Here is a 288,358-nt window from a genome sequence, read left to right as displayed (position 1 = left end):
GTCGGAAATGGTGAGTTTTTAGCGTCATCTGCCGTAAATGCTCACCTGAGAGAGTCATCTGTCGAAAACTAATAAGTATATCGGTCTGGAAGCTTAAATCTGATTGCGATACCTGTCCAAAGCTGATCTTATTTGTCAAAAATTATTTACCGCCAGGGGCATTTGTTTAAAATGGCAGAAAGAAAATTAAAATGCTAGTGAAGTATAATTTCCACTAGGACAAATTCTGATCCTTTCTGCGGTCGATATTAAATGTCGATGTCCGGGAAGTTTAAGGTATGGTGGCGTTTGCTGAAAATATGGTCAGCTGGCAGTCACATTTGTCGAGAATGTTCAGCTGGCAGTAATATTTGTAGAAATATGATCACACACAGCTGATAATGACATCAGTCGGAAATGATCAGCTTAGAGGATTACCGTAATCTATCGTAAATGTTCAAATGATAGCAGCGTCTGTCGAAAACTGGTTGTGGCACCTGTCGGAAATAATCTGCTGATAGCGATAGCAGGCTAAAAATTAAGCATGTTTGTGACATACGTCAAAAGTGGATATTAATGTTTGTTAAGTGTTTTGCTAAGAGTGATATCTGTCGAAAATGCTCAGCTAATAGCAACGTCTGAAGAAATGCTCAGCTGATAGCAACATCTGTCGAAATGTTCAGCTGATCGCAATCAATGTCTTCAGAAAATTCTCAGCTGATAGCAATGTCTTTCGAAAATGCTCAGTTGATAGCAACATCTGTCGAAATGTTCAGCTGATAGCAAGAAATGTTTTTATAAAATGCTCAGCTGACAACAATGTCTTTCGAAAATGCTCAGCTAATAGCAACGTCTAAAAAAATGCTCAGCTAATAGCAACGTCTAAAAAAATGCTCACCTGATAGCAACATCTGTCTAAATGTTCAGCTGATCGCAAGCAATGTCTTTAGAAAATACTCAGCTTATAGCAAGCAATGTCTTTAGAAAATTCTCAGCTGATAGCAATGTCTTTCGAAAATGCTCAGCTAATAGCAACATCTGTCGAAATGTTCAGCTGATAGCAACATCTGTCGAAATGTTCAGCTGATAGCAAGAAATGTCTTTACAAAATGCTCAGCTGATAGCAATGTCTTTCGAAAATGCTCAGCTAATAGCAACGTCTAACAAAATGCTCAGCTGATAGCAACATCTGTCTAAATGTTCAGCTGATCACAAGCAATGTCTTTCGAAAATGCTCAGCTAATAGCAACGTCTAACAAAATGCTCAGCTTATAGCAAGCAATGTCTTTAGAAAATACTCAGCTTATAGCAAGCAATGTCTTTAGAAAATACTCAGCTTATAGCAAGCAATGTCTTTAGAAAATTCTCAGCTGATAGCAATGTCTTTCGAAAATGCTCAGCTGATAGCAACATCTGTCGAAATGTTCAGCTGATAGCAAGCAATGTCTTTAGAAATGTTCAGCTGATAGCAAGCAATGTCTTTAGAAATGCTCAGCTGATAGCAAGCAATGTCTTTAGAAATGCTCAGCTTAAAGCAAGCAATGTCTTTCAAAAATGCTCAGCTGATAGCAACATCTGGCGAAATGTTCAGCTGATAGCAACATCTGTCGAAATGTTCCGCTGATAGCAAGCAATGCCTTTAGAAAATGCTCAGCTGATAGCAATGTCTTTCGAAAATGCTCAGCAAATTGCAACATCTATCGAAATGTCCAGTTAATAGCAATGTCCTACGAAATGCTTAGCTCATAGCAAGAATGAAAATTGCTGAGAATTGATAGTGTCGCCTGTCGAAAAAAAAAACGGACAGTGGAAATTCTTAACTGATCGTAGCACCTCTCAAAATACCCAGATACTTATACTGATGCCTGTCGAAATGCTTAGCTGATAGAGACACCTGTCGAAAATACGCAGCTGACAGCGACATCTATCTAAAGCTGAAAGTCGATTGTGTAACTGGTAGAAAAGTGATTGTAACGTTAATTAAAAGAATTGAAATGTTCAACTAGTGACGTCTATCGAAAACACTGAGCTGATGACAAGACATGGTTTGAAAACTTTTGGTCAACATTAGCGGTTGTTGAAACGTAAAGCCGTCACTGAAATCTTTTAAATACCATCAGAATTTCAGAAATAATTCCACACACACACGATCTGAATCACAACACAATATATAAATACCACCCAGCAACAGCATCCTCCAGTCACCATCCCCATAAATTGATGCCATAATGAAATACGGACTCGTCTCGGACCCACGACGGACCCAATCATCCAAAAAGACAACCCATCTACACGACAATGGAATATCTCTGATACATTTCATACAGTTACATAATTTTCCGCGCCATCTTCCAGCTTCCAACAGAATAAGCATCACAACATAGAGAAGTATCCTCTCAATACATCAACAAAAATATCTAGCTTCCCTCAAAAAAAGGAACCATAAACAAGGATCGTCAATGTGATTTGTATCGAATTTCTGGCAGGAAATAGCCAAATATCCATAATTGAAATTTTCCCCTCCATGACTTAAACAGATATACATATCCATGGTCATACACATTTATTTTTTTTCTTATATTGCCTGAACCCTCTCTCTATAATTGAATTAGCTTTTCAGCAAACTTTTCTCCATTTCCAAGACACACACAGACATTAGTTGGTTGGAGAGAGAGAGAGAGTTTCTACACCGCCCATTCCGGATGGCATCAGGACAGGGGAAAACGGGAAAAGTAAGGCGGAAAAAATTCCTCCCTTTCTATTAATGATGACTATGTCTTCGACAAACGATTTGCAGATTTTACCCGGGGCTTTTGCCACCAATTGTATGTGTGTGCATGTATATGCACGTACGTACGATTCCAGCAATTTCTGTTCCTTACTCCCTTCAAAGGGCAATTCAACTCTTATTTCCGGGACTTCCGGGACCGAAAAATGAATTCTAGAGGAAAACGGACGTTGTTGTAGTAATAGATGGAGAAGGTGTGGGAGAATTTGGGAGATGCGCGCGGGAGGGAGAGAGAACCTTTTCCCAAAGCAACGAAAATTGAATTATTTCACTAATTGAACTTCCTTCCCCTTTTTACTCCATTACAGAAAATTGCTCCCACACGATGTTTTGGTGAGTGAAGAATTGAAAATCGAAATCTCTTCCCACTCTTTTGTCGATGTTTTCTTCCAGTTCGGGAATCGTAAACTAAATATATGTATCTACGAAAGAGAAATAGAGACTTCTACTGGGTTTTTGTTGTCGCTCCTCGGAAAGTAAACAGAAAACTTCTCCCCAAGTCTTAGAAAAGTAGAAAAGCGTATTTTTGGTGATTTCGATTAAATTGCTCGGATCGTATTCTTGCTCTTGATACTTATTCGATTATTTACGGACGGGTATTGAGACGATTTTCTTACGCATTTAAGATTATTTTTCTTTATCCCAATGTGATGGTACCAAGTAACATGATGTATAAACATGTCTTACGTAAGAAATACATGAAAAAAATAAAATGGTATCCAGTTTTCCTGGATTATGGGATGGATTCTTAAAAAATCTATGCGATTTTCCTAAAATTTAACGACTTGTTACGAACGGTTACCAAAATGTTTGGTTCGCAATTTGAATCGTAGATCAACCTTGGCGATGTTTGGTTGAAATATTTCAACAAGACATGCCCATCCCAAGTTTTCAGGAAAGGCTTTGATTGCGGAATTATGGATAAGAATAGGCTGACCATGTTTCATCGAGAAAAAATACGGGAAATCAGTATCTTAACTCTTAAATGCATAGCTTTGCGTATGTGCAAAGGGTCCTTTAAACGTTCAGTACTGCACTCAGTGTAACCACTTTACGATCAAGGACGTAATATTGCGTTTAAGTGGAATGAATGCCAGTGGAATGAATTCAAACAAGTTCTTTCTGTTTTCTTTCCTCTCTTCTCATCATCGAGAAGCTTTGTTGCAAACCTATATTTTTTCCCTCTGTTTTTTTCAAAAAAATCACTATCAGGTATAACCTAATAGCGATTTTTTTTGTGAGGGTGAAAAGAGAATCCATACTGGTGGACACGCCAATTTCATAAGAGTACAGTCATTTTCAATAGTTGCATCAAGTATGTAATTTATGTGTATAATACATCCATACATATATTTGTTTTTTTTCTCCCTTTTCTCTTCTGCTTTTTTCTCCTTTTCCTAACCTACAGCTGGTAAGGACAAGGTTACCATATTTATCGCTGATTCGTTAAATATAGAGCAACCAAATTTCTTGCCAATCACGTGCGGGTCACAATTGTCATGATGGTGCGTGGTGGAGGAGTTTCTAGAATAACGATCATGCGAGCTTCACCAATATAAAATATTTATTACAATAAAATTTATTAAAATAACATAATTTGAAGACGTTTGTTGCGCGTGTTCTTTCCGCGGTGTCAGCAAGTGAAAGTACGTAGGCGTGAGAGGTTTCTTGCCAAGCCAGCTTAAATTTCGTCAAACATCGGTGACTTGGCGGCATATGATACAGCTTGCAAGTGAAGGGGTTAAAAGTAAGAATTCAGAATTGCCTTTGAACATAAGGTGAGGTCATATTCTTTACATTTTCTATGTTGAATTTTGCTGGTAGATGTCCCAATCAATTAACAACAACAATTTTTTGCTGCAGAGCATGCGACTGTGATTTCGCCAATTTATTAAAATGTTTTGTTTGTATTTCTTGTTTTTCTTTTTTGTACCTTGAAGTTTGCAACCCGAATTTTTTTTTCTTACAATAGTTTGAGTCACAAAGAAAATAATTATATGTTTGAAATGTATTATTATTGAAACGCATTATAATTTAAATCGATCAGGATTACCGATGACGAGAAACAGAAACTTATGTCAATTGAAATTTGATATCAACTTTGTTAACTCAACGATAAATTAATAAACAGAACATTGATATTTACAAAAACATAGATATAACAACACTCACGTTTCCAGGTTTGGAACCGAAATACAGTTAATTATGTATTTGGCTTTCGCTTTACTCCCCTCCCCCCCCCCCCTGCTTATTTTGTTGTATTAGGCTTTCTCGTTGAGTCCTATGCTGATTTTGGCGATATTTGGCAGAGGTGTTTGAACTATGTATCCGTGATCGCATCTGAAGGTGAGCGTTGAGCAGGAGTTCAAAATACATTATTTGAATAGGCTTTTCCCGGGATATTTTTATTCCGCCGTGACCGCATCTGAGGGGGAGGGTGATCATTAAGAGGGGTTTTACTGTACTTCTTTTAGGAACCCGGAAAGAAAACCCTACCTCTATATTTGGGATGACCAAAATGCATATATATCCCTTAAAATACTGATCATACGGCAGCACTAGGCATGTATCAAGAAATATATGTATAATTCATTTATGTAACCATTTAATCAATTACGTCCAACGATCACAATTATGAACCCTTGAGTCCTAGGATCTTTGTTCGAGCCTTTCTAAGGCTAGACAGAAGACGCGCCGACTAAAAACAATTATTTTTTTTAGTCGGCGATTAGTGTTTAGACCCCAAAGAGGTCAGAGACCCAAAAATCTCATCAACATGGAAGCACTTACATGATTAAAAACACTCAAGATACAACCCTTTATCTCATCCAAGAAATCGAATTAATCAATGGAAAAGATATCACTTAATTCATTTTCTAAGAATTTCATCCCGACCATTACTGGTCTTTTATTCCAATGGAAAAGAATGGAAAGTTCAAAGACAGACTAAAGAGACACAGAAAATACAAAACAAAAGTCAGTCAGTCAGTCAGTTGATGCTCTTATACCCTATGGACTTTTGCAGGAATAAGGAAAAGGTATAAGAAGCCTGATTTGGAACAAAAGACTTTAAACGACATTAGGGAATTCCCATCTTTTTACCCCCAAAAAATCCCTATTATTTTTTTCTCCTCTCAGCCGTTTTCTTTCCGGGCCGCTCATTTGATTTGGCTTTTCCATTTCTGCTTTGATTTGCCAACCTGCGATGCGAAGAGACAAATCAAATCCTCGTGTCCACTTCCCTCAAAAGGCAGCGGATCGCACATATACGTATTTATGCGTATATCATTGGCCGGCTTTCGAAGATTAAGCCTGAACTTTTCGGAACCCAATCCGAACGTATCATTCTTCTTTTCCCCCCATGCCATTCTGTTTTTGTATATAAAGCTTGTGAGGATTTATAAATGCACGTGAATCATCGTGTGGCCATAGTTTCGGGACAGAGAGCCGGAGAATAGAGCCCTGGATTGAAGTGTTTTAAGGGGGAAATGGACCCTATTTTTTTCTTGACGTATATCCGTATTTATGGTACATGAATATCCACGGGACCATGAAATTTACTGCAACTCAATGTCATTTTTCTACAGGCATTTCCAATGAGTGAAATACAGTCGAGTATAGTGTCTAGATATTTTCTCGAATGTGGAATAACTGGAAGTAAATTTCATAAATTATCATCATCTATGACAATTTTTTCCCACCCATTTTGAACTCGCGGATCCCCTTCAGCAAGTCACAGACTAGCCATAAAATCCAAAATGTACCGGTGGTGATTATAATTAAAGTTCCCGTTCTCTGAGTAATTTTTCTGAAAAACTGCGTATCCGAATAGAGGAATTTTTTAAAATATCTTAAAATGAGACAAATAATGTGAAAAGAAAAATAGTTCAATTTTCGACCACTAGGTGGTCCATATAGCGTATATACGCTATATATGGTACATGGTGTTTCCCAGGGTTCGAGAATCTTGGACCATTGCTTTTCTTAATAATCGTGAGTGACCTTCAGTTCATCAAAGTGTCTGATGTGGTTGGCATGCCTATCGCCATAGTGGTAAGTTAAGAAAAATTTATCAAACTTTCTTTATCGGTGCAAACAGTCGGCGATTATGAATAGCCGGTTTATTATGCATAATAAACCGCATTTGCCGCACAACATATACATGTCTAACTGTTTTATCAAGCGCTCAAGGTGTTGATGTAATGTTGAACAATACATTCACAGCTAATGTTTGAAAATCTGCAAAAAGCCACAATTAAAGGCATGTTATAAATTGCTATTATATAGCATAGCATAACAATTGAAAATATGTGTGCCAAATTTGAAATAAATCAGTGATTAAATAGTATTTTTGAGGGTATTTTTACTCTATCTTTTTCTTTTAGAACAGGCTTTTAATCATGTTAAAAGGCATGAGGCCTCTTGACCTTTTGAACGGCAATTAGAAATCACTAATTAACTCTCAAAACACCATGTATATATATATACATATACATATATATACATATATATATATATATATATATATATATATATATATATATATATATATATATATATATATATATATATATATATATATATATATTTTTTTTTTTTTTTTTTTTTTTTTTTTTTTCAATGGAGTAGGCTTTCTGCCGATTTTCAGCAGGTGAAACTAAGCTTTAAACTGAGGGGCATAGGAAGAAGTTTCCCATTGAGAAATAAACTTTACAAATATCTAGCTTTGCCAGTGCTAAAATAAGAGAGACTCTTATGAAGACGAAATATCTCGTCATAGCCACTCAAAGGGTTGAAGTGTGATTGAAAAATTCTACTTTATGTCAATACTTCGGAAATTCAGCCATCTCGGTCAAATAACGAAATCCAAATACGTATAAAACCATCAAAAATAAAAGTCAGTATCTGAATTTTCATTAAATATAAAAATCGTATTAATTTCCGTATTTGTTTTTCCCGATATGAAATCTAAATAAATAAACAAAATGTATTCAAATACATTAAATTTTTTTTTGTTTCCTTCTCTCTTCATATAAAAATATATCAATTTAATTTAATTCATTTGATCAAACCAAATGAAATTCAACTTCTTCATAACCGTGGAAAAATGAAAACTTTTATCGAAATTATTAAAGAAGACGCCGACAAGAAATTCAATTCAATGAAACAGAAGAACAAAGTGAAATTAATCCTAAAAACATATAATAATGATAATAATTTGAGAATTTTTCAAAGATTAAAAGAAATTAATATTTATTCAAATCATTATTATTATGTTTTTTTTAATTTCGTTCAAAATGCAAATGAAAGCTGAAAAATTCTTCCTAAATTAAAAGCAAACATTTGAATACACAAATGAAGCGGGGAAAAAAACGAAATATGGATGTATATCAACATCATTATAAGATAAATTAGAAAAAACTGAGGATTATGTAGAATTGAAATTAATACTTTTGATGAAATGGGAATTCTCTTCAGAGAGAGAGAGAGAGAGAGAGAGAATATATCAAAAATTATCCGTAGAATATTTGAGAATTTAATTAATTTCGTGTAAGTTTGAATTGATTAAAATAAATATTAAAACATTGAAACTGTAACGTTTTTTCCTGTTGAATTATCGGCCAATTAGTTCAACATGTATTGTTTCGAAAATCATGGAAATTATGCATGAGTTGGAAATGAGAGGGTGATCATGTAATTCCGAATGATTTGCGTGGTTATGGGATCGTGTGTTCAGAAATAAAAGCGTTGACGTTGCCTAAAAAGTCAGAGATCACGATTGGCACTGGAGTTGCTAACACCCTACTGTTTGCACCAAGCGTCCGTGAAACGCAAAACTTTAAGAACCCCTGGCTTAAAGGGTGTTAGAAAGTCTAGTGAGGATCTCAAGTTAGTTGTTAACTCGAGTTAGCAACTCTATACATGATCACCTGAGGATGATTACGTAATTCATTCGGAATTACATGATCATCCTCTCTCATTTGCAACTGCCTATTAATGCATAATTTCCATGATTTTCGAAACGATGCATGTTAGACTCATTGGCCGATAGTTCAAGAGGAAAAAACGTCTACGGACCTCCTGTGCAAGTAAAATGGACCTCTTTGGGGTCATTCAAGTATTACGTCATCATCAATGGAGAGGGGGGGGAGGGGGTTTCCGATTTGCTGACTTTTGATGACAGGGGGGGGGTTTGGATAATGCTTACGTCATAAACCACCCTTTATGAAAATATGAGTTGGATTCAGAGGGGCAGAGCTGATGACGAAATTTTGCTGACAGGGGAGGGGGGGGAGGGAGTTAGCGTTTTTCTGACTTTTGCTGACAAGGGGGGGAGGGGGTCAAAAATGGCTGAAAATTTGCTTACGTCATACTTGAACGGCCCCTTTACAAAAAATTTATATTCTGTACATATCAATTAAAAGCAACGAGTTAATCATTTTCTGATTATTCAGCCTCCACGGACACCCTAAAATATCTCCAAGGACCTCTGGTTAAGAACCGCTGCTGTAGTCTCAGCGTCAAAAAAAATTCACCATATGGTGTGTTTGGCAAATGTCTGTGATCAGAAACTATAATTTGAATTTTTAAATAGGGTGGTTTCAATGCGCTATTGATTAAGACTTCGCAATCACTAACCGGCGAAGAAGGATGGAACATTTTTCGATGTAGTGTTTTTTTTTGGGGTGCAGGGATTCTTCGAGACATTTGAAGGAATCCCTTGGCAAATAGTAAAGGATGGCAATGCAAAAAAACTATAATATTCCCCAAGTTTCCCCCTATATACTGAGACATTTCTGCAAAGTTTTCGCCAGACCACATGGGTATTTCGTCAAGATTTCTTCTAGACCAGTGCTTGCCAACCTGTGGTCTGCGGACCCCTGGAGTCCGTGAGTACTTTATAAAAGGTCTGAAGTATCATTTTCATGCACTACCGTTGCATGGGTGACACATTTATTGCTATGACATTATAATTTATTGCAACAATTTTTTTATGGTATGCAAATTCATACAAAACAATACATTTTGGATTTTATGGTGGGGGAGGGTGCTCCAAATTGTTCTTCGCTGCAGGGAATTCGTGGAAAATTGTCATTTACTAAAGGCGTTCCGCGGTGCACTGATTTCACTAAAGAGGGTCCACGTCCTCAAAAAGTTTGGGGAAACGGTATTCTCGAGACTATGAGACTAGTTCTTCAAGTATTTTTCTAGACTATGGACATTTTTTCCAAAGTTTTTCTCCAAAAATGTGAATATTTTTCGTTTTCTCAGAACCATAGATGTTTTCCTGGCAATGTTCCAAAAGATCTATAAAATTTAAGGATCCTCAAAACGTGGATCAAAATTTTCACAGATCAAGGAGATTGTTTCAAGGATTTCTAAAATATGATTACTGTATATTTCCATAAATTTTGAAATAGGTATGGAAATTATTTCAAGGATTAGCTGGGGAAAAATATTGAGGAAACACTTTTTTTTTTTGCCTGAGAGAATGTCAGGATGAAGATAATTAGTTTTAGTATGCTTTTTCAAAAATTCATTCGATAGTTATAATGTTAAACTTTTTAAAATTACAGTAATTGCATGAAATATTTGGATTGATCTGATAAATTTTATGGCTTTTTCAGTAAATTCTTAGACGAAACCCCGAGCAACTTTTCACTTAAACTATATAATATTCCATAACATTACATAAAATAACAATCAAAGTAGATATTTTCAACACAATAGTTCCTGAGAAATTACGATACAAAATAAATTTATAAATTTTTCGCTCACACAATTACGATAAATTTTCTATCAAGCAATTTTACACACTCTCAATATAAAGGATTTCTTGAATTATATAATTCCAACAAAGTAACATTTCAATTACCGACAATCTCGACATAAATTTAAACATCAACGTATGTATGTATAAAACTCTAATTAAAACTCCCCGCTTCGTGAATAAAATGTTCATATCGTAACAAGAGCCATCGAAAGCTTCTAGTGCCAATCTAGATACATATTTACCATAAATATTCGTCCCGTATTTCCTCTATCAAACGTTGTCGTTATTTCAATTTGTTACGCGAAAACCTGCGTAAATTTTTGTATAAGAGAGAGGGAGACGAATTCTTCTAGTTTGTGCGAGATATAATTAATGAGGAAAGACTCGGTATAGGATATCTCTCATATAATATGGAAATCCAAATATAGATTTTTTGATGGAGATGGAAGAGAGAAACACGAGAATAATAGGAAAGCGTTCATTAAAATCCATATTTCCGATACCTTCTATCTATCTCCTCATCAAAATTTTCCGCTGGGTGCAATATCATATCCCCTGAAGGTAAAAATTCTGAGGCACTTATTTAACAGAAATGATACACACACAGAGTCTCGATTCTAATTAGAGTTTGTTTTTATTAGATTTCTTTTTGTTTAATACTCGTGTATGGACGAAGGATCGAGTCTGCAATCTCTTCAATATTTTCACGCTCAAAGGGATCGCGAATCTCACGGAATCCACGATTAATATCTGATGAATGTTGAATTCCCCCAATTGAAGTGGATTCGGAGTCAAGAAAAAAATTTAATCATTTGCTATTGTTCACGGACCTCAAACCATTATATATTTTTTTTCTCTTATAATTATATCATTTCTTTGGGAATAAACTACCACTACCTCGATCTCTCTCTTTTGCTCAAGTATACAGACAGCGCACGGTCTTAGATTTTAATAAAGACCCCTTTTGTCCTCCGCTTACGCCATCTGTGTCTTCATTATTATGCACAAAAGAGGCGCATCCCTAGAAACGGTGAATCCGAATAAGTGCCCTAAGAAAGCCTCAGTGATTCTTAGCCCCATCGCCGACGTCCGTTCTTGAGGAATAGGCCCCGAAGCTCTTTCTGTCGCTCTCTTTCTCCCTTTCCACCTTTCCCAGTACAGATTTGTTGGAATTAGTCTGAAACCTGGTTTTGGAGTTTGTGCTATGCAAAACAAGAGGTGCGATGAAGAGTTGTGTGGGGGATAGTACGCAAGGATTCCCTACTTTTCACCCCCAAGTTCGGTTCAAAACTCTCTCCTTTCTCTCTTAACTGCATAACACATCCGTGCCGAAGTTCCTATAATACCATTGCGCTTTCTAACAGCCCGCCACCGTCTAACCCTTCTTATCTTCCTTTCAAAACACCTACCTTAACATATACAAGCGAAAATGCATGCACACCCTTTCCTACCATTCTCACCATCTTACTCATTTACTTTTAATGCAATTAACTTGAGAGCGGTCGCCAAGCGATTTTAATCAAAATCGCTCAGCGTCGCCGGTTGAGGTCGGTATGCGACGGGGGTGTTGTCGTTGGAGGGTTTCTAAGCCTCAGCAAAGAGAGAGAGAGAGAGAGAGACCTTTTGTCTCACTAGAACTTGAATGTAAATGACTTTAAATTGAATAAAATTCTTTGGTAAGGCCATAGAGATGTACTCTGGAATTCAATGTCTATCTCTGCCTTTGTCTTCTCTCTCTCGTCGGATCCGTTCTTGTTCTTAACGTCAACGCCATCGTCAACCTCTCCCCTGTCCTTATTCTATATCTTTAGTGATTGAAAATACTTGAACACAAACCGTAATGGGAATTGACATTTACTGTTGTTTGAATTTGAGGAAGAGGAGGTTGGACCCCGAGAGAAGATGTACGTACCGCATCTAGTCTTTTAAATACTATCGAGTTTTACGCTGTCACACCATCAGCCGGAGAGTTTTCCCATCTGAATGTTAACTCTCGAACTCTGCAACAAGGAAAGTACTGTGCCAATGTGTTTTGCATAATTCTAGTGAAGATCAGATGAGGAGGAAATGCCGGAGAGTAATTACAGGCTAAGAGCTGCATAATTGGATATGACTCAATTGGATGCTAAAGACTTCGTTGGTCATTAGTCGATACGGGGACGGGGGTGAAAAAGCTTTTCAATGGTGTAAGCCAATTCGATTTAATTAATAACTCTGTCTCACAATCTTTTTCATTTCGCTTCTGCATTTACTTATCACGTATTTTGTTTAAGTATTACTTCTCATTATGTTATAGGAATTATGCATATTTTAAAAAATGAATATGGCACATTTATTATATCCATGGAAGAGACGCGTGAAAGGCTTCATATATTTTTTATGTCAATCATTTGGATGACTATCAATCATAATGGGTCGATTAATTAATGCAACAGCTAGTGATGTAAAGTATTCAAGATGGTCGAGTGCGCAACTGCTCCATGTGTTTTCGAACGGATCGGTTGATAGCCAGTTATTTTTTCATTCATATTATAATTTTTCCCTCTCTACATTATTATCTTCAGGCATAGCGATCTCTCACTTATACATTTCTTTCATTTATGAGACGGTTTTCTGCACTCCCGGTCAAAGATATAGAATAATAATGCTATTCACTTATACGCCTCTCTCCCGTCTACGTCCTTTTTTTCTTGTTCCTTTGCACCGACGCATAATATAGAGATCGCTGTATTTACTACCAGTCATTTCTAGCGGAGCTAATATAACAGAACCAGCCTTTCCCCCTCCCCGAGCCAAGTGTTGTTCTGGGGCTCTGCCTAAAACTACCACAATTCACATACTTAATTTCCAATATCATCGTATTTGTTTTTTGCTTTGTTCAGCTGTTTGAATTCGAGGAGGAGGTTGGTACGCATCTAGTGTTTTAAACATTACTGAGTTATACGTTGTCACGCCATCAGCCGAAGAGTTTTCCCATCTGAATGTTACTCTCGAACTATTTAACAGGTAAAGTACTGTGCCAATGCATTTTTCATAATTCTATTGAAGATCAGAAAGGAGGAAATGTCTGAGAGTAATTACAGGCTTAGAGCTGAACAATTGGACATGACAATTCGATGCTAAAGACTTCGTTGGTCATAAGTCGATACGGGGTTGGTAGTGGGAATGACTTTCAATGGCGTGAGCCAATTCGATTTAATTAATAACTGTGTCACAATCTTTTACATTCCACTTTTGCATTTAATTATTACTTCTTTTGTTGTCCCATTATGTAGCAAGAATTACAGATAATTTAAAATGAATATGGCAAATTTATTATACCCATGAAAGACGACTGGAAATCTTCATATATTTTTAATGTCAGTTATTTAATGTGTAGAGTAATTAATTAAATTGCTGATATTGGTCTTTGGGATAGAGTAAAGAGTGATCTACTGCATTTTTGAATGAATCTATTGATATATTCGTTCAAAAAAGCAGTAGATAGCAGCAATAGCCGGTCATATTTTTCATTGATAATATGTATTTTCTCTCTCTCCAAATTATTATCTTCAGGTACTACCAGCAGAGCCGACATAACAGCGCCAGGGCCAAGTGTTGTTCTGGGATCTCTACCCAAGAAAGTGCCTCTACTAATTTATATACTTACATTTCAAATATCTAATATCAAATCTCATTCAGAGTCACTCATGGGGCGAGATATTTCAACGATGAGGTTATATAGAACGTAATTTTTTGGGATGTGATGCCTACTCAGCGTATCTTTATAATTTATGGTACCACCGAATGGTCTCAATTGGGTGAGGAATGTCAAAAAAATTTAATACTTTAATTCAATAACTGACGTAAAGTGTAAAAATAGTAACCACTCTTTTTATGAAATGAAAGTTAAAATGAATTTTAGCTTTCCGGATTGAGCCGATATATATATATCAGCTCCATATAAAAATCAACATTTCTTCTGTTTAATAACATTCTGCATCATCCAATGGAACAAAATCTCCCTCTCAATGGATTTATCATTATCATAAAGAACTATGTTTGCACATTTCCATAAGTGTGATCTAATAACACGAAAACGAAAACTTGTCTTTGATGGATACCTACGATTCCATTGAAATCTATTCAAGTTAGAGTGGTGTGCAAGACATAAAGGTGCAGCACTGCTCTCACTCTGACCGGTTACATCCAAACCAACCAATTCAGAGGTGTCCTAGTTGGTATAGTTGACTGAATTGGTGATTCTTATGGCTCACAATGTTGTCGAAACACCAAAGAGATTTACGTCAAGACGACTGACTCAACAGCATGACTCAGAACCTTGATTTAGTTGACTGCTTGTCGATATTTAACTTTCCGGATAATCTCTAGTCAGATCCAGAGGGACTACCAATATACGGGCGCAGACTAAACTACCACAACTGAAAGTCACGAGGGGACTTTCACGGACCCACCGGTTGTAGACCGGTTTTTATGGAAAAGCTCACTGATTACATCGAGTTCGTATGAGTATAAAAACACGAGTTAACTCCTGACCGGTGAACAACAACCTGCATCAACACCAAGTATCTATCGGGAATAACCAGAACAAAGAAATAGCAGGCTAAAGATTTCATATGTACACAGATGGCTCGAAAACTAGCTCAGGAACAGCATCAGCATATGTAGTAGCGAAAGATCATAAGATCATCGAGTGCTGGAGTAGTAAGCTAGAAATCGACAATAATATCTTTCAAGCTGAATTACTAGCGTTATACGTGGCAACCATAAAAGCTCAAGAATTCCAACAAGCATCTATAATCTATAGCGATAGCCTTTCAAGCATATATGCAATACAGAACCCGATGACCATCCATACTATGGCTAGGGAAATTCGGCAGGTCCTCCACAAGAACCCACAAATTCGCATATCTTGGATCAAAGCGCACGTGGGTGAGTGGGGGAACGAAGAAGCAGACGCAATAGCCAAAGCAGCGACAATCAATGGCGCACATTTAATTAAAATATTATTACCATCATCAACAGCGAAACAAAAGGCAAGAAAAGAAATACTCAATCTATGGCAAACCCGATGGAATGATGCCAAAACTGGAAGAAGTGTCCACAAAATAGTACCAAAAGTTTCATACCATGCAAAAAATTGGAGCAGAGAACTTGTATTTTTTACAACCAATCACGGACCTTTTCCAAATTACCTTCACCGCTTCAAAAAACGAGGAACAGATCATTGCCTTTGTGGTGAAATCGGCACTCCCATCCATTACTTGACAACATGTACATTAACTGCACATCTAAAGCACATGGCTGTGCCTGCTGCTGAAAATGCCACACTCTGGATCAGAGAGATTTTTAAAAACAAAAATAGAATAAATAAAGTCAAGAAAATAATTAGATGGATAGAAGATAATGAAGACAAAGTGATCCCACGGATGCCTTATCAGCCTGTAGCACAAGTACAAACTGCACCACCTCGCCGTTCACAAAGAAAAAAGAAACTGATCAACTACAAAGAAGACTGACTGATAGCACAAGACCAGTGTAATGTCATGGAAATCGACCGATTTAAATTGAGGATGAAATCGATTATGAATTTTATCTGATTTTTATTATTGATTTCAATATGTGATTTAGGACTTTATATTCGAATTAAGATTTAATATGGAATATATAGGATTATATGCTTGATTTCCGATTGTATACGTAGATTTGTGATCTCGCAATTGATTTTACACTTAGATTATGATTTTATAGTTGTTATGATTGTAATGTATATTTTGTAATGCATGCTTTTTATGAATAAATTGCCAGAGGTATCCAGTCCGTGTGGACAATGAGCCGATATTGCCATATGGCGATGTGGCCTGGGTATCTTTCGGTTTGACGGTGAACAACAACAAACACATAATTAAAATTGACAAGTTCGAACACAGACTCATCCACCGAAGTCCTAAAGCTTCTGTACGCTTTCCATTCACAAATTTAACAAAATCTCTATCGCTTTCATGAAATATCCATCTTTGCTGATGCTAAATATAGTATTGACTCTGATGAGGCGGAAATAAAAAACTCCAATATATTTTTCTTCTGACTAATACGATTCTGAATAAGAAGAAATCACCCTCTCAATTGATTTGTCATTATCAGAAAAATTAATTAGTTTTTTAAACAATGCTTCACGAGCGTGGTCTTAGAGTACCGAAAATAGATTTCACCATTCACCATTTTTAGTTAGAATTTCGTGATATTACTGAAATAATTATCTAATACAGTGTTTAAGTAGGTCGATACCACTTGTGCTTTGGCTTTTTACTCGACTCTGGGTTTTCTCAATCAGTGAGTGGTGTGAATGGAATGACAAGCCTCGAGAAAAAAGACCCGCGAAAGACGTTCCGAATATTGTCGAAATCCCAGCAGATTCTCGTCAAGATTTCTGAGTCATTTGAACTGTAAGGAACTTCTATTTATTGATTGCTAGCAGGGCTAAACTTTCAGTAGGCTATACTGGCTAGCCGAAGCCTATAACTCTTACGTGAACGTAGACAGAACTAGCGCAAGAAAAAGTCATCAGACTAGTTTCGAAACCTGACGTTAAGATTGGCTCTCGAGAAAGTTCGAGAGCCTTTCATTATAAAGCTACAAATTTTACGCCCAGCACAGACACATCCACCGAGATCATTACAAAAAATTCACGCTTTCATTCACAAATCTAACACAGCATGACCGTGGCTATTCAAAATTCACAAATCCCCCATGCTGCTTCCATTAAAAAAAACAAAATCTATCTTCGCTGATACTTTACATGTGGACTCTGGTATGGAGATGGACTCGATTTATCAAGACATCGACCATGAAAAAACCCACCCACGACAACACCACTAAAAAAAACCGCAAATGACACCCGCCCGAGTGCGCAAATGAATTTTAACGCGAAAATAATTATTATAATTAAGATACAAACTCCTCTCACATATGTGACACGGAACGCCAGCAACGTGTGATTTTCAAACACTTAATGCTTTACACATCCGGGTGTGTATATATATATACATATGTAATAATAACACAACAAACGTGGAATGGTACATCACAGCTACCATCAACACTAGCACATTAAGATACACTCGACTGAATATCACATATAGATTTAAATTACACTACACTTTTTTTTTTTTTACATTTCCCAACGTCTCTAAGCCGAGACAACGCATGCGTACAAACCAAAATTACATACGATCCAATGAATTTTTTTGTTTTTTTTATGCCTTTTTCAATGATGTCTACGCTCTGCGCCATAAGGAGAAAAAAAAAAAGTGGCGTTACCAACAAAACGTAGATGGACTTCTGGTAGGTAATAGCATTTTTTTTTTTGGAGAAAAAAGCTTGAAGCGAAAATAATTTTTGCTAGTGGTAATAGATTGCGGGAGAAAGATCATCGTTGGGGTAGGTATATAAAGAGAGAGGCTGAACACACAGCCAAAAAAATAAAATAAAATAAAATAATAAAAACGGCAACCAGGCTAGCTGATGATGGCATAATGCTAGGGTTCAAGAGCATTACACGTAATACAGAACAACGCGAAGTTGGTAACACTTAAGTACGAATTCTACTTTCTTTTTTTTTTGCCGCCACCACCCATTCGGCTTGGTTCAGTTCAGTTCTGTTCAACCAAGAGTAACTTCCTATTTTTTTTTTTCTAATATATTTTCTAGAAAAGTTCTAAACTACTAGGTTTGCCAACCTAATCACAGTGGCGGCACCGCTACACAGTAACGATCCTATCCGAACGCAAAAAGTGGCAATTTCTTTTTTTCGGCTTTTCATTTCAATTTGGAAATGTGCCAAAATATATATTTTTTTAAAAATATATATATACGTCAATGAATCTATCTCATTCTTTCATTAATGACTTCTTTTTCCCCGTGTATCTTTTTAAAAAAAAAAATTTTTTTTTGCTGTCTCCGAATGTTATCAATAATCAGAATTTTTCATTATTATTAGAGAACGTGGGGTTTTTCTTGATGTCATTATATATATGGTGTATTTTAATGATGAACTTGGAGTATTTTATTAATTTTTTTCCCCCTCTCTCTGTCGATGTATTTGTATCTGTGGAAAATAATGAATGTATCTGGCGTATTTTGTAAGAAAAAAGTAGGATAGTAATTATGTGCTGTCAAGTACAGAGCTCTCAAATACTTTCTTATCACTAGATGTCTTCGTTTCTGTCCCCCGTTATGGAGATATATAAGAAACAAAATTAATTTATTTTTGCTTCGTTGTCTATTATCAATGGATTGATGGAATTTTCCCATCATCTGTTCTGATTAATATGTGAAGACCTGTGTTTACGGGCATTAATTAAAAGATTCGGTTTTTCTTTAATTAATTTCCCTATGTTACTGAGAAAACAGTCTAGTTAATTATACTATTACGGGAATTCATTTTATTGTATCGTGCAACAAAAATTTATGCTAAACTGAGGTTCCATTATGATTTATTTTGACATTATATATATATATATATATCCTGCTGTTACATATATATATATATATATATATATATATATATATATATATATATATATATATATATATATATATATATATATATATATATATATATATATGTAACATTGATTCTCTGTTTGTGTCTGTATGTTATCTATATAAATGTACAATTCTATACCGATTTTCGTCAAGTTTTGCATATATATATAATATCAATTAGGACCCGACTTGAACGATAGATCACTTTAAAAGTTCGCCAGAGTTGGGAAAACGCACGCAATGAGCAAAAATTGTCGGATAATAATTGCTTCTTAGCATCAGCAGTGACTTTTGGAATGCAGGATTGGATGATTACAATATAGTCTGTGCAGCACAGTTCAATGCCAGAAAGAAGACGAGGATAAATTATTACGGGAGATTTTGTACACCACAGGCTGAATGTAATCATGCTGCCAGATAAATGGTTTTCTCTACTTATTAATTGGTCATTTTGTCCCACTCGACGCCACCCCACTTCATAAGTACTTCTGTGATTTTTTACAATGTTCTATGGCAATTTTTGATGCCTAATATCAACACTCTCTGAGTCTGTCACCACTTCAAGGAGACACCCTGTATATATGGTTCATTTCTGTATTTGTATCTGTTTACAATAATGAACGTATCTGGCGTATTTTGTTAAAAAAAAAAAAAAAAAAAAAAAAAACGTAGGATATAGTAATTATGTACTGTCAAGTACATAACTCTCTCAATTACTTTCTTATAATTAGATGTCTTCCTTTTCTATTTCTTTATGGAGATATATGAGAAAACGAAATTAATTTATTTTTGCTTCGTTCTCTATTATCAATAGATTGATGAAATTATCCATCATCTATTCTGATTAATACGTAAAAATCTGTGTTTACGGATATTAATTAAAGGATTCTGTTGTTGTTGTTGTTTTTAAAATTAATTTCGGTGTTTTACCGAGAAAACAAAGGATCTGCATAACAATGATTAAGCATACAATTACGGGAATGTATTTTATTGTAGGCCTATCCTGTAGAAATAATTCCCTAAAAGAAAATTGATGTCAAATTCTGATTTTATTATTAAGTATTTTGATTTCATACAATTAATTTAAATTAAATTTTCCTGTTAACTTTTCATAATTGAACATTTTTTTCCGTATTTTTCATGGGAAGTTAGTAAGTATAAGTAGTTATTGACCATAATAAACATTAAATATCAATCTATTTTAAGTTTATCATACTTAAATCTCGTTCGCTCAATTTAATTTGTAAATTAACATTTGCAAAATTTAAAATATTTGTTTGTTTTTTTTCATCAAATTCACCAACTCTCACTATTGTCATTAACGTTGCATATCTGAGATCGTAAGAAAAGATTCTATTATGAAGTATTTCGAGTTCATGAAATTGAATCAACATGAATTTTTAGTTTGATTTTCTTCATATGTCTTTTTTCCGGTATTTTTTACTGGAATTCTCATCAGTTCATTGGTTGGTTTAATTTCGTGGTTATTGTCCATAATAACTATCAAATATTAATAAAATAATTATTTTAATTCAAGTAATTATTTTTCTTTTTAAATGTTCTTTTCCGTACTTCTAGTCGGTTAATCTCGGGGATTATTGGTTATAATAACAATTAAATATTAATCAAACCTGTTTTATCTTTAATATTTTTTTGATTAATGATGGATAAATATTACTCATTTCATCTAATTTGCGTTTGACTCAAAATGTTTTTCAGAAAAAAATCACCAGGTGACGTTATTGTCATTAGCATTGAATTTTAAGATCACAGTAAAATTTTATTAATTAACTATTTATTTGGTGATTAATGAGCGAATATAAATATTAATCATTCCAACAACATAACTAATTTAAATTACTTAATTAATATTTCTTTTTGGATTATTTAAAGTAATATTTTTGTTCCCAAAAGAACCAAACATAAAGGTTCTTGAGATATCCGATTAGTGTGTAATTAATTTCGTATTATTTTTGTAGGAAAATATTCCATCAAAAGGTGGGAAAAATAACCATAGGAAATTAATTATAAGCATTTGGAAATATTACTACTAATGTATTTCAAGTATTAAAAGCTATGGATGATTGAACCAAAGAAAAAATGCATTTTTAATTATAAAGCGTTCAAGTTTGGAATATAAAAAAAGGTAAAAATATAATATACTCTGAAATTATCCTCCACGCCGTTTAGACTGTGATTAATAAACAATACAGTACAATACAGTAGGGTCTCTCGATAACGGACACCCATTGGGACCAAATTTTTTGTCCGCTCACGGGGAGTGTCCGCTATTGGGGAGAAACGATATACAGTAGACGGTGGTACTGAACGGTGGTTATGCATAATCATCAATCGTCTCGATGTAAAAAAAAGTTTGATTAAATTTCACTACATTGATCACTTTTACCGGTGTTTATGCATAAATCCCAACTAAAGTTGGAAAATCTGAAAAATATGGAAAAATTTTATAACCTTTCTTCTTTTCATTTAAACCAAGTAGTTTTACCTGATACGTGCACTACACATATTTTGCAATAAAAATCAAATTACATTATAAGTGTGAAAAAGATTAAAACATTCATAACAATTTTATGAGTCTTGTGATGTTGGCTTTTTTCATACATACCAACATGTGCAAACGAAACCAACATTACCATTCGGAATCTGCATCCTGGACCATATTTATGTTCAGTTAATCAAGTAATTTATTGACGGATTATCATATTTACCAGTACGAGCTTGGGATTATACATATAATCACCGTTGGATATGATAAATTCTCGATTTATGAACGAATATTTCACAAATTAGAGTTTGGAAAAAAAATTATAGTTTGCCGGATTTTACCGTCCGCTATCGAGTGTCCGCTAACGGAGATTGAAATACATTAAAGCCCTATTTCACGGGACCGGGAATCAGAAAAGTGTCCGTTAACGGGGAGTGTCCGTTAAATGAGGTTCCACTGTATAATAATAATAATTACTATTGAAGATTTTTTTCCGTAATATTTTGGATAATTTGAATTTTGATTCAGATACAGCATTTGCAAAATGTCTCTTTCCTCAGAATTTCTGACTTACACTTTTGGCTATTCTTTTCTTTATTCTGTGGAGAGATTACTGGTTATTTTCCAGAATATAAAGAATGCAGCCAACATTAAAAAATTTATGATCATTAAAATACATTTTTTTTTTGTTATTGTTGGTCCACGTGAGACACAGTGATTTCGATGGCAGTTTCACATACTGGCCATTAACTTAGCTCAGTGACAGGTGTTTTACCGGACCTTGGATGACTTCATTACAACGTACTATTAATGCAAGCCCAGATTCAGTGGGGGTGGGGATAAAGGGGGCGATCGCCCATCCCAAGAGTCGAATAGCAATTTAAAAATTTGTCTGTCCCGTAATATACGGGATTATTCATTGCACTCACACAATACGTCGCTTCTCCGACACATCACCCTCAAACAAAACTTGCCTTTAAAATTTTGAAAAATATATTTCAATAGGCGTAATATTAAAAATGCCTTATAATTTCTTTTCTATGTAAATTTCGAAAAAAAAAACATTTCCCCAATACGCAAATCACAAATTTCACCATGTCCACACTCATATAGAAAGTCGCGAAACAAATCATAGATCTGTCGGGTGACAATTCGCAGATCATCTGTTGCGTGATTTTGTATATATGTGTGTGGACGTGTTCTGTGACATACACTTGTGACTTTTATCTAGGAAAAGTCGCAGAACACCCGATTTGTTGTTGCGATTGTCGCGGAAAACACGTGTTCTGCGACGTTGTATATGAGTGTGGACATGACCTTATACAGTCCACGCCACTTACAGATCACACCGGTTTCTGATAATAATAACATAATGATAACTATATACGAAAAAGTCCGATTTGCCAGTACGGTGACTTTACGTCCCATTTGGTTGAACGGATTGTATGACAAACGGGTGTTGGTAAAACGGGACAACTGTTTTTCTTTCCATGTATTTAATTGGTTGCAGAATGTTCAATCGTTCGTTTTTTTTTAAATTCTAGAACAAGGCTTCTTTCTCTGGCTTAAAGCTAAAATGCATTTTTTTTTTAATTCAGAAAAATTGTGAGGCATTAGTATGAAACTGTCTAATGTGTGTATTAAGGATCATGATGCTTTTTATTATGCACGGTACCTTCCATACATTCCTCCTTGAGAAAGTCTCTTGGAAAAAGAAATTTGTGAATCTGGTCAACTGAATGAAACTGATCAAGAACTAAACGATTTTTTCCCCTTCTTTTTTGTCATGTATTTGCCTTCAATACAGGAAGCCACACGTACATGGATCGAAGCGAATACTAAGGTCCGATTACGATATTAAGTATGGAAATGTTTGCTAACAGGGGAACGGGTGTGAAGAAGAACATCTTCTAGCCCCCTACATAGTCTTGCAGCGTGATAACGATAACTTACATGGGAAAAATAAGTTTGGTTAGACTTCGGCATATTAGAATGCGCGAAGTCTTTCGACGGGAAAAAAATGACAACCCCATCATCCAAAGATTATCCCGGATACCACTAAATATTGCCAAAAAATTAAATTTATTGCATTAAATGCAATTTAGTAATTTCATCACTAAAGTTGCTGAAGGGTTTGGAAATAAAGAACAGCAACATATCACAATAAAAAAAAACTTATTTCACTAAAAATATATTCAAATGATCACGTGACCATATTTCATTGAGAAAAGTACGGTTTAAATAGGGTAAAATACGAGAGATCGCAAATTGTGATCAAATACGTTACCAAAATTAGGAACAATCATCGATTGTTATTAAAATTGCTGAAAAATTGCGGAAAAAACGTCGAACCTGACAAATATCTGAAATTAATTTTATATTTTTTGCCATAATTATCATAATATAATTTATATATTATGAAAACACTCTGTATTCACGATTTAAGTAAATATTAAAAATCCAAATAAACTTGAAAAAAGGGACCAATATAAAAAAAAATCGAAATGATAAAATAACAGGAATGTAACGTAATACGGGACACAAGGGGTTCGTTCATCAATTTGTTTCAGACATTTTACAGTTCCTCGGACCTGGGAGAAACACTGGTCTAGGCCAAGTGTGGCCTCGACAAGATTGAAAAAATATTATATTTTTTATATTAATTTCAGTTGACGAAATTGTGGTTAATATAGGAAAAAATATTATTTCTAATTTGACAAAAACGATCATTGCGTTACCCAACCTCTTCAAACGCACAGGTCACATGATTGATTTCAAAAACCTGCTGTGAAAGTTATGGAAATAACAGTAGTAAACTTTTTTGCGCAATCATCGGAGCTTATTGAGGGTAATCTATACGAGCAAATTCTCTTTCCCTCAAAAAAATTTCATGAAGTTTTTCCATAAAAATTTCAAAACACATTGTGCTGCCGTCTATTAGTAAAAATATTCAGTCAAGTATTCAGTAGGGGAGAAAAATCAAACTAGAAAATAATTGCATGAAATCAATTATCAGACTTAAAAATATGAAATTATTTTTTTTTTGTTTGATAAACTTTAAACGTTTTATGAAGTATTACTCTTTTCCAAAAAATGAAGAGTTCTGTCAATAATTCATTAATAATTATTTATAATTAGTATATAATTAGTCCATATTCTGACGATATTTTAAAGTACCAGGTTAGATAATTTGTTTTGAACTCATTGTTGCAAAAACATTGTTTTTTGTCTTTAATTAGAACTGAAATGACGTACCAAATAATTTACATGATTAATATTTATCATTACATTAATACTTTTATTTTAATTAATTATAATTTTCTTCTTATTCTACTTTCCATAATGTCAGATATAAAGGGTTAAATGAACAGTTGAGTTAATTAGTAATAAATCTCCCGTCAAAACGTTTTTGGCTATGCCATGGCAGGCAATTATATTAGATGGTGTGGCTTATATACTGGAGTTTTGTGTCCATTTTGTGTCCTCGAACAAAGAGAGGTCAACACATCAATGACCTCTCAGAATCCCTCAACTCCACCACTAGATTATTCGCTGATGACTGTGTAATTTAACGTAACATTCACCATGATTCTGATCAAGAACTTCTCCAACATAACCCGGCTTCCGTCGCGCACTGGCGTTCTTTATGGCAAATGCCAATCAATATCTCAAAAACGGTTCACACGAAAGTTAATCGTGAATTACTTCCTCTTGAATACACGTACTCCATCAATAATTTAACGTTATCCCAAGTTCCTCAAATCAAATACCTCGGTGTCATAATCTCAGCCGACCTGCGTTGGAACAAATGTTGTTGACTACGTTTACCAGAAGTGTCTTAACAAACTTTTCTTCCTTCGCCGCAACTTTAAACACTGCAATTGGGATATCAGATTGCTCTGTTGCCAAACTTATATCCCCCGTTCTTTCTTACGCCGCTGAAATCTGGGACCCCTACACCTCCAGTAATATAGACAAACTCGAATAAATCCAAAATAAATCCACCCGGTTCGCTCACCACTGCTGGTTTCCGTGTCCAAACTGAAAAACCAACTTCATCTCCTCCCTCTCTCTACTCTTCGTGTCATTTCTTGATTAACATTGTTATATAAAATTTTCCATGGCCAATTCAACATAGATACCTCTGGTATCTTAGCCAAACCATCCTACATCTCTCAAAGACTCGACCATTCCCTTAAATTAAAACCTATTTTTGCTTCCACTGACTGCTTTAAATACACAGCTTCTTTCCTCATACCATTGATGAATGGAACAAACTCCCAAGCCCCTATTGTCGAATCTCCCACTATCACTGTTTGTCCAATATCAAACAATATCTTTGTCATTTTTAATCGCATCCTCTTGTATAGGCCGCAGGGCTAACAATATTGTATAAATAAATAAACGAAGTCGGTTTTCCCTGGTATAGGCTATTCAGTGTTCATTCCACGTATAATATAATCGCGACTTTTAGGTAAACAACAAAAAATAAGCTTTTTCACGGGTAATGGTGCGAGGGGCCACGGGAACTTATGCAGGTGCTGCTTGCTCGCTCCAAATGGATTGTTTTTTGTGGTTCTTCCTCATCTTTTTTTTTAATACATACGTGTGTGTTTTTTCGGCCGCGGTAAAAGTCAAAACTTCCCCAAATAGCATCGCTCATAATAACAGCTGCGGCAGCGGAAATAATAGCCACTAGGCTAAGAAAAGAAAAATCGCCCAGAAAATAAAGAAACAAACACATAATATACACATGTAAGGAAAAAAAGATGGCGGCCATGAGATAAAATAAGAAGAAGAAAAAAGAAGGATTCTCGTGTCTAATTAACCATACGGGAATCGTCGTCCTGTAAAAATCGTAATAATAATAAAGAAATAGAAAGTAACATAAGAGATAACATGGGATAAGCTAGGAAAAAAAATTCTTATCTTCGATATAAAAAATATTGAACGCAATCAAAATTAATTATTATCGGACAAACGAATGGGCGTACGATGGAAATAAATACACAATTGATTAATTTATTTTTTGAGGACTTATTTGGATTAGTTATTATTAGTCAAATTAATTCTGTCTGCTCATGGATATTAATTAGTGATTAAAATATTTAGTTATAGGCAATAATGGACGAAGGGTTAGCGAATAATGGAATGGTGTCTCCGGGTCGTGGTCTTTTTGGAATATTTTTTTTATTATAATATACATTCAAGGGTCACTTTTCTAGTTTATCTATAGCGTAACTTTAAGTTCGTAACTTTTTTATTCCATAGACCCTTTGTTAGTGCAAAACGAATGCCAGGGACTTCTTTTGTAATTTGGATTAATGCCACGGCAGGGTCGGGTCGTAACTAGGGGAACCATGCAGGTATTACGTCAGCAAATTTTTCGCCAATTTTCCTCCCCCCCCCCACCCTTGTCAGCAAAACTCTGACCTCCCTCCTCCCCCGTAAGCGGAATTTCTTCAGTTCTGTCCCCTACCTCCTAACGCATATTAGGACCAGAGACGTGCACGGGGGGGGGGGGGCACAGAGGCTCCTGCCTCCCCCCGGTGATCAGTAATCTATTCGGGATGCAAATTTTTTTTTTTCCCAATTGAAATTTCGGAAGAAAAAACCTTTATATGTTATTACCATAAATTTATTTTAATCTAAATGCTATTTGAAGAGAACTCAAAATTTGTCTTTAAAAAATTCATCGCGACCCATCCGCTGGCTAAATGTGGCCCTTTGGGGGTTATGTGATGTGTGGCCCACCACCTTAAAAGTAATTTTGTTAAAATGAACTGAACGGCGCATTTACAGATCGGTCAAGTGACCCGTTGGCCCATTTTAAGATCACTTAAGTTTGCCGTGGAAGATTCAAAGATCACTCGAGTGACCGTTACAATGATAGATTACTCGAGTTACCCGCGTCACATTGGCTGCACAGTTCCAGAACAATTAAGTGGTCCGTCGGACATTTAGAGATCCGTTAAGTGACATGTGGCACGACTTTAGAGCTCTTGAGTGGCTACTAGCACATTTCTAAAATATTTGAGCGGCCCGGACACATTTTCAAATCACTTGAAGGATCCTCGGAACATTTAGAAATCACTAAAGTGGCTCTATAGAGGACTTATCATCAGTAGGAGGAATGTTAGTTCAGGAGCCCACAAATAAAGAAAAGGTTTTCCTTGTTTTTGGAACACCCAGTAAAAGTGTCATTAAGAATATTTCATATTTTTGTAAAGGGTGGTTGATGACGTAAGCATCATTCAATTCCCCCCCCCCTCCGGTCATCAAAAGTCAGAAAACCCGAAACTCCCTCCCTCCCTGCCTCCCTCCATATCGATGTTGACGTGATACTTGAATGACCCCTAGGCTCGAGTAACCGGGACACTACCCTGGTCCCCAAGCTGAATGGGGGACCCACAAAAGTCTTCATTTGTTTTGCATAATAATAATTCTCTCAAAAGGGGCCTCGAGAAGTCACACTACTGCCCTGGTCCATGGATCCCTTTACAGAATAATATTCATCACAAAATAATGTAAAAATAATAAGTTATTTTTTTTTCTCATCTAAGCTCACGGACCCTCACCACCCATGAAACTGTCCAAGAATCTGTAAATAGACCCATTGGAGTTTTGTCAGAGCTGGGCAAATAGCCCAAAATGGGTGAAAAACTGTTATACAACAATGGTTTCTGGGCCTCAACAATCACTTTCGGAATGTTTACTTTGGTTACCGTGGTTCTCAAACAATGCGTTTCAGACACATAAATGATTTTACAATGGTTTGACACTTCTTTAATGCTGCCAGTATTATGTATAATAGTTTATTACTTTATAATAGTTTGTGACTTTCTCAATCCTCCTAGTAATTGAAGAAAACCCGGGGAGCACCGGGTATTATAACTAGTTATAAATAAAATAGTAACGAGAAACATCCGTCAGTCTCCCTCACGTGAAGACCTCGAATAACCACCCCCGCCCCCACCTTTCCTTCCTTCATAAAGGGATATCCATCAAAAATAATGAATTCGTGAACTCTTTATTGCGTAATAAATCATAAAGTTATGAAACTTTCTCGAAATTGATTGACATGTTTACTTGGTTATATCGACGATAACGATTTCCCTAAATTTTACCACATCTGTGCCATATACGATAGATGGCTTTATGACGTGCCAGCACGTGACCATCGAAAAACCGCGAAATTCCCCCTCACGCATCCTGTCATATAATTGGACATTCGCTCGATGACCGGATGAGATTCGCCTCAGGGCGGGCACCTCGCGCTGAACATGATTTACACTCATATATACACGTTCGAAGAAGTCCTCAATATGATAATTATAGTGCGTAATGATATTCTAATTGGAACTTTACTTAATTTTACTGGAAATATCCCTGCTTATGGCAATATATCTCGCGTCCATAACTGGTGAATTTTACATTTCTGTGTGCCATGGGACAGACGTTCCGTTTATAGAGAATATACGATTACGGGCGTATAATAATTCAAAGTCTGTTTTTGTAAAAACCTCATCTACCCAAGACTTATTCCCCTCTACACCGTTGTCCATTCCATTCCCAGACATAATAATCTGTAAACCTGCACGTAATACAATCGATTCCCGTTTTAATGAATACCGTTACAGCGAAAAAAATCTCGTTTTGACGAACACTTTTCTAATCCCCCAGGTAAGCTTGCACAGGAACAATGCAAAAACCTGGAATTCCTTTACAACGAAATGATTTCACCGGTCTGTTGGAGTTCGTTATAACGATATTCGATTGCACCATAAAAACAGTTTTTGCTCAGCTAAACGGCTGACTTTAAAATACTTTCCAACTAATTTCCGATGAATCCTATAGGTAAGGGATACACAATCTTTTTCAACCCGTGGGCCAGATACGTGATAATGCTACCGCTCGTGGGCAAATAACTGACCTATTTTACGCGGCATTTCTGTAATTTTTGGCTTCCCGTCTCTCTCATATAAATATCCCGTTTTTCGAGCATCTCCATTTTAACACTTGATTGAATTTCTATTATTTACTGAAATCAGGATTACGATTTCTATAACTTGTAAATTACAATGTAATTATACCGTGAATATTCCATGTGACACCTGTGGCACACCGAAAGATCACTTGAGTGGTATGCAGCACATTTCCAGAATCCTTAAGTGTCCCGTGGCACATTTTAAAATAACCCGATTGGCCCATAAAAGATTACCAAATCACTTGAGTTGCCCGCGACACATTCTTCTATTACTCAATTATCTCGTGTGATAAGTGTTTAAACCAATGAAGTAACTCGCAACCAACTAGCAAACCATTCAAGTCACCCACGAGAATTTATCAGACCACCGAAGTCTAAATTTTTAGATCGCTTGGTTGGATCATGGCACACTTTCAGATCTCTCAAGTGGCCCGTGGCACACGTCATTAAACCAAACGTGCCCCGACGTTAATATTCCCGAGGAATTCCCAACGCATAGTTTCCCAACTTTTTGTTCCATCCCCCCTTTCAGAATTTTTTTTTTTTCCTCATCGCCCCCAACTCAAGCGTACCCATACGATCCTGTGTTATATTCATCGCTTCCATCGCCCCTCTGGACCATTGCATCGTCCACTGCGGGGGGGATATTGGCCATTTTGAGAAACACTGTTCTACCGCAGTGGTTCTCAACCGGGGGCCATATGGTCTCGAAGGGGGGCCATGGACGAAAACATAGTAAAAGGGGAGCCATGGCTGCTGATAATGGGGCCACGAAGAAATTTATTAAAAGAGTGACTAAAAATTTAATTTCAAATAAAATGCATCGAATATTTTCACAATTTTTTTCCCTATTTAAGTAGCATTAACATAAAGATTTCATTGATTTTTCAACACCGCCGGATATTTCAAAAACAAGCATAAGGATCTGAGTAGTTGAAAGATGAAATTTAGTAGTTGGAGTATCAAATATTTTAAGAGTTTCACGAAAACAAGCACAATGACATTCTTTGTGTGTGTTCATCCAATTTTTCATAAGTAGGGCTCTGATTTTTATGACCTAAAGATAAAACGTCGTTGCTGATAAGTTATTAGCTACTACGTTTTTTCTTGTGGTTGTGTTATCAATAAAATATCAATAAGGTGTCGAGATGAATGTATTTATATATAATGTCACTTTAATGACAGTGATTGACAGTAACATTTATTTGATGACAGCCAACCAAAAAACTGCGTTAAATGCGGATAAAACGGTTTTGTTGGCATCAGGAGAGACCGGGCTACACTTTTGAGCACACGGTGTCCGTATAAAAAGTTAACATTTTTATTTTAATAACTAAACACCCCTTTGCAACATGAATGACATATCTGAGTACTACACGTTATTTGGATAATTTTTCTAATTGAAAGTATTCCTGTAAGGTGAACGGTTTGCCAGTAAAATACCATACGTCTTGTTACCCCTATGCGCCATGTACATTACATATAATGTCTGTTATGTGAAATGTTGTGTTGTGTTTAAGCCAATTCACATGTTGCTCCGTTCGCCTGCGAGAGAGAGAGAGGCCACATTATATGAACCAAAAAAGTCACTTGGAGATAGCTTGTCATCCAACGAGACATCAGATTTTCACGATGAATGTAAATCACACCGTATCGAAATTATAATCAATAAACCAATATTTTTTTATTTGAAATGTGATTATTTATCATTTCTGAATAGTTTGAAATTCCGATTTACCCAAGAAAAACTAATTTGTAAATCATTCAAACTTCATCCTGTATAGTAACTTGATGACACTATGATGTCTTCAAGCGCAAAGGGGTCGTTCAAGTATTATATCAGCAAATTTTTAACCATTTTTGGCCCCCTTGTCAGCAAAAGTCAACATAACACTGACCCCCTTGTCAGCAAAATTTCGTCAGCATCTTAGAATATTTCATATCTTCAAAAAAGGTGGTTGATGACGTAAGCAACCTTCAAAGCCCCTAACCCCGTCATCAAAAGTCAGCAAATCAGAAACCCCTTTCCTCCCCGATGCTGACGTAATACTTACTTGAATGACCCCACAGTTTACACATTGATTGAAAATAATTTATTATATTTTTTACTGTGATGTATTAGGGTTTTGCTTTTTCGTTATTTGCATAAATTAAAAATTAATCAAATTCAAACACATATTTATACTTCAAACAATATTTGAATCAGTCTTTTAACGGGAAAACGGGGGGGGGGGTAGGAAACTAATCATGGTTGCAAGGGGGGCCACAGGAATGAGAAATGGTTGAAAGGGGGCCATGGGCAAAAAAGGTTGAGAACCACTGTTCTAACGTGTAGGGGACGCGCAAGACAGCAAAAGAGAGAGAAAAATTATACGAAGACAATATCAGTGGTGACATCACAGGTACTCAAAATCAGAAATTTTATTAATTTAAACAAGCAACATGGTCCATATGCAAACATGGTTCGAAATACTGTATTGTGTGTACAGGTAAGAAGATCAGAAAACAAAATATCTATAAAAAAATGGTACACAAACATTGTACGAACTATTAAATTTGCGAATTGTACATAACATATATGCTGGAGAATTATTTGTGATTAGCTGGTGCAAAACAACACTGTACAGAACAAAAATAAAAGAATATACATCATTAAAAAGCTGACTTATACACATTGGTAAGAAAATTAATAAGTGGCCCTGGTACATTACTAAATCATTTGAGCTGCCCGCGGTACACTGTTAGATAACTCGAGTGACTCCCATCACTTTACCATACTGATGGAGTGACCCCCCCCCCCCCTCCAATTGGTACAGTAACCTTGATTTATACAAAAACACGTCCTCTTTCCTCTAGTAGAAAGTCCTCTTCCTCTCGTCCTCGTCCTCTTTCCTCTTAAAGAAGTACTCTTTCTTCCAATATAATAATTGGAGTTACTCGAGCCCTGATGATATTCTAATTAAAACTTCACTTTATTCTTCTGACAATATCCCTGCTTATAACTTATGTCTCTGATGGCTGAATTTCCCATTGAATCCATGAGACACACTTTTTACAGAATACATGCGATTGTGGGCGTATGATTCAAAGGATCTTATTTAAAAGGAAATACTTATCTTCCTCTCTATATATAAGAATTTCCAGACTAATAATTCTGTAAACCTACATTAACCTATTACCATAAAAGCCACACAGCCGCAGTCCCTGTAAAGACCCCAACTAATTGCAATGGATCCTATAGGTTCTCTCTAATCATATTTCCTCTTATTATTATTAATATACGGTATATTTATATTATAATAAGACTTTGTATTATTTCCTGTTATATATCATTATATAGCTTATATAACCTCTTATATTTCCTTAGTTAAAATGCGAGACTTTTTTCTCTCGACTATAATATCGGAAATAAAGCTAGGCGTCAACAAAAGTTTTACCAAAGCGCAACTGGCAATTATGAGTGAAATCACTGCAAAACTGCCGAATGGAGGGAAATGAAGCATTGCTGTGGATCGAGAGGCTTAAAATGTAATTCATGGAATAAAAGGACGTTAAACATGGCAAATATGTGAGATGGATATTCATATTTTATGATACAAATTAAATAATATTCATAATTGTCATAATACAATTAAAATGTTTGGAAAATAACTTTTATCCTTGATTTCAGTCAAGAATTAAAATTTCCGTAGGTTTCACGTAGGTGGGAGTACCACAAAAAACGGGACATTTTTATGAAAAGAAGTCGCGATGACCAAAATCATAGATAAATGCCGGTGACGCAACACGTGACCCATCGAAAATCTTTTAAAAATCCCTTTATGTATCCCGTGTATACATGTGATTGAACATCCACTAGGTCAGTGTTTCTCAAAGTGTACGTGGTGACCCCTAGAGGGTGTCGCCAACTTTTGTCAGGGATGTCGCAGAGAGCTGGAGATGATATTTTGTGTACAGAATTATGCTTTGCGGAGGTTCTTTTATAATTGATAATATCTACTAAATTATTCTGGGGAGCCACCATGAATTGGGCAAAGGACTGCACTAGGTGAATTGATGAGATTCGCCTCAGAGTATATCATCAGTATACCGTACCGCCACAGTATATACCTCACGCAATACATGATTTACACTCACACACACACACACGTTGAAGTCCTCAATATGGTAATTCTACTACCTAATGATATTCTAATTGAAACTTCACTTAATTTTTCTGGACATATCCCTGCTTATAACTCATGTCCATAATGGCTGAATTTCCTATGAGTCCATGAGACTCTTCCTTTACAACCTCCTCCCCGATTGTGGGCGTATAATTCAAAGGATCTTATTTAAAAGAAAAGAGACTTATCCCCTCCTCTATATATATGTACGTCCATTCCATCTCCCAGACTAATAATAATCTGTAAACCTGCACGAACCTAATACCATAAAAGCCGTTTTCGCACAACAGCAGCAACAACAACCCCTGTAAAGACTCTCCAACTAATTCCGATGGATCCTCTTCTATCGTGAGACAAGGATTGCCTTTTTTTTTACCCTGACTGCTTGCCCATCAAGTCTGGTTTTGAGGCCTTGACCTCTCTCTCTCTCTCTCTTTCTATCTTTCTCTCACTATATCTACGTATATTTCCAACCGCCAAACAATTCAATACCTCGACGATCCTGTTCCGTGAGGAAGCTTCTTTTTTACTTATTTTTACCTATTCTTCTCTATAGCAGCAGCAGCAGCAAAACCGATTTCAATGGAGATTCCTAGGTCTACCATCCTACTACTACTCCTCTCCATCTGCCTGATAATGATCCATTTTGTAGTAGGAATGGGCATAGTGGAGTGGACTCGAGGATCAACGCGGGTGGGGACCACTATACACTGCAGTGATTGGAGTGATCGTATTTTTTTTTTTTTTATATTATTTTTTTCTTGGCCTTTATTATGACTATAGGCAGGCTGGGACCCATTCTATATTTTCCGCTATGGGTAAGAGAGAGAGAGAGAGAGAAATAAAATAGAAGAATTAGACCCAAGTGGCTAGGCTTACTTGCAAAGCCATGATGGGTTTCTATCTATTCAATGGAAATAACTCCATAGAAAAGAAATATGATTTTTCTGGAGGGGTCGGTCGGTCGGTGAGAATTGTAAGCCTACAAGAGCCGCCATTCGTCTATATATGCACTTTTCTTTTTTTTTCTTATTCCCCCTTTGGGTAATCTTATAGGGAAATCTCGAATGGGAAGCAAATAAAGCAAGAAAAGCTAGGCAACGGCTAAGAATGGGAGCGTTCTGATCTTTACAACAAACGTGTACCACAAATGATCGAGGTCGCTATTCGGGGAGATTGTTATACGGGTGTTGGTAGGTCGTATATATCTGGGTATTTTAGGGCTGTTGCACGCGCCCCTCAAGGAAAATGTATTGATCATGTTCACAAATTGGGTCTTTAGTAGTTTATATTTGACGTGGAATGTTTCCTGAAGTTTAAAAAAAGTTCTGGTAGTGACGGATATTTCCGGTGTGATTCATTTGATGGAAATTTGACAAGCTTCTACCGGGAGATTGACTTCATTAATTTTTTTCCCGTTCTACCATATTCCCCCGCATTAGCCGGCATTCCATAAAGATCACGGGACACCAGTTTTTTGAATGTTGAAGTCAATTCCCGGCATGCCAGAAAAAATAAGGATCACACATTGAGAAGACTCTAATTTAAATACTGAATAAATACGCGAATCGGAATGAAATGATAGTTTTCATTGTAGCAAACGTTCTGCGTCCAAGAATTTAATAATTATAATGGAAATTAAGCATGCACTCATCGTCCTAACCTAATCACCGTCAGTCTAATGCAAAATACAGATACCTGTACGTAATATACACGCGTATTTCACATTTTTTATTCCCGCATGTTCAGAGGTTGAAGCTCTATGTTTCGCCGTGAAATTCTTCAATGTTTAGGCTCGTTTTCGGATCTTGAATGCTGCTGCATGATCAAAGAATACAAAAAACACTGCGCAATCTACTAATTTTTCATTCAGCTCTAATCTAATCTATGAGAACGAAGATGCTCAGTATCCGAAATTTTCAGTAAACCATAATTTATAGTAGCAAAAGCAAACGTGAGATTCGAAATACACGAATCTCCCTTAACTTCGGATGAACGGATACCACGTTTGAACGGATAAAATCCTCCGGCATCAAAATTTCTCCCATAGAGACAATGTTAAAGTTAACCGCTTAATATGATAATTTCAACTTTTCCCCGCTTAATCGAATAGTACGCTTTACGCGCCAACTGTTAATGCACATCCAACCACTGCACACATAATGTTTTTATTCAATGAAACATTTGGAATTGACGGAAATATGCTACTAAGTTAAGATTTATAAAAAACATTTGATATAGGTGGGCTACTGGCCCCCAAGAGTATCCAAGTTGTCTTTAACACATAAATTTAATTATTTATTTTTGTTCTCTGTTGAGCCAATAGAGGGCGATAACGTTCCTAATGAAAAGTCAAAATCTGAGGTATTACGTCTCATCACGATAACTGAAATTAAATATGATTTTCATTTCATTTTTTATATCTGATTTATTCGAGAAACTTTATTAATACTAATCCTTCATCAGTTTCACAATATACAAACTACACTAAAGGTATCCACGCAGGTGTGCGTATCAACGATTCCAGGTGTGCTGGAATCGTTGATATCCGGCTAAACAGGACTGGCTGTATTTAAACATTTTTAAGTAAACTGTGACTCGAATTTTCCGGCATGCTGGTCCCGATTGATTTATCCCGGGATGCCGGCTAATGCGGAGCAATACGGTATTTATATTTCCCAGAACACTAATTACCGTGACTATAAACAGAAACATTACAGAATTTCTAGTCTCATGGATGAAAATCAAGTATCATGGATGCCAAGGATCTGCAGTCACGCCTCGGTATAACGTGACTCCTGGGGACCGAATAAAAGTGACTTCATATGTGGGGTCACTTAATAATGAGTAATGTCAATTCACTAATTACGCTAGTAGGGACCAATTAAAAATTGGCGTTAGAGGCCGGATGACGTTAAAAGGGATGACGTTATACCGCGGTCTTACTGTATTACAAAATATTACACGACATTCGCAAAGGCGGAATTAGAGGGAATGCAAAGGAGGGCAACTCCTTTGCACTCCCAATGTATTGTTGGAAAAAGTGCGACTTCCTTCAGGATACAGCAAAACTGTCTATAGAACCGGGATCAGCTTACACATAGACATATCTATACCGGGGGAAGGGGAATGCTATACAGAATGTTTTGTAAGGGCTAATGCGGCCGTTTTCTCATCAACGGTCCACCGTAGAGGTATAGTTTCAATTTAAGAAATGCTCAAAAGGCGTTTAAAAATTACTAATTTTTAAAGTGAAAATACAGTGTGTAACAAAAAATAATTTTTATACGGTCCTCCTGTCCTCTAACTTCTAATTAGAAAGTTGTTGCCATGTCTCCAAAAAAATTTCTCAGTGCAACATTCGCTGAGATATTCGAATTCAAAAATCTAAAAAAGCAGTTGGATAACCGCAAGTAGGGGCAAAAAGGGGCTTCTGCCTCACCGCAGCCGCCGCATCCGCAGCCATTCCCCCATTCCGCAGCCACCGCATCCTTCCATTCCGCAGCCATCCCCCACTTTTCCGCAGCCAGCACCTGAGTCATTTTCTTCTGTGATAAGGGTTATAAAGTGTGATAAAGTTTCTTAAATAAAACTTTAGTGTCTGATCACTCCCATGACGTCAAAGATTTTTCAACGCTGCCCCCATTCCGCAGCCACCGCAACCTTCTATTCCGCAGCCATACCCCACTTTTCCGCAGCCAGCACCTGAGTCATTTTGTTTAGTGTGATAAGAGAATCACTTCTTTCTTGATTCAGAGGGATCTTTCCTAAATTAAACTTTAGTGTCTGATGTCAGGGGTTGCGTTAGCAAGCTAGATATTTAAATTTCTACCAGGGATCTTTCTTAAATTATCGTTTTTTAACTTAATTTTTTTTCTGTCGTTATTCTAAGAGGGCTCAATTATTTTGAAATAAAAATTTCCCAAAATTATCGTTTTTATTTTTAGCCACTGCAAGTCGTGTGGGGTCGTTCTTGAATTAAACTTTTTCAGATCACCCTAAAAAGTTTTCCCCAAGTCTCAACGATGGTGTCACAACACTCCGTGATAGGATTTAGAAGGATCTTTCTTAAATTAACGTTTTTTAACTAACTTTTTTTCAAAGAGGTTTGATGAGGGCTTAAATTATTTTAAAATAAAAAATTATCGGGTTTTTTTTAGCCACTACGATGCAAGTCGTTCCTAAATTAAATTTTTTATGTCACATTTTCTAAGGTTCCAAGTTGTTATTCTAAAAGGGCTCGTCATATATTAAATTATCTTTTGGAATTTCTTTTTTCTATCTCAAGTGATGAGATTTTTTTTTTCAAAGAGGGTGTCATTCCTAAATTATCGTTTGGAAATTTTTTTTCATCCCCATGTTCAAATCTGACTTTCAACCAAATAATGCGATTTTTCACAAGAGGGGACTCGTTCATAAATCAGCTAGTAAAAATGCATGCAAAAAGACTTTAAATCTTACGCAACAAAATATTTGAATAGTAATATATATATATATATATATATAATCACCACTTTATATTTTTGTGTACGTGCTTCCAAATTAACGTTTTCACTAATACCATGATGTCACAACACTCCGTGATGGGGTATTTTTCAAAAAGGGGTTGTATCGTTTGGAATTTTTTTTTTTTTTGTGAAATTCGTCACAACTCTGACCTCACATCCGTCCCTAATGTTCTATACCTTTTTTCTTTTTTTTTTAATTTCATGCCCATGACGTCGTCAGGTCATTATTCTGAAATATTTTTTTTTCACAGGGATCGTTCTTGAATTATCGTTTACGCGTCGTTAAATTATCGTTTGGAAAACTTTTCATTCTGACATGTTTTTTACCATCGTGTAACTTCTCTTGAAATACGAGTTCGTTTACTTATCTGAGAAAATTTTCCGAGCTGTAAAATAAAAGAGTTACTACAAATGAATTGTAAAGTCTTTTTTACAAATCAAGTTTTCAATTATTCAATATTTTAAATAATTTTCTTCAATCATACATTTCAAATTTTCATAATTAATCAAATAATTCTCCGTGGCGTTATGATTTTCCACTAGAATTTCAGCGATGTCATGAAAGTCAAGGCATGATCGTAATATTTGTAATAATGTTAAGTTATCAAGCAACTGCGTGCCCAGCTGATAGCCCATGGCGCATCCACGACAACTAGATATTTTTTCCCCTATGAAATCATAACTTCTTTTAAACTTCCGACTATAGCAACGGTAATGTAGAACTTGTGTTCATCACTTTAGCTTGATTTTTTCTTTTACGCTAACTCTTCTATTATTTTTTCCAATGACATCCTCTCTAATGTTCTGGGTACAGTAACATAAAGTTAATTTTTGTTGGAAAAACTATAAATTGCGAAAGAAGGAGGGAAAGCTCCAATACAATTCTTCCATCTACCGAGATATCACACTTAGTACGAGAAGAGGTCAAAGAGAAATCGAACTAGCGCAAAAACACTCTTGATCGCTATAGTTCATTCTTTCTTAACAGTCAACCAACAGGTAGACACTTTTTGCTTTCATAAAAAATAATATATATTTTTCACATGCATTTGTTCATCTTGAAGAAACCCCCAAGACGTTTTAGTGATCTCACAGTCAAATAGTGTGATAAGACAAAATATTTTATCCGAATGTATATGATTTCCTGAAGTAACAAAAAAAATTAAAGGTCATCTTTCAACGAAGAGTCAAGAATCACTTACCATGGTGGATACTCATTCATCGTTTATTGAGAGCATGCAAAAGAGTTAGCTTACAGTGTTTAGTACTAGCTTCAATCTTTTACCTGCAAACTTACGCATTTGTCAACATCGGGAAAAAAATAACAGCGAAGAAGAAGATGCTATAGAAACAATAAAATCAAAAATATAGTAATACCAAGAGGCTTTGAAATACTTTTAACATATATTTATTTTTATTGATTATTCTAGATAATTTCTTTGAATCGTATCATCTTCCACCCAACTCAGCATTATCATCACCGCGATTCATTACTGGATCTCCATTTGGATTTACCCACATGTTTCCTCATTCGTAAAACGTTCTGGGTGCAGCTGTGAATCTGATAATATCGGGGTGGTCGCCTTTGATGGCGAGCTTGAGATGTCGATTAAAAGAAAGTCATTGGCTGATTCACGATTATTCGCCCAATCTCGAACCCGTTGTTGAGTCTAAAAATGAAACATTTGGGGAAAAAAACCCTTTTATTTTAAAAATAGATAAATTTAAAGAATAATTTTGCTATTTTTTGAGTTTTCCTACAAAAAAAAAAATTTCAATTTTAGTGATGAGGATTATATAGACAACCGAAGAAAAAACTTTTATTTTGTTTTATTTTTTTTATGTCCTCCTAGTATCACAAAACAGTTTGTGAAACTATGACGTTGAAATTGGATAAATCGTGTCGATCAAAAGACGTCTCGCACTTCGATAGTATGTTTAAAATGTTGATACTAATAGGAAAACAATATTTTGTAGCATCGATTTTATTTTTCTATTGAGCATAAAAAATAGTTTAAACCAAATAATTGAAGAATTGTGTCAGGAATATTATGTTTATTACAACTGACTACATTCGAGACACTTTTAAAAATAGAGCAGTCTGTACAAAACGTATGTTTTTAACTATAATTCAGAGATATTTTTTAGCTGTTACACATTATTTAATCGAAATTAGCTTATTTTTATACTTACGCTGAACATTTTACACTGAAAAACTAATGTATATAGTCATTTTTATACACTACGGGGCTATAGCAGTTGTCAATTCAATGAACTAGAAGTTCTAAGATATGCTAAATATTTTCGGAAATATGTTAATTTTTATGAAACAATACATGAAGTTTGAAAGAAAAGAAATTCAATATTTTATATTTAAACACTTGTAAAATACAACTGAGTATATAACCAGTTCATTGCAGTTAGTATCACCTGAAAACCACGACTAAAAAATTTCATTAAAATATCGAACATACTTTTGAGAAGATGAGTTTTGCACGCAGTGAAGTAACGAAAAACATGAATCTTCACGAACACGTTTAAAAATTAATTGAGACCTATACTCTGGTTGAATTGACACAGCTGGAATTTTTTTCATCACTTCATATGTATAAGAATAAAATAGTTGTGTATTTCTATGAAAAAAAAAAAAAAAGAATCACTAATTTCCATGAAATTCGTCATTTGAAGATAGTCCACAACCTTAAGTTCACATCGAGAAACGTTCATAACGTTATATAGATCGCTAATAAATGATAGATGCACATCACACACTCCTTATTTTTACCTTCAAAATCGAAAACGATCTTAACTCTGTTGGATAATTTTAACCGCTTGATGGGCGTACATCATTCTTCACGCCTATTTAAAATGCAGGTTAAACACAACCCGATAAAACCGACACCACCGATAATTCTTTTTATACTCTTTTAAATTTTCAAGACAAGAGAGGACGGAACTTTTTATAATTAAAGACTAATACAATGTTGTTAGAAAGAAAGTCAAAATTAACAGGAGAACCATATAAAACAACTGTTTGATTTCACAGTAAGAATCGATAAAACGGAATAAATTGAAAACTATATCAATTTTCCTTTTTTTTCTTCGTTGATGAATTTCCTTCCTCAGGAGACCTTTTCATAGATGACTGGGCATTCCCTTCCAAGGTATCACATATCTCATGTTATGCTCTCATTCTATGCTCATTTCAAACTGAGCGAAGTCATTAAGTAAATCACACTCATGCTGCATATTGTAGAAAAGCCTAGAAAAATTCAGCTGAAATGTGAAGAAGAAAATCGCTGTCAAATTGAGGTGAGTATCCCGACACGCTCTCGCTGTTTAAACTCCCAATGACAAGTAACGCGGATAAAAAATGAATACGTACGGAAAATCGTGACGTGGAATACAACAATTTCAATTAGAGTGAAATTGATTCGAAGTATATTTTTGATAAGAAAGTTGCTGTCTTTTGAAAATGGCACTATCTTCATAAATCCGTAATTGTAATAGTTCAACCTCTCATAAGAAAGTCGCAAGCAGACGTGAAAAAAATTCTTCACCTCCATTCTTCAATTGGCATATATGAAGTAGTTGCATATCACACGACACCTGCGAGAACACTATGTATCGATCACATATTCAGAGACCCTCGCGAAGAATGGTAATGAAAATTTTCACAACGTTGAACCTCAGCGTGAAGAAAATTCCTCATCCGTGCGTTATTCAGATCACTTTATACACTTTTTCCCCTTCACATCTCTGCTTCTGCACTCCACAAACCAATATAGCGCACATTTTTTTTAATTAATTTTTTTTCTGTTTTAAACATTTTTGTTTTTTCAATTTTTTAATATTTTAAACTCTTCCCCAGATCTAGTTCTTACATTTTAACCACTCCCGGAACGCTAAAACTTTAGCTAAAGCACAATGGCCCTGCTGCTTTGGGTGATATGAACATGAAACCAGACTTTTCGAAACATTCATCGGGGAATCCAATAGTATATAGGATGGAAGACCGAATTGTCGTTGCAAACTTTTCGCTTTTTCTTCGAATTTCACGAAAACCGTATGATAATTTTCATTTATTCGGACCAAGTCTGCTACAACCATCTCGTACGGGTTAAAACCCAAGTACCACCCAAGGTTGCGTATGTTTCCATACACTCATGAAACCTGGGAGAATTCTCCATCACTTAAATCGTGAACACTAAATGATGCCTTATAAATGCTATGATATGTCTCATCTGTTTCCAAGTTAGAAAAACTTTATTCCTTAACAATAAATTCTCGCGATCTTAACCTATAACACTCAACATCTGACACGCATGCCACAGCAAACAGGAAGAAATTTACTTACTCATAGAGTGTAGAAACAGAGATGGAAAATCTAAATACACTAGCTGGAATCGAACGAAAGAAACAAGGTGATTACAGTTTATTAGACACTCGATCAAATATACTTAGATTAGGCCAAGCTGACGAGTTCCGCTTGTATAGAATTATGCTAAAATATCAAACTTCAACTAATTTGGGGGGGGGGGTGTTACGCCGCCAATGTAGACGTAGTTAACATTTCAACCCTAAGTGGCTAAGAATAGAGGCATTAGTTAGTCAGTCACACGAGTGTTTGTCCATCCTTACGTCTCTTTTTTGATTCATATACCAATGTGTGTGATAATCAAGTGAAACCAACAGATCCGTAATATGCAACCCCTGATACGAGTTCATGAAGTGAGGGGTGCTAAACTGAGATAGTTGTAAATAGTCAAAAAAGTGGGTGATAAGAGGATCGAATGATAAGAGTGAGTTGTTATCTCGAACGTACTCATGCAACCTTCTCCTCAGATTCCATCACACATGATGTGTAGTATGTGTAGAGACAGATACATAAGCTCATTGCGAACAACCGAGAGTGCGTGATGAATTAAGTTACAAGTGTTTTTACAGAGGGGAAGGCTGGTGCGTCAATACCAAATCATTACCCCATGATGACGATAATCAGAAGAAAAAAAAAATAGTAAGAATTGTAATCGAAATCACATCAGACACTAATCAACAGTGGACACTTTTAATCGCAATATGATAGAGCACAACTTTTTTTTATTGCAATAAAAAAAGTTAAGTAAATGAAACCAAGGAAGCAAAAAAAAAAATAAATAAATCTCTCTTCACACCAATTCCTTATACACTGTATTGCCTTCGCCTTATATACACACAAGCTAGCAAAAAAAAAAACCAATTCATTAAAATTCATACAATGCATTACGTCTAACTACACCAACTAACAATCAAAGAACCGGTTCTTTGATTGTTAGTTGGTGTAGTTAGACGTAATGCATTGTATGAATTTTAATGAATTGGTTTTTTTTTTTGCTAGCTTGTGTGTATATAAGGCGAAGGCAATACAGTGTATAAGGAATTGGTGTGAAGAGAGATTTATTTATTTTTTTTTTTGCTTCCTTGGTTTCATTTACTTAACTTTTTTTATTGCAATAAAAAAAAGTTGTGCTCTATCATATTGCGATTAAAAGTGTCCACTGTTGATTAGTGTCTGATGTGATTTCGATTACAATTCTTACTATTTTTTTTTTCTTCTGATTATCGTCATCATGGGGTAATGATTTGGTATTGACGCACCAGCCTTCCCCTCTGTAAAAACACTTGTAACTTAATTCATCACGCACTCTCGGTTGTTCGCAATGAGCTTATGTATCTGTCTCTACACATACTACACATCATGTGTGATGGAATCTGAGGAGAAGGTTGCATGAGTACGTTCGAGATAACAACTCACTCTTATCATTCGATCCTCTTATCACCCACTTTTTTGACTATTTACAACTATCTCAGTTTAGCACCCCTCACTTCATGAACTCGTATCAGGGGTTGCATATTACGGATCTGTTGGTTTCACTTGATTATCACACACATTGGTATATGAATCAAAAAAGAGACGTAAGGATGGACAAACACTCGTGTGACTGACTAACTAATGCCTCTATTCTTAGCCACTTAGGGTTGAAATGTTAACTACGTCTACATTGGCGGCGTAACACCCCCCCCCCCCAAATTAGTTGAAGTTTGATATTTTAGCATAATTCTATACAAGCGGAACTCGTCAGCTTGGCCTAATCTAAGTATATTTGATCGAGTGTCTAATAAACTGTAATCACCTTGTTTCTTTCGTTCGATTCCAGCTAGTGTATTTAGATTTTCCATCTCTGTTTCTACACTCTATGAGTAAGTAAATTTCTTCCTGTTTGCTGTGGCATGCGTGTCAGATGTTGAGTGTTATAGGTTAAGATCGCGAGAATTTATTGTTAAGGAATAAAGTTTTTCTAACTTGGAAACAGATGAGACATATCATAGCATTTATAAGGCATCATTTAGTGTTCACGATTTAAGTGATGGAGAATTCTCCCAGGTTTCATGAGTGTATGGAAACATACGCAACCTTGGGTGGTACTTGGGTTTTAACCCGTACGAGATGGTTGTAGCAGACTTGGTCCGAATAAATGAAAATTATCATACGGTTTTCGTGAAATTCGAAGAAAAAGCGAAAAGTTTGCAACGACAATTCGGTCTTCCATCCTATATACTATTGGATTCCCCGATGAATGTTTCGAAAAGTCTGGTTTCATGTTCATATCACCCAAAGCAGCAGGGCCATTGTGCTTTAGCTAAAGTTTTAGCGTTCCGGGAGTGGTTAAAATGTAAGAACTAGATCTGGGGAAGAGTTTAAAATATTAAAAAATTGAAAAAACAAAAATGTTTAAAACAGAAAAAAAATTAATTAAAAAAAATGTGCGCTATATTGGTTTGTGGAGTGCAGAAGCAGAGATGTGAAGGGGAAAAAGTGTATAAAGTGATCTGAATAACGCACGGATGAGGAATTTTCTTCACGCTGAGGTTCAACGTTGTGAAAATTTTCATTACCATTCTTCGCGAGGGTCTCTGAATATGTGATCGATACATAGTGTTCTCGCAGGTGTCGTGTGATATGCAACTACTTCATATATGCCAATTGAAGAATGGAGGTGAAGAATTTTTTTCACGTCTGCTTGCGACTTTCTTATGAGAGGTTGAACTATTACAATTACGGATTTATGAAGATAGTGCCATTTTCAAAAGACAGCAACTTTCTTATCAAAAATATACTTCGAATCAATTTCACTCTAATTGAAATTGTTGTATTCCACGTCACGATTTTCCGTACGTATTCATTTTTTATCCGCGTTACTTGTCATTGGGAGTTTAAACAGCGAGAGCGTGTCGGGATACTCACCTCAATTTGACAGCGATTTTCTTCTTCACATTTCAGCTGAATTTTTCTAGGCTTTTCTACAATATGCAGCATGAGTGTGATTTACTTAATGACTTCGCTCAGTTTGAAATGAGCATAGAATGAGAGCATAACATGAGATATGTGATACCTTGGAAGGGAATGCCCAGTCATCTATGAAAAGGTCTCCTGAGGAAGGAAATTCATCAACGAAGAAAAAAAAGGAAAATTGATATAGTTTTCAATTTATTCCGTTTTATCGATTCTTACTGTGAAATCAAACAGTTGTTTTATATGGTTCTCCTGTTAATTTTGACTTTCTTTCTAACAACATTGTATTAGTCTTTAATTATAAAAAGTTCCGTCCTCTCTTGTCTTGAAAATTTAAAAGAGTATAAAAAGAATTATCGGTGGTGTCGGTTTTATCGGGTTGTGTTTAACCTGCATTTTAAATAGGCGTGAAGAATGATGTACGCCCATCAAGCGGTTAAAATTATCCAACAGAGTTAAGATCGTTTTCGATTTTGAAGGTAAAAATAAGGAGTGTGTGATGTGCATCTATCATTTATTAGCGATCTATATAACGTTATGAACGTTTCTCGATGTGAACTTAAGGTTGTGGACTATCTTCAAATGACGAATTTCATGGAAATTAGTGATTCTTTTTTTTTTTTTTTCATAGAAATACACAACTATTTTATTCTTATACATATGAAGTGATGAAAAAAATTCCAGCTGTGTCAATTCAACCAGAGTATAGGTCTCAATTAATTTTTAAACGTGTTCGTGAAGATTCATGTTTTTCGTTACTTCACTGCGTGCAAAACTCATCTTCTCAAAAGTATGTTCGATATTTTAATGAAATTTTTTAGTCGTGGTTTTCAGGTGATACTAACTGCAATGAACTGGCTATATACTCAGTTGTATTTTACAAGTGTTTAAATATAAAATATTGAATTTCTTTTCTTTCAAACTTCATGTATTGTTTCATAAAAATTAACATATTTCCGAAAATATTTAGCATATCTTAGAACTTCTAGTTCATTGAATTGACAACTGCTATAGCCCCGTAGTGTATAAAAATGACTATATACATTAGTTTTTCAGTGTAAAATGTTCAGCGTAAGTATAAAAATAAGCTAATTTCGATTAAATAATGTGTAACAGCTAAAAAATATCTCTGAATTATAGTTAAAAACATACGTTTTGTACAGACTGCTCTATTTTTAAAAGTGTCTCGAATGTAGTCAGTTGTAATAAACATAATATTCCTGACACAATTCTTCAATTATTTGGTTTAAACTATTTTTTATGCTCAATAGAAAAATAAAATCGATGCTACAAAATATTGTTTTCCTATTAGTATCAACATTTTAAACATACTATCGAAGTGCGAGACGTCTTTTGATCGACACGATTTATCCAATTTCAACGTCATAGTTTCACAAACTGTTTTGTGATACTAGGAGGACATAAAAAAAATAAAACAAAATAAAAGTTTTTTCTTCGGTTGTCTATATAATCCTCATCACTAAAATTGAAATTTTTTTTTTTGTAGGAAAACTCAAAAAATAGCAAAATTATTCTTTAAATTTATCTATTTTTAAAATAAAAGGGTTTTTTTCCCCAAATGTTTCATTTTTAGACTCAACAACGGGTTCGAGATTGGGCGAATAATCGTGAATCAGCCAATGACTTTCTTTTAATCGACATCTCAAGCTCGCCATCAAAGGCGACCACCCCGATATTATCAGATTCACAGCTGCACCCAGAACGTTTTACGAATGAGGAAACATGTGGGTAAATCCAAATGGAGATCCAGTAATGAATCGCGGTGATGATAATGCTGAGTTGGGTGGAAGATGATACGATTCAAAGAAATTATCTAGAATAATCAATAAAAATAAATATATGTTAAAAGTATTTCAAAGCCTCTTGGTATTACTATATTTTTGATTTTATTGTTTCTATAGCATCTTCTTCTTCGCTGTTATTTTTTTCCCGATGTTGACAAATGCGTAAGTTTGCAGGTAAAAGATTGAAGCTAGTACTAAACACTGTAAGCTAACTCTTTTGCATGCTCTCAATAAACGATGAATGAGTATCCACCATGGTAAGTGATTCTTGACTCTTCGTTGAAAGATGACCTTTAATTTTTTTTGTTACTTCAGGAAATCATATACATTCGGATAAAATATTTTGTCTTATCACACTATTTGACTGTGAGATCACTAAAACGTCTTGGGGGTTTCTTCAAGATGAACAAATGCATGTGAAAAATATATATTATTTTTTATGAAAGCAAAAAGTGTCTACCTGTTGGTTGACTGTTAAGAAAGAATGAACTGTAGCGATCAAGAGTGTTTTTGCGCTAGTTCGATTTCTCTTTGACCTCTTCTCGTACTAAGTGTGATATCTCGGTAGATGGAAGAATTGTATTGGAGCTTTCCCTCCTTCTTTCGCAATTTATAGTTTTTCCAACAAAAATTAACTTTATGTTACTGTACCCAGAACATTAGAGAGGATGTCATTGGAAAAAATAATAGAAGAGTTAGCGTAAAAGAAAAAATCAAGCTAAAGTGATGAACACAAGTTCTACATTACCGTTGCTATAGTCGGAAGTTTAAAAGAAGTTATGATTTCATAGGGGAAAAAATATCTAGTTGTCGTGGATGCGCCATGGGCTATCAGCTGGGCACGCAGTTGCTTGATAACTTAACATTATTACAAATATTACGATCATGCCTTGACTTTCATGACATCGCTGAAATTCTAGTGGAAAATCATAACGCCACGGAGAATTATTTGATTAATTATGAAAATTTGAAATGTATGATTGAAGAAAATTATTTAAAATATTGAATAATTGAAAACTTGATTTGTAAAAAAGACTTTACAATTCATTTGTAGTAACTCTTTTATTTTACAGCTCGGAAAATTTTCTCAGATAAGTAAACGAACTCGTATTTCAAGAGAAGTTACACGATGGTAAAAAACATGTCAGAATGAAAAGTTTTCCAAACGATAATTTAACGACGCGTAAACGATAATTCAAGAACGATCCCTGTGAAAAAAAAATATTTCAGAATAATGACCTGACGACGTCATGGGCATGAAATTAAAAAGAAAAGAAAAAAGGTATAGAACATTAGGGACGGATGTGAGGTCAGAGTTGTGACGAATTTCACAAAAAAAAAAAAAATTCCAAACGATACAACCCCTTTTTGAAAAATACCCCATCACGGAGTGTTGTGACATCATGGTATTAGTGAAAACGTTAATTTGGAAGCACGTACACAAAAATATAAAGTGGTGATTATATATATATATATATATATATTACTATTCAAATATTTTGTTGCGTAAGATTTAAAGTCTTTTTGCATGCATTTTTACTAGCTGATTTATGAACGAGTCCCCTCTTGTGAAAAATCGCATTATTTGGTTGAAAGTCAGATTTGAACATGGGGATGAAAAAAAATTTCCAAACGATAATTTAGGAATGACACCCTCTTTGAAAAAAAAAATCTCATCACTTGAGATAGAAAAAAGAAATTCCAAAAGATAATTTAATATATGACGAGCCCTTTTAGAATAACAACTTGGAACCTTAGAAAATGTGACATAAAAAATTTAATTTAGGAACGACTTGCATCGTAGTGGCTAAAAAAAACCCGATAATTTTTTATTTTAAAATAATTTAAGCCCTCATCAAACCTCTTTGAAAAAAAGTTAGTTAAAAAACGTTAATTTAAGAAAGATCCTTCTAAATCCTATCACGGAGTGTTGTGACACCATCGTTGAGACTTGGGGAAAACTTTTTAGGGTGATCTGAAAAAGTTTAATTCAAGAACGACCCCACACGACTTGCAGTGGCTAAAAATAAAAACGATAATTTTGGGAAATTTTTATTTCAAAATAATTGAGCCCTCTTAGAATAACGACAGAAAAAAAATTAAGTTAAAAAACGATAATTTAAGAAAGATCCCTGGTAGAAATTTAAATATCTAGCTTGCTAACGCAACCCCTGACATCAGACACTAAAGTTTAATTTAGGAAAGATCCCTCTGAATCAAGAAAGAAGTGATTCTCTTATCACACTAAACAAAATGACTCAGGTGCTGGCTGCGGAAAAGTGGGGTATGGCTGCGGAATAGAAGGTTGCGGTGGCTGCGGAATGGGGGCAGCGTTGAAAAATCTTTGACGTCATGGGAGTGATCAGACACTAAAGTTTTATTTAAGAAACTTTATCACACTTTATAACCCTTATCACAGAAGAAAATGACTCAGGTGCTGGCTGCGGAAAAGTGGGGGATGGCTGCGGAATGGAAGGATGCGGTGGCTGCGGAATGGGGGAATGGCTGCGGATGCGGCGGCTGCGGTGAGGCAGAAGCCCCTTTTTGCCCCTACTACCGCAGCATAAATAAGGGAAGGGAGCGTTGCCCGTTAGTTATTGCTGTTCTTTCATAACTTTTTTTTGGCGATTTTTGAACTCAAATACCTTAGCGAATATTGCACTTAGAAACATACGTAGAATGTTTTCTGTTGTCTCCAGGAGATACAGGGCAACAACTTTCTAACTGGAATTTAACCGTTTAAATATTTAGAGTTTTAATTTTGTTACACACTGCATTTTCACTTTCAAAACTGGTACAGAGTAATTTTTGAATACCTTTTGAGCATTTTTTAAACTGGAATCATGCCTCCACGACGGACGGTTGATGAGATAAAGTGAGCATTACCACTTAAGGACACCCTGTATAATCAGAACCGGCACTTTGACTTTCGAGTGTATTTGTTGATATGTAAACTGTTTCTTACAGCTAAGTCAGGGCCACGAGAACATCAGTTTGCCTGAGGTCCATGAGAAAAGTGGCCTTGCATAAGAAGGAATTGCCAGAAGAGGGAAGCTCAGTGTCTAGGGTCCACAGATCGACATTATTTATATTAAAAAAGTTCACTATGAATTTATTCAAAATACCAATTGAATTCATGAAAAGGGTCTCACTCCAAGATGATGGCGGGGTGGGCCCTATAGCGGGTGTATTATAGACTCGTGGGTGCACTGGAGTACGCAGGGGGGGGGGGTTCTCCCTCCCTCCCTACCAAGATTACTGTGTTATTTTGCAGGAGAAAAAACGTAACCCCCCCCCCCCCCCTCAGAAGGAAAAAATGAAACCCCCACCTCGAGAAAATTCTGCGTACGTACGCGCTTTTTAAATTAGTAGATTACCTGCTCAGTGCATGGCGCAGGGGTCCATGATACTCAAAATTTGCGCGCTAACGGTGTGTATTTCTTTTCTCCCATTATTTTTCTGCACAAATAATCTAATCTAAGTATATTGAGTATATTTAATTCTGGAATGTAATATTTCATAAAATTCAAACAATTTCCTCCATTGATGACCATCATGGCAGTATGATGGCTGTAAATGTTGTTATCCTTTCTAGCCGAATATTATCCTGAAAAAGGGACACGAAAAGAAATAATACGCATTTACTCGTATCAAATGACAACACTATTCATAGTAAAACGACCGAGGGAAAAGAATAACACAGTGCAGCAGCACCATGAGAGTTTTACATCCTCCCGAAGAATAGCAGAACACTGTTCGAATTTCACTCAAAATATTTCCATTCAAAGGAAAAAAGACAGTGAGATAGGCTATTTAAGCTTCACATGTACATGAATCGACCTACCTCTCCTTTAACTAAAAAAAGTACAATAGGCATTATATGCTATTACTTTGAGGTTTTCGAGGGTCGAGGGGCTTTTTTTTTTTTACTGAAAAGAGTTTCCTGCTTCACAAAGCTGAATGTTAAGTCCTCCATGCAATATGATGGAACTTGAGAACTCTCTCTTCTCTCTCTCTACCACCAGGTTCCTGTCAGCACATATTCAGAAATGTCACAATGGATATTTTCTTTTCCCTTCTTTAAAATACGGGACAGAAAAAGGAAAAATCACTGAATATGCATATGGGTACATACACACAAAAAATAAAAAAATATATGGAGAAATCGTTTTGGAAAGATGAAGGGAAAAATATATACATAAAGAGTTCTTATGCAGGAAATTCGAACCAGAACCAGAATGGATATTGTGTGTGTGCGAGATTCTTTTTCCGTTCCTACATAGGAAAGTAATCCCCTACGATTCCACACTTGCAATGGGATATTGATTGTACCACCGTATGTTGTTTGCTCTAAAACCACAATAAAGTACTTTCGATTCCCTTACTTTCCTCCTGGCGGGTACTGATAATATCTAAAAAATATTGAATGTATGATGACAACGGGCCCGTCATTGCGTATTTTACTTTGTGTGTGTGCTCAATAATATTGTGTAATATCCAATTATGTAAATTTAGATCACTAGGGATAGAGAGAGAGAGAGAGAGAGAAGATCTATGGAGTTTTGGACAGAAGCATCGTCAGGTGGCCATGGTTGTGTCAGGGTTTGAGTTTCCCCCGCACGGGACTCTGATGGTGGTATTATAATGAGTGTGGAGTGTTCTTATATTTGAGGGTGGCGATGACTGTCATTAATATCCGATTTTTTAAAGTGCTATACAAACAATTAAGACCTTTGGTGTCGATGTACTTTCCATCTGTCCAGGACAGGCATGTTCGAGGGATATTGGTGGTGAAATAATTCGATATTTTGTAGCTATGGGCACGTGAGCACCACTGCTATGATTGAAGACACGAGAAATGCTTGATGTTTGAGCCCTGGATATGTCTAGGTACGAATGAAATCAAAATATAGTTCTCCAAGCACGAGCTGAGACTAGGTTACGTCACATCAATCGATTCTATCCTATTCTAGAAGAAGTCAAACGTGAGAGCTCAGAGGCTGAGGAACGATTCTAAAAGTAGAGCTCCTCGACAAACTAATCTAAGCTGGGGGCCCATCCGCCTTCTTTGAGCAAAACTTGAGCAAAGGTGGATGACGAGTCTGCTCTTCTTTCTAAACCCCTTACTTAAAAGCAGGGCTCCTTAAAACCCCTAGGCTTACTCATCCACCATTGAGAGCAATCGTGACGTCAGTACCAAGGGCGTAGCGAGGGGGGAGGGACTTGGGGGTCTGGTCCCCCCCCCCCCCCGAAATGTGAGAAAATGACCGAAAAAAGGGAAAAAGATGGCCAAATCCATTGTTCTGTCACTTTGCCCCCCCCCCGAACGAAATTTCTGGCTACGCCCCTGGTCAGTACTATCACTAGAGCCAATGTAGTTTAATATCCTGCTTTTTTTTTTTTAAGATCAGGTGTCACTTGAAGCGTCAAAACCAGTTTTATGCTCAAAGCTGGCGAAAGATGAGTTCGTCCTCTTTTACAGGTGCCGTATTCAATAATTGCATCCCCCATCTACAGTACGACCGAATTGCATTAAGGTCTCTCATGGCAACACAAAAGTACGCTTGCACACCAGGACAGGTCCTTCAAACCGGGAAGTCACGCAAGCAACATAAATTTCCTTGCTATTTATTTTTAAAAAAATCATGTATTTTCTGTCTGATTCATCTATCAGAAATCAGGGCTATATAGTAAGGTTTGTTTCATCCCTTTCATGTTGCGCTTTTATTGCAAAAACGAACACAAAATACGTGTAAAAGACAGAACAAAATAAAACCACATAAGACAAGACGTGAACACAATGATCATATTGGGCCCCAAGGGTTATAACGTCCTTCCAGGCGGTCCTATGAATGGATGCTATCTCTGATTCAGTGGGCGTGGTCTCGGAGCGTCTGTGTGATGTCACGGCCCTGCTACTTTTTTTCTCGCAGACGACATCAGCTTACAAACGATACTCACTATATTAGAGATTATTTTAAATTTTAGTTGCTTATTTTACTGCTTTAAGTGAGCGATCTCTCGTTCACGGTATTGTTGTAGTATCACTGGTACGTGTGCGGGTGGTATTTTTATATTACTTTTTTGTGATTCTTGTGTAAATCAGTGTGATTTATATGAGTTTTTTTTACAATTGCAACGTGAAAGAACAATTCTCAGAAGACAGAGAAACTTGAGATTGAAGTCACTTATCACAATTTTCCTAAAGGCCCAGAGACTTGCAAAACATGGATCTCCAAATGTAAGAGGCTCGATCGAGTAAACTATAAGTATGCTTATATTAGTTTCTTATGCTTTTATGTTGCAGTTGTATTGGTAATAAAGAAATCTCTCCAAGGCGTTTAAAAGGGACACCTAATTCAAATGAAAACGAAAAGACAATTAAAAATTATTAAAAAGTTCAGAAAATAATTGCCTATCTTGAGTTAGCTTTCAATCAACCGAACAAAAGTTGACTTATGTGATTCAACTGAAATGGATCCGAGAAAGAGATATTCTTAGAGGAAATTACCTCATAAGCAAGTGCAAAACCTCTTATTTTGAATGTTTAAATGGCTGAACGAAGTAAGCCAATAAATGAACAGATACTAATGAAAATAATTAAAATGATAAATTTGGAAATATTTTAATAAAATGGGCAGTGCAGCGATTGTGGAAACTACCGTGGTTAACAAGGCAGCAAAGCGGATGAACGCGGTTCCGCATGGGAATGACATCACTCCTGTCGTCAGCTGGTACCAACTCCAGCGCCTCATGTTATAGATAGCGCCTCAGACAGCCCTTCTTATATGGCCCTAATCAGAAATGACCATTCTTCAATATAACAGAAGGATCCGATCTCATCTCTAATAAGGCATTATTATAAAAATTTCGAATATTAAATGTCAATGAATAGTTACCAACAACCCACGACAACGTCGGCTGCACAACGTTAATTTATTTTTTAGTCTTTCTGTCTTATAGTTATAAGATAAAAGTAATAACGATATAATTGGATACGTCGTGGTCTAATCAGAATTAATTAACGAGTTCCATTCAATCAAATTAACAAGGCGGCCATTTCCCTCTTACACACACAACCATCCAACAAGAACTGAACAGGAACTGACACAGAATGAGAGAGAGAGAGAGGTGTGGTGAGACTGTGTATCCCAGTCTAACGACTTATCCCTTATCTAGTGCGTCTGCAATTCCCAGTTGGTCCTTATCTGTAATTCCTTGATCTCGTTGGAAAAATTAATTGCGTTTTATCATTTTCCGGTTAATTACTCCTAGTCAGGCTTTGAAACTATTTTTACGTTGGGAGGGTTTTTCACTTCCCCCCCCCCCTCCACACTTTTGCCTATTATATGTGAGTGTGTATCAGTGACGTTATACAGAGTGAATGTTTCTTTTCATGTTCGCGTGAATGCTGTCAAAACAGTTTTTCGGTGTGTGTTTCCTTCGGGATTTTGGGAGTGGCTCTTGTGAAACAAATAACACTGAAATGACCATGAAAAATGGTATATTACCTAGATAGAGAGAGAGGGTAGTTACAGATATTAATCCGATTTTTTTAAATGGTTTCGTAAATCCACCTGGACCTAAATACCATCATTTCTTGATCTTGATACAAAAATTTGCTTAGTGAATTCCTGTTGTAACGTAATTAACATTGGAATAATTACCATAATGGATGTTGAAAAGTTTTAAAATCGTGAGATACGCTAATAATATTAACCGCGCATGCGTCTCGTAAAAATTCTTCTAGGGAATCTCTACGTGAGATGTACCGATTAGACGATTAGATGATCCATTATGCATCCCCTCATTAATTTTTAACCGTGTTTCTTTTTTTTTTCTTTTTTTGCGCTGATGCATAACAAAGTCACACAGAAGAGTGCGACTACCTCCAATTTTTGACATGAATTTGTACCCTAATGAAGCAAGGGTGAAAAAAAAAAGCAATGAAACATGGCGATAGCAACAACGCGATTTTTAAGTAATTTCAGAATAAAAAAAATTGACAAACAGCATGGACTATCAAAGCCTCCCGCATTGAAAACTTCAGCACCTAGTAAAATTTTATGACCGTTCTAGTACGACAGCTTGTTACACATTTCTAGTACGGTAGCCTTCTACGCATTTCTAGAATGCGTGTTCTGCATACTTTTTTAGTTCTATGAAAACGTCTTGCGATTTTTTGGTACACCTTCTCTGCACTAATTTTATTACTAGGAAAGCCTCGTACTCAATTCTAGTACTAATACTTTGCAGACACTGTTCGATATACGAAAACCTCAGGCGCATTTCTGAAACACATGCATTGTACGCATTTTCAGTGCTACGAAAGCCTTTTACGCACCCCTAGAGAATGCGTGTTTTGCACGCATTTCGATTCCTACGAAAGCCTCACATTCTTTGCACTGATTTTATTTCTGCCTCGTACACACTTGTAGTACGCATGTTTTGTACTCACTTTAGAGTTACAGAGGCCTCCTACGCATCTCTAATACACATGTTTTGTATTCATTTTAGAGTTACGGAGGCCTCCTACGCATCTCTAATACGCATGCTTTCAGACATTTTTAGATCTACGACTGCCTCTGACGCATTTCTAGAAGGCAAGCTTTGCATGCTTGCATGCATTTCAGTCTTACAAATGCCTCTGACGCATTTCTAACAGCACTATTCGCACTGATTTTGTTTTTACGAAAGCGCCCTGGGAATTTCTACTACGCATTCTTTGCACGCATTTTCAGTGCTGCGAAAGCCTACCAAAGTACAAACTTCCTGGATTTCTTTCCCCATGAATAAAATTCAATTATAAAAAATATCAAACTTGAAATACAAAGAGTAGTTATTCCTAAAAGCTGTGTTGCAGCATTATAGGGTGCCGTGAAACTGATTATGAGTACCGTGAGATATTATATCATCGAACGAACATAGTAACAGCTTTTTCAATAAGTGTGTCACGCATTTTACGTTGAACCATCTCAATATTATCAAGGATGCCACGAGATATTTGTTGGTCAAATCTCATTCCCAAGAGTGCTGCAAGCTTAGAATGCTTCGGAATCGATGTCACACAGTCACTACATCTTCACATTCAGCTATGAATAATTTTATTTATTCAGTGTCTGCTGGGACAGACATAGTCGAGAAAATGCATTTTACGACATTTCCATATATTTTAAGGGGAAACCTTTCCTAAAATGTGAGCTATGAAAATATAAAGATGTTCGTGCAAGTCTTTGATACATGCATGTGCATCTATAAAAAACTAGTATAGAAATCTCTGAATATCATGGCATAAAGAAACCTTTCATGTTTACACTTTTCTTCAAAACTTTTAGCGTCGAAATGGACCGAAATTCCGGATACATATTTATTTTTGTGCTGGATAAAATATACGTGCATTTTAGCTCTATAGGTGTTTACATGTACTGTACTGTACATATTTGATACATTTTTGCGTGTTGTATGAAAAATACATGCGATGTTGTCCTTAAATGATGCATGCTATGGGATACAGTTCATAGTGTATGTTGTCTACGGAAATATCGAAAATAATTTTTTTTGAAGAGTAAATTAAAATTAAAAGTATATAAAATTGATACCAAAAATAGTGAGACTTCTACCCCCCCCCCCCTGCAGGTATAAGAGAAAAGTAATCAAAAATAGTGAAAAGTTTGATTATGAAAACCCCATTTTATTATGACATAATATACGAGAGGGACACAAAATCTGCGGCACATTTCATGGGGTTACGTTCACCTTCTATGCATCTCTAAAGGTATTTTTGCCATCTATTCACTGATTTTGCTGTTACGAGTCTGTTGTTAGGGGGTACGCAATTATCTTACTAATTTGTAGAGACAAGTGTGTCTTTTACGCACGTCTAGTATCGTCGAGTTTTCCACGCATTTTTGTTGTTACACTTGCTAATCATATTTTTACGACAGCTTCCTAAGCATTTCTAACACGCGTTCTTTGCCCGCATTTCTAGTGGTCAGGAAGTTTCCGACGCATTTCTAGTTCGAATTGTTTGGACATTTTTTTATAGGTATTTTACACCTCCTTTGTACTCATTTCTGTTGCGCATGCTTCGCGTGTATTTCCAGTGATCAGCAAGTTTCCTATGCTTTTTATAGTGCGTACTGTTTGCACTTATTTATAGTGGTAGGAATGCCTCCAACACATGGCTGGTGCGTACTGGTGGCGCTTATTTAAAGTGATGCGAATACACCTCCTATGCATTTCTAGGGCTCACTGTTTGCACTTATTTATAGTGGTACGAATGCCTCTTACGCATTTCTAGTAGTCAGCACGCCTCTTACGAATTTCTACTGGTCAGCACGCCTCTTACGCATTTCTACTGGTCAGCACGCCTCTTACGCATTTCTACTGGTCAGCACGCCTCTTACGCATTTATAAGTTTCGTACGCAGTGCTTGCACATATTTCTAGTACATACACTTTGTACACATTTAGTTGTGCGTTAACGCTTTCTTTGCATTTTTAGTGCTAAGAAGCCTTCCACGCGTTTCTAGTAACACGCAAGCCTCCCACTCATTTCAAGGCGTACGTATTTCTAGTGCAAAGCAAGCTCTCTATGCAATTCGAAAGGTGCATACTCCTTGAACTTTTCGGGGTACACAAGGTTCTTTCGCATTTCCGAGAGGGTTCTTGTAGTATGAAAGGTTGGGAACCACTGACTTACAGAGTATATGTGATATGTGATACCTTCTATTACGTACCGCATACATGCTCAACCCAATGGATGTGGGTCAAATGTGGCCTTCGAAGTCATCCGATATTGCCCGTGACCTTAAACATAACTTTGCAGAAATGAACTAAGCATAGCTTAACTAACACGTTTTCAAGTCGATGAAGTGGCTCCCCGATCTGCTAGAATTTAAACACCTTAACATGTATGTATAATAGTGTATACAAATGTATAGTGAAACTTCTCTTGCTTGATGTAATGATGAACCCCTCTGCAACAATATTTTTCCAAGTCTTGTTTGGAAATACCCATACTCTAATGTATTCTGCCTCTCGATATAACGATATAATTCCTTCACAACAATATTTCTTCTTTGTCCGTAGAGTATCTTTGACCGGTGTGTGTGTGTGTGTGTGTCCCGGTTTCACTGTATAAATCTCTAGAGCAGTGTTTCATTAACTTCTTTTAATCCATGGCCCCCTTTCGTCAGATTTTCTTTTCTTGTCTCTTGTCCCCCCACCCCCGTCTTATCTGCATCCCGTCCACCCTCATCCAAGAACGAGACCCTTTCCTACGTATAGATTTGTATTTTATCAAATGGTGTTTTATCAAATTTGTAATGAGCAAAAACTTCATTAATGAAATCGATCTTTGGAACCCTGGGCCAAGCACGGGTCCAGAAGGTCGGTGGTCATCTCTCCCAAGACTCGAACTATATGGGGGGAAAACAGGTCTCCTTTTTTTAATACGTATTCAATGAACCTACACAATGAATAAATAGACCGTCCCGGCACGTCACCCTGGATCTGCGAATCTGCGCGTTCAGTAAGTTTTTTTCTTGTGGAGGAGTGGAGGGCTTTATGCATGGCTGTCTCAACATCATGGGTCCCCGGATAAAATGATGTTCATGGCCCCCATACTCAGCGGAAAGTAACATAGCTCACATATTTACATACTTACATTTGAAAATCATAGCCCCAGATGTCATCGTGTAGCCCCCCCCCCCCCATGAGAGAACCCCCAGAGTCATAACCCCATGGGTTGAGATTGCCTTGGTTCTATGGTCAGCTCTGGTGTAGAGTCTGAAAGTAGGAACTTTTTTTCCCAGAACATTTCACTGAGCACTACATTTCCTCAAAGCACTCTGTGGCTCTCCTTTCGACTGATTCTTTTACCTGTGGCTCCCCCTCTTTGAATGTCCCAGGACCGCAAGGTGACCATATGGCCCCAGATTGAGAACCACTGCTCTAGAGTACTTACTCATTCATGTATTAAAAGATTGTCCATACTCCAAATTCCAACTCACATCGTTTTCCCCAGTTTGGTTATTTAACGGCAATTTAACGGTTGGCAATTTAACGAGTTCGTTTTTGAGGTTCCTAGAACTTCATTTGAGGATCATTTTAAAGTCTTCGAGTGACATGGATGCAAATCAATCTCATCATAGCGTGGTTAGAGGCTGATAAGCGTGAGCGTGTTGATTTTTTCCCGCAAGATCGTATTTGAATTAAGCTTGTCACTCGAGAATTTGTGATGTGACGGAGCAATTTTCTTCGTAGTCAGCCCTTCATTAGTAATTCATTATAAGATAAGATACGATTTTTTTTCACTTATTTTTTTATTATAACCTCGGTAGGTGGTGTTGTATTTCTCAGTGTTTATAGGATATGCAAATATATTCTGCGTTGAAAAAAAATTACCTTGGAAATTGAATTAATAGACTTGACAATTTTCGTTTGCTTTCCCAAATAGGATAATTATTATCATTGCATTCTTCACTGTAAATAACCTCTGTGACATCATAATCCGTCTTCGTCTAAATCATAGTTTCCCAACCATTTTTTGTCTCCCATCGCCCCTTCTTCAAAAATTTTTTTCTCCCATCGCCCCCAACACAATCTAACCTATAGAATCCTATGTTATACCCGTAGCTTCTACTGCCTCCCTGGAACATTCCATCGCCCCCCCCCAGGGGGTCGTTAACGTCCACGTTGGGAATGACTGGTCTAAATATCAGAATGACTATCAGTCTTTGTAATCAAGGAAACATTTTATTTTCTGGGTATTATGCTCAGGTGAACTCGGAAAGAAAAGTGATCCCGTCTCCGCCGAGACTCGAACCCATGCCCTCTTGCATACCGGGTAAGCATGCTACTCTCTACACCACTGGAGACACGACCCTGCCTTCCTTATTTCACGCACTGGCGAAGCACTGAAGAAGAGACATTAGCCTCTCTAAACTTCAGGAATTGGCTCCCGGGTGGGATGGTTTAGAGAGATAGATGGCTTTTTCTCAACCCAAGATATCAAGGAAGCATTTTATTTTCTGGATATTATGTTGAGGTGAACTCGGAAAGAAAAGTCATCCCGTCTCCGCCGGGACTCGAACCCATGCCTCACGCTGCAGTGCGTGAAATTAGAAAGGCAGGGTCGTGTTTCCAGTGGTGTAGATGGTAGCATGCTTGAATCGGTTAAATAACGATGAATTATTATTTCTCTTCTATGTGTTCTTGAAAAAGAAATATCTACGACACAAATCGGGGAATTTTTAGCTGGAGATTTCAAAGTTTTCAATTCCGAAGTTCTTGCTGAATATTCCCAAATAATACAGCAAGCATCAGGAGATTACGTGAACAATGTATATTCCATATAATTAAAATGATAATAAATTGTATTTGTTTTAGTTAAACATTTTTTTAAATCATGCAAAAGTTTCACCTTTATATTTCACTTGATATGCAAATATGCATGCGTTTTTGCCCCAGAACGCGTATGAAAAATATAATAACGTGTAATTTTTGTTTTTGATTTACTCTGGTTCGAATGCAGAATACAGTCCCACTAAATTATTCACCAATTAAGACTTCATCCTAATTTTCTGGTAACCCTCTGACGTGACATGCAACCCAACAGTAAAAAGGGTCAATTATGCAAGAGCTAATTATTCACCAATCATGATATCTATTGGTTTCTGGTAACCCTATGACCTGATTTTCAATCCAACAGAGAAATAGATCGAATGAGCCAATTATTCGCCAATCACTGCATAATCCTAATTTTCTGGCAAACCTATGACCTGCGTTGCGAAAAGGGTCACAAGAGCCATCTTAGAGGGTAAACTTGGCGATAAAAAATAAACAATTTCGCAAAAAGAGGACCGTGTTCTACATTTTAACCAACAGAACACATGAATAAATACAGCTGAACCAATGAGTTTTCACATGAAGAAAATATATTGTTGAATAATTCCAACAATATGGCTATATATTGTTGGAATTCTTCAACAATATATTTTCTTTATTTTCGAAAACAGAGTTCTATAATTTTTTAAGATAAAAAATATTTATAGTTTATACAGCATGTTAATGATTTACGTTCATAAAATTTATTCATTTTCCTGAATTTCCATTCAGAAATTAAACTGAATTCAAAAGCTCTCCAGCATTTTGAAATGATTAACATAGTATTACCGTAGACACAAATTATTTTCTTCAAGAACTCTTCCAAAATGAATGAACTCAAAAGCACTTAAAATCGCATAATACAATACTTAAACATTCATTAAAAGATTCATAATTTATTCCACAAAAATGCAGTTCTCAAGAATAGCAACATTAGCTTGAAATACGAAAGAAATTCCTTCTTACACGCAGTATATATATAGAGTACTAGTACCCCCCCCCCCCCATTTATGTTCCCTTAAATAACTATGGGGGTACTTCTTTGTGTTTATCTTATACTCCTTTTTTACCCAACAGTGTGAACAGTATATCTTAATATTGAGAAACATTCCTTAAAGACGGAATCCCGAGAACGTCTGAAAAGTTTGTTTCAAACATTTTCTTCCTCCACACCCCAGTAGAAGTACTGTGTTCTTTTTCCTAACCGAAATAACACCAGGATTTCTCCAATTCGTTTCTCATTGTTCAAGGGCTTATCCAGGATATCACGGGAGTAAGAAGGATAAGAATTTAGTTTTATATATATAAAAAAATGTAGGGTGTGATAACGATGAAAAAAAGGAAAAAGGTGCACGTTTCTACACGTATATCATGCGGTAAATGTAATAAATTGGTTATTATGGGTGATAACGGGTTATTATGCATAATCACAAAACGTATCGGTAAGATTGGTGAATTTATCACTTTTACTAACGATCATGCACAATACGCAATAGTCGTTGGCAAACTTAATAAATGCTAAAAAAAAATCACATTTGAAACAATTTGATGAAATGATACGTAATATCGGGGGGGGGGGGGAATCATGAAATATGTTAAACGTGAGTTCATTGTATCGGAGGTGCAATAGTGAAATTTATTAAATGAGATCTCATTATATCGGGGGTAAAATCGTAAAATTTCTTTACCAGGAACTCGTTATATCAAGGTCCGATTGCAGAATTCGCCAAGCGGGGTTAATTATAACGGGGTCCAATTGTAGAACTCATTAAATAGGAGTTTGTTATATTGGACTCTGCTTGTATATGGACAAAAACGTATAAAACCATCATTAAATCAAATAATTTATTAAATTAATTCGTTATATCACAGCACGATCGTAAAATTTGTTAAATAGGAGTTCATTACATCGAAATCCAATTTCAGAATTTCAATTGCTCTATTGTCAAATGGGGAGTATTTAGGATTTTATTTAAGAATCAAAATGGGATTTTCGGTAAAATCCGTTAAATCAGAGTTCATTATAGCCGGTTCAGACTCTAGCTCACTAGTCCGGTCTGAATAATAAATCTTTAATAAATATTTTAATTAATGTATAATAAATCGATCATCTGAATAATAGATCTTATCACGGCAATGGGACTGATTTATCATATTTACCAATAGAAAATTTAGCTTATGCATAATAACTAGCAAATGAGATGAATTTAGTACGATTTATTATGTTTATCAACGATGCTTGGGTATTATGCATAATCGCCGGTAAAAGTGATATAAGGAAATTTCTCAAACATACCAAAATTGTCGGCGATTATGCATAATTAAGCGGTTGTTATGCGTAAGAATCGGATTTATCACATTTACTGCGTAACATATATAATATATATACCCGTTTATGTTCCCTTAAATAACTTTAAAATTTCTTTATTTTCATCTTATTCTCCTTTTTTTTTGCCCAAGAGTACAAACAGTATATCTTAATATTGAGAAACATTCATTCCAGACGGAATCCCAACAACGGCTGAAAAGTTTGTTTCGAGCATTTTCCTCCTACACACTCCAGGAAAAGTACGGTGCTGTATTTTTTGTTTCTTTTTCCCCCTAACCAGAATAAAACCAGGATTCCTCCAATTCGTTTCTCATTGTTCAAGGGCTCATCCAGGATATCACGGGAGTAAGAAGGATGAGAATTTAGTTTTATATATAGGAAATGTAGGTGCGCAGTGATGAAGAAAAGGAGAAAAAGTACACTTTTCTACACGTATACACAGGGTAAAAAGAGATCTACCGGGTGTATGTACGGTTTTTTTTCCCCCCATTTCGGTGAAGAACAGCTTCGTTAGCGGCGGTTACTGGAGAAAGAAAAAAGAAAGTTGAAGAAATTCAAAAGAATTTCATGGTGGAGAAGAAACTCGAGAAATAGTTTCGAATGTACGTACTTCAAGACAAAATTTTCTTTGAAGAGAAAAAAAAAGGCTTCCTGCAATTAAACTTGAAAAAAAATGTCCTCTTTTTTTCTATCCTTATTTAGGGATTGTTAAATTATTTTAAATTGGTGCAGAAAGAGAGAGCTTCATACGAAAATTCATATACCAATAATTAAATTTACATGAGACTGCCTAAATTCTTTTCTTTTTTTCAGTTTTCCATTCTATCTTGATTATGTCTGAATAAAGTAGGCTTTATGACGGGGATTATTTTGTAAAGGATCTATCAGAATGCTTATTGTATATTGGATTTAAGAATTCGAGAGAAGATTATTATTTATTCTCAAATAGGTTGATTATTGAAATTGAATTGAATACTTTACCTACAAATTACGAGGAATAAATAAAATATTTCAAAACCAGAATTGAAGATTCAAGGGAAAATATTCATTTTTGTTTGTTATAAGAGAAATTTTGATAATCTTCCTTCTATGCATAAGATTAATTCTTATAAATAATAATTTTGATAAGAATAGTGATTTTCGTGAACTAAATAGAATCGAATGTTCAAATTGAATTATAATATTATTAAACAATTTTTTATTTAATATTTTTGAACAAATTATGAATGATTCACTGTGATTTCATATTCCATTCCACACACATTAGCGTTTATAATAATAATAAGTTTAAGAAACATATATAATTGTTTTTATTAACACTACTGTATGATACAATAACCTTAAAAATTAAAATTATCACTGTTAAAATTATCACGAATTTTGTAATGTAACACATTTTTGATTTTTCTTATTATTCAGAGTTATTAGATAGTTTTAAACATCAATAAATTATTATATATTAACACAACTTTCAAAGTAATAAATAGAAAGTAATATTGAAATTTAATATTGGAAATATTTTATAGATAATTTCTGATAAATAATTTTTTTCCTTAATAACTATATAAAATATCATAATACATATCGATGAAAAGAATAATTCAACAGTGATGAGATGATGATAATCACATTATGCTGCAATTGCGATAACGTGAAATATCTCTATACAGAAATATACAATGCATTATATAATATTCTATCATTATTTTTGATGATAATAAATAAAAAATTGTAGAGAGTAATGTGTAAAATAATTTTTCTGATGCATATTTCATTTACAGTTAAATAAGCAGACGAAATGTATTACTGATAATTACATGAACTAGGATTTTTGGTGACCTTGAAACCGACAGAAAATCCTTCATTAAAAAAATGTATTTATGCCTTAAAAAAAGGTAAAAATACACCATAAAAATATGCCTTTATTAATAGGCTCATCATATTTCCTCGAGAAAAACACGGGAATTTACAGGAACTCGCCAACTGATGTCAAAAATCATGCCTAAGTGTACAAATAAAATTTACATCAATTGTTCATATCGCCGAAAAATTCCCAATCGTTATCAAAAACGATGTCCAAGGGAAGTAAAATTGCAATTATTGCTAAAAAAGGTAATTGTGTGGCAAATGAAGCTAGGAAGAGGGAGCTTGTGGAAAAAATCCCTCTTCATCGTTGTGCTGAAATATGAACAATAATGCTGTAAAACATTATGCTGAAATGTGACTTAAATTCTGAAAATAAAGAAAAAATGGTTTAAAATGACCAAAAGAATCACATGAAAAATTGCACTAAAAATGACTGAAAATCATGAAAAATGCTCTATCGCGTAAAAATAGCAAAGTATGTAAAATGATAAAAAAATATGCAGTCACATAAAAATAATAGCCTTAATAATCACTGTACATATTTTCATTGTCATTTGATTTTTAAATAATTATAAGTTCGTAGATAATATTTGTAAAATTGACTTGAAAGAAATAGTATAATTATATAAGTTTAACAATATATATATAATAATATTAATATAGGAGGATAGAACAATAAATTCGGATAGATTTTTTTTTTTTTAAATTCTCACGAAACAAGAAAATAACAATCCTTAAAAATAAAAAATAAAAACTATTAATTAGACAAAGATCATGAATTGAAAGAAGAGTATAAATAAAATGAAGTATATATATAGGAGAACTAAAATAGGATAACTGATAATTTTTTGCATTTCTTTTATTTATTTACATATAACAATTGTATTTCGTTTGATATTCATATATATTTTTTATTTTATTTTAGTGCAGCATTGACAAAACAAAATCTATTGATGGTAAGAGAAAAAATACTTATAAAAACGTTATTTGAATATAGGATTTTTATAATACGTATTTTTATATTTTCATTATACTTGAATTAATTTCCAATTCCTTAGTTCAAAAATAAAACTCAAATCGTGCTCAGAATCTGGAAATTAAGAAATATTATTAACAGATTTAGAAAAAATTAAAAATATTATAAGAGAAAATATCATTTTTTTCAGTAGTTTTTATATTATATCGGATGAATGAGTGGTTTTTAATTTGAATGGAAAATAAATGCCGGTATTGTATTCGGAACCCATGATATTTTTCATTTAATGATTCAAAATTTTCCGTAATTATCAATGTGAAACCTGCTACTCAACGTAATTCTAAGCTGACTTTTTTTTTTAATGTATTGTAATATTATATATTAATAATAACTTATTATTTTGTTATGTCATGATATTGTGTAATTGATTTTCTTTCATGGAAATAATAATTACGATAAATTTTACAAAAGGTTGGGGGTTTTATTTGACCAGCATTTGAAAAGACTTATATTATAAAATTTTATAAGGGGTCATTCAAGTATTACGTCAGCATCGGAGAAGGGGGGGGAAAGGGGGTTTCGGATTTGCTGACTTTTGATGACAAGGGGGGGGAGGGGGTTTGAAGGTTGCTTACGTCATCAACCACCCTTTTTGAAGATATGAAATATTCTAAGCTGCTGACGAAATTTTGCTGACACGGGGAGGGAGGGGGATCAAAAATGGCTAAAAATCTGCTTACGTAATACTTGAATGGCCCCCAAGATTGAGGACAAAAATGTATTTACATAATATGCGTGTGAATTTAAGATAGAATTTTCTGAAAGTGAACCATTGCATGTATGTAAATACAGGGTATTTCAATCAAATGTTACTATATTAAACAGCTGTTAACCCTTATAGTGGGTATATCCCAAGATAACTTAAACCCTCTCATTTCGACAATTCCGAGCCTAGCTAGCTCTGTACAGAGAGCTTTGCCCGATAACATGTTTCCCCCGTCAATCAACTACAAGTGGGTAGAGGCAGGGAAGATAGAGTAAGTTTTCCCTTAGTAGGTAGCATACGATTATACGTACAGTATATCGATTATACGTACAGTATATCGATTATACGTACAGTATAATCGTATGCGTACAGCATAAATAATCGAAAACTATAGTATTTTTTTTCTCTTCCTTGTTTTTTTATTATTATTGGGAAAAGCAACTATCAGTTCACGCAATCGGAAAAAAATACATTCTTCCGAAAAGTAGATAACAATTTCTAGGAGGTTTATTGATTTCTACTGTTGCAGTTGTAATGCCAATCAGGAAAATTTTAAAAACCACTCAAAGGGTTAAAAATTGGTGATGTTATGTAGGTTTGTGATATTTGAAAAATTTGGCTGTCCTCCTCCTCTGAGCCTTTGATGCCAAATTTTCTGAAAGTGTCATAACGTACGCTGTCATTGTTAACAGCAAACGATGAAAATGTTGTCACCGTAGGAAAAGGCGCAAATTGTTCCGTGCAAATGTCAGCTCTCACCGACGGTAAACATGATTTTCATTCCAGGGCCACTTTTTAGGTGAGGGTACATTTCATGCGCTCAATATTGGCACAACATAGGCACAATTGGCGAATTGGGGACTCGGAAAACCCCATGGAATTTTTGAAGTGGAAGAAAACAGTTCTATAACCAATGTGTGATCATTGTCTAATTTTTTCATTTATTTATTATCATTATTTTCTTGTGAGTCATATGTGATAGCAAGCATTAAGTCAGATATGCTGAAACTGTATGCAGAGTTCCCAAAATGCAACATTTACAACACAATGTTATATTACAAGATGATTCCCTTCCGCACTATGGCACGAATGTGTCATCTTTTTTTGGATACAATTTTCTCGATCCGATGGATCGGACGCAGCTGACCAATGGCCGGGCCACCACAAGTCACCAGATGATCACTCCACTACGATTCATCTTCTGGGGAAATGTTAAAGATTCAGTTTACAACAGGGAGGATTATGGTCAGCAAGATCCTCATACCGAAATAACGGATGGTATTGCCGCTGCCACGCCGCAAATGCTGCAGAGGACAAGGCTGGAACCCGACTATAGATTGAATATCATCCGGCCAACAAAAGAAGCACGTGCGGATGTAAAAAATGCGATTTCTTATTTACAAAACTTCACGAGTGTTGTTTTCTATTTGAATACTTTACTCATCCTTCCCAACTTCTTGTAAAGGGTAGGAACCGCTCAAGTATAGAGAAATTTGAACCGGACATCCGGTATCATATAATCATAAAAGAAAGCATAGAGTGAAAAAAGAAAAAAAAAAGAAGTAAAACTCAATGATAACAGTGTAAAAAGAGGTAAGGTAAAAAATATTATAAAATACTGAATATATAAAATGAAAGAAGCATAAAGAAGCAAACATTTGAATCCATGGAAACATTTCCTTGCATACGAAACCATAACATTAAATAATCAAAATACAACACGGAACCTCCCTACAACGGTATGTTTTCGAATTTTGTTTGAAATCATCTGTAGTCTAAATGTCGAATTCCTCTCCATACAACGATATATATTCTGTATTACGATAAACCCCTAAACCCCTTTATAAGGATTTTTTTCTGGACATTTTGAAACTGGTACAACGATATATTTCATATTTCATTCAAAATCAACTTCAATATACAGGGTGTGCTGTAAGTGCTAGCACGGCCTTTATCGCATCAACCGTCCGTCGTAGAGGTATGATTCCAATTTATAACATGCTCAACAGGCATTCAAAAATAACCCAGTACCAGTTTTGATAGAGAAGATACAGTGTGTCCCAAAATAAGAAATCTAAATTTTCGTACCGTCCCTCTGTTCTCTTACACCCAGTTCCAAAGTTGTTGTCCTACGAGAACGAAAAAAAATTCCATGTTTTTTTTAAGTGTAATATTCGCTGAGATATTCAAATTCGAAAATCTGAGAAAAGTTGGGAAAGTACAGCATAAAAGAGGGAAAGGTCCATTAGTTTTTTCTGTTCTTTCATAACTTCTCTCCGATTTTTGAATTCAAATATATGAGCGAAGCACTTAGAAACATGTAATTTCTTCGGTTATCCTCAAGAGATACAGGACAATGACTTTCTAATTGGAAGTTAGAGCACAGAGGGACCGTTTAAAAATTTATACATTTTTTTAATTTTGTCACACATTGTAATCTCATTCTCAAAACTGGTGCAAGGTAATTTTTAAACGCCTTTTGAGCATTTTTTTAAACTGGAGTCATACCTCTACGACGGACGGTTCATGAGATAAAGGCCGCATTAGCTTTTACAGGATGCCCTGTATTTTTAAATTCCCCATCACTATTTGCCCTTTCGAGGGGGGTTTAATAACATCGGTATTTGGCATTATCTACCCTCTTTGCGCTATTTACTTATTGAGCCGTAAAGTTACTTTCACTGTGGTACAGTATTGTAGTGTTGAAAAAACTCTTTATGGCGGTAAACAAAATACCGTATATACTCGTGTATAAGCCGAGTTTTTTTCTGGAAAAATTCGTTCCCCAAGTGGGGGGGTCGACTTATACTCGGGTCAGTTTTTGATGAGAAAATATCGACCCCCGCAATCAGTAGTCATTTTTTTATAGTAGTGATTTGTGTTCAAGAAACCGGCATTATTGGTGTGGGATATGTTCATACCCCATAGAACCGATGTCAAAGCCGAGGCAAAGAAATCGAAAACATCATTGGTTTTGATACCAGGTGGGTTAACGTCGAATGTACAACCTTTAGATATGAGCATCAACAAGCCTCTCAAAGACTATTTGAGGCATTTGTGGATCGAATGGATGAGTTCCGATGATAAATAAACTACAAAAAAAGTGGGGCCTTGAAGAAACCTGTACATGAGGCGTGGAATTCTGATTCCGCCGATCCTTCAAAAAGTGTTCCATCAGCAATGCGATGGACGGAACTGAAGATATCCTGTGAAAGTGGCAATGGCGATGCCGCACCCCCTATGATGATCCAATGGATTACCATGAGCTTGGAGACATAGAAGAAACGGATTAAAAAGTTTGAATAATTTCTATTGTAAATTTCCGTAAGCTAATCATTTTGCATGAAAATATAAGAATTTTTTTTTTCTCTGAAATTCACGGATTTTTTTGGGGTCGGCTTATACACGGGTTTTCAATTTATTGCGGTTTTGGTGGTCCTGAAGTGGGGAGGTCGGCTTATATACGAGTCGGCTTATACACGAGTATATACGGTAACTGAATTTTATTCACCAACTAAACATTTAGAATATTTTGACTCAAATAAATCCTTTTTTGCATTTTATGGAGTCACTGACAATGACAATCCAGAAGCGATGCCAATAATAGAGTAAATATGGTGGCATTTGATGAGAAATGCAACCTCTTGATATAACGATAATCTCCCTCTAATTTGTTTTTTTGGTCCGCAGAGTATCGTTATGTCGAAGTTCCACTGCATTGCAAAACGAAACAATATAGTTTTGTTGGTAACCATGATAAATTTGTGATTATTTATAATCGATGGTTATTATGCCGAATAACCAATCACCTCGGTAAGTTTGGTAGATTTTCCTACATTTATCCTTTTTACCGGTGATTATGCATAATTCCCGAACACAACATCTTGAAATTTTCTTCTCCAATCATTCTATTTCAAATAATATCGAAAATTTCATGTAATATCGAAAACATTTTCATTTAGAGCTTGAAAATTTTTCAGTTCGAAAACAATACATGGATATCTTAATCCATGTATGATATACGTGTGATGATATACGTGAAATCCTGTTTGAAGGCTAGAGAGTGTAACGTGCAGAGAAGTGATATTGAAACCATATGGGTTGAACTTGAGAGCAAAAGACGTAATAAGCTTATTGTTGGGGTTTGTTACATTCCACCGAATAGGGATCAAAACTACATTGCCAAAATGCATGATGAAATTTCCTACATGTGTAAGCGAAAGAGGGTTCTCATACTAGGGGATTTCAATTACCCGGATATTGATTGGGAGAACCTTTCATCTGGAAATCAGTATGAAAGAGACTTTCTTAAGTTGGTGCTCGATAATTTTTTGTATCAGCATGTATCAGAAGCCACAAGGGGTACTGCTATTTTGGATTTAGTTCTTACTAGTTCTGAGGATCTAGTTGAACATGTTTCGGTGGGGGAAGAGTTTTTTTCCAGTGATCATCGTATCGTCAGATTTCACTGTAACTTTTCCTCGGGTAAGGTTGATAACAAAAGACTGGTTCCTTGTTTTCGGAGAACTAACTTTGATGTTTTGCGAAGAAGGTTAGCGGAAGTTTTCAAAGACCGGTTGGAATCAGTAGGGGTGGTAAGTCAATGGGAAGAATTTAGTACGAAGCTGTCCTCTGTTTTGCACGACGTCATACCCTTTGTTCGAAAAAAGCGTGTTTGTACATCACACCCTCTATGGTTCACGGATAGCGTGCGGAACCTTTATCTTGAAAAGAAAAGAGCATTCAGAGAGTATAAAAGTGGACGTGGTGACCTATCATTGTTTACTGATAAAAGAAGACTGTTGAAGAAGGCGATAAGGGATAGTAAAAAGGAAGTTGAATCTAGGTTGGCAGATAACATTGGCTCTGACCCAAAATCATTTTTTCGATACGTCAATAATGGATGTAAGGGGACAGTTGGCCCCCTCTCGATAGGAGGCTCTAAGGTAGAGAGCAATGTAGGCATGTGTAGTGCTTTCAATGACTTTTTCGCGTCTGTTTTTAATGGAGATAATGATATTCGATATACGGGTGTTGCATGGGGTAATAAAACCCTCAACGATATTCAAGTAGAAGACGTGGAGGTCCTAAATCTTCTAAGAAATGTATGTGCAAGCAAAGCACCAGGACCAGATGATATCTATCCCAGGGTTCTCAGGGAAGGTGCTAATGAATTGTTGGGGCCAGTCGCACAGATATTCAGGAGTAGTGTTGCTTAGGGTATCGTCCCGAGAGATTGGAAACTGGCTAACGTTGTTCCGATATTTAAGAAGGGTAGTAGAGAAGCGGTGTCAAATTATCGTCCAATGAGTTTGCCGAGATCCCTCTCGAAAATTTTGGAAATTATCATCAAAAGGCAGTTTGTGAAGTGGATAGACGAGAATAATGTATTGTCGGATAATCAGCATGGGTTCAGGAAGGGGAAGTCATGTGTAACTAACCTCCTTTGCTTCTATGATTACGTGACTAAGGCTTTGGGTAAGAGCAAAAATGTCGACGTTGTTTACCTTGATTTCCAGAAGGCATTCGATCGGGTCCAACATGGCAAACTCTTGAAGCGTTTACACGAGATTGGAATAGGGGGCAACTTGCTGAATTGGATAGAATCGTGGTTAAGAGATAGGTCGCAACGAGTTATGGTGAACGGGGAATTCTCTGGTTGGACAGACGTCACAAGTGGAGTTCCTCAGGGAAGTGTCCTTGGCCCCATACTTTTTTCACTTTTTATCGACAAACTCGATCAGGGTATCGATGGAATTACTAGCAAATTCGCAGATGATGTGAAGCTAATGGGGGTAATCGGGAATGAAAGCGATAGGGAGTTGCTCCAGACCAACTTAAACAAGATTGCAGCATGGGCAAATGAATGGGGCATGACGTTTAGCGTAGATAAGTGCATGGTCGCTCATTTTGGTTCGAACAACCCATGGTTATCTTACGAGTTGAATGGTGTCACTATCCCGGATGCAACTAGAGTCACCGATTTGGGAATTCTCATTGACGAGCGACTTAAGTTTTCTGAACATTGTTCAGCGGTTGTCAAAAAAGCGAATAGAATGCTTGGTCTCATTTTCGAAAAAGTCTCTTCGCGTTCTCCTAAAGTCATTCTTCCGCTTTTTCGAGGCTTAGTTCGTCCTGGACTGGAGTATGCTGTAAGGTTTTGGAGACCATACCTACAGAGGGACATAGACTTGATTGAAGGGGTGCAGAGAAGAGCTACGCGTGTCCTTATTGGCACACAGGGCTTGAGTTATGAAGAGAGACTTCATTTTTTGAATATGTTTACATTGGATGAACGCAGGTGTCGAGGAGATATGATCGAAGTGTTCAAAATTTTCAATGGGATGGATAGGATGGACCATGAACTTTTAGTACACCGCCAATCAACTGCTTTTACAAGGGGACACCAGTATCGATTGGTGAGGGACAATGCAAGGTTATGGTGTCGCAGGGAATCTAATAGGGTTGTTAATAAATGGAATAGCTTACCCCCGGAGGTAGTAAATTGTAACACTATTGACACGTTTAAAAAGAAATACGATAACCATGTTGGGGTAAATCGAGAAGCTATCCATTCTTAGAATAAGACAACCATAAGTATTCTTTATGGGCATTGTATAATATTTTATCATGTGTATATATTGTTTATAATTTGTGTTAATTGCATTTTTAATGGGGTTGCTGTATTTTTGAAACATATGACATCCATATTTTTATGGGCATCTTTTTATCAGCCACCTCGTTGGGCATTTTGCCTGTTGTGGCGTTGTATTTGTATTTGTATTTAAGATTTTTATAAAGCAAATACCAGTGAGGTCTTCGAGACATTCCTCTTTCCTCCGTATCCTAAAATGACCTCCATCCGAATATCATCATACGAAAATGCGAAAGGTTTCGATATTTTCTTTCAATTCCAAAATACAGTAAAATAACACAGATAAGATTCGTAATAACCACAGATCACAATCACGAGGAAAATTGTCGTTATAATGCACTTTTCGTTATAAACGAACTTACAATTCTTTGCTCCGAATCCTGAAGTAAGTAAAGGAAAAACTGGTATTTCAGAAAAAAAAAGGATGACGTTATAGTGAATGCTTCCTAAATTTTCAACAATATAACCGAATATTTTTTGTGTCTTTAACATTAGCTATTTGAGGAGGAGGGTAACCGCTTACAAATGAGTCGTTATAGGTAACACTCGTTGTATCGAACATTTATTGTATATACAAATCGAATCGGAATTGGATTAAGTCCCTTTAATTTTGCCAAAAAATGGCAAAGTTAAATGAGGTAATAGTGTAAAAAGAGTGAACTAAAAATATTTTTAAATGTCGGTGAAATAAATAGAACATACTGTAGTTGAGCCATAAATAATCAAATGTGACAAAACGAAACAATATTGTTTGATATACATATCACGAAAGGAATGAAATCAAGAAAGAAAAATTAGAGAATTTTCATGACATCCTCTTCGCTCCACCTTCGCTCTTTTGTGTACCTTCATTTTTAACGGTTTTAAATGGTTTTAATGATTCTTTTTCCAAGTTAAGACTTGAGGTAATGAGGGCACCTAACTCAAATGGTCCTCGTAAGATATCGACCAAAATTAATTAATTAATCCGTTAACGAATTTTTTTTTCTTCGTAAAGAGCATTTTGACATCCAATAAACACAAAACAAAAAATATATATTTCTAGTGGTTAGTTTTGGTTCAAGTTCAAAAGTTAAGAGGTAGAAAAATTAAGCAAATCACTCACTATTTCCACTTGAAATTTTCGAATCAAGAAAGAAATATGGAAAACATTTTATTTAGATCTTGAAAATTTTTTAACTTATATACAAATACAAGGCCACAACAGGCAAAATTCTTAACGAGGTGGCTGAGAAAAAGATGTGCATAACAAATATGGATGTCATATATTTCTAAAATACAGTGACTCAATTAAAATTACAATTATAAAAAGTATATGTATGGTAAAATATTATACGATGTCCATAAAAATATATTTATGGTCGTCTGATTCCAAGTATGGATAACCTCTCGATTTACCCCCAACATGCTTATCGTATTTCTAAATGAGTAGTTAGATAACAATACATCTATATCTTAAGATTTTTGTAAAGAAATAACTCGTGAGATCGTTGAGACATCCCTTTTTTATCTTCTGTACTATATAAAACGACCTCTTTATCGGAATATCATCACACAAAAATGAGTAGTTTCGATATTTTTAATTCGAAAATAACAATAACAGTAAATAAAGGGATATCAAAACGATATCAAGATGAGATATATCATTCGTATCCATTGTCCATCACCCTTAACCTCCCCCCCCCCCTCCCCCACCGCCTCACAATTTTTGCTCTTTTCCATTCTTTCCTGTGGTTTTAACCTCTTTTTTTTCATTTTCCAGGAACTCCTAACCCAAGCCATCCATCCATCCACCCCTCCCCACCTTCTGAACAAATCAAAGGTAAGACACTAGGTGGCGCTCGGAAACGAGTCTATAAAGTTGTTTTTCCCGCCCTCAACCTTAGCAGACGAGGGACTTGCAGAGTGGAACGGCGCGGCGACAACGTCAGACGAGAAGAGGTAGTTCGCGCCGTGAGGACCTCTCTCTCTCTCTTCTGTATATTTTCTTTCAAATAGGAAGAGTGGTATTTTGTGTTAGTTTTTACTTGAGAATTCGGACGAGGGACATCTCTCATTAATTCTTATTATCGTAGGAATGTGATGGACGTTTCCAAGAATTGTTTCTTGATTAATATTCGAACGCATCAATGAGGTTTTTATTTTTTTTTTAGTGCTCGAGGGGAAAAATAAATGTTGTATACGTTCAAGAAATATTTTTGTGCGAGAACTAGTGAACCTTGAGCTTTTTTGGAAGGTCAGGGGCTCGTTTCTCGGTGTGAATATTGTTTACACTTTCCGAAAGATTCTTTGATTTTTTTGGATTATTTTGAATAACTGGAACTTGTGTTTTATCCTGGAACGCGCTGTTATGTTTCAAGGAGAAGATTGAAGAAAGATTTTGTGTTTTTTCTTATACCGAGGTAAGAAGATTCTATCAGTTTTGTTTTCGGTTTTAGTGTTTGGTCAGGGCCGTACGTAGTTATTTTGCGGCCCCTCTACTAGCATATGTATGTGTTACGGGGTGAATGATGAATCCGGTTATCATGCATGACCACCGAAAATTTTGATAAGTTTGATAAATTTCCCTAAATTTATCGCTTCTACTGGCGATTATACATAACACGCAAGCGTCGTTGCTAAATTTAGTAAATACTAAAAATATATATAGAATTTTTTTCACCGATGAATATGCATAATATCCAATCGTCGTTCGGTAAATCTGACTATATTTAGCATATATATACGCTCCAAGGAGGGGCTATTCTATTTGTTTTCATAGCTTAGGGATAGAGCACTTGTCCGGGATACGAAAGACCGGGATTCGAGTCCCTGTGAGGGCAAAGATGAATGTTCCTTTTCTAAACAACATCATCATCAGTACCCCTCTTGACACGGCCAGTTTTCCGTATATATTGCATGCATTATATCTGCCGGTTATTATGGATAATCACTATATCGCATTAGTAAATTGATGTCATTTGCTGTGATAAGATTTATTATTAAGATGATCGTACTTGTCAGCGAGAGTCTGAACCGAATGTAATGAACTCTGATTTAACGGATCTTTCCGAACACTCCCGAAACAACTCCTATAATAATTATCTCCTGTTTTACCAATTCTAAAACCAGACATCGATATAACCAACTATCATTTAAGGAATTCTTTGATTTAACGAATTTTTACAACTTATGAATTAAGCTTCGTTGAGAAACGGGACATTATTTATAGGCCAAAATTACTGGAAAATACGGGTCATAAAGTTTGTGTGTCCAACAAGTTTATCATTTTGTACTAATAGAAAAACGGACCAGCATTCCCTCATTGTGATGCGCTCATATAGATAGACATATGTATATTTTTTTTTGGGGTGGGGGGAAGAGATGCTGTAAAAACTGAAGTAAAAACGTGGAGTGTCGTTGTATCCGAGGTCGTTGCGATTTATTGGCTTTGTAAGCAAGGTTCATTAGTATTATCCTCTATGGGAATCGGCCAGGACTGTTATTTACGTTATAGCCGAGTTGTCGTTGCAACAGAGGTCGTCAGACAAGAACAGATAGTTCATGCCGTAGGGTCTTCACTCTCTCGCTGTACATTTCCTTTCAATTAAGAAGAGTAGTATTTATGTTAGTTTTTGCTTGCGATTCGGACAAGGGGGGACATCTCTTATTAATTCTTATTAGTGAGAAATGTGATGGACGTTTTCAAGAATTGTTTCTTGATTAATTTCTTTTAGTGCTCGAGGGGAAAAATAAATGTTGTATACGTTCGAGAAATATTTTTGTGCGAGAACTAGTGAACCTTGCGCTTTTTGGAAGGTCAGGGGCTCGTTTCTCGGTGTGAATATTGTTTACACTTTCGAATGATTTTTTTGAATAACTGGGAACTTTTGTTTTATCTTGAAACGGAAAGCGCTCTTATGTTTCGAGGAGAAGATTGAAGAAAGATTTTGTGTTTTTTCTTATACCGAGGTAAAAAGATTCTATCAGTTTTGTTTTCGGTTATAGTGTTGGGTCAGGGACGTACGTAGTTATTTTGCGCCCCTCAACTATTATATTGTATGCATTACGGTGAATGTGATAAATCCGGTTATTATGCTTAATAACGGACCAAAACAACCTCTTAAAATCCGGTTAGTTATGCATAATAACTGATTTATCACATTTACCGTAACATATGCACGAGGCTGTAGCAAGGTATATCTCGTGCAATGTATATTTTCTATTATTTCGTAAAAACTTGAATGACTAATGTAAGGGTCTCTCTCTCTGAAAGTCAGGGCATCATGGTTCTTCCCAAGTTCGTGCCTTGGACAAACATGAATTTTTGGGCACTCCCTTTCTATATATAGCGTTTTTTGGGGCAGAGTTGCTGGTTATCATTATTTGTAGCAATTATATATGTAATGTGCTATAGAATTAGGGGGTATCCAATTTTATACCCAAAACATCTAAAAAATACGAAACATATGCAGAAAAACTCTTAAATTTTTTGGCTCCCTTAAAATTTGTGGGGCCCTGAGCACATGCCGCATTTGTTCATGCGAGAAACAGGCACCTATGAAAGTTTTTGTTGGTGAAGACGTGAAAAACTTGTGAGAATGTGATATGTCTATGAATTGATATGATTTTGTGCTAGGCTTTGTATTGAGCCAGGATCACTTGTGCAGGAACTTTTGTGTTTCAAACATCATTTCCGCGAATGAGATGAAGTTGTGGACCCCCTGTGCAATAAATTGAAGATTACGTATCCCATCACAAAATAATATTTGGCATATAGCAAAGTATAAAATATATATATATATATTTCTGATCTAAGCTAACGGACCACCCTGAAATCTCTCCAAGGACCCCTGGTTCAGAATGTTCTTATGTAATCAGCTGAAGTGAAAACCCAGTACACGTCTAATGTTATTTGAATTCCGTTTCCCAGCCCCAAATATTTCTGCGGCACGTTGTGACCGCACGCTCTACACCTCCGTGAAAGTTCGCCCCTGTATAGGATGTGATTAATACCCTTTGGTTGTTTTTGTATTCATTCTGAGCCAATAATTATAGTCAATATTTACTTATGTCTTTAGGGGGGCCTCACGTGATTGGATATTCTTGTGGAATATTTTTTTTCAGATATCAGAGCGTATGGGGCCATCTCTTTATCTCATAGACATCCTGCAGGACGAGAGAGAAAAATGTTCATATTATTTGGGTTTTCACGTATATTTTAACATGATGACCAAATTGAATTTATCTGCAAAGATAGTGTATAAAATTATAAATTTTGTGTCTACACACGTGAATGCGGGGTCTTGTGCAGCATCACTTATCGCGCAGCCCTGATGTCGACACGGGTTAGATAGTGGTTAGTGGCGATTGCGGGTTTCGATAAATATTAACGTTTATTAAGGGGCTGCTAAATCTTGTATATAAGAATGAGCTCATTTGGAACTTGTAAATACCGTGATAGGATTTGTAACTTGTGAATATTGTGATGGGACTTCGCGATAAAACCTGTAAATATACCGTGTTTAGTAGTGCATAGGACGAGGTTTTTTATTCAATTTTCAATGCTTTGAAAACCCAAGTCGTCCTATCTGCGGGAGTGAGAGAAAATATATAAACAAAAATTGTCACTGAAAGACAAAAAAATTCAATGAAAAATAGGAATCAATTTAAGAAAAAACTGATGATAACAATTTTGACTGATTGATTGAAAATGATAGTTCGAGATTTATTGAAAATTCAATGTTGATGAAAAAAAATCAAGCCAGAATCGAAGGGAGTAAAATAATTGAAAATTTATTAATAAAATTATCAAAAATTGATAACTACAGCGATCAAAAACTAATGAGAGAAATAGCATCAGAATTAATGAAAATTCTGAATTTGCGAAAGTTTTCATTATTTCGGAGACACCTCCCCCCGCCCCTATGTTTGTTCAGAACCCTGGGCCAGATACAGGGATCCCAACAGGGCCGGGGACATTATGGATACCGTTCTGAGTGCCCCAGAATTTATTCAGATTTATACACTCCTTATGCAATAAATAATACCCCTGACTTAGATCACACTGCGTTTACGTGTCGCCTCGGATCTAAAAATCTTATGATAATATTATCTGTGAATAACTAAATAAAGGAGTTGAATTATAAATCTAGTTTTTTTTAATTTCGATCTCAAAAATCATACCTCATCCTATATGCGAGATAGTCGTTCTATATTCGAGTCAATACGGTAATTTTCCAGCCACCTCGTTGGCATTTTGCCTGTTGTGGCATTTGTATCTATACTATATTTCATAAAACTTTTAAATATCTTGTTGAAACTTGCACACACACACACAAATATAGTGATAAAACCTCAGTGAGTGAGAGAGAGAATATTGTGATGAAACTTTCAAGTGCTTTTTTTTTTTGTTAAAAGCTTTAAATGTCTTGTTAAAAGCTTTAAATATCGTGATAAACTAGATAAATTTCAGAGCCCGTTTTCATTTATTTTCTTGAAATAACAAATGAAAGGGAAAAATGCTGATTTCATATGAAGTTTCAAGAAGCACAAGAATGAATTGATAAGTAGCCTTATACATATAGAGGGTGTTCTGTTAATGTACCGACAAACTCAGAGGGTTGTTAGTAGAGATCAAGAGGAACAAAAATTGCAATGGAAGATGGTGTCGCAAACTACGTTGAGAGGGTGAAAATCGCGAAAAACGCATGCAGGTTTCGACCTCACGCTGGAACGACAAAAAAGTACAATAATAACTACATATTAATTAAATTATTACAAGCGTTGTTGGAAGTGGCGGCCGCTGACGTCATTGCACAGTCTACAACGACGTAAAAACGATTCCCGGATGCGCTTGAAGATACCAGGTATGCTTTAGATGTCTGCCGCAGGGACGACAATTTGCGCCATGAGATCCTCCACAGATTGTTCACAGACGTCGCATAAACGACATTGTCATCTGCTCGACCGTAAGTCAGATGCGTATTCCCCCGTTCGTGTAGTCAGCCATCACGATGCTCGTTGAAACAGACAACACTAAGTGCTACACGTGCTTACACCGCAACAGCGCTAATTTACGTCGTCCGTAGCGCGTGATCCTACCCCAGCGCACGATTTTCGCGTCTCGGATACGGTGAGCGAACCCACGAACGCATTCAGGGATCAACTGACATCCACCTTTCGTATCCTCTGGACTCAGAGCTTGCGTGCGTTTTTCGCGATATTCACCCTCTCAAAGTGGTTTGCGACTCCATGTTCCATTGCAATTTTTGTTCCTCTTGATGCCTACTAACAACCCTCTGAATTTGTCGGTCCATTAACAGAATACCCTGTATATTTTGTTTTCTGATTGTGAATCTTTCGATCCATGTTAGAATTTTTCGTTGCTTTACTAGTCTCATATTATTTTGAAAAAGTTGTAATTGATGGACTCAATGGAAAGAAGCGTTTCATAATTTCTGTGAAAATGCTATTAATTCTCAGCGCCTCCACATCCTTGAATATTTGGCTCCAAACCGGACGTTTGAAATTCTCTTATTGATATAGGAGTGTTTCTATCGTGTGCAAATGAAAGAGAATACCTATAATACTCATAGCCGACGAGTTATGATAGATGAGTGTTCATAAAGTTTCATTCTATCGAAGATTATTCAAGGGTTCTCAAAGTATCGAATGCAAAAAATTTGTTTTTCTCTTGGATTTAAATATCGTGTGTGAGATGCATTCTTATATAGTTCATGTTGGCATGTTTCTCTCGTGCGATATGAGAGTATTCTTTCTTATTGTGTCTTCACTTTCTGTGTGTGGACATCAGCAACAGCTCAAAATCCGTTGCACACTCAATTGTGGCTGTGTTGTTTTGAATAGATAGTAATGTAAGAAAATAACGCATTCAATAATGGAGATTTTAAATTACACACGATGTGAAACTGATTGACATTGTAATAATTCTGGTAGAAACAAATTGTTATCGTGATTCCGTTGACAAAACCAATTGTTATTATCATTCTTTTCCGAAATTGATTGAACTTACAATTCTAAAGATTGATTGGCATCATAAGGAAATAATAAAAGTGAAATTCTACGATTTCAAATTATAGAAAATGTCTGATGATTTCTGTGATTAACATAGAAATCATGTTGTCATAGGAATCATCCATTCTAATTCTGATGATTTTTATAATTTATAAATTTCTGATGATGTTAGCTACATCACATTGTTGACCACGAAATCAATCGAAATCATAGTTCGCAAGACAAGATTTATTGGCATTAAGGATAACAAAAAATCGATTTCCATTATACTTCGTATTCCGAAATTCCACTATATTGAAGGTGAAGAGAGGAAGTTGTTTTGCACAACAGAGCTCTGGTCGTGAGCGGTCATCAATCAATCAATCCACTATATTGCAGTTCTGATGGGAGGACGCATTATTAATTCTAGAGAGAATGAAAATGATTCATCAAATCCTTTTCGTAAATATATCATAGATATTTTGTTTCCGATATATTCAAACTCAATTTGCAATTATTTCCTAAAAATACATACATCAAGATGTCATAGACGACAATTTATGAATTATGTTTCAATAATTGATCGCATGTGACCGGATGCATATTCATATCAAATCAGAACCTCAACATTTTCGTTCAGTGAGGTAAATAGCATTTGTTCCACGTCGTTGGATGTTCAGAAACCCCCTTCAGAGAGGAGCGTCGCTCAATTCCCATTGAGCCTCGGACTATAACTCAGCGTTATACATTTATAAGTTATGAAGATAAAATTGACACCGAAATGATTTGTTCATGTTTTTTGTTCAAGTTTTACACGGATCAGATGACAATCACAATTTCTCACCGAATTACCCATTTGAGCGTAGATGGGAAATGTTTGGGGGCAATCTATACTGTGGAGTAGAAAAATACAAAAAAAAAAAATATATATATATATATATCCATAGAAAGCGCTCTCGCAGAGCATCGTCAATATTACCCTTGGGTATTCCTTTCCCGGAGTTAATGGCTGGCGATGATAAACAGGCGTAAAATATTCGCAATATACAGTTTAATGTTCAAAGTCAAAGAAAAATCAATCAATAATTTCCGTTCCCTTGCTCTCCCTCTTTCGGAAACTCTCTTATCAATACCCATTCCCGGGCTTTCTGAGGCTCATTTTGGGAAGAAGGGCCTGCGAAGGCTTGATAGGGTATTCCCATGTCGATGTTGGTGTGGCTATGTCACACCGGGAGATTGATGAATCATTTTCTCTCTTCCCTCCTCTCTTGTACCATCTCTTGATACTACGGTTGACATTATCGAACCTGTATACTTCGTACATGGAAAAACGTACTGGTTCTTTTTTTCTGAAGAAACGTAGTGAATGAAAGGTTTTTTTCCCATGTTAATTGCTAACAGCACTTGCTGTTTGGGTTGATGTTCAGAATCTGAAAGTTCCTGATATATTAGTGTGACTTTGGATATGCAGTTGGCCGTGCTGAATGGGGTATCAACAATTTCATCTCACAATATCCGATTAGATGGAGTATTCGATTATGCGGGGTATCCGATTATTCGGGAAGCAATTCAATTGCCATTTTACACCGTTACTATAGTTTGTATATTGAAAACTGATGAAGGATCAGTATTAATAAAGCTTTTCGAATAAGTCAGATATAATAGATTAAATAAAAATTATATTTAATTAGAATGATCATGATCACAATACCTAACGTTTTTACTTTTCAAACGGAAAGTAAATGCTCCCTATTAGTTCAACGAAGAACAAAAACAAAATGATTGCACGTATCGAAGACAACTTGAATACTTGGAGGACAGTACTTAGTCTCAAATGCATTCTGTTTTTAAATCTTAACTAGGTAACATATTTGAAATCAATTCTAAATGTTCATTCAATAAAAACATTATGTGTGTGTAGCGATTGATGTGTATTAACAATTGACGTGTGAAGTGTAATATTCGATCAAGCGGGAAAAGTGGTTGTTGAAATTACCATATTAAGTGGGGAACTTTAAGATTGTCTGTACGGTAGAAATTTTGGTACCGTCCGTTTAAGCGGAGTATCCGGTGCGTTCGTCCGTTATCTGTGCAGGCAATTGAGTCTCGTTTGATGAGTCAGGAGTGCCGTCTGTATTAATGAAACTGTTTTAGTAGGCCTACTATGAATTCGGTTTTTTTTCGAGGTAACTCGAGGTGTCTTGTTATCTTTCATTATTTTCAAACCATGTTCGATTGAGTTGTACCGTAAGTGTGAGTATGTGTCCCTAATAGTCTGGATGCGTTTATAGTGTTGTGTGTGCATTTTTAGGGCTGCCATATCTATATTTCAAACTGTTAGTTAAGTGTAGTGGTTGAATATTTGTCCCGTTGTAGCCTCGAAGTTGCGAACCACCAATGTGTCTCATTATCAGGACGTGACGGGGCTGTAGACCAGGAAGCAGGGGTACGAATTCACCCGGTGATCATTTAAAATTACGGAGAGAGTACCCAAATGAACGCTTGCTTTGCTGGACAAATAAATTTTTGTCGGAACGTGCTGTCCTACTCATTGTATGCTAAATAGTTTCGAAAACCTTTTAGCGGTAAACCTTTAATCCTTAGTGCGTGTTTATTACTAACCTTTTTCTGATGTGCTGTACCGAAGTAGCAATGATATCTATTCCGTTGAGAACTGGTGGTTTCAGCGTGTTTATGGTCAGGCAAGTGCAACTGCTGCCATCAATTGAAGGTCTGGTTATTGAACCCTGAAGGCTATTGTGTGAGCAGAGTCTATTCACAGAGATGCTTTCCGCAATGACTTCTGATGCCATTGCGGTGTTGTTAGAGACCACCTTCCAGTTCAGCGTTGTTTTTAGTGCCGGATGGTATGCAGGTGCAGAATAAAGTGTAATGTGTCGCAAGGAGCAACTCATTATATAGGTTTACGGGGCAAACCGATTTTCCCCATATTATTCAGCTCTTGGGAGTGGCGATCGTACGGCGCCCTGAAGTATGTATGTATAAAGAGATGTTTCCGTTGATATCTCTTTCTAAATCAGATATAACAAGCAGCAATGGCTCAGTGGTTCGCAATTCACCCTATATTTTGAGAGTTCTGTCTCGGTAGCCCTGTGATTATGTTAAGATGCACATCCGTCTGAAATCTTTATATTATAGGTTCTGCACTGATTGGTCTTCATGAACTTAAAATGACCAATGTACTACAAAAATGGGTAAATATCTTCAGGTCACGCACGAAAATGCAGAAAATCAAGTTAACCGGCACAGCTGTCCAGAAGAGCCAGCTTTTATTCAAGGATACGAGTAAACTATAGTAAATTTTGGTCACTAGGATCGGTTCCTTGTCGTTCGGCTAACGACGTCATCCCAATATTCATTCGGCGTCTAAGATGTGACACACAATCGATATCTCTGTCTGCATATAGAGTGAAGAATAGATTGTAACACACTTGCCGCCTTATTACCTACAATAGCATCACCCTGAGAGAGTCGTGTCTTCAGCCACTAATTTCCATTTCTACACGTCTGGTTTCCAAATGGTAATTGAATCGTGTGATCTTATCTAATAATTTAATTTGACTGTGTCTAGGATGGATGAGTAATTTTCTCAGGAACCGGGTGGCATTTCATTGTTAAGAACGACTACTTCAATAACTGTAAGATAGCAGTTTCCCACAGTCGTTCCCGGATACCATAGAGTTGAATTCCACCATCGAATGCGCAATGTAATTATTCTGTACAAGGATGACCATGATATGAAAAACCAATCAAATGAAAATCACCGAGTAGCGTCTTGACTATCCTCAGCCTAATGCACAACGACAACGACTCCTGAGAAATATCTGTAGATTTTTCAGGTCAGCAAATAACATCCCAACTGTCAGTATCCGTTTTAACGTTGTAGGAATAAAGTACTATATCAAAGATGACTTCTTTTTTTTTTACTTAAGAGATTGTTTCTTTTTTTCCCGTTGAAGAAAAGAAACAAATGGGCACCACCGATACTTGCAACGATGCGAGAAACCATATTGATGCGTATCCGAAGAACTGTCGTCGGAGAGTTTCTACTGCTCGGTCGGTAGAAAAAAAAATAGAAGATGGGATGGAAATCAATGAATCCACTGTCAGTCCTCCAGGATAGGTGGTAGGGCGGTTGATACTTTTCGTAGACAAAAGCTGGAGCAAAAAAAAGTCATATATATATATATAGAGAGAAAGAGAGCACAGAGCCATTCTTCCCATCTTCTCTCTTATATTCCGTTCCGAACTTCCCACCCAGCGAAAAACTTCCCAATACCCATAGAAGGCTGTTAGGGAGATATTTCCCTGCCTTCTTGCATGATCGATGTACATTGTCATATCCATCGAACCAGCCGTGAATCTGGCGTTGATATCGGTGATCGATATGACTGTAGGCGTTATCGATAAATTTCCACTCTAAGGGGGAGCGAAGGGATAAAAGAAGAAGAATAGGAAGAGTAAAATATAAAGAAGAAATATATAAAAGATAAAAAAAAGAAGTATCAGTGACATCAACCGGAAATTTCTTTTATCAAATAAATTTTTTTTTCTCCCATATGTGGCGTTTAAGATAAGAAAAATTCATTTTGAAGAAAGATGAAAAAAAAAATTGTCCCGCAGCAATTTCCTGAGATTTTCCACAACAGAATTGAAAATTTTTTCGGGTCACGTGACCATGAAAAAGTAAAATTATTCCTTCAAAACTGATAACAAATTTTTCATATTGGATTCGAGTGGGATCCTGAAATTTCGCCTGTTCTGAATGGCCAAGTGAGGAGGTGAGAGCCCACATGAGAAAGTGAGTGTGAGTGACTGTATGGGTGAGTGAATGAGTTACCAAGTGAGCGTATGATTGTCCGTATTAGTGACTGTGTGACCGGATGACTGATCGAGGTCACTCATCCATTCACTTGTTCGCTCATACGGCCACTCACGCACTCACTCGGTCGATCATACAGTCAATTACTTGGTCACTCACCCACTCACTAAGTCACTTATATCCACTTACTTGATCACTCATATGCACTTACTTGATCGCTCATATCCACTTACTTGGTCACTCACACGGTCAGAGCAGGCGAAACGTGCCGGAGCGAAATGTCGGAGGCAAGATTTCCTTAAACCAATATTCAAGTCGAGCTCCCCAAAGTCGTCGCTATATGTTGGAAAATGCGTATGGATTCCACTATTCGCGAAACTACAGAAACTAGAATGTTTCGAATGTTCCGTATTACCCAATTTCGGCATTGGCCTTTAGAAATGCCTTGACCAACGTGAGAGGAAAAATAATTGCCGGTCATACGAACTAGAAAGGTTTCACGAATAGCCGCAGGCGATTGAACTGTAGCCTCATTCATGAATGGAAATATGGATAGGATATTTCTCACATGACCACCGTGGTAGCTGGATAAAGCGATTGCGTAACTGATAATTAATGTTTTATCGTGTGTGGGTCTGCGATGCAATTTCATTTTTCATTTCTATGAATATAGAATTTATGTTAATTGATATTCCTCAAAATAAAAGAATTAAACTGCTGTTTGGGGGGATAAAAAGAAAAGAAACATTACTACTACTTTTCAACATACATCAACCTCGTAAATATTCTCTCTTGGGAATTTCAACGAATTGGTACATGCCGGACTGTGTGTTTTGTTATGTGTAGCCCTAACGTATTTATATTGTCAGAATTGTGTTTGTTTCGTGTTCTTGTTGATGTAGACATCTGTCTTTCACATTTTGAGTTCAAAACAAACTGCAAGGAATTTTTATTCATTATATTCATTAAAATTGTTATCACAGTTTGTCTTTACCAATGGGAATTTTTCATTATTAAAAAGAGCACCGTTTCGATTGGCATTCTTAAATACGTACCTCTGATGTTATATTCATCGCCAAGAATCACTTGGGATTTGGATTTTGCCCATGGAAACTTTTTTACTGATTCCGGAATACAGACATTCCATTTCTAAGCATAGTGAGACGAAAAATACCCTCTAACTTGTGACAAAATGACCCGCATTCCCGTAATTTTGGCCCTACCGACTTTTCTCTAAAAATGTGCTTTTTTCCCCCGTTCTTACAGTGATTTTTCCATCTTCTAAATTATATGTTAATTATGATTATAAATATGGATATTCATCTCAAATGTTTGCAACGCTTTTTTTATTTTTTTTCGTGGAATTCATTATTTTAATTCATTTGCAGAAAATATTTATTTCCCGCCAGAGTTGCGATTTTTCGGGAATTTTAGCGATAATTGACAACTTTACTCAACTTTAGCAATATTTTTTGCAACATCCCGTATTTGGGATCCCAATCTCCCGTATTTATCCCGTAGAAATATGATAAGCCTAGTGTACGCTGCAAAATTTATTGTAAATATAGGAATGTTACGGAATATGCTGTTTATGAGAAATCTCTGCTTGTTCTTGTGTTATGTTACCTAATGTTTCACTAATTCGACAGCGCTCGTATGATGATACGCTAAAGACGCTAAAGAAAGCGTTATTGGTGCCCATTTCTACACACATCTGTAAAAAATGTTGTTTACTGTGCACCATCAACCTTTAAACATTATATTATCCATTCAGCATTGCATTCTGCAATGCTAATAACCCAATTAATACACGGGGTTTCAAATGATAAATACTTAACAATCGATTTACTTTAAAAAAGGAATACGTTCCCTATCATTCCTAAAACTTGAGTGCCAAAATCGTTGAGATATTTTTATTATTTCGTGTGGGATTTTAATCAACTATTTAAATATTTAATAGATGTATAGAAAAAATAAATATTTTTTCTTAAAGACTTAACAAAAAATCACTTTTGCCAATTAATTTTTAAAACAAATAAATATTTTCAATTTATAGATATAACACAAATAAATTAAAACAAATAAATATTTTAAAACAAATATAAATATTTAAAACAAATATAAATATTTTAAAACAAATATAAATATTTTAAAACAAATATAAATATTTTAAAACAAATATAAATATTTTAAAACAAATATAAATATTTTCAATTATAGACGTGAGCAAAGAAGTCGTCAATTTTCTTCCACAAAAGAAACCTCTTTGACATTTCAGATTTCACCATCGATGAATGAAATTTCTATATGCAGATTTTGCTCCGTGCAGACTATACGATAGTTTTTCTGGAAATTCGCATCTTCGGAACATACGTAGGAAATCACGGTAAACCAAAAAAATACAGTTGTCAAATTTTTGTCTCTCTCTCTCTCTCTCTTACCCTGAGATCACTATCTACGGTGCCTTATTTAAATAATAATTAGGTCAATCGATTAAACTCTCTGAACATATCAATATTCTCTGCTTGACACGACGCCACTGGAATTTGCGACACACACACACACACACACACCTCAAGAACGACTAGAATACACCACGAAATTTGCTAATCAAAAACCGCAGAATAATACTAGTTCAATAATTTTAAAGCTGAAAATGCGACGTTTCGAAATAGTTTGAAGACGCGAAATTTCCCTGAAAATAGGATTATGAAAGGGATTTTTTTTTTAATAAATTATATTTTTTTTCCCTGCTGAAAAATTATAAAGAAAAACAAAGGAAAAAAAATCCCTTTTAATCTAAATCTCTACTTTTTAAGTAAATGTTAGAGAATATGTGTACGTATATAACATCATTTATAACATCTTAAAATTCAGGGCTGCTGCTGCTGCTCTAAAAAAGCGAGACACAATATGAGATTTTTACACGTAATTTTTTTGCTTTTACGTTACTTTTCGCTTAAATTTTTCAGTCATTTATCTTTTTTTTTTCTCTTCACTAAAACACGTTAAGAACTTGTCTGGAAGATTGTTTGTAAGAATTAAAATTGTTTTTTTTTCCCCTTTCCCATTTCGAGGATAAAAAGAAAAACTTGACGCAATATTGAATTGCGTGCGAAGTTTCATCCAAAAAAGAAGTAATAAGAGAGGGAAAAAACTATATCAGATGAATATTTCGTTAATTATACGAAAAAACGAGCGAAAATATTCATTTTTATGTGTTACGTTAAGTGAATTTGAATTAAATGTTCTAGTTTTTTTTGTTTTTTTTTTTTGTTTCTACAAATAAAAAGGGATTTAAATTCTTTCTTAATGTGGAATTAAAAGACTATTTGGAGAGATAGCATCCTTTTTTTGTTCATTCTTCTGATGGGTTTTTGTCATGGCAGGAATCGATTCTGTGACCTGTTGATTAGAAAGTTAATGTCGTTGACATTTCATTTGAAGGAAAATAACTATGTTTGTGTTAAATATTTAAGTGTTTATGTTCATTTAATTGAAGTATTTTAGAATTAAAGATGGTATCGCATTATTTTGGGGGAAACGGTAATATGGAATTCAGTCAAAAACCCCAGGTATGAACGTATACTGTCAGAGATATCAAACAACACTCTACGGCATGAATGCTCTACTATTTCTCGGTTAAGTTTCAGTGGCTTTTCCCAACTTCAACGTGCGAATGCGAGCCAGTCTTTAATTTTTAAAGCCAGTTGCAGAAAGCAGGCAGACTTTCAACATGATAGTAATATAAACACAAAAATTCAGGCATCCACAGCTTTCACTTCTGATATGGAAAACAGATGGCAGCACTCTTCTCGAAAAATAAACATTCATATAATTCGGATATCATGAAAACGTCGAGGCCACGCATGTATACAGACAACACGTTCCTCCATGTAATTAATTCCTTAGAAATGCCTCAGAGAAATATTTACGATCCTAAATTTAGCCAAATTTGACTACGGTCCTGTCTTTAAAGAGCTCTATTTCCGACTATGGTACCGATGCAGCTGTTTAAAACTACAGATGTTCGTTCGGACGAGCATTTAGGCTGTGAAGATTTGATCTGGTTCCTAAACCGTTTGATACAAATTTGAGTTGCCTTCGAGTGATAATAACTTCAAAAAAATTACTAGAGACTGCGTCGATGATGCAATCGAAAATTTGAGCGTGGATACGTCTTTTAAACTTGGAAACAGTGCGATGCGACCTATTAGGTTTAGTAGCTCTATCTGAAAAAGGAGTCCGCATTGTGTGATTTGTGTCAACGAGAGATTTATGTTCATCTCGCACATCTCAAAATATAGCGTAACGCAATTTCACCAATGTAACACAAGTGAGATTGATTAGATAGATTTGTCTCAGCGATATCTATTAGACTTAGAGCTTTGGGCTTCTATTTGCGCTAAGCATTCCCTGAGATATAGCGTGAAACTAATGCGTTACGAAAAATGGCAGCAAGCCTGGTGCCAAAATTGGAAGAGGTGTTAACACCATTGGATTTATATCAGTGATATCTGTAAGACAATAATACCATTGGCTTCTAATTACGTTGCGTAGTTGTTCAGATATTAGCTCAACTACTTCTTTTTTTATATATGTATGCTTTTTTTTTGCCGCTGTGCGGTCGTGTAGTCATATAGTCATAATGACAGCCTCGCATCTCAAGGACCCCAGACTCCAGCCCCACCAGTGGCACAGTCGTTGGTTTTCTGAGGTTCCCAACTTCATGGCACGAATGCGAGCTGATCGTCCCGCTAAAAAGTCTCGCTACAGAGACTACACACAATCACACCTACAACATTTAAAAATTCACACGATACGCCAAGCAAAACTAAACCAGCCAGGTTGTCTATTTTTGAATTCGGAAGAGAGGTGATATCCTTATTTGAACACATAACAAGGATACCTAAGAAACGAACTTCACGTTTGGTACGAAACGCGCACTTTCCAACATGTATTCATTCGTTAGGAAATTCCATAGAGGAATATATGGACGAGGTGCATGAGCAGTTTAGTAGTTGTAGTAGTTTCTCAGATAAATGGGGTTTAAAGCATTTCTTTATGGAACTTCTTTGGGGGATGGATCCGGTATCATCAGAAGGTTTGTTTGGAAGGCGTTCTCGTCTATTCCAGCATCAAACTAACTCTTTGAAGAATTGCCAGCGCACACTGTATGTACATACCCTTGTTCAGATTCCGACTAAGTGATTATTGATTACTACGTGGAGAGAAGGGATCAGAATTAAACAAAATACTTTCTTTTTTCGATCAAAGACATAGATAGGTAGGACTGTGAAATGTGTCAAGTTCGTCAAGCCAGTACGTCAACAGAGGCGAGCAGCTTCACTTGGCTAGAGACAACTTATAGATTGCTTTATCGCACGGAGTTTTTATCAGAGTTGAAATTTTTAATTTTATCCACCGATTAACATTGGGAAATTCGTCCGTTATGAACCTTGCGTTCGTTTCTTGAACCTGTAGGTACATAATTTTAGGAATTTTTAAAGAAGTAGCCCGTTATAGTTTCTCAGCACTTGTGCTTTCAGTATGATACCAACCTGTGCCCATTAACAACATTTCCACATCAACGTCATGAGTTAGAACTTGAAGTTCCAGGTTTCTTGAATGATTTGTATATAAGTTTTATGAGATCGGTCCACCCACCTTTTACCCTCATTTTCGGGCATAAGATAAAGTAGAATTTTGCCATTTTCTCCAGTTCGGATCGATACCGAACGTCCTCTCTCTCTCTCTCTGACTCTTCAATATGCATTCGTCACACGTATTCTTTAATGTTTATTCCTTCGGATGTTTACTACTGCCACTATAATGTCTTGTTATAAGATTCCAGTCACGTTCTAGATATCGTTTATTGAAGAATAGTTTGAGTCGTTCGGTTTTATATATATACACACACATGTGTATGCCATTCTGGTGAACGGATAGGAGGGCACATATTTTCCATTAAACTTCTTCAGTTGGTAAGAAAACAGAATGTGTGTGTGTGTGTGTATGTGTGAGAGAGAAAGATAGAATTATATCGCGTAAGCCTTTGGGAACCTTGCGCCACTTTTCTGTCCTGTATCCATAGCTGGTCGTTAAATATTCTCTCGGGCGAAAAATTTATCATTAATCTCTCACATCTACAGCTTAAAATGTCGCCTATTAATTATCTCTTTAGGGAATTGGCAATGGTTTGTCCCATTCTTCCCTAATAGTCCACGTTTCACAAAAACGACTTGGTGATTTTGAAGTCCTTTCGTTTCTTAACTTAAAAGGGGTTCTTGTATCTAAGAGGGATAACTTCTCAGCCGCGACCTAAAATCGGCAAATAAGTTAGATCAGCTTCGTGACCGATAGGACTATTTGTTTGTCGAAATTAGTAACGCCAGTGATGCAATAAATTCATTTATAACTATACTGTGAGAGGATATGTACGACTCATCTAGATAGCCTCTGCAAATCAAGTCTGGGTCGTGACCCATAGCTCAATAGCCCCTGGCTGCGATGCATTTGAACGACTCATCTCATAAGCCTTGAGACCCGTACTTTACGAATCCCTGATTTATGAGACATTGGAATATCTCCCACCCCCCCGTCACTTTTAAGTCAGAAAAATCTAAAGATTCGACTCGAAAACTCTGATCCCGCAATAGCCGGTAGCCCTTGGTAACGAGGGATACAGGTATGTGCTACAAAACTCTGATACACTTTCCAATGTCCACCACTGCAACTACCTAGCAGCTAACGAGCTGAGCTTTCTCTTCCCCCCCTCCCCCCATCCGGTTTACACATACATCTCATGTATAAGCCCTCCTTTCCAATTTATCTCTCCAGGGGATACCTCTCTCTGCACAGCCCCCCGTAATTTCTTTCTGGGGCGTCCGCTTTCTCTTAATTGTGAGGCCAGGAAGATTAAAAAAACGGAAAAACTCCAGCGTAGTAATTGCTAGGTCCGCTATGTATGTGTATGTGGTTTATGGTAAAAATGGTTCCTAGCTTCTTGGATTGATGTGGGCATACTGTGCCGGCAAATTAACAACAATTTGTGGTGTGCACAGCGGGAGCTGTATTTGTTCGGAGAAAGGGGAGGCAGTCACTCCGAAACGATTGATGAGTGACTCGAATACAGTACGTAAGCCTATTTCTAGACCCAATGATGAGAGTATTTTTTTGCTTTCTAATTCCTCAATCATCTTTTTTCTTCGAGTGTTTTTTTTCTACCATCTCCTTATATACCATACCACTTATAATATTTCCGTTTCTTTCTCCCACAAGCTTTCACGTACGTGGTCATTGTCTCTATGTAATTGGGAGGTATAGCTCTGTGTGTGTGTGCCTATTTTAGGTATTGGAAATGGGTGGGGTTGCGTTTTTCCCGAGGAAAGAACGGTGATGATTCGGAATGTTGATAATTAAGATGTATGAGCGGCATTAGCGCATTTTGTTATAGCACTAGGCACTATCTGCTCAGAATATAATAAGAAGGTATAGCTGTGTGTGTGTTAATTCTTAATAAGCATTTGGGGTTTGTTTTGCGGTCTTGAGACACGGAAGATGAATCCTGATGAGAAAATTTTCTGTTTATCTGAAATTTTTTACTTTTTTTCCTTATGGTAAGTTTCACTTTACTGTATAATTTATGAACTAAAGCATCGTAATGTGTTGATTACTTTGAGTTTGAACCATTCTTGTGAGATTATGAGATTATGAGATGATGCATGCCTTGTCATCAATATCCCCCAAAAGCTATTATTCATTGTGGAATTTCAGTGGAATCTGTGTGCCACTATACGGTCGCGTTGTCATTGCGAGGGCCCAGACTTCGAAAGATCTTTCCAACTTCGAAAGAGACAAATGCGAGTCGGTCTCTTATTCAAAGAGTCTTTATAAAGCAGGTATCTTCAACCCGTTGCTCACGAGCACCATGGTGCTCCCTGAAGTACCCAGAGTGCTCTATGCTTATGTCCGATTTCGTGCTCGAGAGCACTTAATTAACCTTCCAGTTAAACATCTTGGAGGAATTGTATTCAAGGATTAAAATCATCGTCATTTCTCTTGCATTCGTAAGTTAAATACAGTAAATGGTACTTTAAAATACCAGGTTAGATAATTTGTTTTGAACTAACTAGTTGTTTCAAAAACTGTTTTTTTGTCTTTAATTAGAACTAAAATGACCAACCAAATAATTTGCATGATAACTACTTATTATTATCATTATATTTACGCGTTTATTTTAATTTATTATATAATTTTCTTCTTATTCTATTTTTCACAATGTCGGATATAAAGGGTTAAAACGATCATACAAGTGTGTGTGCGTGCGTGCGTGCGCCACCCATGCTGAAAGGAATTTGGTCTATCTGATGTACATTGACGTCATTGTATGACAGTGACTAGCTACAACCTGTCCGGTTATTGTCAGTGTTGCGGCAATGGTGCAATTAGATATTGCGATTTCAAGAATTTTTTAAGAGAATTTTATTTATCTATTTCATGTTATCTGAAGCGGGGTGTGTCCAGTCCTTCAATGTTCAATATCGCCAGTTCTGTAACTGTTGATAGTTCCAACATGAATAATGCTATACGGAATCTACAGAAATTTAACTTTTGATAATGTTACTACCAATGTGTGTTTGAATCTCGGGCTTTCACCGGGCATTGACTGAGCTTCGGCCTGCCTCTATATATCGATCCCTAAGACATCGATATTCCAATTCCTTTGATCGTTAGGATTTCCATAGCTAACGATAATTATAATTTCTCTTAATTATCACAAAAAATACGCTAACGTGTTGTTGACCCCGAATCATAGGGATCGAATCGATATATAGGGACCGGCGAAATCACAAAATTCTGATATTGGCGGGTCAACTTGGCCGGCCAGTTCATGAACTGGCCAATTTCGGGCTTTGACTGTAATATACACATTCAAAAGCAGAGATTCTAACCAATGCAACCATAGGAGAAAGTAAGTTGCAAGCTGGACGTATTTCATGATACATTGATTATCCATAATTTATTGGAAGAATGTGAATTTTGAGACTCACTGGTGTGCGACTAAGTAAATATCGCAAGAACTACTGATCTAAAGTATGCTAATGAATGTCTTAGTAATCATCATTCAATAGTGTGGAATTTTCTTTTCACAATATTCATGAAAGCATCTATTATTGTCTGCGGTGCAGAAAAGGCCTTTCCTTTTCCACTTAATTAAGTCAAAACAAAAACAGGAAGTGCCAGAGCACTTGACGTGCGCAAATGCACTCGTTCCTTCAAGGTTCTGCCGTCAAAAATAAAAACGTCGAATACGAGTGCACTTAACGCGTTTGCATACAAACTACTATAAATCAGGAGAGTGTTATGAGCGTGGACACACCAAAGAAAAACAAAATGCCTCATACATTACTGCATTAACCGCGTGCACTACGGATAATGGTGCATACTCACCATAACTCGCTTTAAGTGGTCAAGAGAGAGAGAGAGAGAGAGAAAATACAAATAGCTCCTTCTAATCGGAATCCCCCGTTAGAACAAACAGCACCGAAAAACTAAAACAAAAGAACTTGGTTTCAAGAGAATAACCTACCCAATTCTTTCTTTATTTCTACCTTTCTTTCTGGCATAGTGCAAGTAAATGGATATAATCCGAGAACCCAAATCCATTTAGACATCGGACATAGTAATAGGTCCATGTGGGAATCGTTAAATTTTGGATGAAGACAATCATTTGTAACCAGGAAACTTGAGAGACATGAAATGGAACCCGTTTCCACCCCTTCTCTGCAAAAATTTCTTGTTTCCATTTTTTTTTAACGATACATATATGTATATGGTTTCATTCATTATCTTCATTTCTAGCTCATGAGGAAACCGAGACTTGTACTAGAAGCACGCTATACATTCATAGCGGTTCATATATATATATATATATATATATATGGTTTTTTTTCTAACCATATGGATAACTAGAGTGTCCATTTGGTTAGAGGAGGGCCCGGCCATGGGAAGGGGGGCTCACGGATGTCTGAGGGGGAAACGGGTGGTAGAAAGGTTGAAATCAAGGAGTTTGGAGGCCCGAAAACGATTCTCCAGTGAGATTCGTGACGCTTGTTGCATTAGTGCTTGTTGTGCACCCTCTCACCATTCCCTACCGATAGCCTTTTTCTTCGTATATCCACTCCCTTTCTCTCTCAATACCTGCCGCCATCTTGGCATATCACGCAAGGAGTCACGGCATATCGCGTGTGTGACGAGCGTGGAGAAGTGTATGTGTGTGTGCACTTATTGCCAGTTTTGAATTCGAGCCAGCCAGCAGCGGGAGGAATCGGAAGATGACTGTCCAGTTCTGGAAATGGGAGGGTAGGTTCCCTTCAATGGAGCCAGAAGATGATTCAAGAGCTGATACCATCAGTGATCAGCAAACCGTTGGACAAGGTAGGAGTGGTCTGACTCTTCCTGGGAGGTTGGGTTCAAACATCACTCCTGACCTATCAGGTACTCACTCCACACAACTTGTCCTTGATGCAGATGAGCTCCAGGCGGCTCATTTTGTGGTAGCCGATGCATCACGGTTATGGCATTGGTTTATTGCGTATAGAGAGGGGGGGGGAAAGAAAAATGGCGGTGAATATAGTTAAAGAGTAGAAAATACTTGGATTATGTTAAAAAGCTTCGGTCTACTGAACTGAAAATAAAGTTTCCTGTCGATGTCGGAGAGATACCATCTTGATGTCTCTATTCGGGCCGATATTATTATAACATACAAGCAATTGAAACATCATGTACATACATATTAGATCCTGTCTGCTACTCATAGTAATAAGCGTAATGCGATTTGGATATATATATATATATATATATTCTATCAGAAAAAACCAAATCGAAAACGATGTCATCGTAATGATGTCGTCGCGCGTAGAATATAATAACTCTATTTAGGGTCCCATCGCCAGAGGTATGGAGGCTCTCATTGGGTTATAGGGGGAAGAGAGAGAGAAAAAAAAAATCAGTCGTGAAAGTCGATGGAGACATTTACGACGATCGATATCTTCATCGTAAATTTTGATTGTGTCATTAAAAAGACGAAAATTTAAGGATAGTCATTGAATCGATAATAAATCGATATTTTTTTTTTACTTTGAACTTTTCCGCATCTCCCAATAAAAGAGAAAGTTCGAAGTTGAGTAACGATATACATCATGTTAGAAAGTTATGAACAAAAAGTTTTCCCACACATTATCGATAACAAACATTTGTTCTTCAACTACTGATCCGTGAACTGGTGCCGGTTCAGGAAGAGTTCATATTATCTCTACATAATTTTTATATTTAATAAATATTATATCGTCCCTATATTGGTTTTCATTTCTGTCATCTTGGCCGTCATCAGATCTGTGAATTATTTGTCCCATTTATGTTTTCCCGGTCCGTGAATTATTTCTCCTATGTATTTTTGGGGGTCTCCAAATTATATCTCCCATTATTTATATTGTTGCCGGTCTTTCTTACTTTTTTTTTTCCTTTATTAATATCACAAAGCGCAATTGTATACATAGATACCAACACATAAACGTGAAAAAAAAATTCACTTTTGTGACCTGTAAGGACTTGAAGGTCCTTCCAACAGGTTCAGAAGATTATAATTTTGAATATGTTTCGAGCAATAACTTATATAAAGACTATAGACACGCCAAATTGCATATTTGTTCATGTATTTAGGATATCAGTGAGTTAAATTACTCGCTGTGGAGATGATGTAGTTATATGTAATTAAATTACCTAATTGTGACTATCAGTACAATGCAATATAAACATTACCTATATATTTACGAACAATAACATTACCTATATATTTACGAACAATAACATTACCTATATATTTACGAACAATAACATTACCTATATATTTACGAACAATAACATTACCTATATATTTACAAACAATAACATTACCTATATATTTACAAACAATAACATTACCTATACATTTACGAACAATAACATTACCTATATATTTACAAACAATAACATTACCTATATATTTACGAACAATAACATTACCTATATATTTACGAACAATAACATTACGGATATATATTTACGGTCCTTGACTTATTTCTCCTACTAATTTACTTTTAGGCGGTCCGCAATTATTTCACCTATTTACGGTATTTATTTTTTACAGGTCCTCAAATTATTTGGTCATTTATTTATTTTCTGCCAGTGTCTTCAAATTATTTCTTCGACTTATTCATTTTTTGCCTGTATGAAAATCATTTCTCTCATTTATATATTTTTTAAAAGGCCCGTAGATTGTGTTTGCCCATTTACTTACTTTTTGCTGGTTCACAAATTATTTCTCGTACTTATATATTTCGCTATTCCTTATTTCTTCATTTTATTCCCCCCCCCCTTCAAATTATTTGTGCCATTTTTTATCCGGTTTAAAAACTATTTCCCCGATTTATTTGGTGCTCAGCAAATTATTTCTCCCATCTATTTTCTACCGTTCCTCAAATTTTCTCCTATTTATTTATTTTCACCAGGTTGCAAATTGTTTTTTTTTAATCATTTTTTGCCAGTTTCCAATTATATCTCCGATTTAGTTATTTATTTATTTCTGCAGGTTCTCAAGTTATTTCTCCTACTCATTTTTTTTTATATATATCCGATCATGTCCGCAAATTTCTTCTCCTATTTACGGTATTTCATTTTTTAGATCTCTCCACACAAATTATATCTTCCATCTCTATATTTTTTACCAGTCAGTAAATTATTTGCCCATTGATCTATTTTCTGCTGGTCCTCAAATTATTTGTCCATTTATTATTTTCTGCTATGGTCCTCAAATTATTTCTCCTACTTGTTCATTTTTTTGCCAGTCTGCAAATTATTTCTATATTTTTGTAGCAGTCCATAGATTATTTGCCAATTTGCTAATTTTTTCCCGGTTCGCAAATTATTTCTCCTATTCATTTATTAGTATTCCTATTTCTTCCCCCCCCCCCTTTCTCAAATGATTTGTTTTTTATTTTATTCACTTTTTGCCGATACACAAATTATTTCCTCAATTTATTTGGCAGTCAGAAAATTATTTCCACCGTCTATTTTCTATCTTCCTCAAATTATTTCTCCTGTATTTATTCATTTCTACCGGTCCGTGAAATTTATCAACTTCTTTCACCGGTCCTCAGTTGTAAAAAGGTTGAGAAGAATCCTGAACAAGCAACGTCATCTCTGCATCTGCAGATCTAGGATGGCTGAGTAGTTACAAGCAATAGTGAATTCTGTAAAAGGTTAGCAAAACAGAGAGACTTAATAGTTCTAATACAATTGTTCTCGTATTTGACATATTGTCGTTAGGTCCCACACCAGGGCTCCCCTGAATTTATTGTACGATCTCGCACTTTTGTCATATTACGTATACCTATTTGTCTGTCCTCGCACAGGGGTTTTTTTTTAATTGCACCTGAATGTACATAACTCAGGGCTTACGCCTTACAGTCCCGTATTATACTAGTACGTGCTACTTTGAATCTTGTATTTGAATTCATATTATCAAACTGTCCTCTAGAAACTCTAAAATAGGTGCATACGAACTCATTCCGTAATCTGATTCTCTTCGTTATGTGTCTGATCTCGCACATGCTTCTTCTAATTGTATGTGGGTGCACATCATGACTAGGAGTCCTTTAGATCCCATGATAGGGACCCTAATTATTTTTTTTCTCTTTGCAACGCAGAATTTTCTTTCACCCGACAACGGCCTCCGGGGCAATGAGCTTATAGGGGACAGAGCCTAGTCGTGTTCGGTACGTTCTATTTTGTAAATAAACGGTTATTATTATTATTTTTTTTGTGTCTGTTTTGAGCTGAAATGTTTTGTGTCTGTGCTTCAACTGTTTAAACAAAATTATCTCATCTTAACAAAATCTATACAGTATATGTTTTTTCCCCAATGAAATGCGTATAAGTTAGTAATCATATTGTTTTTATACGAACATGATTACATACGGTGAAGCCATCTAAGCCGCACGGCTTTGGTTATTTCCCCCACTGCTTTAGTTATCCGCTCCTATTATTTTTGTCCGCTTATATTCTTCGAAAAACGAAATATGGATGAAACACGCTGATAAAATCAATATAAATATACTCATTTGGGTTGGTGGAGATATTTATGAATTTTTATAAACATCTGAAAAAATATAATGGAATGAATGTTTTTAAAAATTTATTTGCGTTCCGGATAAAGTTATCGAAAGGGTCTAAGTTATGCGAGGGTCATTAATGCGATGGTCGTTCTGACATGAATGGATTTCCCCGTAAAGCACAGGTCCGCCTGGGTACTGCCCTCTTTTAGACAGGTACAGGCTCTTTTACCTTCAAAAACATTATTTTGCACAGGGACTAATGGAGTTTTTAAAACAGCAATGAGCTATTCTTCGTATATTCACAGCAATCTAGCTCTCAGAAGCACTTTACAATCTGCGGAATAGACTTGAATTACCAGCGGGTATGGCGTCTTATAGTATTCAATGTATTTTTTTTGTGAAAAGCTGATAGAGAAAATTTTTTTAAAAATTTATCAATGAGAAACAAAGAAAAATGTATATAAAAAAAATTTCTCAAAGACTAAAAAAAATAAATTTTTTTGAAGGAGTATTTTCGGAAAAAAAGCAAATATAGATTTTTTTCCCAAGAAAATAAAAATAAAAAATCAATTTTTTTTAGAAAAAAGTTCTAAAAAACCTTGTTTTTAACTGCGACTTCTTTTTCCCTCAGCTTATTTTATTTCACAGTTCACTTTTTATTTTCTTCCTCCTAAAAAAATGTAAAATGAGCTTTTCTAATCACATATTTCTTTTCTATAGTCTACTGTTCTTATAGATAGAATATTGAAAAAAGATTAAGAAATTCTGAACATAAGTCCCAAAAATGTTATGTAATATCATGTTTTTTAAAATTAAAAAGAAAACCGTATCCGGGGACTACATAAAAATGAAATATGTTCTATTTTGTTACGTTAGAAATCATCGCGATAATCAAAATGAATGACCAAAATTCATATTCGTTAAATACGATTTTGGAGTGTGTTTGCATTTCTGTACTTACAGAAATACTCGGTACTCCACGAGTTTTCTCCATACATACAGAATTAAACCTTCAAGTGGTATTGGCAATCTATTCCGCCTCCATAAAAGCCTCTTATTTAAGCATTGACAAATCCAGATATTTTGTAAAGTTGATTTCTCAATGGAACATTTTTCGCTATCAGGCCAACACCTTATAGTTTTCACCTGTTTCTGAAATCTCTGAAACAAGCTCGTTGTCAAACAGTTTATTTCAGTGTTTCTCTGCGACGATGGCATAGGTGGTCTGCAGGCAGACTTGATAATTCGATTCTAACTGAATGAAAAACTTAAATTCTTCATACTTTGTCAAGGAAAATGCGGAAAAATGCAATATCACTGATTGTAGCCAAAAGATGTAATTTGTGACAAATTTGGTAATTACTGCAAAAATGGATGAAGGATGGAGATATAAAGGGCTTTTCTTTTCTTGTTTCTTTAAACCGAACACGGTCCATGCTCTACTAACATCGGGCAATTTTAGCATATCCCAATGGGACTGGACCACGGCTGACTTTATTATACGGGAATAATATAATAATACATAAAATAGGAAATAAAATAAAACAACGCGCAGATACAGCGATCATATACAAATAGAACATACTAATGCATGGTGCGATGGCATCATGAAACGTAACACAGAAAACATGTAAACACAAAAAAAAAGTATACAATATGGCTGCTACAAATCGGAGTAAACAAAAATGTATTTGACGGTACATTGAAATGAATATAGATGACAACATTTCATTGAGAAAAATAAGGGTAACCAGGACCTTAAACACTGTAAAATACGGAACTTCACCAATTGTCATCATAAACGTTGCTGTAAGTCCTCAAAATCATTAATTGTAGTTAAAATCACTGAAAATATGAGCGTGTTATTTATTTTATTTATAGCATATTGTTTGGCCGAGGCCTACACAAGAGAATGCGGTGATGGGATTCGACATAGTAGATGACTGAGACAACATACGAAAACAGAAATTGAAATATTGTGCAGTCTACAGTGTTGACCTGACAAATACATAAGATGAATATTTTTACTTATGCTCGCAAGTATAATAATTGCTGAAAACGCTATTTAGTCACGCTCTTGGCAAACATCACAAATTTAAATAAATACTAGAATGTCCCGTAATACGGATCGCAAATAGTGCATCGAATCGTTTCAAATATTTTACTGGGCCTTGGGATTAGAAAGGTTGAGAAAAGCTGGTCTATTTTAATGATTAAATGGTATGAAGTGGTTAAGAGTAACGAACTTTTAGTCTGCAATCAATTTTTACCGGTTTAATCAATATATACTGTAGAAGTCTAGAAAGTAAATACTGGTAGCCACGTTCGTGATACCGGCTTTGAAAATTAAAGATCGAACGGTTTTATTCTTTCCCCGTTAACGATCTCCGTGAAAAGTTGATGTACAGAATAATTGTAATTGGAATCAAATATTGTTTTGTCCGTGTCCTGAGTTTCGAACGTATCTGAAATCTCTCTCATTTTTTCATGTTCAATAACAAAGTGCTAGTTTCAGGGAAATCTCAATGCGAATGGATGATTTTTCCTAAAACCGCCTCTCCCAAAAGAAAATCAGTTTACATACCATCGTTAGATGGCGCTGACTTGGCGGAATGCTCGGAAGATTAAATGGAAACCGCTTAAACAAACATCAGTTAATATGTGTACCTTTTCAGAGGCATTTGTCTCGAAAATTGCAAGTAAATGTTTGTGCAGCTTTCACGACGTTTCACTCTAAAAAGATTTTAATCCTTTTAAAGTGAGTTGGTAAAATCCGCCATTAGAGAGAGATTCAGATTGTGAGATTTCCCTTTACGAAGACAAGACTCATACAAATGATTCGTCCATGATACGCAACGATACATTATTAACAATATTTTCGAATGAATGTTATTTTTCCCCCCTCGACACTTCGCGAGAAATTATTAATTATTGACAAGCAGAGAGATACTCTCTTGATGCAACATATTCGCGGAACTAATGAAGTGTTTAGAATAAATTTCTCGTTGTAAGAGCCTCGTAGAATATTCATGTTATTGTTTCCTTTCTAATGTGTCAACGAATATTTCATGAATAATTATACGACTGGCATTTCCAGACATTACATTCTGGAAGTTACTGTATTATTCGTAATTATTCCATCAAGCTTATATGTATTTTATTGATTTTTTTCTTCCCTTATTTCTCGAATGTTATCATTCTATGCGATATTTTCGAGCTTGGACTGATTTTTGTTCGACTTCAGCTCTTATTCAATCCACAATATTAACGAAAAAAAGCAAGAAATTGAGTTCAAAGTGATGATCTTCTATTAGTTCAATTTTCACTGGAGTAATGTGTTATTTCCGTCTTGTTGCGAACCAGTGCAACGACCAACCAATAGCAGGGAAAATTTGGACTTACGCCAAAAGGAACCACAATATCGAAAAAAATTGAATGGATTAATAACCAGAAGAAGGCACATTCTAGGGATAATTTATAATAATATCTAATGGGTCTCGACTGTTGTCAATAAATTATGTCAGTTTAATTTATAGTCTGTCTAATAAGCAATATAATAAATGGCTTTATTCAAAATATTTATAATTTCACTTTATTTAAGAAAAGGAAATATAATACGAGAAATCAGATGTATGTGTACAGAATCGGATCATTCTATATTTAATGTGTTGAAAAAAAAAGCACTAAATTGTCTGTTCATTCGTCCAGTCATGCGAAATACAGTGAAATTGCTCAATTTAATCCGTTTAATATGCATTGTAGTATAAAATCATGAAGATACAAGACATAGATAGCTTTTAACTTGTAAATTTTAAAAAGAATAGGTAGCTTTCTACGCATGTCGTGATATTAAGGAAACCAGAAATTCGAAACGTCAATTTTTCGAACGAATGAAGTAAATAAATTTATTTATTACAACGGATTTCCCATTACTACATTAAATCTAAAAGTTACAAATTCACAATAATAACTTTTCAAGTATACTAAAATTACGTTAGAAATTCACAATAATAACTTTTCAAGTATACTAAAATTACGTTAGAAATTCACAATAATAACTTTTCAAGTATACTAAAATTACGTTACAAATTCACAATAATAACTTTTCAAGTATACTAAAATTACGTTACAAATTTGCATCACTCAAGTATACTAGGATTGCAAGTTTCACAACACCAAATTTCACACCACCAAAATTTGTAACACCAAATTTGAAAGAAAACTAAACTCACAACACTAAATTTACAAGTACACTGATATTACGAGTACAAATTTTTAACATCAAATTTCCAACTGTACACTATAGCTACAAAATTGCAACATCAAATTTACAAGCACAGGCAAATGAAAAGTTACAAGTTACAGATTTGCAACACTAAATTTACAAGCACACCAAAACCTACTAATTAAAAATTTATAGCACTGAATTTACAAATGCATAGAAATTGCAAGTTACGAATTCACAAATGCACAAAAATTACAAATTTGCGACACTGAATTAGCAAATACATAGAAATTACAAATTTACAACAAGAGATTTACAAATGCACAGAAATTACAAGTTACGAATTTACAACGAAAACTTTTCATTACATGGAAATCAAAGTTTTTAGTAAGTACAGTTGCCTTTTCAGGAGTGAAGCAATACCAGTGAAATAACGTGTTACATATCGTTCATAATCACCTTACAATCTCTTTGACATTCTGTAACACTTGTTCCCATCCGTGGAAAACATATCTTAACATCATTTAACATTAATATTTAATGTGTTAAATGATTTTCAACATTTCGATTTCTTGTTTCCAAAAAATGATACATTTCTCCTTTTAGCGAACTAAATCGATATCCATAGTGGCATTTCTACTCGTCAACAGCGTGTTCTCCGCGTAGCTTTCTGCAATTAAATCTGCTTGAATCGATGCCAATGTATCCGTAGGAAAATTAAATGTGTCGATTTTTTTTCTAGTGTAATTTCCTTTTTTTTTCAATTCTGTATTGCTTTTATGTATTTCCGATTTTCCTCTTTTGACTGTATTGATTAAAAATTAGTAATAGTGGAGAAAGCGAAACAGTTTTTCGTTATAGGATTTATCCGTAATGATACTTCGAACGATGCTTGTGTGTGATGGCCGTCTTCGTATACCCGGTATTTATCCACTGAACAATATCAAATTTGCGATGATTAATTATCGAGTTCGGAAAATTTACAACATGGCAATCGAAGATTGTTTAAAACTCGATTTTTCGTCATTTATTTCGTATTTATTCATTAATTGGATTTTAGATTACGTTGTAAATTTTTTTTGAAATTTGCTGTGATTCAGTATAAGTTCATAATTTTATCGTTTCGTTTTTATATACAGGGTGATTATAAAAAAACTATCCCGACATATGGGCCCCTAACTATCATACCATTCACAGAAACTGAATGAAATTTTGGCATAAGGTATTTTGATGTATGCGCTCAAGAATGATATGGAAAACAACAGTGTCACTCTAAGAGTTACGGTTACAGTGAGAAAATTTCGAAAATATCAAATGGCAACACCAAGTTTTTTGTATTGGAATGTGATCTCCATTGTGAAAAACCCTAAATTGCGTTCGAACGCAACTGTAGCATGAAAATCACCGGCGGTAGATAGGCTAAAAGTGAGGACAACCAATAAGGACAGATAAGCAGCATAAAATAAAGCATTTTATTGTGTTTCACAAATTTTCCACATGACCTTGTGGAGGACTAATCGGATCTCAGCCGAACAAACGGTGTGACGAATGAAAAGAACATTAATGCTCTGGTGCACGGCAAAGTCCTTTTTACTTTTTCCTTGCCTAGCTCCGGGGATTTTCGTGCTACAGGTACCATTCCAACGCTATTTAGTGTTTTTCAGTATGGAGATCGCATTCCAATACAAAAAACTTTGCTTTTTGATATTTTCGAAATTTTCTCACTGTAACCGTAACTGTTAGAGTGACACTGTTGTTTTCCATATCATTCTTGAGCGCATACCTCAAAATACCTTATGCCAAAATTTCAATCAGTTTCTGTGAATGGTATGATAGTTAGGGGCCCATATGTCGGGATAGTTTTTTTATAATCACCCCGTAGATCGAATAATTGTGATAAATTGTTTTATTAAATTCATCGTCACAGGAAAAAGTGATTTCTTTTTTCGAATCAGTTGACCAGTAAATATTCTACACAAGGGAATCAAACCGGTGTATTGAAACATCTGAGTTGTTTGCTTCTAATTTTGAAAGGTAGACGGCAGCACTTCTTTAAAAAAAATTACCTAACAGACCTTCCTCAGAACAAACTTTTTTAGTTCTCAAACCGCTCAGTTAAATGAGCATAAAATAAAACAGCAAATATTGACACACACATCGATATTGAGATGAACATGTCAAAACATAATTCACTACATTAACGTATCAAATAATAAGAAAATTTACCATTTACGAGTAAATCATCAAATAAAGTCACAATCGCCGTTATTTGTTGATATTGAGGCCAAATTTACAGATAATCGGATACGAATGAGAAATTCGTCAATTACCTAGATTTATCGATTTGAAAAGTGAATAATAATAATTAGCAAATTGCAATAAAATAAAGTTTAATTCGAATTGAGAATATTAGAAATCAAAAGCAAAATTTAAAAAGGAGTAAAAACTACTTTAATTTCCATCATTTCTCCTCACTTTAATTTCCATTGCATTAAAAAATCCTGAGATCGTGTCTGGGAATCTCCCATCGGACGCCTCTTTTTTTCATCAATTCATTCCTCTTAAACTAACAGGAAATCGTTGATCTAAATAATTACTTTTCAAATGAACTTGTTCATGCTTGGTTAAATAATATTCTAATGATATTTCTACTACAGCATAGTTTTTCACCGTGTTAAAAGGTACGAGAAATAGAGCTACAGATTAAACATATATTGGTCGTGAATAAAATAGTGTAGAATGATGAACTGAAATTCTTTGTCTTCCTGGATTCTTAATGTTTTTTTGTTTTTTTTCTGTTCCTTTTCCTCACTTCCGGATCAAGTATGATTAATATTATCGAGATAAGAAGTGACTTACCAAAAAGCTGACCAACACGAAACTGTGCATAATATTTTTCTGACAATTTCATCAGAAAAAAATGGTATTCTTCTTTCTGAAATTGAGAAGAATCAACATACAGTAGAGCATCGATTGTCATACGAGAAATTGGGGACTGGGGGTGTTCGGATAACCGATCCTTCACGGAAAAAATTTTACCAGTGTCATAGGAGCAATTTTAAACAAAGAAACAGTGATACTAAACAGAACTGTATATATTTTGTATCGCACGTCTTACAAATAACACAGAGAACTGACTAGCCTAGTTTGACAAGTTCAACATGGCTATTAAGGTAGGCCTACAGTTTAAGAAAATAAGTCCAACATTTTCTTTTGCTCCACAGCTGAGACTCGTTCTTTTGCCGCTAAATCTCGCAAACGTTTTATATAAAGACAGCAGTTGGACAGCATCACATTTGCCGGCTGGAACGCTTTCGGTTAACCGATGTTTCAGTTGATCGGTATTCGGATAAACGATGCCTTACTGTATATCCTACTTGCGAAATAAGAAGCGATCCTTATACGTATTATCTTTTGAATATTATTTCTGAAACCACTTGCTTTGAATGAACATAAAATAAATGATGTAGCCACCAATGTTGAGATAAACATGTCAAAATGAAATGGGCGTATCGAATAGCAAGAGAACCTTCCATCTACGCGTATATATAAATGAATGATTCTGTAAGAAATAATCTCCATTATGTACTAATGATGATGCCAAATTTACAGATAATCGGATACGATGGAGAAATTCATCAATTATCTAGATTTATCGATTTAAGAAGCGAATAATAATATTAGCAATTTGCAAAAAAAAAAAGTTTAATTCAAACTGAGAATATTAGAATTCAAAATTAAACTTAAAAGAAAAAAGAGTAAAAACTACTCTTATTTCCTTCACTTTTCCTCCTCACTTTAATTTGCCGTTGCATTAAAAAATCCAGGGATCTTCCGGGAATCTCCCAACAGACACCTCTTTTTTTTTTCATCAATTCATTCCTCTTTTTTACTAACAGAAAATCGTTGATCTAAATAATTACCTTTCAAATGAACTTGTCCATGCTGCTTTAAGAGAACCCTCCTCTCTCCCCCTCTCCTAACTTTTTTTTTATATTTTCCTTTTTTTACCCTTATTTCGTGATGTGTTTTTTTCTCCTCTTTTTCCTTACTTTCCTCAATCCCCTACCAACGCCAATTTTTTTTCCGTCTTATTTCCCTGACGCTTCCTGTAGTTAGTGAAGTAACTAATGACTTTGTTATCCTTTTGCTTACGAATGGGGTCTTATTTGAACCTAAAATAGTAAAAGGGGAAAAAAAATTTATATAAAAAAAGAACTAGCCAAGTTTGGCTAGAAAGTAATCTTTTGTGGCGATTATTTGATGGGTTTTTTTTTCCTTTCTGTTGTTTGTAGAGAAGCTCTCACAACACGAGTTCATTTAAGCTCCGAAAATGGAAATAACATTCGTTATAAATTACGGTTGGATCTACGTTTAAAGACATTCATCAAAGCTCCAAATGTATATATATTTCTATTCTTCTTGCCTGGTTTTGTTCTGGTTTTATTTTCACTGTATGTCCCAATGGTTTTTCTACTTGTTTTCTTCATTTTTTTTCTTTTTTTTTGCCAAATCTCTTTCGCTCTGTATTCTATGTAATCACGGCTATCCGTCTTCATTTTCGTTTCACGAAGACATGCCTGATTCCATGTTGGTACATTATTATTACTTGATAATAGCAAACGAGAGAGAGAGAGAGAAAGAAATGTTTTCTTGTTATTATTCTTTATTTTGGAATAATTATGGAAATTTGTTCCGGCCATATTTGTTGTCAGTGAAATGAAATAATGAAAAGATATCTCGCGGGAACATTGTTTGAAAGAAAAATTCAGTGAATAACAATGCGAATGTTTTTATTTTTAATTGTTCGAAACCATAATTTGACGTGTTTAGAGAAAGCTTCAAGTTAGTTGGGGTTGATTAAAAATTCCGAATCTGCGGTTGTGATGCTGTTGTATCCGAAATCCACATTGGAAATGGATAGCTTCTGTGTGTGTCATAGCACTGTTAGTCATTTTGTGGATAAGACAGGGTTCCCGGCGATCTGGAAACTCAGGGCAATGAAAGATGTTCAGGTAAAATCCTAGAAAATGTAAAATATTTGGCAAAAGTCAGGGAAAAGTTCTGGGAGGGGGAAACCTTAACTTGGAAAATATTTTAGAAGATCAGAATTTTGAATTAGATTTCTTTCTTTAGAAGTTTAGGTCAGGAATTTTTTTCCCATCAAAGTCTGAGAAAAGTCTGGATAATTTTCGGGATTAGGTCAGGAAAGTTTTTGAATTTTTTTTCAGGAAAAGTCGGTGAATTTTTGGTTTTCATTGGAGGAAAGTCGGGAAATTTTTGAATTTGGGTCAGGGAAAATTATCGGGCATATTTTGCTGGGGCACTCTGCAAAAAGAATTGTCTTGATTGATAGGATTTCAAATAACTGGCCAAAAGGTATAAATGCCAAGCTGGGATTCGAGATCGATTTTGAGCATAACGGCTCGCATATGCGCCTCGAAGTTGGGAACCACAGAAAACAAACTCCAGCCGACCACTACTCTGGTGGCAGTGGGGTATGAATGCGAGTCTGTCACTCTGACCACTCGACCGCCAAAGCGGCAATACATATCAGCTATTATATACATGATGTTTTTATCGGCTAAAACAATTGAAAATTATGGAAAATATATTGAACACCCAGATTTAAGAGTAGGTGATGGCCTTGTGAGACATCCAAGTTGTATTTTAGTATGTATATTTAATTATTTTATTTTTGTTTTCTGTTGAGCCCATGGAAGGTGGCAACTTTCGCAATAGAAGTAAAAAAAAAAAGAAATAAGATATTTGATATTGTTGTAGTTGAATTCCATTTTCATTTTGTTTTGATGGAAACAATGGTTTGATTTGTTCCAGAAGCTTTATTAATATTGATCCTTCATCACTTTCCAATATATAAATTATACTTACGGTGTGAAACGGCAGTTGCATTGTTCCATCGGATATTATGTGCTGGAACAGTTGATATCCGTTTAAGCGGGACTGACTGTATTTGAAATCTTTTAGAATGAACTTAAAAACTGAGAGAGTAAAAACATTCTCAAAAACGATTCGAATTCGAAAAACATCTTTTTACAATATTTTCTATAATCTTTATATTTGTTTTTTTCTTTTATTACTTTGACTTGAATATCTCAATGAGTGAGTTACAAATAAATTCCCTTTTCTTTTGTGAATAATGTGATCATTTTCAATTATTTTATCAGCATGTGATTTATAATCAATCACAATCAACACTGAACTGATATTATGCAATCCATTGAAATGTGATGGAAGTGTTAAACAACAAAGAATAGCGACAATTCAAATCAACGATTGTATTCTTCGAAATTTAACTAACATCCTTGAAGATAGTAATTCTATTCTATTCTACGTACGTGCCTCTTTCCATTTCTCTTTAGTTTTTCTTTAAAAAAAAGTTATATTGAATCGGTAAAAGAAAGAGGTGGGATTTGTGGTGTGGCGTCTGAAAACCCGCTTGGTTTGTCAAAGGTAGGTTGGTCGGTTGGTAGTCCTTTTTTTTCACTGTATTTTTCTTCCCCCCCCCCTTCTCTCACCTATCCTGAAGCTTTACATACATACATCGCCAGACCTTCTAAATTGAGCTGTCTTGAAAAATAATTCCTCTGCCAATGGTTTGGGGCGGATACTTCCTCTTATAATGAGTTCCGAACATAATTGCCACAGTTTTCTTAGATCGTCGAAGGTAAATTAGTATGCTCTCACACACTTTACTCTCTCTCTCTCTTTCTCTCTCCTCCATCACCTGATCATTAAAAAAATATATAAGAAAAACGGAAAGCCTTTTTTTCTCTCCCTCCTTGCCTCTTTTCAGCTTTCTCTAGCCCTCTTTTACTATAAACCCCGGGCTTTTACTTACCTTGCGATATTCAACACGAGTTTTTCCCAGGTGCTTAATGAATCAATACCTCAAGACGTTAATCAAGTTTGATTTTCTTCCAACTTCTTTCGTGCTCCATTCTTTTCCTTATTTTTTGGCCTCTTTGTCTACGGGTACAATACGACCAAGGGCTAGAAATTACGCCACACACACACACACACGCGCGTGCGTATATACATATCTTTATTTAATAATAATCACCAGGAAAGAAAACTGGTAGACAGAGAATATTAATTTATGATATTAAACACGGGAGCATTATTAATATGCATTTTCGGGTTGTTTTTTTTTTGTTGAAAATTATTCTCATTTTGGTGGACTTCTAATTTAAATTTGTGTACTCTACTTTGAGTTGCAGGGTGTGGCCTGAACTGTGATGGAAAACAATTTTCCGTTAAGTACCGTGATGGTGATTAAGTTAGGAATGTTGGTAATATTGAATAGAGTTTTTATACGCAATCATTATAATAATAACGCATGTTAATTATTGATGGAAGCGTAATTGTTAAAATAAACGTACTGTATTAACATTCTTATAATTATTTTTATTGCCACCTTGTGTAGATCTTTATTGGAGTTATGGGGTTATCATAGCTGATCTGGAAGTCATACGCCGAATCGATGTAATTGGGAGGGGAAAAGCTCCTCTTGTTTTAAACCATCTGAAGAAGCATTTTAAGCTTAGAATTTCTGGACAAGTGTGCTTGTTATGGATTCTTATGAGTTTCCCTTGTCTCAGCGCAAAGTTGGTGTACTAATGAATGTCTGTAGTAGCCATTTTTCTGTCATTCTGATGCAATCTATTGTAGGGTTCACAGCGACTTGGAAAGCCAGGGGAAAGTCAAGAAAACGAAAAATGGCCAGGGAAATTAGTAAATAAGTCGTAATAATTGAATATTTATATCATAATGATGAATAAATCAATAAATATTGTTTGAGGCTTTCATGGCCGGCGTTAAATGACTTGCAAACGGTTTCCGGGTTATTAGGCCATGGTCTAGGAGAACAAGTCGATGACAGTAGATGTACGAAGCCTTTCTCGCTTGCCGCGGAGACTTACGTCCTTACGTCCGAATAACCTCAGATGATGCCTGCCACAGATGTGGGCGAAACGTCAGGAAGAAAATCTCCTAGACCATGGCCTAATAACCCGGAAACCGTTTGCAAGTCAAACCAGTAAATATTAAAATTCATCAAAATTGAAGGAATTTGTATATTAGAATAAGGTTTGTGAAAAAGTTATTTTCACGAAGAAAGATTTTTATGTTTTTGAACTTTTTTTTCAATCTCTTCTGTGTCTTTTCGGCGATTCGCGGCCGAAGTAAAACACCAACAGTGTCATCCGCCAATGCCAACATCACAATGAAAACCTTTTGCAATCGTCAGTAACAGGAAAGTTCAGAAAGGAGCTGTTAATCGCACTCCCTGCATTTTGTGACTCTGATTCTCATATTTCCAGTGATTTGTTTTCGTGCGACGCCTTCTATCACTGAAAATTTAAACTCGATTTTTTTCTGTACACACAAAAATTCCCCATGTGTCAGAATAACTTTTCCACAAACCGCATTGAAATATACCGATTTCTTCAACTTTTAAGAATTTAAATTGTTTGCGAATTCATGGGACACCATGTATATTACTTATTTTATGATTTTAGATCAGGGAAAGATAGAGTAATTCCTGAGTTTTGATCAGAGAAAGTCAGAAAATCAAAAATTTTAAACTTTTGGTCAGGATAAACTGAGTTTTGGTCAGTGAAATGATCACGCAATTTTTGCTCAGAACCCTTCATTATACGCAAGTGGAAGGTATAATATTATCAAGCAACCATGTTGGATTTCCTGTAAGGCATCTTGTAGTAAACAAGGTTCTTGTTGCCAAGTCACTTCCGTTGTTTCCACAGTGTCCCCCTCTCGTCATGAAAGGAACGTACCTGTGGTCAGAAGAATGAGATGATCTCCAACATATGAAATCACAGAACGTTCTTTGGTACATTAGAGAGGTGTTTCATCGACCTGGATAACCACGCCCTACTTGCATCTAAATCAGTCGTTTTTAAAGAATATTGATAATGTAAAATGTGATATCAGTATTCAAATCGTCGATTTGTATTTTCAGTTGCATTCCATCCATGAAAATCAGAAATATGCAAAAAAAAAAAACCCGAATGGAATTTCTAAAATTTAATTTTTTTTTTCTAAGTGCAATCAAAATTTCCATTCGCTGAAAACCGAAGAGCGAATGAAGTTAAACATAGTTAACTTCTTTTATTAATCTCGAAGTACATTAAGGATTAAGAAAGACGGTGAAAAAAAAGCGCTTAATTAAATCCTAAATGAAACAAAAGAAACAAAATACGAATGATTCTCCGAAAAGAATGGCAGTTAGCGAATGTTTCAATTCAATAAAGCAGTCTGGAAATTAATTTCTTAATTTCTTCTCTGTTTTTCTTAATCCCTAGCTTCGTAATAAATTTAGGCATTCAAATTAGAGCAATCAAAATTTGATGAGAACTGCAAAATTACGTGCCATTAAAATCAAAAGAAAATAAACTGAAAACAAGAGAAATATTTGGATTTCCAAAAGAATTCAAGTTACTTTAATCGGAATTGGAATGAAATGTGACAGAAAAATTGATAATAATAAAAACAATATCTTACAAACAAGAGAAATTTGTTCGTGGTTTTCCGTTCCGATAATATTAATTAAATATTCAACAGAAAAAAATTTAATATATTTTCTCAAAATTGTTTTTTGTTTTCGTTTTGGAATTTTTTTTGTTAGAAGATAGAATTCGAATGATAATGAATTTTAATGAAATTAATCATGAAAGAATACTTGTATTCGTATACCTCCCAATTGTTTTCTTCGGGTTTTAAAAGTAATGAAATTTTCTATATTGGAGTTTATACATTATTATGTATCTTTATTGTTTTCTTAAAATTGATTTTTTATGTTTTTTTAATGTTGGGATGATAAATTTAATTATATGCTGTCGAAAATGACTTTCTCTCTGCCTTTAAATGAATATTTTAATTTTTTTTAATTCGTTTTTGTTGAATTATTGATTAGTCTTTTCATCACACAAACACACCCACACACATGGATTTAACGTTGACTTAGCTTTTCTTTGCGCTGCAATCACGTTGTATGTCTAAATTAGAACGGTTTACGGAATGTTCACCACCATGTAATTCACTGCTAGGGGAAAATTCATCGATTAACAACTCAACGACATAAGTCAGTGAGATAGTAAGTGAGTAACGAATCACCGAGTGAAGGAGTCAGTAAATGATACAGTGGTTACTTAGTGAGTGACAAAATGAGAGACCCAGAGATAAAGTGACTTAGTGAATGACCTAGTGAGTAGTGTCATAGTGACGAGTGGGGGCGACCTAGTGGGCGATGCAATGGTAGGCCGAGTAATTTAGTGTGTCAGTTAGTTACAGAATGAGTGACCTATGAGTAAGAGCGTGACTTGGTGATTGAGCAAGTGACAGAGTGAGCGACCTGGTGAGTTAGTGATAGAATGAGCTACCTGGGAATGAGCGACCTGGTGAGTTAGTGATAGAATGAGCTACCTGGGAATGAGCGACTTGGTGAGTTGGTGATAGAATGAGTGATGCAGTCAAGGAGTAACAGAGTGAGCGAGTGGTGCCTTAGTGAGTAAGCAAATCCCACTCATTTCTTTACTCAGTGACTCATTTCTTTACTCAGTGACTCATTTCTTTACTCAGTGACTCATTTCTTTACTCAGTGACTCATTTCTTTACTCAGTGACTCATTTCTTTACTCAGTGATTCATTTCTTTACTCAGTGACTCATTTGCTTACTCTCTCATTCAGTCATTAGTTCACTCAATCATTCGCTCATGTCGAACTGTTGTTCAATTTTCCCAGCGATGAATTTTTTTTCCATTTGGTGAATTACTGCCGATGAATTTGCCGGATATGAATTAGAACTATGGAAGATATATTAGTATCATGGAAAATCTAGTTTGGGTGAGGTTCACCTTGAAGAGGTCAGTAGTATAAGGAAATAAATATTTCGTATTAAATCAGTGGCTGGGCTATAAATTTTGTAAACCTGTGCATTGAAGAGTACGCGATATAGTACCATGTAGTGGATAAATTTAACCATTTCCTCCCCTTCATTTTCATGAATTTTCAATTCAGTACAGATTTTCTCTGAAGGATTGTTATTCTAAAAGTTGTCCGCAGGCATCCGGGGGGGGGGGGTTGCAGACGTTGTGAAGGAGTCCGCGAGATGCATTTCGGAACAAAACTGAAATAAGAATGAATGTATAACGTGAAAAAATGACGAATGGTAAGGTTCTCTTCGTTTGTGAATCAGGGTTCTTCGAGTTAGTGGTCATAAAAAAATGAGAACCCACGATTACCACTCATTTTCCAGCTATTGACATACTCAAACATATTTTTCGTGCTGTAATAATATTTAATGTCTCCAGTACATTCATATATTTGGAGCTTTATAGGCGTTGTTGAAATTTTGGGTTTTTCAATACGTTTTTACGAGATCAGTCATTGAAAAAAAGACAAAATGACATCTGCTCCCAATTTGGAAAATGTAAAACCATTTCCTGCAAACTTGTTGAAAACTATTGTTACCCGAGCATTGCTGAAAACCATCTTGCCTGTCTCAATGTTGAAAGACATTATTGCTTATGAGATTGTTAAAATCCATTATTGCTCATACGATTGCTGAAAGCCATTATTGCTTATACGATTGTTGAAAACCCTTTAACCTTTAGCATTGCTGAAACCATTTAACTTTATACCATTTAGTATTTAACATTGTTGAAAATCATTGTTCCTGTAGCATTGTTGAAAACCATTTTGCCTGTAGCATTAATGGAAGTCATTGTTGCCTGCCTTTAAATTAGTTTTGTCTGTAGAATTGTTGAAAATTATTTCAAATACAAATACAAGGCGACAACAAGCAAAATGCCTAACGAGGTGACTGAGAAAAAAAAGAGCATTGTTAATACAAATACAAGACGACAACAAGCAAAATGCCCAATGGGCTGACTGAGAAAAAAAAGAGCATTGTTAAAACCATTGTTGCCTACAGCAAGAGTTTTCGGACTGGGGCACCAAATAACATCAAGAAAGGAGAATTTAAGAGTTTTTAAAACTACTCCAGTGATGTGCTCCTTTTTAGAAAATACCTTTCTTCAAATTACGGCATGATTAAAACTTGCATTGCCAAAATTCTAAGATTTATTTCTAAGATTTATTAGGCAATGAGAATTTTGGAAGCTCTGAGAAAAAAAAAAATATGCAGTACAGTATTATTTTAATTTACGTACAAAATCAAAGTAATGTTTATATATATATAATTAATGTATACATGAAAATATATTTGAAGCCATGTCAAAAAAATGCCATACCACTAACCAAAAAATAGATTTATATTTATTACACAGACTACTCGAGTGCAGAATAATAGAATTAAAACATACATACAAAATATGAAACATCAATTTAATATGATTTGCAAAGGCTGTATGATTCAGTATTTATAAACTATATCAGGAACCTGAATTCAGTTTCGCTGTATCACGAAAATTTGGAAGTCATAAATACATCGAATATACAATATCTGGCAAAATAAAATTTATTGAATTTATCTATAACTGAAAGAAAACATTTCAAAACATATTTTTCCTATAAATTCTATTCATTATAACTACGTAAATACGTGTTTCATCCGCGTACATTTCATTCGATACGATATTCAAAGCCGCGTGTAATTAGATTCAATACGAAATCTACATAAAATTTATAGATTTTATTTATCAAATTACGATACGAATTTTTTTTCTTTTTTATTTGAAATACCATAAGTTACTTTCTTTTTCCCGAATGGAAAAAAAAAAAGCCCAAAAACACAGAGAATAAAATATTAATAAAACTGAAGTCGATTGATTTAATTCTCTTATCACCGAAACTAAATTAAGGTCCAGGTCACAAGAGCCGAAAACTTTGTTCGAGTAATTCATTTCTATTCATGCCGACTTTACGGAAACTGACTTTTCGCAATAGATAAAATTCAATATATTCCTCACCATACCCGAGAGATTTCACCCAATTTAAATGTACGGCGTTTTCGTTCAGTGTAGCGTATGAATAAACTAGTTCGCTAACTATCAGTAAAAGTATTAAAACTAAATGCGAGGAGATACCGATCGATAACAGACATAATCTTCTGTTATTATTATTTTTCCTTTTACGATTTTTTTTTCCCATTTGTTTTTTTTTAACGAAAAAAAAAAAACCTATTTTATAAAATATACAAGAGAAAACTGGATTAAATACAGTTGAAGGCTTTCTCTACATTTTCTTCTTTCTTATCGAAATTTTTTTCACGACTATAAACGTTCAGTTGGTTTTTATTCAGTTATGAAAGATATATTCCAACATTTTTTTATTTCCTTTTATTTATTATTTCCATGACATGAATTATGCAAATGAGTGGAAAAATTCACTAGTAAATTATTATTATTATTTTTATTTTCTTATTCATTGTTGTATTCTATTGTGTTTTTTGATTTCTTGTTCAGATAATCATATTATGAGTCATGATTTCTGGTTTATTGACTTTTATTATGATTCAATTATCCTTTATACAGAATAATTTGGCTTAATTCATGTATTTTTTTATCAGTGTTGCGTTAGAATTTTCGCTTGTGTGGAGGAAACTATTTATTTATTAGTTTTAGGGGCGATTTTTTCTTCTTTCGAAATATTCTTCAAAATTCTCTTTGCACATTTTTTATTTGGTACCGGAAGTCAAAAGAAAGAGATGCTTACGTCAATGGAGGTTAATTAATGAAACACCTTTGTTTCGGAAAGAAGAAATATCTGGCAGTAGGATGGGCATCTTGGATTCGTTTCAGAAATATTAGGTATTGTGGGAGATAATTTAATCAGATGCAGTTGATAATTCATCAAAATATAATTTTATGCTAAAATGCAGCATTTCTCAACCTTTCTGTGTACCCTTTAGAACTTATGCCTGAAATTTGACGGACCCACTAATTTACAATATGGTGGTTCGCTCACATGTCACGGGCATTCTTGTATTTTCATGTAATTTTAACCATTGTGACTTTCTTTATACAATTGTCCCGTTTTTTTCAACGAAACTTATTTGAATTTGTAACTTTCACTTGAATCGTGAATGGAGATGAATTATACAATGTATAGATTACTGGTTATAATATACGGGCTGCCTAGGTTTTCTGTATGTACTGGGAGCATTGAATGTATTAATGAACGCCAGAACATTCAATCATGCGCCATCCATTCATGGAGGCATCGAAAAAATGATAAACCATTGTAAAGGAGTGGACATGTCGAAAACATATTATTTGCGAACCACGGTAGTCAAATTAAGCATGCTAAAAGTCGTCGCTTAGGTCTTGAAACCATTTTTTCAGTACAGTTTTCGCCCGATTCGGGCATTTTCCCAGCTTTCAAAATATTTTAAAGTAGTCTGTCATTTTAGTCGGGTCCTGATAGATGCAAAATATGGCGAAGACATTTAGATTTGAAATTTTTCCGAGTCTGCTTGGAGGTGAGATCACCTCCACCATCGTTGAGGACCACACGTTCAGCAACATCGCTATAATGTAGTCTTATACTTTTTGTATAAGTTTTCGCTCAGGTAGTAATTTCATGTAACATTGAAGAAAAAAATTCTCTCGTACTCGTATAGAACAAGAAGTGCTTTGAAAATAAATATCAAGCTGACATCTTTCTCAACAACATGGCCAGCGTGTCTAGAATGTATTTGATTTTTGGATTTGATTATATTAGCACAACACACATTGCATTTCATGAATTCATTTGCTGACTCGTCGTATCGTTAGTATATTAATGATTCTTCTATTTCATGCTCTCTACTGTAATGACCTGTTGTAATGTTTTTTCTTCCTTTAAAACTGGTTTCATTTTACTTATTTTTTTTTTATATTTTTTTTTTTGTCATGTACTGCAATTAAGTATTTCTTCTCAAAAACAATTCTGACCAAGAACTCCTCTCAAAGATTCTTTCTATCGAAATGTGATATTTAGAAGGTCTTCAAGCAGATCGAATTGAGAATTGCCTTTACAAGAAGTTAGATAAATGTAATGAAATCATTTTCAACGGTAGTGCAGCAAAAACTAATTAAATTATCTCGCATTATTGTCAATAAAAGAAAAAAATACTAATACAAAAAGTTCTCTTCAACCAGCCACATCTTTTCGATAGCCAATCTCTCTTTAAAGCTGGTTTTTTTAGGAACAACAGTATGCTCCATAGATTTAATGCCTAAACTACCATCATTTCACGGCTAACTCTGTAAACAGTGGGCTGATCACAAATTATATTTTTCTCAGAGCACATTTTTTTCGCTTTCGCAAATGGAGAAGCGATATACAAATACAAATAAGTACAACGCCCCAACAGGCCAAATGCCCAACGAGGTGGCTGAGAAAAAGATGCCCATAACAAATATGGATGTCATATCATTGTATAGGTTTTAAAATATGTGTTCTGCAATCATGCTACCTCTATCTCGCGGTGATATGCATAGATGGTCACGTCTTCTCAGTTCGGGATCTCGTCAATTATCTGTCTCATACTAATACTTCACCTCACACACACATTCATCTGCGGAATTTCTAACGAATAGGAACATGCTAGAATGTGTGTTCTGAGTGTACGTGTGCGCACCTAACGTATTTATGTTGTCAGAGTTGGGTTTGTTTCGTGTTCTTGCCACCATCTCTTTTCTATATTTTGAAGTGAACATGGCAACTGCTTGAATTTTCATGTTATGTAAGTATCACATGCTGGAGGTTCGCCTGCTCTCTGCGGAGAAACTTTTTCAAGTAGGAGACGGCTCGCATTTGCTCCTCAAAAGTTGAGAAAACCACAGAATACAGATTGAACCGAGTACGTCCAGGCACTATCGCTATTGCAATTTAAGCACAGTGGTCATAAGACCACGGACGTGCCGTGAAAACCTACCGGTGTACCGGCCAGGCGAAGCGACTCCAAGCCAACCCTACCATTTCTTTCGCCGCCATGCCTCCATCCCATTCCCAACCCAACAATAGCCCGGCATCGCCACCCGGCACCACTATGACGTTCGCGCCCCCAAACTCCAACTAAACATCTCAGCCAAGTCCCACAAAAACCACCACCCAAAAACCCTACACCACGCCCCGTGGCCGAACCCCCCCCCCCCCCCCCACAGAACCACCATGCCCCATCCGGAGCTTCATTATTAATCAAAACAATAAATAGTAACACACAAAACATGTTTACAGACATGCTCCATGACACAGGCCGCATCCGTTGTAGTAATGTCAATTCTTAACAGTTCCTCAGTCATTCATTGCATTGCGTGTAGGGCCCTTATGGCCTGGCTACACAGTTATCCGTCTTCGCAGCTGTGGTGGTCGAGTGATCATGACGGACTCGCAGCGTTCCGGTTTCGAACCGCACCGTCGCCGCAGTGGTGGTCGGCTGAAGTTGATTTTCTGTGGTTCCCAACTTCGAGATGCGAATGCGAGCCGGTCTCGCCGCAGAGAGCAACAGGACTACAACTGTAAAATCTTCAAACATTACACTTCACGCATAGTTCGCGAAATATGAGGTAGATGGCACAGAACAAGCATTACACAGAAACAAGCTTCCCGTTAGGTTCACAGCATGTACACTCACATTCCAACATGTATCTATTCGTTAGAAGTTCCGCAGAGGAATATGGACGAGGTACATGTGTGGTTTAGTAGTAGTAGTTGTTATCCATCTTCTTCACGTCTCGGCCCACATTAGCCTGACTACACGGGTATCTAACTTCTCCACGTGTAGAGCCCTCATTCTAACAGTTCCAACAGTTCCTCGAGTAGGAACCGGTGGACTTATGGGCCTGTTTTCCCTTATTGGGCCGGCCGAGCTAAATATCTTCTTTTCCCCTCTTATTCATCGTCATACTAAGATCTGAGGGTATGCCGATGGGCATGTGACCCTCTTGTCAGAATACTTGTCCTTCCACTACTATCCCTGGCGGGGGGGGGGGGTTGTCGGGCGAGATATATTACCTCTTTTCCGTTTGGTCCATTCGGCCATCTTACCCAATTACATCCTTCCTTCAGAAAAACTACAGAAAGCCGACCTCAGTCGATCCCAACTGTGCCGCCACGAGTTTCAAACCCGGATCCTCATGATGAAGGTCTACCACGATACGACCGCAAAGCGACAAGCATAACTGCAAGAAAGTTAACTAACGGAACTCTTTCACATGGAAGTGAAATTTTAGCAATGATTGAAACAAAATTAATAGCAGAAAGAGAAGTATCGACCCTCGTTTACATATTGTATGATAAATCACTTGAAATCTCAGTTGATTTTGGAGATGAATGAGAGATGGTTCGACACGTTGAAGTGAAATGTTTCTGTTACCTTTCAAATGATAAAAATATTCGGGTTGGCGTTGCCTTTCGATTCAATCTATGATCTATGTTATCATGAAAAAATGAGTTTCATGAGTGAATAATTTATTCGATTGATACGATGAAATAAGAAACAACGTCACAAAGAGAATTCCCATAGCTTTTCTAAACACATGTCATACTTGCCACTAATAAATCTTTCACATCCTGTCAAAACCGTAGCGTGTTTACCAGTATATTTTCCGGGATGAATGTTCAAAAGAAGCCCTAACACTCTCTACCGCTATCTCTCGGAATATTTTCGCCCTGTTTTCCTTCTCCCGTGTACAGGTGGAAAACAGATTACACGGGCGGTGATCAATAACTCTTAAGAGTTCTCTTTGCTAATCACGATGCCTGTCGTTATGCAAATTAGCGAGTGGTTATCTCGTCATGCTAAAACGTTTTTCCACGATGAAACCCCATGAAATTTCCTGGAGTAGAACTTTTTTTCCTCCCTTCGTAACTTTCAAGTTATTTCAACTTTAAAATTTTTGAAGTCTCTCAAACACGCTTCTCTCCACTGTCTTGATTCTCTTCAATATTTTCTAAAAGAATGTTCTTATGAACCGTATAATATACGTTACTTGACTCGTACAAACTTAGAGAGAAATAGAATTTTACTCTTTATTTGATGAAAAATTATTCACCTACTAGCAATTACTGTCGGGCTTTGTTTGGGGATAAATGCGGAGTCATGGGGATTTCGGTCGGATCATTTGGAAGCAGGTGAATACAAAGACGGACAAGCATATAATTTCAGGGTTCCCAATGAACCTGAAAAGTCAAAGAATTGGAGAATGTCCCAGCATGTTTATCGTATTTATTTTTAAACGTGTCAATTGTATTAGAATTTACTAACCCCGGGAGTAAGCTATTCCATTTACTCACAGCCCTATTAGAGAAAATTTCCATGTTACAACACAACCCAGATGGTCCCTTACCAATCGATGCTGGTGTTCAAAGCAATCGATTGATGAAGTATTATTAATTCATGGTCCCTCCTATCTATCCCGTTGAAAATTTTGAACATTCGATCATATCCCCCCCCCACCCCCCTCTCATCACCTGCGTCCTTCCAATGTAAACGTCCAAAAGAATTAAGTCTGCCTTCATAACTCAAGCTCCGTGTGCCAACAAGAACACGCGTAGCTCATATGTGAAATATTTGATAATAGAGGTTACTTCTGTAAAGGGGAAACATTGAAACTAAAAAACACATCGAAGATTAAGATTTCGAATTATAATTCTTTCGTCAGGAGTTTTGGTCGGAGAAAGAGTCAGGGAAATTTTCGAGTATTGGTCGGGGAATTTCAGGGAAATTTTTGAGTTTTAGTTTGGATAAGAAATCATCAAAAGCAGATTTTTTTGATAAGAAACCTAAATTTTGTGGCAACATTCAGACACGTCATTCTAAAATAACGGTATAGAGGCAATGGTACTAGTTGGAATAAATATTTTTTTCTGAAAAAAATGCATGAATGCATCTGAAGCATTTGACTCTAGCGGCCAATTTATGACCTATTAATGTGCATTGGAATTTACGAAGGTGAAAAGAACACCAGAATTTCCTTATTTCATCATAAGTTTTGAAATTTAATCATTTCCAATGTCATGTTTGCAACGTATTTTTGTTTCTTTTCCACCGGTATAAAACAAAGTTTAATTAGCATGCTTAGTATTAGTATGTCCCTCTGATATTTCATCCTAGTAACTTAGATTCATCGACTGAAATAATGGTTCTGCACAAGGATCTATATCCATATTGCGTTTTGCACATGATGGACGCATTTACGAATTCCAAGAAGACGGGAATGAGAATTTTTATGTTTAAATGACAGATAATTTCATCTACCTGTAAAAGAATACGATGTGATTCTTCAGTTGTTTTCACCTAATAGCACTAATTCCATAAATTGCCACTAGCCTTTCAATATGACGCTAGGACTGTGTTTTCGGAAAGTGGACAATATTGCCGCCCGGAGGACGATGGAAAGTGCAAGTGGGGAGGCAATAATAGTTAGGCACAGAATATAAGATCGATCATATGAGATCGCTCAGAAAGGGAGGGGGTGATGAAAAAAAAAATTCTTAGCAAGGGCGCTAAACAAAATACCATTTGGAAAACTATACGTTACCCAAGAGACATATACGTGCCTGAAAAAAAAGAATGTTTTGAGCTATAGCACTGATTAAATTTTGTACCATAAGTCCACAATCACCCTGTATATTTGATGGACAAGCAATTTAGATACAAACAGACAAGCAATTTAGTTACAAACACGTAAACTATGGACTATGATGTCGGTATTTTCCTCTATGGTCATAACCTGAAATTATACCAATAAAGTATAAATTTCTTAATTTTTTCCCAAAACCAACCGATTAGGGAGTATGTTTCCTTCCTCCAATCCAACTTCACATACTTAAAAAACTTCTCCCTTTCTTCCATATATATATATATAAGATAGAATGCAATATTCCTCCAAGTTCATCTATTACCAGGCAAGCTGTTGATGAAAGAAAAGAATAGTACAAGTTTGGGTTTAGAAGGAAAACAAAACGTGTGTGAGAGAGGTGTAGATAACGGTCCTGTGAAGTTGCAGTGAAATCATAATTGTCCACAGATGTTACCATCGGCACACTCTCTTCTACCATCAACCATCTACATCGATCCAATAACGTTTTTCCCTTCGTCTCTCCCTCTATCGGACATTAGGACCTGAAGGAGCAACATCAACAGCAGGACTTTCAACAACTTTTGGATCGTATCCAGCTCATAATCGGAACGAATTGTTTTAATTCAATGTTTCTTTCTTTGCTCTCTCTCTCTCTATCTTTCTCCAGGACGGAATGGCACTTGTTCTCTCTCTGTCTTTCTCCTCTCTTCTCTTTTCCAATAAGAAGTTTTTTCTGGAGAGTTCTAGAAATTCCAGCTTTTTCTTCTCCTTTTCCAGATCTTATATATATATATATATCCCCTTTGTTATGCGAAATGGTTTGTGGCAGGAAATGTCTCAAGGGCCCTGGGGCCTTTTCAAGCATCTAACCCTCTACAATTTTTTTGTTTTGTTTTTTCAGAATGTCTCTGACATTCTTTTTTTTTTTCTCATCTTATGAGGAAATTTTTTTCCCTTATTTTTCTATTGTTCCCTATTTTTTCCCCCATTCTACTTCAACATTCACCATTTTTTTCTTTCAATTCTAGTTTTTTTTTTTTTCCTTCTATCTTATTACTTCTTTCATTTCGTTTCGATTCTTTCTTATTTTGTTTTGTTTGGTGTCGTTGAACTTGGAACACATGATTGGTATTAAATTTATTCGGAACCAAAGTCAGTTATTGAGATATTACTATACCCCCCCCCCTATTTTTTTTTCTTATATTACGGGAACAGTATAAAGAGGAAAATAATATATATAATAACGTTTTTCTTATACAATTTTATTGGTTTTGTATTTTTATCGTCATCTTTCTTTATACAATACGTAACATAAAAGTTTCTAGAATTATTTCCATGGAGTTTTTTCAATTGTATTGAGTTTGTATGGTGGTGTAGTCCGTACTGACCGACGTACGTAACAATAAAAAGTAATTTTGTTCTTGGAACTGCGTAAAATTATGCATTTTTAGGTACGTAAAATTTTTATTACCAGTGTATTTATTGCATGATTCCAACATTAATGCGTGTTTCAACCATAGAGATACCGCCGCGTTTGTTATTGAAATCACTGAGATGGAACGGGACTGAATTTCAAAGGAACTTCTTTTTTATTACGTTATGTGAATACAGGTTTTGATATTTTTAGAATATTGTGAATCTTGTCTAATTAAATAATTTATTTTTTACAAGGCATTTAAATTACCACCGTGTATATACATACCAAAATATTTATATCAGGATTCCCAGTGACCTGGAAAGTCAAAGATGTGAAAAATTATCAGGGAAAGTCAGGAAAATGCTAAATATTTCATAAATGTCTGGGAAAAAAATCTTAAGAAGTGGACGGCAATCAACTTCGGTTTTGTTCCAGGTCATAGCTAACATCGTATATATAGCACATTATATACAAGCACATTATATACTGAAAACCCTGATATAACGTGTCCTTGCCATTTAATGTAGATAGGAGAGTCTAAGTGGAAATCTATAACAGTTTCGAGCGAAAGATGGTCGAGGAAAGTCAGGGAAATATGCAAATATTTTATAAAAATCAGTGAAAAATTCTGTCAAGTAAAAACAAAACGGTTAGTAAAAAAAATTAGGTTAGAGTTTGGAATTTTTATGTTCTTCAAAAAATTAGTTTGTCAGGAAAATTTTAAAAATTTTTTGTCAAGCATATTTTTTTCATTTTTGGTCAGGGAAATTTAACATTTCCTGTCAAGGGAATTTTTGGCTTTTGGTAAGGGAAATTTCTGGTTTTTATTGAAGGAAAGTCAGAAAAATTGTTGAGTTCAGGTCAGGAAATGTTTTGAGTTTTGCTTAGAGAAAGTAAAAAAAAAGAAATTAAAAAAAAAGAGAGAGATTTAGAAATGCCAGGGGTATTGTTTTTTTGATCAGGGTTATGATCAAACAGATTATGCTGGGAACGCTGAATATTCCAACATTTTACGTACTGTATTTTAAACACCATTCAACTCAGGATTCAAATAGGCTTCAGACAATTTTCCCGACGATTCCACGTATAGTAATTATCGAGTATAAATCAAGAAATTCGACCCACGAAAGCTTGTTGAAATATTTATTTCACACAATCTTTTCAACCGCATAATTAGTTTTTTCAAGTATAATGCACACACTTACGTGAAGTTCACATAAGTTATTTTCCCTTGATAGTGAATACGATATAACTCCTCCCGCTACAAAGAAGATGGATGACATCCATATCTACGCCGGACCTGAATACAAACATTGTAAAGTAGTAGAGAACTTCCCAGGGAGAGAGAGAGAGAGAAGTATTTCAACAATCCCCCCCCCCCCTTCTCCATTAATATTCATAAAAGGGCCCACAAGAACTCCAAAAACTGCACTTGATAACCCAAGAAGAAAATGTGCTCCCGGAATATTAAATACCGGAATCAAATATGACCAACCACACATCACGGGCAGTAACTCGCACTCGTAAATATATAAAACTCTCGAACAACACACATTCGGAACGAGAATCTCCGAATAAAAGAGAATCACGCGGAGGAATTTTTCCCTATTAAGTTTCCTTGAGAAGCGAATTTCTCATTCCATTTTTAATTCGGCGCTTATTCACGATATTTCTGTGACAATGCCGTCGTTCTTCATTAGATTGATATCGATATTCCTCATTTATTTATTAAATGAATAATATGTCCGCATACATACACTCCACATGGGTTGGTATTTACTCAAGTACTTTACGATCCATGCTGAGTGCGTATGATAGTCAGAATGTCACTGCGTTGTAGTTTAGGCATCTTCACCTTGTTGCTCACGAGCACCACAGTGACCAGTGAAGCCCCAAAGATAGCTTCTTGATTGATCCTGATTTTGCATTCGTGAGGTAATGATCGACGGCACCATAAAATAACACAATTCTTGGTGAGAACACCGTTTAAGAGCTAAGGAAGCTAAGGAACCGTGGTACAGTCAGGTTTAAATTCACGTACGTTTTAGACGGAGAAGTGTTTCCCTGACGTTTTGTCCACAGCTGTGATGTTTCCACAACTGAAGATGAACCTCGCAGATGTGAACGAAACATCTAGACGTTCGAATTTTGTTTGGCTATGGCTTCCTTACTAAGAAATACCTCCTCATCGTGACTAAAGCCGTGAAATATTGAGAAAAGAAATCCCAATTGAAAACCTTCAACCTGCTAAGTCGACCATTTATCTCTGGGCAATAAACAGCACAGTGACTCTGCTGCAACCACTACAGATGCTTCCCCGCAAACGTGAACGAAACGTCTGACGTTCGAGTTCTGTTTGTCCGTCATTTCTGAGCTTGGAACCCATCTTCTCATCATGACTACGGTCTTCAACTCAATTCATTTGTCTCTAGACACTAAACGAGATCACACAAACACTCAACAACTACTTTTCCACTTCTCGAAACTTTTCCACCCCTCTCCAACTCCGGCCACATTGCCATATGGCAATTTACTATGATAAGAAACGGGTTTATGATAAAGAACACGGTTTTGTAATCTTTCTATCTAGAGTAGTGATTCCCAACGTGGGTGTTAACGCCCCCATGGGGACGATGGAATGTTCCAGGGGGCGGTACAAGCTACGGGTATAACATAGGATCCTATGGGTCAGATTGCGTTAGGGGGCGATGGGAGAAAAACATTTCTGAAAAACGGGCGGTGGGACAAAAAAGGTTGGGAAACTATGTTCTGGAGTCTAGAATCTAGACTTTAGAATCTAGAACATAGTTTCCCAACCTTTTTTGTCCCATCGCCCTCTTTTTCAGAAATGTTTTTCTCCCATCGCCCCCTAACGCAATCTGACCCATAGGATCCTATGTTATACCCGTAGCTTGTACCGCCCCCGGAACATTCCATCTCCCCTATGGGGGCGTTAACACCCCCGTTTGGCGTCAGTGCTCTAGAAGAAGTCATGTTATGCTTCCGCCCTCCGGACGGAGGGGATTTTCGGCAAGAGCATATTGAGACGCTATCGGTGATCGCCTCAGGTCCGATAGGGGAAGAACATTCATCCGCCGTTCCTTGGGATTCAACCCGTGGACCTGACTGTTGCCTTCAAAGTGACAGACGAGCATCTTACCACTGCGTCCGCTGAACCACTACTGATGATGCGAATGGAAGTTCGAATTCCTATGAACCAAGGCCTGAAACTGAAGTCTTCTCGTCTTAACACTGGCAGTGGAACGCTTCAGCCCTCATTCAATTGACCAGTTGTCTTTGCACTCTCTAGGGAATCACAGCGACTTCTCTTTTACCACTAATGAAGATGTTATGTCCTCAGAGGTGAATGAAACATCTGGACATTTTGCCGTGACACCGGCCATGGAACTCTCTTATGTACCCTATTCAAGGAATTCCAATTTATATCATTTGACTATTTAAGCATGTGTCGCAGCTTCCATAAGGGTCCTGCTCTTCAATCGATGACGGTTCTCGCGACATCGTTGAAACCCTCATAATATGACATCCTGCAAACCCTGCCATGGATTAAACTTTAACATGTGACTGTATAATTCGGGTGGTTTCTAAGCATTACATATCGTTTCTTCACTTTTATAACCGTCGCTGAATAGTCGTTACGCGATCGCCAGGACCTCCACTTAGTTTGATCTAAGAATCCAATTTCTCGTGAGCACTGTGGTGACACAAAGAGTGATTTCGTACACGCGAAGCATTCATGGGTACCCTCATCCAAAGGGGTACCCATACCCAGGGCCGTCTTAAGAGCATCATGGGGCCCCCGGGCCAAGTGGTTTTTCTGAGGCCCTACCTGGTAAATCCTAGAAAATTTCAACCGGATCTCATTTTTGTGAGGCCCCTGTTCTCTTGAGGCCCCCGGGCCGTGCCCGGGTGGGCCCATGCGTTAAGACGGCACTGCCCATACCCTCATCCAAGTATCATCATAATGATTATGGAACTGAAGGCTTTAAGTTAGGTCATACGTCAGAATAGAATATGGGTGCTCTTCTTCTGATTATTGGCATGAACAATGACTGTGGAAACCCCCCGTATGCAATGAACTGCTTCAACCTTAATCGTTTTGTTTTCTTAAGATGCTCAGAAAGCTGCGCTAGAAATGAGGTAAACACTTGATCAGCGAGAGATTTCGATACGTCTTCTTGGGTATATCGTATGTCTTGGATATATCTAAAGCATTTCCCTAATATAACATTTGGAGCACAAGCGATAAGTTTGTGTTAGACAGAAACACACGTTTCGGCGGAGACGAGAAGCTGTTTGTTCTGGCTCTTTCTCTCCCTATATATATATATATATGTATATCATTCTACCGCTTTGTCGCTGTCCAGTTGGGAGAGAGAGTGAGAGAGAGAGAGATCCGTTTATTGACCTAGTCTGTGTTTGTGGTGGTCATCAGAACTCAATACTACCTGCGAATCTTCCCTCATTGACATTTCGGAAGTTTCGTGTAAACCTCACCAGATGTAGTCCCGAGCTTCGACAAGATTAATTCACTTTCTGGAAAGGAAGAGGAAGGGTGGAGTATGTTGGAAACGGGAACTATATGGACAAGATTTGCGGTTTGCAATCCACGTAAATGATTCATTGCACAGACCCTTCGTGGAACACACTATGTATGATGCTTATGCACGCACTACAAGTCACCTCGGTCATTATCGGATCTATATGGATCCATGCGATGTCATCCGAATGTAATATTCGTAGATATAATACGATTCCATTAAATTTTCCAGTATCGGATGACTTTTTCTTTTGTCCCGAGAAAATATATGGAAGCATTTTCTGCTGATGTTGAACATTTTTATTGGTCTGTATAACAACAACCAGGTCATTTATAGATGAAGTATGAACGTCAGTTCCGAAGATGGAAGGATCTGAACACCATAGCATGCATGACAGTCACATACATATGCTCTAACGTCTTCCATTGACCCCCCCCCTCCACCTTTTTTATATATAATTCAGTGTATTGCAACCGCTGGTACGCGGACCGATGCCGATCCTTGAAAATTTCCAACCGGTCCACGAAACATTTCGCCCAATGGAGAGCGATTCTACCACTACATAGTTTCACACCCTGATTTCAAATATTATACTGTATTTATTATTTGTTTTCATTTCTGTCTTAGCCGTCAGTAGGTATGCGAATTATTTCTTCCATCTATTAGTTTTTCGCCTGTCTATTTCTACTGTTCAATATTTTTTCGGTCCGCAAATTACTTCTGTTAATCCCCCCCCCCAATTTACTTATTTTTGTCGGTCTGCAAATTACTCTCTTTCTCGTCTACTAATTATTTTTCTCCTATTTATTAATTTATTTTTTGCCGGTTCGCAAATTAATTCTACTATTTACTTTTTTCCCTTACTTATCAATTTTCGGTCCACATATTATTTCTACTATTCATTTTTCCCCCTATTTATTATTATTCCATAAATTACTAAAATTGCATTTATTTGTTCTCCTGGTTCTCCCCCCCCCCCCCACTTCGCTGATTATTTATTGGATTTCTGCCGGTCGACGAAAATGCCCAAGTTATTTCACTGGTGCGTGGTTGTAATATCCGCAGGTGCATAGTTTTTAAAGAATGTTAATTGATATTCGTGTTCACATGTGCAGTAAATAATAATTATTTTTTTATATTAATCTGTGGGGGAAGAATTAGATTCTCAAATGAGTCAGATTGGCCCAGGGGTCGGAGTTTTTTTTTTTGCACCCATGATTTGTAGATTTGGAAGGGTTCTCTGTGAAAACGTATAATACAGTATATACGCGATAAAATAAGTAAACCCTCATTGTATCCCGCATGTCTCTCCGTAGACTAAGAAAAATAGTGATATACTGAAAAGGAGATATCACCGATGTCATATCCAGGTCTTAATGGATCTAATGTTAATTAAAATATGAACAGCGATTCCAACGTAAGGCATGAAATACCCGAATACTTATAATAATAAATGTGAGTTCAATAGATTGTAGCAAAGTAGTGAAAAATATTCCCCACCCTGACGATTTTTATTATTAACTATTGCATACCTTTCAATATTGACGCTGTAGGATTAATATTCTCCGGTTGTTCAAGTCTAACTCCATAATCCGTTTAATCAGCTGTTAATGCTATAAATATGCTTTGTGATACGTCATATAGTGCACAAAGCATATTTATGTAATATTTACATGTAATGGTTTACTTTGTGAGTGTATCGCATTTTGAATCTGTAAATCCTTCTGAAGAGAATTCAATTAGTCCATATCCCCTTTTTTCGTGTGTAACATATCAACGGAAATATGCTTCATTCAGTGTAGAAACATTTCGTGAGTAATTACTATGCTCCCTCCTCCTTCTGAGGGTTATGCTTAAGCCATGGAGTGTATCTGCGAGGAAATGTTTCATTGGAGGATTGAAAAAGCCACTGTTCACTCTTATAGCAGTGAAGCCTCAAAGAGCGCTTCGTGATTGTGCTTAGATTTTGTATTCGTGAGGCACAATAAAAAAAACTTATTTTACATCAGCACTGCCTTGACGCATGAGCCTATCTAGGCACGTTCGAGGGCTTCAAGTGGAAAGGGGGGGGGGCGAACTATAATGCGAGCTAGCACTATGATTTTCAAGAGTGACTGAAATCAGTAGCTCATACTCTTAGCCTGGTAGTAGGGCGGAAAGAATCACTTCGCTTACAATGCTGTTATTACGACGGCCCTGATTCGGACTCTAAACTTACTGAGTCACGGCTCCTAAGCCTTCCTTTTTTTGCTCAGATGTCTTCAACATACAGCGTTCCACATTTGACGGTTTAGCCAGGTCCGCGGGACAGTAAGCTATACTACACACATCTTAACAAAGAGCTTGGCGGGCCTTAAGTGGTCTTCGAGGAATGCGCTGAAGACCCCTTGCTTTAACCCAAAGGTGTACAATCATTTCAGCCCGTGAGCCAGATATGAGACATCGCTACCTCTCACGGCTAGAAATATATAAATATGGGGAAAGGGTGGGGACCATATAAAATCAGTATTTTACGGAACTTAGCCGTAATTTTGGTGTCCTGACTTCTTTTTGTAGAAAAAAATGTTCCGTTTCACACGCGATATAATGACGCTCATGTCTCCGTGGAAAAAGAAACCGCGACTGCGTTGAAACAAAATATTACCAATGACATATCCGGGTTTGAATGCATCTAATGTTAGTTATAAAATATGCACAGTGTGTGATTCCAACGTAAGGCATGTAATGACGGGGCTACTGGGATAGTTATAACAACAAACGTGAATTCAACAGATTGTAGCAGAGTATCGAAAAATATCCCCCATGACAAGTTTCATTCATAGCTATTGCGTTCTTATAATGCTGACGGTTTAGGATTAATATTCTCCGACTGCTCAAGTCCAACTCCATAATCCGTTTACTCAGCTGCTATGCTATAAATATGCTCTGTGACACTTTGTATAGTGGATATATGTAATTATTTACTTGAGTGTATCGTATTTCGAATCTATAAATACTTAAGAGACTCTAAAAAACATTCAGTTAGTTCATTTCCCTCTCTTTTCTCATATATGAACATATGAACGGAAATATGCTTCATTTCGTGTAGAAACATCTCGTAAGTAATTACTATATGCGTATCTATCTCACTCTCTCCCTTCTAAGGATTATGCTTAAGCCACAGAGATGTTATGCATCTGCGACGAAATATTTCATCGGTGGACGGAAAAAGCCACTGATAGTAATTCCTGTTCTTTGGGCTTGATCTTCGAAAGAGATAAATTCGAGAGCATGGTACATAAGCATGGCATGCGTCTGTGAAGGTTCTTCTCTTTCTGTAGGTGAATAGCTTTCCCAAAGACAAACAGAGTTAGGTTACGGACATCCCTTATACGATTATAGAACTCTTCCCACCTACTTCCCTTCAGGAATGCTGTATAAAATTACTTCTTTTTCTTTACCTTTCTGTTTTTTTTAACTTTTCCACCACCTCCTGCTGCTACTTTTACAGCAGCAGCAGCTTTAAAGGTTCAAGGTATCAAGAATGGGGAGGATGGAGCAAAAAAGAAAAAGGAGCAGAAAACTTTTCTCTCTTCGTAAAACAGTTCAAGTGGTTATCTTTCACATGGTTCTCACATTACACACTCGCCTCACATATACCTTCCTGTCTGATAGTTTGTAAAAAAATATATCTTGTGTGTGTGGTTGGGTTTTTTCGAGTAAAAATGGTATTCTCTTACACCAAAGCGAGAGTTTGGTTGATGGATTCTTCTACTTCTTTGACGTTGTGGATGCGAGTAACTTTGTTAAAATTCGATTCCTGATGCTTTCTTTTTTTTTTATTGATAAAAGTTAATGGAATCAATATCTCCTCTAAGGTCAATGGAATTAAGTGTTATCTATACGTTTTTAAGTGATTGTCATTGGTTCATAAAAGTTTCATGGGTTTTTTATCGAATATATTTTATGTGTGGGTTGAGTGAAAATAAACGAGGTCTGAATGAAAACTTTTATGCTTCTAGGATAGTGTCGAGAGCGTTTCTTTGAAATCTCTCTGCGTAAGGTGTTCATGAGAACGGCTTTTGTTTTGAATTCAATAATAGAATTAGAATTGGAGTTGGTAAAAAAATCGAACATGGAACACCATTAGTAAGTAAGAAGTATTGCACTGTCATCTATAGAAAATTTCGTTTGAGTTGTGAATAAAGTAGAGGCACTGTTTAATTAAGAAATAGAGTAAGCACCACAAAAATGATTGGTGATTGATGGCTGATGATTTGCTGAACAATATTCGGATGCGTATTTTATATATTTATATACATACAAAATTATAGAGAGAGCAAGCCTATTGCATGAATAAGTGAATGAATACTAGGCCTGGAGAAAATACACTCAAAGCATGTAGAAAGTGTATAGAAAACCAGCCAAATACAAATAAATTCCCAGTTATTAAAAAGTAAAAACAAAGTAATAAAATATGAGTAAAAAGAACTCTAAAATATATAAAAATTTGAAAAGTTAAGAAAATAATGTATATAGTAATAATGTGCGTGTGTAATAAACACACGCACACCCCAACATACGTCACCCCGAATTTGCATCATTATGATGATTAAGTTACGACAATTATGATTACTACATTATGACTACAAAATTAACTTCCATATTTGTCATTTTTGAAGTTTTTCCCTGGGGAAATATATTTCAATTCACTGCAGCGTCCTTTATTTCCCGCCCAGAGACAATTTCTTAGCAATTTCAGCCATAATCGGTAATTTTATGCACTTTTAGCTATTTTTTTATTGGTTTGTTTCTTTTTTCGGCGAGAATTAACCTTGTCATTGAATGCAATAGTTACAAATTCAGAAACTTGATTGCCTCATTATTTGAAAGGAAAACATTACCTCAACATACGTCGGAGTACGATAGTACTGCATTTTTCTGCGTATAATCCCCGGATTGGAGAAAAAATTATCAGAATTCCTTAATGTGGATTATATAACACTGCGTATTACCTGCAGCCTTTTCTTCTGAGAGGTTAGAAGAGCAAATAAATGGGTTTTTTAAAATTAATTTGTTTAATTTTTTCCTTCTAATTTATGGATGGCGTTACAGACGCAAGTAGGATTTTTTCTACAAAACATATTGGATTCATTGATGAATAAAATTTTCACATGCGGATTATACGACGCCACGCACTTCTGATAACTTCTTTTTTTCAAAGTTGCGAAATTTGTATCTACGGATTGTACGCCACCGCAGATTACACGTAGGGAATTAAAGTTGAAATATAAGTAAAATTGAAGGATAAAATAATAAGAATTGACGAAAATACAAGAAAATTTCGACTAATGACTAATTAGTTAAAATATATATTTGGGAAAATGCAGAAACTTAAAATATGTAAAAGAAAATTAAACACGAACGAATCTACAATTGATAATGTAAACACAAAATTCCAAACCGATATACAAATCATTGAAATAATGATTAAAATTCTTTTATAAATAAAGATCTGAGAAAATATTTGCCTATTGATCGTGTCAACATGAACTATGTCTATTTAATTTCCTAATACTTTATTGCTATTCAATATTGATACTTTTAATGTATTTGAAGTAGAAATGTATCCTGTTTGCTTATTTCACGAAAATGAAAATAGCTAATGTAAGCTCTCTTTTTTTTTTACATGAGCAAATGATTTTTTTTATACAGTATTTTTTCTTTAAAAAATATTTACATATAAAAAAATTCAATAAAACAGTACTTTTTTTTTAATAGGAAAATTATAGTAAAAGGTTAAAAAAATTGTGTAATGAATTTACATGGAAAAAAATTAATGGTTAAATGAAAGATCAAAGCATAGAAGATGAAAAAAAAAAGATGGAGGGGAAAAAACTAATGACTATCAGAATGAAATCAAAGAAACATCTTTTGGAAAAAAAGAAATTGGTTTTGAAAAATTATGATTTAACGATATTGAGGGGGAACAGAAATAAATAAATAATGGAACACTAATTAATAATATGAATACATATAAAGTGAATGTATAATGGATGAATACCTGAGAGATTTCGTGTAGGTTGGCCACATCTCCTTGCATTTAATAATGGAATTTTCAAAATAATGGCGTCTCTTTACGAAATCTAAATTCTCTCATACAAGAAATAATATCATTGAAGATTCTGCTGTAGTTGAAACGTCAGCAAAATATTCATGAAGATTACGCACCGAAAACTCTCAGGTATTCACCTCGCACCGTCCGTGAAAGTCTTTTTCAAAGCATTAGACAAATACGATCCTATTTATTATATGGAGTGGAAAAGAAACGTGTTCTCTAATAAATTGAGTTTTATAATCTCCATATTCTGGAGCAAAGATGTCCTTCGCAAGTAGTTAATAGTCTCATACTTGACGAAGACGTCAAAACTAAAGTTTTAATGCCCACACGTGGTAAGCCGTTAAATCTGATAATAGTCATGCGATATGATTGAGCGGATAGAATTATTGTTGAAGTGATAAGGGCATTGATTTCGATCCACTTTGTGTGCCGAAGGTACTTTCGGGTGTCTCAAGATCAGGCATGTAAGCCGATTCTCATTTGAAATGTCAAAATCTTCCGTGTGGATGAAAAAAAAATTAAAAAATGAGTTTAATGCTCACACGGCAGCCAAAAGAAAGCTCATGGTATGACTTTGCTCCTGTGCAAATAGCACATCGAGCTCTCTACTATTTACTTTTTCAATCAAAAATTTGACATTTTTATGCAGATATTTTTTGTACAAATATTCAACATTTTTTTTTTTGAGATTTTTTTTTTTTGCTCATTCAAAATTTTTTATACAAATATTCTATATTTTTTGTAAAATTATTTATTTTTTTTTATACAGATATTTTTTGTACAAATATTTGACATTTTTATACAGATATTTTTTGTACAAATATTTGACATTTTTATACAGATATTTTTTGTACAAATATTTCTTATACAGAAAATTATTTTTCTTTTCATCTGTAGATGGTGTTTCCAAGTTGAATTTCTATTATGAAAAGAAAAATCACGTAAGTAATTCATACTTCTAGTACAGTCGACGCCCATCTTAATCATATAACGGATACCTACCTTAAACGGATAAATCCTCCAATGGTGCCAAAACTTCTCCAATATTCTCCCAATGTTAATGTTAATCGTTTATTATAATTATTTAAACTTTTGCCGCTTTATAATATAATTTAATAATAATCGCTTATTATAATAATTTAAACCTCCTAATCGAATATTGCATTTCACTAGTCAACTGTCAATATACATCACCCACTATACACATAAGGTTTCTATTGAATGAAACATTTGGAATTAATTCAAAACATGTTACTGACTTAAGATTTGAAGCAAAGATATATTTGAGAGTAGGTACTGGCTTCCAAGTATTCAAAGTTGTCTTCAACATGTACATCTAATTATTTTATTTCTATTCTCTGTTGAGTCAATAAAAGGCGCTAATTTTACATTTGGAAAAATACATATCTTAGGTATTGTGATCATTGTAATTAAACAAAATTTTCATTTCATTTTTCATGTCTGATTTATTCGAGCAGATTCATTAATATTCATCCTTCATCAGCATTCAGATATGCCCCGCATTGAATACCTCGCTTAATAGGATATTGTGTGCTGAAATCGTTTATATCCGATCAGCGGGACCGACCATATATGCATATTGTGTAGAGATATATATCAAGTTATATTTTTATCAGCTGTAATTTTAGTAAATTAAAATGCAGCAATGCGCAACTAGTGTTTGTGGTAAATACTGGAATATCATTTTTTAAAAAAATCCACGTGATTAGCCCTGGAATGAAGGGAATCGAGAATTTAAGGTGCCGTTTTTTTTTGTTTTTTTTTGTAGAGTTGGAATTCTCTTGTGTCTTATACTCCTATATACTCAGTGCCACGAATAGAAGAACCTAATGATGCAGCTGAACTCTATAATACGCAAACTTCTCTGCTCCTACTAATCCGATCGCAGCTGCTTGCGGCTGTCTTTTGCGGAACTTGATAAATCTTCTGGAATGAACTAAACTCTCCTTTTTTCTTCTTTATTATTTATTTATTTATATACTACTTTCTTTTGAAGCCCTCCTCACGTTTAGCTTTTGTCCCGATCGCGTAACTGAGAATTGATGGATGGTTCCAAAGAAACTTTGTGTGTGGCTTCTTTTTCCCACCTTTTACGTTCTTCTTTTCTTATTGTTTTTATTTCTGCCTCTCTCCTGCCCATGCCTTCGTGTTCCGTTGCATGTTCCACGGCGGTACATTCTGTGTAGACTCACTGCAGGACATCAATTCCGAACTTAAAGTCAGCTTTTATGCTATATAATAATAACAACACAGCTGCGGCAACATACGTGTCTGAAAACCTTGCGTATTATTATTTTTGCTTCTTTTATACTTGACAATGGAATTTTTGAGTGACGTGATAAAGTATTTTCGGCTCAAAACAATATTTTTGAAAAATATTTATTCAATTTAAAAACCCAATGGGGAGAAAATAGTGAAAAGAATGTTTCCATTATATATATATTATAATCTCCATGCGCGTGTGTGAAAATTACTTTCTGTCTTTTTGGCTTCATGCTCTCTATACAAATACACATTATTTAGCAGGATTTGTCTTTTTTTCCTTTTATACACACATTGTACCCGATTACCCACCTTGAATGATAGCCTAACTGAAAATATTGTCAATACACAAGTTTCTGGCCTTTCGGCTTCGAAAATGACTACCTTAATCATTACTTTGATTACTGTCGTTACAATTTTAGCTTTTTTTTAATATTGTTATGGTATAAATAGATGATTTTTTGTTCGGCTAAGATACATGAAATTTATAGGCTTTCTGGATATTATGTCAAGGTGAACAGAAAAAAAAATGTCAGTTTTCTCCACCCGAGAATCGAACCCAGGATCTCATGCATACCATTACGTTATGCCATAGAGCAGCGGTTCTCACCCTTTTTTGAGTCGCGGAGCCCTTTTAAGTAAAAAAATTCTATGGCGGAGTCCTGTAGACCAATTTTTTTAATTATTCATCAAAGTTACTGATTTATTTTTACTATTTAAAAATATTTATAGTTATTTTTTTAATTTTATTGTTTTTTTTTATTTTCCTCGAGTGGCCGCGGAGCCCCTGGAGAGTGCACATGGAGTCCCAAGGGCTCCGCGGAGCACCGGTTGAGAACCGCTGTCATAGAGCATTGTTTTCCAAACTTTTAGTTCCACTGCCCTCTTCTTCAGATTTTTTTTCTCTCATTCGTGCCCCCCCCCCCCGATAGAACAATTCCCTTTGGATATAATATTAACTTTTATTTAATTATTTTTACTTTTATTTATTATCAAAAATTTTATTACTGTAGATTTGTTTTATCAGTGAAAATTACCAAATATTTCTCTTTGAAACATCATTTACATACAGCGTTCGCAAATATTAAATTATAATTGTCATGAGTCTTTACTTTGACCTTTGAAGACCAAACACACCCCGCTTCCCATCTCATTGAAATATCGAAGCGTCCCGGAGGATGGGTGCGTCTGGAAATTTTATTAAATATCTTCAGAATAATAAATAAAAATATTTCATGTAGATTGCACATATAAATATTCGTCAATGGACGAATCATAATATACGGAGCAAGAAATAAAAAATCAACTGTAAAATCTACATCATGAACTTCCGAAAGTTCTTGATTCCATCCGAAGATGAACACTACGTTGATGAACCGCACGTTTTCAAACCAATGAAGTGAGATGTGCTTCTGATTCAATGAAGTTATTTAGGTGCTCCTCTTCTAATAATGTGCATGCACTGGTGCTCTTGACTCAAAAAATATTGAAATCCATTCCGTACCCCATTTTAAAGATGTCAATACATATAAAAGGGAGGGGAATGACGTGGATGAAGCTGATCTGGAACAGTTGTCTGAGGATGAAATGTCACCATTACAGCAGGGGGATGAACCAGGAAAGGATGAATCGGGTTATCATCAAGTTAGAGGTTTCCATCCAATCTATTTGTGTGTATGTTGTATTAAAGGATTACGGTCGCTTCCATTTAAAACCATACAATCCAGGGGTTTATCCAAGTTACCAAGTTTTACTGTAAAAAAGTTCGAATTATCATATTAATCTATCCCGGATCCATAAAATGACTACAAGTTGCTACTTAATCATCAACATTCGTATAGAATAATAATTATCAATAATTAAAATTTTATCATAGGTTTCGCAACTGTTTTCCAAATTTTACCAATTTATAAATATATCAATTGACCTTAGCTGCGGCATTATCCCACTGTTCTGGAATCTCAGCATCACTGCAGAGTTCTTTGACCATGCTCAAAGCCTGATTTACGGAATCAATTCATGATAGTCCATTACGAAACTGTTTCCAAAATTTTGCTTATACTTCTCATGCTATTTAAGGGGAAAATATGTACGTTCATTAACCTATTACAGTTTGTACTTTCTGCTATTTTCCATACTTTAAATTACGATAAAAAGATTCAATTACTGCACGTTACATCTTGATCCACAGGTTGAACGACATGATCGGTATAAAATGATGCACATGCTCGATGCACTCCAGCTAAAAAATGTTAAAATGGGCTTAAATTATCAAAGAAAGAGTAGAGAAGAACAGAATTTTCAACTTATAATTGTCTTTAGAAATTTGTTGTTTAATGACTTGGTTGAAAAAGCAAAATATGACTTCTTGTAGAATTTTTGCAAACTATATTCTCACACGAAAATCATAATTTTTCCACCCTCCAACTTCAAATTATCGAAAGCATTCGAAAAAATTTCGAATTTAACAAAGTAATTTTAACATTAAATTAGGAAACTCAAGGGGAGTTCGTAAGAGTTCGAATTAACCCAAAATTCGAATTAACGGCGTTCGAAATAACCACGTTCTACTGTATTATATGTTTTTCCCCAAACTGAATCCGCAAATTCAAAGTAATAGTTAATGTAGGAGAAATAATAATAATAATAAGCCTTAAAGTAATTAGTTTAAGTAATAAAACACAAGTAGCTAAAAAAGAAATCCATTGCTTTTATCGGATGATATGATTTTGAAAAAAGAAAAAACTCTCTCCATCGTTTCAGACTTATTACATGTCCTGTATCCCAAGCTCAATCCTTCAATGGTATGTCTTAGATCTCTTTTTTGCCCCCAATGGAAAAGAAAAACTGGAGCTGCTATAAAAATTTTCTCTTTTATTGTTAAAAAAAAGAAACTCACTATTATCTTGCTTTCTAAAAAAAAAACCTATTTTATTTATTTTATTTATTTTTTTCCATTTCCTCGGCTATTTATCTGCTATTTAATTACGAAGAAAAGAAACTAGAAAAGAAAAGGAAAAACCTCGAAAACTTTCAGTCATAAGAAAACGTGGACCCAGGAGTCTCTAATCCTTTATATCTAAGGTTTTTTATTCTCCTCTGTCGTTCAACAGTTTATTCCGGATCGATTCTCTGCCGGGTATAAATCGTGAGGGACTTGTATTATTTTCCACATTAGAAAGAAAAAAAAATTATCATTTATAAAAAAAAAGAAAAAAGTAAATCTTAAATGGATTGGAAAAAAAATTGTTTTAATGTTATATTTTTGTATTTAATAAATCTTTTTAAATTGATCGTTAAATTTCGGTTTTTGTAGTATTACAAGAAATTTCTCAATTGAATGCAATAAAATACTTCGATTTTTTTTGTTCTGTCTGAAGATATGCTTATCTATTTTTTTAATGGTTTTTTTTTGTTAGAAAATAGAGTAAAACTCGGTTATAATGACCTGGGTTTTAACGTGGTGTTAAACTGTACGTGAATATTTTCTTATTCTATGTAAATATTTATGCAACCATGAACGCGTACAATCATATTATTACAAGTAATTTTTGATGGAATAAAACAATATATTTATATAGGTTAGTGTGAATTTTATTTATTAATTTTTCAAATTGTATTTCATTATAGTTATATAGGTTACTTATTTGTTTATTGATAAATTCTTACAACAGAGTATGCTCAATTACAGTGGAATGGGAAAAAATATGAGCATAAACAGCACGATACAATACAGAAAGGCAAAAAATAATACAAAAATGCAAATTATAAAGATGAATGCAAATAAATGTAATACAAATAATATGCGCACACATGCAAGGAGGGAAAGAAATTACAATCGAATTTATTATAATAAAATATCTTATACGATAAAGAACTTTCCTAAGAACAAAGGCTTTAATAATAATACACACCCCTTCCGCTTAATGCGATCACATCTTGGATCAGGGGTTTTGATAACAATGACCAAATGATAACTGCATCCGAAAACGTCCTTTTTGCAAGTATGGTGGCCATACATCCCGATTGGTTTAACGCGACGTATGGTAAACTGGTATTGGTAAAACGGGACTGTTCTTGTTTCTCACACAATTGTGTGATGGCAAAATGTTCAGTCACATTCAATTTTTTTTTTTTTTTTTTTTTTTTGTCTATTCTAAATTTTTTCCCCTTTGAGGTGAATCCCTGCATTTTTTTCATTCAACCATTGTGGGGTGTTAGAATGAAAATGTCTAATGTGTATCACAAATTATTTTAATGTACAACACGTTTCATGGATCCCTTGAACAGTCTCTCAGAAAAAGAAATTGGAATCTGGTCAATCGAAAGAAAGTCATCAAGGAACTGTGAAGGGCTGTGCAAAAAAAAAAAAGCAGCTCCACATGTATATCGATCACAGCGAATACTGCAGGCCAGTGTTATCCAAAAAAATAATTTTGGAGAGTAATTTTAATTTCACTCCTATCCAAAATTTTAAGGGGTAATTTTATAGAAAAAGGGATATTTTTTAATGAAAAACAGAACTAACACTCCATCAACAAAAAAACATAAAATTTGAAGGAGTATTTTCACTCCTCAATCAAATTTGGAGGAATATAATTGAATTTTCATGCGTGAATCACCTATCTAGATGCGTAATTACGAGCACTGCTACAGGCTGATTACGGCATCAAGTAAAAGAATTTTGATCAACAAGGGAGGAAAGAGATAACACATTATAGCCCCCTACAAGTCTTGCAATAGTCTTGTAACCTAATAACGATAACTTAGAGATAAATAAATTTGGTTAAACTTCATTCACAGAATGCGCAAAAAAAAAATTTCGGAACATTAAAACATCGAAAAAAACAAAAACATTATTCCAAGTCCCCGATAACAATAAACGAATTTTTCCCATGTTATGATATTAGTCCGTTCCGTTCTTTGCAAAAATGATAACAATACCCGATTGATAGCGTTATCCGTGATTCTAATAATAGGCGTCGACTGTATCTTACCAACGATGGATTATAGAAAATGATACAAGCATTAGTTATTCTCTAGTGAGCTTTCATACAATGAAAGAAAATCAAAAACCTGAAACATGGATTAATAAATTTTACAAACACAACCTCGAAATCAACACATAATTATAATAATAAAATCCTTCCAAGTGCTTTATGCCAAAAAATTTAAATATCAGTGTATAATACGATAAATCTCAACACATTTTTCAAATCTAGCTTTTTGAAATGCATATATATGTGAAAGCGTGAATTCATTTTTGCAAATGCACGTAGAAACGAATATTACTCGGAAAATTATCATGTTTCAATGTTCACTAAAATTTCACAATCTGTACATAAAATATGAATAAAATATTACTTGTTTGCGTATTTTCCTAGAGAAGAGTTCTTGTTTGAAAGGACTTTGAACCTATTCAAAAATTTATCTCCACGTTCCTTATTAGAACTCGCTTAATTGAAATCCTTTCTAAATAATCTGAAGAGTACGTTCTGTGTTTTTTCCCTTGGCATTTTGAACTGAAGAATGTTAATAAAAAAAAACCGCATCTCCGGTTTTTAAAAGTAAAAAATGTTCTGTGTATTTTTAAAAAATTTTCTACTATGTGATGAATCATTCTAAAGTAACGTTATAATTAATTCACGATTACGCTTTTGCTATCTTAACAGAATAATTACAGCTGCTGCAGCATAAGAAACCTCGTCTTAACTACGCATACATAATTCAAAACTTACATACATACATGTGTCTGTGTATATATATAGTATAATATAACGCTCAGGTTTTAAAGATTTCCCGAGATATGTGTTTCAAGGATTTCTCTCCGAAAGACAGTAAACATCACTTTCCTCCACCTACTAACGACACTCATTTAGATCTATGTATGTAGTATATATATTTACTATAGGACTCAGTAGGGTATAGGGGTCGGCGGAAAAGAGCTATTCCTACTATTCAGGGGTAAAAGAATGCTTACAAAGTAATTAGAAAGCCTCCCAAAACACGACGTGGAAATTCATTCATATTCCATGAAGTTGGCTAGAATTTAAAACTATCTTCACGAGAACAGTGAGAGAGAGAGAGAGAGAGAGAACATCCCCGAGCGAGCAGTGGCGTAATTGAATTCTTGCCTTGCTTACAGCAAAGTGTGTGTGAGTGTGTGTGTGTGCCCTGATGGCCTTTAAATCTTTTCCAAGGCTTTCTTAGCTGATGGACCGAGTGTATATTGGAGTTAAGACAGAGAGAGAGAGAAAAGGGGGAGTTGAAACTACCGTTGGGGGAATAGGAGGGTGTTTTCTAGATCAAATAAACGCCTGGAATATTTTCTTAAGACACAAATTTTGACTTTAGTGTCTACCACTGCACAACTAGTCGGAACGGAACGCCTCCATTCAGTAGTTTGCTTTTAACCGAGTTAAAATACAGGGAGGAATGTGCGCGCGCGTGTGTGGGTCTCTTAACAACAACTAGACAATTTGATTTATGTACTGTTCCTGGGGCTAGGAATCTCCAGGCTTTCATGCACATGTGGATGAACACACACACACACAATATGAGACCATAATTCTAAGTCTGGAATTCGCTAGATTCTACAGAATTATACATGACGCATATCTCTTGTCGTTTGGAGTTCGCGTTCACGTTGCGGCACGTGCCGGTTTTGGTATAAACAGTAATGACAAAGAAATAAAAAAAAAAATATAAGAAGTCGAGGGCAATTCGGAAGTACGTGCCCCGCAAAACACCGCTGTGGTTGGAAAAACACGCACTCTCCGATATGGAAATATATATTGTGCCTTGTATTCTTGCTTCCTGAATCGATAAGATCCGGAAATCCAGAGTCATGTGTAATTTCATTAATTCTGGAGTTTTTGTGTCCCCTTATACAGGGGCGTACGCAGAATAGACCTTTCACGGTGGAGGGGCCCAAAAGGCTTCGGAATTTCTTCTGAAGAAATTTTGAGTTGCAAACTTTCAAGAAGCATTTGAGTTAATAGAAATTTACTAAAATACACGGCTTTTAACACAAATAAGAAATATGTGTTATTTATTTAAATTTAGTTGATTATTAAATGTCTTGTGGCACAACTCTTTATGAGCACCTAACAATGTTCTTTGTCAATAGTTTATCAATTAAAATGTTTAAAATTTGTAATTAAATAAAACTACAGTTCCCCTAATTGTTTTGAGCAGTGTATCATTATGAAAAATATTTTCTTATATGAAAAATATGTATTTTTTAAATGAAATTTTTGGTTTGCTTGGGGAGGGCTCACGAGCTTCCTATGTCGCCCCACCCCACGTACACCTCTGCCTTCATGCATCAGTTTTCACAAATATGCTCCATGAATAAATATATATCTCTCTTCAGAAACTAATCTACTGGCAATGCTCGAAAGGGAAATGCTTTGAAATAGTATACTACACTACCCACTCGGAAGTCGTCCATTTACTCAGGTTCTTTGATTCTAATATTCACATCTTATGCGCATCAGATAGCACACATTCAGCTTCAAATTACCAATCACGTTCAGATCAGATAGTCCTTAATCCTTACAGTGACCATTTTCAGGCGATTAGGAAGTCACATAAACCTACACGCTCTTTTATATTATCAATCGATAGATGAAGGAATGTTTTCGTGGCCCGTGTCCAGGGCCGGTTCCGGACATTTTTCAGGGGTAAGGGAATAATATTTTGGTGATAAAAAATTGGCCTCTTCAGTTGGCGCCCCCTGCGGTCGCGTAATTCGTAGAATTCAAAGTACAGCTCTGCCCGGGAAATATGAAACTTACTTCCAGATGTTTTATTTATTTTATCTGAGCGGGACATTTCAATGGTGTCAGGAGTGAAGTCACTGTCATCTCTCTCCTTGGCTGGAACAGTGACGAACAGAGAAGGGCTGGCCTGAACCTTTCTAGCCGATCCGACGATGGCCCAGGTGGCTCTGATATTTATAGGGGAGATTAGGTTCAAGCCGCATTGGAGTGGTTTCGGGCAATTAGTCAATCGCATTCATGATGGTCAATTGGTCAACATCCCGAGACCAGTTTTGTGAAGTACCTAGAGTTCAAAAAGAAGACGGACTGATAACGCCACACACACAATGCACACAGCACGATTTTCACCTCTTTTTGATAAAACGGTAGTAAATTCTTTTAATGAAGATAGACCGGGGTTTTAGACAAACCGATCTATTGAGGGAAAAGTTTTTTCATAAAGAACAATCAAACGTACAGCACATTCAAAACTCGCGCATTGCATGAACAGCCAGAAATAAACTTACAAATTCGGAATACAGATGGCAGCACTTCTGGAGCACATCACAGACGTTCCCCAGAAACTTAACGTTGGGCACGCAACGCATACACGATGAATTCGGGCATGCACCAATTCGTTTGAAGTTCTTCAGAGGAATGATTATGAGGTGCATGTACGGTTTAGTTGTAGTAAAATTGGCCCTAGACAACAAAGGAGAGAGACCACAGTAATTCCACTCCCACAACCAAAGGTCTTCAATGCATGGCCCACGGATCACATTATGCCTTCGGAGCTTTATGTCATGGCCCGCCGATCATTTTAAAAAAAATGGTTGAAAACGTTGTAAAACGAATTGATTTCGTTTATTCTTTCAGAATTATTGGGAGAAATAAGTTTATAATTTTTGAAATAAATGATTTCATAATTAGTGAAAAAATAATAATTTATAAATCTATGAGAGAAATAATTCCGTAATTTCTGATTTAAATTATTCCACAATCAATAAAAAGGGTGATTGCATTGAAAAAAATTATTTCGAGATATATTGAGAAGGTAAATGATTTCAGAATTAGGGAGATGAATAATTAGAGAATCATTTAATGCAATTTCAGTTGTTATAGAATTATATTATTTCAGATTAAAATAAATCGAAGAATTAATTAATTTAATCAGTAATTAACCAAAAACTTTTTCAGAATTAGTGAAAAAAAATGATTTCAGAACCAATCAAAATTGATGAGAATAATAAAAGAAACACTTTCAGGATAAATAAAACTCCCCAATTATATTTGTCACTTTTAAACTCGGGGCCACATTAGTCCCTTCCATTAAGGGTGTCACTAAATTACATGAGTTGGTGGCCCCGCGGGCTTCGTGGGAAGTTTCCATTTGGCCCGCTGCGTCTGTAAGATTGAAGACACCCTGGTCTGGAAGATGAAATTCCATCGATTTACCACCCCTCTTTAGTCCCGGAACAGTATTCGCGTCACCATAAATAACCAATTACAAATTCTGTGATCCAGAAAAACCACTAAAACAAATTATTTTCGTTAGCAAAGTATGGGAATCATCGATTACAATAATAATGTATGAAAGAGAAAAGAAGAAAACGTAGAATTTGTTGTTATATGATATAAAATTAATATCATGTGGGATACACGCGCTGTACGAAGACAGCCCCGAAATTGCTCGATAGTGAAATGAAATTGCGTGCGGCGAACGACTCTCGAAGACACATTCTTATCAAAAGCTTACGAATAAATTGCGTGACTATCGTGCCTCACCGTCACGGAATTCCCTTGCACAGGAAAATATATGTGCATATAAATAAAAAAATAAAAAAACAGGAGAAAGGCACGTCGTCGTGTCTCGCAAGAGCCAGAAAATTCCACCAAAAGTCGCTTCCCTACGGACGAAGCTAAAATTAATTCCGAGACAGCTATTTGATTTTCGGATGGGGGTTTTGAAATCGTTATTTACTTCCATTCCGCTCACTTTCCTCTCTATCTCTCTCTCCTTTCGACACATTCCACTTTTCTTTGTAACAATCCATCCGTCCACGCGAACTGTGTCTGATATATATACAGCGTACATACTGCATGGAAATGGGAATACGTCACCGGAAGAGACGCCAAGCTATTCCACTGTTGGCTGCTCTGTACAAGAGGTGATTCATCGAGTGGGAAATGGTGCAGGAAAATTGAGAAAATTCAGTGCGCTTCTAAACTTCAGTATCTATATATTTTCACATTGCGCAATATATCACAGTCTTAGTGCCCATCTCTATTTTCTTATAAAGTGATTATGCCTACCATTAAAATGTCGATGATACTGTAGCTCGTCCTGTGTCATCTCAGGTGTCGTTGAAGGCGATAGAAATAATTACTAGATATATAAACGATTTATTTTTTTCTAAATTTTGGTTACAAATGTTAAAAAAGAATTTAGTTGTAAGTAATTTAGCATTGGAATTTTAAAGTATTATGAATGTATTAGTCTGGCATATTTATTTGGCTTTTGTGCAAAGATTATATAATGTACTGATTATATGATTACGTAAATTATACGCAAATTATCGTTCACCCGATATTTTTATGTACATGAATGTTTGAAGCATTCCAACTTAACATAGGCTTATTAATCTTCGTTGATGTTCTTCAAAATGACCAACGTTTCCCATGACACTAGAAGGTTCAATGGGATTTTGTACCCTTATCCCCAGTTTCTGTTCTCAAAATCGATCATTAAAAACGATTTAATGTATTTAAATTTATATTTCCTTAAGTAGTCCTTATGAAGGTGTTGCGAAAGTTTGTTGTGAGAAAATTATAGCAATAGATATAGTTGAAAGTATAGATTTTTAACATATCTGTGACCATTGGTGAGAAATTGAAAAAGAGCATTGTGTGTAAATATATCATCACCGAGAGTATGGTTGATTAACATGATCGTCATCGCTAAGAGTATTGTTAAGAATGTCATCACACACACTATGGGTATTGTTAAGAAGAGCTACCGTAAATTAGGATTTGTTTCCAACATTCTGCTCATTCCAGTGCCGAGCATCTTCTGTTGGTGAGAAATATAATCTCTGAACATTATTTGTTGGAAATATCATCTTTGGATATTGTTAATGAAAAATATCATCGTTGTGATGTATGAAATCTGATTCCTGATAACATCACAATTGAGGAATATCGTTGCTGATAACATTGTTTGCGTTTGGAAATATAATCACTAACATCACCACTAATATGAGAAATATCATCTCCTATAACATTGTTGATGAAATGTCGTCACTGATTTGAGAAATGTCATCGCTGAACCTTGACGACAACAATCGTCATATCATCGCTCCTTATAGCATCGTTGAAAAAAAAAAATCAGTGAGAGCATTGTTGGGAAATTTCGTCACCAAAAAAAAGAAGTACTGTCTAAAACCTTCATAAAGACGTTTGATCCAGAATCCTCTAATGATTGCCATTACCAAGAGTATGCAAACCTTCTCGGGCGCGAAACTTCACGAAACTTTCCATCGCCCATCACCACGCACAATCACCATTAATTTTACAAGTATCACATAAACCGTGGACAGTAAGAATTTCAAAATACTCCCTCGCCCCCATCATTCATAACTGAAAAGTAAAAAAATAAAATAATTCCACTGATGATTTAATTACGGCTAAGACAACACTTATTTCATAATTCCTGACAGCTGTCACGATCACTCAGGATCACTAAACGCATCCATTCCAGCGAGAAATTCTTATCATGCGACCGTTAATTGAATGAATTTCACCTCAGAACGGAAATAATCTCCCGATTTCGCAGAACCAAACTTTTATTTTCATAGCTAGCTAGAATCCACTAATCAATATCCCTAAGCGTTTACGAACTCCTCGACACAGCCATCATTTAAAGTATACGAAACCTAAAGATTTTGCCACCCACCTCATCCTCGTATGCACACCCGAATCTTTCCCTCATAAACCACGGAACCATCTCATCATGCACTGGTAAGCACCAGTAGTGTATCATCGCCATGCGTATACATACCCCCACAAATTCAAATACACGCGAACAATACTGTTGTCTTTTCGATTACGGACCCCGCGGGTTATTAATCAAGAGAGAGAGAAGAGGGACGAAGCACAGAATAACTGGCATATTTTCCTTTAAAACATATGCTTGTTTAATGTCGCGAAATTTAAATTTGGAAATTTCCTTCGCCAAGTTTGTTTTCCAATTCAATTTAACTACGCCTGGCTGGGTCTTCTTCCATGATCCACCTTTCCACTTTTCACCCTCCTGTTTTCTGTCTCGGACTGGGAAAACCAAAGCACATTTACCTTCGCACACATCCACGAGTCAACCCACCTGCTTTTACTTGTCCAATAATTGCTCTTGAATGGACGTGGAAACAGCAATATTCCTCGAGCAAATAACCACTCGAGTTCACCGTGCCGCTGAGTTTTAGTAGTGGTGATGGTGGCAGCAGTAGTAGTTGTGGTAGTAGTAGTAGCAGCAGAAGGATTTAAAAGCTTCCCATACACTAGAGATCTTTAATTATGGAACACAAATTGCTTTTTAGAATGTTTATTGGAGCAAGAGCTTAACCACGAATACAAGTGTTCCAGAAGCCCATGTATATATGAGGAAAAAAGAATGGAAGGTACAAGCTAATAAAACAGATACATGCATAAAAAAAGAGGGGCTCTCTTTGTGTTAAGTGGCCATGTTTGAATTAGTTCCCACATGTCCTTATTTATTGTTATTGCAAGAGCTATCCTTAAAAGAGGCGTGGGAATTAGCAACAGTACCAGTGAAATACGTGTGGGAATTAAGTCGAGAGAGAAGAATTGAGTTTATCGCACTATATTTAAGCGGCTGGTAATTTGTTATTTTGCTGGAACGTTTTTAGTGGTTTTTTTTCCTCCCCTGAGTTTGAATTGAGTAAAAATGGATTGCGTCTCTCGATAAACGTTTTCAGAAGAAACTACAAGAAAATATATATGTTTGCGTAAGACATCACTGAACTGCTTCATTTGATGTTAATTAAGGGAGTTGAGACCATTAATAAATGCTTGATAGGATGCATTTTTGTGAAGTGTTTTATTATCTGTGTGAGGGGGGATTTCATTTATTTAAAACTTTTGGGAAAGTTTAATTTATCGTCGTGGCATTTGAAATTGAAAATAAAATGAAAATATCTTTATGAATAACTTTCTTATAGGCATCAGATTAACGTATGAATGTGTGTGCTATGGTTTCGTAAAAGAAGAATTGTAGTTAAATTTGAGAATTAATTTTTGTTCTTATGTTATTAGCCTATTATTAGGTTTCCTGGAATATTCCTGACCTTTTTTTTTATAAACAAATGCTTCCGCTGCTGTGATGTGTTTTTATTACAACTGGTCCGATTAATCGGGTCGGTGAATAGATCAATTCATTAATCGCAGTTTCAAAATTTTAGTTGAGTTAATCGACTTGACCAATCCGATAAAAACACTTTCACTCAAAAAGTTTGTAATTTAACTTGATTTTTTTTCAAACGGAAACAGCTAGGATGTCTTAAATTATGCACCTATATATAACATTTTGGATAAGCGACCAAATTTAAAAATATTTAGACCAATACTTTGCTAAGTCGATTCAATGAAAACTAATCATTCCAGATTCAAATTTAGTTGGATGGAAATTTCAGAACACAAGACCAAAATTTGTTGTCTCAATTGTGAATTGCAATTTTTGCTTATTCTTGGAAATATCAGCTCCTCCTCTCACAAATACCATTTGGGAGAAGTTTCTGGGTATGATCGAAAGTAGTTTCAAAACCAGTGATACACCAAAAATAACAGATTTTTCAAAAAAGTGAAAATCCAAGTAAAGGAATTACATTATTTGAACAAATATGTTCAGCATATTAAATTGCTTCAAGCGGACAGCCTTGGTATTTTAATCTGTTCCTATATTTGCTTACATCAAGCGAATAGGTGCGTGAGAAAGAGAGATATAAATGTGTGAATAAAATCTATTTTTATATATAACATCAATTTAATATTATTACGAGAAAATTTTATTAATCAATCGATTAATCGACTAAAACATTTCGATTAACTAGTTATAAATTTTACCCGATTCTCAGCCGTAATTTTTTATGGCATAAAAAATTAACATTTTGTCATTAACTGAAAGTCGTTGTCAATATTTCGAATATTCTTACAGGGTTACTATTCGACTGATCAAAAGTTGCTATTCATGCTATAATTGATTTTACAATGGAAATTGTCATGGCTCAAACATGTACAAATATTATGCATGGTGATGATTTCATACATGAATAGTTGGGTGGAACTGTCACCCAAGTTCGCGGACTTCCTGAAAAGGACTCTCTCCGAGAATCCCTATTTAAAAGCCCGTGGTCTAAAAGATGAAGAATGGACATTTTTTTGTAAAGAAGACCCATCACTGATCACCCGAAACTTAGCATATATTCAAAAGTCAAAAGTACAGTAAAAGAATATTTAGCGACATTAGAAAAATCGTATGGATAACAGGGCCGGAAACGGAGGGAGGGGGGTAACTGCCCCGGGTGGCGAAATTTATAGTGCAGCAGTTATAGATGGGAATAAGGAACACCGTTACAAAATTATCGGATTTTAAAGTTGTGGGAGTGGCAAAATAATGTTTGCCCCGGGCGGCAAAAATCCTAGTTGTGGCCCAGATGGATAATATCCAGTGGAAGGGAGAAACAGGAGCCAATTTTACGCTCGTAATATTTTTTTATAAATCCCATCAAATAGGCCCAGATGCTTTTCATGTGGACCCTACTGCTACTACCTCACCGAACCTGCGCCTCGTACACATTCCTCTGAGGATTTTCTGACGTATTTCGTACATGTCGGAACGTGTTTCTTGAGTTATGTGTACACATGGCCCTAACGTACTTATGTTGTCAGCGTTGTGCATGTTCCGTGTCCTTGCTAGTGCTGCTATCTGTGCTCCATATTTTAATAGAGACCAGACATCGGGTCATCCAACTCTCACTTATTTCGATTTCTTCGAAATTTTTTATGAAAAAAATCATTTAATGACTTACGTGCTGTTAAAAGCCACAAAGATGCTACCGAGACACCCAAACAAAGAGTGAAATTTCGCCAATTCGAGAATACAGCTTGAACTTTTGGGAGAAAAACATTAAAAAGGAATATACTTACTTTGAAGAATAGACTTATTCTTAGGCCGGGATTACACTATAAAAGTTTGATAGAAGATCTTTTACAAAACTTGAAAAAAAACCGCCTATAAGCCTGTTAGTTACATTCGCACAAAATCTCATATCGATTAACCGATACGCTTATTGCTTGCATTTTTCAAGTTTTGTAAATGAATTTTTTATAACTTTTATAGTATAATCCCGGCCTTATATATTATACATAATAACCGATTGTTAATCATACTTACCAATCGTCTTGGTAAGTTTGATAAATTCATTGTTTTCACCGGAGGTTATGCATAATAAAAATAAGTCTTAGGTATATATTTGATAAATCCTTTATATGATTATGCATAATACTCTAGCGTAATATGTAAATGTGATAAATATGAAAAAAAGTTCAAATGAGTCTAGTATGTGAGATTAATATAATCGGACCCCGCACATAATGATGACACATTTTACAATCGTACCTCGATATAATGATACAATACATGTGTAGGAATTAGTATCATCGTATAGTATATCATATAGTACGATTTATAAACGACGCGGAGCTTGGGTACGCATCAAGTTTACCAACGACGCTCGGGTATCATGCATAATCGACAGTAAAAGTGATGTTTGAAAAAAAAAGTGATGAAAATAATTGAAAATAAATAATACTTATTGACAATAAAAGTGAAAATGATTGAATGCAGATGTCAGCACAACAAATAACAAGCATTACACAGAAGAAAAATTCACGTTAGGTTCACAACATACACATTCCGACATGTGCCAGTTCGTTAGAAATGCTGTAGAATGTAGAGGAATGTGTACGAAGTGCATGTACGGTTAAGTATATGAAAGTGATTAATTTAAGGAAAAAAATTTATCAAATTTACCTATATCACGCCTGGGTACTATGCATGGTCAACGGTAAAAAAAAAAAAAAAATTTAGGGGATATTTATCAAACGTACCAAAACGCTCGGCGATTATTCATAATACCTGGTTGTTATGTATAGTAAGCGGATGATCACATTTACCGTAGCATAGCAATAGATCGGTTTCATTTAAGAAAATCAATTTTTTCGCCATAAAATTCTGTCGGAATCTTCTAAAAGTAACTTCGTTGGGTGGTCCAAGAAATTGGGTGGCCGTGATATTATTATTATTTATTTTTAATTATAGCGAAAGTTTCCCCAAACAATCACAAAGAGGTTGGTTTTTTTTTCCCCCTAAAACTCGAAACGAATTCCATAAAATAGAAAAATAATGTTTTCCCATATCTGAAACGTCAACCATACACGCTTCTTAAGACAGGAGTGAGAACTTATATGCTTGAAACCTGTAAAGAAAACGACGTTCCAAGAATTTATACGTTGAATAAACTTCTCAGATTTTTTTTTCTTTTTATCCGTGACCCTGGGTAGCCCGTATTCAGCATTTAGATTATAGTGATTTGGGAGAAGCCAAGATATTTTTTTTTGAAGATATTTATTATATTTAGTCACGTCTTTATTTCAGATAGATAAAAATCTTCAAAAAAAAAAGGAAAGAATCGTTCAAAACCGCCTACCGACTTCCAAACGGGTGGCCACTGCCCACACAACACTTTTCTAAAAGCAAAATCAAATCGCTTTCTCCCCTCTGCTTAGATAGCGAGAGATTTAAAGGCAGCTATTGAGAAAGTCGCTGACATAGTCTTTTCTAGCTCATAAATTTTAAGTATAATGATATTTATGTTCTAGTGATATTTGCTAGCTGTCTTATCACTCTCATTCCGGACATTAATTTTCGGCCTAAATCCGAACTTGTAGAGGCGAGCCCCCCCCCCCCTCCCCCCCACACACCCATTCTATTCTTTTTTCTTACTTGAGCTTCGTCACGAATTTGCTGGCGATACCAATCTTTCCGGTCAAACGGGTTTTAAATGCACACATGTCTCAAGTAAGAAAGCTGCAGTGCAGTGGAAGTGAAAGTTTTTAAAGATATTGGGGCGGAGAGAGAAAGGACACACACTTGTACAATGCCAACAAACGTCTGAAATCGAATCCGTAACCATCAAGGAGGCGTTTTTCAGAAAGATAGGTCTTATACATAGGGTAAAAGAAAAAAAAGAGAGTAGAGAAAGCGGAGATGGTACAGTGGAACCTCGTTTATACGACGTTCAAGAGGCAAGATCAAAAACGGTCGTATAAATGCGTAAGTCGCATAACTGAGACTGCTTTGAAAAATATGCTCCTCCCCGTCCCAACAGACGTACAAAATATTCCATTGAATTTATATGAATATTTTCAAATAAATTCGATGTGTTTGATGGCATCTTGCATTTCCACTGTCTACAGCAGCGGTCTTCAACGCATGGCCCACGGGTGACATTTTCCTCTCGGAGCTCTTTTGTCCTGGCTCACCGATTATCTTTAAAAAATGGTAGAAAACATTGAAAAACAATTCATTTTGGAATTAATGAAAGAAATAATTTACTGAAATAAATTGAAATAATTTACTGAAATAAATTGAAATAATTTACTGAAATAAATTGAAATAATTTACTGAAATAAATTGAAATAATTTACTGAAATAAATTGAAATAATTTACTGAAATAAATTAAAGAAATGATTTTCTGGAATAAATGAAGAAAAAAATTACGGAACAAACTGCTGAAAACGCAGAATTAATAAAAACATAATTCCAGAATTGATGAAAAATTCAGGATTACGGAAATGATTTTTAAAACAAATAATTTCAGAATTGGTGAAAAAAAAATCTTATAAATCAATAAGAGAAAATTTTTTGTAATTATATCATAATCTATAATAAATATCATTAGATTACATGAGTTAGTGGCCGGCGGGCTTCTTAGGAAGTTTCAATTTTACTCGCGTGTGTCTGGGAGGTAGAAGACCCCTGGTCTACAGCGTCTATGCTCAACCCAATGCCCGCGGGCCAAATGTAGCCCTCGGAGTCATCTAATGCAGTTCGCGATCTCAGAATTTTGTAAAAATAAACTAGGCAACGCATTTCCAGATCAAAGTGACGCTCGGCACGTTTTCAAATCACTTAAATGACATGCGGCATAATTGCAGATCCCTTGAGTGACTAGTGGCAGTTCCGAATACCCGCGCCCCAGTTCCAGATCACTGAAGTAACCCGCGGCACAGTTTTAAAGCACTTGAGTAACCCGCGGCACAATTTTAGAGTACTTGAGTAACCCGCAGCACTTTTGCTCTGTAGGAAAACAGTCATACTGCTTTTCCTATTGGTGTGTCGCGCTGAACAATCCACGTTACACGCGACGCAAAAAAACCTGCTGCTGGGAAAACCCCGGGTTTAGAGTAGAACGGAGGTGCGTTGAATAATTGGGGTTTTACGACGAACAAATTAATTATTTATACATAAAAAATGTATAGGAACTAGGGTTGGGAATCGATTAAAAATTTTAACTGGTCAATCAAAAATTTTTAATCAATTAATAGACCGATTAATCGAATTTTAATCGAATATTTTTTGTGACTATATAATATTAATAGATGCTGTAAAAATATATTTCATTCATTTTGCTCAGCTATTCGGTAGATGTAAAAAAATATGTATAGAAAGGTTGTATATATATATATTAATAAATATATATATATATAAGTTAGGCAATAAGGCTGCTCGCTTCATACAATCTATAATATTCTGAATTTAATTGCCAAAACTTCTAACTTCTTCCCGTGGATCTTGTCATTTTTTTTTAAAAATGGGTTATTTTTGGTTATTTTTCACTGATTTGGAAACTACATTCGATTACATTGTTGCTTGTTTGATTCCTCTCGAATGTTACTTCTGAAGATATGAGTTATGCTTCCAAGAATACGAAAAACTACTGTTCATGGGGAGACAATAAGTTTTGGTCTTCTAAAACTCCAATCAAACTCAATTTCAAATTGGAATCATAAGTTTTCGTTGAATCTAATTTGATCAAAATATTGATGCAAATAGTTTCAAACATGGTGATTTATCAAAAATGTTCTGTATAAAATCATGATTTATACATTATCTAATAGGATTTTTCAAAAAAATCAAGCTAATTTTCAAACTTTTATTAAAATTTTAATTGAATTGATCGAGTAATTTAATTGAATTGATCGAGTAATTTAATTGAATTGATCGAGTAATTTAATTGAATTGATCGAGTAATTTAATTGAATTGATCGAGTAATTTAATTGAATTGATCGAGTAATTTAATTGAATTGATCGAACTCAACTAAATTTTTTTAACTGCGATTAACAATTGATTTATTAAGTGACCCGATTAATCGATTCATCGGACCAGCCCTAAGAGGAAGCAACACCACCGAATCTATACGTCGTATAAATGTGAAAGTCGTATAACTGCACGACGTATAAACGAGGTTCCACTGTTGCAGTTTTTTTTTTTAATGTGCCACCACTACCTTTTCTTTTTCTTCGTTGTTGAGATGACTCCACGCGATAAGATTTTAATAACCATTGCAAAAAGACAAATTGCTTGGAAATTGTAGACGAAGAAGAAGTCAAAAAAAAGAGGGAGAAGAGTCGTATTTGTGAAGCAAGTCAAGTCGAAAAAAAAAATGTTTTCTTTTTTTGAAGTGCCTTCAAGAGATAGAGATAGTAAAAGTAAGATGGAGACGTACAAAAATTGTTGGGGCGGGCAGTAATCACTGGGATTCGAGTGGCACGTTTTTCCATGGATCCCTCTCTTCGTGTGTCTATATCCATCTATTTTATATTTTGTATTTTATTATTTCCCTTCATGCCTAGAATTGAGCGGGAGAATACAAAAAAAAAAACACATAGACATCTGGATCTGATCCAAAATTGATAGTCCACCACCACTCTTTTGATATAACACGTTTTGGATGCTGGACTGACTGACTCTATCTTTCTAAAGGCATTGGTGATTGGAGGGAGAAGCTCTGGTACATTTTTTTTTTGGAAAGTGGGAAAAAATCCTATGCCTTGAGTGTATGTATATATAAAAGCCGCTATTTTCTTCCACACTCTTTTTTTTTTCCAGGTTCCTCTCTACCATACTTATTTCTTAAGTGCTTTATACTCTAGAAAGCACAGTACTGTGTTTCGGATAATGGAACTGCGTAACAGCTGCGCTGGGAAAGATGGGCGAGAGGGGTGAGAGAGAAAAGTATTTTCTGTTTCAAATGACATGAGAGGGGACGCTTGGAATCTTTGATGGTGAGGAATATTGACACGCATTTTGAGTGGGGAAAAAATCTATTGTTTTAAGGCTTTCTTTATCTTTAGCCACCCCCCCCCCCCCCAAAACCTCTTCCCGAGGCGGAAGAGCTTATAAATTGCGCTCGGAGTGAGACATTTTTGCCATGAGTAATTCGAGACTAATGCCAGCTTGTACATAAAATGGTGGGTGAAGTTTCTGTGATTTATTGCGTGAGTTTCTAGGGTAGAATATTGATGTCGTGTTTCGTACTTTATGTCAGACGAAACTGATGATTTTTCATTTTTTTGTTCTCAGATTTGGCAACGATAACATGTTGGAGCCATGCATGGTAAATGGATATGGTCCGGCTCTTATATCAGCATTTTTTTTTTTTTCGATATCGTCAGTTCCTCGATGTTATAGAAAAATAATCGGTAGATTTTAAAGAGCTATGATGAATGGGGGGAAAAATATGCAACATTAGAAATTTTATCTAAAGAGCTAATGAATATCGCACAGAGACATATAAAGTGATTTAGAGGGATTGTTTTTTCGACTAATCTGACGTGAAAATTTTAATCTCACATCTACAGTAAACAAGAACGAAGTACCATTATTATATTTTCGATATACAGTCGGCCCCGCTTATTCAGATTGACGTATAAAATTCCCCCCCCCCCCCGGAACCAAAATTTCTCCCATTAAGACTACGTTAACCTTACTCAGACCTACGAATTGAACGTTTCCGTCGCCGCCTAGCTTTTGCAGGCTGTCTGGTGACTTACAGAAGGGGGTGATAGGTGAAGGGGAAAGACAAGTGTCTGCATGTGCTTGAGTTGTGTAGTGTATGTATAGAGAATGAAAACAGCCAGGAAAGGATTATTTACAAATCTTTGCAAAATGAGTGTTCATCGGTATAAAACATAAAACAATACAGTCGGAAGAATAAGGGGGAAAACGTCATGGGGGAAAATAACCGATACTTAACCTTTCCCGCTTAATCGAATATTTATCCACACGATGACTCTTAAATACTTTTATTGGATAAAACATTCAGAATTAATGGCAAATATGTTGCCAAGTGTTAAATAAAAAAAAAATCATACTTGAGAATGTGTACTCGTCTTCAGCATGTATATTTAATTTTATTTTTGTTCTTTGTTAAACCCGTAGAGGACGTAAAAATCCTCGATTAAAATTAAAATTACTTGGTATTATGATCGTTGTAATTCAATATAATTATCATTTCATTTTAATGCCTGATTCATTCCAGAAGCTTAATTAATAGAGCCCATCAGTTCAGGCAAACATTAGTTCCTTTTCTAGTTTTTAGTGTCGTTCGTTTTTGCCTATTCTCAAACTTTTCTTGCAAAAATGTCTTATTTGAATTTTTTTTTGCACTGTAAATGCCTATGTTCACATCGTTTTATGTTTATTCGTGAATTTTAAAGGTCATATTCTATAGAACTTAGATGTTTTTGCATGGAGAACTTCAAAAAAATTATTCTTTCTAAAATCTTCAACCCTTAGAATGCATTCTTATCAGAAACTCTTCCTGCTCCTGGCCCCATTCAACAGCAAATAGACCTGAGAGATATGGAAATTCATGTTGGACGTTAGAAGTGACAAAGAATTTTCTTCTCTGCTCTATGTAACTTCAAGATAAAAATCAAAATACCGTTGAATTCGCGTCACGAATATAAGAGTTCTAGACGAAAGCAACTCATGTATATAAAAAAAACTGAGAATAAATTAAAAGTATGTTTCTCAACATGCTCCCCGTGTCTTGCTCATGCATTGCACAGCATTGCTGCCGAATTGCTAACCGTTGACTGTCCTAATAACCCATTAGTTGATATTATTTCTACTACAGGGCAAGGTGGAGCTGACAGGGCTGTAGCCCTAGAGCCCATGTTATTTTGATTTCTTTTCTTTTTTACACTATAAATAAATCAGAGCCGGAACTATAGGGGAGATTTAAGGCCAAATTTAAGGGGCGGCAATTTTAGGTAGGAACAAAAATTAGTGTTGGAGAAAAAAGTTATAAAATTATCGAATTTTAAAGCTGTGGAGGAGGTAAAATAATCATTTCCGTGGGTGACTCATTCATGTTTGCAGAAATCCTTGTAACGGCCCTGGATAAATGAACTGCAAACAACCATGGCAAGTTATTTTAGAGATATACAAAAATCATCTCCAAAATTTGAGAGATGACTTTTTTTCAAATCTATGCAGAATGTGCGGAATACAAAGCTTTATCTTTGAAAATTTTGAGAAAAATATGCCGTTGTCATGAAAATGTTTTTTTACGTAACTCCATATGAAAATGTTTTAATATAATTATCCTTTCATTTCATCTAGCCCTATTTTTCACGTTGGCTAATTGCATGTTATGTATTCGATTGAATCGAACTCGGACCTAATCTTGCGGGCCACAAGCACTTTTCCTTTGACATGATAATATCTAATCATCTTGGCCATAATAATGCAATTAATATAATCTATTATTGAAACAATAGATGGAGTGAGTGCAGCTAAGATTTTAGCTACTTTTCCACACAGACTCTTAATATCTACCTTTTAAATACTTTTCCTTTTCTCCAATAATTATAAATGTCGTTTTTAGGGCCTGTTTTAGGCATTTTAGTGCCATTTTGCTTGCCTATTTTGACTATTTGTGCCTAAACTTCCGGGATCTATTAATTAATATAGATGCTTCATCAGTTTTCAATATATAAACTATATTCACGCTGTTAAACAGCAATTGAATTACTCCCCGCATCATCGAGTAATTTGCTTCATCGGCTATTTTGTGTTCGACACGTTGATATCCGTTGAAGCGGGTGTTAACATGGTATAACACACGTATTTACATGGTCACAGTCGCTTTTACTTGCCCTGCTGTATACAGCAAAAAAATGCATGCGCACGTTCGTACTCTTACACGCCTTATGCCAACTTTTTAACATTCGTTTCACGAAATTAATGTCACTGATACATTTCCCAAGATTCTCATCGCTAACGAACTTGCCCTACTTTGAGTAAAAGCTCTGGAACCTAATAATGAAAAAAATACATTTCGTGTAATCTAATTCCAAAAGTGAAATCTTCTACCGAAGAGAGACAGAGAGGACTACATCTTCTGAGCACACATACATTTTATTTATCTCGGAACTCTTCCCGGTATTGATATAAGAAGAAGTAAATGGAAGAAGGTAAGAGAAATGTGCGTAGAGAAGGCGCTGGCACCAGCATCAATTAGCGTCTTCCGTTCCGATGTCTTACTCCGAGGATGATTATACCACATGCTAATGGTTCCGTTGTTCCAGCATTTCCCCCATTTTCCAAAAGACGACTCTTGAATAGAAAATGTTTTTTTTATTTTTTTTTTTTCTTCTCCTTTTCCGCTTACCTCAAGCGGTCTTGTAGTTGGAGGGTGGGTGGTCGGAAATGCAAATTACGAGGAAAATCTAGACTCGGGGAAAAAAATATATATATATTTATATTTATTTATGTATGCACAAAACAGCCTGAAGGTCCATTTTGGTGCACGCGTATCGTTAACGCCCGTCCCAGTCCTCCTTTTTTTTACCCAACCCTGTCGAAGTCATCACTTCTAGACTCGAGTCTCTTGCCGAATGGACTCTTACACAATGTCTCCGAAACCCTATAATTTTATCTGTTTCGCATTATAGTCGCGATTTTCCAAACCTGTATCTGTGATGAAGCAGATATTCAACTACTGTTTAATTATTGGGGAGGTTCTTTTTCCTACGTGGTTCTTTTCGGTTCTTCTTTTTTTTTTTCATTGTATTTCCATCACAAGTTTCCGTCATGTAATCGGATGTAATCCCCCCAAAGCACCAAGAACTTTAGTAATCCTAATACTCATATAATACCCCTCCTACTTCAATGTTTATGAAATATATGTTGCATAAATCCTTGTGATTAGGAGGGGAGGCGCTCCCGGCGTATAGCGCAGATTATTCTCTTCACCTTGCCCTGTCTAACTCTTCTGAGAAAGTACACGTTTGTTCCTTTATATTAGATTTTCGGCTTCTTGTGAGTTCTCCCATCTTATTAATCTGTATATGCGTTATATCTATACTTCAGAACCATTCTATCGTATGTCTATTTTTGTCCATTTCTAGAAATTTCTATGTTCTTGTAGTATTGTATTTTTCCCAGAATAATTTTTAAATGAATTAGCCAAAACCAGACAATAGTATGTCCCAATATACGGATAAATTATTATTTTCTCTTCATGCCGTAAAATCAGTCAAATGGGCATACGATAGTACGTTTCTGGGGTAGTGATATATATACTGTATACATGTGTACAACAAATTACCTTGAGCATTGATGAAGTTTATCTAATTTGATCTGAATAGAATCAATCACGAGTGAAAATTAGTAGAATTTGATTCAATTAGCATCACAAGAAAGCATTATTGAAATTCAATCTCATTGCCATCACGAGAGAGAGCTTTATTAGAATTTGATCCTATTTTCATCTCAAGTGAGTATTGATATAATTTGATAAAATTAACATTGCATTAGAGAATTGACATAATTTGATCTGACTAGCATCACAAGTGAGTATTGATAGAACTTTATCTCATCTACATCAGGAGTGAGGATCAAGGGTGCACAACTGGCACGATACTGCACGCAATGTAGCTTGCAACTGGACGTGGATTGGTTAAAAACCTAAAATTTATAGGTTTTCAACCCATCTGTGTCATGTTGCAGGCTGTATCGCTTGTAGCATCGCACCAGTATGGATGACACCAAAAAAACATACACACGCATACCGTATATATTTACATATATATACAAAAAACCTGTCTTTAACGGAACCTGTATTAAGCGGAAACCTGTCTTCAACGGAAAAAAATTGTGGTCTCGTGATTTCAATGCCAAAATACACATTAAAAGACCTGGATTAAACGGAACCTGTCTAACACGGAAAGGAAAATTGTACCCTTTAACGGAAAATTTCACTCAAACACTGTGAGCGTTTGCAAAATTTTAAAGTGCTCGACTAAATTTTTTACGAAATCTATGCTTGCAAATGCGAGTTCTACATCCAACCTTAGATTAGCAAAAAACCGTTTCTGTGCTTGATGCTGTAGTTTTGATGAGCCATATGTAGTAAAGCAGTTGATTTCTGAAATTGTAACAAAATTTTTCGGAAAATCAGGCTATTCCACAAGAGAAATCAGTGTAAGAATTTGAATTTCCAGTGTTGAATTTCCAAATGATGTGCAAGGCTTACGAAATAGTATGCAAGCTGTGTACATTCCGTGACCGCAAGGCTGAGCATTGCCAGAATTGATTAGAGAGAGGCAGAGGCCAACTGCCTCTTCCTTGGCAGAAAAAAAAAATTTAGAGGGGATGGAAAATTTTAGGTGAGTACAAAAATACCGTTATATAAAATCATCGAATTTTACAGTGGTATGGGTGGCAAAATCATATTGCTCTTTCCCTCACAAAATTCCTAGTTACGGGACAGATGCTGAGGATTACATAAACATAGACGATAATGTACAAACTGAACTTAGCACGACAGATATTGACACTCTGATTGAAAATTTTCGAGAAAGTTAAAAAGAACATAAATGTCGTTATTTTAGAAGAAAAACAGTGTAGGTCGCAATTTTATGCAGATGCTGCCAGAACCTAAATACAGTATTTATTAATTTAGACTAATTTTATTTATTTACTTTATCTATTTTTAAATTACTTACTCTTTATCTTCAATTAATTTATTTTCATTTTATTTCCCATCACACACGAATAATTACATAATTTTACACAAAATGTCAATTGAACCTTTATTAAGCAGAAACCTGTGTTCAACGGAAAAAAATCTCGGTCCCTTGCGATTCCGTTGAAGAGAAGTTTCACTGTATAAATAAACAAATAAATAAATAAATATATATATATATATATGTCACGAGAGTGAACATTCATAAAACTTTATCTAATCAACATCGCGAGTGAGCATTGGCAGAACTTGATCTGCTTGGCATGAATAGTGAGCATTGATAGAACTTGATCTCATTGGTATCACGGGTGAGCGCTGATAGAACTTGATCCCACTAGCATCACGGGTTTGCATTGATAGAAAGAACTTGATCTCAGTCAATTCCCATCTGCATCACGATTAAGCATTGTTAGAATTTGGCCTCACTAACTTGAAATTTATTATTTATTCAATCCCGTTCATCTAATGCACGATCTAGAACAGGAGTTCAAACCACTGGCCGCATGCCCCAAAACAAACACCTTCAAACTTGCATAATCAAATACCGGGCTAATGTAATTAACTCTTTCGGGTCTGATTTGTAGTATACAGTATTATATTTTGATGCCAAAAAAAAAAGAAGAGCTTTTTGCTTAATACATTTTTTTACTTGGAATAATAAATATTTCTACACTATGACTAGTTAATTACTCCACGTCTGAAAAGAGGTAAGTCTGAGATTTTTTTTATCAACTTACACGCATTGATAAAGCTACAGCATTCCAAAAAATAGTAATAATAATGAAAGACTACTATTTCACCTCTGTCAGTCTCGGCAGAGACGGGCGCTCAAGAAAAAAATAATAATAAAACCCAAACTTCATAATACTTTTTTTTAACGTAATACTTACACCGTGAAATTCTTTTGTGCAAAGTATAGAAACGTGCCAAAAAAAACCGGGACATCACATCTCAGACAATAGACTATCACGTACTGTACCTTTAAAAACCGAATTCTCACTGCCATTTCTTTCTTTCTCTTGCCTTATATTCCACAGTAAATTCTGGAAGTTATCCAAGAATAAAAAAAGTGAGGTTCAACTATCTGGAAATGAAAATTGACTTTCCGGAAATAAACTGAGTCGGATCACCTAACCAAGGAATTAGGAGTAACAGTGAAAAAAAAGAAAAGAAATACATAAGGGAACTTATATATTTTACTGTATTAAATGAAATAAAAAAATACCTCTCTACATATACAGCTTTAGGCAAAAAAATATATAATAATAAACAATAACAATTCCTAAGAAACATAAATTCCTCGTTTCATAGAGATTAGTTTAAAAGAAGAAAAATAAAAAAAAAAGGCTCAGAACGATGAAAAGTAAGAAAAACTGAGAAAATTTCACGCTGTGTTAAAAAAGATATATATATATATTTTTTTTAAATGTATTTTTTTTTTCAAATTTTCTTACAAGATTCTTGTTTTCTTCAACAAATTCTTTTTTTCCAACTTTAGTGAAATATTTCGAGCTTCATAAAAAAGTAATTTGTAATCCTGTGTTAGTTGAGCGAACATTTTTCTACTTTTACGCCCTTCCATTCCTTTAGGGGGTAAAAAAAAAAATTCAAACGCTTTTAATCTTCGCTCGAAATATTCTGTCTCCTTATTGCCTTCGAGCAAATATTATGGTATATGTATATATGTATATTCGTTGCAACTTCGTAAGTTCATCTGAATATTTTTTAGCATTATTATTATTTTTTGGAGAATAATATACTCGGATGAATACTGACATGAAAAATAGGAATAAATATATTAAATATAAATTCTTAAACATATTATCTTTATCACGTGCGAATTTATATATTTAGAAAACGGGAAAAATTTAATCATAATACGGTATTCTATATACAACTGGTATAAGAAGTTGATACTATGATAAAAGTAGATACTAGTTGAAAGAGAATTGAGGAAGATGAGTGGGCACAAAAATGTTTTATTTGAATAAAGTTGTTGCGCAAGAAATGTTTGACGGGAAGTGGTGGGCATCCTTGTCTCTACGCAGCTAGATGGGACGTATCGTTTCCTGGATTTGCGGTATTAATGTCTTGAACGCAACGCGAATAGGCTGTGTGTGTTTCGAAGTTCCCTCCCGTCCTGAATCTTATGGCAAATACGCACCAGGGACTCAATGAATCCCCACTCAAAGTACACCATTGGTGTTAAAACTAATTAAGGCCGTCAGCGACCGATCTAGCTAGCTACCAAGAAAGCGTTTGTCTAGATAACTCATTCCCGGTTGATGTATTATGGGAGTGTATTCTATCCTGGTGGAAAACCACATTGATGAAAGTTCCATTACCTCGATGTTTTGGTATTAGGAAGTGTTCCAACAAGTCCAGATGCTCAGTGCCGGTAAGAGTAGCTTCTGTAAAGAAGAACGGTCCGAATTGTTTGGAATGAATCATACAAAGCCCGTGTACATCCCGGCAAAGATCATACACGTCATTTTCTATAAAAAAACACCTTTCTGTCGCCAAGATAGATACAGTTGTAAGTTTTGAGACACAGGGCTATGAGAGCTTAGGTTTTAAAGGGACCGTGGGTATATATATACAATCGGCCCAGCTTGATCAGATATCAACGATTCCAATCAGTCATCAAAAATCAAATGGAAATTATATTCAATTACGATGTTCACAATAACTAAGATTTTTACTTTCTATTAGGAAAGTTAACGTCCTCTATTGGTTTAGTTTTTATTATTATCAAAAGTTTGTGTATTTATCTTTTAGCCCAGAAACATATTTTAATGAGTATTAACAGTTGTGTGACCAATGAAGCGTAATATTCGATTAAGTGGAGAAGTCATTGAGAAATTATCATATTCATCGGAAATCTTTAGCATTGTCTGTATGGGAGAAACTTTGGTGCCGGAAGATTTCATCCGTTTAAGCCGAGTGTCCGTTTATCTGTTATCCGATTAAGCGGGGTCGACACTGTATCAGCATATTTGGGCATAACATAAACTCCAATACTCCGCTACCGGACTTATTCCGTTGCCGAAATCTTTTCCATCCCGGATTAGCGATAAGGTCTTGACACCGTATTTGGGCGAGAGAGGCATGGGCAGATTTAGGCTGACAAAATCGTTAAAGAACGATGTAAATGACTAATAAGATAAAGATCTATGTTGCTGAAGGTAAATGAAGCGTTGGGGTTAAAGAAACACTGGTAAATCAGGGTTAGAGCGGTGGTTTTCAAAATATCATATCCGCGTCTCTCCCCCCCCCCCCTCTGATCCAGTGATCATAATTCTGATACGTCTTGATGAACATGTTATTTGAAAAAAATCCCATAAACACTACGTTTCTATGTCTAAATAGTGGGCACATTAATAACCATGACACCCTTGACAAAATTGGTGATTCTCCTGTGAGCCGGCAAGTACACTTTGCAACCAACTGCGCTCGGGAAAATGACTTGTCGGTATACGGCTTTAGGTCAGTGGAGGGTGTCAATAGAAATCAAGGCCAGGGGTCAGGAGGGAACCATGGGTAATTTAGTTCTAGGGGTGGGGGGGGGGGTTAAAAGTTGGACAAACACTGCCTTAATGTGTGAAAAATGTTTCTGCTGGTCGGTGACTCTTTCATAGAGGTGTTTCTTCAGCGAACTTTCACTTTATTTTAAATCACAGCTGAAGTTCCATCATTTGTTTCTTTGAATTTCTAGGATGACATTTCAACGTGTAGTTTTCGTTCATTATCCAAAATTATGCATTTTTTTAAACATTTCATTCTTTTTTCTCTACATATTTCTGACATTCTATATGAGTAACTGCTTATAAATATTTTAAAGTAAGAAAACCAAGTTCTTTCACCTTTTTTTCCTCTTAACTTAAGATCCGTATTGTTGCTTGTCTCAAAATGAGCATGGGTCGTTTATGGATGAGGGACAATCGAGAGGTTATATGACCCACGGGAGACGTCTTCAAGAGTTTATTCCCTCAAGCCAGGAAAGAAAAAAGAAGGTCAAAAAGAAAATCTTTCACAGCAGTAACATTTGTCACTGAAAATAGCATTGCTAAATTGTTTCTAATGTATATTTTTTTCCTTGTACACATCAAAGCCCTTAAAGGTCTCGACCTGAAATAAACCTTCAATACTTTATAAAGCAGAAGAAGAAAAAATATATATATATAAAGAGATGAAAATCTCAGCTTGTAACGTTAATGTTTTCACGGAGTACCAAGGAGTTAAAAAAAGAAAATCCTACCCAAAGGAAAATATAAAGTGCAAGTACTTTGTTAAAGGCCAAGAGTTCAACGGAGACGGATCCCTTGTCATCTGACTACGACGTCGATATATTAGGCAACATAGTTCTCCAAAGACACGTAAAGAAGAGAAACCGACTTCTTTTCTTTTTGTACATATTGCCATTCTTAGTCTTCTAAATTTTTTTCTTATCCTATTCCATATTTTGGCTATTTTAGAACAATGTACACTCTTTTATCCCTTTATGCTCATCAAATGAGTCGAAAAGTGTCAATGAAAGGTCAAATTATGTCAATCAGCTTGAAATAAAACAATACAGGTTGCCTATAAATTTAATTGTGTTGTGTTTAGAGACTGCTGTCACAGATCTGGTTATTGATTTTTTTTGTGTGTTAGCAGGACAATGTGTCTCTTTGGTTTACATTTGTAGCTACAAAAGAGGACAGTGGTCAGGACTTGATGATTATTTGGCTCATGCCGTGTCGCAGGGGTGTAGAATTCTTATACCAAGAGGACCAGGGTGGTAATAGAATGCTCAACCAGCGGGGACGGGCATCCTATTTGTATTTCCTCCGTTTTTTTAATGAGCTGTTGGAGCAGGAGTTGCCAACCATTCTCAGGCAGTGCTCCAGCAAATTTTTATGCGAAGACCACAAGTTCCGCAATTGCAGGACACCCTTTCAAAAAATGTGTTTGTCTCGTCGTTTCGGCAAGAATTTTTATTTTTGCCTCCCGTTCGAAAAAATCTCGTCACAGTCAGAGTATACGACCTTACAACATTAGCATTTCATTCAGAAAAATTATCATCAAAATGAGTTTCTCACTTTCAATTCTGAAGGCAACTGACAGCATATGAATCCAGCCTTAAAGTAGGTTTTCTATCGGTTTTCAATCTCCGAGGAGCGAACGCGAGCTGGTCCAGGATTTGAAAAAGTCTCTCCACAGAAAACAGGTACACCCGCAACACGATACAGGGAAATACAGACATTCGTCATTTCCAATTCGAAATATGGAAGTTACATGGCAGCACCAGCATAACACGAAACAAACATAACTTTGCCAACACAATTACGTTAGGGCCACGAATACACACACACATAACGCATTTCTTCATGTAACCAATTCCTTCGAAACGCCCCAAAATAACGTTTACGAGGTTGATGTACACGTACAGTTGAGCAGTAGTTGAAGTAGAGTATATGAACCTCCTCTCTTTCCACCTACTAGTGTGACTGAAAAACGTTTCGATGTTTCCTACGTAATTGTAAATTACTTAGAAATATTGTATTTTTGAACATATGCGCCTACAATTGAATCACACGTCCATTCCAACCATTGAAAGTTTGGCCTACCCAGTATGATTTTTTCTATCCACTATTTTCATTTCTGGAATAAAAATTTCAGGACTATAATACACGACTCATAAAATCATGAAATAATATTTCTTTTAAAGCCAAAACTAAAGTTCATTACATTTTTTAATATATATTTATATATGTATGCAACAATGCTCTTAGAAGCTTTCTAATGGGGGAATAGCTGCTTATGATCTTATTTGCCATGATGGAAAGAAATTTATAATATAGTAAGTCTACACTTCAAAACTTCTATGTTGTCTTTGCCGATCCATTTAGCCGAGTTTATATAAGTAACTGTACATCATCAAACACAAGAACGCGAGTTGGAAATGTGTGTTATGAATTTCCGATCCATTTTCCACAGAGAGTGGCTGGAAAAATAAAAAAAAAAATTGTTTAATCTGCAGAATCCTCGAGAAGAAATTGGAGAAGATGATGGGAAAGAAGAAGAAGGAAAAAAAAAACACATATATGTATTGACTAACTTTTCAAGAGCCTTTTCAAGTACCTCTTAATGGAAAAGTTGTAGTTTGTTTCAGCTGTTTCAGCGACTAACCTCCTTTACGCCATTTGCCGACCTTCCAACAGCCCTTTCACTTATAAGACAGACACACTCACACGCAACCCCTACCAAATCCCCCTACTTTTACATTTTCCCTCGTCTTTGCAGGAGAAGCAGCAAACACTTCTGGAAAACCTCCTTTTACGATATCCAAAACAAACAAAAGCTCTAGAGAGACACACACACATAGGGAGTAGAGAATGAAGGTAAATAATCCGGAGCAGGCATTTTCTCCTCCGGGAGAAGCAAAGGGGGAAAAAAACTAAAATTTGGGAAGTGGTAAAGAGGATGGATGTCTGGTAGAAATTTTCCCCCTTAAGGATGTAGAAGAGGGATGTGGTGAGCCTAAAAATGTCTTCTAGATGCATGTCAACCGAGCTGGAAGTTCTCGAGTACCAAGAAAACCGGAAAGCACGTCAAGAACAAGCCCAAGATATAAGTGAAGTGAAAATCTCATATATGTGTGTGTTTGTGAAGGTGCTCCACGAAATTCACTTCCTGCATTTGTGCGGGTACGTTGCTTTATCCGGAAACCGTCCGGGAAATTCGAACCTCATATTTATTTTCTGATGTGTCACTCGAAAAGATCTTTGCGGATGTTAGAATTTTTCCTCAATCATCACAAAATACTCCATTTATTATGAGCCTATTATTATTATTACAGTCGAACCAATTTATAACGAAATTGAAGATCAGAGTTGCACAACCTTTTCAGTCTGGGGGTGAGAAGATAAGCGACATTTCTGTCGTTTACGAGCCAGAAACTTGTATATATACAAATACAAATACAAATACAACGCCACAACAGGCAAATTGCCCAACGAGGTGGCTGACATCATGGATCCCCGAGCCCCTACCTACTACTGCTACACCATACATGCACACCCCCCCCGGAACCCCCCAACGAATCGGTCCATGCGGGAATGTGCGTGTACGTGTAGTGCAACCTGACGTAAAGTTTTTGTTTCTGTGTAATGCTTGTTATGTGTAGTGCTGTCATCTGCCCCCAGTTTTTTTTTTTTACTAACTATGACCATATGACCTATATTTTACGGGACGTTCCTTTAGCTTTGGCCATCCCAATTTTTTTCCTAAATTTTCGCATTTTTATCCTTATTTCCAACAGAGATTACTTCCATTTGTGAAATCAAGAATTAAGATTATTTTCAAGACTTATAAATGACATTAGGATAATTATGACACTATCATAATTGTCCTCAACGTTCAATCTCAGACCTTCTTTGCCAAATTCCATTATTGCCAAAAAAAGAAAAAAAAAGTGTGGGAGAAGCGTTTTTTCTGTAGAATCAAAAAATTTTGCATTCGTGGATTTGACAAAAAATGCTTTTCAATAAAAGCATTCAAAATAATGCAGAATTTCCAGATACCTGGAAAATCAGGGAAATTAAGAGTTGTCTGGGAAGGTGAGGAAAATGGTCAGGGGAAGTCAGGAAAATTAAAAATGGTCGGGAAGGGAAAGTCAGGGAAAGGGAAATATTTGGTCAATATATTTGGAAAATTAAAATATTTAACAGTCAGATAAAAAGTTCCGTGAAGGTAAAAAAAAACTGAAACTCGGAGAAAAAAACAGTCGGAAGGTTAAGAGATTTTGATGTATATTTCTATCTTGAGAAGTTTTTTGGTTAGCCAGGAAATGTTAAGAGTTTTGATGAGGGGAAGTCAGGGAAATGATCAAGCAAATTTTGCAGAGCCCTAAAATGTTGACCCCTTCCCGTACAAGCTTTTGACAAAATATTTTGGTGATCTCTATTCGATGAATCGGCGATAAATCTGATAACCTTGTCCTAACCTAACCGCACTTTAGGGAAAAGGAAGAACAAGGGGGCAAAGGAAAAATAGAGGAGAAAATGGAAAGAAAAGTATAATAGGTAAGTAGATAAGAGAGAGTATACAGTAGATTCCTCTTTTCACCCTCATCCAACGTGTTCTGTTTCGCTCTTGCATGCATATGCATATAGTACAAAGATACATTATATGCGGGGGGGGGGTCACTACAGGAGTATAGAAAAACGGAGAGGAGAAAACGACTTGGCACGGTAGCCCAGGTTGATAAGGCACTCGCCTAAAGTACAAAATGTTTAGAGGTGTCGCGAATTCAATACTCGGTTCGTCCTTGTCAGAAAACTTTCCTGACATAGGGGTACAACAGAAACGGCGACATGACCGCAGAAAAAATTGCTACCGCAGGGATTCCCCCTTCGAGAGGTCAGCGCACCAACCTCTCGATGAGTATAAAAACAAGCCTGCCGTTCGGAATCGGCAATAAATCGCGGGTCCCGGTCTAGTTAGCCCTCGTATGCAGAAAATGACCGTGGTGCGACAAAAATGATCAAAAGAAAAACAACTTCGATTCATAGGGTTACAATAAAGCTTCGCGATGGTGGGGAGAAAAGAAGGAAAACAAAAAGAACTGATTTGAATTTTTTCCACTCGCGTTTACACGAAATATTTTGTCCGCGGTCATAAAAGGGAGTTAAAGCATAGTATACAAAATGGAAGGAAAACTGGAAAAAGTTGAACGCAAAATTTCAATGCAATATGTTTTCGATATTAATGATATTTCAAACCAATTCATGCAATACAGTGCGTTTTGAGTTGGTACAGAGTTATAGTGTTCTGGAAATTAAGGGTTTTTTTGGGAAATGGTTTGATTTTGATCGAAGTGTTTTATTATCGAAGACGGAAAATGGATTGGAAGGAAAAGAAAAGGGATTAGGAAAGGAAGTTGCATCCGATAACAAAGATAAACTTTTTTTTTCGCTTTCCGATTGTCTGTATCCGATAAAAGACGGAACAGGGGGGGAAAAAAACTCGTTTGTTAAGAATCCAATAAATGTTGAAATACGAATTGCTGCTGCAATGGCTCGATCCGACCGACTCGTAAAATAAATATTATTGACCTTTTCCGATAACATTCTAAACTAAGTAAACGGAATTTTTGTCGCCCGATTAACGCTAAGAAAAATAATGAAATAATCCGATTCACTGAGTTCCGGTGAAACACTGAGAACTTGAAAGAAATATTCGATGAATTTTTCTAGTTGTGTGACGTGTATTTGAAATACATTCACCACGCACGCGATAAAGATCGTTTGGATCCGATAACATTCGTTACAGAAAATGAATATGTTTTGAATATTTTGAATCCGATAACATTCATTACAGAAAATGAATCTGTTTTGAATCCGATAACATTCGTTATAGGAAATGGATCTGTTTTGAGTCCGATAACACTTGAAATTTTTCAAATAAAGTCTAGTCTAAATACTGAATTAGACAGCAAGTGGCACATGAAATGCATGCAACTGCTGTATTGGCTTAATCCCGATGACACCGACTCATAACTCAAACTCTATCGGCTGAGAAAATCCGACCTTCACAAGCAATCTCTTTCAACTGAATACGATAGCATTAGACTTTTCAAATAAAAGCCTTTGGCTAAACTCGATCATAGCCGACACTTAAAACAAATACTTCCTAACTGAATCCGGTAACATCAGATCCCTGAAACAAAATCTTTTTTTTTCGGAATCCTTCAACATCCGAACCGTGAAAGAAATAAGAACATTATCGGACATTTTGAATCCGATAATAGTCTGATTCGGCCCTTTAAAACAAAAAAAAAAATTTAATTCAATTCGATAACATTCTAGCCTTTATACTAATTCCTCTGAGTGAGTCAGAGTACAAAAAATGCTCCTTAAAGAAACGGCCAAAATCCGAAACACACATTCAACCCTTAAAATAGCTTCTCTTAGCTGAATCCAATAACATTCGACTTAAATGCATTCTTTTGGGTGAATGTAACGAATTCCATCCTTAAAACGAAATATTTTGTCTGAGTCTTATAAAATCTGAGCCGGTATAACTAATTTCTCTGGATGAATTCCATAACATTTTACTCTTAAAAAATATTGTTTTCGTTGAATCCGGGAACGTTATATATATAAACATTTGAAATAAATTATTTTATCTGAATCTAATAAAACATATTCTATCCTTTAAAATAAATTTTCTGACTGAACGTAATGGTATTTTACCATTAAAACCAAATCTTTCGACTGAATTTGATAAAATTCGAGCCTTGAACTTTTATTCTTCTGGTTGAATTCTATAAAATATTTCACCTTTGAAAAAGATTGTTTTGGCTGAATCCAATAATATTCGATCCTAAAAAAATTCTTTTAGCTGAATCTAATACCATTCGACCCTAAAAATAAGTTCTTCTAGTTCAACGCCATGGCACTCCATTCTTGAAACAAAATATTTTGACTGAATTTGATAAAATACGCCCTCCCCTGGTGGAATTTCATGAAATCACACCTTTGAAATGAGATTGTTTTGGCTGAATCCTAAAACATTAGACCCTCAACATACATTTTCAGCTGTATCCAATAACGTTCAACCCTTAAAACAAAAAAAAAATTAACTGAATCTGATGGAATCCGAGTCTCTTGAAGCAAATTCCTTACAAATACAAATACAAATACAACGCCACAACAGGCTAATTGCCCAACGAGGTGGCTGACTTAAGAACATCATGGATCCCCGAGCCCCTACCTACTACTGCTACACCACACATGCACCCCCCCCCCGCGGAACCCCCCAACGAACCCCCAACGAATCGGTACATGCGGGAATGTGCGTGTACGTGTAGTGCAACCTGACGTAAAGTTTGTTTATGTGTAATGCTTGTTATGTGTAGTGCTGTCATCTGCCCCCAGTTTTACTAACTATGAGTGAAGTGTTATGGTTGGATGATTTACCGTTGTAGGACTGTTGCTCTCTGTGGCGAGACTTTTTAACGGGGAGATCGGCTCGCATTTGCGCCTTGAAGTTGGGAACCACAGAAAACCAACTTCAGCCGACCACCACTGTGGGGTTCGAACCCGGATCCTCGCATCACGAGTCCGGCACTATAACCACTCGACCACCACAGCGGCTTACGTTAAATTTCATAAAATTACACTCTTAGGAAAGGTTTGTTTGGTTGAATCTAGTAACACTAAATAGATTTTCGTGAATACAAGAGCATTCCACACTTGAAACATTATTTTTTTCACTGAATTTGATGAAAAGCAAGCTCAAAACGAATTATTCTATGCCAAATTCCATTGTTGCAGACCATGTCATAATGCTGAGCTCCGAAGACATCTCGACAACGGGATAGGTCTGGCATCAGAGTTCTAGAGCAGAAGTTTCCAACGTAAAATCTTTCATGGCAGTGTTTCTCAAAGTGTGCGTCATGACTCTCAGGGGCGTCGGACGTTTGTCGGGGGCGTCACGGCTATCTGAGGATATTGGTTTGTGTGCCTATTTATGTTTTGAAGTGATTCTATTTTATAGAAAAATCTCTATCAAACAATTCTGGGAAGCACACTCCGCCCTCTCCTAATTGCGACCCTGTCCGTGCGTAACCTAGACTAGAATTCAATGAGCTTTCTTCTTGTGGGGGAGGGGGGGTTGATATGCATGGCCGTCTCAACATTATGTGTGACCCATGGTAGGATCCCTGGGGCAAAGTGATGTTCTGTGTCCCCCATATATATTAATATTAATTGTTGTTTGGTTATTCAAATTGGTCTGAACTTGTTAAAATGCGTACAATTTTTTCGTCAAACTGAAAAATAAAGAACAACATCCGTAACAAGAATTTTTTTTTATTTGAAAGCTGTCCGGGATCCAAAATATTTTAGTGATCCATGACGTTTGATTCCGTTGAACCCAAAAAAAGCTCTCTCGGAACACAACCGATGCACCTGTTGGAAATCTCTATTCTAGAGTTCATTCATTCATATAAAAACTACGTAAACTACACTGGGTTGATAAATTTCCTCGTTTTAGTCAATAGAAGTAGTTTCCCATCTAGAACTGATTCTAAAAACGCCAATAATGAGCATTAGCAAGATTAGCATTTGATTGATTTGATGAAAACCTTTTTTGTGCAAGTACAAATTATTAGCGATATGTTATTTTAACGTATGGATAATGAATTACTTGTAAAAAAATATCAAAACAAAGCTGTTGGATACATAACACGCAAACAAGTCTAAAAAACGTAATATTAATAAGTTCGGTATGCGTATCAATCAATGCTGTCAAGTCATCTATCTCTCTTAAACCAATGCTGAAATTTAAATTTTGTTATTCTCAGCAGGAGAAATCAAGATTGTCGTTTGTTTGATAAAATTTTGATTTTTCTCACCCTTGGCTTTGTCACATCGAATCTCCTTCGTACAAAGACCTCATCGCTTTCTTACTTCTTGGTCGTTATTCTTTTAAAAACACGGTTCATATATCACCTGGAATTTTCTCAGAGATTGGTAAAGTATTGAGCTCGTGTCACTTCTAGAATGGATAATTGATTACTTTTATCCAGCTCAATAGAGAAAATATCTTCTTCTTTTAACATAACGAATATTTTTTTCAGCCATAAAGATAGTTAATATATTCCATAGCTCAATTCATTTCTCGTTACTGTCTTCCTCACGAGTTAAAAATTCTCTCTTCGAGTTATCGTTTTCCGAAAAATGTATCGCAAATATCTCTAAAAATGAAGGAAATTATCATTTAAATGAGTAGAAAAAGAGATTTCGATCATATATATATATATAATAGTAATCCGATAATATATTTTTATAGCTCAAAAGTTTTGGTGGAATAATCATTATTTCATTTAAATTATGGAAAAATAATGAGTAGGGCGTGAATTCTGATCAATGTAAGATTTATTATTGTGGAATAATGATTAATTTATTATAATTTAGCGCACGGTTGTATTTGGGCATATGCAGTTTTGCAGATGCTCAATCCTCCAAAATCAGAAGGGCGGCAAATTTTCTGGGCGTAAATAATTTTTTTATTTATCTATTTTTTTTAGGTGTCCTCAGTATAAAAAAAATTGACATATGGTTTAGGATAGTATTTCTCAATCTTTTTAGAACAACGAATCAGTCAAAGTAGTTGAAAAATTTCAACGAAAATCGAAGAAATAATTTACAAGCCGGCAAAAAATAAATAAATGAGAGAAATAATATGTGGACCGACAAAGAGTAAGTAGGTGGGGATACATAGTTTTGAGAGGACAGACAAAAAATAAATAAATGGGAGAAATGATTCGCGTACAGGCAAACAATACCGTAAATAGGAGAAATATTTTGTTATTTATAATATTTATTATTTTTAATTATATATTTATTAATATTTATTATATTATATTTGCGGACCAGCAAAAAATGAACAAATTTGAGAAATAGTTTTTAGACCTGATGACGGGGCTAAGACAGAAATGAAAACCGTTATGGAAACGGTGTAATATTTAAAATCATATCTAAAATTATATAGTGGCTATATGAATAGGGAAAAATGTTTAGTAGACCGGTAGAAAGCTCTCACGTACTAGCGGTTGAAGAATACTGGTTTAGGAAACCCTTAATATAAGCCTGCCGAACAGCACGTTCAGGAAAATCATTCATACATATTAAAAGAATTGTTGTTCCCCATGTTCTGAAACTCATATTACTGAAATTCGGTGCCGTTTCATCCTCGTGGTTCCTCTCTCTAGAGAATTCTAAATAAGGATACCCTAATTAGATCCATCCTGTAATATCGCGACGATTAACAACCAACCGCGCATGCGCTCAATCATAATAAAGATTTCACGGAGACGTTCCATGTAATTAACGTATCGATTACTCTTGTACCCAGGTGTGCTGGACCCGCTGACTACACCCGTGACTTCCATTTCATACGTACAACGTGACAAACTTCATACAAGTAGCAATTGAAAGTATCTCAATACATTTAAAAAAAAACGAAAAAAAAAAGATAATAAATTACATGCGTCCCCACGGGAGAATAATAAATATTTATTTATTACAGTCAATTTCTTTTTTCCTTCTTTTTTTCCCATCATCAGAACCAGCCAAATCAAAACACCTGTCACTGAAAATAATTAAAACAGTCAGAAGTATATACACATATACACGCAAGGAGGGACGAGTCAAGACATAACATTCATCATTATGAGAATAAAAAAAAGAAAAACCCAGAGAAGAGAAAATGACAGCCCAGAACTGATTATATTTACGGAGTGGAAGTATTGAACCTATAGGTTGAAACACCGCAGATATAATAAGGAAGGAGAAGAAAAAAAAAAATAGAGATTAATCGAGTAAATTGCAGCCTGCCAAGAGTTGTGATGAGTCCAGATGACTTTATCATCATCGAAATTACTGTAGAGGTATTCTCAAAGGGAGTGGACGATATACGGCAAGAGAGACCGTGTGGGCCCCCGACTCTCTACCTATGGAAGCGTCGAGGTAGAAAATGGCCCTTCAGAAGAAAAAAAAATCTATCTTAGTAGATTAAGATTTTTTCCTTTTTGTGGACATGGCATCGACCACAAATAATAATAATATATAAAAAGAAAAGAAAGGGGGGGGGGCCCAATTTTTCTACCACTTTCAGCGTTACACCGAACAGGATATACTCATACCACTTTATTATATTTTACTACGGCTATATTTTTTGCTTGTTCGTGTATTCCATTGAATATTATACAGGATAATTGCCGTTAAGATGAAGTAATTTTAACTTGAACAATAATGTTTTTTTTATTGTTTTTTCCCCTATTGTTGCGGGCGTGAGTTTGTGTGTGTTCGTGTATCCAGGTGCATCTTCTTCACTAGAAAAATTACAATCTTTTTTTTTAGATCTAGGGTTTTTTTTTTTGTTATTTCAGCAAGACACGGGAGTGTTCCTACTGCATATCGGGAGTCGAATCATTTATCATCTTGTATGGAAAGTCATGTTAGTGGAAAGGAACACAACGATGATAGTGATGGTGATGGAGTGTTTTGGAGTAGAAAGTGAGAAAAAATGAAAGTGGGAGCCACAATATGTGGTGCGTGGTGTAGGCTCGAGGAAAACTGCAAAAAAAAAAAAAAAAAAAAAAAAATGGGGAGGGGCTACATCATCCTCATCAGTGAACTCAAAGATGATGAAGATTTCTCTTTTACCTATCCCCCTCACCATTCTTAAATTGAACAGTATACATGTGTATACTAGATTGTACTGATATGCGGAAAAAAATGGAATTAAAATTTGGCGCATATAATAACAGACCGCGGAAAGATTACGTAGCGGTGCCATCAGCTATGTCTCAAAGATATGTTTTTTAGAGAGTGTATTCCTTCATTGAAGTGCTTAAGGTCATTGTCTTCTCCATGTTTCATGAGAATAAAAGATGATTGGTCGCTATATTTCTCTCTTCCATTGTCCTTTTTCACTCTCGGTGTGGTAATGGTTGGCGGGTAGCCTGTCAAAAAATGGATAATCATCTGAGGTGTGTCAACTTGCTTGCAGTTTGGTATCGAGATTAGTCGTTTATTTCTCGGTAGATGATGAGCGAAATACATTTTCGTTGAGTGTAAATGGTATTATAGATGATTCTTAATCTACCCATGTTTTCTTTATCGGTAACTGTATCGAAAAATATATTTATATCTTTTGTAATAGGTGGTAATAATGACGGCCTGAGATGAGGAAAAAAAATTAATATGGTTTATCAACCAAGTCTTGCTTCTAATTAACTTCACGCCCATTTACCGCTATCACAAATCTACCACGAGTATTCATTCCGCAAGATTTCCTTGCGCCCCCGGGAGTCCACAAGAGGCTGCTAAAGGGTTCTTCAGCACAAGTCAGAGATCGGAAAGCTGGACAACAAATTTAAACAAAGTTTTTGCGTCCGAAAAACGAAAAGATCGTTTCTTAAGTAATTCGATTTGGTGAATATGAATCTGGCAATAAAAATCTGGATTGACAATGGTTTACTCTGAAATGACACATTTAACATATAACAATGCAATACAGTGATCTCCCCCTCTAATGAGTCGGTGCAAGGGCATGAGAAAAAAAGACGTATAAGTGAGAGAGGCGTGTAAATGAACAGGATTATTTACCTATATCTGTGACCAGGAGTGCATAAAATCGGTTTATAAGTGAGAGATGAGTGTGAGATCACTGTACATCGAAACATAGCATAAGTATACAAGATGTCCTGTAAGTCGTAATCCAGACTTTATCTCATCATCGTCGTTGAGGTATGTTTCAATTTTGGGCACCCGGTATATTACCCTGAATCTGAGCCTGCCCTGAGCTGAGCTAGATTTCAATGCGTTTCTTTCTTAATTGTAACGGCTCCATCCAGGCCAGTATAAACATCATGTCCCTTCCATTCCGGTTAAAGTGATGTGTTGCGACTGCATACTAAAAGCTGGAATTAAAAACTTACACATTTACATTCTTACTCGCGAAGACCACATTAGCAGATCTCAACATGTAGGCTTCTTATGTACACAGTCATGCCAGCATGGACATGACCTTTTCCATAAGATGGTTCAGGTTCTATGGGCAGCTCTGCTGGATGCTGAAGTAGGCGCACTTTTTCCCACCATATTTCATACTTTCTTCTTCGGTCAATTTTTTTCCCCTCACAGGGCCCCCCCCCCCAATTGTGACTCTCCATTCACTTGATTTTCAGCTATGGTCCACTTATAATATACCAGAACCATATGGGGGGGGGGGAGAATGTGGCCCCAGGTGGTTGAAAACCACTGATCTTGGCTACTCACCACTTTCGCATTACATCTCCTATGTCGATTCCTACTTCCTACTTAGTATGGGCAAATAATGATAGACCAAATGTGATAGTGATAGATCGAAGGATTCTCAGGCAATAGCTTACCAAAAAACTTCTGGTTAGGATCATTCATACTTAACATTGACTTCAGTTATTTCCTTCACATTGATTTTAGTGATTTCCTTCACATTGACTTCAGTGAATGTAATATAGCATTCATTTTTTATGTATTTTTGTCTCCGCCTTGACTTCCATCATAAAGTTCAATTGAGATTAATAACGTGAAGGTCAGTGACTGCAAAACCTTGTTGCTGATTAATATGATGGATATGCAGGATACATTCGATGTACAAGGAAAAATACTTGCTTTTAGAATAGATATATAAACACGCATATACGTCATGCATTTCATGTGTGAGCTGAGATATTGTTCTAGCTGTTTTCACCTGATTTAACGGCCGAACATACACACTTTTTTCCGGCAGTATCCTTTTGATGTCAAACGCTCGAGCTAACTCATCCATCATACTGTATATTCTCGGTCTTTGTAAGAAAGAGAAACAATAATGAAATTCACCGTGGCGTATTATGTCATGCAGAAACCCACTGCTGACAGTGAATAACACTGTTTTTTTTTTGGGGTTTTTTTAAGTCTTGGTATCTTGCGAATTCATCGAGGTCTATGATCTGTTTCATTCAACTACTTTAAAAAAAACCCACTATTTTACATCAGTTTAGGAAATCGGATCAATACTATACGTGTTTACTTATCAATCAATCTCTTTAAAAATCACACAGAAGCAAGTTTTTCATGCATCCCCATTTGTAACTGAGCCGCAGCAAGCATCACGCGGCTTTTTACATATTTTTTGCATCTGTGTCACATCCTCGCCCTTCACATGCAATTCTGCACATCACAGGTCAATTTTTGTCATTAAAATTAATCATTTACTGCATTCATTACTTTTTTTTAGCCCCCCTCAGTTTAGAGCATAGTTTCCCAACCTTTTTTGTCTCATCGCCCCCTTCGTTAGAAATTGTTTCTCCCACCGCTCCGAACGCAATCTAACCCATAGGATTCTATGTTATACCCGTAGCTTCTACCGCCTCCTGGAACGCCCATGTTGGGAATCACTGGTTTAGAGTATGGGGTCTTAAACGCATGGTGCTCAAATCTTTTTGCAGGGACCCGCCGACGAAAAGGCTTGAATAGTTACAGAATTCATAGAAATTCTAAAAAAACCCTGAGTTAAAAAAATAAATTCCAGATTTCGATGAAAGAAGTAATTTCAAATTCGCTTTTCAGAACGAAATGTGAGAAATAATTTCAGAACTAATGAAAGATAATTTCTGAATTGATAAAAAATAATTTCAGAATTAATGAGAAATAATTTAAAAACAATTGAAAAAGCAGTTTTCGAAAAAAAAGATTTCAAAATTAGTGAGATAAATGATTTTATAATTAATGAAAATTTGAATAAATTTCAAGGTTAATGAAAAATTATTTCACAGTTAATGTGAAATAATTTCAGAATTGCTTAAACACAAACAATTTTAGAAAAAAAATATATTGGAAAAAGGATTTCTCTCAGAATTAATTAAATAAATGAAAGAATTAAAGAAATAATTTCTGAATTATTGAATTATTTCCGAATTATTGAAAGAAATACTTTTAGAATTAATTGAAAATGTTTCCAGAATTAAGGGAAAATATTTCCAGAATAACTGAAAGAAATATTCTCGGAATTATTGATAGAAATATTCCCAGAATTAGTGAAGAATCATATTTAATGAAATAATGATTCAGAATTTCAATGAAATTCATATTTAATGAAATAATGATTCAGAATTTCAATGAAATTCATATTTAATGAAATAATGATTCAGAATTTCAATGAAATTCATATTTAATGAAATAATGATTCAGAGTTTCAATGAAATTCATATGCAATGAAATAATGATTCAGAGTTTCAATGAAATTCATATGCAATGAAATAATGATTCAGAATTTCAATGAAATTCATATGCAATGAAATAATGATTCAAAATTTCAATGAAATTCATATGCAATGAAATAATGATTCAGAATCCATGAAAGTTCCCTCTTTAATTAAAAATTCTCAGAATAAAAGTGTTCGCAAATAACACGCTCCTCCAACCCCCTCCCGTTTGACTTCGAGCCCAGCGCCTCACGGGGCCTAACTATGTGATTCTAAGTACCGCAGTATGTAGGCTCTCGGGCTTCATGGAAGTTTTTTTGGCAATATCGGATAACTACAAGTCCTACAACATTAAATGTTGTAGGACTCAATCACACAAGTCACAATTGCGGCGCATAAATTTTATGCGCCGCAATTTAGTTATTTGTTGTGCCCACGGCCCGTTCTCCACCATTTTGTTAGTTGTTCCCAAAGCTGTGTCGGAATATTTTTCTTGTAAAATCTAATGCATACTTTTATGCAAGTGCTACCATCACCATGTCTTTCAAATCAGGAGTACGAAACTGGGAAAATGAATCACTTTTAAGTGTGAAAATTGGATGTTGTAGGCTTAATTGGGAATGAATATGGAGTGATTATTTAGAGGGGAGGCCAGCTCGCACTTTGTACCTCGAAGTTGGATAACTATGGGGTTTTTCATCGATTACAATATATGTTTTATTGCACCACATATGATGTGGTCTTAGAATAAGACAACCATAAGTATTCTTTATGGGCATTGTATAATATTTTATCACGTGTATATATTGTTTATAATTTTTATTAATTGCATTTTTAATTAAGTTGCTGTATTTTTGAATTACATGACATCCATATTTTTAGGGGCATCTTTTCTCAGCCACATCGTTGGGCATTTTGCCTGTTGTGGCGTTGTATTTGTATTTGTATGTCTTTTAATTACCGATATACGCTTATACTCGCGTTTTATCTGACACTGTAATACCCACCAAACGGAGAAAGTGACGGAGTTAGCATTAGCTGCGAATTCCCAGACTTGAAAAATCTGTAGTTTATCACGTGATGAAATTTTTCGCATCAAAGAAAACCTGCAATACAATCAAAAGGGAAAACTGGGGATCTATTGAGATTGCATAAGGTGACCATATGACCTGTTTTCCTGAGACTTTCCCGCATTTTTCGCCCTATCCTATCCTTAACTGAAATCAAGGATTAAAATTATTTTGGTGAAAAAATTATGACTATAAATAATTATATTGAATCTCACATATTTTTCATGATTAAATTTCTCGCTTTTTTTTTCATGGAATTAATTTTAATCCACTGTAATTTGCCGTAGCTCTTCATTTCCTGGCATTGGCGATTTTCGGAACAATTGGTAACTTTGCTCACTTTTAGCATCACATTTCGCAACATTTGCCGATTTCCCGCACTTGAAATCTTAATTTAACCTATTTTTTGGAGAAAACGTGGTCAGCTTGGGACTGCACGGACTAAGCGAGTATTTTCTTTGTATGAGAAATGTATCTTTCTTTTCTAAGCGAGAATGTACGTGAAAAAGTACGCATTTTTCGTTAAAAATGCTCGATATCCTCAATTCAAAATCATGTATATCGAAATGTTTTGAACACATTTCTTAGATTTTAGTTTATTGCACAGCCACAACTGTTTAAAATGAAGTGGGAAAGTTTCATACTGATATTTTGAAAATTCTTTTCGTGAAGTGAAAAAGCAAAAGAAAAAAAGACAAATCCTCAGAAAGCACATTCAAAGATTTTATTTTCAAACTAAGACCATTAAATTCGTTCTATTTAATTGCCAATAACTTCGCTTCTAGTAATTGTAGATATGGAAATAAAACAGTTCTGGATTCTAAATTAACTGATCTTTCGAATGTACGAATAAAAACAATTTCGAAAATTTTGGCGAGATTCATCATTTGAAGGAGGGCAGTCACCTTATAAGAAAAATCCCATCGTATGGAATCACGTGCCCGAATATTTAATAACATATTTAAGCAAAAGTTCGATAGGCTTATTTCCAAAGATACATTTTCCACATAAACAAGGAACTCCCCCAACCCCTTTACCATAGGATTAAGTAAAACACAGGTGTAGCACATGTGCTTATACTTATAACGGAGAACTTTGCCAAAAAATAAAGAAACTTTTGTCTTTAGGAAAAAAGTAAAAGGGTTAAAAAGGAAAAAAAAAACCAAAAGTCCTTCTTGTACTAAGGTGAAAATAAATCACTGGAAAAGAGTCTTGGAGGGTAGAAGTTGTGATTTATGTTCTTTACTCCTCGGATGCAATAAAAAATGCAAGAAAGAAGTACGGGAAGGAATAGCCAAGGAATAAAAGAAGCAGTAGGATAAAAATAAGAAGAAAATGAACACCTGAGAAAACACTGGCATAGGATAAAAAAAAACAAAAAAACTTTCAGTTCAAGTTATGACCTTCCTCTGCTTGAATAAACTTCAGATTTTTCTTGAATATCTATGAAAAGGTAAAAAAAAAAAATTATAATAAATGTTAACGAAGGTGTCAAAGTGTTAACACAGAATAAATAGCTTCTTCTTTCTTTCTCCACTGTAGGTAACCGGTTTCTTTTCTTTTTCTTTTGAAGATAATGTTCTTAAAAAAGTAAATGAGAACTTTTCCGCTGTATTTATTATTTTATTTAACTTCCTCTCGTGCAAGCGGAGAATTTTTTAATTTATTTTTTTCTATCGCGTCATGTGTTGTCTTATGTGCTAGATATAAATTATAGTAAAAATATAAAATAAAAATAATGTATGATACTACGTATTTTTTAATTAAATGGATCGTTTTAGTAATGAATTGAAATATGGTCTATGATAAAAGGAGCCTTCATGAAAATATATGAACAGACAAAACTGGGATTTTAATCATAATTGGAGACATTAATGGTGGAATAGACAATTATATATGAAGGGGGGTGAACATTTGTTTCTGCATTGTTGAAAAACGCATTGTTAATAGCCATGACAACCTAACTAAACATTCCGAAAATCATTGATATAGCCAAGAACAAATTTTCGCTTTACTTTGCTCGAAGACATTTGTCCGGCTGTGGCAAAGTTCTAACCACATACAGTCTGTCCTAGTTAATCGGATATCAAAGATTACAACACACAATATCGAATTAAGCGTTGTATCCGATTATGACAAGAACAATTAAATTGCCTTTACATCGTTAGTATAGTTTTTATATTGAAAACTGATGAAGGATCAATATTAATAAAGCTTCTGGTCTAAATCAGACATCAAAAACGGAATTAAAATTATAGTTAATTATAATGATCTCAGCACCAAAGATTTTTACTTTTCATTAGGAAAGTTAGCGCTCTCTATTGGTTCAACAAAGAACAAAAGTAAAATACTTAATGTCAATGTATATGTCATGTATGTATATGTCAATCGAAGACAACTTGAATACTTCTAGTCCAGTACCTACTATCAGAATTTTTTTTTTGTTATCTTAACTTAGTAACATATTTTCCATTATTCCAAAAACATTTTTCATTCAATAAAAGCATTATGTGTATGGTGGTTCATGTGCATTAACACTTGAAGGGTAAAGCGCAATATTCGATTTAAGTGGGTAAAAGTCGTTGAGCGCGAGGAACTTTAACGTTGTCTTTATGGGAGAAATTTTGGTGCCAGAGAAATTCATCCGATTAAACGGGGCCGACTGTACTTGAAATAGCATATTTGCCTTCCTCGTTCAGCTTGATATGCAAGCTGTCCGTATATTTCTCATTTCTTCACGTGTCCCGTATATTTCTCATAAATTCTGCAGAAGATTTCCCGTTCAGGTTAAAGGAGAAATGTCTAAAGATCCATTCCTCTACCACTTTTCGAAAAAAGTGTGAATCAAAATTTATGTATTGGACATAAATGTCCGGTTTGGCTGAGGTCCCATGGTCCTGATGTCCGTCAGGTTTACGACTTCAAAAAGGCACCCAATGACTCCATACCATGAACTGTCTTTATACTGTCTCATTTGGAAGTTGGCATAGAAAAAATTTAGGTCCAATCTCAATGTGTTACACTTTCGTTTACACATGCATATTGAACCGAATATTGGTATTAAGCTGATATGTTCTGCGTCGAACGATTTCCTCAGATAGCCATGAGATCTAGCTGTGGCATGAAGTCATCGAAACTAGTCAGAGAACCCCTATTATGGACGATTTCTCTCGTCAACTTAGCGAGGAAATCCTCAATATAAACTTTGATACCATGTTTCGGCCACTTCAAATAGAATCGGTGTACCAAGCTCTATTCACTTTAGAAGTCAAAGCATCTGCTTATTTTCAAGTTGCTCTCACTTTTATGGATAAAGTGCGCTTCTGTTCAGTCAGCCATTCTCCGACGCAAACAAGCATACCTCGATACGCGTGATGTAGATTTGAGCACCTTTTCATGTAAACAATGTCACATGAATACATGCACAATTTTTTTTCCATGCGGCTTGAAAACTTCTTTGCGTGAATCGTTACTTCATGATTTTTTTTTCTTTGTCGTTTCACTCGAAAACTGAAATTCATGGAGATATGATGAGTTCTCATCTACTCCTAGCGAAGATTCTTGGTCTGTGCAGTGTTCCCTGAGACAGAGCGGCGTTCCATGATCCAGTAAGGGTGAGGGTACTCAGAATTTATCAATGTATACTGTGTATTCAAAATTTGGTGGATGTCAGTCATTAAAAACATACATAAATGACTAACTTCTAACAAAACTGAAACGTGAATAGTGGAGAAGTTGATATTAACCTTCATTTCAATCTATAGAGACCTATGGGTCATTCATTAACCTTGCCATGAGCAGAATGCACCAAGGAAGCAATAATAGCTACGGAAACAACATGAAACTCTGGTTTTGATCAAAAGGAGGAGGGGCGGGCGTCAAGGGTGATACAGAAAAATAGTTTGGGATACCATGAGCTAGAGTTGAAACTAAATGATAAGCTGTGAAAAAATCGTATTTGGCCTTCTCGATGTAAAGACTATTTACGTGATATTCTCTTAAAGATTCTTCGAAGAAGTTGATCCAGATATCACTCACGATTAACACATAGCTAAGGGATTGAGGTCGAGTTTCTTTGGAAGAATTCCGCTCCGGGTGGACTAATAAACGATCACTAACGACGTAATGTTCTGCTCTGAAGCTTTCAGCTCGTCAAATTGCCTTACGTTGTTATTGGGCCTAGCTATTTAGAATACTTGTTCTAGCTGTAGTTAGGGAAGCAAACGTAACCGAGAATCCAATATATAAGACACTGAGCAAGTTCCCGTTTGTAGTAATCAAGTCTTTATTCCCTTTCTTAAACAACAACGGCAGTGTAATCGGTAAAAGTTAGAGGTTCGAATGATGCAGAGATTATACCTCTTCTTGAATTTTATGTCTTTTGAATGCAGTTCTGAACTCAACTTGTCATGTATGTGCAAACGAATGCAGTACAAGTTCATGCAACTAATCTACAATTCTCTCTGATCTTCGAGGATCCTTATGAATACATCTATACATATACATTTGTATTTTCTATTCTTCGTTAACTCTCGATCCCGCTCCACCTACGTTAAGTAATCTCTAGTTAAAAGCAAACTTTAAATACCATTCAACATTCCTTTAAAAGATAAGTCACAGAGATAAGCGGGGGAGAACATTAATCAAGTGCGTCCGTGATCAGTGCTGACGTTGCTTTTCGTTAACAGCCGTGATGAATATCTCTTCTTGAAAACCTTTCCTTTTGGTCTTCCCATCCTTTTCTTCTCCCAGGTTGTGATGGTCGGAATTATCGGGTTTGAAGGGGGAAAAGAGTAATCGCCTCTCTTCTCTTTTGCGTTCAATCCACCATCATTGAACTAAACTTCCCATTTTTGCTCTCTTTTTTTTTTTTGGCTTTTTCTTATTTTTATCCGTTGGTTCTTTTACCTCTTCTCCGCTATCTCTATATACGTTGAAGGGTAATTACCCATTGTATGTGATTGGTTGATGTTTCGTTATCTACGAGATAGTTGATGAAGATTCATCTTTCTAAACCGAAGTTTTCGTAGACGTCGAATTTTTACCTCCCTCGGAAGAAGAAGAGTGCTAGATATCCCTCTAGTAATATGGAAATTTGTAGGAACAAGAAATACCGAAGAATTCGAACGAGATTATGTTCCAAAATATTCATAGGAATGGTACTGGATTTAGGATTTTCTGCTCCATACTCATACATATTCCCAGCATGTATATACTCTTGGCATCATAGGAAAAAAAATCGGTCTCACTAGCTTCTTCTAACTCTCGATAGCAGAATTGCGTGACTCTATTAAGACTCTCCTTCGATAAGTATAGGGTACTGGTTTTGGATCGAATCATTCGCTTCAAAAGACACGAGAATATCCAAAAATTCGCAATGATTTCTCTCTCTCTCTCTCTCAACGACGATCTCCTTCATGTTGTTTAACTCAAGCTCCTTCAGACGCCATTTTTTTTTCCAGCTCAATGGTAATGTAAGAAGACTGATAACATTGAAAGTCGAACCAAATCGAAAATTTCCATCCGATAACTGAATAATTGTCTCGACTTTTGAGGAAATTCGGAAAACTTTTTCCCGAACTTGATCCATCTTAACGAGACATAATTATCTCGAAGAAAACACATGTCTTCAATGATATTTCATTTTCCGAACCAGCGGGGAGCTAGCTCACTTCCGCCATCCCCGACATCATTTATACCATTTAAGATCTTAGCCGTTCATTCTGATAAATGGTGCAAGTTCTCGGGAAAAGTTCACATTCACAGAACATTAGAAGTACACCTGTCTCTTAAGCCGTGATAAATTATATTACAAATGGGTGAATTTCTCTGCGAGAATTTTTCCTTTCTTCCTATGGAGAAGTGTAAAACTAAAGTATCGTGTTCAGTCGGTTTTGTCTAACGGTGTGATACCTCCCTGTGTGAGAAGTATCATGTGTTACCGACCGATCTCCTTCCTACATGTTATTTCATCTTATCGAACACTAACTTACCGAGGTAGGAAGTGTGGGTGTTGCAGCGCTTGTGGTGCGAGGGGTAAAAATGGAGGTTTGTCTTATCTCTCGTTAATACTCGGAAAATTTTCTAATTAGTTGATCCAGCGAAGCATGCAGATTTGACGAGTGAGCTATACGAGCGTAACTAACGGCCTGGAAAAGGAGGACATTATCGGGCTTCTTTCTTCGGATGTCGAGATGAATGGGAGGGGGCGTTGTTGGTGCCTTTTAAAAGGAATGGGGGGGGGGGGTTCTGTAGACGTGTGCAGGCAACTTTTGGTTGTGCCGCGCCGCGCGCCTTGATCGATGCACTCTCGTTTGCATAATCTCAGTTTTAGGTGTGTGGGATCATAAGAGATATAGGTTTATATCCGCGGAATGTGCATGATGTTTATAACAGTTAATTAACTAGTGGCATGTTTGATATGGAAAGCTGCACGCGAGAGTAAACGTTAACTGGAGAATAGCCTTTAATTATCTTTATGAAAATATTGTTTCATTTTTCCCCTCTCACTATGGAACTTATATGTGGAGATAGCACAGTTTTAATTAACAGTTTTTTACCTGAGAGTCTTAATAATGTTGTAATTTACGTTTATCAAGTTTATCAATCATATGCTTTACCGTGTGTGTGGTAATTTGAAACATTACTGTGTGAAAGTTCTAGTCATAATTCCTCATATATATATATTCAATCGTTTATATAGCTTTATAAATCAGTGTAATATTCCATAGGTATAGTCTTTAATTTCGACATGTCAAAAGCAGATTCTGATGAAAGACGCATAATATTATTAGTAATTTTAGATAGTCATATATACAGTAGAACTCGGTGAATTTGAACTTTCGTGAACTCCCCTTGAGTTTTCTGTCTAATTTAAGGTTAAAATCTCTTGTTTAATGCGAAATTTTTTAGACTTCTTTGGATAATTCGAAGTTGTTGGGGGAAGGAAGGAGGGGGGACATGATTTTGATTAGACACATTTTGTTTGGAAAAATTCTACAAGAAACCAGACTTTGCTTTTCTCGATAAACTTGTTAAATAACAAATTTTTAAAGACTAATAAAAGTTTGAAAATTCTTTTTTTCCTCTACCCCCATTTTTTTTTAATAATTTAATGCCCACTTTAACATTATTCAGCTAGAGTGCATCGAAACTGTGTACCACTTAAATACCGATTATGCTTTACAACCTATAGATCAAAGTGTAACATTCGAAATTCGACAAACTTTTGTCATCATTAACAGTATGAAAAGTATCAGAATGCAGATTGTAATACGTCAGAGTGAAAGTATATTTCCTTGATAGAGAGAGCATAAGAATGATAAGCAAAATTTGGGAAACAGTTTCGTAGCGGATGGTCATGAACTGTGTCTGTAAATTAGGCTTTGAACATGGTCAAGGAATTCTGCAGTGATGGTAATTCCAGAACAGTGGAATAATATAGCAGCTAAGATCGCACAGTTATAATAATTATAAATTTTTAAAATTTGAGGAACAGTTCCGCAACAGATGATAAAATTTTAATAACTTATAACTGTTACCTTTTGTGAATGGTGATAGGTCAAATTGCAACTTGTGATCATTTTACAGATCCAGGATAGATTAATTGGGCAATTCGAATTTTGGATATAATTCGAACTTTTTTCTATTGATTTTGGACTTCGAATTAAACAATTTCGACTATAGTTTATCGAATTTCAGTACTGTTGTAATTTCAGTGACAAGTTTGAATAAGAAGGCATCTTGGAGAGTTGATTTCGGTCTCTTGATTCTTCAAGATTGATCATTTTGTCGTGTCGAGATTGATGTCTTGGCAATGAAGATTTACACCATCCTTGAGAAGTATAGATTAGTATCGTGGTGTTCGAAAAGACTGTGGCTAATCTGGATGGGTGTCTAGGCAAGTCCAAATCGGTATTTAGACAAGTCGAGATTTTTCCGAGTCGGGATTGGCATGCAAGACACGCGTGCGCGTTCAAATCCTTTCCATTCAGGATCTGTATCTAAACAAGTCGGAATTAGTGTCTAGACAAGTCGAAGTGTTGGCAAATCTGATTTGTTCTTAGACAAGTCGATTTTTTACAAGCCGTTATCGGTATTTAGGCAATTCGAGATTGGTATGATTCGTAGAGATTCGAGATTGGTATGATTCGTAGAGATTCGAGATTGGTATGATTCGTAGAGATTCGAGATTGGTATGATTCGTAGAGATTCGAGATTGGTATGATTCGTAGAGATTCGAGATTGGTATGATTCGTAGAGATTCGAGATTTGTATCTCTTACTAGTACAAATTGACATCTTATTATCCGGGATCCGGGATTAGTATCTTGACAAGTCGAATTTAGTACATTGAAAACTCGGATTAACGTCTTGAAAAGTCGGGATTAATATCATGACAAATCAAGATCGGTACCCAAGAAAGTCGGTATCGATATCTTGGTGAGTCGGGAAGTTGAGATTAGTTTCTTGGCAAGTTTGAATAGGTCCCCAGGTAAGTCGGGATTAGTGTCGAGATCGGTACCTTAGCGTGTCGGGCTAACCGTCTGGGCATGTCGAAATCTTCATAAATCAAAATTGGTATAACACATGAAATTTTCTTATCGGAATTGGTATAATTTGAAGTTGACATTTTGAAAACGAATTGGCATTTTTCAAAAATTATTAAGCACAATTCAGTGTTATAATCTCGACGTATTTAGAACATTTTTTTGTGCAGATACATATAATACAGTTTTTAAATAGATATAAGGCTTTATAAAATATTTTTGATTGTTCTTCGTTTATAAAACGGAAAAATGCAATCAATAAGCGTATCGATTACATTCAAGCAAAAGTATAACCAATAAGTTTAGTGGTTGGTTTTTTTCAAGTTTTGCAAAAGATATTTTATCAAACTTTTATAGTGTAATCCTGGTCTAATGTGAGCATGGTTTAGTATAAGACCTCTGGTTCATCCATTCATGTTCATTCTGTCGCCCTGGGTCATCTTTTATGCACCCCTAACGATCTAAGTAGACCCGATTCCGACCTCCCGAACAATTATTTTTACTCCCGGATTGGGATTTGAATCAGTGCAGTCGAAGGTTGGTGCGCTATACACAAGGCAGTCGGGAGTCTCAGATGCTTGATAGATGTTCGAGTGGTATTGCGTGTTTTGTAAATGGGATTAGCGTGTACCTCCCAAAAATCTTTTTTCTTCCTGTACATAAATCTTTATTCCGATCGTTCTTAGGCGATTTTGCAAAGGCAAAATGCCTGTTTTTGCAAACAGGCTCCAATAATATATTGGCATTTAGTTTCATAAAACTTCCAAAGCTTCGCAAGTTCCTTCGTTAAAATATATTCAGCTTATATTTTGCATATACATGTTTAAAGCCTTTTCAGCTTTCATATGCATGACTTCAAAACTGTTTGAGTGCATTTATATATCTATATGTACAATCTCCCTTCTCTTTAAATTACAGGTGTATCCTTGGAGAATTCTAAGAAGCGAAGATATTGGTCTGGCTCTGCGTGGTTGAACCTTACAGCTAAAACTGGGTACTAGCAGTGCCACCACTATATAACGACTTGCATCGTTAAACAGTTTTACAAGACAGCCAAAATCCCCCGGGGAGACCGCACAAGAAAGTTTTCCTAAAGACTGAAGCCAAAAACGATCTGACGTGTACGTCGCGCGCAACCGAAGTCGTTTGAAGAGTGCCCTGGCTCACCTCATTCTCCCTTGAAGCAATAGTTTTGGTGAGGGGGAAGAGAAACGTATATCTATCCATCTATATACGCAAACCATAGCAATGAGAAGACCTAGTCCCACGTATTCCTGTTAAATGATCCGGGGACACGGGATCCTCTCGGAGGAGTTAACGTCACTTCTAGCAGAGGCAACGGTCACTTAGTTATTTGACAGATGCTCCAAGGAATCGATCTCTTCGCAAGAACCACGGGGACTTTGGGATTTCTCCTCGAAATCCCCATCGAGGGGGATACGGGGTCCTCCTACTACTACTACAACTTGGAATGATAAAACTTTTATTTCTGTCTCCTAGACCTCTCTTCTCCCTATCCTCTCTGCGTCGTCTTCTCCTTTTACGACCTCCTCGATGTTCTGTTTACTTCGTTTCAAGAAAGGGGAAAATGCTTTCAAGAGGAACATCGGTTGAATGTATCATTCGGAAAACCTCGTGTTTTACAACCGAATAGTTTCGTCCATTTGTCGAATTGTCTTCGTTCCTCTTTGTTCAGTTCAAGAAAAGAAGAAGAAAAGTGGATATTTTCTCTCTTATAGTTTGTCTTTATGTGTTTCAGCTCGGTGCCAGGAGAGATAATGCTCCACGGCCGTGATACGCCACTGTCCGTTCCTTTGTAAATTGCATACACGTGTAGCAAGGACTATTTTCTAGGTCGTTATAATAATTATAAGCAGCGTATAGTGGTTTGGAAAGATGAAAAGGATGAGTCAGTATATTATATCAATACTATACATATATAAGAGGAGTCTGTGATCAGTATTACATCGTTTCCGCATGGTTATTTTTTACCAGTGTGTTGATGTTTAGGAGTTTAGATGTGTTCATATCATGATTGAAGAAAATACAGGGGATAATTAATGCACAACTTTTGGTATGAAATAGATATTTGTCATAACTATATTATAAGAAATTCGCTAAAAGGCCTTCGGATATATATGGGGAAATTGTATTCGTTCGCATGGTAGAAAATATTTTCGGTAGAGACTGTTTATATAGTTTTGAATTCGAAGTATTTTATATACGTCTATAAGTGAAGAAATTCGATTAATTGATATATATACATGTGTGTGTGTGTGCGTAAATTGCGTGTTTTTTTGTGATTGTCCGCGGGTGTCACCAGTATCAACGTGAAGCTTGACTTTCGACGACGACATACACCAATCAGCAATGGAGATCAGAGTCACAAGTGTTAGTGTGATTGTGGACTTGGTAATTATGATTATTCTGTGTACGACGACGTGTAGGGCGCAGCTGGACTACGCTGTGCCCAGTAACTGTCAGTGGGAAGTGCACCGACATTACTTGATGGAACCGAATATCTACATGACGTGCAACGTCGACACCGTCAACGGTGCAAGGACTAACTTTAGCCTTATACAGTCCATGCATACTGTCGGACTGACCGTAATCTGTGATGATCCTGCTAGTGAGAACAGCCTTACTAATAGTTCCTTCGCACATTTGAAACACCTACAGTACTTAGAGTTCCAAAATTGTTATATATCAGAAATCGGTGACGAGGCCTTCACCGGCCTGTCCTCGTTGAAGAATTTGACGATACGAAACGGTAGAGGGCTCGAAAGTAGTAGCAGCAGTAGGTCACCCGTGGTGATTGGTTCCAGGGTCCTCTCGAAAGTGCGGGAGCTATCGAGGCTGATTCTGACAGACGGCAACATCAAGACGCTTCCTGAATATCCGTTTTGTGGCCTTATAAGTTTGAAGTTTCTCAATCTGAGCGGGAATTCAATCCAAGACTTGAGGGTGTTGGGTCTGGAGGAACGGAAGTTGTTCCCCTGCATCCCCGAGCTACAGGTCCTCGATCTTTCCCGAAACAAGATCAAACAAATGTCAGACGAGGTTCTGTCGTCCCTGAGGCGACTGAAGAACTTGAGCCTTGCCGACAATCATCTGAGTTCTCTGTCGCCGTATTCACTGATCGGGTTGCAGAGGCTGAGGATCATAGATCTGTCGGGCAATAAGCTAAACGAATTCCATCCTCACTTTTTCCATCACTCCACTGAGTTACGGGAAGTCAACCTGCGGAACAACAGCCTCGCCGGGTTCCCGTCGGCTCTGTTCCGATCGTTACAGCAATTGACTATCCTCGACCTCTCCTATAATGAAATCTCGGATCTCCGTTTCCTATCGGACTCGTTCAAAAACCCGAACAAGCTGAGCATACTAAACATTAGTTGCAACAAAGTGAGGCGCATCGAAGGCACGCCTTTTGTAGCATTGGGGAGCCTTCAAACGCTGTACCTTGACGATAACGTCATAGAGTACATCGCTGAGAACGCTTTCAATCACCTGAAGGAGCTAAAGACATTATACCTTCGGAACAACAAGCTCCGGAAGGTAGAATCGGGGACCTTCGACGGCGTTTTCGGCCTACGCGACGTGTATCTCAGTAGCAATGATATAGAGGCAATCGAGCCCAACGCCTTCGTGAACTGCACATATCTACGTCATCTTGACCTGAGTAGGAACAAGATGGCAATCATACCGATGGCAGTGAATCGCCTCGAATATTTACGTTCCCTAAACCTGGCTTATAATTCCATATCCAACATCACGAACGATACTTTCGAGAACTTGAAGCATCTGGTTACTTTAGACCTCAGTTTTAACACAATCGGTAATTTGAGCAGAGGCACTTTCCGGGACCAATATTTTTTGAAGACCGTGAACTTGTCGAGCAACAGGATACAATCCCTTGAGCACGGTATATTCGACGACGCTATCGAGATGGAGAGGATAGAACTGAACGACAACCTCCTCTCCGACATCAATGGGCTCTTCATGAACTTGAGGAACCTTAGATTCCTGAACGTGTCCAGGAACAGCATCACGTGGTTCGATTACGCTCTCATACCGACCGGGCTTATCTACCTCGATATGCATGACAATAGCATAGACAGTCTCGGGAACTATTTCGAGATGGAGTCGGTGCTGAACTTGCGTTTCCTTGATGCCTCCTTCAATAAGATTAAGGAGATAAATCCCGCGTCTTTCCCTAACAAAATTGAATACGCGTCCATGAGGAATAACTCTCTAGAGACGATTAACTCGTTCACATTCATGAGCAAAGCGAATCTGACCACTATGGATTTGAGATACAACAACGTTAGAAATCTTGATATAAACGCGCTCCGGATGAGGAGCGTCCCGGGTAACCAGGATCTACCGGTGTTTTATCTATCACAGAACCCACTGATATGTGACTGCACGATGGAGTGGCTGCAGAGAATAAACAACATGGATGACATGAGGCAGTATCCCAGGATAGCCGATCTAGACGACCTTATGTGCCACATGACATTCCCCAGACAGCAAGCTATTATCCCTATCGTCGAAGCAAAGTCGAACGAGTTCCTTTGCAAATACCGCAGTCATTGTTTCGCCCTGTGCCACTGCTGCGAGTTCGATGCCTGCGATTGCGAGATGGTCTGCCCGGAGAATTGCACATGCTATTCGGATCAGACTTGGAATACCAATATCGTCGATTGCAGCTCGCGTAGGTACACGCGGGTGCCGTCGCGTGTGCCCATGGACGTCACGGAGTTGTATTTGGACGGCAATGACATGAGTAAGGTCGGCAGCCATTCTTTCATCGGCCGCAAAAACATGCGCGTGCTCCACCTCAACAGCAGCAACATACACGTGATACGCAATAGGACGTTCAACGGACTGCAGAACTTGCTGAAGCTCCATCTGGAACACAACTACATCGCTGTCATCCAGGGACACGAGTTCACGAACCTGACAAACCTGAAGGAACTTTACCTCTCTTACAACCGTTTGTCTAGCGTGAATAATTCGAGTTTCTCCCATATGAAGTTCCTCAAAGTCTTGTACCTTGATCATAATTATATCATCGAGTTCCAGGTCTGGAACTTGAATTCAAACCGTGCCCTGGTCAATGTCAGGCTGGGATACAATAGCTGGGCTTGCTCCTGCGAGTACCTTGGTAAATATCAGAAATGGCTGACCGGTGGAGGCAGTTATGTTCAGGACCGCGAGGAAGTGCGCTGTTACAAGAACCAGACTGCTGGTATATACGTCCTGCAGTTCAACGCTTCGGCGTGCTCAAACCACAGCCCGCCAACGTACTACAAAGCCGAATTCTCTGGCGAGTACGTGCCGGTGATGATAGTTGCACCCGCGGTGTTCTTCGTCCTGGTATTCAGCGTGCTACTGTTCTGTTTCTACAACCGCGAGATGAAGATATGGATCTACAGCAGGTACGGAGTGAGACTTTTCGAGAGGAACAACTTCTCCGGGGACACGGAGAAGCTTTTCGACGCCTTCTTGTCGTACTGCAAGAAGGACGAGGCTTTCGTGTCGCAGATGCTGGCTCCCGAGCTCGAGGACGGGACCTACCCGCACAGGCTATGCCTTAGATACCGCGACCTCCCGATGGCGGAGTACGTGGCCGAGGCCATATCCGAGGCGATCGAGTGCAGCCGGTGCACCCTGGCCGTGGTTTCCGAACAGTACCTCAAGAGCGAGTGGTGCGTGTACGAACTGAAGGCGGGCCATCACGAGACCCGCATAAACCGTCGTCACAAACTCATAGTGGTCTTGCTGGACAAGATAAATTTCAAAGATCTCGACCCGGACGTCCGGTTGTGCTTAAGATCGGCTTCCCTAGTGCATTGGGGAGACCGGAGGTTCTGGGAGAAGCTCCGATTCTCCCTACCCGAACCGAGGTTGCACAAGGACAGCGTCAACTCTAGTGAATTCAAAACGTCAGCTTTACGAAGGTCTTCTGTCACGAACTCTGTGAAGCTGGTCTGATGGAAGGCGTTTTTCCCCGGAACTTTTCTCTAATAACTTCATCTGTGATATTCAAAGTAAAAGTAAGTTATATTTAAATCCCATTATTATTATTATTAACGTGATGCAGTCGAACTCCGTTATAGAGAACAAGACCTATTACGGACAGAGCTTTTGTTTCTGCCCTATAGAATATTTTCCTGCTGGGTCCATCCAACACGAAAAACCTCTTTGTACAGAGGATGAAATTTTCGGTCCCCCTTGAAGTTCGTTATAAAGGAATTTGACTGTATCTACTTCTACATTACTCAATATAAGAAATTTTTTAACCTGATAACTGCGTTATAGAATAGCTGCATTACATTGATGAGGACAATATAAATTTCGAGAATATTAGGCTATAATATGATTTTTTTCTAATATTTTTATTGTTTTAATGCCATCTGTCGCCAAGATTTTAAATTAGCAATAGAGCAGCCTCTTGAATAGATTGAGTATCCCATCCAACAAATTTTCTTTCAGAATTGCTTTTTTTCGTATATAAGCCGGCTCCCCCGCACTTCAGGACCACCAAAAACGCAATAAATTGAAAACCCGTGTATTAGCCGACCCCAAAAAATCCGTGCGTTTTAGAGAAAAAAAAATTCTTATATTTTCATAGAAAATGAATAGCTTGCGGAAATTTACAACAGAAAATGATTCAAACTTTTTAATCAAATTCATCGTAATTCATCAGATCCTCACAGGGTGCGGCATCTTTGTTTTTATCCTCATCTGGGTCATTGCTATTGTCATTTTCAAAGAGGATATCATCTTCAGTTCCGTCCATCGCATTGCTGATGCAACACTTTTTGAAGGATCATCGGAAACAGAATTCCACGCCTCATGTACACATTGGCACACTAGGCCAATGTAAGGTTTCTTCAAGGCACCACTTTTTGTAGTTTATTGATCAGCGGAACTCATCTATTCAATCCAGAAATTCCTCAAATAGTCTGTGAGAGGCTTGTTGATGCTCACATCTAAAGGCTGTACAATCGACGTTAGCCCACCTGGTATCAAAGCCAATGATGTTTTTGATTTCTTTGCCTTAGCTTTGACATTATCGGTTCTGTGGTGTTTGAACATATCCCATGCCAATAATGCGGGGCCGATATTTTCCGATCAAAAACTGACCTGAGTATAAGCCGACCCCCCCCCCCCCCCCCCACTTGAGGAACGAATTTTTCCACAAAAAAACTCGGCTTATATACGGTAAGTTATTCTCTAACATTTATTTGATATGTTGATAATATTGCGCCATGAGAAAGCGACGGACCAAAGCGGCAACTTTTGAATGTTGCAGAAATTTTATAACTACGTAATATTGTTTAGATCAGGAGTCGTCATCGATTGATGATTCCGACTCACGGCCGTATTCACAGACACTGCAACTGCAATCACAGGTTAAAGGATTAGAGATCGGCACGGAGTGGTTGCAGCCCCCAACTAAGCCATCGCGTTCGAGAAATCGCATTATGGTGGTCGAATCTTTTAAAGCTGCTTACAACTCGGAAAAATGAAGATTCAGATTTAAATCATGAATTTGTTTTATTGACCGCCAAACTGAGTGGTTAACAACTTCTATCTAGCTTCGTGTTTCCCAAAATGGGCAATACCACCCCCATGAAGGGGGGGGGGGGGTGATGAAATAGTCCGAGGGGGCAGCAGAATTTCTGGGTATAACATGGGATTCTATGGGTTAATTTGAGTTGAGGGGCAATGAGGACAAAAAATTTCTGAAACAAGAGGCTGTAGAACAGAAAGTTTGGAAACATCTCGGATCTACCTAAACCAGGTCATGAAAGTTGCTCGCTACTCGAAAAAGGTTCCGGACCCCGATTACCTGATTTAGATAGTTGATTTGATGTCTTCTATTTCCAGGGGGTGATAACTCACCTCATCTCACTCTAATTCATATATGATGAAAACAAATCTAAAGTTCAAGGTCCTCTATGGTTCATCTCCGTAAAAACATGCTGATTTTTTTTTTTTACAAAAACGGATATGAATTTGTGCTGTCAGTATATTTATGATTGAAACACTATATCAATACAACAATTTATTTAATTTTATAGAGTGAACTTTTTAATTTGCTGAAATGCTTGCTTTAAGAGTTAAATATACAGTTTACCTTGAACTTAATATTTTCTACAAAAAGATTATATCTTGCTTAGCAAAAATGAATAGTTTTTACCTTGAATTTTATTTCAAACCCCTCTCAATTTTGGTACGATTTTGTAATATCTGCACAAGAGTAAAATTTAAGATGCTCTTAGAAAACATCATCAAAGAATCAACTCTTTCTAGATAAAAGAAAAGTATTGTTCTTCTGTTGCCATATTTTGTCCTGGAATAACGATGAAGGATTTTCTGTTTAATCCATTTTTTTTTACCTCTCCTCCGATTCATAGCCACAAATTGCACAATTTTTTTTTTCATACATGACAACATGGTACCTTAATAATGTATTGAAGAAGTTAAAAAATGTGGATGCCAATTCAGCATGTTTTTTTTGTTTTTGTAAAATGTACATTTTCAGCTGATTAACTTTTTAATTAATATGAACTAATTAACTTGATTTAATTAAAATAATTGGTAATTATGATTTTGAGGAACTCCATGTGTGATGTGACGAAACAATTTAAGAAAAAAAAAATTTTTTTCTATTTTTATTTGTGTTTATGGCCATGGAAGAAAAAAAATTCCAGATCGAAAATCAGGATAAAATTTCATTTTTGGAAAGTCATAAAAAAATTTAATTTCTTTGTTAACAAATGAAAAAAAAACTATATGCCACTCATTATACCTTCTTTGTTTTTCAAAAAATGTTAATGTCATACAAAATTTCGTATAAAAATCAATTTAAAATATTAAAACAAAACATTGGGCAAATGCAACGTCAGTCAAGAATGAGTTAACATACCAAAAGAAATTTGGGGAAAAAGTATTTGACATGTATAAGTGTACACAAGACCGTGAAGGGCCAAGTTTTCAACATAAAAAATAATCAACACAGGGAGAATTTTTCACCTCCAAAGATGCAACTTGTAACTAGAAGGGTTAGTTTGAAATACTCCCATAAAGTTACATCCTGAAATCCACCAGGAAACGAAAGTGAAATACTCCAGGAACACATATGCCAGCCCAAACATATATCTTTATCTACTTAGGCCAAAATCATTAAACGATTTCGGAAAAAAAAAAAAAAGAAAAAAAAAAAACTTTTTCCTTGTTGAAGAATGAAAACTGTAAGGAGTGAAACAAAAGAGGTAAGGCATAGGAGAAAAATAAATTTTCTGAAAATTCCGGTAGAGAAATTCAGCGAAAGAAGGACACGGAGGGGTAGGTGAAATGTGTTTTGATGTCGTCGTTACCTCTGTTCCCAGAAACGCCCACCGTGACTAACGTCCCGATTCCGAAGCCATTCCGTAAACGACAAAACATAGCAATTGAGTACAATTCCACAAGTTTAGAAGACATTTACCATCAGCGCTTGGGTTCTTTCTTCAATTTTTTTTCTCCCTTTCCCTGAAAACATAACTGTCATTACTGAAGAGAAAAGAGAGAGAAAGAGCAAGTTTTCAAATCTCCAGGAAAAGTAAATGTCCTTTTTTCCCAGGTACAGAACAAAAAAGAAGGTCTGTCTGTTGCTTGGCATTTATGTTATAACTCGAAAGCTAAAATCAATGAATGGAAGAATTCCTCCTGCATATTTCATTCCTTTGATGAAAGGATTTCATTTTTCCTCTTTTTTTCTGAAAAAGATTATTCCTATCTGCTTTTTTTCTCCTGACTTCGACTCAGATTTGATGTAGGTAGAAAGAGAGAGAGAGAAGAGAGAAAAAAAATTGAATATGATACATCGTTTAGGAAGAGTCATCCACATTTATGTCACAAATTCTTCTCCCACTGAAGCTTTAGATAACGTTATATAGTAGTTTGGACGTGGTGATACATCTTCGAAGTGTTGCCATTCCTGATATATATTTAATGTACTAGAAATATTCTCTCCGACTTTTTAAAAAAAATATGGAAAACATGGTTTATGCTCGAATTTAAAATACTACGATAATACTCGTATATCACTTATATTATTTCATATTATGTAAAATAGCATTTTCGTAGAAAGATTTTCGCGTTATATTATAGCGTATCCAGATGTTTCTCGTGCTATTTTATGTATCCGTTTTCCCTTAGGTTCTCACACCATAACTAGGCTATTCAAAAATTGCCATATTGAACTGTTATTCCATTTTCTTGTCGGAAATATGTTTTTCTGACAAAACTCTGGCGTGTTGGTCGATTTCATATTTTCGGAATTTCTCCCTTGAAACATGTTCACATGGATAATTTAATTTTTTAATTTAGTAGAATGGCGTATCAAATTTATTTCTTCTAGCGATAAAGAATTGTTTAATAATAAAATTATTCAAATCGAAATACATAACATGTCGTAAAAATTCCAAGAAAATTGGGAATTTTAATAATCAATACACTGAGAAGTTTCGCTGATTCTCATGATTCAAAATGATTTAAATAATTATCAGTCATTCCAGCCGCATATGCCAGTTTTTAGTATCATAAGCATTGATGTTATCATTCAGGTGAGGATTTCCTAGAAACCAATACCGAAAAAAATAGTCAAGAAAAGCTTCATTTCAGATTTACTGTCTCATTGCTTTAAGAGCACTTTCTGAAGAATTAGTGTTGAAATTTAATTAACAAAATTAATTGATGAGAAACCATTGGCAAAACACATTCATGATGTCATTGACGATACTCATTTTCGAAAAGTCATCGACAAAAATTAATTGTTGAAAAGCCATTGGAAAAAACTCATTTTTGAAAATTTATTGGCACACTCATTGCTTAAAAGTCTATGATAAACTCATTGTTGTAAGCAATGACTCCTGAAAGAAAGAGAAGAGGAAAAAAAATCGAAATGATGCATCGTTTAGGAAAGTCATCCACATTTACGTCACAAATTCTTTTCCCACTGAAGTTTAGATAACGTTATATAGTACTAATCATATTTATTTTTGTTTGGACGTGGTGATACAGCTTCAAGGTGTTGCTGTTCCTGATATATATTTAATGTACTGGAATTATTCTCTCAGAATTCAAAAAACAAAATATGGAAAATATGGTTTATGTTAGAATTTAAAATACTACGATAATACTCGTGTATCACTTATACAAATGCAAATAGGCCACAACAGGCAAAATGCCCAACGAGGTGGCTGAGAAAAAGATGGCCATAACTTATAAAATTATTATTGAAGGTTCATTGCCAAAAAAAAAACGTCGTTGAAGTGTCATTAAATAAATATGTACTGCAGAATGCCAAAAATGTTTTCTACAAATACAAACTTATACTACTTCATTTATATTATTTCATATATTATGCAAAATACATTTTCGTAGAAACGATTTTCACGTTTATCATAGCGTATCCAGATAATTAGCATGATATTTTATGCATCTATTATCCCTTAGCTTCTCTCACCATAGTTAGGCTATTCGAAAATTGCTATATTGAACTGTTATTTCTTTTGTTGTTGGAAACAGATTTTCCTGTCAAAACGCTGACATGTTGGTAAAATTCTTTTTTTTCTTTTTTTCAGTTTTTCCCCTGGAACATGCGTATTTACATGGATTATTTAGCTTTTTAATCTAGGGGAATGAAGTATTGAAGTTACTTATATTCCTATGATAAAAATTATTAGAAAAATTATTTAAATTTTAATATGTAGCATATCATGAAAATTCCAAGAAAATTCGAAATTTTATGATGATAAATAGTGGGGAGTTTTTACTGATTCTCATGATTTAAAAATGATTCAAGTTATGTCATTTTTGCCGTATATACCAATTTTTTGTATTTGTTGTAGGATGAATGCCTCAAATAAAAACTGCTAAATGACAGTCTTAAAACGAGCATTGGTGAAGAATCTTTTACAAAAAGAAAAAAAAACATTGTTTAAAAGTTAATGCCAAAAACAACATCGTTAGAAAGTTCATTCTCAAAAAAGAACATCGTTGAACGCTTATTGCCTATACAACTACCGTTTAATACTAAGCATTTAGATAAACATTGTTGAACAGTCATTATCATGAAAAATAAGGATTACTAAGGAATCGATATTGCGCAATGTTTGTCAGTGAAAGCATTATTAAAGGCTCCTAAAAAACGTTGTTGAAGATCCATTGCCAGAAAGAGCATTGTTAATTGGTCATTACCCAGATATGTACTTTTGAAGTCTTTTACAAATAATGCTTCGCCAAAAAACTATACTTTAACTGAGATCATTGCTTTCATGAACATTGATATTTTCATTCAGATTTCCAAGTAATCAATAATGGGGAGAAAAATAGCTAAGTAAAGATTCATTTTGGATTCACCACCTAAGTAATCATTTTTGAAAAGACACTGAAGAAATTCATTGAAAAAACTGACAAAATTCAACGAAAGAATTCATTGTTGGAAGTCATTGCATTGACAAATCTCCTTGTAGAAAAGTTATTACAAAATTCATTGTTGAAAGTCATTGCATTGACAAAACTTCTTGTTGAAAAGTTATTAACAAAATTCATTGATGGAAAGTCGTTGACAAAACCAACTGTTGAAAAGTCATTGAAGAAATCCATTTTTTCAAAAGTCTTTGCATTAATTGTTGAACTCAACTAAAAATTTAATTGTTGAAAAGTCATTGCATTGGCAAAATTCACTGTTTGAAAGTAATTACAAAATTCTTTGTTCAAAAGCCGTTGACAAAACCAATTGTTAAAAGACAAAACTCATTATTGAAAAGACATTTTTAACAGTAGTTGTTTGCTTAACAATAATCTCCCGAGAAAACATTGTATAAAGAATTGTTCCAAAAAAATTGCCGTTGAAACCCACCAAAAACTTCCATGCAGAAGTAGTCATTTTTAAAGTCAACCTAATTGAAATCATTATTTTTCAGTTCGCCAGGTTTGAGTAGAGCTAAAAACATTTTAAAGTAATCAGTCAAAGCGTTATTTGAAAGCATTTCCAGAGATATCAGTTTAAGCATTGTTTAAATCATTGACAGGTCAAGCATTGTCAAACAGTCATGTTAATGAGTAGAATTTTTCATGAAAAATACTCGTCACGCATATTTTATTGCAAAAAAAAAAAAAAAACTCTCTTATAAAATATTAATTACCTAGGACAATTTATGGAAATCGATAATTAAATGAATAAAAATTAACAAAATAAATATTTTTTTGGAAAGACTAATTGAAATTCTCTTATACATTTTTTTTTATCACCCCATATGTTAATTTAATATTAAAAAAAACTCTTTATATATCATTCAAAATTGATAATTAATTTGTGTGACTTCAAGTAATTTTAAGTGAAACACGAGAAAAAAAAACTCTATAATATGACAGAAAAAAATAATCCAACTGGCAAAATAAATTTTCCAGACATTTAATAGGCAATTAAATTATGTGCGAAGCCTTTTAATGCAAATTCAAACATTCGGATATATTTTCATGTTTTATAAAAACAAAACAAATATTAATACCCATCGCATGTTTAATGTGCATGCTCTCTCTGTCGCTATTAATGTTTAAATAAGATAATTGAAGTTAATTAAAATGAAATGCCAGGAATAAGTATATCTTTTGCATAAAAAATGTGTTTTTTAAAGATAGAAACCTATCGCGAAGTTTAATTAATTGCACATACTTAAGAAGCTTCATGTAATCCAGACCCATATAGAGTATTCAGTGTATTGAGTTTTATTTATGCATTACAAAAAAATAGTTCTTGGGAAGAGGAAGACAACGAATTCATGTAATGATTATAGTATATGTATATATATATATATTATATTTAGATTATAAGAAAAAGGAATTGATTTTCATATCTAATTATAAAAGTGAATTTTTTTTTATGGATTTTCTTCTACGGAGAAATAAATATTCAGTTAAATGTGCGTGTGTGGGATATTTATATATAACGTCTGTTCAAAGAAATATACAGTGCACACCACTTTATGTGATCACATCGGGACTCGGGGTGGGGGCGGGGTCCTGGTGAATAAGAGACAAAATTCACCAAAGAGCCATCCTCAATTCGGCTATTTCACAGTTCAAATCATAAACTAAAGATATATATTATTATTATTATTATTACTCTGTAGTTAAAATCGACGAGGTGACCTCTATCTCTTGAGATCATACGTTCCGTTTTTGGTGATTTTTTGTTGGCGAGGTTTTGATATAAGAGCGGTACTAACAGGGAATTGTGCCTGTGCAATTTGGTGATGCCACATTTTTCCAGGGGGATAAACTCTCTATGATTCTAATTTGACACCTACACAGTATTGAACATTCTGTCACTGTGTGGTAGTGAGTATATAGGTTCGGACCCCGTTGCCGGCACAGTGGCGGTCGGCTGAAGTTGGTCTTCTGTAGCCTTCCAATTTCAAGGCTCAAATAAGACCTGGTCACCCATTTAAAAAAGTCTCTCCACATAAAGCAGGCAGACCTTCACCACGATACTAAAATAACATGAAAACTCAATCATTTTTTGTCATCTTCACTTCAAAAACATGGCAGACAGATGGCAGCACCAGGAGAATACGCAAGCACAATTCTGACAAATAACTACGTTAGGGCGATACATACACTCAAAACACACATTCCAGTATGTAACAAGTCGTAAGAAATTCTGCAGAGGACTGTGGATGAGGTGGATGTACGGTGAAGTAATAGTAGTAGTAAATAATATAACTATACAGCTGTACATTTAATCAACTATTCAAAGCAGTTACTGTCCACTTGAAAATCCAATATGAACTGAATTAATGTTGTTCAGTAGATTAGCCATAAGGAAAAACCATAAAATCATAATGGAAACAAAATACATAGTGGTCTATGAACACGTCAAACTGCCCGTAAAATAAAGCCCTATCACGACAGAAATTGTCCATAGCGAGAATGGAAAATCCTTTCACTTAATGTGAGGTTTGTAGGGGCAAAAAAAAATCAAAGCACGGCACAACAAATTGCACACGTCCACTATATCACGCATTATCCTGGGCAATATCTTCAAAATAAAGTATTCATATTATGCCCCGCCTGCGAAAACGAACGGACATTCTCTTCTCCCCAAGACAGATTAGGGCGCATAGCTAACTCGTACCAGTCTTTGTCGTTTTTATATTGAAGGCAGGAAGTTAGGATTTGAGGGCTTCTCCCCATAATGGGACTCAAACATGAGATGACTGCAGAAAAACGGACTTGCGATCCGGGGGGAAATAAGACCAAAAGAGGGAGAGAGAAAGAAACCAGGAGAAATGACTGGGCGGGATCACGATCGGCATGTTAACAGCATGTTTTTTTGCAGAACCTAGCAGCCGGAAAATTATTCCTTTCACTCGGGGTGCGCCACATTACCAACTCTCTCGGAACGTGTTATTTTCGGAGAGAAGAGAAACTATGATGATTCTCTCTCTTCTTCGGTTCGGTTTTAAACGTTTTTCTCCTCCATTGAAATAAGAGAGGCATTGGCGGCATTAAATTTCAGCTGAATGACAGTAATTATGGGGTGCTGGTGCTGTTGTGGTGACCACCGCAATTTGTGTTTTTCATCTGGAAAATGATAGACTTAAAAAGCCCAACAGTCCTTTATGCATTTGCCCAGTGTCAATAAGAACTATAGATATTGATGCACATATACTACACTCTGGTAATGCTATATTTCATTTTTTTCTGTTAAATTAAGCAAAACAATTGAAGAGGTAGGTGCAAGAACCAAACAGCTCCAGTCTCCTAAGTTTTTCAGAATGGACAAACACACTCTAAAAAAATACGTTTCTTATTTATTTTTTTAAATTCTAATTCCGGTAAAACATGACTAATACCTTCCTCTATCGCAGATAAATTTTCTTTTCTCAACTTTTTTGCTTGGTTTTTTTAAACTGAAAGAAAAACATTAGTGGTGTCTCACCTAACACTAGAATTTCTGTGGCCAGGTCAACCAATAAAATCTGGCAGATACTCAAAAACTCTTTACTTACGCATTAAAACTGTATGGTTACAAGAAGTAACTTGTAATAAGTTTATAGAAAAAAAAAATGCAGGAAAGATTTTAAAATAATCATGAAATTATGTCCAGTTTTTAAAAAGAACATGATGAAAATCACTCAGAAACAACAGTTATTATTACATTGGTCACCTAACTCACGTAAAAGATGCCCCAGAAATCACCATCATTAACATCACCATCACTGTACGCCAACGAGTGGCTGATGCAACGCTGTGCCGCCAGGTGACCACATATTGAACCAATTCGGTGCAAAAGCAAGACAGCTCAAATTGGAACCATACAGCCATTGCATAGAGTTTTATGGTTTTTGCACCCACGTTTTCAGTTGCGAAAGTTGGGAAAAAATTTACGGTATAAAGAAAATTCATTGCTTAGAACCGATTACCGCTTGTGGAGCCGAAGCATATCATTGTTATCAGCACACATTTTCGGTACTATTTTTTCAAATTTAGCATCAAAAATTAGTCTTTCACTCATTTGAAAAATTTAAAAAAATTTAATCTTTTTTGGTGAAATTTAGAACTTTTTTTTTTGTAAATGTGAATTTAAGTGTGTTTGAATCTTCAACCATTTCCCTGATCACGTTATAGCAGCATTTTTAAGGGGTCAAAAATGAAAATTCATAAAAATATATATTACTTGAACTAAAAAGTTTATAGAACTTGTCACTGTGTGAAATAGAAACGGTCCTTCACCCGCCGCCCAAACAATATTCAACCTTTGTTCGTCGATGGGGCAATATTCAATAACCTGCCTTTCGCTTTTCCTCGTCACTGAAACAAATCTAATCATTTGTTTTGCGATTTCACTGACACCGGAACACCCACTCCCCTTCCCCCCCCCCCAACCATCCTCCGATTTTACTCGTCACTGAAAGAAAATTTCCACTCATCTGTTTTCCAGTTTTTCTTGCCGCTGAAACAAATTTATTTACTCGTTTTTTTTTTGTTTTTTTTTTGTCATCACCGAGACAAAATTCACTCATCTGATTTTGCTGGTCTGCAAAAAAATGTCACTCATCTGGTTTTACGATTTTTCTCGTCCTGAAACTAAATTCACTCATCTCTTTTCTCAGATTTGTTCACTCGAATATAAAATTCCATTGTCTGTTGATTATTTATTCATTAATCATTTAAGCGGCAATGACGAGGTATCTCGCCTCGATAAAAGCCTCTTATTTTATCATTACAAGCCAAGATATTTTGCAAAGTTGATTTCTCAATGGAAAACTTTCCCGCCCTACTTCTCCGTTTGCACCTGCTGAAAATTGGAAGAAAGCCTACTTCATTAAAAAAGATATGGCATTTTGAAGCCGGATTTAGTGATTTCTAATTGGCGCTTAAAGGGTAGATTTGTTGTTTTTCTTCATTAAAAAATACTCCATATTCAATCGCCCGCTTACTTTGTATTTACTCGTCACTAAAACTGCACTCAATCACCCCTACTTTTTATTGTTACTTTTCCTTCCTTATTTTACTCATCGCAGAAAAAACAATATTCAATTTATTTATTTAGTTATCTATTTATTTTGCCTCTTTATGGAAACAATATTTACTGCTACGTATTTTTTATAGTAACATGAGTTATCCATTCTGGATATCCACGATCACTGATATTGATTACTGCGTTTTTATCATAACAATAATCACGAGGATGCCCACCTTGTCATGCATAGAAGAAATGCTCCTGAATTAATTCGAATTTTCCATTATGACTATAAGACTATTTTCTTTTCCTCTTCTAGAATTTGTTTTTGTGCGAAACATGAGAAAAAAAGTCATCTATAAAAAATTTCCAGAAAACTGCAAAAAAATTTCTTTCCCCTTATCTTTTTTCTCTCCCCACATTTCTAAGAAAACGCGTCAAGAATATACAAGTGATAAATATAATAAGTGAGGACTGGAGAAAAGAATATAGTAATGTATAAAAAGAAACAAATTCTCCCTCGTAAAGCCTTGTCGAGTAATAAGAAGAGGTTGTCGAGTACCACATCCGGAAATGTCATGAGCATCTGGTTTCACGTGTTGTACTAGCTGATGGGCCGCTTTATATGCCTAACTATAGCGCACGTTGGTGTCGTCGTCGGAAGGTGGGAAGGCACAATCAGTCATGTCATATTCCTCACCCTTCTTTAAGACACAATGATTGATTCAAACTAGAGTTCCTTTTCAAGACGTCTTAAAAGACACATGTCCTTTCTGGAACGAGAGCACAAAAAAAAAATATATTTTAGACATATTTCTCAACTATCTTTTCTTCTTATACTCTGATGTCTGTTGAAGTGGTAAATAACGAGGCCCCATAATCCAAAATTCTCTTGCATATTCGTTCAATAGAAGATGACATTTCGTAACTTATGGCTTTGGCTTGAAAAGTGCAACATGTTGTGCTGCTTACTTCCCGCATCCGCGTCACTGGTATGAATGGGACGAGGAGGAAAAGTTATGATTAAGCGTCTTTTGTAATGGATTTTCGTTGTAAGAATTCAACGCCTAATTACTCTTTCGTAATGTTTAAGCTCTAGACGATTTTCTAACTGAACCTCGACCATCTTTCTTGTGTGATTCGGTAAGGAAATGTGTCTTCGCGGACCATCTTTTCTTATTTCCTCGAGGTTTTTGTTCTTATCTTTCGTCGCCAGGGATTTCCATCCCATTTCGAATAAAGATTGCCGAGATTCTTTACATTAATGCCGTATCTTTTGCTTGGAATTATAATGGGTATAAAATTCCTCAAAGCAGTAGTAACGAGGGTCATTAATATAGTGTACTATTTTAATACAGCGATGGAATCTATAACAACCAGTGTGCTATTGTGAATTCGTATTTCGATATCAATTTATGTTTGCCATCAGTTGTGATTAGCTGTCCGAAATTAACGGATAACTGAAAGGACATATTATTGGTGACAATTTTAAGCGAAAAAAAGATGTATAAATACAGCCATTAACCAGCCGCTGTGGTTGTGGTCGAGAGTTGGTGACGGACACGTCACCACAGTGGTGGTCGGCTGAAGATAGTTTTCTGTGGTTCCCAACTTCGAGGCGCGAATGCGGGCCGATCTCCCCGTTAAAAATTCTCGCCAAAGAGAACATTAGACCTACAATAGTATAAATATTCAATCATTACACTTCACTTCTGAAATATAGATGGCAGCAACTATGCACACACATTTCCAGCACAACTTGGGTAGTGAATTGTGCTCAGATCGATCAAACGTTAAGGAAACTTCATCCCCTTTGTATATATCAAGTAGAGACCTCGATTGCTGCGAAAAATAAAATTTGTTACATTAATATATATAAGCCAAATTACTGTTTTATTAGGTGAATTTTTAAATACGTAGGAAAAAAATATCTGACACATTTTAACAATTAGTTTTTTTAGAAAGTCAATCAATTGACATAAGAAAAAGTGCGACAAAAAGATATATCTTTTTTTTTTCTGAATTGAATTTGTTTTCCAAAATTTCATTCACAGATGGCATTGGATCCTAAAAAGTTATATAACCCGTGAAAAGTGACATAAATAATGTAGATGACGCAACAGATCAAAAACATTTAAAAACCTTATTTTTCAGGATTCAGACATTTTGCATTAAGGTATGCTTTTTCGCAGCTTCTTGCTTTACAAACAACATGATATTTATTCGATCCCACTTTTCCGTTTCCCGCTTAGTCTGACTCATTTTTGTGGTCTCAACTCTATAATTGTCATTAAAATTTCCCATTGAAAGCGTTTTCCCGTTTACTACATTTTTTCATGACGGTTTTTTGAAAACTGTCAATAAAAAAGTGGGATCCACTTTAAATTATAAAAACATAAATTACACACCGTTTGTGTAACATTTAAAAGTGTTATTTCGAGTGAATGAAATTTTCACTTTTTTTCCCACCGCAAACCTTTCCTCACCATGATAAGCTTTTCGGTTCAAACAACAATTTTTTGTCAATTGGTTGGATTCTGTTTTCTCAATTTTTAAAATATGTCAGGAATTTATCTGTTAAGAGTCTGAGCGCAAAGTATCATAGAATCTAAAATGATTCCGTATCGCCGGTTATCTATAATCCAATCATCTATTTCCAAGATATATTTTAACCATTTCCGAAATTCTAAAAATTTGACTTATCCGTATTATAACTGCCACAGTGAAAATCACTAAACCCTGTATAAAATGTCCCGCTTTTTTTTCCCCAAGAATATTTTTTTTCGATTTTGCGCAGGTTATAGTGCCCTCCCTCCCCCCAAAACTATGAACACCATCCGAGGACGAGGAAATACTCTAGCTTTTCTCTATTATTTATAATGTGCCCATATTCTATACCACCCTGATTCGAACACCATCTCTGTTTTTTCTGTTGCCAAAATGAAAACGAAAGCTGACGCCGCTCATTAGCAGTTGATCTGACAGGTTGGAGGGATGGAGAAAATGCTTGAAATTGAAAAAAACACAAAGCAGAATGAATCCCCCACAAAGCAGTATCCGGGCTAGTCATTGCCGACCTAAGAGCGTTTTAAGGAGCTACAAGATATGTGGGCTGCACAGATTTTGTCGCCCTTCTCCCATAATAGTGTAAATTTCTTGACCATTCATTCGTAGAACTCGCTGCCCTGTTCTATAACCAGCTTGGCTCATCCACTGCTGTAAATGCGCTTGTATCTGTAAGTCACTCTTCTGGTCACTCCCATGCTTGCGCACACTTCTGGTCATTCCCATGCTCAAATACTCTCTAGGTCACTCTTTTGATCATTGACATGCTTGCACATATTCCAGGTCATTCTTCTGCTCACTAACGTGCTTGCACACTTTTTTTGTTCACTCACGTACTGGCTAATTCTTTATAGGTCACTCCACCAATCACTATATCATCAAGTCCTTCACTCTTTGGGCAAACGCGAGTTTATGGTGGGCTACACAAATTTTGCGGCCCTTCTTGAACTCTAATTATTTTGACCAGTCATTCCTCAAATTTGCCACCCTGTGCTGTAGCCCAATAAGTCCTCTTATAAATACGCCACTGTAAGGAGGCGAGATATCCCGTAATTGCCGAAATACAAAGGGTCGAGTTGGGCGAGATATCTTGTCAATGCCGCTGAAAGGGTTAATAAATTCATTGTATCTCAAGTTTGATTAAGCCGAAAATGCCCTCAAGGTCACATTTAGAAAATATATGGCGGCAATGCTGTTATTTTATTTCTCGAAGAATCATAAAAAATTACCCCACTTGATCTTTAAATATTATCCGCAGCAAAATCACGGAATAAGCACAAAGAAACCAAATAACGCAGCAAATCTACCATGATATGAGGGATAACTGACATCGTATGGTTCCAAAGGATTTATCCCTTCCGAAAATACTTGGGAACGGCAAGTACACCAATCTCAGGTCTATATAACGTATCTCTCTCTCTTCCTCTATTCATAATCCCGGTCTACAGTACTGGGGACGGTATAAAACCCTTTGAAATGTATAAAAAGTAAATTGAAATCAGAAAGAGGACATCCTCCGCTAAGAATGATCAATGAATAAAACGTAACGGCATTGAACTCCTTTGAAGAAGAAGAGGCTGGGAGAAGCAAAGAATAAGGGACGATATCCTTTACGATTTCTGGGCTTTTAAAGCGAGCATTGGCGTATAAATGAATAAATATAATATGAATCAAGACTTGAAAATCGTGAGTTGTGTGTCATTGCCCGGATAAATCTCTTTTTCCTCCACCTTCTTTCTTGTGAAAAATAATTCTTTCTTCTTTTTTTCTTGGAAAAGAGGGAGGAGTAAGGGAAAAAAATAGAATAAAAGATTGTCGGGAAAATAACAATTCCACAATTTGATTCCTACTCCTGCTCTTCTTCACTTTCCTCGATTTTTTTTCCTGTATATGTGCGTATATTTTGTGCGTGTGTCCCTTTTATTTTACTTTTTTTCTCCCCGATCATTATCTGTCCACCCCTTTTTTTCCATTCCGTCTCTCACAGAATGAGATTTTTATACAATATCTCTCTCTCTCTCTCTCTCTCTTCTCTTTCTACTTTTTATACTTCATCTTCATGCTGCTCTTTCATTTCTCTCACGGAGAATGATAATTTAAAGTCTCAAATCTTAATGAATTCCTTTTTGGTGTGTCATAGTTTCGTTCCTTTTCAATGTTTTTGTGTGAGGGATCGTTACAATATCTAGTTTTATGTTACGAGATGTTCCTGAATCGATAATTCGAATTACGGTCTACGTGCGTCTCTGCAAACCGGAAGTAGTTGATGCCTTTTTTGCCAAGACTTGTAACTAAATTTGTTTACAGAAATGAATTCTTTATTTCTTAACGTTAATATGGGGCCGTTCAAGTATTACGTCATCATCGATGGGGAGGGGGGGGGGTTTCCAATTTGCTGACTTTTGATGACAAGGGGGAGGGGGGGTTTTGGATAATGCTTACGTCAGCATCCACCCTTTATGAAAATATGAGGATTCAGACGGGCAGATCTGATGACGAAATTTTGCAGACAAGGGGGGGGGGGGGGGGTAGGGGGTCAAAAATGGCTAAAAATTTGCTTTCGTAATACTTGAATGGCCCCATATAGGGCATCCGTATCAGATGTTCCTATATTTAATCAGTATCAATCCTATACTTTACGAGAAGTTGGCAAAGAAGAGAAAAGTACGTAAGTCGAAAACAATATTTAGATTGTGTAAAAAATAATCTGTGCGCTTCCATATGTGCTCCTTTTGTTGCCCGGATGAGAAACAGTCCAATGACCTGATGACTTATGACGTGAACGCTCTCCACACGGTCATTTTGATATTGTTTCCTTTGCACTTCAAAAATTTCATGAGGATTTTCTGAGCCCCAAATTCAGCTAATATGTTTGTTAACCGTGTTCGGCACATCGAATGTGTGCTGCAGTGGTCGTGTGGTCATAGTGACAGACTCGCGTCGCGAGGACCCGGGTTCTAACTTGCCACAGTAGTCCTCGGCTGCTAGTTTTTTTTTCTGTGATTCCCAACTTCAAGGCGCTATTGCGAGCCAATCTTCCAGTTGGAAGTTCTCGCCACAGAGAGCAATAGGCCCACAACGATGCAGTTACGCAATCATTACTCTTCACTCATAGTTAGAAAAATTGACGGCAGATTTCAGCACTACATATAACAGCCGTTGTGGTGGTTCAGTGGTCATATTGACGGACTCGTGTTGCGGATTCGAGCCCCACCGCCGCCACAGTGGTGGTCGCTGAAGTTGGTTTTCTGTGGTTTCCAACTTCGAGGTGCAAATGCGAGCCGATCTCCCCATTAAAAATTCTTGCCACGGGTAGCAACAGGCCTACAAACTGTACAAATATTTTTTCATTACACTCACTCACTTTACTTCTGAAATATAGATGGCACCACTGAAAACTCATACACAACACTAGCTACGCACTCAAACTATTAGGTACACTTCCGGCACAACTCACTATGCAGTAAATTGCCCATGGCGATAGACCTGAGTTGTGCTGGGGTTGAAAAAAAAAACAAGAAAACTACATATAACAAGCATCACACAGAAACAAATTTCACTTTAGATTTACAACACATACATGCACAGCTTCCAGCATGACCCAGGTCGACCACCTGGTAAAATCTCTTCATTGAGACAAAACGGTGGACCATGATCTCGTAAGGAGGAGGAGTAGAACCGATGATGATAGCTAACATATTCCCAGAACAATGCACTTTCTCTTCTTATGTAGTGACAATTTATTTTTCTTTCATTTTTCTCTTTGTTTGCTTGTAACAATGACAGTGTACATCATGACGTTTTCAGAAAATTTGTCGCATAGTTGGGAACTTTGGGCTGAAAACATAGTTAGGCGGTGAGCAACACAACGAGAGGAGAAGAGATCGGAGTAGCGAAATCAAACACATATGGATGGACTCCGATGCGTCTGCGTATTGCGGCGCGAACCGCAGCAGGGCGAAAACAGAAAATCAATTTTATATATACAGATTACTTGTATGTAAAAATGCAGCTCTAATTTGGACGTAACTTTGATTCTGAGCGTCATATAAACAAAGAAAGGCCTGTTTTAGAATTACAAAAAATAGGGCTTTCACAAGGGAAAAACATGAAAATCGATATTTTCTTTCAAAGTGACGTTTTCAACGTGGTCGGATGCCTTAAACGTATTTTAAATAATGATAGATGAAGCTTTTTAAACCACCGTTTTCTGGCTTTGATCCCAAAATGTAAACTCTTAAACTCCGTTTACCGTCCGAGTATGAGTATCATTCGAGAGTGCATAACATAACCTCTGCGTAGTTAAATTTACAACGGAATTCTCTCTCCATAGCCGACTATCAGAAACTACCACTTTCCTATGGATTTAAATACGTATGCAACCGAAATATGATCCAAGCACGCACTATTCAATAATGCACAATTGTTCATGTTGATAAAACTTCCAGTTAAATTTACAAACCTGTAATTCAGGATCCTTCTATGAATAATTAATGAAACAACAGAAAAAATACGATTCGCTCAGAACAAAACGATCAACTATAATCGCGTAAACATTTGCATCAATGTAAAAGTAAACTAATCATTTCAATTAAATATTCAAAACATCGAATACTCGTACAAAATAAATCGAGACAAGAGGAAAACCCATGTAATGCCGGAAAATAATTGATGTAGAAAAATATGTAAATGTATTCGAACTTGATTACGGAGGAGGATGCGTTCATTATAAATTCATGGCATTCAAAATCTAGCCATTGCTCGCATTCAAGTGTTTCGAATCCTATTTGGTGAATGTATTAGGTTTTTAAATTATCTCCTGGAAAAAAAAATTCCCTCATAAATCGTAATTGATTAATCTGAGTTTAAATTCAAGAACCCATAATTTCACTTTCTATGAATCAAAATCGAATAATTATCCTTTCACTGTAGGAAAAAAAAGTGGATCTACGTAATTTTTTTGTTAGCAATTCCATGAAGAAAAGTAAAATACAGTGAAACCTCGCTATAACGATGTTCGGTATAACGATCAACCCCTCTACAACGATTTTCAGTATAACGATCAACCCCTCTACAACGATGTTCGGTATAACGATCAACCCCTCTACAACGATGTTTATTTTCGAATCTTGTTTGGGAATGCCAGTAGTCTAATATTAAATTCTTCTTAATATAACGGCATTATTATTATTATGATAAATCTCTCTATATAACGATAATTTTTGAGGATATTTCGAAGCCGTTACAACGATATACAGTGAAACTCCCTCTTAACGGACACCTTCAGATGCTGTCACCCTTCTATTACGGCCAAACAATAATTTCCTCTTATATAATAAAAGTACGTATTTCAAATCCGTGATGAACGAAATACGAAAGCCTGGATAACCAAGCGAAGATGAAGTTCAGAAAAAAAATTCACATTACCCTGTGGAGAACCGACCCCCCCCCCCCCAACTTTTCACTGCCCAGGCGAATGCTCTACCATTGAGCTTCAGAGAGGACAGGTATTTCCTTTCCTTACAGCATATGTATGAACGCTGAACGTTACTGCGCATAGAAGACAGCCTCCTAGCTCATCTAATAGCTCTCACGACGTTAGGCTTCAGATGACGACATATGCAAAATATCTGTCCTCTGCAGCTTAATGGAAGAGCACTCGCCCCGATAGAAGAGATGCCAATAACAGAATTTATTTTATTGCGCCTGGTGACTGCGATAATGCTACCTCTGAATATAGCGATGACCCCTCTACACCAATATTTTTTCTTGGTCCGGAGAGTATCGTAAGGTTTCACTGTAGTAATAATTTACATTTTTATGCACAACCACGTTGTAATGAATTTTTGGGGTTTTATTCGAGGTACAGTTTTTTTGTTTCTCTTTTATTTCGAAAAACGCAGAAAACAGATAAATGTCAGTCCGTTTATGATTATTCCAATAATTATGACGGCTCCGGATTTTTTTATATATTTTCCTGGAAAAAAAAAGGAAAAGGTCTTTGGTTCGATTCTTGGTACGTGACCTGAAATACCTGTTTAACTCCTCCGTTATCAGCACTAATTTTAGCAGTTTTCGGTTTTTTAGTGTGTCTCTTTTTATTGTGTATCGGGCGTGGTCTTTTAACGGGTCTTGCAACAGTGATTTTTATATCCCATTTAGATCGGAGTTTTATAGACGCAGCACCAATATGGCGTTTTTTCTCCCTTTCCTTCTTTTATTATTACTTATTATGATCTTCCGATATGAGGTGATGGGGTTCAGAGCTATTTTAATAAGTGCTAAAAAATTTATATGCGTCTGGTGGCTTTTGTGATCGTAATGTATGAATTTATTCCCTTTTTGTAACTGGGGTTTTACTGGTGTCGAGACTTTTACTTTAGAATCTAAATTCATGATATGAATGAATATATGAATTCGTGATCAATTCATCGTGTTGCTTTATTCAGGGTTGGATTTTTTCTTCTTTTTTTGCGAATAAGCCTTACGTTTTGTTCTTAAAATTATTGAGTTACAATTCTGAGTTTATTTCTCAGCCACATATACAAGGTGATTCAGAAAACATCGCCACACTGAAAGGGCAATTCATTTTTGCGCTAACAATTCAAAATCATATAGGAATATTAACAGGTGCGCAAACATCATCTGCTGCCCCTACAGGGAGTTGTTGCGCCACAAACTTTTCAAGCAATCCCGAACTCAGCAAGCATGAAGTCGCAATTCTGTCAGCATAAATACGTTAGAGCCACGTACACTCAGAACATACATTACGATTCGTCAGAAATTCCGCATGGACTGCGGAATTCGCACTTAATGCTTGCTAAAACCGTACATGCATCTCGTGTACATTCCTCTGCGGAATTTCTAACAAATCGGTACATATACCGCAAATTCTGATTGTCTTTGTAAGAATATATCTAAAACTTAATTGCCAATGTTTTTTGTTGATGATTTTTTCCTTACAAACTTCATTGAAGTTTATGGCGCTGCATTCGTTTGGATGTCATTTCATCAGAAATTTGAGCAGTATTTTCCCGTTTTTGCACTGCACCGTTGCGAAACGCTGCATTGAGCATTCGTAATAAGGATGATATTCCCACTGTTTGCTATGTAGATGACCTTTTCTTTTTTAAATTTCAGTAGCTTGACTATTGTCTCAAAAATGGAGGGCCGACTTCTAAGAAAAAACTTAAAATACGCGTTTGTGACAAAAAAGAAATGCAGTATATATATATATTATCGGAAGATATAAAGAGCAAATAAATGTTTCACTGATGACATCAGTTCATATAACTGATTGGCACTAAATTCAGTCCACTTTCTTTGGTTGAATATCTCAATGCCGATACAGTATTCTGAATTATATAAATAAGAGATATAGAATGCATACGCGCAATTTCCAAGTTGCATAATTGACAGTGATTGAATGGATTATGTATCAAATGTAGAAGTTCTTTCTTGATTTAATTAACTAAAGTGTCATCTATTGGCATGCATTTCAATTATTGTATTGGACCGTGTCCAACCATGAAAGAAGGGTAGATTTATTTATTTATAGCTTTTTTTAGCAAATCGTAATTACAGTGGGACCACCCTCAACGGACACTTTTCTGATCCCCGGTCCCGTGGAATATGGTTTTAACGTATTTAACTCCCCGTTTTAGAGGACAGTAAAATCAGGCAAAAAACTCTAATTTTTTTCGCACACCTATTTGTTAAATGTCAGATAAGATTATGTTTAATCAGAAGCCCGTGTTGATAAATATGATAAATCATCAATTAATTACTGATTATAGTAATCAATATTATAACCAATTGCGACCGAAGCCAGACGTCGTGTAAAAGATAAGGTCGTGTAAATCATTTTCCAATGTATATCGTATCTCCCCATTAACGGACACTTCCCGTAAGCGAAAAATATTTTTAGTCCCATGGGGGTGTCCGTTATCAAGAAGTTCTACTGTACTTGAGCCATCAATTTTTCTAACGAAAATTATATCGGCAGCACTATGATTGCTTTCGTTAGAAAAATTGATGACAGCACTACACAGAAACAAACTACCCGTAAGATTCACAACACGAATACGCACATTCCAACATGTACCAATTCGTTAGAAGTTCCGCAGAGGAATATGGACGAGATGCACGTGTGTTATATTAAGTATTTCTATTTGGATGTTTTTTCGCTGTATGATCACTGAGAATTTCTATTAGAATGCTATATCGTTATCAATATATGCGATTAGAATGGAAAAGGATTGTATTAATGTGTAATTTTCGCGGTGAATGTTCGAAATGTAGACGCTTCGCAAAGTGACCAGTGTCTTAAGTTTGTTTAATGTAAGAGGTGGTAGACATTCACGTAGTTTAAAAACTTCGGACTTGGACCCTGACATAAATTATTCATCTTTGAAAATGTAAAAAAAAGATGTAGAGTGGAAAGCTACGTAGTTATATTCTAAACGCATGGTATCATTCCACACCGCCTTCATTATCGCTTCATGAATAATACAAAAAAATAATTATCAAATCTTTTCAAGCTATCTCCAAAATTAATAAGCAACGTTTTACCGATTTCTCATATTTCATTTCTTAAACAAATTTTACTCTGAATATTTCTTATTAATCTGTCAGTTAAACGCACTTTTCCTTTCCAAACAATCATTTACGAATAGGTTTGGCATCCGGAGTTTTAATCATATATTCATTTCATAAATTATGAGAAATATGTGCGGTATTTTCTTCCCTGGTCGTTGGAAAGTATAAGTAAGGCTTCATCGGGTTTTTCTGATGCAACATCCCTAGACATTTTCCAACAGGAAGAATCACGTCAAATCTCATCATCGAATTGAAAAGAAAGTTTTGAAATCGGATTAAAGACTGATATTTACCTCACAAAATAAAGTTTCACAATGGTAATAATATTCTTCTTTTGTTCAATCTTAAGTTATTTGGTGGAAAAACCTTCCTATTAAAAATTTCGATTTCATCATTCTAAAATATCCATGAAGGATTAAAATTCTGTTTTTCATACTCTTTTAAGACAGGAAGAAAATTACGAAAAATGTTCGAGTTATATAAGTTTTTACTGTTGGTTCATAAATTGAGATAAAATATGAAATATAGTCAGAAAAAAAAGAGCGAAAACAAGATATGTGTGATTTTATCACCTCTATGTAATAATAAGTGGGGGTGATATGCAAATATAAATGAAATTTTTTATACTCTCTCGATTACTAACTGGGTAGCTGAAATTGAGTGTTTCAGTTCTTCAACTCAAGGAAATAGGATAAAATAGCAATTTGGGGGAAAATCACTGAGATATCGGTGATCAAATTGATAATATTTAATAAATGATGTTGTTTTACGTTTAAAGAAGTGGCAAAAAATCAAGAATTTCAATTAGCGGTATCTCGGAGCATTTCCATCCGAATGCCAAGCAATGGCTTTGTTTATGTACACTGTAATAGAGAAGCGAAAGTATAAGTAATTTGGGTTCATATTTTAATTGGGTACCTGTATAAATTTTATTAGTTCTAAATTTTTCCAAATTATTTTTTTTCTGCTATTTTCGAAGATGAATTTCTCTCTTTTGGTGATGATTTTGCATACCGGGTAAGTCAAAAAATTCCGTTAAAACATCAAAAATTAATTCAAAAAAACACACACACATACAAACTGATGGTAAAATATAATTTTCATAAATGAGTTGCAAAATCCACAAGCAGATGGCGCTGAAGTTAATATTTGAAGCTGATATAAGCAAATCATGCCATTAATGAATCAGATTATGAAAATCCGGCTGCCAGCATGAAATGAAGAATTCACTTGCATCCATCTATGTTATTGCTAAAAAGCCCGGATTGAAAAATCATCTGCAAATATTGAATGTTAGCGCCATCTATCATTGCATTTTGTAAATTATTTTATTTATTTGAATTTCTTATTCCTGCAAAGCTCGGCAATTTTTTTTTTAATTATGATCATTTGTTCCTTTTTAGTTAATTTCTTTAATATTAATGAACTATTGACACACCTGGTATTTTATTAAATTGTAAATTCAACTGTACAATTTACATTCTTTCCGGATTGGACATTAGTCGCAAAATATATAGTATATTTCAACAAGATATACACTATATGATTTTTAAGATTGTAGAAAAAATTAATAGGCTGATGTGTGTTAAAATAAGATATAAATTCTTCATAAAATATTGAGTCACATTTAAACGTCTTCCGAATTTTATTTCTGTTTTTTACCACGTTCGTGACTAAACAAAATCAATTTCTGCGGAAAATGATCAAAATAAATAAGAAAATTCAATATTTACTCTTGAACATTTCGCCGTCTCTAAATACTGATTATAGTCGTCAATAATTAGAAAATTTTATTCAGAAAGTATAAAAAATTCAAAGCCGACGAAATTTGGGAAATATATTGCTTTTCAAATGCCGTCATTGAAAAGTAATATGTAATCGAATATTTTTATTTGGAGATGAAATTAAATTGATCACGACTTTTTTGATTACAAATTGTTAGTTTGAGAAACTGTCTTATTTCTCGGAATGTTATTGACTCAAGAGATCTTTTTTTTAGAACTCTGTGGCGTTTGGTCAGAACATGATAACTACTGCCAATTATAACTAATTAGAAGTGAGATAAATGCACAAATACGTGCGTACGGCTAAACAACATTCTGATGTATATGATATTTTCATTTGTATTTGTGTGCATGCTTTATTTTTGATTTTTAAATGCCAATGAAAATGCTTATATTTGACAAACACAACAGAACTTTTTTAAGCTTTTAAATGCTTTTTACTATTTATTTTTAATACGAATTGTATCAAAATTTTTACATTTGGTTGGCTTTGTGAAATTTATTAAACAGTTATATTTTTAGATTTATTGCGCAATTATTTATTTTCACTAAAATTTTAAACAACTAATAATCATAATTTGAATTTATTTTTTATTCATTGTTATGCTTGATTATTTAGTTCGGGTTTTTTCTTCACTGTTTTTCACTCGAAATTTTTAGACTTTTATTTGTTGGAAATTTTAGAATTTTCCTATTTTTCGGAATGTGAATTCCTAGAATTCTTCCTAAGTTTTCAATTTAAATTTTTAGAATTGTTCTATTTTCTGAATTTGAAAATTTTTAGGATTTTCTGGTTTTTTTTTTTGTTTTTTTTTTCATTTTTGGAAAACTTAAAATTTTTATTTTATTCATAGAATTTTCCCCATTTTTTTCTGAAGACATTGAGTTATTTCTCATTCGTTAGAATTTTTCCGAATTTCCTCCTTTTCCCGAATATTTTCGGCCTTTTTTTATTTATTCGAATTTTCCGATTTTCCTCTCTTTTTCCTGATCTTCGGGACTTTTTTCAATTTATGAGAATTTTTTTTTTTCAATTTTCTGAAATTCTTTTCTAAATTTCATTACTTTTTTTTTAAAACTTATATTTTCAGATAATTTCTATTTCTTTCTCTCTATCTACGTTTACCAACATGAATGCCATCTTCTTCCAAACCACCTCCAAAACTAAAAACGATCCACTAAAACGAAAATATCACGTATATTCAGTGATGATAAATCTCAAACGCACGTCTCCGAAATTCCAAATTCTCTTCTCAAAACAAAACTCAGTCACTCGAGGATCATAAACAGGAGAAGTTATTATATGACCACCCTGTATATCTGGTTATTGCCAAGTGTTTACACGGGTAGATAAAATATTTTCAAAACTACCTGCAGGTAGGTCCTAATTTCAAAAAAAAGCCAAGGAAAAGGAAATCCTTCCGTTGTCATAATATTTCATTCGACCAATCATTTCTTTCGTCTTTGGTTTCAAGCTGTCCCTTGATATTTATGCAGATCTTATACCCACCTTACATTCATATATAAAGTACGTCGTTTTTATAACACACAACACGCTCTCTTGTAATATATAACAGAGAGAACCAGTTTCGCTCTCTTTCCATACGTGCTTTCGTGGATGCTGCAAGAACAACGATGGCAGGTAGGGTTTGGTAGAGAAATAATTGCCGAGCTTTCCTGTTGCAAATGGGAAGGTAGAAGCTGGAGAAACAGGGCTTTTTTCCCGTCGAAATTTATGACCATTGCTTGAAGGAGGGATGGGGGGGGGGGGAGTTAGTGCTGTTATAAGGAGCTATGCTGGGAATAAGGAGGCAAAAACCTCTCCTTATAACAGCGATGTAAGGAAGCGACAGCTGAAATTAAAAACCTTCGAGATATTTATGTCTTCTCTGACACGGCGAAGAGTGGTCTTAACGCCCATTAGAGGGACATGAATTTATAAGGAAAAAAGAACAAGAAAAAAAATTATATGTATGTATGTATATATATATATATTTTTAAAGCGGCCATTAAAGCTCGGCAAGTTTAGATAGCTTCCTAACTAAAGCTTCTCGGTGTAATATATCTCTAACACGAAGGGTGATTTCCATTTTCAAAGCGCACCATAGGTAATAAAACTGGAGGTGGAATAAAAAAATAAGAAATTGTTTTTCTGAATTATTGCTTAGAAATGCTCCAGGGAACTCTTAAGTAGATGTGTGTGCAACCAACTTAGGTGTAAAACCTTCTTTGATTCCTCAGTTCTTGGAACTATACACCCTTGACTTTAGCCTGTGTAATTGAATGTAGATGTATACCCTGTGTTTGACGTTCACGGAGTTTCTGCCTATATTCAGTGTCCTGAATACCAATGGCTCAAGACACGCCTGATCCGTGATTAGCTGTAATAGTTGGTCTTAGCTTTGTGGAAGGTAAATAGTAGATATCATTGTGTGTCTTCTAAAATTGTAAAAATATCAACTATAAGTGGAAATATTCGCTCTGGGTGAACCTGGGAAAATGCGCCTTAGCTCATCTTAATTTTATATCACATTTAAAGAAATATTCCTTGCGTTTAGTATGATAAATCAAAATCTTTGTTGGCTCTCTTGGTAATTATTTTTCATGTGTAGACGTGTAATCTCTGTGGTATCGGCTTGAAACGTCTGCGAAAGTTTCCTCTCAAGAGTCTTGTTAGATCTTTAAATAGTTGCTGATACATTAGAGAATACAAGAATTCTATATTAGTTTGGAAAAGAAAAATTTTCTAAAAATTTCCAAACGTAAAAGTTTCAAAAAATTTCCAAACGTAAAAGTTTCAAAAAATTCCAAACTTAAGAATTCTCTAAATTTCCAGTTCTCTTAGAATTTGGGTGCGTGAGACTCTTGACTTCGGGTCTGGCTAAATATTCACAGTATAAATTACTGCGCGCATATTCATCACATTACTTCTACTAGATCATGCAATATTCTTTCAACACTGATTTTTCACTAGATTTACCTTAATCTTTCGAATAGATTCTTGATGGATTAGCCAAACGTTTTCTGAAATGTGCGTCGCGGCTTCTAGGGGCGTCACCTACCTTTGTCATGGGCGTCGCGGCGAGTTGTCGACATTGATGATTACCTATTCGGTGCTTTGAAGTGGTTCTTTTTTTAGTGTATTCTAGGGAGCTGCCGGTAAATGCTGTCACGGCAAGGAAGCCTCGGGTGGCACAAGTTTGAACACCGCTGGATCAACCCTCTGACCGACATAGCAGAAATCGCTAAACACTCTGTAAAATGTGATCATTTTCTTTATGATGGAGGCTTTGTTCTGTGGGGGAGTTAGAAAAATGTATTGCATTGAGATATCATCTTTACAAAAATATCTAAGCTTGTCATTGCTGAAATGAAAGGCTTTTAAGGAGGTGAGATATCTATCTCGTTAATGTGGTTGGGCGCGGGGGGGGGGGGGGGGGCGTGTAGATGAAGAGTCGATTGTCTTTTCGTATTCGTCTTCATCAAGTTTCATGGGCTTTTGATTGGATTTAGGTCGGAATGGTATCTAGTGCTCTTTCAAACAATTTTTCTTGGTTCGAGATCAATGTATTTTAATATTAACATCACAACATAGCTTACAGTGAAGTAAGTGTCAGCTGATGGGTAAAGATGGCCATTAAGTATCTTAAACACCTAGATGACTATATTTTTTTGCTAAACAGTACACGCTGTCTTCAGTCTCGTTCCCAACCTGTTGCACATATAATCCCTCCCACTATCAAAAAGGAGGTAACAGGCCATTCAAGGGGAAGCGTAAAATAATCGGCAATGCCGAAAAAATGAGTAGAGTAATAAAAAAAGGGGAATACATCTGTATTGCCTTATTCAAGGGCGCACGCGAGTTTCCTACGCATTTATAGAAGTATGCACGCACATCTATCATTTACTTTTGAGAAGACACAAGTCTCCGATGCATTTGAAGGGCTGTACAACCCTCTTACGCATTTGTAAGGGTTAGTGCAAGCTTCGTACGCATGTCTAGAAGAAAACAAGCTTCCAACGCATTTGCACTTTACTTACCCCTACTTACTTTCAGAGAGATGGAAATGTCCTACGCATTTCAAGGGGTACATAAGTTTCCTACGGATGCGTAAAAGTAAGAAAGGTTCCTCCGCACTTTTAGTGATAAACATTTCTAGGAATACGCACGCACACCTAACGCACATCTCTAGGAGATACGCTTCTTTCTTACTCTTTTCAGGGGGGAAACGTAATTCCTTAAGCATGTATGGAAAGAAACAAGCTTCCTACTCATTTATATAGGAATTGGCATACCAATACATTTCCTGGAGAGCACACATCTTCTAGGTACTTTTATTGGTACGCAAAGCGTTTCTAAAGGTATATGTATACCTCTTACGCGCGTTCCTCAGATGTGTATTTCTTACACTTTCTTACGGGTAAGCGAACCTCCTACGTATTTCCAAGTGCTAATTAGAGCTTTACAGATTTGGAACCACCAGTCTAGTCCAATAAAAGCAACCTTAGATTTCCTAAAGTTTTTACAGTGTGCATGGAGAACAATATACTGAGATTTTTTTTTTTTGGCCACACAGTGTGTATTATTTCAAAATCGATTATACTTGTTCATAATACAGAATAAGTGTTTCATTATGTTTATCATACGAGGCATTCAGTTTAAAATTGTAACCATACGGAAATATGCGTTGTTTACAGTGCAGTACAAAATAAAACTGAAGACCCTTGTATCTTCAATTTTTTATTGCCAAATCGATGCAGGTGCCCAAGTTTTTAGAAATAAAAGTAAATTTTTGCAATATGTAACGCAAACAAAAATAAAGTAAAATAAAAAAATATATACCTTCATTACTCGAGAGAGAGAGAGAGGAAAAAGAGAAATGAAGTCATTGTTATACTCTATGTGTGTGTGTGTGTGTGTATATATATAAAGGAATAAAATGAAATATAAAATTTCTCAACACACGCACAAAACGGCTATTCGAGAAATTGAAAGCTGTAATGTTGAAAGCGGATGAAAATAGCAGCAATAAAAAATAGCTTCGTGAGAAAAGGCTATTTCCTGTTCTTGTTACGTATAAAGCTGTTAAAGTGCTATTTTTTTTTTTTATTCATTTTATTTTATTTTCGCTATGTGATAGGTCTATTTCTGCGTAAGAGAGGCATAAAATGAATTGTCGCTATATCGAGTGTATATACATCGCTTCGTGTTTCCATAACCCTTCGTGTACTACAAGAAAGGTTATAGTGAAGTTGTTGTTGTGAATAGGATATTTCATTGTGAGGAAAATGTTTTTCAAACTGCTCTAACAACACTATTTCGGTCAGTCCTTACAAAGGAACAAAAGGTCATGCGTTTTTGTTTTTTGATGTTTTTTTTTTATTATTATCTATCATAGCAATACCATCAGGGCGAAAAAAATTGAACTTGGCAAAATTTCTGAAAAACGAGTGTATTTTTGTTATTTTTACTTTATTCAGCATCTGTGTGAATATTCCTCAGGCTCAATTATATATATTTTTTGGGTGTCCTTATTTGCGCCATCTGTCAAACATCGATGGGACTGAATGATATCCAATATTGTCGAAGTCCTGAAATATTTGTATTTATTAGACATTTTTCGTCATTTTGAAAGATATAATCAAATTTTGTTTAACAACGGGATATTCCGGATTCAAAAGTTTGGGAACAGAATGAAGGCATTTAAATTAACCTATGGCAGTCCCTTAACCTTCTATGATTCAACCTAATAAAAACGTATTCCAAAAAAAACTTTCACCGAAACGGATGTAAATTGGTGCTGTTACCATGTTTTCAATTGAAAAAAATACATCAGCACACCTTCACTTTAATTGAAGTGGATTTTTAATTAGCTAAAATTTTTTATTACGAGTAATATATATACAGCTAGTCTCGATTTTGATGTTACCTATAAACAGATAAAATCCTAATTAGCGAAGTTTAATAGTTTTACCTTGAATTTTATTTCCAAACCCCTCAATTTTGTGCAATATAATAAATCTCTGAACACACAGAATTTCGGCTGGTCTCAAACAATGACATAAACTTTTTCTAGATAAAAAAGTAGGGTTCTTATATAGCTGCATTTTGAAATGAAATGGCGTTGAAAGATGTACTTTTTAGTAAATGCAGCAAAAACCTATCTTCGGACACCGGTGGGACAAAAAAATTATTCCGTAAAAGAAGGGTGACCGTTAATGAGGGATTTGGAATGAATAATTTTATTACAAAAGGGTAAATTACATTGTTTGGCCGTAAAAAAGGGTTGGCCGCATCTGAGGAGTGTCCGTTTGAGGGGGTTTTACTTTACCAAAAAAATTGAGAGAAGAAATTGGTATAATGGTTTTCCTTTCTTTTGGCCATGTATTTGCTATGTATATTCAAATATACATGGGATCACGTGATGGTTTAATTCAAAATTTCTCAATGCGGAATTTCTCTTTTGAAACAAAATGCAACAATAACCATTTTCCTGCTCATACACGAAAAATAAAGAGATAGGAAACCTTAAGATTGAGGTTTTTCACCACTGGTCCGTGGGCCCCTTGGACGTTCTTGGAAAAATTTTAAGAGGTTCATGAGCTTGAATGAGAAAAAAATTTACCTTGCTGTTGCTTTATTATTATGCGCCGGATATTAACGTGTAAAGAGGTCCGTGGAGTTCACCTTGGTGGTAGAGGCACACAGGATCTATGCAACACGAGAGGTTGAGAACCCCTGCCAGACCCTGAGAGAAACAAACGACAATAGTTTACAGCTGAACCGAAACAAAATAATTCAAATATTGGAGAATCTTAGGCAATACTTCGTATATCTAGTACCACAGATGACGCAGTGAATTAATCCACTTAAAATTTAACCACAATCTGCACTTCTTGTGCAGATTGTGTTGTTCGTCCGAAAGAAAACTATTATTATTATTTTAATTCTAACCTAAGACTGCAGAAACTGCGATTGTTTATTTTCACAAATACGTTCGAGACAAATTATAAATCAAAAATTATCATCAAATTTTATCAAAAAAAAAAGATAAAATATGTTAGAAAAGCATCTTATGTTTGAAAAAAAATTTATACAAAAAGTACGTATTTGAATATTTATATGTAAATAAAAAATAATAAAGTAAGTCGTAAACGAGAATAGTAATATTCACGCACTGTCAATCTTGGATTAAGCGCCGCACGAACGTGTGCGTCGCAATGTCGAAAACTATTTCTAAAAGCTGCGTCGTTTTTGTTTTAAATATAAGCATTTAAATGCGATACGTTTTTTTTTTTCTTAAATACACGTCACAATCAGCTTTCTGGGTTCACATAATTCAAAATATTTAAAAAATAAAAACTTAATCCGGACAATTTTTCAGTTTTGAAACTTAAAAAAAAACCATTCATATGCGTCGCGAGCCTTTAAAATAATTTTTGAAAACTGAAGTGCCGTGGCGTTTATTCCGAAAATAATACGATAACAATATTAAAACTTACATCCCTGTTATCAACAAAAATAAATAAAATAAAAAAATCCCACCATTGTCAGTAAATAAAATTTTATTAGACATAGAAAGAACAAAAAAAAAAAACAAATTCCTGAAAATTTTTTTATAATGCGAAATACTTGTATCTTATTCTGTCATAACAGAAAATAAAATTCTATAAATTATGAAAAAAAAAAGTCAAATAAAAATTTCCATAAAAATAAAGTTTTATTTTTCCACTCACTTTATTGCATTATTTTATTTTTCTCTCTCTCTCGGTCGGAAACACTTTCAATACGCAATGATAAGGGCCACGCATTTAAAAAGCTAGGGAAAAAAGGCCCAAAAAAGAAAGTCATTTTCACGTTAGTGACGATACTGTGAGAAAGTAGCATCCGGGACAATTTTTATATTTTTTTTCCCTGAATATAAAAATTGGGAAAAGTAAATTTTAAAGAGTTTTTCCCTGTGGCAACGCGCGATGTAGATTTCCAGGGATTTTTTATTTATTTTTTTTATTATTTCTAGGAAAAAGAGTGAGATATAAATTTCACATCACTTACCCGACATTTTTTTTCCCATTCTTTTTCCCTTATCCTCACTTTTTCCTCTTATTTTTGGAATATTCCTAGGAGGAGAAAAGAGACGAAAAAAAATGGCGAATATCAGTACCATCCCAAAAAAAAAAGAAAAAGGAACTTTTTCGTGCCATTCCATTCTCATTTACATGAAGAGAGAAAGAGAGAGAGAGAGAGAGGAATGTTTTCAAAAAGATATTTCCCACGCATTTATTTTCATTGCTTTTAGATTAAGGAAGGGTAATTAGGGTAGAAGATGGAAGACGACGTTTGGAATCAAGTATATTTTTGTGTGCATGATGGCTTCTCTCTTTTTTAAAGGTTTTTCTTTTCTTTTGGGGCCTCCCTGGGGAAGCGGGTGCCGAATGGTCGATGGAATGTCGTAAATAACACTCTTTCCAGATTTTTGAGTGTTTTTCATAGCAAGAAATATGTCTATTTGTGTCGTCCTTTCTACTAAAACAATGTGGCTTTTCATGGGATTGTGTATTTATTTGTCGTTTTCGTGAAAATTATTTTCAAAAATTACCATTATCGTTTGCTTGTGGAGTGTTTCTTTTTTTTGAAAGTATTGAAGAATCAATAATTCATGAACAGACTCTTTCGTAGACTCATCACCAGATTAATACTCATGCACTCACTCATCAGGTTTACATTTATGAATTCCCTCATCAGATTCAGACTCATGAACTCGCTCATCGGATTTAGACACGTATAATTACTCATCAGGTTTAGGATCATGAACTCACTCACACATCAAGTTTAGGATCATGAACTCACTCACACATCAAGTTTAGGATCATGAACTCACTCACACATCAAGTTTAGGATCATGAACTCATTCACACATCAAGTTTAGGATCATGAACTCACTCATCAAGTTTAGGATCATGAACTCACTCATCAAGTTTAGGATCATAAACTCACTCATCAGGTTTAAACTCATACATGTGTGAATTTAGACTCGTCATTAGATGTGTACGTATTTCTGGAATGTGTTTTCAATTGAAAAAAAATTCAACTTCTCATAGGAGTGGGTATTTGTTTATCTTTTCGTGAAAATTATTTTCAAAAATTTTATCATTGTTATTGATTTGTTGAATGTTTTTTGATATTGAAGAATCAATAACTCCTGTATAAACTCGTTCATAGACTCATCACTTGGTGATGACTCACTCTCTTGGTGAATACTCATGCACTCACTCATAAGGTTTAGAATCATGTATGAATTCAGGCTGATAATCAGATGTGCGTTCATTCAAAGATTTAGATTCATCACTCACTAGATCTGCATGCATACACTGATTTTGGTGCATTAGTATATTTAGACCAATCATTAAATTAAGACCCATCACTAGACTTACGCCTGTGTAAAGACTCGTCACTAAGTGGAGACTCATGAATACAAATAGACTCATCACTAAGTATGTAGTCATGCATTGGAGTAGACTCATCACCAAGTGTAGACATCCCTAAATGAAGACTCTGATCACTAAGTGCAGACATCCCGAAATGAAGACTTGGATCACTAATTGTAGACATCAATAGATGCAAATTCATCACTGGATGTATACTTATACATAAAGATTCGACACTGTGTATATTCATGACTGGATGCATACTCATACATTGATGAATGTATACTATTCATTCGTCGATGAAGACGCATACATGATTTTAACTCATCCCTAGGTGGCGACTGATCACAAGACGGAGGCTCATTGCAGTGTATGTAGAAATAGTCATGCACGGATGTAAACTCATCACTGGGCAAAATTTCATACGATGATTCTAATTTATCAATAGATCTGGATTCATACATGAAATTAGGCTCATGTTCACTCAATTTGCATTATCATCATCATGCACATTCACGTTCAATTCATACTTTGAATTCAGTAAGCTCTTATAGTACATGGATTTTTTCCAAGCACGAACATAACCCGTCTCCTATTTGAAAAAAAAAAGAAAAAAGAAAGTCTTTACAGAGAGTAATCAGTACACGATACTTATATAATATATACGGAAATTCATGCATCTGATTCTTCCATTTCTGACATTCAAGGCAAGTGGTAGCACTTCTCGGACATGCAACACGCATAGCTTCGGCATCGTGAATGCATTAAGGAAGCACAAATATCCGCAATACATTTTCCGGCATCACCAATTCGTTAGAAATTCCCCAGAGGAATGTTCACGAAGTGCATGTATGTATTAGTGTAGAGTGCACTATTAGATTCATTTCTAGATGCACAGTAATCAACGGATTTAGAATATAACGTTGGCATACTCATACGCAGATACGTAACTCATCACCACATGTCGATACCAAAGTGAATCTTTAATCTCTTTACGATAGAGGACGAAATATTTCGTCCAAACGCCAATAGAATAAGTTCAATTCATCTCTGTGTTTTCCTTTCTCTCTCACCATCGCAAAGGTTTATCGTAAACCTATTAGAGCAGAAGTTGTTTTTTCTCCGTTTTTTCTATACTCCAGTTGGTCTTTTTCCCTCAAATATCATGTATCTTTCTATTATACACATGCAAGAGCAAAAGAGGGTAACAGTGAAAAGAGAAATGTACTGTATACTCTCTTATCTATTATACTCTGTTTCGCTTTTCTATTTATTTTTCTTCCTTTTCGTATATTTCTTTCTTTCCCCTACTTCTTACTTTTACTAACGTGAGGTTAGGTTAAGGCAGGATTACCAGATTTATTTCCGATTCGTCAAATATAGATCATCCAAATTTGTTGCCAAAAGCTTGTACGTGGAGTGGTTAAATATCAACTATTTACGACGATAACAAACGGGAATGTTTATCAAAATATCGATAATAATAGCTGGTCAGTAAAACATCAAGCAACATTTCCTATTCAAAATTTGATAATTATAACAACAAAAAATTACCATTGGAAATATGACTCCCCTCTGGAGTTATATATGTATACACATAATGGTGAGAAATTGTTCAATCTCCCAGAATCTTTTTATCATTTGGCGAGTTTTCAAGTCGCCGAACGAATGATAGATAGGGATTTCGGCAAACCCAAACGGCATCAAAAGAGGTTTTTTTCAGTGAGAAAAGTGGAAAAAAAATCGCATTTCCCATAATCATGCTTTCAACAACTTTTGACGAAGGGACTTTGACAAGGAAAGGGTAAATCCCTTTCCTTCTTTTACCAAGAAACCTAAAGAAGCGTTAAAATCTAAGATCCCAACCAAAGACTCTCAAAAAGATTAATAGTCATCCAATATATCGACAGTCATTTCTTACCCCCTTTTTCCTTCAAAATAAAAAAAAATAAAAAAAAATATGAATATATATATATATAGATAGATAAATCTTATTAAAAGACCAAAACTTCTTAAAAACATTGTTTTCAATTTTACCTCATTTTTATTATTATCATCATCCAATTTTTCTCTTGGTCTTCAGACGCCCCTTCAATGTTTTCCGGGAGACCACGTTGACGTGTCATTGTGTCGGAAACTGTGGGAGGTGGAAAGGGAAAGCAGCCAGCAAATTTTCTTTTCCTTTTCCTGTAAGAAAGTTCTAGAATAACACGGCTTTTGTTTAATTGGATTCTCCGGAACCCACCCAATATATATATATTTTTTCCCCCCCTTCCGGATGGGTTTTCCTCAGAAAATTTCATCAACGTCACATTAACAAGAATATTTCTCGCCTTTTGTATTCTTTACCCGTGGAAAGGAAGAGAGGTTTTTTATTCTTTTTCTTTTTTTCCTGTTTTTCACCAATTTTTTTTCACTTTTTCTTCCACATCAATCCATTTATCAGTTGTCTTTTGTATTCTCCTCCTTTTCCTTGCTATCCCGATTTTTCTTGTTTTGGTTGTAGTAACATTTTCCCTTTTTTCCTTTATTTGCTGTGACCTGTCTTCGGATGGATGGGAAAGCTCTCCTATACATACATTGCATGTACTTGAATGACGTTCACAACAAGGCGTGAAATTTGGCTTCCTATATATATTTTTTATTTCTTACCTATTATCATTCAGCCATTTTATTTTTAAGGAAAAATAGATTTAACGCTCCTTCAGAAAATAATCCAATAATTTTATTTAGGAGGGGAAAATTTGAAAAAAATAAATAAGTAAATACGTACATTTTTTGCTTGAATAAAAATGGCGGGAGTAATGGCGTGTTGTCTCTTCTTTTTGGCAATTGTTCATTGCCAAAGAAAAGAAAAAATGTTCATTCTGGTTTTGACCTGCCTTCGGATTTTTGTTTGATTTTAGGTTTTGAACTACATCGGTTATTATGCATAATCGCTGATCGTCTTGGTGAGATTGGGAAATTTATCATTTTTACTGGCGATTATGCATAATCGCATATACCCAAGTGTCGTTGGTAAATTTGATGAATGCTAAAAAAACTATCACTTTTACCGATGACCATGCATAGTAGGCTACCCAATCATCATTGGTGCATTTGAAAAATACTGAAAAATCTATCACTTTTTTGCCGGTGATTATGCATAATAATCTTTCGTTATTTATACAAAATGATAATTTGATAAAATGACATGGAATACCGAGGTACGATCGTAATTTTTTTTTTAAATGAACGTTCATTGCATTGAGGTACAATAGAAAAATTTATTAAATTTAAATTTGATATATCGAGTTACAATCGCAGAATTCGTTAGAGAGGAGTTCGTTATATCAATGTACGATTTGGTTAATTCGTTAAATAGGAATTTGTTGTATTGGACTCTGATTGTAGAATTTGATAAAAGGGAGTTTGTTCGTTACATCGAGGTCCGATAGTAAACTTCGTTAAATGGGCGTTCGTTATATCGGGTTCTGATTCCAGAATCATCAAATAGGCTTTGTTTCGGGGTTGTTCGGAAAATTTCGTTAAATCAGAGTTCACATTACATCAGGTTTAGACTGTGACTCACAAGTACGGTCATATGAATAATAAATCCAATCAGAGCAATGGGACCGATTTATCATATTTACCAATACGAAATGGTGATTAAGAATTATAACCGGCAAATATGATGAATTTTAGTACGATTTATCACGTCGGCGCTTGGGTATTATGCTTAATCACTGGTTAAAGTGATCGATTTGAGGAAATTTATCAAACCAAAAAAAACGGCCGGTTATTATATGCAAATAACTAGTTATTATGCATAATAACCGATTTATCACATCTACCGTAGCATATATACATTTTATTTGTTTGAATGATGTTCACAACAACGCACAAAACCTTGTAAAAATACATTAAATCGAAGAATTCGTCAACTCATTATTTCGAGGTCTATTGTAGAATTCGTCAAATAGAAGATTGTTATAATCGAGGTTCGATTTTAGAATTCATTACAGAATGTTAATTATACAAGTTATTTCGAGAATGCAAAACGAAAAATTCCTTAAAAGTTCATTATATCCGGGTTAAGACACAGAAATTTCATCACGACATTGAGACCAATATATCAAGCTTTCCAATCGGAAATGGCGATTATTCATAATAACCGGCAAATATTATGAATATATAACGATTCATCATATTTACCAACGACGCTTGGGTATTACGTATAATCATCGGTAAAAGAGGTAAATTACCGGTTATTATGCATGATATATATATATATATATATATATATATATATCCGATTTATCACATTAACCGTAGCATATCCACTGCATGCACTTGAATGATGTTCACAACAAGGCGTGAAATTTGGCTTCCTATGTTTTTCCTCTTATCATCCAGACATTTTTATTTTCCTGGAAAATAAATTCAACACACCTTCAGAAAATAATCCAATAACTTAGCGGAAAAAATTTAAAAAAATAAATAAATTCATAAATTTTTGCTTGAATAAAAATGTGGGGGTGGGGGAGGGGAGTAATGGCGTCTTGTCTCTTCTTCTTGGCTATTATTCATCCTGAATTTTTTTTTTGTTTTCATTGGAAAATTCCTCTCCTGACACATTCCGGGAACGATGTTCCGGTATATTTATTTTTATTTTTACTTAAAAATAAATTTAATAAACAAATAAATATATTAGGTGCTTGTGCATGGAGAGAAATGTGTTCTTAATTTATTTGGAAATTCCTCAAAGTTTTAGACGATGGAATTTATTACCGGGAATAAACATTAAGATAAAATTATTATCGGTATAAATCGGTTTTCCCCCTTATCATTATTATGCTCGTGGTCTCATTTTATTGCATTAATTTATCGTCTTTCATTTGCATGAGCGAGTAATTTCGGGGTGTTTGGCGTATTTTTTCTTCTTTTCCGTATATAATTTTTTTGAATTTTTTTTTCCTCCATAAATTTTGAAAATCAACTTTAGTTCGGAAAATTATTGGAAAATTTCTGGTAATAATATGGGAGAATTTGCGATTTCTCTTTAATGTTCTACTCGGAATTTTCCGTATTATTACGCTGTTTTGATAAATAAGATGTATGAATAATAATAATAATAATAAACTTGAATATATTGATTTATGATCAATGATAACCCTGATTATTGATCATGCAAGTTATTACTTATTTTTTCACGTGTACAAGTTAAATTTAATTTAAATCGGAATTGAAAAATCGAAAGTAATTTGAATGATTTATCTTACAGATGCCTCTATCACCATATTCTAATGTAGTGTTCTTCAACCTTTACGAATTTGCGGACCAGTGGAAATAGTTGAAAAAATTCGCGGACCGGAGGAAATCATAGAAGTAATTTGCGGATAAAAAATCGTGGGCAGAAATCGTAGAAATGATTTGCGGGCTGGGAAAAATAAATGAACGAAATAATTTGCAGACCGGTACAAAATAACTAATAGGAGAAATAATTTGCGGACCAACAAAAAAAAGAAAAAAGAAATAGAACTGTTTTCGCGGACCGCAAAAAATAAACTGGAGACAGCATTAGAATATTTGTGGACCGGAAAATATGAATGCATTGCAGGTATAATTTACAGACCGGAAATAAGTGAAGGAATACAAGGAATAATTTGCATGTCAGTGGAAAATAAATCAATAGGAGGAATACTTTGCTGCCGGGTGTAAACATAAATAAACGGGAGAAATAATTTGCGGACTAGCAAAACATAAATAAATAGGAGAAATAGTTTTCGGACCGACCAAAAGAGAAATAAGGAAAATATTCAGCGGATCATCAAAAAATGAGAATTGAAAAAATAAATACAGTAATAGATATTTTGCAGACCGGCAAAAAGTTTCTAAGTAGGGGAAAAAATAAATAGGAGTAGTTCATTTGTGGAAACATTAGAAAATTAATAAAAGGGACAAATAATTTACAGACTAACAAAAAAGAATAGGAAAAATATTTTGCGGATCGGAAAAATAAATGAATAGAAGTAATTTGCGGACCGGCAAAAGTGAATAAATGTGAGAAATAATTTTCGGAGAAACAAGAGAAATATTCAGCGGATTAACTAAAATTGAACAAGAGAAAAAATAGAGTAGTTGTAATAATTGGCGGACCGGCAAAAAATTGATAAGTAGAAGAAAAAATTGAATATGTGTAATTTGTGAAGCGGCAAAAATAAATAAATGTGAGAAACAATTTGTGGAACAGCAAAAGTAAATGAATGGGAGAAATATTTTATATTAACGTCAAAATACTCTCTTGATACAAATCCCTTCATTATTTTTTAATAATTTATACTATAAATAAATTATTCATTAATAACTATCTGATGTGCTATTACTTTGGTGAATATAAATTTATAATTTTTTTCTTTTTTTCTTCCAGGATCAGCATTAGGAAAAGAAAAACTGGACCACTGTATTGGATATAATTCCTTAGGATAAAAATACCCATCATTTTCTTTTCCATTGCAATGGCTCGTTCAGCATGTACTGACAACAACCTGAGTGAATGGACAGGAGAATTGAATACGACAACTCTGTACATATGCAATTAATAGAAATGACTCTGGAGTTGGAAGTATAGAATGAACTCATAGGAAAAAAAAATTGTATATAGATTCCATCTTGTAACATATCTTTTATGGGCGTGAATGAAGTATTAAAAGTCTTTTTTCCAAAACTTATACTGTAAGTCGCATTAAGAAGTCATTGTTTTTCATTTTATACGTAAATATCATAAATACTCCTGCTGCCACCTATCAAATAAAAATATGAGTATTTATTGTAATTCTTGAGGTAAAATTGGCTTGATTTTTATACCGGTGTGCAGCTTGCATTAATTAATTGCATATGATATGCCACCACATATACTTCGTTTTCATACTACAGATTGGCGCAAGTTTTATGCGCTGTAGACGGGTTACTGTAATTTCATATCTACCCACAAAATATTATCGTGACCAGGGCCGCAACTAGGGGGAGCAGGCTGGGGTGAAAATTTCACCCTTTAACCTCTCCTTCAACATTACAAGGGGGTGTCAAAAATGCGTGCTACCCCCGGCTGACGAAGCATGTAGTTGTGGCCCTGATCGTGTCATACATAAAATAATAGTAACCGGTATTGTGGTGCATAAGATTTACATCAATACGCAGCATAAAACAGAACAATATATGGTAATGTACTATTTATTTTCACGCTGCACACCGGTATAAAATCAACAGTCAATTTTAATTCAAAAGCAAAAAGTTTCGTTTTCATTTAATAGGTGGCAGCAGGAGTCCCAGCTCAAATTTTCTCTATTTCAATCAATATGCGTATTTTTATGGGCACCGACAAGAAATTAAATAATTAAAAAAATTGTTTTGATCAACCCTATATCAAAAAAAATAATTTTAAAATAATTTGTGACTCGCATACTTTACCTGATATTTTCAATGTTTATATGCATTTTCGTGTAAATAACACGTATTTTCACAAAGATATGTGAATATTTCTTCTAAACATACTAATTTTCATAGTTCAAAAACTTTTGTTTTTCAATTTATTTGTCTGCCCCCCTCCCCCCCCCCCTAAAAATACTCGTAACCGAAACTGCACTTGTAAGTGTGAGTCCAAGCTTTGTGTTTACATGCCCGAGAAATTACAAAACGAATTACAGACTGGTATTTTTCTTGAAAATCGAAAATATCTCAAACTCCAAAGTGAACACCGGCATATGACTATACAGAGTGATTATACTACTATTAATTTGCCAAACAAAAGGAGTGGCGGTGACACCATTTCCTTAAGGATATCTGGATTTATTGGCGACCAGCAAGCACTGAAAGATTGGCGAAGTGCAAAATCGAATTGTCGCTAAAATCTGTAACTATCAACTGCGCAAGCAACTCTTCCACCTACAATCGGTCAAATTCACTAAAGACTTGCCTATTCCACTATCTTCCGAAAAGTGTACAAAATACCGTATTGGTGTTCTATTTCAGCAGAAATTCAGTTCTTTTGTTTTCAAGACATTAATGAAATCAGCGTTTGTCGAAGTAGGCATTTTAGTAGACGATCGCGACAATCCAATTTTACACTTCGCCATTGTTTCAGCTCTTGCAGCTCGCCAATAAGTTCAGATATTTTGATGAAAATGGTGTCACCGTATAGGATGTTTTCTGCGTTTTCCAAACATGTGCTTAGTTTGCGTGTAAATCTCGCAGAAACTCTACAAATTTGGATTTTTTAGGACTTGACACATTTACTTTCCATACTCCATTATTCCCCATAACTAAGATAGGACAGGGTTGCATCATGTTTTATGTTCCCTACTTGGACTCGTCTATCATCCCCTTTAGTTTGGCAGATTAGTCACAGTTCACCCTCCATTGCAAGGGTGCTTGCTATCCAGGAGAATGCGGGCCACTTTTGAAACCGTGTCACGGGACACTTAAGTGACCTGTAAATATGCCACGGGTCACTTTAGTGATACGGAAATTGTGTCATGGACCACTTTAGTGATATGGAAATTGTGCCATGGGTCACTTGAGTGATTTGGAACTGCGTCGTGATTAAAGTGTTGTGGAACTGTGCCATCACGTCAGGAATTTGTAAACATATCTCGGACTTGAGTGATACATCGCAGACCACTTGAGCGATGTGGTCGCTCTGTGGAGCTCTATGGCTCGCACTACACTACTGGTCGCTTAATTGCTTTGGAACTGTGCCGCCGGTCACTTAAGAAATGTGTAACTGCATCCCATGACACAAGCGATTTAGAGCTGCACTGCAGGACACTAATGATGTGGAAATGCACCGTAATTCACTTAAGTGGTGTCGAAATGCACTTCAAGTCACTTTAGTGATGTGGAACCGCACATTGAGGCACTTAAGTTATTTTCGTAAATGCGGCACATTATTGATTTTTATAAAATTACGTTTGAGGTCGCGGGCAATAGGTTTGGCTGCTGCATATTGTACATATCTCCTTGAAATGTGTGGACGTTTTTGCGCATCTCTAGAAATTCGTAACGAGACTGTCGTATTCCTAGGAATGCATAAAAAGCCGAGACGTACTTTTGGAAGTGCGTGGGCAGGCTAGCGCGCGTACTCCAATAGAAATAAATATACTTATTATTATAAACATCAATGTCTAATGACAACCGAACATATAAAAAAACGTGAAACATGCTTCAATCCTGAAGACAACGATACTTATTCATGCTCAAGACTGCAGTAATAATAATAATAACCGAAACCCCCCTTAAAATAATAGAAGCGTTATTTTTAATCCCATAAAAATAAAATACTCGCTAATTGCGATCTAATCGCATTCCCGCATCTACACGACGCAAATATAACGAAACAAACCGAAAATGGCCGTGGGAAAGGGGAAAAACAAAATCGCAAAAATCCGAACCCAGACACAAAAGTTCCGGAAATATCCGAGATAAAACAACAAAAAATAAAATAAATATGTTAGGAATTTGGCGAAACGATAAACGAGCCTCGTATAACTTCATTTTTCTCGCCATTTATGACCTTATCTCTCCCTTTCTCTCCAGCTAAAAAAGCCTTCTCTCTAAAACTATCCTATTACATATATGCCCTGGCGATGGAGAATAAGATATGTAAGAGAGGATTTTGTACAGAGGAAATGCATGCAATATAACCATGATTTTTTTTTTCTTTAATAAAATATTTTTATCTGCGGTTATTATCTCCGAAAGGAAAAAAAAGTGTGTATAAGCCCCGTTCGTAAATTGCTGGAAAAGTGAAGAATCCGTTCGAGTTATTTTCTCGCTCTCTTTCACAGCTATCACCGCTGATATCAATTCCTTGGATAAGATTGGAATTTCTTACGTTTTTTCCTCTCGTATTACGAAGAAAATCGTGCGTTTTCACCGGCAAATGTTCGGCTGTTACGATATAACACGCAGCTTCTGTAAGCTTTCTTATCTTTTACGATTCTACGTGCGTTTAGTTCATAGTTAATCTTCAGCAAAAAACCTTACTTATATGTATATACATATTTGTTTTGTTCTTCGTGGAAAATGTTTTTAGGGTAATAATAATGGTCAGAGAAAGGTATTGCAATACTAGAAAATATTAACTTGTAGAATATCTCTCCGGTTATATCGTGCCTCAATTTAGCGCGGACAACAAAAGGTACAGGATTATTTCACACAAAATCCGATTTTGTATGCACATAATGAGGAGGTAGACGCTGTCTCTGACCTCCCGACGTGTTATTGGATACCCCCATTATATTGAGAAGGCAAACACCGTCCCTGAACACACCCGAAGTAAAACGGGGTTGTGTCACCGCGTACCAACAGCCAAGTCTTATTCTGCTTCTGGCAATGTTGTACATCGTGTTTATGATTCGACATCGTTTCTGGATCTGGTGATGAGTCGGTATACGTCCAATTGATAAGTCGTGATCTGCTGATAAGTCAGTCTTCTTTGGGTTAGCCCGGGGGTTCTCAAACTTTTTCCACCCGTGGCGCCTTTTCTCCTAATCAATGCTTATCCACGGCTCCCTGTAGAACAGGTTAACAAAGAATCTTTGTCGGCCGGTGCTCAGCGTCGCACAATTTGAGAACCCTGGATTAGTCATTTATTGGATCTAGATCAGCTGATGAATCAATCTATAGCCATCGACGGTTTGGGAAGATCACCAAATACCAACTCCGGCCATATCGCTATATTGCAATTTACTTCTATTGATGAGTTGGGTTGGAAATGAAGGTGCCTGGGGGTTCGTGATGGAAACCTTCACGATCGCAGATGAGCATCTTACCACCACGCCACTCGGGCACTCCTTGGTAAGATACTCGTCAAACACCATTTAGTGTTCCCGGGTTCTATCCTGGGGAAAGAATAGGGATAACAAGTTCTTTCCCAACGGACCTAGGGTGACCACCGATAAATGGTGCCTTCATTTCCGAACCAACTATATCGGTAGTAAATTGCTGTATATGACCGGAGTATATGGGTGGTAAAGTATAGCAGTACTCTAAGCTAGAGTCCAGAGATGGGGTTTGATCAAGAGATGAATCTGTCTGTATCCGATTACGATTTTGCATCTGTTTTTGCGTCTAGATTTATTAATGTTTCTAGATGCGCGCCTGCATCATCATCATCATAGTGATGATTCTACATCCTGTCATGAATTTAAAGCCATCGAATAATGAGTACAAATGTACAATATGACTTTTAGACCCACTATTAATAAATTTTAAAGCAAATTTAAAAATATATATACGTTACTACGAAAGCCCGAAGGTCGGTCAAAGCTCGATGTGTTGATGTAAAACGGTCCGGTAGGGGCCAAATCCATTTTTTTCCAATCGCCAATGTTTGATGCATGTCTATACATGGTAGATGTATTGCATTAGCACCATGTGATGAGAGGGAAAAAAAGTGAAATTTGAGAGAAAAACTATAAGAAATAATTATATAAACATAGATTTTCTGCCAAATTTTCAAGGGGGGGGGAAAAGGTATTCCCGCATCGTGACTGCGGTTTGATGAGCTGCCATAGCTAACGTGTACATAATTATCACGAAAACAAACGACAACTTGTCGATAATCCTGAATCATGTCATCGGACTTTGGCAAGCGATCACTGGCTACTTCGCGACCTGGCCGTGCCAATATTTTCCAAAATTGGCCGATTTGGCGAAGTGGTCGGATCCGCAGCGAATTGGCCAGTTCCGATCTTTGGCAGTAATAGATACATATTTACATACATACATACATGCATGGTGTATTCATGAATGATTCCGTCATTCAGGCTCTCTGCATTCTATCATGACAGAAGACCACAAAAATTTGTTTTGAAACTTGCTTAAAATTACTAAGAAAGTCTCCGACCGTGAACACCGTCATAAGACATGTCCATGAATTTCCATTCTCTATATTCAGCATTGCAACTAAACATTTGTTCAGACACCACTTAAATTAAAGAATATGTTGATGCTATCCCGACTGTTACCGGGAATCATAATGAAGATATAATCCAGTAGGACCACATAAATACAGTTTATGGTCAGAGAGACAGGATAGATGAAAGAAATTTAAACGTCTGAAGACAAAGTGAAACGATATGATGAGATGAAGACGTGGGAACCAAAATGAAAAGGGCTTGGAGTTGCACAATAAAAGCCCGACGCCCACTCCATTCACCATTAACAATCTCTAAACGGTAGGTTGTTATCACACCATCAACAAACAGCCATTGACTGAGCTAACGAGCGGTATTGTCAGCATTGTTTCTGCTGGGTCGATCCTTGAACCATTTTATTATGTCCTCCCTATTTCTCACTCTATACAAATCCCTTTCAGCTGTGTGTTTGCTCGTTAAAGTCTTTATACATCTATGGACAGTTATACAAGATCCGTATTCTGAGAGGATTCGCACACGTATCGTCATCGTTCTTAACGATCCCCGGATCGTAAAATGCGTGATACCAGAGAATGAGGATAACCTCTAAATGGAGGATAGAATCTACGTCATATCCAGGAGCCGGTCATTAAAGTCGTAATTTTTGCAGAAAAATGTCAAAACGAGACGGGAGAATGTCCTTGTTTTTCCAGCTCGAAGGCAAAATTTTCGCGTGAAACTGCAGGATTCGGAACTGCATTTGTCGCAGTAACCTCTAACTTTTTTGGTTGTTAAATTTTACGGCTGAGGGGATTAGTCATATGTACAGTCGAATCCCGTTTAAACGAATACCGTTATAGCGAAAATCTCGTTTTAACGAACACTTTTCCAATCCCTCAAATAAGCGTACATAGGAACAATGCAAAAACCCGGAATTCCTTTATAACGAAAATTCGTTATAACGAAGTGATTTCTCTGGTCTCTTGGAGTTCGTTATAACGGGATTACACTGTATTTTCTGGAGGGCACATTTGATAAACCTTTTTGTATTAAGTTGGTTTTTCCCTCGAAGATTTCCATTTAAAACAGAGACGTCTGAAGCAGGGTCCACTACCCCACACCGAACTTCGCGAAAACCGGTTTTAATGCGTGGTTAGCACAGAGCGGGAGATTTTAATGGTCGAATTTCGCGTAGTCACACCCAAAAAACAGATTTCTTCCCCAGCTCAAAATTGCAAAGCGCGGTGGGTGTGGACCCGGCTTAAAAACTGTCTGCAGACATTTCTAGACATTTCGTCTTCAGCCGGTGTGGTGGTCGAGTGGCTATAGTGACGGACTCGCAGAGACGGTTTCGAACCCCACCGAAACCCCGTCTCTACAGCGGTGGTAGGCTGACGATGGATTTCTGTGATCCTCAACTTCAAGGCGCAAATGCGAGCCGATCTTCCCGTTTTTCTCTAATAGGATTGTCAATAAATGGAATAGCTTATCTTCGGGGGGGGGGGTGTGAATTCTCACACAATTGATACGTTATTCCACTTTACGACCAAGGAGGTAGTATTGCGTCCAAACGCCACTGGAAACAACTCTGTTTTCTTTCCTCTCTCCTCATCACCATGAAACCCCCCCCCCCTTTTCCCAACATGTCATTATGTTAGAACAAGGTTATCATATTTATCACCGAATCGTCAAACGGAGATCCTCCCAATTTCTTGCCAATCGCTTGAAAACAAAGCGGTTAAAAAGAACTACGGATGTTTTTCGTTAGTTTTTGTTGTTCTTCCATGACTTTTCCCCTTTTTCTGAATTCGAATATTTCAGCGAATAGAAACTTGACCTTTTTTTTTTGGTTCGCCTCAAGAAAGACAAGGCAACAACTTTCTAACTGTAAGTTAGAAGACTGGGAATTCATTAAAATTCATATAATTCATATAAAATCAATATAAATAAGAATCCATATAAAAATTCAGATTATTTTTTCTTTTGTGGCACACTGTATTTTCCCTCTCAAATCTACTACAGGGTAATTTTTGAAAGCCTTTTGAGCATGTTTTGAATTGGAATCATACCTCTACGACGAACGGTTGATGAGAAAGAGGCCGCATTAGCACTTACAGGACACACTGTATAATAGTCAAAAAGTCTGCTGTTGAAACCAACATCTCAAATAATGATGAAAAGTCTATATATATAAAATTGATTTTCTGTCTGTGTGTCTGTATGTTCTCTATACAAATCGACAATTTTAGATCGATCGTCGCCAAATTTTGTATATGTACCAAATGGGACTCGACTTGAACGATAGGTTACTTTAAAATTTCGTCAGAGAAGGGCAAGTGCCACAAATGGGCAAAAAAACTGTCGGGCAACAATGGTTTTTGGGCCTCAACAATCACTTTCCGAACGTTTACTTTGGTTACCGTGCTTTCCTAGCAATGCGTTTCAGACGTGTCTTATCCCTTTAAAATGGTTTGTCACTTCTCTAATACTGTTAGCATATGTACATATATGTATAATAGTTTATGCCTTTATAATGGTTTGCCACATTTTCAATACTCCCAGTAATGAGGCGTTTTGAATAGACGTCATAATCATCATCAGCATCGCTTTGAGGGTCAGGAAAAAGGTGATCCTCATAGAAATCAGTGTTAAAATTGCCGATTTTACTGTAGAAATGCAAAAATTCGGTGGTGTTTTCTGTCACATCAATAATTGGAAAAATTGTATTGAATTCTCGATTATTGAAATATTGAGTTCGCTTATACGAAGCCCAAGAGATTAAATATGAAGTAATTAGCCGGACCTACTTTTGAGTTGGGTATTCATGTAATAACATTGATTTCAACTTTTTATTTATATCTTCTCAAGCATGAAAATTAAGTTCTCCGTATTGTCTTTTGATATTCAACAGCATAAATTGATATAGTTTAGGTTGTTTTAAAATTAATTATGGGCCCGTAAAGTACATCGAAGAAATTCCACAGCTTCAATTAAGCATTTTTGAAAGCTGAAACAGACAGATGGATAACTTAAAGTTCAATGGGGGGGATCGAAATACCTAGTGCTCCTTAAAAAAGGAAAAAATATATATACTCGTTTCTATGTTTCTTTAAATCTGGATTTGTTTATTTCATGAGTCGCGCGCAGGAAGTCACCACATTGGTTAACTTAGACACGGTTTGCATGTCCCTCAAAGAAAGAGGGAGATATCACGTGATCCAAAAAGCCTCATTGAAGAAATCCCGGGCAACGCCGGGTATTATAGCTAGCGTTTAATACACAGTATTTTTACCTTGTCGGGGGCCGCACAAAACCTACCTCAATGACCGATTGCAAGGGCGGGCAAACTGTTGGCCACCGCTATTCTGATACATCAAGTAAACGTCATCGGAAAACGGTCTTTCATGAAACTACGTTATACACTGAGTACCTTTACGAGATGTTTGTCGTGTATAAACTAATGAAATGAATTTTTGATGTAATAAAAACACTTCTTATTTCCGATCTAAATTTAATGAATAAATTGCTTAATTTCCGGGCAAAAAAAAAAATCGTAATTTAATCGTCGTGTAACACGTAACAACTCGCTCCAAAAAACGAGTTGCTTATATTTACGAGTAATTACTTAACTTCAAAAAAAAAAAATCATTTTTAAATCACTATTTAATGTTTTTACTTGTTAAACTTGATTTAGGGACACAAAAAAAATATAAGCAAATAAAAAATTATTTTATTCTATGAATAATAGAAAAATGGAATCGAGAGATTTTATTTTTTTTAATGGCGACGAGACCATTACGAATGTGGTTATGAATAAAAACATGGCGAGGAAAATATTTTCGAGAGGAAACTCTCAGGAAAACGATCATAAATCCTAATGAAGTCCTTAAAAGTTTTTTTTTTATTATTTATGTCTGTTTTCTTATTTTGGAAAACTTCCAAATAAATGGAACTTAATATGTTACGCCGCTCATTAGGCTTTCTTAATCGCTTTGTACTGACTAGTTAATGAAACCGAAACTACTTTCTCTGAACAATAAATTCCAGCCTAAATAGTACGAACGATAAAAATTTTAATGGACCTGAAAAAAATACGTTTTCGGTCTGATTCCCCGAATTTTTAAAAGTAGAAAGACTATATCATATTAATGGAAATAGGTTTTTTATATAATCAGTGCTACCATCTATCCTTCAGATTGTGAGTGAAAAATTGCAAGTTCAGTGAATGTATATTTTCTATTGGTAGGACTTGTTTTAAAGTTCTAGCCTTCTAAAATTTGCTTTAGTTTCAATAAGAAATGGTCAGTCTACATCAAATGAATGCTCGGCTCTTATTGACTTGAAGTGGCGATGAATTTATTTATTCAATGTTGAATTTTCATTTGAATAAACAAATAAGATCGTTGTGGAGTTCGCTCACCCCTGCACTACGATTAGCTTCGTATGGTCCAGCTCAATATCCTAATTTTATTTCACTTGTACTTTACGTGGATGAACCTACACCGCTGAGATCCGATTGGCTTCATTTAGCGACTATTGGCGATATTTGGCTGAATATACCCAATTAGTTTGAATGAAAATATTCAGTGTAGATCAGTGTTTCCCAAACAGGGCAATACCGTCCCCTGGTGGGCAATAGAAGCTACGGGTATAATATAGGATCCTATGGGTTCACTTGAGTTGGGAACGATGACGGAAAAAAAGTTTCTGATGAAGGAGCCGCTGGAACAAAAAGTTTGGGAAACTCTGGTGCAGATTAACCTGCAGCTACGTAACTTTAGTTTCCTATCGGCAATAATTGGCGATAGTTTTTACAAAATCTCTTCTTTGTTTCTATGAAAAGGTCGACTTGCTAGTCACTGCGGGACTCGGATTGGCGGTCTTTGGCTCAATATACTAATTACGGTTAAATGTAGATTGACTTAGACTACTGTAGAGATCAGATTGGCCTGTTATGACGATAAATGGTGATTGTTGGCTCAATACTTCTTGTTTATGAAATGGTCGTTTCAAACTAACACTTACCCGTGGCTGGGCGCTTATTGTCTACTGGCGACATGATTCAATGTTCCACTTCGTTTCAACCACAAATTATGAATTTGTATTCAGCTACTACGTGGCAGTTGGTTCAATACTCCATTCTCATCTGCTTGATCATAGGCGGAGATAGACTTGGAAGTCTGGGTAGGGGCCATGATGATGATGATTATGTCAATTCATATATACATGTATAAATTAAATCAGTCGACTTCACCTTTGATGCTGGGTGGGGGATGCCCCCCCCCCCCCGTATCTTCGCCCATGTGCTTGATGAATGGTGAATTTTGATCAACCGACTTTATGGCTCTAATTGGCGATAGTTGATTTAATATATTCTACTTTCATCTTAATGACAAATGATTTAATCAAATTTCTACTTGGCTCTGAGGAACGATATTTGATTCAATATTTCACTATCGTTTTAATAAAAATTGGTGTGAATTTGGCTCTCAATATACTTCTTGACTCTGATTGGCGAGAGATAAATGGTTCCATGTTCCACTCTCGTCTCAATAGTAAATGGGGAATTCGGATGAGTCCAAGCGTTTACTGCTAGGCTGAAACTGGCGATAGTTGATTCAATTTCAATGGCAAATATTAAATTTGAATGAATCTACTGCTTGGCTCTAGTTGCCGATAAGTTGGTTCAATAACCCACTTTCACCTCAATTAAAAATGATGACTTCAGATTAATTTCTTGCTTGGCTCTAATTTGCAATAGTTGGAGTTCAACAGTCAATTTCATCTCAGTAAAGACTGCCAAGTTCGTTTAAAGCAACTCCGTGGCTCTAAATAGCTATAGTTGGCTCAATATTCCATTGCCATTCCGATAAATTCTGCATTGTAAAAAAACATCGATTTTTTTTTTCCATCTATATCTATCAGTGGAATAAGGTATTTAAAAATTTCAAACTTCAACACACCCCTCAGGTAGGCATCACTCTAACTAAAGTTTCACCTTCTTAACTGAAAATTGGCAACGCAAAAAAATCACTTAAAGTAAATGATTTATCCACGCCCTAGAAGTCGAGAACATTCTAGAAAAATCCCCGGGTGATTTTTTTCTCCCCCGTTTATCGATTATCAAGGAAATAATATCTGAATCCGATATTGATTCTTTTTTTTTTTTTTGCTTCTGTTAACATGATTCGACAATTAGGCTTAACCACGTTAAGCTTGGCATCAGATTTGATAAAATGTATCGCCTTTTTTTCTCTTCTTCTTTCCTTATTATTATTCAGGGAAAAATTCCAGATTTTTTCCAGTACAATGGTGGAGGGAAAAGAAGTCCTTCCTTTTGCCTCCCCCGCCGGGCCCTTAAGGGCATCTAAAGATGCAAAATGGATGCTTTTTGGAGGGGGGATATGTTAAAGGGAAAAAAATTGGTTCGCTGTGTGAGCATTTACCACGAGAAGTGCTTCAAGATGTTCAATATCGATAAAAATGTGTTTGAAGACGGCTGCTTGATATCGAACATGCTCTCGACGCCATTTTTTTTTTTTTATCGTCCCTTTTGTATGTTTCCGTCGATACGAATAAAGGATATACACGATGGAATAATCGAATAGAGGGATCTATTTTTATCCTGGATATGATAAAATAAAATTAGTTCCTAACTGAAACACCATAGCTGTCTTAGAAAATATTGGACACGTGTTCGCTATTTTCCTTCCCCATTATCTGCTGTGGCCCCGATTAGAGGCGGTTTTCGGAGTCCGATGGGCGACAAAATGTTTCTCCAAATGGAAGCTACTTCCGTATTTATGTATTTACATACAGGGTGTCCCATAAATCCGTGAATAGTTTAAAATTTCGTAAATATTGAAGGAATTAGTATATTTGATTGTCGATAGAGGGCGCAGCACGAATATATGATTGGAGTAAAAACTTTCTTCAATATCTTCTGTGTCTGAAACGTTCGCAAAGCTTCAGTCGACGATTCGTGGCTGAGGTGAAACTTCAACAATAATGCTTTTTCCATCAACATCCCCTTATGTGAGCACCAAAGCTGGCTAAAGAGTACTCTTTAACCAGCTTTGGTGAGCACCAGGAACAGAAAGATTCAGAGATGAGCTGTTTCAGTCCTCAGTCCTATAAAAATACCCCGCATTTTATTGGACTCTGATTTGCATATTCTCAGTGATGTGCTTTCGTTCAGCGCTCTCTATCGACAAAAATTTGAAGTATTTTTTCCTTTTCTGTACGGGAAAAAAAACCTTAGTGAGAATAACTTTTCGCAAACCGCATATATTTTTATCAATTGCTAGAATTTTTATACATGTACATATTACGAATTAATGGAACATCTTGCGTATGAAGTCTATGAGATAAAAATAGTTGCGATATTCGCCGCTATGGAATTGAATGACGCTCAGAAAAGCCAAATCATGTGAATTTGGATCCTTTAGCGCGCTATCATTTTCGCATATATTTGTCTAGGGCTAGTTGCGGAGACTAGAAATGTCCAAGCATTTTAATTGAGCAAATTTAGCAATACACCAAGTCGATTCTCTAGCGTCATAAGATGAGTAACCTTTTGCAACTATGACACACTTCCCATAGTATGGAAAGTTTAGCTGGTCGCACTATTTCCACGCTATGGAAAGTGTGCACGTCAAATTTGATTTGATTTAATTTCACCTTTCTGTCCTTTCTTTCTTCACCTTTCTTTCTTCACCTTAATTTTCTTTCTTTCTGTAAGCATGTTATATTTTATTATACTGTATGCAGCCATTCTGTACATCCGTAGCTCCAAACTACGTTGTATATTGAACATTGATAACTGAGACTCCACCGTGTAGGAGAATTACAAGTATTGAATTTAAACCAGCTCTTGTTTTTTACATTATCATTGCGAAAGTTTATTAAAACTTTGGCTCACACGTATTTTGTCAGTTTCGACCAGATAATTTGTATACGATTCCCGATATCAGAATCCAAATCATCAGAATGGAACGCCATCTGATGATTAAGGGAGTTCCACCCGTACTTTCAGGTGACTTCGGAGGCCCAGAATTAATTTTAATCCTGTAACTCATCAAGTTCTGAAGATAGTGAAAGTCTTGATTAAAATATTCAAAGATATAAGGGGCCGGAAAACTCGTAATTAGCAATCAGTAGATAATAATTGATTTTTTTGTGTGTGCAGAGAGAATAACAATTAATAACAGTAATTAACTGTGCTGATTATATGAGGTTAAAAAGTATAACGAGATCAAATTCTTATCTAATTACCATTTTTGTATCTGGATGGAAGTAATAATTTTTGTGAAATTTCGATATATTATCTTTGGTATCATAATAATCAAAAAGAATTTTATTATTTTTTTACGGAACTATTATTAGTTGAAGGTTATACCTATGATTCGAGGCATTAAAATATTCTTCTCGAAAATATTACTGAAAAAATATTTCTTGGAAATTATTGTTTGAAATTATCAACTATTATTGAATTATTGCTTGGAAATTATAGTTTTGGTTTCACGAAAAAATTCGAGTACAAAAAGTCTTAATGAGCTTCAGTATATTAAGTTCTCTTCATCTGGTGCGTTTGCTAAAAAAAGTAAATAATACAAACTTTTTGCGGACTTCATTACAATATGTTTTCACGTTTACAATCCTAACTACATTCGTGGTGGTCGTTGTAATTGCTGTGATAACTGCCGTGAACATAAAAACATACTGACCGGTATCATGGCACATAAAATTTATACCGGTTTGCAGCATGAAATTAAACCAAAAAAAAAAATTATACCAAATGTTATTCATTTCCAAGCGAAAAACCGGTCGAAAAACAACGTCAAATTTCACTTGAAGAATCATTAAAGATAGTTTTTCTTAACCGCTTTCTCTATCATTTAATAATAGAGTAGTATGTTATTGTTGCACTGAAACCACTGCCACAAGAAATTAAAGAAAAGTACGTCGCAAAATGTCACATTGCCCTCGTTAGTTTCAACTGCGTTTATATTCTGCGCACTTAAAAAAGCAATTGATGAAATATTGCGGCAAGCGAAAAAAAAAAACGTAACCGCTAATATGGCGTGAATAATTTTATACCGTAATCACATATCTATTCTATAATATAAAATCACAAACAAACTCGAAAAGGGCCTGTTGCTAAGCAACCGAGTGACGGAAGTGGGTGAAATTTTTGAGAGACGGAAATCTGTTACGGAAGTCGGTTTCGATTTTGGGTCAAACATTCATTTAACTATAGCACATATCGGGACCCATTTGACCCATCGGGACCATGTTATGGCTCCCGTTATCGGGACCAAGAGGCTCCTACATCCTACAGCAGAGCCCTTAGGCTGGAATTTAGATTTCGAGCCCCCAAACCAGCTTTTCAGGGGCCCCTCTGTAATTAATTTATAGTGTGAAAAATCAAAAAGTGATAAGAATCGTTGTGGCCCCTGTCAGCCCTTCCTTTGTGTGGGGGGGGGGAAGGTCCATGCCGAGAGGTATATATATGTATAATGTACACACACAACAGCAGTGCTTCCAACACAGGGTCGGGGTACCCGGGGAAGATTTCACGTATAAGTAAAATGTTTTCATTTCCAGGGGCCCTTGATGGATCTCATTGTTTTCTTGCTGCTTTAACGTTGAAAAATTTCGATAGCGGAAGCAAAAGATATATCCAGTCTGGGGCCCCACCAAAAGTATGCGAATTGGTGTCCCGGGTAATTGGTTGGGGGGTCCTGGATTTTATTCGTTGGTAAAACGAATACAAATGAAAATTTTTCATGGCACTCGCTCCGGGGGATGACCGACAAGCTTCCAAGTCGGGGCCCATGTTTACAGGTTTCATTTTGGGGGCCCTGGATGAATCTCATTCTTTTCTGTTGTAGAATTTGCAACAACCGAAGCCCGAAATAAAGCCAGTCTGGGGCCCCACCAAAAGTATGCGAATTGGTGTCCCGGGTAATTGGTTGGGGGCCCTGGATTTTATTCGTTCGTAAAACGAATACAAATGAAAATTTTTCATGGCACTCGCACCGGGGGATGACCGACAAGCTTCCAAGTCGGGGGCCCCATGTTTACAGGTTTCATTTTGGGGCCCTGGATTTTATTCGTTGGTAAAACGAATACAAATGAAAATTTTTCATGGCACTCGCACCGTGGGATGACCGACAAGCTTCCAAGTCGGGGGGCCCCATGTTTACAGGTTTGATTTTGGGGGCCCTGGATGAATCTCATTCTTTTCTGTTGTAGAATTTGCCACAGCCGAAACCCGAGATATAGCCAGTCTGGGGCCCCACTAAAAATCTGCGTATTGTGTCCCCGCTACTGGATGTGGGGCCCTGGATTTTATTCGTTGTAAAATTAATAAAAATGAAAAATTCTCACAGGGGGGTGTCCGACAAGCTTGCAGGTCAGGGCTTCATGGAAATGTTGGCAGGTTGTAATTCGGTGCCCCTGAATGTATCTCATTGATTTTTGTGGTTTAACATTGTAAAATTTGCAACACATCGGTAGCCCAAGATATATCCAGTGTGGGGCCCCACTGAAATTCAGCGAATTGAATCTGGGGATCCCCATGGGGAAGTTTTCTGGGGATACTTGATGAATCTCATTTGTTTTTTGTTGCTTTATTATTATTTTCATTAAAATTCGCTTCTTCAGTAGGCTGGTGCTTTCACGCGTCCCTTTCCCCTTTTCCATAGCACGCTGATGAAGTGGGACGAAATAAACAAGATATGTCCGGGAGAGAAGTGGGGGGGGGGGGTAGAGCCCCCCCAGTATATTATAATTTCATACTGCCCACCAGTTTTGAAACAACCAATTTTAATTCAAGATTTATTACAGTTAGTTTCGTTTTTTATTGGATAAGTAGCAGCAGTGGTTTCAGCTCAACTGTTGTCTCACGCCATGCCTTCGTGGCAAGCCAGCTTATATCTCCTATGGGGACAGAGCGGGGAGTCAAGGTTGGTCTGGTGGTGGTGGTCACCCCCCCCCCCCATGGGACCTAAAATATCCTCCACTAACGAGGAGTAACCGTTAATTCAGTGTTTCCCAAAGTGGGCGATGGAATGGTCCAAGAGGGCGATAGAACCTACTGATTTAACATAGGATCCTATGGGCTTACTTGAATTGGGGGGCGGTGGGAGGAAAAAATTTCTGATGAAGGGGGCGATAGAACAAAAAGTTTGGGAGACTGCGTTAAGTGACAGTAAAGTGCACTGAGTCCCGTCGACGTAATTCGAAAAAGTGTCCGTTAGGGTGCTGTGGTGGTTATAGTGACGGACTCGCGATGCGGGGATCCGGGTTCGAACCCCTGAAGAAAACCACCTGAAGTTGGTTTTCTGTGGTTCCCAACTTCAAGGCGCAAATGCGAGCCTATCTCCCCGTTAAAAAGTCTCGCCACAGAGAGCAACAGTCCTACAACGATAAATCATTCAATCATAACACTTCACTCATAGTTAGAAAAACTGGTGGCAGATGGCAGCCCTACACATAACAAGCATTACAGAGAAGCAACAAAACTTCACGTCAGGTTTCACTACACGTACACGCACATTCCCGCATGTACCGATTCGTTGGGGGGTTCCGCGGGTGTGTGGTGTAGCAGTAGTAGGTAGGGCCTCCAAAAAATGGCTCGGGGATCCATGATGTTCCTAAGTCAGCCACCTCGTTGGGCAATTTGCCTGTTGTGGCGTTGTATTTGTATTGTTGTATTTGTATTAAGGGGTGGTGTCACGGGAGTGTCTTTTATGAGAGGTTCCACTGTAGAATTATCGTGTTTCTTATGTTAATGACGAGAGGGCAGTGTAAGAGTACCTTCCCGCAAGGGTCAGAGCGGGAGCCATGTTTGGTGTTATGTAAGAGTACCTTACTGGGCTAGGTAAAACCTTCTGGTATCAACAGGTGACGCAAAATTTTCAAATTCTTCAGACTTGACCAGCTCTAATTTTAATCAAAAAAGGTGACATTTCTACTATAATTTTCGTCCAAAACAGAAGATTTCCAAAACTCCCTTGAATTTTGATCAAAAGAAACAGTATATTCAGATATTCTTATCCCTCTCCCGTTGTTTTGTACTTCAGCAAGCGTATTACGGAGGAATTTACTTCTACTGTAAACTTAACAAAAGTGGAAATGTTCCCTTTTGAAAATAAGCCCCCTCAAATAGAGTTTATATTATTTATTCATTAATTTGATGACAGAAAAACATTTCAGTGATGATTGATCATACCATAGATTGGTGGTTATTTTTGTGGAAATTGACAACGTCCAGTATTGTGTCCTTTTTCCTCTCGACAATCGATAGTCACACCTAAAAATTTAGAAATTTTTAGTCTCCCATATTTCATGATATTTAAGTTAGGATTAACAAAGGGTTTTTTTTCTTTTTTAGAATTCCAAATTCTTGTTTCCGAACGTTATTCCCCAGAAACGTCTCCATATTTGGCGTAATGTCCCGAACTAAAAGAGAAATATATGTTTTGTAAAATAAAATGAAACTCCCCAAGGTTTTGGGACAAATGGATTTTACGTCTGGACATTCGTGTGGAAATATAGATTTTATTAAATGGAAAGAGAAAGTTTCTCTAGATCTTCCTCTTCCAAACGAAGAAAATCTCCAAAGTAAAAATTCCAACAGGAGCAAAAGGGGTTACCGAATGTGGGACTTTTCTTCCGGAAAAATATAACCATTTCCCTCAGTCGTAAAATTTAACAACCAAAGCAGTAAGAGTTTTCCGCTACGAATGCTTCCTGAATCCTTACAGTTTTACTCAGTTTCAGTTTATAATGTATAAGGAGAGAGAGTTTTAGTAGAGAAACTGCGCCTCCTTTCGACCCCAAAATTGAGCCTTTTCACTCGAACTTGCGAAAATTTCACCTTGGAGATGGAAAAACAAGGAAATGCTCGTGTCGTTTTGACGTTTTCCCCCCTTCGAAATTTACGACTTCAGCGACAGTTCCGAGATATTCCGTGTTTATTGTACCCTCCATTTAAAGATTATTCTCATTTCTAATACCACGCATTTTACGATCCGGGGATCGTTAAGAATGATGACGAGGTGGAAGTCTCGTACGCGTGTGAATCCCCTTCAAATATGGATCTTGTATAACTGTCCAGAGATGTATAAAGACTTTAACGAGCAAACACAGTTGAAAAGGATATGTGTAGAGTGAGAAACGGAGGACACATAATATAACTGCTCAAGGATTGTACTAACAGATACAATGCTAACAATACCGCTCGTTGCTCGTTAGCATGGTCAATGACTGTTTGATGGTCCCCTCGAGAGAATGTTTGGGGGTGAATGAAGTGAAGTCAAGCTTCTTATTCCTTTACAGCATATTTCATTTTAATTCTTGCATGTTTATCTGGATACATCAGTTTGGGTAATCTTTTGTGAGAGCCTAGAAAACTAGATCAAGGACTGCCTAGTGTTAATTTGGCTTTTCACGGGAACAATGGAATAAATAACGAACTAAAATACTCGCTATGTTGTCTAAAAATTGTTTCTAAACCAATAGATTTAAACGATGGTATTTAATTTTCTCATATGATACTATCACCCTCCGAGTTACGAATATGTTTCGTTCCAAAAATCGTGTGGATCGTTATGCTCATAAAAACATCCCCACAACTGTCTAAGACAAATCGTGAATTTTGTCTATAAAGGTGGATTCACATCTACAGACACTCTTAATGTCGGGTCAGACATTCTTTATTAGGCAAACATTCTTTAACATAAAGCCAATGTTGTTTTCATATCTATGTTATCGTGGTTGCGAAGGAGCAGAGAGACATTTTTATGTTAAAGAACGTTTGCCGTGTCTGACATGACACTGCGAGTGTCTGTAGATGTGGATCCGCCCTATGACAGTCGCGCAACAAATCCAACACAGTCTATCACTTTTGTCACGCGTCGACAACTGCAAAATGTTGCGCTACTTGTCTCAAGTTTTCCAACCGAGTTGATCAACAATAAACTTACGTGAATTCGGCGATTATTCACTGACTACACGAATTTCTCACCGATATAACTCTAAAAAGATCTACCGTTTTCCGCTGTTCATTCAAAACCGTTCACGGATTTTGCTGAGTATTTCCTTTAAAACTTCCATGCATTGGGGCCCACCAAATATCACGTTCTAACGGGAGACCCTAGATTTGTCCCATCTAGATGCTATGTCACAAAAGACGTACGCAATGCCGAACCAGCACAGCAAATAGCCAGCAAATTCACAGTAAGTTGACTCTGTACGTACTTTTCCGTGAGTGGTGAGAACATCTTAACGAGTATTTCCCATGTGGCCCACATAGTGGCCAAACGAAAACCTTAGATTTGCAAAGGGAGAGACCCTCGTCATAATTATATCTGATCTGTTTTTTTAGGCTCAATGTGTGAATTGGTGAGATGTACTTCCATCTAGGTAGCCCAGAAAATCTCTTTGCCGTGTGCGAGGGGCGATTTTTTAAATATTGCCTAGCCCAGGGGTTCAGAAACTGTGCGCCGCGGCGCTCTGGTGGGCCTCCAACCTTTGTGAAGGACGCCACGGAGCCGGGACTCTGACAAAGTTTTTTCAAAAATATTTTCTGTTAAAAAGATCTGGGGAGCCGACGGAGCTCACAGTTGATCATTGAATACAGGAAAGGGGCGCCGTGTGTAGACAAAATCTGAGAGCCATCCGAGATGGTTAATTTAGAACAGTTTCTCAAAGTGGGCAATATCGTCCCTTGGTGGGTGATGGAATGGTCCGGGGGGGGGGGGGGGGGTGATAGAACCTACGGATTTAACATAGGGTCTTATGGGGGATTTAACAAGGTTCACTTGAGTGGGGGGATGATGAGAGAAAAAAAAATCGAGTGAAGGGGACGATGGAACAGAGTTTGGGAATTACGACTTAGAACGGCTAGAAGCCCGGGACTCTTGAGTTATGGGTCCCGATTCAAACTTGATTCGTACGGGCTTCCGAGATGGGTAGTGCAATAATACATTTACAGCCAATAACTCTTGAGCTATGGGTCACGAACCAAACTTAATTCACAGGGGCTGCTGAAATGTGTCGCACAAACACACTTAAGGATTTTTCAGTAATTGGTCACGGCCCAAACTTGATTCTTCACAGTGGCTCCGTTTGAAATGCACATGTTGCATCACAAGATTTACAAGCTCCGAAAAATATTTCATTGTATTCAAAAAGGGGTGGTTGATGACGTAAGAAACCTTCAAACCCCCCTCCCCCCCCTTGTCATCAAAAGCCAGCAAATCCAAAAGAACCCCCCCCCCCCCAGATACTGACGTAATACTTGAATGATCCCTTATCTCGTTCACGTTTAACAAGATTGTTAAAATTGAAACAAAAGCTTCTTTCTTACAGAGAAAAATTCTCACAGAAAATGGATTTTTTCACTTTGACCAGGAAATAGCCGATAAAGAGCGGCAATTTTTTTCAAGTTATCAAATCACGGAATTCAATGGAAAATTACGTTTGATAATAATGCAATCGTTGTTATGATACTTCTTAGGGCCGTCTTCACCGACATGGTTTAAACTGTAGTCACAATTTTTGGATAAAAGATCAATATAGATTGGTTAAACACCTGAATTTAACCAATCCGAGTCGAACTCTTATCAAAAAAATTGTGACTATAGTTTATATCATGTCGGTGAATACCGCCATTAGAAACCTAAATTAGAATCAGGGTGCCTTCAAAGCAGGGCTCACGCGCTAAATGTGACTCTGAAGCTTTTTGCCGTGACCATCCAATGAAAAGGCTAACATACTCACAATTTATAGAAATTCTCAAGGGGGAAAAACACCTTAACGTAAAAATGTGTTTCAGAATCAGTGGAGAAGAATTAATTTCAGAATTAATGAGAAATAATTACTCGAAGAAAATATTTTAGAATCAATAAAAAACGTTTTTCGAGAATTAATAAAATATAAAATATATATATTATATGCATATTTTAACAAAATACATAACAACAGAATAAATAAAATTACCAATTTGAAAATTCAGAATTTAAATATTTTCAAGTAAGAAATTAAAATGTAGGGCCTCCTGTTCGATTCGAGCCCTGGTCACTGTTACGTCCACCCGTTAAAATGAAAATGTTTGAATCCATGTACCACAGTATGACGTGTTGGCCCTCGGCTTTCTTGGACTTTTTTTATTTGGGCCGCCATGTCTTAAGGGTTGAAAAACCCTTGATTTGAATAAATGCTTTCCATCGTATTCTATAATTTTCTTTAGTGACCTCTACCGAACCCTGGACCTCTTGCAATCCGAATAAGTGTATGTGACATTATACCACAGAGACACGTTTTTTTTTTCTTTTTCGCATATCACGCACAGTACCGTGATTGGTTCAGCAGAGACAGTCGATTTTCTTATCTTTAGCAATTTGTTTCCAGGTGACGACAGTTGAGATGGACGTTTTCTTCGGCACACTGGCAATGATGAGTCGCTTTCCTAGATACAAGAGATCCAAGGTTCGACTGCCGATGGACAAAATCAACTATATCTTCTTTCTCAATTCCACCTTGGAGTAACCCAGTTTCACAATTATGCAGAACAAACAAGTTATTTGCAATTTCCAATATTATATTAGGAAAATAAACAGTAAAATCTGTGTCCACACGTTTTTTACTGAAATATTCCGTTGAAGTGGATTGATTTTGAAAATATATAAAATTCACTTCAAATCCTTTTCGTTTTCAAGGATTTTTTCTCTCGAATCATATTCCTTTTTGCCTTCAACACCTCGTCCTTCAGTATAGTCTATGGAAATCACCTAAAAAAATGTCTTTCCCAATCAATAGAAATTCTATAGCCCGAAGAGAATCTAATCTACATTCATTTATTACATTATTTTATCTCCAAATACTTTTACTTTCAAAACACTCTGTTTCTGATTTTGAATGGAATATCTCATAATTTTGCGTGTGATTGAAAATGATCACAGGGTTTCTTGCTTCAAGTGGATTGGCCTTCAAAATATGTATTCTCTTCAAATCCATTTTTTCCCACCCAGGAATTTCTCGAATCGGATTCCTTTCTGCCACACAAAAATGGAGTGTGGACGTTGAATACTATCGAGATTATAGAGCTTTCAAAATCAAGAACCGTCAAAATGTCTACTCCGGCAGCTCTAGTGTTAAAAAGTTGATTGGAAGGTGACTTAACAAATTTTTACGGATATTTTATTCGAATACTTTATATTCAAAAATTGGTCAACTTACTTCGCTTTGGAATAGTGTCTCAAGATCTCAGACATTATTAAAACGATTGTCAAAATTGAGAAAATATTTGATTAAAAATCATTTTGACAAAAAAAGTATTAGTTTTTTACTTCAAACGAAAAATTGTCGATAAATAGCGCTTGCATTCATCAAATCATGGAATTCAGTAGAAAATTTCGTTTATTAACAATTTAATCATTGTGTTGTGATACGCTTAGGGCGGTATTCACCAACATGGTTTAAACTAGTCACAATTTTTTGATAAGAGATCGACACGGATTGGTTAAATTCAGGTTCTTAACCAATCTATGTTGATCCCTTATCCAAAAATTGTGACTACAGTTTAAACCATGTCGGTGAATACGGCCCTTACGAACCTAAATAGAAATCAGGGGTCTTCAACGAAAGGCTCACAGGCCAAACGTGGCCCCTCGAATCGCTTTGCTGTATCTCGCCGACAAAAATGTTTATATACTCACAGAATTTATACAATTCCTGGGGAAACAACAATACAGAAATTTAGTCTTGAACTGGTGGCAGAAGTTATCGGTGGACAAAATCCAACTATTTTTCTGCAATTTCACCTTGAACTGTTTCATAATTATACAGAACAAACACGTTATTTGTAATTTTCGATGTTATATAAGAAAAATAAAGAGTAAAATTCGTGTTCAAACATTTTTTACTCAAATATTCTGTTGAACTAAACTGACCTTGTACAACATTCCCTTCAAATGCTTTATTTCAAGGATTTTCTCTCACAGATTCCTCGTCCCACAGTAAACTCTACGGAAATCAACACGAATTTAAATATCTGTATGTCGGTACTTTATGAATTTTGTTATATTATATTTATCCGTAAACTTTTACTTCTAAAATCTTTTAACTGTTTCTAAGTTTTATAGAATATCTCGTAATTTTGCATATAATTGAAAAAAATTGTAGAAATTGTAACGTTATTCTAGCAGAAATCATCTTGACATGAAAAAATCTGATCTATGATTTAAACAAAAAACTGTCGATAGCGAGAGCACTTCAAGAAACCAAATCAAAGAATTTTAACAATTAAACATTGTTAAATTTTTTTAATAATTTAATCATTGTTGTGTGATGCTCTTACGAACCTAAGTTGAAATCAGGGTGTCTTCAACGCAGGGATCACAGGCCAAATACAAAGCAAGGCTCGTCGCTAAAGGTTGTACTCAATTACCGGGAGTGGACTTCGCAGAGAAAATTTTTATCATGTGACAACTCTGAGTTCAATCAGAACTGTAATTGCCTATGCAGTTGAAAATAATCTCACGGGTTATCAACTAGATTTTGTGATGACATGTGAATGGTGATTTAGATGAAGAAATCTACATAGGAAAAAAATCCCAGACGAATATGGATTCAAAGACGAATTGAGTGCTGATGTTAAAGCGTTTCAAAGCGATGTTAAAGTGTGTTTGTTAAAGCGATTACAGTTCGGACTGAAACTAACCACAAGGCAGTGGTACAAGAAAATTAAAAATTTAAATCTCTGAATTTCCATCCTCTAAATTCTGAAAAGTGTGTGTATGTCAAGCGCAGCATATGTTGATGATCGAATTTTGTTTGCAAATTCCAAAGAGAACTCCAAAATCATCGGGGATAATCTCGCAAATTCTTCCAAGATGAAGGATCTTGGAAAGCTTTCGAGTTTGAACAAACCATAGACTCTATCAAAATGTCTCAAAAGAAGTACACCGAGGATATCCTGGGAAAGTTCGAGATGCAAGACGCCAGGCCATCTTACATGGAGATCGGTATCAAGCTGACCAGACAGATGTGTCCCGGAAATGATGTGGAATGAAATGAAAATGAATGAAATGAAATGAATGAACGAAATGAAAGTACTGAAGCCTGATTGATTCTCTGATGTATCTATCTGTGGCAACTAGACCCGACATCTCACGCATGCTGTGAATTTTCTCAGCCAATTCAACAACAACCCCGGAAAATGTCATTGGGTTGCAGCGAAGAGAATCCTGAGGTACCTCAAGGGCACTATGAATCAAGGTCTCACATTCAAGCGTTCGGGAAAGCCATTGACTACACATGTGGATACCGACTGGGCTTCAGTGACTGAAGATCATACTCCGGATACGCGTTCACACTCGGTGGAGGAGCCGTGACTTGGGAATCCCGAAAACAACGAAGTGTCGCGTTATCATCGACTGAGGGCGGAGTACGTGGCGTTATCCGAAGAAGCGAAAGAGACTGTGTATTTTGAAAATTTTCATCCTTGAACTGTCTCCAAGTTCAGAGAGAAAATCCTTGAAATAAAACATTTGAAGGGAATGTTGTACAAGGTCAATTTAATTCAACAGAGTATTTGAGTAAAAAATGTTAGAACACGAATTTTACTCTTTATTTTTCCTATATAACATCGAAAATTACAAATAACGTGTTTGTTCTGTATAATTATGGAACAGTTCATTGACTAGATCCGTGACTGCGTTTTGTGGCAATCAATCAGCATCGAAACTTGTGCAAAATCCTGTGTTTCATGCTAGAAGCAAGAGTATAGATGTACGTTATAATTTTTGTTCGCGAGATTAATGAAAATCGTGTTATCGATGTAAAATATTTAGTTTCTTTGGATATGCCAGCTGACAGGCTTGCTAAAAGTAATCATCAAAACTGCTGTAAGCTGCTAGGATTGTATTGTGCATAATGTATGTAATTTGATTGACATTTTTGCATTGCATTTCATATCTATTGCATTTTATGTGTATTGCATTGTGACAGAAAATTGTGTTGCATTGGTTGTTAAATGTTTAAGAGGGGGTTTTGTATATGAATGTAAGTGTGTTATATTGAATTGTGTGAACTTTTTTTTGCATATGCTGTAAAAGAAAACTTTACATTAAGAGGGGGAATTGTTGAGATATTTACTGTGATTTTTTTCTTCACCGCTCACCTCCTCTGTAGTTCGGTTGTGGCGGCGCTGCGAGAGAAATGTAGGAAAGCAAAAAATAATAATAATAATAGTAAATAAAAAAATGTGAATTGTTTCGGGCTCCCAAACAACTACTACTAAACCAGACATGCACCTCGTCCATATTCCTCTGCGGAACCTCTAACGAATTGACACATGTTGGAATGTGCGTGTACGTGTTGTGTGTGCGGGAAAACCTGACGTGAAGTTTGTTTCTGTGTAATGCTTGTTATGTGTAATGCTGCCATCTGCCACCAGTTTCTCTATGAGTGAAGAGTAATGATTGAATGATTTACCGTTGTAGGCCTGTTGCACTCTGTGGCGAGACTTTTTAATGAAGAACATCATGGATCCCTGAGCCATTTTTTGGAGGCCCTACCTACTACTGCTACACCGCAAATTCACCCCCCCCCCCCCGCGGAACCCCCAACGAATCGGTACATGCTAGAATGTGCGTGTGCGTGTAGTGAAACCTGAAGTTTTTTGTTTCTCTGTAATGCTTGTTATGTGTAGCGCTGCCATCTGCCACCAGATTTTCTAACTATGAGTGAAGTGTTATGATTGAATGATTTATCGTTGTAGGACTGTTGCTCTCTGTGGCGAGACTTTTTAACGGGGGGGGGGGGATCGGCTCGCATTTGCGCCTTGAAATTGGGAACCACAGGTAACCAACTTCAGCCGACCACCACTGTAGTGACGGTGGAGTTCGAACCCGGATCCTCGCGAAGCGGGGCTCCCAAACTCTAGCTCGGAAGGATCAAGTTTGGGACTATCAAGGAAGAAAAATTAGATGAGCCACGGCTATGAATTTGTAATAAGTGCTGAGAATAAAAAGGAAAAGGAAATTTAATTCGCCTGTGAAAGGTGCAAATTTTAATAAACAATACATTGAAACCAAAAGCACAGCAGGATTTCGGCATATCGAGCAATTTCTTAAACACTCACGGTGTCCACTCAAGGCAGTGGTGTGGTGACCTCTTCCAGTAAAATTTCCATTTGAACTAAATTTTTCCCACGCATTCCAAAAAACGTGCTGCCACCTAGCGGGGTAAATACGTAATCAATTATTTTACAATAGAAAAGTATTGCACTTTCTTTCTTTCAAACCGAGGAAAACTCAGGTCTATCACCATCTATGGGCGATTTACTACCTAGTGAGTTGTTCCGGAAATATAACTATGTTTGTGCCTAACAGTCTGAGAGCGTATGTAGTGTTGTTTTTGTTTTTTCAGTCCTGCCATCTAAAAAAAACAGAAAAAACCGGGACTGTCCCGGGAAATACGGTATGTATGGTCACCCAAAATGAAAATAGATTCATTAGAAAACGAAACATTGAACTAGCGTAGCGGCAAGCCGCTGTATTTATCGCATGTTAATATCATTACTATTATGATCGTTATAGTAATATTATCATGCGAGTAACGAGACGACATGACAAAATGAAATCGTTAATAGACGCTGGTGTTTGCTATCGTAACCGCAGGAGGAACACTTTACACATACGGCGACATTTCTGTGACGTCTCCGAAGCCACCTTCAGATGGTTGATCGCGTCAAAAGTAAGTTTAAGTAAATCTCAAAATCAATGCGATATAATTAAGAAATTTTTACAAACACTTTTTCTGTAAAAGTTTTTTAACTGTTTATGATTTTGAATAAACAGTCTCATATATAATTCTATATTTTATATAGAATTTTTTTTGAAATTTTGAAAGTGTTTGATTAAAAATCATAATTACATAATCCCAAAGTAACTTCTTTTTTTACTTTGAAACAAAAAATTGTCAATAGATGACGCTTTAAGTGATCAAATCACAGGATTGAATTGAAAATAACCGTTGTTAACAATTTAATCATTGTTGTGACACTCTTACTAACCTAAATTTAAGTCAGGGGATCTTCAACGTAGGACCAAATATCTCTACCGAACCCTGGACCGCTTGCTATCCGGTTAAGCACTGTTTTACCACAGCGACACGTGTCCTTTTTCGTATACCGTGCACAGTAGCGTGATTGGCTGAGTAGAGACGGTAGCTTTTCTCATCTTCGGCAATTTGCCTCCTTGTGTCGACAGTAGAGATGAATGTTTTCCTCTGCCCACGACGCATCAAATAAAGATACTTTCTGGGCACTGTCTCAACTCAGTACAATCACGCGTAATATAAGGGGCAGAAAACCTGTCTCTGTGGTATATTGGCACGAGGGCCTACCCCAGATTGCAAGAGGTCCAGCGTTCGACACTCGGTGGATACAATCAAATTTTCTTTCCCAACTTCTCCATTGAGCAACTCGGTTTCGCAATGCTTAGGAACAATACATTGTTCGTAATTTTCGATATAGCAAATATATAACAAATCTGTGTACACACATTTCTTGCTCAACTATTTCTTCCGAGGTGAGATGACATTCAAAATATATAAAAAAAAATTCTCTTTAAATCCTTTGCTTCTCAGGAATTTTCCGAATCGGTCTGTTTCCTGCCGTTGTAGTTGTTTCTTGAAGAAAAGTCATTTTGTGGATCAATTTCACACACGTAGACATTCATTATTGTCTTCTATAAGCTTCAATAAACTTGACGGGAATCACCTACAAATGGTTTTGCAATCAATAGTAATTTTTTTTTTAATTTAGATGATTATAATTATTAACAAGCGTAATTTTCCATAAACGTTTTTCGTTTTTTGTCTGAATGGAAAAATTGAGAGCAATGCAAGTATTCAAATCACAGAATTCAATAGAAAATTACATTTGTTAGTAATTTAATCATTGATGTGATACGCTTACAAACCTAAATTAAAATTAAGGGCTTCTCCACCGTAGGACCCCATAGGATGAATGTGGCCCTTTGAAGCTTTTTTGCTGTATCTCGCCAACAAGAGAAGCCTTACATAGTCACAGAATTTATACAAAAGCTGGGGGAAAAACCCTAATGAAAAAGTTAACCTTAATGAAGAAGACGTAATTTCAGAACTTAATGAGAAATAAATTAATAATTGTTGAAAGAAAATGTTTTTGAATCAATGAAAAATGTTTCTGGAATTAATCAAAGAAATACTTTCAGAATTGATAAAAATATTTGAATATTAAATAGTAAATGGAAAATATTTCGAGAATAATTGAAAATTCTTCTTATTTTTTTTTTCGAAAAAATAATCTCAAAATAAATAAAATTATTCAATTCAAAATTTCATAATTAAAAATTACTTAATAAGTTATTATAATATAAGGCCTCCTGTTTTACTCGTAACCGTGGGCCCCATCGGTCCCAAACGTCAAGATGCTAATGTTTGAATCTAGATATCGCAGTTGCCCCTCGCGCATTTGTTTTTTCTTTGGTCCACAATGTCAGGAAGGTTAAAGACCCCCCCCCCCCGATTTGATAATTTTTGAAAAGATAAATTCAGCGAAAAATATGTATAGAATTACCGAAAGAAATAGTTTCAGAATTACTAAAAATATTGAAATAATTAATAAAAAAATTTCGAGAACTAATAAAATTTAGTATTTTTCACTAAAAAATAGTCTCAGAATAAAGGAAACTTTTGAATTAAAAATTCCATAAATAAAGAATTTCTTTATATAAATTGTAGGGCCTTCTGTTTGACTCGGAGCCCTGGTCTCCCAGTTGGATGTACCCGTTAATATGGAAATATCTGTATCCAGGTACCGCAGAATGACTTGTTAGACCTTGGGCTTCCTAGAATTTTTTTTTTTTTTTTGCCCGCAATGTCTGACTGTTGATTTGAATGAATGTTCTCTACAGAATTCTATAATTTCGTTTAGTGACCACTACCGAACCCTTCTCCTCTTGCAGTCTGGCTAAGCACACCCGCTATTATACCACAAAGAGATAGGCTTCTTCTTTTTTAGTATATATCCCGCACAGTAGCGTGACTATCTGAGCAGAGACAGTAGATTTTCTTATCTTCAGCAATTGGCCTCCAGGAGGCGATATATGTTTAAAGTAGATATATGTTTTTCTCTGCCAACGACACATCAAATCAAGATATTTTCTGGGTAGTATCAACTCAGCCAATCACGCTATCCCTCATAATATAAGGGGCACAAAAACGTGGTATAATGGTGAGTGTGTTATCCCGGATTGCTTGTTCTGGGTTCGATTCCCGGTGGGCACAATCAACTTTTTTTTTCGAATTCCACCTTACAGAGCCCGGTTTCGCAATACATTGAATAAATACGCCATTTGTAAATTTCAATGTTATACTGTGTATAATGTAAATAAATAGTAAATCTGTGTCTACACATTTCTTGCTCAAATATTTCTTCCGATTGGATTGGCTTTCAAAAATATATGAAGAAATTCCCTTCAAATACTTTCTTTTATAGGGTTTTCTCTCTCTCGAATTGTATCCCTTTCTGCCGTTGCAATGATTTCTAAGTCCGTCAATCCCGGAAATTCTTGAAGTAGGAGTCACTTTGTGGGTCAATTTCACGGACATTTATTATTTTAAACTTTGCGTCCTCTATAAGCCTCATCAAAGTCAACGGAAATCACGTACAAATGGTTTTTCTAGTCAATAAAAATTTTATCGTACGAAGATACTAAGAACTGTATAATTGAAATCTTTAATGATGGAACGAGAGAGGGTCATCGCTGAGTATAGGATCAGCTGATAACCTCTCGATCATGTCTATGCCGTTTCGAAAACATTAGAGCGCTAAGCAAATAGAAAATATTTTAAATTTTATGGCGAAATTTTTGGGCTAGCAAAATACAATGGATCCAGCAAGATCAAGTTAGACGATGGGGGAGGACCATGCCCCTACCAGGTATGATATTATCATAGGTTATGCAAAATAAGAAGTGTTATATTAAGTGTTATTTAAGAAGTGCATATTTTATGATAATCAAGGTGAATAATAATAAAAATATTGTAAAAATGAGGTATCCATTAGAGAGTGAGAAAAAAAAATGTATTTATATATACAGGGTGCATAGCAAACAGGGGGGGTATGGCATTTTACTGGCAAACCATTGATCCTAGAGGTATACTGTAATTACAATTACAAAAAATTTCTAAATAACGTGCAGTACACAGATACGTCATTCATGTTGCAAGGGGCTCTATCGGTATTAAAATAAAAAAATAACTTTTTATACAGCCCCGTGTACCCCAAAACCCAATTAGAAAGTTGTTGCTCTATCTCTCCTGATGCCAAAAAAAATCATGTTTCTCAGAGCAATATCAACTGCGATATTCAAATTCGAAAAACTGAGGAAATTTGGAAAAAAAAAACCAGCCTTATATGCGGGTAAAGTGGTTTTTCTGCTTACCCGCAACAATAATTATTTCCTGTTTTTACAACAATGATCCTTTCAAATAGTTGTGTTGGTGTGTGACTAGGTCTTAGTATGAGTTTGACGATAGCTCGTTCCCAAATGCTGGGGAAATAATTCATATCCTCGAGATTGTTGAAAAGAACAACACACACACGCACAAGATATTCAACAACATTGTTGGGTAATTTGTCAGTGCTTTAATAGAAATTGGATCACTTACGGGAGCTTTTTGTGTGCAGATGATTGTATTTCGGAGGAGGATGTAAGAAACAATTATCGATAGTGCCCATAACTCTCTCAGCGAAAATCCCACTTTTCTCTAGAACTGCAAACAATCCTAGAGAATGAAAATACTTCAAGGTATTTTAATCAAATACTTTTCCCTTATACACTTTTTAAATGTTTTTGATTTTGAACACATCGTCTCATGATTCCGCGTATGATCGTATATGATTGTTGAAGTTGAAAAAAAAATTGTTTCATTTTTATAAGTTATTTTCACAAAAAAATGAGTATTTTTTCACGAAAAAACTGTCTATAGACAACGCTTCAAGTAATATAATCACAGAATTCAGTGGAAAATTATATTTGTTGGCAATTCAATCACTGTGTTTTGATACTCTAACATCTTGAATTTAATTAAACTGAATTTAAATTAAGGACCTCTTCAACGTAGGGCCCAGAGGCTAAATGTGGCCCTTTGAAGCGTTTTGCTGTGGCGCACCGTCGAAAAGGTTTGCATACTCACCACCGATAGATGGCACCTTCATTTCTCACCCAACTCCACTAATTGGAAATTGCCGTATGGCGATTATATGACCGGAGTTAGTGAGCGGTAAAGTAGAATTTATAGGAATGCTGAGGAAAAAACCTTAATGAAGAAATTTATTTTAGAAAATTGTTGGAAGAATTAATGTCGGAATTTATGAGATGTAATTTCATAATTATTCGAAGAAACCATTTTTGAATCAATGAAAAATATTTCTAGAATTACCGAGAGGAATAATTTCAGAATTAATAAAAATATTTAAATAATTAATAAAAATATTTAAATAATTAATAAAAATATTTAAATAATTAATAAAAATATTTAAATAATTAATAAGAAATATTTCTTTTGAAGGATTAATAAAAAATTTCTTATTTTTGCCAAAAAATTTATATTAGAATCAATAAAATTATCCAAATTTTCTTAAGTAATAATAATATAAGTTACCCTGTTTTGCTCTGGTTCTGTTGGGTCCACTTGTTAATTTGCGAATATTTGAATTTAGGTACGCAGTATAACTTGTTGCCCCTCAGGATTCTTGAAAATGTTTTTGGCCCGCAATGTTTGAAAAGTTGAAGGCCCTGATTTCTAAATACATGCTTTCTACATAATCCTATAACTTCGTTTAGCGACCTCTACCAAACCCCTGAACCTCTTGCAATCCAGGTCAGCGCACCCACCGTTATACCACAGAGACACGTGTTTCCTTTTCCTTATATTGGTTGAGCAGAGACAGTTGATTTTCTTACCTTCAGCAATTGTCCTCCAGGTCGCAACAGAAGAGATGGATGTTTTCCTCCCGACACATCAAAAATCAAAATATTTTCTTTCTCGTCTCTACCCAGCCAATCACGCTACAGTGCCGTAATAGAAGGGGCACAAAAAAACCTGTCTCTGTGTTATAATACAAATACAAATACAAATATACAAATACAAATATACAAATACAAATACAAATACAACGCCACAACAGGCAAAATGCCCAACGAGGTGGCTGATAAAAAGATGCCCATAAAAATATGGATGTCATATGTTTCAAAAATACAGCAACCCCATTAAAAATGCAATTAACACAAATTATAAACAATATATACATATGATAAAATATTATACAATGCCCATAAAGAATACTTATGGTTGTCTTATTCTAAGAATGGATAGCTTCTCGATTTACCCCAACATGTTTATCGTATTTCTTTTTAAACGTGTCAATTGTGTTACAATTTACTACCTCCGGGGGTAAGCTATTCCATTTATTAACAACCCTATTAGAGAAAAATTCCCTGCGACACCATAACCTTGCATTGTCCCTCACCAATCGATACTGGTGTCCCCTTGTAAAAGCGGTTGATTGGCGGTGTACTAAAAGTTCATGGTCCATCCTATCCATCCCATTGAAAATTTTGAACACTTCGATCATATCTCCTCGACACCTGCGTTCATCCAATGTAAACATATTCAAAAAATGAAGTCTCTCTTCATAACTCAAGCCCTGTGTGCCAATAAGGACACGCGTAGCTCTTCTCTGCACCCCTTCAATCAAGTCTATGTCCCTCTGTAGGTATGGTCTCCAAAACCTTACCGCATACTCCAGTCCAGGACGAACTAAGGCTCGAAAAAGCGGAAGAATGACTTTAGGAGAACGCGAAGAGACCTTTTTGAAAATGAGACCAAGCATTCTATTCGCTTTTTTGACAACCGCTGAACAATGTTCAGAAAACTTAAGTCGCTCGTCAATGAGAATTCCCAAATCGGTGACTCTAGTTGCATCCGGGATAGTGACACCATTCAACTCGTAAGAGAACCGTGGGTTGTTCGAACCAAAATGAGCGACCATGCACTTATCTACGCTAAACGTCATGCTCCATTCATTTGCCCATGCTGCAATCTTGTCTAAGTTGGTCTGGAGCAACTCCCTATCGCTTTCATTCCCGATTACCCCCATTAGCTTCACATCATCTGCGAATTTGCTAGTAATTCCATCGATACCCTGATCGAGTTTGTCGATAAAAAGTGAAAAAAGTATGGGGCCAAGGACACTTCCCTGAGGAACTCCACTTGTGACGTCTGTCCAACCAGAGAATTCCCCGTTCACCATAACTCGTTGCGACCTATCTCTTAACCACGATTCTATCCAATTCAGCAAGTTGCCCCCTATTCCAATCTCGTGTAAACGCTTCAAGAGTTTGCCATGTTGTACCCGATCGAATGCCTTCTGGAATGCTGAGTTAGAGTCTCAGATGGTTAGATTCCCGATGGAGACGAACGACTTTTCTTTCCCAAGTTCACTTTGGAGTAACTCGGTTTCGCAATGCGCATAAGAAACATGTTATTTGTAATCCAATGTTATATAAGGGCAAATAAAGAGTACATCTATGTACATTTCGTTCAAGTGAATGGATTGGCCTTAAAAATATATGAAAGAATTCGCTTCAAATCCTTTTTTTTATGGAATTTCTATCTCCAATCGGATATTTTTTCTGTCCTTGAAGTGATTTCTCAATTCGTCTATCCCGGAAATTCACGAAGTAGAGGACATTTTCTGGGTCAAATTCAGGGACTTCATTATTTTCAAACCTTCGTCCTCTATAACGTTTAGTAAACTCGACGGAAATCACCCACAAATGATTTTTTCCTAAACCATGGCCACATTCGTATCAAGACTGGCCCAATATTTGATCATTTTTGTCGCACCACGGTCATTTTCTGCAGGGCTAATTAGACCGTGACCTACAATTTATTGCCGATTCCAATTGGCAGCTTTCGAACTTTTTTTATATATTTTTTTATTATTATTATTTTTCTTCAATACTCACTGTAAGGTTAGTAGGCTAACTATACGTGACGTGGAACTCCCTGCGGTAGCAATCTTTTATTCTGTGGTCATTGCACCGTTTCTGTTGTACCCCTGGGTCAGGAAAGTTTCTGACAAGGACGAGCCGTATATCGAACTCGCGACACCTCTAAACATCCTTTGGTACTTCAGGCGAGTTTCTTATGGACCTGGGATACCGCGTCCTTACGGTACGTGGCGGTCGGTACATGAGATTCTTACGGATTCGTAAGAGTAAGAAAGGTTCGTCCGCATTTTTAGTGATAAGCATTTCTATGAATATCTACGCACATCTAACACACGTTCGGAGGGGATACATGTTTCTATTCATTTCAAGGGGGAAGGTAATCCCCTTAAGCATGTATGGAAAGAAACAAGCTTCCTACTCATTTATATAGGTATAGGTAAGCCTCCAATACATTTCCTGGAGAAAGCACACATCTTCTGCGTATTTTTATTGGCACGCAACGCGTTTCTAAAGGTATATGCATACCTCTTATGCATTCCTCAAGGTTCATACTTCATACACTTTCTTAGGGGTACGCGAACCTCATACGTATTTCCAAGAGCTACTTTGAGCACGAAAGATTTGAAACCACCAGTCTAGTCCAACAAAAACCCATGATTTCCTAAAGATTGCACATTGTATAGATAACCAATATACTGAAACTCTTTCTGTTTTGGCCACGCAGTATATTAATTCCAAATCGATTCTGTTTGTTCATAGTACAGTCATTTTCTGCACACGAGGGCTAATTAGACCGGTACTTACAATTTATTGCCGATTCCACAATCAGTAGCTTTCGAATTTTTTTTATATACTCACCGAGAGGTTGGTGCGCTAACTCCGCGATGTGGGACTTCCTGCGGTAGCAATCTTTTTTTTCTGTGGTCATTGTGCCGTTTCTGTTGTACCTCGGTGTCAGGAAAGTTTCTGACTAGGACGAACCGGGTATCGAACTCTAGACACCTCTAAACATCTTTTGGTACTTTGAGTATCTTATCGACCTGGGCTACCGCACCCGTCCCATATTCATTCGCAAATAAGGTGTATCTCAAAATGATAAAGCCACATACAATAGTCTATAAATAACAATTTTTTTGAAGTGAAAATTCTTTTCTTAACTAGAAATCTGTGACTTGCACAGGATTAAAACTGTAATAATGTAACATATATCGAATATTGGAATTAATACCTGTCCGAAAATGATAAAGCCACTCGAAAAAAATCGCGTGTTCAATTATATTTTCAACGTTCAATAAATATTTCATCGTTCTTTATAATGTCAAGCACTCGTCTAGGTATCGATTCAACAAGTTTTTGGCAATGCTGCAGAGGAATATCTTGCCACACTTTGTAGATCGTCCGTTCAAATTCTGAAACACCGTTGTATTTATTGCTTGTCATGATCATACACTTTGCGTGCCGCTGCTGCCCACGTGTTTGCCATAGGGTTGAGGTCTGTAGAACATGCGGGATAGTCCATCATTGAAATCCCATTTGCAAGGAACCATTCCCAGGTCGAATTTGCATAGTGGGGGGGGGGGGGGGGGTAGGGGGTGTATCGCCCTGTTGAAATTGAGATGTGAAGCCATTTTGTAATTTTAAAAAATTGAATTATATACTGATTCAACAGTTCCTGATGTGTCTGAGCATTCAGACGTTCAGATATAACAGCTAACTGCACTTTTCCGCTAGCATTGAGCGCACTCCAGACGGTTTCACCACCGCCTCTTGTTGACGCTTAAGGTAGCTTAGTTCTTCCTTTCTGATATCATGTCAATAATATTTCCAGCCATCTCTGGACCGTCCGAATTAAACTTTTCCTCATCACTCTGAATGGCATTATGCCACTAGGAACTCCATAACATACGATATTTCGCCCAACAAAGTCTTTCCTGTTTATGTCGCTCACTAAGTTTCGGACGGGTAAGCATTTTGCGATGGCCAGACGTATTTACAACGACGAAGAATGAGATGAACTGTATGTAGATTTAGATACATTCACGTCAAGGAAAGATGCTATTTTCCTTAAACTTATGAAATAGTTACTTACTTAGCGTAGAATCACACTTCTCTTGCGTTTCGTCAACGCAGGAGGACGACCTAGTCTTTCTGTGGTGTCAAACACACAGTACCTTTTATTTAAAATAATTAGAAACTACTACTCGAGATTGGCAAATTGAGTTTGCAATCACTCAGGAAACGCTTATTCTAATGCAATTCATCAATTTTGTTTCGTTCTCGAGCGTTAAAGATTTCCCTCTATCCATTATGAAAAAAACGCAAAATCAAATTCGAGACAGAAAACTACGCAATTGCCGATACAAAAAAAAACCGTTGCTATATCTCGTTTATCTTAGAAGGAAACGGAGAGATAGGCGTAATTGTGTACATTTTTTTGATGAAACGTCATATCATGGGCGGAGATACGGGGGGGGGGAGGGTATGGGTGGCATTGTCCCCCATCATCAAAGGTGAAGTTGATTGATCTAATGCATATATGTATAGAGGATAAGTTGTCTCTATTTGTATATATATGCTTGTACATTTCTTTGCTAAATAAAATAAAATAAATGAATTGACATCATCATCATCGTGCCCCCCCCCCCACCCCAGATTTCCAAGTCTATTTCCGCCTAAGCTTCATATGGTGTTTTTAAGGGTATTTACGGCAAATATTTAAAAAACTTCCATGCAAAATCATCATTAAAAGTAGCCAATGATCCGGACGAGTTCCACCCGGACCTGCGTCGTGTGAATATCTCCATATAACCTAATGTACAAAACCTGTCTGCGCGAATGCGCTTAAGTTTTGACGCATGCGGACGCCATCCGGACCAACATGAGTTTCAGACGAATTCCAAATCGTCTGAAAGGCTCCATTTGTACCAGTATTTAAAACTTTTTCCGGACCCGCGTCCGCATCTGCTCAGCGTGAAAGGGCCCTTAGAGAGAATATTCGATAATTTTTTATCCTTTGAAATTTCAAGAAAACAAATTTCTGAAAAAGATTCAATACAAGTCAAGCATTGGTGTTATATAGCAGCTTATATATCAGGAAAAACTGAAAAATACAGGTGGCTCTATCATTTTGAGACACACTTTATTTGCGTTTCCTTGGTGCAAAGAAGCGGCATAGGCTGGACACACACTAGCCAAATATTTCTTATGTTAGTAGATATCTGCCAAGAACAGAATCGGTTTTTCCAGAACACTTTTCGTGTTATGACTATTGGTGTTCTTCGACCAATGCTTCCGACATCAGACGATCTTGACGTGAGTGCGGCCAAAGCTAAATTTATGAGTCGTAATATTTTTAACTGTTTTTGGTTTTGAACAAAATGTCTCATAAATGTTCAAATAGCATCAAAAAAAATTTTAAATGTGAAAAAGTATTGAGCAAAAGTTATTCACAGATCAAAATTATTCTTTTTTCCCCCTTTGAACAAAACCATTGTCGATAAAGAGTGCTTGCAGTAATCGCATCACAAAATTCAATGGAAAATTACGTTTTATAACAATTTAATCATCGTCGATTTAATCAAGTCTGAAATTGGGGGTCTACTATATAAGGCCCACAGGCCAAATGTTGCCCTTCGAAGCTTTTAGCTGTGGCTTTCCAGCTAAAAGTTCGTGAATATCTGAATTCTCTGTGAAATCTGAAAAGCTTCGAGAAAATCTGTATCTGCGAATTTTATCCGAGGATGATGTCACTCTCCGCTATCCATACGAAGATCGATGCTATCTATCAGAAGAATACTAAAGATACGCATCAGCCAGCTGTTAAAAACCTTCGTATGGATAGCAGAGAGTGACAGCATCCTAGGATAAATCGCCATCTGGTGGCATCGGCAGCAATTGTGAGCTTTGGTCTGAGTTAGGTCCGACCGTCCACGTACTGCCCCGTTCAGTGCACACGAACTCCAAGGAAAGATTGAGATATTCGTTGCCTCTGTGGTCTAGGGCGTTCACCCGGAAAGTGAAAGGACGTGGGTTCGATTCCCCGCAGGGGCGGTTGAATTTTCTCTCTTTCCAAAATATATCATCGCACCGGCCAGATGTTAAAACCTTCGTAAATCATCTTAGCCAACCTCCTTTCTTGCACATCCAAAAAGTGGCACCTATCTCTAGAGAAGCTGGTTTCTGAAAAAATTAGGTTTCTTGTTAAGGATCTTTTCATTCCCTTTATCATCTTTTTTCCAATTGACTTTTTTTTACTTCAGTCGAATCCCCTAAAGCATGTTTGGATTCCTAGTTCATCTTCCGAACAGCCAACACCATACTTGCCGGAATGTTCTGACTGCCCATTTCTGTTTACCGATATCTGTTCTCCCCTATATCAGGGGTTTACACCGTAAAGTTTTTCACGGAACCCTTGATGATACTGAGGCTCTTCTACGGAACTCATACAAATTTTTGAATATTTATGAAAAAAGTGTGTCCCTACACTACCGTCCCGACAATATCATAGCCACAAGGCAAAATGAAAGAGGACTTAACACCTCTTTTTACTTATTTATTGTCATAAATACAATTGGCCAAATTTTATCGTAGAAGCTTCTATTCAACTGGGGTCTCTGCATGCTCCCCCCCCCCCCCGCAAGTGGGTGGCTCTGGCAGGGCTCCTGCCACGGAGCCCGAGATAATTCTCATCGGATGTGCGTGTTGATTTTAGTTTTTCACACTACAAATTCATAAAGGGGAGGGGAAGTGAAGAGTCTGACCTAAGGGCCCACCAAAGATCTCAGCCTAGAGGTTTACTGCATTCATGTGCCATGCCCGCTTGATCTCATAGTAGGGATACACGAGGTTGGACTTTTGGTTGGATATATATTGTTTGTAATTGCATTTTTAATTGGGTTGCTGTATTTTAGAGAAATACATGGCATCCATATTTATTATGGGCATCTTTTTCTCAGCCCCCTTGTTGGGCGTTGTATATTTTGTGGCGTTGTATTTGTATTTGTAATTCTGTCAGCCTAATGAGAGGCATATTCCTGAATCAAGAACTTTGATTATTACCATCACGAGAAAAGTACCTGTACCAGAACTACAATAATCATGACGCTAATCATTCAATTGTAGGGTGTTCATCCTAGTAGTCGTGAATATCTCTGCGAGTTCGAAAGCAAGCATCTATCCTCAATCGTTTGAGTGAGCACCATGAACCCCACTAGGGTATTGCTGGCAGGGCTCCATCACGTTACAAATCTCATTGTTTTTTGTTTTTTTTTACACTGTAAATTCACTGTAGAGAATTCCGCACCAAAGATATCGGTCTTGGGGCAGGGGGTAGCTCCAGGATGGATGAGGGTATGATGAGCACCGAGATGCTCGTGTGTGTAAGAAAGAAAAATAGACAATTATACTTTCAGTAAGCTCTTTCCACAGAGTCAACATGCCCATTACAACTTAAATTAACATGAGCCCAATAACAATCACTCAGTTTGGTGGGGGGAAATAAAAGCCTCTAGATGAATCTCCAGGAAAACAAACCCTAACAATTGTCAGTTACTGATCAACACTCTTAGACTCTGCAGAGTCTTTATGCTATCATTTCTACCCGCAAATTAGATTTATCTTATGAACAAATAAATCTCTTCATCATAATACACTTATGAATTTGCGTTACCCAGGTTGCACCATGAGAAGGCCTACCTCATTACTATACCCTGCGCCTTTGTCACGAGCATTGGAGTACGCAAGACTGACCTTTAGAGGAGGCACATTGGGTTTGGGGAGCACAAGGAACCTCTCGCAGAGAAATTTTGAGCAAATAATCATGAAAAAGCATTTTAAATTAACAGAAATCGATAAAGATAACATGCAGTATAAAGGTGTTTTCTTGAGATATTTTAATCTTTTATAAAATATTTTTAAGTTTTGATCGTCTCAGGGAGGGCGTGGGGGTGCCCTTTGTCCTGCGTACGCCTCTTGTGACAAACGTATAAACTCGGGGCTGTCGCTTCGAGATAGACAATTTCGCAGTAACGTATAATAATAAGGTAGAGAAACATCCTTATGCTACGCGTGTATAGGCAACACAAAAGCGGATAAATGCGCAAAAATGATCATTTTATGATACTTCATTGAATAATATTTTTCTTCAAATTAGTCTTAGTAAGTTTCATGTAGAATTTTAAATACGTTATTTATTTGTTTACTTATTTAAAACCCAAAGCAACAAACACAGGTTGATACCCAATTACAACTTGCAGTAAAATTAAAATTAACACAAAATACGAATGACTTATAAAATACACAAAATACATATGAAGCAACAAAAATTACACAAAATACGAAACTCCAAAAAAAATAATATACATCACAACATAAATCTTGTAAAGTCGGTAACAGGAGAATGAAAAATATCCAAAAGTGTCGAGGAAGCTCATTATAAAATTCGCAAATCTATTTACAACACACTATTCGCCGAATATTAGCATTGAATGGCAAAGTGATCTATGTGCTAAATAGCCCAGTGTTGACCTTTTTTAAAAAGGGGCAGACATTTTCCCAAAAAACATAGGAAAAAATGCAAGCAAGTGCGCCGACTATGGGATGACCCCTCTGCTTCAAAATGAGACACTGTTTATATTGATTTGTGTGATATATTTACTCTTATCAGAACGCTTTTATTTTGGAAATTCTCTCACGACATCGCAAATCGTCATCAACGTTACCCCATGACCAACACTTTGGGAACCACTGTATCTAGGTGATGAAGATGAAGAAAGGAAACTCTTTTCAGATAGGTGTATCTCAAAGGCGGATTAATATAGGATTTTCCGTAATTTTAGGACATTTTTCATGATCTTCAGAATTTAAGGCATATATTCATATTTCCGAGCATTATTTTGCACATTCCAGCAGAACAATGAAGAGGGATTTTTTCTCCCAAGCTCTTTCTCCCATTCAACTTTATATTGTGATCCCGGCCTTCGTGCTAAAATCGCCAATTGCAAGAAATGAAGCTAGTATGGAAGTAAACAACCGATAAGCCTGTTGGTCATATTCGCTCGAATGTAACCGATATGCTGTAATCCCGATATATATATAATAGGCAATTTTACTTACCTTTCCCATCGTTTTTGGCAAATTATTGACGATTTTTGGCGGCGATATTAGAAACTATTGGCGATTTCATCTGTAACTTTTGATAATAACTGGCGATTTCCGATAATTTCTGTATTTTTCTCGAAGAGATGTGGTCAGCCTATGTATAAAAGCATATTTTTCAAGTTTTTTCAGCATGTTTTTTAGTTTTTTTAAGCAACAATTGCTTTTTATTCAGCATATTCTGTCGGTTTTTAAGGTCATAAAATTCCTAGCCCTAATAATGATCATAATACTGATTTTCACAGTAAGGCAAAACTATACCTATACAGTTCAGTAGAATGTGAATAAGACCGGGATAACAATGTAAAAGTTTGATAACAGTTATTCTATAAAACTTCAAAAATTTGCTCGAAAATAACCGATACGCTTATTGGTTGCATTTTGGAAAGTTTTATAAAATAATTTTTATAAAACTTTTATAGTGTATGCCGGCCTAACAATTACGTTCAGAAATATTTTAAGTGTTATCGTAACAATGCTGGACAGATAACATGGGAACTTTTTTCATTTAATCTGGTTTCACAAGAGATTTTGATGTGATGAATATTTATTGACGATAAAAAATGGAAGATAGCACACTCTTAGACGTAGGTGTTTTATGAATAATCAATAACACTTGACTTTTCCGATACATTTTTCCCTCCGGAATTGATTTCTGTGGAGAATATTCTTCGGATATATATGAACGGGCACATGACGCATTTTTTCACCGATAAAAACAGGGAGAAAAAAATGCTTTTTCTTTGATTTTTTTCCATTGAAATTAACGCGTGAGACGACGACGTTCTAACGGATGATAGATTGCCAATAATTTAAGCTGATAAAGAAAAATTGTCGAGAATTTGTTACTACAATTTTATATTGAATTATTTTTAAAAAAATATGGAGAAGGTGAATTATATTTTATATCCACATGAAGAATTTAGTGAGAAATGCAATATTTTTCAATTGAAAATTCACTGTGAAACATCGAAAAAATAATTTATTAATTATTTTTTCGATACGATAGGATAAAAAATAATTTTTTGTTATCAGCACAAATAAACATAAACCGAATCATGCATACTGTCTATATCAAGGGCATTGAGTTAAAACATAGCCAACAAAGACATCATACTTCAAAACATCGCCGCAAAAACATCACTGTGACAAAAACATCGCTAAAAAATCTAGGAAATCTAAAATTCAGCGTATATTCCAGCATATAGTCAGCAAATCATGCGATAAAAACATCTGAATTTCTTACAGTGCGGCGTTTTAACTCGATTTACGTTTTTTTTGGAATAGAATACGGTACTTGCGTATTATGCCCCACCAGTTTCGAATTTGCCCAGATCCCGCCAAACTTACGGAAATGCGGTTCAAAATATTTGTGGTGACTTAACGCTGGTACTTAGCCAACCAAAGTTCACTTATACTCGAAGCCGATAGTTGGCGTCTCGACATCCCCGGAGATGTGCTCAATCACACCTATTGGGACGTCGAAAATGGTCGACGGAATAATACTTAAGTACCAATTCTCATTCTAATTTCTAAAATCTTTTATTTATTTTTTTACTTTTAAACTTTTCATTTGGCGATGTTTATCAGGGCATTATTTGTACGGGCGATATTTTGACGTAGAGCTCATCTCAAAGATGCAATTACACTGTATTTTAGGCATTGAAATACGTATAATCGGATGTCTAATTCACTGAGGCCAAACTTCACCAGATAATAGTGTAATTCGAACCAAACATTTATCATCATAGCAAAATTGAGATTATTTTTGATTTTTTTCTCAGCCCAATGTACGTATTAAGGACACTTTGAGACCCCATGCTTTGAAAAATAGCACGGAGAGTCCTCGCTTACCACTCTACAAAATATTTAAAATCCCAGTTTTCAATATTTTGCATAGGGGCTTCCATGATATCTAGAAATACAATTGTAACAATAAATTATTATCTATTAACTGGTGGTGCCAAAGAACTCTTTCATTTTGCCTTGCACTATGATGAGTTCTTCAGACGGCAATATGGATACCTTATCCTTTTCTTTTTCTCTACAAATATTCAAATATTTGTTTGAGCTCTGTAGAATAGCCTCATTATCATCAAGTGTTCCGCGAAAAATTTTACGTTGGAAACCCCTGAGATAAAGACATAGATTGTATTTTAAACTGGATTGCGCATTGAAAAAAGCCACAATAGACAATTTTGGCACAATACAGAGGTGATAAAATTATTTATTAAAGATTGAGTCCCGTGAAAGTCACGCAGTCTTGAAGATATTGCACGCCAAATTGGAAGAAACTTAGAATTAAAAATAAAAAAATTGGCTCTTCTCCCTTGATGTTATTTCACTCAGTACTTGACAATAGCACCTTGATAAACTGAAAGTAAAGGGCAAACATGAAGTTATATCACGATCTGAAATAGAGTTTTTCAACATAGCCATACAATTTCCATGTTTATTCTATATTCGCTTCACGTGTCCATTTTCGAAGAATATTTCGTACCCATATAAGAAGGATTATGATACTTGGTGGGTCGTCTTCTCTTTTATCGGGATTTTTTTTTCCTTTTCCTAGTCGCTGCAGCTGCAATTTCAAAATAATATTCCATAGAGAATACGATTTTGGAGGCACTACGCATCCCGACAAAGGCAATAGGCTCCACAAAGCCAAATGGAGCAAAATAAAGTAGGTAAAAAAAAGAGGATAAATAAATATATTTTTTCTGTCGAAGACGCTCGTTGGATATATATATTTTATTTTGTTGGCGAAGAACGAGCCTATGGTTGGCAGAAGAAAAATAGAAAATAGCTGAGTCTGGAGTTTCCTCAATTTGGTTGCGAATAGGAAGTGGCGAAAACCGAGGAAGTTCTCGTCTTTACACCTGGGAATCCGCACAGGACTTTTCTATAGAACTCTATGGAAACGAGAAAAAAAATGCCGCAGAATACAACGGAAATATATATATATACATATATGGTACATCTCTACGTGGAAATTTCCAAAAGAATAGCCATCGAAAAAACTAAAATAAAATACGTGTACAAATCTCCGAAAAAGCGGGGACGAAATTTCAATTTTTATGTTTTTTGAATTTGCTTCGAGATTTATAAGAATGAAGTGCCTGTTGTTATCGTGAGAACAAGGCATATATTCTCTTGTAGAGGTTCATGTTGTTTCTTTACGTTTGTGTAGATATTGTATGTAAATATCTACAAGAATGTTTTCCTTGGATATTATACGTATACAAAATATTCAGAGATAAAAGCTGGTGAAAATGAATTCAATTCCCGTACGAGTCATTCTTGGAATGGAATGACTTCTGTGACATTGATTGAAATCCGCAAAATATGTCTTGAAAGGATTTGAAACCTACACACATGTTAGTCTGTTTTTATCTCAACTGCTTTCTTGATCTGAACGAGTTTGCTCGTCCTGGTGTGTTTCTCAGAATCTCACACAAGCACGAAGTGTTTATAATATTCACGACAGGAGACAAATCTACAAAAAAAAATCACCCCTACTATTGAAAGTGAAATTCTAGTGGTTTTCTTATAAATTTTACTGGCATAAAATGACTGTTTTCAACTGTTAATCCCCCGATGTTCCTGATTATGCAGCACTGGAGTCCCCACCAGAATGAAAACTATCGACCTAGTGTCCAACTCGAATATGGCATATAAGTAAAGATATATTCACTTTGCCGGCTCATCGATATTGTTGGGGCATTTCCGTGTCATCTGTTTATGATCATCACCATCAATTTTACTTCCTTTTGTCCTCACATCTAGATGCAGAACAAACAACTCACCATTGTACTAATCTTTTATAATACATCATGCTAACCTTTGAAATACAGTGACACGGCTCTCAGTCCTAACAAAGAGAAGAAAGGGGGGAAGAAAAAGAAAATATATAACATCAAAAACTTCTCTATCCCCTTTACTTAACGACACAAATTACATTCCACTAATTGATGCCGGACAGAAGAGGACTAAACGCGAAAGAGAAGAAGAAATCTTGCTTAGCGCAGTAATGTCTCTGCCAGACGTGAAACCAACGACAACAAAACAACTCCAAGATTCATTTCAGTTCATACCTGCAAGAATGCGACGACGACATCTAAGCACACAAATCTAATAAAAAAAAGGAACATCTAACCCGAAAGAAATAAAAGAAGCTCCGAACCAATCCATTAGAGTTTCTATGGAGTCCACTGCAGAGAACATTCCTCTTTCTTTTGGACGCTGTCTTTACCGAGGTCTTCTTTATGCGTTTTCAAGACAGAATAATTCTTGATACAGAGATTCTGAGTCACATCTCACATTGGTGATTATGCTTCAAATGCAGGAATAGTATCCTTCAAGAAATTTCAGCCTTTCATATTTATGAATTTAAATATTTAAGCATAATTTCCCTTGAAACATTTTTACGAGTAGCCATCAATACTGGAACGACGGAAGTTCGAAACTAGTTAGAGCTACGGATAGCGGTAATTTTGACAGCAGTAGAGAAAAAATTAACGTAATTAGTTTTAATACTTCTTAAAACAGTATATATTCAGTCTTTCTGACTTAATTTTGCAATAAACACTTGTTCATATACCATTCCCGTGTTTTGTTACTTTAAAAAGAAAAGGTTTGACGTCTTCTGATTCGTGGCTTCATTTTCACTTGGAAGTCCGCTGATAAGGTTTGAAGGACAATACGCGTGTTAAATTTTCGAAGATATTGCATGTGCAGAATGGAAAAAGCTGTGAATAGCCGGGAAAACCTCAGAAACGTAAAAAGTGCACACTAAGATAGCTTTTCGATGCCGAACGCATTGTGCACGGAATGAGTTCATTATAGTTGGGGGGGGGGGAGCTGTGCAAAGTCTTCCTAAGAGCGGGCCCTACTGTAGGATCGAAAGGGGGCATGGCTGTCCGTGGATAGGACTCGAGATGTCCTGTCATCCTATTGTGGGACATATTCCCGAATCAAGAGCTTCGATTATAACCATCACCAGAGCTCCCGTAGAGGAGCTCTGGCATGTGTATTTAAATAATCATTAAAATGCTTGAAATAATCATGATGCTAATCATTGAATCATGGGGTGTTTATCTGAGTGTTGTCGGATTTTTTACACTATAAATTCACTATGTAGGAGCCCTCACTAACGATCTAAGTATACGCGGCCTGGCTCCAGGATGGGGGGGGGGGCGGGGTTCATGATGAGCACATAAATGCTCGGGAGGAAAAGAGAAATTTTATTCCCATATGAAATGTCTTTTATTTCACCTGCACTGCCCTGCGCATAGCGAAGGCTTAATTTATTGAACATTAGTTGGTGCCTTTACCTTTTGTCCATAACCAACAAATGGGTAAAAATAAAATTTTATCAACCTCAAAATATGTCTTTCAGAAAACTTTCTATACAGTGCAGGGTGTACTGTAAGACATCTTTTACGGAATCTTTCATCGGTGGGACAAAAAAGTTCGTCCGTAAAAGATGGCTGACCGTTAATCAGTCAGGGGTATTAAATGCGTACTTTTATTATTCAAGGGTGAAATCATTATTTTTCAGGAAAAGAGGGGGTGACCGCATCTAAGGGGTGTTCGTTAAGACCTGTGTTTAACTGTTCAGTACTGGGGGAGCAGTTACTCTCTCCCCAGTTAACTGTACTGGGGAGGGGGAGAAATGCAGATAGTATTGTTTTTGAAAGGGGAATCCCTCCTTCTTAGGGACCTTAGGTATCAAGGCACTATCTAGGGTTACTTCCCTTCTTGGTCTTTTGGCACTAGGGCCAGCTTCAGAGTTAGTGGACCCATGTCGTACAAGAAAGCTGTCCAAAGGGGGAAGAGGTGTCTGTCTCTGCTGCTACTTTAACATTTGCCTAAAATGAGGCGCATGACATTAAACAAGTTGCAACCTTCTTTCAAAGGCCTGCCGGCTCTGGAAACTTTCTTTAGTACCATGGAATTGTTTGGCTAGACACGGGAGGTGGTGCTCAGACAACAAGAAACAACGCCGCACGGAACAGGGGAACGGCAATTAGCAACGAGGTCACGTGAGCATGCCGACGAAATCCGAGACAAATTCATTACAAAAAAATCGACGAAAACCGAAGTCAACGAAAACCGAGGTGTTACTGTTGTATATTGGGAAACATGATCAAATTGGAATCTGTTCTGCCATCTATCAAAAAACACAACTGGTTGATTGAAATCGGGAGTGACTAATTTTATTAATATACCGTATGAAAAAAAATGCATGAAATGACACAAAAAAGTACTTTCTAAGTAATATAATTAATTAAATTTTCAAATGTGCTACAAATTTTTAATAGTTAATGTTTGTATGCAATAAAATAATATCAGTACTTTTTCAAATTATAAATAATTTAATTTGGTTGAAATTGATAATTACAATACAGAGAAGGTATGTGTCATGTCTTCATTATAACTTTTTCTTTGACGTTCTTGATTATGGTTCAACAGTACCTCAAACATCTCTGGTTAGTGTCTCTCGATTTTGTAAATATTTATAATGTTGGGGTTTTTGGGTAGCATATCATCAGCTACTTCCCTTAAGGCATTTCCCCCTTGTTCTTCGATTGTGTTGTGTTTTATCTCGATGAGCATTCATTTCGCGAAGATTTGTAAACAATACTCTCCTGGCTCATTCATTCTCTACACATACACTACATACCTTACACACATGCACAAACTTGCCTTTTTCCTTCTCATACCACCCCTGGTGATCTGTAAGTCGCCAGACAGCCTGCAAAGGCTGGGCAGCGACGGAAACGTTCAAGTCTGGTCTGGTCTGGTAATAATTTAATTTGGAGTCAAACTGAGGTCTTTAGTGAGCCGTTGAAATAGCCCCGTGGACTGAACTTGGGCAAATGTTTCTCGTGTGCCGTAGAATAGCGGTGCTCGCGCTCATATTAAACATAAATAAATTGAACAAATAAAAAATAGGCCTACTTTTCTAACAACATTATAGGAATTTGGCGCATCGTGATTGGTCGAAGCTAGTGATGAACCATTACGTTACACTGATAGTGAAATACTTGGCGAAATTCAAATTTGAGCGGTGGTTTTTTATCCTTCTATCGCTTTATTTTCGCATTTATTCCCATGTAAATAAATGGGAATAAATACGGCTTAATTTATTTCAACAAAGTACTGAGAGAGTAAATATATAAATATAGCACAGTTTTTTTGTTTTTTTTTAAGTTCAAAGCGCTAGTTCATTGTCCAGGTGACATCATAGCTCTGGGATGCGTTGTGGGAGCTCAATGGCCCATTCATAGTCTTTATATATTTTAGTTCTGTTGTAACGTACCCTGCTTAAAATACACTGTGGATATAACAAACCAAAAAAAAAAAAATGGTCCCAACCCATTAACGCCGGTTGGTAAGAAAATTTGTCATTTTAAATTTTTTCTTTGCCAATAAATGGTGGAAG

At 36.0% G+C, this 288,358-nt stretch overlaps 1 pseudogene across 2 annotated transcripts; it reads left to right on the top strand.

Moving 5' to 3' along the window:
* Positions 1 to 75,257: 75,257 nt before the first annotated feature.
* LOC149079884 (toll-like receptor Tollo pseudogene) lies at positions 75,258 to 239,485 on the top strand (annotated as a pseudogene). 2 transcript variants are annotated; one of them, XR_016193700.1, is made up of 4 exons: positions 75,258 to 75,775; positions 137,140 to 137,183; positions 193,785 to 198,928; positions 239,185 to 239,485. The product of XR_016193700.1 is annotated as a toll-like receptor Tollo pseudogene, transcript variant X2 (transcript). The 2 variants fall into 2 exon arrangements; XR_016193699.1 differs by lacking the exon at positions 75,258 to 75,775 and adding an exon at positions 77,260 to 77,324.
* Positions 239,486 to 288,358: the final 48,873 nt, after the last annotated feature.

This window comes from Pholcus phalangioides, unplaced genomic scaffold (genome assembly GCF_987345545.1).
Source record: "Pholcus phalangioides strain wild (caught in Gottingen) unplaced genomic scaffold, Ppha-v1.0 ptg000012l_1, whole genome shotgun sequence".
In the NCBI taxonomy this organism is placed as follows: domain Eukaryota; kingdom Metazoa; phylum Arthropoda; class Arachnida; order Araneae; family Pholcidae; genus Pholcus; species Pholcus phalangioides.
The sequence above is the reverse complement of the archived record's forward strand: the minus strand, read 5'-3'. Positions and strand labels throughout refer to the sequence as shown.